A 207,872-nucleotide genomic window follows, 5' to 3' on the forward strand; every position below is an offset into this window, starting at 1 on the left:
CTAAGGCTGCAATGGTCGCATGAGTAATTGTTCGACTTATTTTTTCCTTTCATTACTGTCTCGGTTTTGGTACACCCTCTATGTTTCCTCTAAAAGCTTTTCAATATCTCTCCGCCAGTGGCTTGAATACCAAAGGGGTCTTGGGGGGAAAAAAAGAAACATCATGCTCAGATCCCATATTTTAAAACATAGCATACCTTTTGTCTCATATATATAGAGAGATATATACACATATATTGATGGCTTGGCTTCGCGAGTGAGGATTTGGGAAGGGCTTGAACCACACTCACTACAAGCACGATGACCAAGGGCATGTGGGATATGCAAATCTGGTTGGAAAAGAGGGTCCTTAGGCAATGAGGAAGTGTCCAACCAGGACTGTCATCTCCTGAGCAATCTCGAGTGACCCATGCGCTGCTCCACCCACATGCAAGGTTGGATCTGCAGCTTCCCATGCACCTTTTCACCTACCGTTTCGACCCTCGCCTGTCCATACAGACAAGTGAGAGTGAGCCCTTCCAGCCTGTGCAGCGGATTTTTTAGGTGAAGCACAGCTGGCGCAGAACTGGCCGCATCCTTTACAACTGAGGTTTAACTGCCACAGCTAGCGAGCTAGGACGGTGACAGCAAAGTCCTCAGGTCATAGGTTTTGTAAGAGTGTCCTTCTCTTTGATGGAAGACCTGACAAGGCCAGACGAGCTCCATCAGCCTGGGTTTGAAGATAGGAGTTTTCCTTCTCCTGTGAGGAAGGCCTGTCTTCACTAACGAAGATTCAGGAAGAGCTTTAACCCACACATTCTGAACAGCACTGTCATCTCCTGGGTCAATCACGAGCGACCGATGATGCAACAGCACAACATCATGTGTCTAGTTGGGATTCTGACTTAGAGGCACTCAGTCATAGGCCCGCAGGTAGTAGCCTCACACCAGTGGCTCCTCAGCCAAGCGCATGCACCAGGGGTCTGAACCTGCAGTTCCTCTCGTACTGAGCAGGATTACTATTGCAACAACACATCATCAATAGGGTAAAACTAACCTAACTAACTCATGATGGTCTAAACCCAGCTCACGTTCCCTATTAGTGGGTGAACAATCCAGCGCTCGGTGAATTCTGCTTCACAATGATAGGAAGAGCCGACATCGAAGGATCAAAGAGCGACGTCGCTATGAATGCTTGGCCGCCACAAGCCAGTTATCCCTGTGGTAACTTTTCTGACGCCTCCTGCTTAAAACCCAAAAAGCCAGGAGGATCGTGAGGCCCCGCTTTCATGGTCTGTATTCGTACTGGAAATCAAGATCAAGCGAGCTTTTGCCCTTCTGCTCCGCGGGAGGTTTCTGTCCTCCCTGAGCTCGCCTTAGGACACCTGTGTGTATATACACACACACACACACACACACACACACACACACACACACACACAGAGAGAGATATATCATTCCTTAGTGCATGGACCATTCCCTATAAAGCTGATGAGTTCATCTGGTCCATGATGTTGGGCTCCATCTCTGGTAACAGTCTTTCAGAGCAGGAGAGACAGTGTGCAGTGTTGGACTGTTGCCTGCTGAAGACACCACAGAACTCGTCCGGTCACTGGTGGGCTGGTCTGGTTTTGTCAAAGTTCATTCTTTGTTGGGATGATGGTCGAAGGGAAGTCAGGGCCTGTTGCTGGTGACCTGAAGACATCTAGTTGGTGAGCTATAGAAGTGCTACATAGCAGGCAACAGCATACAGTTGAGCATACAGTTGTTTTCCCCCACAATCAAATCCCCTTGAGGTACACATCGGACTTCCCCATCTTCCCACATTACCCACCAAGTATATCCGGGTCCCTGAGCAAAAGCAATCCCACGAGTGGGTTTGTCTTTACCTGAAGCAGGAATAACCCAGACTGTCTTCCCCAGCAAATGCTTTATGTGCACCACAGGAACTTTATCCCCTTCGACAGTATGTAAAAGTTCTGACTGGGCTGGGCCAGCCCTGTTGGCAGATCCGCTGGTGTTGACCAACCAGGTGGCCTTTGGTAAATGTTTATCCCAGTGTTTGAAAGTCCCACCACCCATTGCTCTCGGTGTAGTTTTTAGCAGTCCATAGTACCTTTTGATTTTCCCAGAGGCTGGTGCATGGTAGGGGATGTGATATACCCACTCAATGCCATGCTCTTTGGCCCAAATATCTATAAGGTTATTCCGGAAATGAGTCCCATTGTCTGACTCAATTCTCTCTGGGGTGCCGTGTCGCCACAAAATGTGTTTCTCAAGGCCCAGGATGGTGTTCCGGGCAGTGGCATGGGGCACAGCGTATGTTTCCAGCCACCCGGTGGTTGCTTCCACCATGGTAAGCACATGGCGCTTGCCTTGGCGGGTTGGTGGCAGTGTGATATAGTCAATCTGCCAGGCCTCCCCATATTTATACTTCAACCATTGTCCTCCATACCAAAGAGGCTTCAACTGTTTGGCTTGTTTAATTGCAGCACATGTTTCACACTCATGAATAACCTGGGCAATAGTGTCCATTGTTAAGTCTACCCCTTGATCATGGGCCCATCTATATGTTGCATCTCTGCCCTGATGGCCTGAAGTGAATTCACCTGTATGCTGCCAATCTAAGTCCATCTGAGCCACTTCAATCTTAGCCGCTTTATCCACTTGTTGGTTGTGCTGGTGTCCCTCGGTGGCCAGACTCTTAGGTACATGAGCATCTACATGACGTACCTTCACCACCAGGGTCTGCACCCTGGCAGCAATATCTTGCCACAGTGCAGCAGCCCAGATGGGTTTACCTCTGCGTTGCCAGTTGCTCTGCTTCCATTGCTGCAAGTACCCCCACGGGGAAATTGCTACCATCCATGAATCAGTAGAGAGACAGTAATGGCAGGAAGATGCAGAAATGAGGCCTACAGTACTCTTACCAGTTTTCCATCTGTTACAGATTCTCCTCCAGTGAGAAAATCTCAAAGATTGCTACACTTGTTCCCCCCAACACACACACACACACACACACACCTGTTTTTTCCACACTAGGGACACCACAGCTAGCCCAACAGGACTAGAAACCCTCCACAGGCAGGGTTTTATACCTTGTCCCAGGCAATGACTCATTCAGACTGGTGCTGCAGCAGGTGCAAAGCATTCGTGGTGGGAAGGGACAGGTGAGAAGAGACTAAAAATGAGGAAATAGTTGGGGTGGAGAGATTTGGGGAGGGGGTTGCTGGGGGGATAGAGGAATGGGAGAGGAGAATCAAGATCTTGATTTTGCTAGGAGCGCTCTTTGCTACATGAAGTGCATCAGTGAATCCTTCTGTGCTTCCAGTTATAACAGCAATCTACAAAATGAAACTCCTTTTTTTTTTATCTCCCCAAAGTGAGGTTTAACCTGCAGGTAGATGTCAAACACCCTGTTCTACTCTGCATAACCTGCCCAAATCGAGGGCTTCTACATTATCAACACAAAGACATCTGCAGACTGAAAGAAGGAGGCATCGGAGACTGATGAGACAGGCAGAAATCAAAAATCAACAGAGAGCACTGTTTTGTTACTAATTTCTGTGATTTATTATTTTGAAGTACTGTTTTTTAACTCAGTTCAGTATGCCATAGAGCATCCCAGCCCCACTGAACTCCCTCTTTCTCCTGCAGGCCATGGCTCTCACAAAGCTCTTACTCGGGGTTATGCTTAGCATATTCTTGAATGTGCTCATGGTCAGTGATGAGCTGGATGAAGATACACATGACCGCATGCAGCTGCATTTGGAGATGCGTAACGAGGAGATGGCTCAGATGGTGCAGGAGCTGCAGCAGCAGGTTGAGGAGATGAACAGCATACAGCAAACTTGTGTGACATGGAGTGGCCTGCTCTCTGCTGCCTTGTGGAACTGGAAATTCTGGGTGACTGCTGGCTTCCTGCTCCTCCTGATTGTGGGGCTCTGCTGCTGCTCTACCAAAAGAAGCCCTGAGGTGGGCAACAGTGACAGCAGTGAAGAGGAGGAAGACAGTAAAGAAGAAGACAGTAAAGAAGACAGTGAAGAAGATGCTGTTGGCGCGGCAGATTTGGACGCATACATTGCAATGCGCAATGAGTGGTCAGCGGACGAACTGTGGAACCAGAGCGAGTGGGTGGATGCAGTGGTTGAAAGCCTCGTCATTGGTTGCCAATGGTCCAATTTCTTGTCAAAGGGTTTCTTCCTGGAGCTGGGACCAGCCATAGGGGTGGGCAACGCCTTTGATTGCTGGATTCCCCAGGAAGATGAGCCTGTCTACTGTATGCTCGTGCAATGAATGCTGCTTGCAGGATGAGAAATACAGATGTTACAGTAGTCTCAGAAGTTCCTTACCACGAATTTTCCCCCTCCCCAGTAACTTCAGAAGCAGAAGAAGGAGAAGGAGTATCGGACCCTCCTGGCACATCTCAGTAGTGCTGTGGAAGGGAGCAGATGTTTATTGAAGGGGGTGGGAAGATTGTCATGCCATGGGTGGGATCAGACAAAGCTTCCCCCAAAACATGTCTCCCCAGCCCACTTCCCATGCTGGCCTGCACGCTCAGGTACTCCAGCAACGAATGACAGAACTTTTGCTGTCCCCAGGAGATGGGCAGAGTCTGGAAAGCCACTCTGTACCTAGATATGGACATGAAGCAGCTCCATCCCACCTCGGAAGGGTCTGCCCCCAGCACTGCCAGCCCGGCCCTTCATCTCCCTCCTTGTTTCCAAAGTGTTGGGGTTTCTGCAGACCTCTCTCCCTGCATGTAGCTCAGTAGGCACCAACCTCGCTGCTGTTACCAGGAGCAAAATAAAATCAAGGCTGCAAATAACCCCCTGGGCTTGTAACCAAGAAAATGCCAGCATTGAGCAAAGCCATCTTCCAACCTTCCTGCCCTTGGGATTTGCTAGCGGATTTTTGTCCCAGCTATTCATGGCTGTTGTGACGATCTGAGCCCCGGCCTTCATAATAACACTCCTTTAACCAGGTACTTCTCTAACCCGAGGATGAACATGCTCACAAATGCGGCTCACAAGTCAGGTGTAAACACAAGTGGGTGCCAGTTTAAGCAGCCCTGGAGAGTGGTGGGCATGCTTTCCCTCCCAGCTCCACATTGCTATTTGAGAGCAGGACTTGCCAACACAGGAGTAGAGCTGCTGCTGCAACTGGAAGGACAGAAATGTGGTTTTTATCCTGGAATCACTCACCCTTCCTGCATGGGGGCAACCAAAGCACCTATGTGTGAGACAGAAACTGCAGAGCAGTACCCCGCTGATTCGACTTTTCCAGTGTAGTTTGCTATGCAGAAGAGCCTCTAGCATGTGGTTAGCTCACCCCATCTCTCCCCCAGCTATGGGGATGGCCAAGCTTCCTCACAGCAACCTTCCTTGCAGATCTGCTCTCACTGCTTGCTGTGAAATGCAATCCCAACAGCAGGCTGAGCAGGGCCAGCGCATGGGGTGTATGGTCACATTCCTGACATCAGAAATCACAGCCACTGCACAGTGACCAGCACACACTGCAGCTGGGAGCTCACACTGAGACTTAGGGGCTGTTTTATCCCTTCACCATTAATTTACGGCTAAAAGCACTTCTCTCCTTGATGTAAAGGCTCATACAGGGCTGGGAAAGTGAGAGGGTTTTCTAGGCACCATCCCACATCTTCTTTCACTGCCCCGGGCAGGGTTACGCCCAGCTCTCAGAGCTCGCTGTGTCTCTTGCCCTGCTTCTCTCTTGCTGCCAGCCTCGGGGCTGTCCCACGCAGGTCCCTCCCAGGGGACCCCACTTTCTCTGCCTTGGTCTCCTGGGATGGCTCATCCTGCATGACTGTGTCCCCTCCTGGGCTTTCAGACGGGTGCTGTTTCAGTGTGTCCTTGTGGTGGTGGGACGCGTGGAGTGGGAGCTCAGGCATGGCAGTCTCCATCATCTGAAGGAAGTCGTAAGCAGGAAGAGGTGGTTTCCAGTCTTCCTCAGACAAGGTACCTGAAAGCAAATACAGTCCCATGTTAGTAAGTTAAGAGCTAAGCAGCTCTGCTTCACAGACACTTCCCTTTCAAAGGAATTACAGCTTTTTTTTTTGCCCTTCAAATGAATGCAAAATTAAAGATTGTTTCTTAAAGATCACCCTCTTTCCTCCAAAACTCATACCACCACCCAAATTAAGCCAGCCTGAGGTGCATTAATATTTACTGGAGCTGGTCAAGGATCTGTTCCCGAAGGCTGTGGTGGTCCTCAGACACCCCCACTGCAAAGGTCACATTGGGTGTCTGTCCACCAGTGGTGGATGTTTCATTCAGGCCCCAGATAGACTGTTTCAGTGACTGTGCACTACTGGGACATCATCAGGAGTGAGGGGACTGCTGTCTACACAAGGAGGAAGTGGTCCCATTATGTGAGGATACTCTTTAATTTGTGCTTTTAAGATTGATCACACAGTTCACAGCACTTAAAAGCCTGATGAAGGAGGCTGTGATGGCTGGAAGTGCCTTTGGCCATGCATTAAGCTGCTCAGCCATTAGCTCACCCCACTGACACCCGCAAAAATGACACCCGCAAAAATTAAGGTCCCTACCTAGAGACCTACATGACAGTCAGGTGCTTTCAGCAGTGGCAATGGGGAGGATGGCTGGCTCCTGGGGTTCTCCCAGCAACTACTGGGTCAGAAATGGTACTTTCATCTCCAGTAAGAGCCTATATACATTCTACCCCCACCAGGTTGATGCCAGCTTTTGGAAACACTTGCTTCGAAAGGCTCATTTTAAAATCCACAAAAATCAAATGGAGTCACCCCATTGCCTTTCCAGAGCCTGGAGCAGGCTGATAGCTGGCAATTCCCAAGATCCCTGTAGCATCCCATGGCTACACACTACACAAGGAAGGCATATCTGTGCTGCCTTCCTCCAAGGCTTCAGCAAGCTGATCAAAGCAGGAGGGTTACAGTAAAATGCTACGTGGTACAAGCCAATCCTTCATGTCCCAATGAACATAGCAAAGCACCACCTTCCTTATCTTTTCCCATCCCCCAAAAAATGTTGAAAGGGGCCTAAAGAGCAGCTATCTCTTATGCTGACAACTGGGAGCTGAGAGACTTTTTATTAGCAAGCTGTATTTCGGGTCTGTTCACAGCAATTGGAGAGCACAGCCAGGTTTGGGGATTATCACGGGGAAGAGATGTCAATTCAGAACTATTCACTCTTGGCTCTGAACATTAAACAGTCCCCAAGCAAACTTGTGAGTGTGGGTATTCTCTTCTGGCTGGACTATTTGTACTTCTCTAGCTCAAACTAGCACAGCTAGTTTTTCCATCATTAAATTCCAGGGAAGACAATTTATTGCACGTAGCGTCTTCTCATAAACAGACCGGAGCTAACCGTGCGTGCTTAGGAACATTACAAATTCATGCCTACTTACTGCTGGGAATCTCCAGTCCTGCTTTTAGCTTCTCCAGCCAAGACAAGATGTTCATTTCAGCAATGGACTGCTCTGATGGGAACTTGAATACCTGACCCCCAACATGAAGGTTCACCCAGATGAGAACAGGCAGTGAAGGCATGGTGGCAAAGTATGCCTTTAGGATGCCACGTCCCACTGGAGTCTTTTTCCTGTTGGAAAGAGGAGATTCAACTTGCTCACCAGTGGTTTGGCAGCACAACAGGACTGAGAGCCAAGCAAGCACCAAAGCCCTGGGGCCACATCCAGCAAAGCACACAATTTTGCCTGTGGGATACCTCTAGAAGCTCACCACACTATTTATAATCACAATGCCTTAAGCAAGCTATTAGGGTCGAGTGGAGAGGGAGTGGACAGCAGATTGGGAGTTTAAAGAAAACCTCAAGCAGGAAGAGCTGGGGCAAACTCTGTATGAGGGTGTGAAATATTCTCCACCTTCAGTTTTAAAGAATAGGTGAGCCAGGAGCGGGACAGGTCCTGCAGCCCACCATGGTTAGCCCCTGTTTGCAGGCAGAGCTACCAGCTTCCTCCAGCCCAGCTGTGCCACTGCAGTGAGACTGCAGCAGGCGGAAAAGCAGGAGGTGATGCAGAAGGCTGTGCTCAGGTGGGCAGCTGATGGGTGCTTCCCCAAACACAAGGAGCTGGGACAGCACCTTCCCCAGGTGACACAGAGAGCCAAAGAGGATGTTGAGATGGAGGGACAGCAAGCCCACAAAGGCACTGAGTCCTTCTGGAGCTATTTTCAGGCTGACAGTGATGCCTGAGGTCTGAGCTGGCTCTCACCATGGGAATGTGGTCCTCTGTCTAGGACCAAGCCAGTGGCCATATTCTGCCCTTTTTTGTGGCAATGCCCCTTTGCTCTGACAGAGAACAGCTCTTTCTTTCTCAGGAAGGGAGATAAAAGGCAGATGTGTAGGTGGGGAAGTTCCAGAGGCTCTCCTTTCTTGTGCATTACTGGCAAACAAATTGTCTTCTCTTTGAAAACATGTGGATTCCCCGTTAGCTAAACTTCAGCCCACGCTGCAAGGCGCTTCCCAGACTTCAAAGCACAGTATGACTGAGACAGTGAGGTGTCTCTGGACTTGGGCAAAACAAACAGAGGCTAAAAACTGAAAACAGCTAGGGAGGGGAGGATTAAAAAAAAATCCCCTCTCCTACAACTTTCTATTACTTAGCTCCTGGATTCATTTTGTTTCTTGAATATTTTAAAGTTTGCTTTACGGAGCTTCTTCTGGTTGTCCCTTCTTCTGAAAACTTCCTTTCCCCCAGTAAACAGTCACTACTTGCCCTATTGCGCTTCCTTCTATTTGCCAGTGGAAAATCACCATAAGACACTCCAGGAAGGCAAATTTACTTTTTCTCCCACATGCAACAAGAATGTAAACAAGACCAGAGACAGGGTCAAGCTACTATGTGATATCTTTGAGATCATTTTACTCTACTGAAAATTACTTCTGCAATCAATTAAACATGTATTAATTTTACTTTGACATACAATTTTGCAGCTGCCCAGAACACATACTGAATCACTGCTAAATGATTTGACCTCCCAACTCATGATGATTTTAGACCAAATAATCACATTACCAGCTAGTGCTTTCAGTAATTGCAGACTCATTTTTTTCTTGCCCTGAAAGGCTGAAAGTGAGCTAATGGAAACAGGAAAAGAGAGTTTTACACACTCACAAGTTCAACCAGCAAGCCACAAATGCTTGCTGAGGTCTTCCTTTTGCCAGCTTCAGCATTTCCTTGCTTTCCATTTGACCGATGTCACCATCACTGAACAAAATGAGGAAGGGCTTTCTGAGTTGCAAGTAGTGGGGCAGATTTTGCACGGTGATTTCTGGCTGCAAGACATCAAAACAAGAAGTTGGGGTTTATGGGGATGATAGTACAGGTCAAAATTAGACTTTCTGTCCTTACGCGAGGGGTGCAGGGGTAAGCAAGGATGTAGTGCCCATGTTGAACATAAGTAGCTTAAAAGCAAATGTGAGTGCTGAGATATTGGTGCATGCTGGAGATGACTACCCCCAAACATGCCCGTTGCAAGTGAAGTCTGTATGAGCAAGCTGTGCACTCCAAGATGAAGGGGTGTGAACAGAGAAGGCAGCAGCAAGGCCAGCTCAGCTCAGCTCCATGTCTTATGGCTATAACCAGCCTCTGAAAGGCATGTGCAAGAGGCAGGGAGCAGACCCTGCAAGAGGCCAACCCATCACAGCAGGGGGTATGTGACTACGAGTGCAAGCCAGTCAATTGACTCCCAGGGTCTCCTCACATGAGACCACACAGCAAACAGCAGATTTCTGTCCAGACTGTCTGATCCTAGCCATAAAACTTAAAACCAAATGTAACTCAGCATGAGTTACAAGCAATCATATTTATTTTGCCCAGCTCCATGCTATAATCAATTCTACTGCAAATGACCGCAACAGAAAAAGGACACTTTCTTTTTATTTTACTTACAAAAATGTCCAGCAATTCATATCTTATCACCTGCACCATGTCCTGTGCGCTCTGTTTGGACAAAGTGATGCTTTCCACGCTCTCACCTCCACCCCTGGCAAGGAGGAGGGCTGGGGGAGACACTCCATATTTACGGGATCTGAAAAAGAGGAACAGGGAGAGATAAGGCCAATGTGTTCCCCTGTCCCCTTCTGAAACAAGCACTTACCCTAAGACACTAAATACACACACACAACCAGGATTTTCTTCTGCAAAAAGACATCAGCAGCTAAATAATGGGGAAAATCCAAAACACTGCCAACAAAACTATTTGTTGGTGCTTCTCTTTTGTTTTCACACCTGAAGTTAGGTGGTCCAAATACCCATCCAGTGCTTTACCTCCCAAGCCAAAGCAAATAGCAGGTCTTCGACTCCATCCAAGGGACACCAACCTACATAAAATAAGCTCGAGAAGATCTGATTCTTGGCTTGGTGAACACAGGTAATTTTGCTGAAGTCCAGCCCTGCGTTAGAGCAACACACATACACTCTTAGAGAACTCAGCTCATCCTTTGCTCCCCAATGTTCTTCTGGTACAAGGGTTTAAAGAAAAGCTGGGAAGGTGGAAAGAGCAAAAAAAGGAGAAGTCTGAGCAATGAAAGGGCAGGGGGTACATCAAGATGGGAGAGCGATTTTCTGGAAGTCTGAGGAACTTCAGCCCTGAAGGTTCCAGATGTCAGTGCCCAGAGGAAGGGCACTGGAGGAAATCAGCTGCCTCAACGTTTTTTTTGAGGAGCATCTGTAGTTTGTTTGTCAAAGGCTGCTGGTAATTTTTCAAAAGCTGTGATACCAGAATTGCTGGGGAAGTGAGTGAGAGGAAAGGACATTTTAGGCTGGGGAGGTGGGGAGGTGGAAAGCTTTTGATTTCCTGTTCAAAAGTAATCCAGTTCATCTCTCTTCTTTTTTTCCATACATGGAAAATGCAACGCAGACTCAGCCTACTGCAAAGGCAGCTCTTAGAAAAGTCACATTACAACCAATTGCTCTTTCCACCATGGTTTGCCCAGGCAAATTCATTTCAGACACTTATTTTAGCAGTTCTGAATGGCACGGAGATTCCTTCAAATATACTTTAAAAACCTCAGTCTCAGTGTCAAGTGGTTTAGGTCATCAATGCAAAAGCAAGTGGAGGGAACTGCAGATGGTCCATTTTCATGATGTTCAGCTCATACACAGGCTTTTCAGTTCCTCCATCAAAGAACACTTACTAGAAATTTCTAAGGGGCACTCCAGATCTGCACTGATGCCTTGGAAAAGAGCAGTAATGAATGACCATGAACTTTCCTGAGGCCTTCAAATGTTGTGAACCCATTGCTAAACTGTTCTTGGATTTATCTGAGCCATTTCAGCTTTTTGAGTTTATCTTTGTAAATCCAGCCCTGAGCTAAGCTTTCCCCTTTCTGTTTGGACTCCCAGGTTCTGCTGCTCAAAGAAGTTGAGTCTCACACCTCTGGTCATGTGTGGGAGTCCTCTGAGCTATTAGGAAGATCCTTAACTTCCCTCTCCATTGTTTTTCAAATTAAACTGTATTTGCCATTAATTAAGAATGGAAACCCTTGGAAAAAAACCAACAAACCACAAAAAAACCAACAGGGATTTTGAATTTCTCAAACTTCCACATGTTTTAAAGAGACTCTTTGGCTTAACCATGTCTCAGAAGAGGTAAGGACTCTTGCTCCCTATGTCTAATACATCAGCTTGTTCAGTAGCCCTGGAGACAAGGAAGTTTTTTATATACCACCAGAAAAACAACAAATTCTCTACCTCATAGCTAGAGTCTACCCTGACATCACTTCTCGCCTTACTGCTACCGGTTGCTGGTATTGTTGCTTATGACAGCTTTCTATTTATATAGCAGAGGCATTTGATGGGTAATATGAGACTCGCATTTAAATCAAAAACATCTGCAAACAAATACTTGGCAAGAATCTATGGCATCTGAGTATGTGAGAAATAAATAATGACTTCATTCAAACCATTTCTTCCTTAACACTTCTTTTTTTCACTAGTTACCAACCAAACGTGTTTGCTGAGCAAACAGTTTTGCTAACAACATGCTTTGTATATTTTGTATACCTTTTTCTCTGGGAAGAGAGGACTCAGCTCTCCATGACCAGGGAGCCACAAATATTTCCTCCTTGAGCATTTCACAGAAGAATAGTTTTCCTTTGCTTAAGAAGGGAAGTGAGCCTGGCTCTTGCATAAGTAATTCCTGTAAGTGTTTACTTTCTACTTACAGTTGAGAAGATGACCAGCAACAGTAGCTTCACCTACAAATCACAGCCAAAATCCAAACTTGGCAGAATGAGTAACAATAGAAACTGTATTAAATATTCCAACTAAACAGAAGCATGCTGCAGACTGCGGCTGGAGCATGAGAATGGAGGTATATTCTTGCATCTGTCATTGCTGAGAGAACACCCTGTCCTCCTTTGCTTGTTTAACTTCTATCTGCTGGGCTGAGATCCTTGAGAGACAAAAGTCTTTTAGCTTAAAGGGGGTCAGGTTTTTCATCCTGATGATGCTGGTTATGACTTCTTGACCTGACATTGCCCAGTGGTCTCCCACCCCAACACTGAACAAGCTTTCTAAGACCCAGCCACTGGTGCTTTGAGCACTGTTTGGTTGACAGAGTGTACTACCAAGATATTTGCATTTCTACTCCCTGGGTATACCACAAAATGCCCATATCTCATCAGATATGCAAGAGAGGCATCACACCTGTAAGAAACTAATGAAAACAATTCACTCTTGCATTCCTGGCTGCTAAACCCACACCTGGAAAACAGGCCAAGAACCTTCTGGAGTTTTTAATTCTGCTTTGATAGCTAATTCCTGATGGAAATGAGACCAGAACAAGCTGAAGATTCCCCCTGGATCTAACTGATAAATAGGCACTGAAGCATCTCTCACAGTATACTCCAAAGCATTTTGCCCCTTTTGGTGTGAGTCTTAATGACACAGTTAAGTGCACAGACTGATACATGTTTAGATCCCATTAGCTCAAATTCTGCTTAAAGTTAGGGCCGCAATTGATGCTCTTATTCAATCAGGAGCTGACCAAGAAAGTCTTGACTTTGCTGTTACCATGCGTGCAGGAGAAAGGCTACTATATTTATCCAGCACTCTTCCTCCAGAAAGGGGATGAACCTCTCCAAAGCTCTGTCTGGAAATGGTGGTAACGTCTTGCTCTTGTCAAGGGAAGGGAAATTGGTGGGCATATGTTTCAAGGAAAAAAGTTCCATGGTAAAATTAACTACTGAAATGATAGAGGTTTGTCCCTATCCTTGGCAGTTGCAAACATCTCACAGCCAGATCTGAGTGCCCACTGGGAAGCTGGATAAGACTGAAGGGGTTTCACAGTGCTGCAGAAAGGCTGCCTGCTCCACACCAAGGCAACTCCATGGGAAGACAGCTTTTATTGCAGGGCTTCCAAACCATTTTCCAGCACCCAGGCACAATGCCCACCCCACTGCTAGCCAAGAAAGTCTGCAAGTAGTCACCAGCAGCCTCTCTTTTGGCTGCTCTTAGCAACTGGAGGCAGCCATCAGAGCAAGGCTCACATTTACACCTCCGGCTTTGGCAGCAATCCCCTTACACTCCCCTTCCCCATCCCACCTCAGCAGGCACTTTTGCAGCATCAGGACAAGGAAGAGCAGACGAGAAGGTGATGGGACTGCAGAAAGAGAAAAAGCAGTAATAATTTATCACTTCTTCCTGATGGAAAGAGAAAGGCAGAACTGTTGTTTTTTTCTTTGTCACGCACTAATCCTAGCTAGTCCTATCATTTTTTTCAGTCTGTTTTTAACTCCATAAAAGTTTAGTCCTGTTTCTATGAGGAACGTGAGATGCATGGGAGCTGGCAGGTTTGGAGGACTGAAAATACCCAGAGTGAACTGAACAGGAGGAAGGGAGATGACCATTCATTTCAACAGGGCTAAATGAACTGACCATGGACAGGCTGCAAATCAGTGGCAGCGCTGGGGTTACATGTCCCTTTGGTTGACTCTTCACCAGTCTTCTTATAGGACTAAGACAATTGTGGTTGTTTGGGGCTGCTGTTAACTCAGCATGACCAGTGACACTTGCTTAGGCATTGGCTTTCACTAAATGCAGATAGGTTTGGTTTGAATCCTCCCCAAAGAAAAAGAGAAACAACTTACAAAGCCAAAGCATCATCTTCAAAATACATCCCCATCGTTACATGGCCACTTAAGATGTTTCCTGCCTCTTCGAAAGCTTCCCTGGCTGTAAAACAGACAAAGATATAAAAATACACAATAGAAAGAGAAGTGTCAGCTTCCTCCTGGAAACCAAATTGCTGTCTGCATATGTAACACCCTCCCACAGCAAACTGTCAGCTGGGAACACAACTACGATTAGAGGCTCATGAGAAATGGATGCATATCATGGCCACAGGCTATGGGAGGAGGAGTTGGCAGAGGCCAAAAGGATTATAAAGAAAGTTCCTATTATGAGAACAGTATCTGCTCTTTAGCCACCAGCACTGAACTTCCAGGATCTGCACGACAGGGGCACTGATGGAAAATTAAATGCCTTTAAGGACTTGAAGTCCTTAAGTGTTCTTAGGAACAGGAGATCAATTGTATGTCTAATCTTATAAATCCCAGTGACTTTTGGAAATGACTGATGATGACTTAACTGGAGTAGTCCTAAAAGCCCAGCAGATAAACCAGCTTCCCCACAGGTATCTTTTGGTTTTATCCAGTTCTTCAGAGCAGGCAGCATCTATTACAGGCACCCACATAGGACAGAAGGATCAAAAAGCTAAATGCCTTGCACACACAGTCTGCCCCACTGCTTTGTGCCGCTGCTGCATCAGGTATAAGGGTCCACCACTCACATTTTGGAGACAGCAAGGTCAAGTAGAGGATGGGGAGGAAAGAACTGTGTTGGGGCTCTCTTGATCTATCACAGCTGACTCTATCTGTGCTGAGAGAGTGAACACAAAGCCCCAACCCAGTCCTTTCCTCTCCATCCTCTACTTGACTGACTCTTGGGGCTGAGTTCGGGGGTCCTGAAGGAAATGGCCAATGAAGCGGCTAAGCCACTATCTATCATATTTGAGAGGTTGTGGCAGTCCAGTGAAGTTCCTACTGACTGGAAAAGGGGAAACGTAACTCCCGTTTTTAAAAAGGGAAAAAAAGAGGACCTAGTGAACTACAGGCCAGTCAGTCTCACCTCTGTGCCCAACAGCATCATGGAGCAGATCTTCCTGGAAACTCTGCTAAGGCACATGGAAAATGGTGACTGATGACAACCAACTTGCCTTCACTAAGGGAAAATTGTGCCTGACAAATTTGGTGGCCTTCAACAATAGGGTTACAGCACTGGTGGATAAAGGAAAAGTGACAGATGTTATTAATCTGGACTTGTGCAAAGCATCTGAAGCCATCCTGCACAACATCCTAGTCTCTAAACTGGAGGGACATGGATTTGACAGATGGACCACTCAGATAAGGAATTTGCTGGATGGTCACACTCAGAGTTGCAGTCAATGGCTTGATGTCCAAGTAGAGATAGGCGACAAGTGGTGCTCCTCATGGGTCAGTGTTGGGATCAGCACTGTTCAACATCCTGCTGGAAACATGGACAGTTGGATCGAGTGCACCCTCAGCAAGTTTGCCTATGACACCAAGCTGTGTGGTGCAGCTGACATGCTGGACGGAAGGGATGGCATCCAGAGGGACCTGGACAGGCTGGAGAGGTGGGATAGTGCCAACCTCATGAAGTTCAACAAGGCCAAGAACAAGGTCCTGCACCTGGGTTGGAACAATCCCCAGCACAAATACAGGCTGGGCAGAGACTGGACTGAGAGCAGCCCTGAGGAGGGCTTTTGAGTGCTGGTTGATGAGAAGCTTAACATGAGCCAGCAGTGTGTGCTCAAAGCCCAGAAAGCAACCGAATCCTGGGCTGCATCGAATTAAGCATGGCCAGCAGATTGAGAGAGGTGATTTTCACCCTCTACTCTGCTCTGGTGTCATCCCACTTGGAGTACTACGCTTAGCTTTTGGGGCCCCCAGCATAAGCAGGACATGGACCTGTTGGAACAAGTCCAGAGGAGGCCACAAAAATGCTCTGAGGGCTGGAGCACCTCTGCTTTGGAGACAGGCTGAGAGAGCTGGGCTTGTTCAGCCTGGAGCAGAGAAGGTTCTGGGGAGACCTTAGAGCAGCTTCCAATACCTAAAGGGGCCAACAAGAAACCTGGAGAGGGGCTTCTGACAAGGTGTGTAGGGATAGAACAAGGGGAATGGCTTTAAACTGACAGAGGGGAGATTTAGATTAGATGTTAGGAAATTCTTTGCTGTAAGGCTGGTGAGGCACTGGCACAGGTTGCCCAGATAAGCTGTGGCTGCCCCATCCCCAGCAGTGTTCAAGGCCAGGTTGGACGGGGCTTTGAGCAACCTGCTCTAGTGGAAGGTGAGGTGTCCCTGCCTGTGGCAGCGGGGCTGGAACTGGATGGTCTTTTAAGGACCCTTCCAACCCAAACCATTCCATGATTCTATGACTCCAGATCTGGTTTATGCCCTTGTAAAACAGCCCCACTTTTCAGCAGCTGGAATTAAGGGAGAGACAAGCTTTGTGAGAATATGCAAGCCACAGTGTGTGAGTTTGTAAAATACAGTTATAGATCAGAGATCAAAACTGGTAATGCCAAAGGTACAGTAAAAATGGTGGATTTCAGCATCACCACCCCTCCCCCTTCATACTGAGCAACTGAAAACAATAAAAAAGGCTCTTTGGGCTTACGGATAGTGAGAAACCACACTCTTTGAAGAAGTCAGATGTAACCCAAAAATTAAGGCTAGATCTCAGATACAGCCATGATGTATGTTGCTTTATAACTTACGTAAGATGTCATTCAGATACTATCTTGTGTTTCCCATAATGTTGACTGTCATATCACGATTGTCCAGCCCAAGCTCTTGGGACCGGTGACTCAGACCTCAGTAGACTGAGGCTGGCTCACAATTGGTCACTTTTTGGTTCTTTGCCTTCTGCTTCCAGCTACACTCAAAGCCGTATTTTCCATTGTGCATCCCTGGAACCACAGGGACCACAAACTTTCATTTACACTATTTTCCTTTCCAGATGGAAGCTGAGATCCTTAAAGGAGTGGCCCATAGAGGGTTCAGACATTGTAGAAAACAACATACATATGACACAGCTTGGCTGGTTCATTTTGATATGGAGAAACCACTGTTGGGTAGGTCTGATGCTGGTTTCCAGCTCTCTGGGTTTTGGATATTTGACTTTTCAATGCTGAAAGAAAAGCAACCCAAAGGACTGGCTGATAAGGTTCACCAAGAACTTCATCAACAAACCCCCAACTGCTGGTGAAAGGCCCATGGGAGACCATCAGCCCACCCTGTGCCACAAGGCACTGAAGGACCCGGAAAGAGCAGGCTCACATCCAAACTTCCTGAGAAGAGCCCTTCTCCAGGTATTTAACTTAAACCCTCATTTGAGGCACAACCTTGCATTGAAGCGATGCCCTGGAAAAACACTGGCACCAGGAATTCTCCCCTGAATCAGGGCAACCTTCAGCAGAGTCCAGACATATTCCTTTCATTGGGGTCATTCCTGATGAGATCTTCCCCCATCACACTTCCACATTTTTCTGTATTTTGGGGACTGTGCCAGACCCAGAGCCCAAGTCCACACAGCTCCACTTAAGAGACACAAAGCACTTCTAAAGAAGCTATTTAAATATTTCTTAGAAAATCAGACCCCTGAGACCACTCTTAATTTCCCACGGGGCTTGATCATATGCTGCACCCCATGCCTCGAGCTGGAATCCCAGCTGCCTTCCATGACATTGAATTGCACAAGCCCAGCTTCACTGCAGGAACGAATAAAACTGCCAGATGTGGAAGGGTCTACAGCTTCTGCACAGCTTCTGGAGACAGGATCTGAGCATCACCCCTTATCCCTCTAGCAGAATGCATCTCACGATCCCATGCTCTCCAACAGTACCTGTAGCATCTTTGCATGCCTTCTTCACTTGGTTTACACTGATGCTGGCAAGCCCTACAATGGTACCAGAGCTTTGCAGACCACAGGTGTATTTTAAAGCATTTACTGCATGGTTTAGGACAGTCTTACTTCCAAGTACGCTTCCAGTTTTTGCATAGCAAACAACTTGATCTACTGTAAATTCTTCAAGTTTCCAGGAAAACGCGTGTTCGTTGCCCTGATAATACCACCCACGTCTTTGTAATAGATTTTCATTATGATTTTTCCAACAAGCCTCTTTTAGCTCAGACCTACTGAAGGGCTTCCCAACATAGTTATCTGATACTAAGTGTTGGATAAAACCCAGGGCTTTATTTAACTGGACATCTTATTGCTCTGTTTAAGTTAACTAGAAATGGCAATGACATGGCCTGTTGATGGTTCAGGTTAGAGCAGGAATTCTTGCTGTGAGAAAATCACTGGAAATTCCAGATAAGTCTGCAGGCTGATAAGAGCAGCAATGTGGTTTCCCAGACTCTGGCCTGCGTTTGGTGCCAGAACAGCTGGCTCCAGTTTTCTGCTCCCTCAGGTCGTTCTGCATGATGCTTGAACACCCCACAGGTTACAGGCAGGGAAAGCATCACAGATTTCATCTCCCTTGGCATCTGCGGCTGTTACCTCAGACTGTGGATGCCATTCCAGATTGCAGACTGAGTGCACCCTGAGGGAAGAGGCAATCTTGTGGGCTCCACATAGAGGCATCTGGAAACCTCCAAGACTGGTTTGCATGGAAGGAAATGAACAACTCATATAGAAGAAAGAGCCTCAGCTCACACATCCAGCCAGATCCAGACAGGTTGCTTCCATGAACCCATTTCACCATCCAAGGTTCTACCATGGAGCTAATCCAGGCTCCACTCCTGCAGAGTGGAATATGTGGAATAGAGGGAAGATTTTGGAGCTCAGCTGATGAAACCCAGGGAGAAATGGACTAAAGATTTTTCTGTGATCAGTAAGATTTTCTGCTATATTTAATAGATTTAGACCCTCCAGAAACAGGCAGGCATATCAGCTGTCAGCTGGCTCCATGAACACAGCTCCAGTGTTTTCTGATTGGTTCTAGACATTTTATTTTGTGCATTTAACTAAAGTTTACAGACACAGTAGAAATTCAAATGAAAAATAGTCTGAAATTTTGATCTTGAGAAAGATTGGGAAATTCTCCATTTTTTAATGCAGCAATTCCCAGGGGTAGCTGGTAACTGAGAGACCATGGGGTTGGAAGGTCCTAGCTCTCCCCTGTGGATTTCACTTGAGCATGACACGATGTTCCCTTTCCAAATGGACTTTATTTCCTCTCCCTTGTTAAGATATACAACTGTCACATGAAAAATCACCACAGCCCTTGGGTCTATTTCCTTGACTTTCAGAAAGGTTATGGAAACCCACTAGATGCTGGACCACAGCTATGGCATGCAACAAATGACACTGGAGCAGCATCTGAGTGACTAGCAGCACCCTGTGCAGCAGGCAGGGCTGGAAGAGCATGACTGCTCCAAGTTTCAGCCACTAGGCAGGACTATATTGACTGATACTACAAAGTGAGACAAATTCAAACATGTTCAGAACACTCCTTCCAGCAACTTTGCTTACCATTTCTAGCTGATGTCCACCACTCTGGGGGCTGTGCCCACCTCTTTCAAAGTCCATAAGTGTACTGCATCGAGTTATTCACATTACATTCTTTCTGATGCAAGAAATTTGTATTTTAACTTATTGCTCCTTTGTTTGGTGGGGGTTCTTTTAAGAAAAAGGTTTTGGATTGTGTGTTGGTTGCAAGCACTGGGACTACCACATTTGCAAGAGGAGGAGTCAGCAAGGTAACTATCAATCCTATACGGAAAAGGGCTTTCTTTAAGAAGGAGATGTTGCTGTGAGATGTTGCACATGGACTGCATGAAGAGGCTGATGGATATGGGCTTGTTCAGTCAGAGGCTGAAAGGGGGTTTAATGGCAGCCTACAACTACTTTGAAGGGGGCTCATAAGGAGGACAGATCCAAAATTCTAACAGTAAGGCACAGGAGATACAACAGGAACAACAAATACAAATTGTGGCTTGGTAAGTTCAGATGGGACATCTGTAAATACTCTTTCAGAGAAAGGTCAGAAAATGAACCCAGAGGAACTTCCAAGCACCTGGAACCACCCCTCTCCCATCAGGAATGAAGCTGAGTGCTTAATCCACAAATACCACACTAACCTTCACTCATGGCTGAACTAAATACTCCTAGAAGCGAAGTGTGGTGATAGGATGACAGCTCAGATGGAAACTCGCCTCTTAAATATCCTTCTGCTTCATCAATCGTCGCAAGCTTCAGAGGGCAGGAAACTCGGCTCCTGCAGAAAGGCAGAGAAACAACATGGGCTGCCGCCTTCTTCCTTTTTGGGATGAAGAGACAAAAGGGCAACCTCAATCCAACAATGCCCCAACGCAACATGACGACTGTTATGCCTCATCGGAGACAGAAATCAGTCGCCTGGGAAGAAAATCAATGCCTAGTCTCAGAAAGGCACTGGAGCTTGTTATGAGGAAGAGAGAAAGAGCCTTGCGTCAAACTGGTTGCCCTCAGATCTTTGGGATTCCCATTCTGTCCAAGAACAGCTATTCCCTGACACTGAAAAGCACAAAAAGTTATTAAGCTCATTTCCAAAGCAGGTCTACAATCAGATCTGACATTATTTTTCCAAAAAAGATTTCCATTACACAGGCTGTGAAGTATGCAGAACATCATCTAGCAGATGTGCCAGTCTTACTATGTTGAGACTCATTAACAGACACTTACAGCATGATGAAACTGGTCAGTTCTTTGGTTCCCCACATGCCATCATATATCACTGATCTCGCTCCCTTCTCGTAAATCTTAATGGTAGGAAATTGAGTGACATTCTCTTTTGTGCAAATGCCAGGCCAGTCCCAGCAGTTTAGCCGAGAAAGCAAAACCCCCTGAGTTCCTAGAGTGGAAAACAAATAAGTTAAATAATATTAAAAAAATAATAATTTAAAAAAGGAAAAGAAAAAGAAATAGTTGAAAAAAGTGCTTTTTGTTAGCTTCTTTGAATATTATCATATATATTTGTATTAACACTGCCAGAACTCCTATTTGCTTTGGCATGCATCCTACCGAGCTGGATCCTAGCACAGGGAGTGAGTGCAGGTGGGCTACCATTGAGAAACTGCTGCACCATTCCTGGAGTCAAACACTTCTTTGTGTGGGCAGAATGCCAAAATCCAGCCCAGAATAAACAGTCCCTTTGAGTACAGGCTTTCTACCTCTTGAAACCACTCATGGATATGCCTTACAGTTTTGAGCATAAAAGTAGCTATTTCCAGCCTGTGAATGTATTAAATACCCCAGTTTGATTGATTCAAACAACAGATCAGGAAGAGAATAAACTCAGGGAAGTGGTAGGTTGCACTTCTCAGAAACAAATTTACAGAGACATTCACATCTGGCTGGTTATTCAAACAGATACTGTGAAACCCTAAGGCAATTGTCCAGGAGCATAAAAGGCAGCAAGAAAAGGTACTGGAAATATTTAGGAATAAGGCCAAGACAAAGAAACCATGCAGGCACTCACTTACAGGAAAAAGAGAAGATAAAGCTGGCGTGGAGGAGCCTGATGCATTCAAGGCTTTTCACTTATTAAGGTGCCCAGTATTGAAAAGCATCTGTTCTACTTAAAGCATGAAGCCAAATACACAAGGAACCATTAAAGGTGATGTAAGCAAGCTAGATGTAGTACAGGGTGGCAGTCTGATGGCATTCCCCTATCCTACAAACACCAGCTGCTCATCTCCAAAACATTAGCATGTACCTTTAAGACCATAAGGGGTCTCACAAGTAAGGGAGAGGAAGAGTACTTGGTAATTACAGAGCAGCCAGTCCAACTTTAGTTCCTGAGAAAAGTACAAAATAAGCTTTTTATGGGTCTCATCGAAGTGATTATCTCATGGGATTTGTGAGCAGCGAAACAAATGAAGGGTGGTTCTCTGCATGCTCTCCATGAGCCCAAGATACTCCAGCATGTCCTTATCAGCCTTTCTTTCATCTGCAGCCTGGGCAAAGACCAGCACATACTGCTGCTGCTCCATGGCTGAGCCTGTGCTAAGCTGGCAGGTGAACCATCACCAGCTTCACCAGCTACCTTGGTGGCCAGCCTCGCCTAACCTGCCTCCTACCTATTTGCAGGCTTGACCAAGGACAGCAGGGCTGCATACTATCCTCAGGCCATATCATCCATACCCACTGCAGGAATGCTGTATCTCAGAAATCTTCATGCCTTCCCTAAATTTGTTTCAACAGGATTCAACAGTTATATGGGAAAGATGAGATGAAACGTAGTGACAAGTACACACACGGAGGCAGACCATCGCGAAGTGTCCTTCAGAAACAAGAGTAAGGGCAGGTGATGAGGATTTCTCAAGAGTACAGCAGAACAAAACAGTCAAGCTTTGTTCTCTCTCTGTCTTAGGTTTGATTCTGATCACTGTTTTCATTACAGGCCTGGCTGATGAAATAAAATACACACACTGCAAATGATCTCAAGCCCAGAGGGGCAGAAAGTAATTTCAAGGGCAAAATGTAACAACAGCAGTGTTCTGTAATGAGAAGCAGGATGCACAGATATCATCACTGCTGCAGAAGAGAGCAAAGCTCATTCTGGGATGAACTCTTAACAACATCTACAAGATATGGGAGGAAAACGATGCTCTTCTGTGCCAGTGAGACCCCTGGGGAGCCCAGCAAGTCAGGCTGGGAAGTGTTTTTAGAAAGGCTTAAACAGATGTGAGAGACCCTGATGAAATTTGGAAGACCTGCCTCCTGAGGAAAAACCCAAAGAACTGTGCTTCTTTTGATTGGAAAGAAAGAAACAATAAAATCTATCAATATGTAAAGTCTGCTCTGGAAGTGACACTAAGATGACTCACTCTTTGCCAGCTGGGCAAAGACAAGCAACAACCTATTCCCAGGCAGGGAGTTTTGCCCTGATATTGAAACAAGCTCCTGAGAACTAAGCACAGCTGAGGCTTTTTGGCAGAGAAGCTGTGGAAGGGTTTAAATCACAGGTTAGAAACATGCCTGCCAGGGATGGGTAAGGCATTTCCACAGAGAAGAATGAAGGCAGAGATGACCTTGGCATGTGTTCCTATCCCCTATCCCTATGTCCTTGTCATCCCACTGGACCATTTTCTGCAACCTTCATTTTAGGCTCTGCTTTGCAGCTCACGTGAGGAATTTGCTGCTGTTCTGCCTTGTGTCAAACTTGTGTACAGACAAAGCAAGCAGCAGCACGGAGTTAAGGGTCTGCAATTCCACCAGTCAGGAGCTGTCAAAACACTCCATGAGAGCAGAAATGGTTTGTTTCATTCTCCAGGCTCTGAAATAACATCTCAAATTAAAAGCCCCTGGATTTATTTCACACCTCTGATCCAGTATAGCTGGTTCTCTTCATTTCTTAACACATAATCTTGTGTGTTGCCCAACTCTGAAAAATAATGACATGGAAATAGGGCTTTGATGTCTAGTTAAAACTGAGTTGCAAGGCTTCTCTAAGGCCCCTCAAATATGAGTTTTAGTATTTGTATACAACCTCATGGGATTATGTACCAAAAGTGCTCCAAAGGAGCCCCATCTGGCCTGAGGAACACTTTGTACAAGATGATCACTTTCCATCCCAATCTGCATCATATTATTAATTACTGAATGAGCAGCAGTTTCAGCAGTTGAGTTACTCAGCAACAGACTGTTCAGCCCTGGGGTCATTATTGGATGGGAACAAAGGTGAAAGAGGAACACAAAATCCTACTGTTCTGCATGTTCAGGTGCTACTAAAACCACCAACAGTGAGAACCTCTGTCTTAGGGGTCTTATAAAACCAGAACAAGACAAATCATCAGTGCTATAGGGAACAAGAAAAGACAAGAATCCCTTAAACTTCTAATCCTTTTGAGGGCAGGGCTGACATTAAAAACAGCTCTCGTGAAGAGCTGGTCCAAAGGCTTCAGCATGAAAGAGAAATAATTTAAGTATGAAATGCTGCACTTCAAGAGCAGGGATCCAATATGGAATGGGAAACAACTACTCAGAAAGCATCACAAAATGGACTCCTAAATCCTTACTTCAGATTCAGCTACGCATTGCTAAATCACACATTTTCATGCCTTTGAACTACAACTTCAGACCCCTGTCTTTGGAAGCCATTGGTCAGAAAGACTCCACAAGCACAGGAGAGGGAAGCAGAACTGGTTTTCATCATTACTGCTTTTCTCAGATACTGGTTTCCTCTCTTTTTTGCAAAAAAAAAAAAGCTAAGAAATGCTCAGCACTGTCTCACCTTCACATCCTGCTTTCTTGTCGCAGGGTTGCTGCTTCCAAAAATTCACATCTTGTAAGAGAAAACAATAGCTGCAGCAGTTACCCCCAGCAGCAGTGAGGACAGCATGCTCTTGCAGAAAGACAGAGATGCTTTTTCTCTTGCTACATTGGATCTCTCAACAAAAGGAAAACACTTGGGCTATAAACTTAATTTTGTGATGATCTGTTGAACATCTGTTTCTGGATGAGTCATGGGGTCATTCCAGTCTTCAACCTCCTCTGTTCTATTACTCTTGATCTCATATGGCCTATCCTCAGTGCCATTTTGCATACAGAATTGGCATCAAAAGTGGCACCTGGTTCTGCAACTCAATATGTGCCTCTAGAATGGGTGATTCATGCCTCAGACAGCTGGTCTTGGCTTCTCAGCCCTTAGGAAGAATGCTCCACCCCAGAGAGCAGAGAGGAATACAAGCACTTCTAGGGGAGCTGAGAGTCCAAAGTCAGTTCCCATGTTTTATTCTCAGTCCTGCATAGCTCAAGATCTTCCTTCTGGACCTTGCAGTGCCATATCTTCCCTCATCCTTGCCCTAACTGAGAGCCCAGGGACCCCCAGCCTTTTAGTTCTTCTAGTTTCCCTGGTAACCAGCCTGTGACTCAGGCTCCCTCAGCAGCAGAGACTAAGGATCTCCAGACCCACTAATGCAGCCGTTCTCCATCCTGTCCAAGGCCACAGTCCAGAAAGCAGACTGGAGTCATTCTACAGGTCACATCTGGCCTGGGATTCTTTTGTGGGTACTGATGACAGAAGGAAAGCCCTGACCCCAATCAGTTCATAATCTCTGTTGAGAATCTGCCTGTGGCTGCTTCCATGCACTGAGATTGTTATCAAATGATTAAAAAAACACATGGTGAAAGACTGGCTGTGCAGAATCAGCCAAGGTTTGACCACTGGCTCAGGAAGAAACAGGGTTTCATTCACTGAATCTCCCAGGTTGCTCCTCTAGCTGGTCTGATTGCTGGAGAGTCTAAAAGAAACCCCAAACCATCAACAACTGTAACATCTCTAACAATAACCACCCTCCCCAAGCTGTCCTGTTTATTCCTTGGATTTCAGTCCAGATCAAAGCTGCTGGTGACCTTCCCTCCATGCAAACTATGAATGCAGAACCACTTTCATCCAAACCACAGCATTGCCTGCAGTGTTTCCAGGACGGATTCTTGCGAGCAACTCCTATTGCATCTGCTTCCCAGAAAGCTGTCCGTGTCCTCTGCAGGCTCTATACATGTCCCCACTGCCGAGAGCTCAGCCCCAGCCCTGCTTGAACCCTGCAGGAAATGGCACCAGGCTCCCAGGGAGTGCCACCACTAGGAGAAATGAGCCTTAATGAAGATAAACAAATAGAAGGCACCAGCCACCTACAGGGGTGCCAAACCAGCTCTCACCCAGATCCGTATGACTTCCTCACTGTGCTGCAATGAGTTTGGGATGAAGCCACCTCAATGACTCCTGGAGTCAGGGGAAAATAGAGGCACCTCTGGAAGAGATTTTAGCCCACGTAAGGATGATGAATGAGCATAAGAACCCACCTCTCCCCATTAACCATAGAAAGGGATGGGGCTGAAGACTTGCACGAAGCTGAACTGAGGCTTACACTGCTCAGAAACTGCTCAGAGGCTCCCGAAGGATCACTCCCTCCTGGCTTTACTACCAGGCTACTTGATGCGTGCTGTCTTTAAGTGTTGCTGATTCTTGCCGTTACATGTTATTTATGGAGTTCTGTGGCTGCCTATGAGAATTCCCATGTAAATAAGGCAGTCTCCATGCCCTGAAGGCACCATCATTGTAAATTCTTCCTCTGACACCATCCTGCCCCAGTGGACCTGGGCCTGCGCACACCCGTCTGTCACACTTTCCACCAAAACTGGGGCCAGTTACTGCTCCTTTTCAGATCAAGTACTTCCAAGGACAGAAGGTCTGATCTGCCACACAGCACACTGATTTGCTGTGCACCATCTAGTCCCTTCCCTTGTACAGGCCACAGGTGCTCTGCCCTGTTCCTCCCCATGCTTCGGCATTCATCACACAGGTGACACATCAGCATCACCACCATTCATCACACTGTCACTGTGCTCACCAACATCATTATCATCACCACCATTACCATCATCCATCACGCTGTCACTGTGCCTACCAAGACCACCATCTCAGCTGCAAGGCAGTTGGGCAGCTAGTGCGTACCAGTTCACACCAACAATATAAGGTGACTGCAGAAGGCTGCATTCCCAGTCCCATGACTTTCTAGAGGCACAATGAACCACAAAGATTTCTAAATAAGAAAGAAAGGACTCTTCTAAAGCAACCTGATGTGGATATGCCTTCTTTAAGAGTCAGAGGAAAAAATTAGTATATTCTGGGTGACGGATGGAGATATCATCAATATCCTTCCAGTCTTCTGGTTCCTACTACTAGGGTAGTAGGCTGTAAAGCACTCAGACCTGCGGTACCTTACCTTCCAGGTGATCAGCCACCTCTGTGTAAGACCTCAGCACTGCCAGGGACACTGACTCCCCTGAAACACAGGAGAGACACAGCTCTGAAGGACATACAGGTGACAGACCAGCCCCACCTTGCTCTCTGACAATGACACATTACAATTCTCTGCATCCTAAGGTGCTTCAAGCTCTGAAAGACTTCAAAGAAATAAGGAAAACTGGATTTTATGCTTCTGCACAGCACACAGCAAGCAGGTTATTTAGGCTATCCCGTGATACCACAATATCCCCTCTTGTCCTACATTTGGTCCCTGTAAAATGAAGGTTAAAAACCTATGAACATTGGTAACTTCTATGCTGAGAGATACTGTCTTCACACATTATCAGTCAGTGAGAAGAACTGATTTAATCTGATTGCTCAGTGGGGAGGCCTATGGGGCTGGATGCAGCACTTATCATTTAAACTTGCCTACAGGATTACCACAGGATGGAAAGCACAGCGAGCAGCGCAAGCTCAGAGAAAGGACACCAGACCACACCTCATACTCACAGCTGGCATAAAACAGCACCACTGTCCGGGCAGTCTCCAAGAGAGCAGAGCGGAAGGTTTCCTCTGTCAGGACACGGATCTGCTCCAGGGGCAGCTCTCGCTTCTTGTCCCTGGAAACTGCTTCCACCACCTCATCATCCTGAATGTCTGCAAGGGACCCACAGCTGTACATGAACACAGGTACATGTGCAAGGCAGAGGGAACTGCAGCCCCCTGAGCCACCCAAGCCCTGTGTTTTCCTAAGCCAGTCCTTTTCAGCAGGGACATGGTGACTGTTGGCAGGGGGTAAGTAACTATCTCATACAGGGGAGTGGAGGCAGAACACAAGTACAAGCTCATCAAAAGGTACTCATGCCATCTCACACCAGTTGTGCCCTGTGATTTGAACATTATTCTTCCAGCATGTTGGCTCCTCTAGCATCCTCTGCCCCTGTGCCACTTTTTTTCCTAAAACAAAACTATTTTTCCATGGAAAACAATGCATTTTCAAGGACGTGCTGCGGGGCCCAGTGTTTTCTCCCTGGGGAAGGCAAGCCTGGAACAGCTTACAGAAAACCATGTCTCAAACCTTTCTAATGGGCCTGATAATTCTGAGACTCTTCTGATGCTTGAAAAGAAGACAGTGCTGGGTGCACTTTAAACCCCTCACGCCTCTAGAGCTGAATGTATTCAAGCAGAAGCACCCCTGTCCCTCATGCAGCACTTCTATAACTGTTCCTCTAACAACTGCTGATTTTCCTCCCTGTGCCTGTCTGCCACAAAACTCCAGTGATCTGCAGAGAATGAAAGAGCCACTTGTACAACCATGATGTGACTGTGACGGTTTGCTTTGGATTTGCAAAAGTGTTCTCTAATGCTTTAACGTATGCCTGCACATCTCTAGCAGATGCCGATGCATGTCCTATCTGATGACAATCAGCTTTTCATTGTTTAGGTGCACACCTTGATTATTATTCTCTTTTTCATCCTCATCTTCCTCTTCCCCCTCATCCTCCTGGATTTGTTTGACCTTGTTCTTCTCTTTCACCAGGGTTATAACTTCATCAGTGTCTTCCAAGAGCAAGTATTTGATTGGCACTCCCTAAGGAAAACAGAATAAATCAGTGAGAGCAAAAGATCACCCTCTGCCTATTCTGTCCATATACCAAAATCAAGGCTGATGGGCACCATCACCCAACTCCTTTTTTGGGCGTATTTACAGATTCCTAAAGCTGCCAAGCAGGGGAGGACCTGGGGTGGGATTCTTTTGCCTAATTTCACCTGTGTATGAGGTTTTCTCACTCCAGACTGATGCTTCCTTGCATGTAAGTGCTCGTGGCTATGTGGGATCCTGTGCCTGGAGAGGTGAAAGTGAACACTCACTCCACCTCCAAACTTAGATCCACTTCTGCAAGAAAAAGCCCAGTGGCCAAATACTGAAGGAGAGCAGGGAGGTACAGGGTCCACTCAGCTGTCCCCACTCTAGAGGTGTCAGGCTGGGTCAGAGCAGCCCATCACAGCCTGGGAAACTGGCACAAAAAATCCTTTATCTCATGGAGCTCAACAAAGAAGAGTGCTCCCAAGTGTACAGGGGCTGACAACCCATGGAAAGAAAACAGCAAAATGTATTTCTCAGAAACGAGACCTTGTCAGCTTAAAATCAGTTCTGGCACTGTCTCAGCAAAAGACACTTCAGAGAAAATGAATTTTGTACTGAACTGAGAGAAACGACAAACTGCTGGCACCTCCCATTGGCTCTAAGAGGAGAAACACAACAGGTACATCTCTCACCAGGGCATGGGAAGCCCTCAAGGGATGCTCAGGTTCAGGTCTGATCCTGTATCTTTGCAATCACAAGTGTGACAGTTCAGGTAATCTGAGGCAACGTGTGCTCCCTGGCATTTGTCAGCACCGAATTCCATGTTGCCTCACAAGCTGGGTCAGGCCCCTCCAGAGTTTAGCTCGTCTTGATCAACTTCATTTATCTTACACCCTGCCCTTTTCCCAGATCACTGCCAGAGGCATTCAGTTACATCAGTTCAGCACAGACCTTTGGTTGTTTGCACTCAGTTTCATGCATTTCCTCTCCCATCCTTAGAATGCCTTTGCTAAAGGGGCAAGACCCTTTAGAAGTCTAAAGGAATTTGGACTTGGACTACTATATTAGGTAGTTCACCAACTTGTGTTGCCTTAAGGTGTAATGGAGATGTCATCCTATATTTTGAGACCAAAGTAAACTCAGTATTTTATCCTAACCAGCAGGCACAATTGCTCTGCAGTACCAAACTCAGGCTGTTCCAAGTACATGTGTGCATCTAGGGAAAGACACTACCCCTTGAGCTTCTGGGAAGGCTGTCAAGTAACAACGGAGCTGAGCAACACCCCAACACCTCCCAAGAGCACCATGCCCAGATAGGGAAATAGGAGCTGTAAAGAAATCCAGCATCTGACCTCATCTGGCGTCTTGAGCACAATGTTTGACCGGCGCAGAACATTCAAACCTAAAAGGTCCCTTCCAAAGTACAAAGTGAATATTAGATGGTGTGACATGCAAGGTCACCCCCTCTGCTCAGCCTGCCTCGCTGGCAAGCCCACCTTCCTCAGCAGCACCACATCCTCACAGAGTCATGCTTTCAGACTGCCCCAAGAACTTGCAGGAACCCAGAATCAATGTCAGTGGTGAAGAAACAGGCTCCAAGTGACCTTCTGGTGGGACTGTGCTGCATAACGTGCCTATTTCACAAGGAGCTTGGATTCCCTTTCTGTGATTTGGGTCTTTGCTCACAAACTGGTGACCACATCCCAGTGCAGCTGCTCTGCTGGTGGACATCAGCTCATGCATAAATGCAGCCAAGAAATGCCTCCATACAGGGAGGGTACCATTGTGGCAGAAAGCTGCAATAAGAGAGCCCACACCCATCCTTCCTCTATCTCTTCCCATTTGCACAGCTGCCAGGAGACAGATCCAAAGGCTGTGCAACCATGCCTTCAGGGACTGCACGCTTCCTTTGGCAAGACACCATGGAAGCATTTGCAAACAAGCCAGTCTTGTGTGTACAGGCTGCTCCTGAGCCCATGGAGCAGAAATAAGTAACTGGTGATCAACCAGAGAGGAACCCAGCCCTGCACAGCACTGCTGCCCCAAGGCTAGCCACAAGCTTGCTCCCCGGGAGGACAGGAGATACATGGATACATGTGCTGGTCCAACTCTGAGAGACCTAATTGACTGAGGAGGCATCGCTGAGTGGAGACACCCACTGCATCCCAGCACCCAGCACTCACAGTCCACCTTCTTTACTGGATTTCCTTCTGCCCTTAATTTGAGGGCAAGATACAAGCCTTCCATTGGTGTTAAGTTTCCTTTCCAAAATCTCTCTTAGTCTGATTGTTCTCCACTTCTAAATCAGCAAGAGACTCAAACGTTTTTACACTTCCAGCCAGTCTGAAACTAAATTAATCTGACTCTGGGCCACTCCTTAAACATGACATTTTCTTGCAGGATATAGCCTAGTGTGGTGGGCTGACCCTGCCTGGGGGCCAGATGCCCACCAAGCCACTCTATCACAAATCATGCAAACTCAGTACACCTAGTTTTACTGCCTCTCATCCAAATGTGAGTAACTGACTATCACCTGGTGGTGGATAGTCAATTATTCAGGTGGAGTAACCGAGCTCTGAAACACCACAATAAGCAAGGAGATCCCCAAAACACCTGAGAGTAAATACCTGGACAAAAGGGCAACTCCTGCTTTCCCCAGGAGCTGCCAGGCCACAAACTCTGCTGTCCTCCTGTCAGCCTCGTAGGTCTCTGTTTGGCTGAGAATGAACACAAGTGGTAGCCCAAGCTGTAAGTGAACAGTAGAAACCTTCTCTGGGTCCTCAGCAACCTCTGTCTGGAGAAGAGACATGGTTACACTGCAGCACATCTCCACACCAATAAAGGCACCTTAGCTCTTCTGCACAGCCCAAGCCACCATATGCTCCCCAACCACAGAAATAAGACTCTTGAGAAAACGCCTTCAACTCTGATTCTAGAATATCCATCACAGCAGAACCCACACAACCCCAGTTAAACTGTTACAACTTGTCATGACCCTCCCTGTTAAAAACCTGGGTTTTATTATGCACGTTCTTTGTGACTTAGCAATTCCAGATGTCAAATCTCCATTATTTTTTATTTACCTGGCATCCATTCCCCGGGGCAGTCTGAAAACCCCAGCCACAACATGCAAGAGCTGGCATCCTCTCCCTTCCTGCCTTGGACATGCTGCTTCATGAACTGCCTTCTCTCCTTGGGCCTAACCAGGAGGCTGCCTGAAAAAGGCACTTCCCAGCTCACCTACCCTTCCTTTTGGATGCGCAAAGATGTCACAGTGGGAACTGGAAGCCTGCTGAAGTTCACTGCCCAATGGAAATAGGAGATAGGAGGGAGCCTCCTGTCTCTTGTGCTGAGCAAGGCATGAGTGACTGATATAGAACTCCCCAGGGTGCTTAGCATCCTGTGGGGAGCCTAGAGGAGTGGCTAAGGACTTTGGGTTTGTCTCATTTGGAGAGAAGGAGGCTGAGGGGTGACTTCATTGCTCTCTATAGCTTCCTGAGAAGGGGATGTGAAGAGGAAGGTGCTGATCTCTTCTTTCTCATATCCAGAGATAGAACATATGGGAATAGTTCAAAGCTGCACCCGGGGTGGTTTAGAGTGGACATTAGAAAGCATTTTTTTATCAAGAGGGTGATCAAAAACTGGAACAAGCTTCCTAGGGAGGTGGTCGATGCACCAAGCCTGTCAGGGTTTAAGAGGCATCTGCACAATGCCCTAAATAACATGCTTCGGCCAGCCCTGAAGTGGTGAGGCAGTGGTACTAGATCATCATTTTAGGTCCCTTCCAACTGAAATATTCTATTCTATTTTATTTTATTCTGTTCTGTTTCATTCCAGCAGAGTCCAAGGCACCTCCATCCCATTCCCACTCATGGTGCTTACAGGGCCCTCTGGAAAGATTCAAGCAAGCTGATTAGTGCAATGGAGTGTTGGCCCTATCCAGCCCCATGCTCCTTGCTTTGACTCAACCTGGGAGCTTTGCAATTAACTTCATGGGAAATGGGCAGATTCTCATGCTCAGCCTTGCCCTCCGCTCACACCTCCCTCATCCTCACGTCCATCCCAGCTTCCCTCATGCCCACAGCCCAAGTGGCTCCTCTTTCCCAGTCATACCACCAGAGGAGCCCCCATGAGCTTGAGGTGCCTGTGGATGTTGAGCATTGTCAGAGCTTGCTCCATGGCTGTCCTCCTGCAGGGCTGCACCAGGTCTGTTGCCCGCTGGCAGTGGCAGAACACCAGTGAGGCTGATGACACATCAGGCTCATCAGTGCTGTGAGAGAGAAAGCAAAATCCATGCTGAGCTAGGCATCCACCACAGGGTTTTAAAATGCTCTGACAGAGTGACCATGTTTGCTGGCATGTTTTACAGGGCAGATGATCCTCAAGTTCAGGGTTTGGCAGGTCTGTGGGACTTCTTCAAGAGCCCTCCTACTGACAGGTACAACTGTGTCCAGATGCCTTTCGTAACTGCGATGAACATCTACTGAAGACCCCGGCTCAGTAGGTGTAAATGAGCCCAACCCCAGAACAGTTGGCCCAGCTTGAGACGGACGCAAATCAAGCTTTTCTCATGCCACTGCAATGAAGACCCTGGCGGGAGTAGAAGAGCTAAAGTCTACATATTTTTCTCATGTCCTTTTCCTCACTAATGACACATAGGGAATATTCTGGGGGTGGTCTGTGGGTTAACTTTAGGAAGTCATGTTCCTTTTCCTACGGCACACATTCCCCACCTCTAAAACTAGGATCATCTTCTTCATAAAGGGATTTTTGGTCTTCCTATGGAAGAGTAGACTGCAGTATTGGATCTCAAAGCCTGCTGCGCCAGTTGTCTGAAAGCTATGCACACTGGTGAAGCTACCACCATGTCATCAGCTGAGATGGCCTGCTGGTGTCCTCTTTGCTTCGAGAATGAAGTCAATTCCTGTCCAAATGACAAGCGTGCCATCTAGTGGCAGCCACAAAATGCTATCCCTGATGGTCCTGCAAGGACAGGATAGCAGCGCAGGGTAGGACCGCGTCGGTATCTGCCTTGGTGTCACCTATGAGAGCAGGCAAATTGCTATATAAATGCTTTGCTGAAGACATCACACGCTATGTCATATTTCCACCTTCCTCCCTCTCAGTTTTCTGACTGCAGTATATCACATCAGAAGCACGCTGCGTTGAAGGATCTGCCCTTTTAATGCAGGTCCCACATGGCAAGCGGATGGCCTGAGCTAGCTAGATCAAGTGAGGACATCAGATGGGAATTCCCAAATACAAGAGCAGTGTCTCATGCAGCTGCAGAACTCTCTGCTGGCAAAAGTTGCTGAGATAAAAAGTAAAAATGTGTTTAAAAAACTCTGGTGGCTGTTAACACCGTAATACAGGTTCAGCTCCCGTCTCTGAGAGTCCTGAAACCTCAGGCTGCCAGAAGATGGGAGGCTGTAGGCAACACTCATCCATTTCATCCACAATGAAAAAGGGTAGATTTAGATTAGATATTAGTAAGAAACTCTGCTTTGAGGGCAGTGAAGCTCTGGCACAGGTTGCCCAGAGAAGCTGTGGCTGCTTCATCCCTGGCAGTGTTCAAGGCAAGGCTGGACGGGACTTTGAGCAATCTGGTCTAGTGGAAGGTGTCCCTGCCTGTGGCAGTGGGGTTGGAACTTTAAGGACCCTTCCAACACAATCCATTTATTGATTCTGTGATTTCCTTATACCCCTTGCAAAACACCCATGGCCACCGCATAGGCAAAGTATAGAACTGGGAGGGCTTTGCTCCAACCCACTGCATCAGCTTTTACCCTTCTCAGCTGGCCAGACTTGATCATCAAAACAGAAGGCTACATGTATCAGCCCTCTGAAAAATGTGAGGTTTGACCATGGAAAGGAGAAAGTTGGCTCTTCTATAAAATCCTGTTCAATGGACAGTCACAAATGGCATGGCTAGTCCAAATCCAGGAACACAGGCAGCAGCTGGTTTTGGAAAAGCAGAACAGATCTGACTGCACTCCCCCAGAATAACATCCCAGTAACCAGATTTGACCTGGGAATCTGAGAAACCAAGAGTAGAGCAGCTCTACCTGAAGGGTGTGTCTGGACATACCTACTGTCTTTCAACAGCGTTGCCTCAGTTGTCAAAACAAACTGGTGGACAGTCCCATAGACAAAAGCTGCCTCCATCACGGCTCTGTGCTCTGGAAAGAGAAAGGCAAGATGATCTCATCTCAGCTCCCTCCACATCTCCACCTTCATCCTTCCCACTTGTAAGTACCAATGCCCAGGCTTTCAGAAACTCCATAAAAAGCCATAGCTGTCTGAAGACACAGTATACAGGTAACTGAGTAACTGGAGCTGGACCCAGCTGCTGATCCCCAGCAAACACAGATGGTGTACGTGAATCTGCCTATGGGTTTATTTATTTTTCAAGACAGCAACTGCTGGCTTCCTTTTTGTCTCAAGCCCATATCTGAAAGTTTATGCTCCCAGCAAAACTTTCCTGGTGCACCCGATCCCTTTGGAAACACAGCAAGACGTACAGAGGTGGAGAACTTGTGTCTGGGTGGCCCTTTCAGGTTTCCTTGATGCCCCATTTTCAGGATTTTGGTTCAGAAACTCAGCTCCCTTATACCTTAGTAAAAAATACTCTGTAAGGAGAGCAAAGGCAAAAAAATTAGTGTTAATACCTGCTGTCCCAGTAGCTGGTACATAGGCAAAGACCATGTTCGCCTTCCCTTTCAAGGCATTTTCAATGTTCTGAAGATCTGCCAGGGTTTCAACGTATTTAACTTCATTAAAGAGCAGAGCACTGAGGAATCAGAAAAAACTCATTAGCAACTATTTTAAGAGCAAATTTGCAGCCACATAACTGTGATGGGGAAAACAAGGTAGAATTCCAGCTTCTTGCTGGCAGATTGAAGATTCACAGCCAAATATAGTTGCCCAGATGTGTGCTGGTGAGTCATCTCAAGGGCAAAGTTTTAACAAGGTCAAACCATACCAAAGGGATAAGCAGCTTTCTGCTTGGCTGAGAGCCGCCTCTGGAATACATGGGGCTTGTATTTATGCAAAACTTCCTATCAACAAGTGAAAATGGAAAGTAAAAGATTTCATAGGGATGCATCTGGTCTGTACTTACAACAAAACGTTAGCAACAATGGAGTCCACGTCAAACAAGGCATCCGTGGGGAACTCTCTGATCAGCATGTTACCTCTATGGAGGGGAAAAAAAGGAGTATCACCAAAGCAACTATGAAAGATCAGCCACATGTACTAATATGATTTTCAGTCTGCTGAATGCTTCAGGGGTTTGCTGGCAGGGGTGGCTGGAAAGAAAACTTCAGGGTTGAATCTGAGGATTTAGTAGGATTAGGCTGGTTTAGCTGTCACCTCTGTCACTGCTGTTTCACTCAGCTTCTGGGGCCTCTTGATGAGAAGCACAGACTGACAGAAGGTCTCTATATACCAAGCACCACCTCGTAGACCCTCACCAGCAGAGGAAAAGTCCCTGTGGTCATGTACAACAGTGAGTGAGAACTGAGCTGATATATGGAGAAGTGTCCAGCTGACAACCCATGGAGACCAAGAGCTAACCCTTCACATCGAGGGCAGACGAGCTAACTATACAGACAGAAAGAGCAACAAGCAGTGTTTCATTCTAGGACTAGACGCAAAACCTAGCGGTTTGAGTGCAACTCTGGTGGACCTGGTTGTTGGAAGCCGCCAGAAAGCTGATGTCACTGCTGTCTTCATGGTTCCTCTCCTCCTCCACAGACCTCTCTGATAATCAACAGCATTTCCTTCAAACACTTGCACTGGAAAGCAGTCACAGAGTGGTGCCCAGAAAGCCTCCTCACCTGAACAGGTAGGCTTTCCTTAATGCATTTTCTTTTCCACAGTATCTTGAGACATCCTCTTTGGGACAATTAACCTAGACATTGAAAGCATGTAATTAGACATTCAGCTCCACAAATGACTACAAACACACAGCACTACAGTTTTATTCCACTCAGGAATAAAATACAGCCTTTCCAAACCTACTAGGAGAGAAAATACAATACAATGGAGTCCAGAGACAGGTACTGGAGTTTGCATTTCAGTTCTTCAGCTCAGCCTGCCTTGATTTGGGTCACACAGGATCAGGAGATACTATGATCTGCCCAACATACTCAAAGTGACAGATTGCTGACATATATATATACGCAGTTCTTATAATCTAATTACACTTGCCTGAATTTGTAATTCCCTCACCTAAATCTGCACAAAGCTTCAGATAAAAACCCCTTTATATGAAATATATATTGCACTGAATTGAAAAGAAGTGAACTGCCCCTATCTATAGAATCACAGAATAGTTAGGGTTGGAAAAGACCTTAAGATCATCTAGTTCCAACCCCCCTGCCATGGGCATTCCATCATTCTCTGCAGTTTGAGCTGGCACGAGGGAGCTTTGGAAGGAATTAGTCAAGTCCCACCAAAGGGAGACAAGCAGGCTGATGCCCTCCTGTGCAGCACACGGGGGATCATACTCTTCCTTCTGCCATGCCCATGGGTACACAGCAATGACCAGGCAATTCCATATGCCCCATGCAGCTGCTGAGAGGCCAGATTAGTCCAGCCAGCTAAGCCTGTTATGCGGGGTGGCCATGAAAAACAGCAATCTGCAGGAAAAATGGCCCCTAAAGCCAGGAACACAATTCAAAGTGCACAGGTTCATCTACTGAGACTGAACTGGGAGGCCAGGAGCAGCTCAGGGCTGCCCCGCCTGACCTACAGCACTGCCAGTCCTCTGCTTTGAGGGGTTTAGAGACACAGGCACAACATCAAGCCTCTCTGGGACACAGGAACCTGCCTACGGCCTGCAGGCAGAAGGTGCCATGCAACTCACAAGCAGCTGAGGTAAGGCCAAGGCAAGGGATGAAACGGGATGCCCTGGTCTGCTTTCTTGTGGAGTCAGCCCCAAAGGTGGCTCTGTCCACACCACAGGAAGCCCCGCAGAAATAATCTCCAGAAACAGCTTGTCCTGCCCCTCATCTCCGTTTACCTTCACCACTGAAATGCCATAGTCCTGGAGAGCCTCGGCTGAGTTCTCAATCTGCTGCAAGAAGGGCTGGGCACCAGGTGAAACTGAAACACAAAAAAACTCCATTTTCAATCTCCCCTTACAGGTGGGGCAGATGAGAGTACCTTCAGGGCAAGCACTGTCTGTGCTCTATCATGCTAACAGCATGCTAAGGTCCCACGCAAAAATCCCTGGGACATCAGAGCAGACCTGAGCAGAGCAAACAGGGAGCTGTGGCACACTGCCAGCAGAGATGTCTGCAGGGATATGGCTGGGAGAGATGGAGGGACTGGGAATGGTTCTGTCAGATGAGTGTTGTGCTGGGCTTCAAGTCCTCAGACTCAAGAGCATCCTCGTGCCATGCACTGAGACACTGCTTAACACAATATGGTCCTGCTCTTACTCCAAGAGTAAAGTATTTATTGAAACAAAACTAATTACAGACAACAACATGAATACCTGCAGTGTCCCCTCCTTCCTTTATAACACACCTAGCCTCTCAGTGCTGACATAGGAGCTGTGTCAGTGTTTCAGCCCACAGTGATGTCTCTGGGAAACCATACCCAGAGGTCATAAAGGAGGAGGAAAAGAAAGGCAAGGCCAAGGATCTTCTAATTCTTGACAGCACCTAGTTTCCCTGCATGCAAGGAATCCTCCTTTCCCTCGGAGGTACCATGGAAGAGAAAACTGGCCCCTTTCAGGGGACAACTCCTTAGGAGCCTGGGTTTCTCTTCCAAGGTACCTCCAGAAAAGTCATGAAGGGGTTTGAAGGAGTGTGCCTGGGGACATAACCAGGAAAGATCCCACCCCAAAAGGTCTCTGCCTGTCAGGAGCACTTGGAGCCATGCAAACACAGGTTTGCCAGCTGAGCTTGATGAGCTCTTCAAAATCACTTCAGGTTTAAAAATCTCAAGAATTGCCTCTTCACTGTTCCACTGACACACCCTCACACAGGCCTTTGCTGAAAACCCAAGCTGATATAAATGCATACTGTTAAATACATACCATTACGGCTGAAATAAGCTAGGGATGCTCTGCCGGCTTGCAAGGCACTGAAATACCGCTGGGGGCTCAGCTCCTGCAGCACCCTCGCACTTCCACACGTTGGGATGAAGGATGCACAAAAGAGCAGGAAAGAGAAGGAAGAAACCCATCTGTCCTTTTGGGTTGACATGGCTGTTATCAGCTACAGGCACGGGAGAGTGACAACTGAGAAAAAGAAATAAACAAACAAACAAACAAATATTATGTATATACACACACAAAACTGTATCTATTATACATATGGACACAAACATATATATGAGCTGTTCAGTTAAGTGCAGCATGTCTGGAATTTCTAGATGTGGCACAATCGTCTCAAGGACATCATGAATTAGTGATACAACAGCAGGTGATCCAAACAACTGTAAAGATGACAGCAAAGGCCATTCTCTTTCCTCTGAATTGTATCTGTAAGTGCATGGACTCTCAGTGATTTTAGTTTAGGGCTGGATTTCTTCTTTCTTTTTTTCTTCTTTTGAATCAAACAGAAATTACATGTACAGGCAGAAAACAGTGATGGCATCATGTGAAAGAAAACCCACCCAAACATTCTCAAATCTTGCTAAAAAGCTTTGAGGATGCCACTAGCATTCTAAATGCCACTGAAAGAGGTGTTCACAAAAGGACAGGCCACACTGCTTACTTCAGATGATGTCAAATGATGTGGGGAGATGGAAGAGCCCTCCCACAGTGCCTGCCCCAGCTCTCTGCTGCTTGAGGTTTCAGCTACATCAAATGGGAGAGGGATTTGTGCAAACTCCTTGGGCTTGTGTGAAATAATGTGAGAAATTAAAGACCATCCCTCCACCCACAGATCCTCAAAGTTATGTTACGATATTAAGGCAATTTTAGGGTAAAATGCAGCTGCTATTTCCAGCATGGAATACAGTCGATATGCACAGAATCTACCCAGTGATAGTTGCCCAGGCAACCCTGCGACCTTGGCATATGCTGGAGAGGGGAGAGGAGGGAAGGCCCCATGGCCAGGCTCTGCTATACTCCCTTGCAGGTGTGGGAATTGAAGACACCATGTACTGATAAACCACCTTGCAGCTAAACAACAAGGAAGCTATACTTCTATTGTAAAGCAAGAGAATTTCATACCAATCATTAACAAAGTATGTATAACTAGAGCCACTCCAGCTCCACAGGCACATACTCAAACTCCATAGCGATATAAGGTTAAAACACCATAGCCATATTTAGTTAAAGCTCCATAGGTATACAGTTGAGAAATTGAAACTTGTATCACTATGAAAAAGCCTGGACAGATATAAGGGTCTCTTAAAGGGTCAGGAGACCTGAAATAAGAATGGTTTATGATGAGAACTGATAGCCACAGAAGCTTTGGCCTTGTGTAGGTGGACTAAGAAAAACAGAACTGAGGAAAACAGGACTGAGAAAAACAAGACTAACAAACCTCTAATCAACAAAGACTGTCCTTGAAGTCTGCTACATCCTGGACAATTGTCAAAATGTGGTTTCAGGAGTCAGCAAAACATGACTAGGGCATCCTTTTGATGAACTATCCTCATTATACTCTCATTATAATACTAAAAATCACACCCACAGGTCAAAAGACCCCTGACCCCTGAGCATGTATAGTGAGGCGATTAGTTATGGAGCCTTACGCAAACTAGCTCATCAACTGGTAAATGGTGGAAGGACTACAGGAAGTTACTAATTTGAATTAAATCATACAAATATATGAAATTAAGAGGGGAAAAATTAGGGAAGACTCCATTGTAACTGGTGGGATCAGTCAGTGAGCTGAACCTGTCTTCTCCCCCCACAGGGTCACCTACTGGGTAAGAGCTATACTTGTGCATTTAATGACTGCTTTTTAACTGGCTTTATATACGTTATTTTCATGCTTATTCTCACAGTTAGTATGTTATACTGTCAATGCAATCTTCAAACCTTAAGCCCTCATAAAATTATAACAAAAATTCACATCTATTTTCTGTGTGTTTTCAGAAACTTAAAAATTGTCTTTAAAATTGACTTAAAAGTTTTAACTCAGTGGGTGAATCTGTTACTGTAAATCCCCACTAGGAATGTTGCATCACCCTCCAATATAGTATGCTGGCCAGTGGAGCACCTGCAGAGGGCTCTGACAGGTTAACCCAGCTCCAGGGTCTCATCTTTTCTGGGACAGTAACAAACCTGTCAAACTTACAGACGAAGAGGTGAAATTTTCCCCCTTATTGGAGTAAAGATCTCCTTAACATGACAGCTTGTCACACCTTGCTCTGTCCAGCCTTGCGTTATTCTGACATCAGTGGCATGGGGAGCGAACCTCATAACCCACACAGGGCTGCAGGGCAGTCCCTTCCATGCTGGTTTTCCAGCTGGAGCTGGCTAGGAAAGAAGCCAAGGAAATTTGTGAACCAAGGAAAGATCAAGCGTGTAAGTCTGCTGCTGGGGTTCACCAGCAGCCCTCCCTGCCACAACTGTTTCACTCTTCTTGCTCAGATTAAGGAAGTCAGGAGAGCTTCCTGTGGACAACCACTACGGGATGAGTAGTGCATCTTCTTCCCACTTCATTTCCCTTGCTCCTTTGCAGCCTGCTCTTCAGCTATTGGTCTTTGCTGCTGGGTGTGCTGCGGCATGGCTGGTCCCTGGTCAACAAAGGCACAAAGGCGGAATTGAAGCCATGTAGAAGTGGTTTGCTTTGCATCATGAGCTGCAGCTCTTTTCGTTAACAAACACCCCTGTGTCCATGGACTGTCATTCCCTCCAACACCCTGTCAGATGCTGTCAGCTTACTATCGCTGCTGGGTGATGAGCCCAAACTCAAATGCTCAAAAACGAGCAGACAAAATCCCTCTTGCCTTGCTGCAAGAATGAAGTGTTAATGACAACCAGGCATGCTCAGCCTTCACAGGCTCCCCCTCATACAGGTGAGGTGTTTGGATCAGGCCTGAACAGCACAAAGGAGAAAAGACAGAGCTGAGAAAGCCATGATTTATTTCTTAATTTTCATCTCATTTTCTCCTTTACAGCTTTGGGAAGTACCAGGCATTTCTGGTCCTTTGCCCTCCCATCTTTTCCTCCGGCTTACAGTGGGGACAGAGATTGGAGTGTGAGGGTGCTGTTTATTAAATGACTAATAAATGACTAATAATTTATTAAACTTGGCTACAGCATCGATGGAAAAATAAATTCAATGCTGGTATGTGGGAACCAGCCCAAGTCAAATGGGAAAGCTTACTGTCAAGGAAAAAGAGGAGCAGCCTCCAATGCCTCAAAGACTTCATGGAATTATACCTAGAACTTTACCTGATCTGACTGCTGGAGAAGCAGAAGCTCCACTTTCTGCTGTATCCACATGCTGTGACATTGCTACTCCTCTCCTTGCACCTCTCCCAAAGTCAGCCCTGTCTGCCCACCTAACTCTGTTCCACCACCCTCAGCCCGGCTTTCTCCCCATGCTTTGCTCACCTTTCACACAAAAATGTGTGCTCATCCCTTCTCTGCTCATGTTCTCTCATCTCTCATTACTCCATCCTGCCCAGCAGCTTCCCGCTGTGCCCCAACAATCCATGCTCGAATATCCAGCTTTTAGGTCACTTCCTCTGTCACCTCATTTCCATAAAGGGAAAATTAACACAGCCAGAACCCTTTACTGCAGCCACTTGCAGGATTACCAGAGATGTGTTAAAATACCAAGGAAGTGTGAACCAGCCCTGTGTCACTGCTGGGAAACCCTTAAATCCATGGATCATGGGGCAACCCAGCACAGCACAGACGGTAAGACTTGGTTCATGTTTTCACTGTCATACCTCCAAGACAGAGCCAGGCAAGGTGGTTGAAGCCAGTGCAGATGAACTAAAATGAAACCAAATACACCAGAGACACCCAGCATGAAATCTTGTGTTGGCATAAATTGCTTATGCCACATCAGTTCTGCTTGGGAATCCTGCAGCAGTAACCAAGGGCTCGATCCTTCTATCACCACTGTGATCCCAGCTGCTTTCCCTGACACCTTGCCTCAAAAGCCCTCAGATGCCAATATTTATCACCAAGGAAGCTGCAGCCACATTTCATTCAATGGATGGTGATGTGGGGTGGGTTTTAAGGCTCTCAAGACAAGTAAGAACTATTGTCATACTGAAATCACAGACTGCACAGCCAGCCGGGTACCATCTCCATCATCCATGGGCCTCCCTGAACTCAGGAAAAACACCTGGAAACCAACCTGGACTTGGCATTTGCCAGTGTAAAATCACACACACCCCTCAGCAGAGTATTTTGCTCCCAGTGATCAATTACCTTCTTGCAAAAAAATGGCACTTTATCAGCAAATACATTACCCAGCTGCTTCCCCTTCATTTTAACTCATTATATCAGTATCTTCCAGCCTGCAGAGCCCTAAGTTGTCAAGTTTTAACTCCCTAGGTAGAAGCTCCTAAAGCAGGAGCATTTAGAATGTTCCTAAATGGAGTCACTTCTACCTCTTCTGTGATGACTGACACAGATCAGGCCTTTTGTTGCAGCAGGACAGTTTTTTGTCAATGTGCTCATATGTTTTTCATGCCCTTCCAGCAGCAGTTAACCAGTGTGCTGCCCTCCCAGACTTGCTGGCAGAGAGGAAACATAACAGACCCCAAATCGACTTGGGGCTGATGCAAGCCCTTAGCTACAGCAGGCTACACTGGCTGATGCACACTCATCAGCACGGCTGCATGCCCCAGGACAAATATACTTCCTATTGCTGCTGAAAAGCGCAAGAAAAAAACAACACTGACAGAACTTCTTGCACTTTGGACCCTGCACACAGGTTTCCTTTAGGAGATCCAGATAAACTCCCTGAAAAGCTCTCTGTTCCAGCCCTCCACTCTCAGATCCACATGAATCTCACCAACTGCTTGTCACCATCTGGCCAGCAAGTCTTTCCCAAACATGCCCAAATTGCTTGCAGCCAGCTTGTCCGAAGATGGAAGCTGTCCCAACAGCTGTATTTTCTGCAGATCTCTTCTCCTGAAGTAGATGATAAATTGGCTCTTCAGGGACACACAAAGCATCCTTGGGATCCCACTGAAGCATATGTGGATGACGGCGGCTCTCCAGTGTAAACCCACTACATGAAATTGTCACTTGTAGAAGACCAGCCCCACGTCCCATGCCTAACAACTGTTGACATATTCTGCTGACAACTGTTGAAATATTGCATAAGTCAAGCAATATTTAAGTCTTTTTTTTTTCTTCCTGTGTGAGCGTATGTGTTAGTTTGGCAAATACTATGGCTGCCCAGGAACAGCCTCACTTCCTTACCACATATTGCATTAGCTTGTGTATTTTTCACTATACGCTCCCTTTCCCTGCTCATCTTTGGAAAAGTGGCCAAAACCAGCCTTTTCTTAATCAGCAGACAAGCCAGGCTCATTATCACTACCCAGTTTTGCTGGAACAGAACTCAATCCAGCTCCTTTCCAATTTTCCCAAGCAAGTTCTTTGACCCAGTTGACTCGAATAAGGTCAAAAAAAGCTGCAGTTACCCAGTGTTTGGAGCTGGAACAGCACCAAGATGGTTCTCTGCTGCTTCAGGATGGGCCTACAATCATGAGATTGAAATATGAAATACCTGCTGGCCCTTCCCATCCACCCCTTCTACCCAGCAGCCTGCGGAGAAGCCAGGGGTTGCAACCTGCAACTGCGAGGCCCCTACAGCCATATCCCTGCATCATGTCCTGTGGTGGCCATGACCCTGCAGCTGCAGGAAGATGTTTCCACCTGCACAGGACACCCTGACATGCCTCCCAACCAGGCTGCAATGCCAGGACCCACAGCAGGTGCATGCACTGCTTCCAGCCAAAAACTAGTGTGGCAAAGACATTTACCCTGCATATAACCAGAAACACTGTTTCAAGCCGGAGCACTGCTAGGCTTTTGTGCCCAGGCAGGCACACTTTCCAACCAGCAGCATTTTAAGTACATTGCTGATTGCTGTGTAATCAGCCTGCAGTGCAAATCTGCTCCAGGGCAGCTCTGACACTGGAGGCACATCTGGCACAGCATGTCAGATGATAACGGAGCTCTTCTCTGCGCCACAGCCCCACTCCAGCCTCTGACCCACTGCACAGAGGTGCCAGATTTTTCAGTGCAAATCCAACATACAGGCCTGCAGCCAGGGGACAAGGACAGCTACAAGGATGGCTGTGGCGAGCTGTGGGAGCAGCATCTTGCAGCACAGAAATGCTTCTTAAGGACCAGCAGAGGTGGGAAACACACTGACATCAAAGCGTGTCCCAGCCTCTTGCCTAGACCTTGCTGTCTGGGTTTTTTGGCAGTGATGCTCTCACACTGCCCCATCTCCTGCCACTTCCTGGGGAGTTTCACTTTCATTTTCACTTCCAGGTCCACTTCCCAGCATCCGGAAGCCCTGCTGTGCCTCACCTCCTAGCCAAGGCTGCAGGAGGGACATGCTGCAGGAGGGACATGCTGCAGCCCTTCTCTGCCCGGACCAGGAGACAAGTGTGTTGATGCCCATGTGCAGCAGACAGCCCACAGCATCACCCACTGCCACTGCCCTAGTCTAGCACGTCCCTGGGGATAAGGGACTAGCCCCACAATGTCCCTGGAAAGCAGGTGGCACTGGGTGGACACTGCTGATCTCTCTCCAAGATGGATTAGGGATGTCACCTACCTGGGTGTCCTGAGCACTTGGGCTGACGTCCTCGTCCCTCCACCATGGCTGCTAGCAGAGCATCCCGCACCGAGGTCTCAGAGCCCTCTGGGTGTGGCCTGGTTGTTTGGCTGGAGAATCTGGGATGCCAAAAATGAAGCCGATGTGTGTGTGTCAGTCCGGTGGTGGGATGTCCGAGACCTGGGCCCAGATGTCTTATAGCGGGGGTCTCCAACCTGCCCGCCTTGCTGCTATGACCTCCGACCTCCTACAGCCACAGGGATGGCTGCCCGCAGGAAAAGGCGGTCTCTGGGCTATACTCGCACATCCCCCGCATCCCCAGAGGCCCAGCCTGCACTCACCGCGGCGGGGATGTCCTGACTCCCCCAGCAGCTCCAGGGACCCCCTCTGGGAAACCTCTCCGCTTCCTCCGGGCACCACGGAGCTTCCCCCCCCCCCCCCCCCCCCCCCAGCGCTGCTGCAGCAACGCACCCCCCTCCGCCGGGAGGGCAGGAGGACCGCCAGGCTGTGGGGGGGGGGCGGGAGAGCGCGCAAAGGGGAGGCGGGCGGCGGCGGCAACCCAAAGAAAGAAGAGGCGAGGCGCGGGGGAGGCCGCGAATGACGGACGGGCTGCGGCAACCACTCAGCGCTGCGGATGGGCGCGGCGGGGGCGGGCCGGCGGGCAGCCAATGGGGAGCGCGCGCTGTCAGGAGCGAGCGCCTCAAATAATCGGGCTCAGCTGATTGTCCCCGGCTGAGAGTTGTTTGGCGGCGGGCGGGCGCGCGGCGCAGCCGGGAGGGCGGGCGAGAGCGGAGGAGGAGTTGGGGTTGGGGGCGGGGGGGGGGGGGGCGCGCTCCCCTTTGTTGCATGGGGGTGTCCAGCCGGGGCTGAGGGGCGGGGCGGGCGCGCGCGGCGACCGTTGGCGGGCCGTTGCCTCTCCTCTGCCTCCCGCTGCCCCATGAGCGCGACGGCGGCGGCGGCCCTCGCCGAGGGGGCGGCCCTGGCTGAGGGGGCTGCCGTGCCCTACGCCGTGGAGCTGGGGCTGACCGTGCTCCACACGGCGCTCTACGCCGCCCTCTTCCTCTTCGCCTACCTGCAGCTCTGGCTGCTCCTCTACTACCGGGAGCGGCGGCTCAGCTACCACACGCTCTGCCTCTTCCTCTGCCTGCTCTGGGCAGCCCTCAGGACCACCCTCTTCTCATTCTACCTGCAGAACTCCCTGCAGGCCCTCCGCCTCCAGCAGCCTTTCGCCCACTGGCTTCTTTACTGCCTGCCCGGCTGCCTGCTCTTCTCCAGCCTCTGCCTCCTCAACCTCTATTTCGCTGAGGTAAGTTTTTCCCGTGGTGGGGGGCAGAGACACACCGAACCCCCACCCTGCAGGACGCTGGGGCTAAATCCCCCTCTTCAGCCACCCCCGTAAACTTGGAGGTGCACAGAAATGTGCCCTGAAGCCGAAGGGTGGGTTGGGGGGGGGGAGGGTTGGAGGTGTGCCCTGACCAGGCTAAGTGGGAGAGGTCTGCCCTCAATGTAAGCTTTAGGGCAGGATGGGGAGATGCAGGGTTGTGCCCTGGATCCAGGCTTGGGGGGAGGCACAAAGATTATGTCCTGAATTCAGGCTTGGGGGTGGGGTGGGATGGGGGGGTGAGCGAAAAGTGTGCCCTGAATCCTGGCGTCAGGGTGGTGTGGGGTGCAGGGTTGTGCTTTGAATGCAGGCCCTGTGGGGTGGCATGGAGGGGGCAGGTATGTGCTCTCACTCTGGGGTTGGGGGGTGCAGAGATGCGCTCTGCTCCCGGGTGGGGCTTTCCCCTTTGCACCCTTACAACGGGTGGCAGCGCCATGGGGGTCTCTTGAGGGATTGTTTTGCATCTTCTTTTAATTGATTCCCCTTCTCTAAAGAGGACCAGAAAGTGGCGGCAGCAGGGGCTGCTCTGGCCTGGAGTGATGCCAACCATTACGTCACCAGCTAGAGCCTCTTCTGCTATTGTTGCTGCGCTCCCTCCTTTTCTTCATCTCTCCGCTCCGCTGTGAACTGAGCTTGTTGCTCTGCAGCTTGTTGTCAGACAAAAACCCTGAGATCCCTCTGCCTCCCCAGACAACAGCCTGGGGCTGGAGAGGTGGGCCCCTTCCTAGTGCAGTTATTGCTACTGGGACGGTGCAGACCTGCTTGTTATTGTTGCTGAGCTGTATTCCTGTTTCTGGATTTCCCATCACTTGCTTTTCTGATTTTAATTTCTTTTATTCTCTGTTCTCTAGTCCTTTCACTTGTCTTTATCTTTTTAAAGCCTTAGCTCTCCCCTCCCTTTCCTCCTCTGAATATTTTGTTTCTGCTCCAGTTTCTCGTGAGCAGCCCTTTGCTTGCCTGTCTTCCAGTTTGGTGCCTTGTTTCATAAATAGGCTGTACTTTCCTTCCAGCTTTGTTGTTGTTGTTCAGATTCTTTGCTCTGCAGCTCTCAGCTGTTTGCCAGCCTCACAAAGGAATCGCTAGCACTCACTGAAATCACTCCATCGCTCCAGTGTGTCACTGATGGGAGTTATGATTTCATTTTCCTGAGGACATCAACATTCACATGATAATGTGTGACTTGAAGTGGTTGGGTTGTTGGGCTGTTTTTGTTTTTTCCCCTCTGACACACACACCTGGAAGCTGGGGTAAACTGCCTGTTGCAAAACCTTTGGTGCTAGATACGCTGCTGATCAAGTGGCAGCAAAATAACAAATGGTGCATAGTGTGCATAATCCATCTTGGCTGTTAAAGGCAGCCTGACCTACCAACCAGCAGGTGTTTGTCCCTTGGAAGAAGCTGAGGGAGGGATCCCAGGTTCTGGTACCACGAAGTGGCTGGATTTTGGTTTTCCTCAAAGTCACTGGACTTGACAACAGATTTACCTCTTTGCATGCTTGTTAAAAGGCTTCTTCAAAGAATGGCAAAGTAAATTCAGATAGGTTCTCAGCCTTCACTTCTTTCCATGGTATCTGTTTTTCAGTGGTCTCTGGCTAAATATACCCTATTTCTTTCTCCTTGAAAACCTAGAGCCAAGGGAAATCTTGTCTGAGTAAATAAGAGCCCAGAATCTAGAGTGGGGAGGGATAAAATGACTTAAGATGGGTACGCATGCTTAATTACAGAGAGGATCTGGCCCTTGGCTGTCACAAGCAGAGTGGGTGTCCAGTACTGTGTGGTGTGGTTGGGTGGTCTCCCAGTGGTGGCAGGTAGAGAAGCCTGCAGCTGCAGAGGTTTGGAGAAGGAGTGCAACTAGATGGACTGAAAGCCTTATGTGCTTTTCTGGTTTCCATTTTAACAAAAATTATGCTGAGTGGTGATATTTAGCCTCTGTTTGTGCAACAGACTGATAAAACTAGCCCATTCTAGGCAGAGGGGTGCTGGTAACTAACTGAGATGTGCCTGGCTTGGCTTTGTTCTGTTGCCTTGCTCTTGGAGCACAGGAGGAGTTGTGGTAAGAGGGCTTAGGGTGTAATTAAACAAGATTCCTCACAACCTGGAGGAGAGAAACTACAGTGGTACCACAATAGTTTAGCTGAAGTGGCTCAAGAGCTAGAGATGACTGGTGTGTTTATGAGTGTGACTTCAAGCAAAACCTGCTGTGGAGGGCCTGACCATTCCCAATGCTTAAGGGCTAGTTGGTAGCAACCTCTAGAAGGGTACTAGGCTTCTGCTGTTCTGGGAGTGGTGTCCTGCTCTGAGATGTCCTCAGATAAAAGCATAGGGCTGCTTCTGTGCTAAAGGCCTGGCTGATTGTCTTTGTACACAGTGCCTCCTTTGTGGAGATGCTGGATAAATGGCATCTGTATAAGCAGTGGAAGAAAATGTGGCCTGTGCTATGGTATTTGAACTAATCTTTCTTGACTTAGAGAACTCCTCAGGCTGTGTACAAGCTGGGGATGAAATGATGCTGGATAAGGGAAGGTCTCCAGAGAGCAACAAATACCTATGGAGAGTTAGCATTATTTTGTGTTCTGGGGTTGAAGTTCAAACTGAAGAAGCTGTGTGGTGTACCCCTTTCTGTGGGGTGAGGCTATGCTCTTCCTGTCCCCTCTTAGCCCTCGCGGTGCCTGAGGAAATGCAGAGGCCTGACAAAATGTGTGTAGGATGCTTATTTGGAGGTTGCAGGGTTTTTTTGCCACTGCCTGGAATTTTCACGTGGAAAAGGTAGAATGCCTTTTGCTTGTGAGTGTCTCCCTTTCTGCTTCAGCTGTTAGAGTAGATTTCCAGGAAATCTGGAGTTTCACAGTACATCAGGTCAGAATTACTCAGATCTGCTCCCCATCTTGCCTAAAACTGGCAGACCAATGGCTTAGACATCCAACCCAGGGTGTCTTCCTTGCTTCTGGAATAGCTCCTCTACTGCCAGCTAGTCATCGGCTTGAGTAATGCCACCTTTCCCAAGAGTCTGCCAATTTGTGCTTTGCCCCAGGTCATTGTCAGGAGCACAGTACATGGAAATGTAGCCAAAACAACCTCCATCTTGACCCTTCCAAAGACCTTCATGAGCACTTGGCATCCTTGTCTCACTTGGGAGTCAGCAACTGTGTGCAACAATGAGTAAGGCCTTCTGCGGGAGTGGTGAGGCTCTGCCAGACTGGTGTGGTCATAACCCTTAACCTGTCTGGGTTTCCTTAAGCGCTCCATCTGATTAGATGACATCAACCCCTTTCATCCCTTGCTGCTCTAATTGCACTGGAGCAGACATGCATGGAAAGAGCATCCATCCTGGGAGCTGTTTGTCCTTGCTGTCCTGTATCTTCCTGCTTTCTCAGATGGAACACTGGAAAAGCAGTCACCCATTCTTGCATTCTTCCACCTTCCTTGTCTAGCATACAGAAGTGCACCTAGCATGTGTACTCTGCCTCAGAGGGGTCACTTAAACTCAAAATTGCTCTATCCCATAGCTGATGATTCCCATGCGCCCTGCAGTTCCTGAATGAATAGGTGGCCATGCCAGCAACCAGCTATCCCAGGAAATCATGGTAAATGCAAGTTGTACCCTTGTTGTGTTTGTGATGGAATAGGATGAACTCAGTGGGGATGGTGAGGGATCATCCTTACACATAGTCCCAGCTTTGTGTCTGAGTTGTGGCTGGGGGCTTGAACACTTGTTATGGGATGCAGTCCCAAAATAGTCTGTTGCTGTGCTCTGATGCTTGCTGCTGAATGAGTGTGGGGCAAGAATCTGTGGATGTTCTTGCAACTGAGTGAGGGCTGTGGTCATGCCAAGGCAGGACGCTGTTATGTTGTGCATTTGGAGCCGAACTTGTATCAAGTAATATAACTTCTTGTATCACCGAACTCATTATTTCTTTATGGAGCAAAGGAGACTTTGATTTCATCAGGCAGAGAATGTCAAAGTTTTGTTTCTCATGGACCTCTTGGATCTGTTGTGAATGGCTGTACCAAAACCAAGTTGAAGTGCTATCTAGGGCTCAGTGTTAGGCCTGAGGTTCTGGCTTGTACAGCCACTGAAAGCGGCCCTTAGAGCCATCTGTGGGATATGTCTGTCACTTGTCATCTTCTCTTAGCAGCTGCCACCTCCAGTACACCTAAGGATGAGTGTTTCTTAAACAGTGCTCTGAAAACATAACCTTAGCAAGTTCACTTTCTGGGCTCAGTGAAGTGAGCAAGGCATTCAGTTTTGTGAAATATATCCACTCATCATAAAAACTTCCAGCATCATGGGGGACTCTGAGGTCTAGCTCTTCCCAGCCTTGCCTTCTTATCAAGCCTGTGGCTGATGTGAAGTTCTCAAAGTATTTGTGGCTCTGGAAAGACAAGAGTATTGCCTAAGTGTTACAAAAGGCTGGCTTAGGAATAAATGTTCTCTGCTCTGCTGCACTCTGCTAGCAGAAACCTCTCTGTTCCTTATTTTCAGCAGGTGACTGCATGACTTCTGGGGCTGGTCTCGGCTACAAACTGCAGGAACTGTTCATTTTGCAAGGGTTGCTACTAGCAACTTGGCATAATGCACCTGTATGAGGGCAGGGGTCTGTATTTCCTATTTTTATGAAGAATGGGACTACTCCTGAGCTGTCTGCACTGGCTTCTTCACAGCAGAACCCTCAACATAGCTGTCCTTGGGTTTTGAAAGCAGCAGTCCAGTGCTGAAAGGCTTCCAAGATTGTCTCAAGAGTAAGAACCCAAAGATGTGTTGAGTGCTACTGGTGTCACCTACTGACCCAGCCCCTATGAAGAAAAAGCAACCATCAGATGAGTATCATGTCTTAAGAACTAAAAACAATGTAAACAGAGATGCCTGTTCTCTCCCTTGAGTTATAGGACTAAGTAGCTGTGGGCTAATAAAAGTATAAAGCTGGTGCAGTGGTCTCCCTCTGCTTTTCATGGCAGCAGTCCAACCGTGAGTCTCAGGTTGCTGTTGCACTTTTAACCCTCACACAGCTCAGACTGTGTGCTTAGTCCCCAGGGCTGTAGGGGAGGGTCTTGGGAGACAGGGCTGCTGCAGAAGCCAGCATCTTCCTTCTGCTAGCCAGTGCCATTTCCATGCTCAGTTGAGGGGCTGTTCTCAACCAGGGTGATGAGCAGGAATACAAGGCATGAACTGTCTGCACCGCTGCTTAGAGGCTGCAGTTAGGTTGCTGTTCTGGGAGTCAGAGCAGAAGTTCAGATATCTTAGATGGATTTCTGTGCTGTGTGAATGGGTGCTGAACCATGAGGCTTTCCAGCTGGATGTCCTTGATGTCTGTTTTTACACTGCCTAAGTACCTGAATATAGCCTACAGGCAAACTGAGGACAGAGAAGGAGTCTGGGGTTTTTCTGTTTTGAAGTCCCTATGTGGTCCTTCAAAGCCCAGGTTTCCTGAAACTCAGATGAACTTTGGGGCTCAGTGAATTACGGCACACTTCTGTACTTCTCTGGGCTGGTGTAAAGTGGGGCAACAGCGAAGAGGACTTCAGAGATTGCCTGTGGTAGTGAGCCCCTCAGCTGCGGGGGCTGGATACCTCCCTCTGCTGAGGTGCTGTCTTATTCCCCACGAAGCACTTCTTGAGGTGGTTGGCCCTCAGACTGGGGAAGATGATGCAGACAGTGAAACTGGCTCTTCACAGACTTGCTGGAGCTGTCCGATACCCTGTAGGAGGGCTTTCAAATGCTTGAAACTACCACAATGGATCAGACAACCCTTGAATCCTTAAATGTCTCTGGAAATTCTGTTGGCAGAAGCCTGATTTCTAAAGCTTCAGAGTGCCATTTCTACCTTGGTGCTGACTGGAAGGCAGGAGCCAAGAAGTCCCATCAGAAAAACAGGCTGGCTAAGGGTGCTTTATGACATGAGTGATCCCTCACTACAGCCAGAGCAGGAAGGACTTCTTGCAGAAACAATGAAACTAAACCCTTACAACATGCAGTGATCCCACAGTGGTCTTGTGCTGACCACAGTATGTGGCTGCTAGATCTAGCTAAATGGCTGTCTACCTCTTCCCTAGTTCCTGCAGTCTCTAGTCAGGCCATGGGCTTTGTCTGATACTGAATGTGACCTCAACTCTAGGATTCTTCCTCGTGGGGGTCTGTATGAGGATCTGCACTTTTCACAGGACAAAAGCCAGTTCTGCCATGGCTGTGCTGTTACCAGCATGTGACAGGCAAGCTCTATGCAGCCCTGCCAACATCCTGCTTTCCTGCTTCTCGTCCTGGCCATGTGTGAGCACTGGTTAGCTGTCCCCTTGCAGTAGGACCATGGTACTCACATCTCAGCTGTGACTTTGTAGTGTCTGCTCCTTCCTAAACTGGCCATACTTCCTTAGGCTAGAAGTCTGCCCCTGTGTGCTTCAGCAGGAGGCCCCCTCCAGCCCAAAGGGGCATGGAAGTTTGCCATAGTGGGAAGAGTGCTGTAGGGCTGCCTGAATATGATCTGATCGGTCTCTTCCAGCCTTCCACACACAAATGGCTGAGGGTGCAGACAAGGGTTCAGGCCCCTGCAGCCTGAAAAGAGGACAGAGAACCTGTGCTTTGAAGCACTGGTCCTTGTGCAACTTTCAGCTTGAGTCTCCTAATCCCTTGTGTGGCAAGAAGATTCACAGAACCAAGATCCACTCTTGGACAGAGTGAGTGTTGCTTTGGAGAGTGAGGGAGCCTGCAAATAGCTATCATCTAAAACACTTGTCTGCCAAGTGTGCTGTGCAACTTCCATGTCTGGAGGACTTTCCACTATCTAAGAGTTACTTTTTCAGGTGTATTTGGCCTACAGACCTCTTAAGGGGTGAGAAGCTGTGAGCTCCAAATGCTTGTTAGAGTCTGCAAGTCATAATCCAATACCAAAGGGCTATTTTAGATGAGCTATTTGTCTTGTTAAAGTGCAGCAGCTGAAGAGGCTATCTCAAACATGGGAATCAAGCATGACTGAGGTCCTAAAATATGCAGCACAGACCACTGGACAAAGTAGATATATTTTTGAATTATCTTGGTGACTACTGAGTCCTGAACTCCCTGCTTTTCTGTAAGTCGTTAGGAGTGGTGTTAAAAGTCCTTGTCATGTATGGGGTATTTAAACATTTATACCTGTTGGATGCCTACATTTGGGCTTAGCTCTTCCAAGAAAAAGACTACCAGTCTTTTGTGCAGCTGGGTCCAGTGCAAGACTTGGTGCTAGCAGATAATCTAGAGTCCTTCAAAATGTCCAAGTGGGTACTGGCTCCCCTGTTGTACATGTCTTTACTAAGTTTAAAGGAGAACTGTAGGTCACATGGGGTAATGCTGTGCAAATCTTTCCCCTAGGTCATATTCAAAGTGAAATGTGCAGCTGATTTCAACAAGTACAAGTAAGTGATACTTTCTTAATATTACCTTTAAAGCTGGCTTAAGGTGAACTCGTGCTGCAGTGCCAGGAATGGGAGCCTCAGTCCCCAAAGACTGAAGAAAGCTAATGCCACACCTTGCTGTGCTCTGTCAAAGGATTAGTGGTAGTGGTGTGCCTTGGAGCAGGGCTGGGAGCTTCAAGGGTACCACAGAAGCTAAAGCATATGCTGCATGCCTCCATACATGTCATCAGTCTCCAAGTGCTGGTGCTGCTAGTAAAGTAGATGTACTCTTTAGGTCACTCTGAGCTGTACCACCCCAGGAAAGGTCAGCAGGATGAGGCGTGAGCAATAGGTGACACCTGTGCTTGTGCAGCCTAAGTGTTTACTGGCCATTTCCAGGGAAACCCACAATGGAAAATGTGAGCTCCAGTGGCTTTCAATAAAGAAATTGCAGTGGTTGTGATGACTCACAGCTTATTGACTGGAGTTAATGCAGAGCTAGAGCTACACTTAAAATCTGCAAGATAAGAACCTGACTGTCGGAAGATGAGTCTTGTAACTCATGACTACTTACATTGCTCATGCATTATGAGAGCAGCTCAAATACTCTGCAGACTGGCTGTCAGTACAACCACTGAAACTTGCTGGAATGTCTGATCTTCATAGCGAGTAGAACACTGGCATGCTGGGAGGCTCTCTTGACTGATGAAATAGGAGGGTGGTGCAGAATGAGTCCAGAATTGTCTGACTCAAGCGCCTTTTTTTTTTCTGCCCCCACCATCTCTCCAGGGTCCTGTTGTATCTGGGCTCCGTATTTATCAGCCTCTTCTTCTTAGTTGTGAACTTAACTTGTGCAATGTTAATCCACGGTGAGGTTCCAGAGAACCAGCTGAGGTGGATAGTCCTTGCCCGTGCCCTAGTCAACGACAGCCTCTTCATCTTCTGTGCCATCTCACTGGCTTGCTGCATGTGCAAACTAGGGAAGATGTCTTCAGCAAATGTCTACCTCGAGTCTAAGGTAGGTAAATGCCTTGTAAACTGCACTTGAACTGCACAGTCATCAGCTGGATTCTGAACTATATCTCTCTGTGCTTACTCAGAGCAATGCTGACCTCGTGACACCTGAGCTACTCTTGCTTAAATTTTCCTTCCAGCTTGGAGGTGGTGGCTCTTAAACTCCTCCCTCCCACAGAAAGTGCATGCTCCTGCTATAGAAATGAAGTACCCTGCATGCCTTAGAGGGATACACTGTCCACAGATTTGCTGGTGTGACAGAAGACCTAGCTGCTTATGCTTTTCAGGTTTAGAAGTCTTAATTTAGGGTTTGTCTGGATGAGAGGGTTCTCTAAGAATGGCAGATGCAGTTTCTGCAGTTATATTGGCACCAAGGCCAGGAAGGTCTGCAGCAGGTTGTTGTATCTGGCAGATGTATGACAATTCTCTGAAAAGGGGATCCCCCAGCAGTCTGGCTTTAGCTGCCTGATTACTTGAGCCAGGGGCAATGCTACCCTGTCCTGGTGAGATGAGCATCTTAGAAGGGGAGGAGAAGTTGCTGTAGGTCCTGCCCCAAGGCAGTTGAGGGTCTGAACATGCACAGCTCTTCTCAAGCAGATAGGAAAGTGAGTAAGCCACCAGCAGTCTTACTGTGGCAGTAGGCTGCATTTAAGTGTGAAGTTGAGGTGCCCCCTTTTCCTCTGGGAAGCCATATTGCTCCTATCAAAGGCAGTTATTCTGGTGTAGGGACCTGACCTGTTGAGAAGGGCAGACAGGAGTATCCTGGAAAAATCTGTAGGAAGAACTTGAGCAGCTGAGCATAGTCAGGCTTAGAGAAGCCAGCTGCCTGCCTCTAGTGCTTCTGAGCTACTGTCTTTCCCCAGTAGTACAGCTCATCAGCCCTTGTGCTCTGAATCCCTTCTCTCCACGTGTTAGAAGGTGGGGCTGTGGCCTCCTGTGGAGACCTTTTTTCCAGTGTGCCCTCTGTCAGGAATGAATAAGGGCTTAAAGCACTGTCATGCCTATTGGATAGTAGTGTTCTGCTTCAGGAAGAATTGGGTACAAGGTCCCTTGCAGCAGACACTGCTGCAAAGACATTCTGGATCCAGACACCTGCCTTGCATTGGCTGGAGACATCTCCTTGCTCCTTAGCAAGCTGTCTGCATGGCTGCTTAAAGAGCTGCAGTCCACTGCCTTTCTCTTCATGAAAGGGCAGCCAGAGCTGTGCTCTCAGGGTTGAATTGAGGCTTTCTGTAGAAGTCTGGGCCTCTTAAGCAGCAAAGGGTACTGGTGGTTGCCCAGACAGTAGGTGGCTGAGATGGGCTCCCTAAATGGCTCTCCTGAAGTTGCCTGCAGAGTCTTCAGATTGCAGCCAGGTGACCTGAAGTGAGACAGGAGCCATGACTAAGCTGAGAACCTGTGCATATCCCTGCTTGTATGGGCCAGGTATCCAGCTCTGGACACTTGCCAAGTTCACCCAGCAGTAGTTTACGAATGCAGCTTTCTCTATTTATGTGCCTGAGGCTGCCTGCGGGCTGTGCTCTTGTACAACATGCTCTAGAAAAGCTTGCTCTCCTGTTGAATACCCAGCCTGACTGTTTGGTAAAGGTCTTTTACATTTAAATGCTCTATCCCTTCCCTGCCTTGGAGGCATCTCCTGACTTCTGTTGTGGAGCTGCAAAAATAGGGTGGGAATAAGCAGAAGGGTTACACAAATGCCTTCCTCCTGAACTCCAGCTGTGAACCTGCTGACTCAAAGCAATACACCAAGGCTGGAGGGGCCTGATGAGGCTGCTTCTTCCACCACTAAAGGTAGAAGGTTGAAGCTGTTTCTCACTTGAGTAGGAGCAGCCAGCTTCTATACTGTGGTCCTTGTCAGCTGAAGACTTGCATCCCTAGCCTTTTGCCTCTTACTCTGCTGGCCTGAACACCAAGGGCCCAGCTTAACAGTGCCAGAGCAGGCTGTGTTCTTGTGCTTCAGTGGTGTCACAGGGACTTGTCTATTAGCAGCACTTTCATGCCAACTCTTCCAAGATCCTACCTTGAGTGAATGCTCTAAACCTAGGAAAATAGAGCTCTCATACCCAGAGCTTGGATGTGAAGCAGGTCAATGAGATGAGCTTCCTGAGCAAATGCTTAAATACAAAGGTGAGCCAGCTGTTGCAATGTGTTTGCCTGCCTGCTTTACTAACTTGGTGGCTGCCAGCAGGCTATTAAAAGACTTCAAGTATGTATTTAGCAAAGAAATTTGAGATGCTTGCAGATCAATTGGCTTCCTCTCCTATGGCTAGCTGTCGAGGAAAGATAGGTACTGTGACATTCAGGTTGCTCTTCAGCTGTCCTCTGAGAACACTGCGTTTGAAATGCTGTGGAGGAAAACTTTCACTGGCACAGGACAGCTAGCTACCCTTTACACATTGTTCTGTGTGCAGCAAAGCCTGGCTTGTCCCACAACAGTGCTGGAGTTCAGGTGCTGGGTCTTTCTGCTTGTTCTCAGAATTGCCTACCCCAAACATTTGGGCAGCTTTGAATGCAGTGTTTGTCTAGGAATGTCAGGGGTACTGAACTGCTGGGGAGTGAATGAACCAGGTAGGCATTGCTGCTTGATTTTCTTAATGGTTGTTGGTTGGCCTTCTGGAGACTACCATAGTGTGTGGGATAGCATCTCTCTGGACCACCAGTTTGAAGCTGACGGTGACACTCCTGTACCTCACGTCTTCCCTGCTCCCAGGTGACACTGGCTGCGGAGGTCTGCTACTGCCATGAACTCGTAGCACAAGATAGCTCTTAACCAGCTCTGAATATTTTAGCAGCAACATACAAATATTCTAGGTCATTTTTGCCTGCACAGCCCCTTGTGCTTTTAAGGGGAAGAGGGAGGAAATTGCAGCTCTGTAGGAAGGTGTGTATTAAAACTTTTTTTTCCTTCCTGTTCTAGGGAACATCTGTCTGCCAGGCTATTCTTGTGGGATCTGTAGTTGCTCTTCTATATTCCTCAAGGGCTTGCTATAACCTGGTAGCTGTGGCCATATCTCCAGACAATGTTCCTGGTCCTTTTAATTATGGCTGGGACAACCTTTCAGACAAGGTAAGTGTGACCCCCTATCCAGAGTAAAGTGAAAGGCAGTTACTCCATCCTGTGAGGGCATATGTAGGTGAAAATGGAGCTCTGGGGGTGTCTGTTTAGCTGCATACCCAGATGAGCTGGCTTTCTGCCTCCAGAAGCCCCGATTGCCCTCTTCACCAGAGCAAACCTCAGTCTTCCTCTATCTGGCTGCTACTTCAGGATGGATTCTCTGTTGAGCTCTTCAATTTTAGTCTGCCAACTCTTCTTATGGGGAGATGAGGAACAAGTCAACTAGAGCAGAAGAGTAATGCTTAATCAGGCATGGCTTTGTGCATGGGAGTCACTGGTCGGGGGAGAGAGCTAGCAGTGCCATTGTAGCATGCTGGAGAGAACTCTCTCACTAAAACCAGTAGCAGCAGTCAAGTAAGAATCACTATTCTGGTTTAGGGACTCCTGCCCTCATAAGAGTTTTTCTGTATCCCTAGTTCTCAGCTGTGTGCTGTGTCCAGCTTTGGGAGCTGGGCAGCTCTGCTAATGGCTATGGTTAGAGAGACCTCTAACTTCCATTCACAGGTGCATGCAGAAGTGAGCAGTGAAGAGTATGTGGTGTTTGGAGTGGTCCTCTTCCTCTGGGAGCTGATGCCAACAACTTTTGTGGTGCTGTTCTTCCGGGCTCAGAGACTCAGTCAGAACTTGGTAAGCCTGAACAAGCTGCTACAGTTTGAGGAGCCCTAGCCTGCATGGGCTGTGGGGCTGGCCTTTAGGTAGACTGTCAGAAACATCTCTATTCTGGCATAACTCCTTTGTCTTCAACAGACTCCAGCGGGGATGGTAAATAGTCATAGTTACAGCTCCAGAGCCTACTTCTTTGACAATCCGAGGCGCTACGACAGCGATGATGACTTGTCCCGGCTTGGGGCCAGAGAAGGAGGGTAAGCATTGTGCTGTTTGCTGCCCTGTGTGGAAGCAACAGAGGCACTGGCTTCTGCTCTTGGTGGGGAAAAAAGACTTGGTATAATAGGCAGCCTCGGAGAGGTGGACAGGGCAAGAAGTCTTTCAACGGAGCTTTTGTTCCCTTCTGCAGCTCACAAGGAGCCAGCTTTAATAGAAGTGACCACTCTGAGAGGTGGATATTGCAGTGGGTGCTCATAAGTAGAAATATGCAGTAGCAACAGAGAGGAGAGCTGGTCTTGCTAGGGTCCTTCCTCAGCTGTGGGGGCAGAGGGCTCTTGAAGGATGTCCAGAGGAGTTTCTCCACTGGGAAGTAAAAGGCAGTGAAGTCCTGGGAGGGACATGTTCTCTGGAAGCCAGCTGGGACAAGACTCCACCTGGTGTGGAGGAGAATGGTCAGATATCCACAGCAAAACCCTTGGGGGAAAGCTGACAGCCCTGTCCTCCACTTGCTGCTCAGGGCCCTGAACTCCACCTTTGCAGGGGTATAGTGAGGGGTTCAGAGGTTCTGGTTCCTCTCAGCCAGTGTTGTAGGGCTGGTATTGCTTTTGGAACTGGCCTTCATGCAACCGATACCTGACCTGCACAGCATAGCCTGAATCTGCAGACTTGAATACCCTGATCTGTGCAGCAGTTTTTCCTAGCAGTGGAGACTACCACAGCCAAATAATTCACCTCTAAGAGTCCATGTCTGGTTTTTCTGTCTCTCCTCCCAGCTTGGCCACCCCTCAGTGCTCGGGCTGCTATGGGTCCCTGGCTGGGAATGACAGCTACATGGTGGGTCCACAGCTCAGCGGGACTGCTGCAGACAGTGCCCCCTTGCTCGTTGCTGCAGGCGGTTCGGAGATGAATAATCACCATAGCCCATATGCTGCACCACAGAAATGAAGAGGCTGCAAGGTCCCTCTCTTCCCAGAAGTGGCATTCATGTATAGGATTGTAACCTGGTTTTCTCTTTCCTTCTTCCTGAAGCATTTAAGTCATCGACACAAACATTCCACTACCTGCTGCAGCTGTGAGCAGGACTGAGCCTATGGCTGCATGCAGTAAGCAAGAGAACTGTGACTTTAAGGTACCATGTAGCAAAGTGAAGCTGAACTTTCTGGAAGCTTTTTCTTGGTCTGGTCTTCAAGATGTTGGCAGCTAAATGCACCGGAGCTTCCTCACTAGAAAAGAAACATCAAATGCATATTTGCACTTTTATCTGCACACTTGGAAGGAACGAATCTTGCTCAGACTGCTTGGTCTGAGACTGTTCTAGTTACTCTTTTAATTGCACATCCATAGCTGGGAGAGGCACTGTCTTCCTGCAAAGACGTGTTCTGTGAAGTACTCTGCATCCTGACTCACTTGGGAGCATGAAGCTCTGTTTACTGAGCGTGTTGTGGGCAGAGTCTCCTGCTGTGAGTGTTGAAGCATACTGTGCCATATTCACACCTGGCCAGGGCTGGTGTGACCAGGCTCAGTGGGGTCTTGCCTCCCACTGCTGGTCCTAGTTTCACCTGATTGCTGAACTGTCCTACCTAGGACTGTGGATTCAAAGCTGAGCTCAAAGCACATCCTAGTGGAGGCCTATGAGGATGAGGTCTAGTGTTCCTAGTGGCATTATGATCACCATGTTGTTAATCAACCCACTAGCTTATGGGAAAGGAAGAGGGCTGGCTCGGATGGCAGCTGCTGTCAAGTGAGGGGACAAAACTTTATAGGCTGCTGCCTTCACAGGGAAAGCTTAGAGCTGGCTTGGCAAGAGTGTGTGGCCCAAAGCACATGGAAAAACCTGGGCTGCTTGAACTCCTGGATGGTGGGAGCAGTTCTGCTCCCCCTCTTCTCCACCCACAGTGGGGCTCCCCTTTTCCTCCCCCTCAGTATTAAATTGCATTTCAAAGATAACCAGGAGTTTTAACCTGAAGTGAATGTGAACTGGTGAGGTCCCCGTGAGGTGCAGGAGGTGTCTGTCTGTAGGCTTGCAGAGAGAGGTGGCAGATGCTGCAGAGCTCTGATCCCAGGGCTCTTTGCTCTGTCCTCTATGAGGCCTTGTGTCCTTCCACTGCTGGAGTAGCTGTGTCAGCAACGCTTAGTGGTGTGCACAGGGTTGGAGTGTGCTGGGTGGAGGATTCTCTGTCTCTAACCAAAATAGCTGAAGTTTGACCTGGGCTGTAGCTCCATCAGGCTCTTGGAGATGAGGGCACCAGGGCAGCCCCTGCCTCCCCTCACTTCTCACCTTGATGTTATTGATGTTATTCCTGGCCTGTCCCTCAGCCTGGTGTAGGGATGAGCAAAAGAGCTTTGGTCACACCGAAATGGAGGCACTGGCTCAGGGAAGGCAGTTGCTCTGCCCTCTAGTGACAACTCAAACTGGGACTGCTTTTAACCTACCTGGAGCTGCTCCTGCTCTTCAAACCCTAGTCTGACGCTGAGGGACTGGCTGGGTGAAGGACTTGGCTGTGTGTGGAGTGGTGCTGGCTCTGAGGCACTGGGGTCTTCTGCTGGAGGGACTCCAAGGCAACCTCTGTGTCTGCAGCTGAGTGAGAGAAACCCCAAGCACCACGGCAGCCCTGGCCTCCCCTCACTTTTCACCTGCCCTGTGCTCACTAGTAGGGCATGGTCACTGATCACCCACTTTGCTTGTACCCAGGTAGATGTCACTTGTCCCACTGAGAACACCCTGTCTCTCTGTGTGGTTTGTGCTGGCTGGTGGGCCTCTCCCTGCTGACCTGCCTCACTCTTGCTGGCCCACATAAAGGGGCAGCCCCTGCTGCTTTCTGAAGAAGGCTCTGAGGTGACAACTTCCAGCACCTCCCTCTTGCTCTAGTATTTGAACCAGCTGTGGCTCCCCTGGCTGCTCCACTGTATGTGGCATGAGGGACCTGTCCCCTTGCCTCCAACCAGGCTGCTCCCTCTTGATCACTGCTTGACTTAGGGCAGAGCTGATGTAGGACCTGGACTTGGCGCATTGCCCTTCTTTCTTCTCCTGTAAGTCACCAAAGACAGTAAGTGACGCTAGTGGCCCCAGTTCTTGCTTAAATTCCAAAGCACTAGGAGCACTTTAAGTTTTTCCCTGGAGGGAAAGGAGTGTAGTGCAAAAAAAAAAAAATTAAAAAACTAAAGGGCTACAGGCTCATTGTTCATATTGCACTGAAGCACACAACAACACTACGATCTTCCTGGCATTAGGAGGGCAGTGAGTCGCGTTGCTAATGTATTCATGAGTGACTGGCAAAGTGGTTTGGTTTTACTGATTTGTACGGATGGCCGTTAATTTCAAAACTCTGACTGCTCCTCCTGGGGCCAGTCCTGTGTTTTACTGAAGTAATTTATAGCTGAGAAGTACAATGACTTTTTTAATGCATAGTTGCCTTTCATTAAACTTTTTTTTTTTTGGTATGGTTTAACAGTGTTTTGGCTTTGCAGTCAGGCAGCAGCTGGCTGCAACAGGAAGCTGTGGCCAATGAATGTACCTATTTGTTCTTCACTAAACTGTAACCAAGCACTACTATGTTGAAATAAAACAAAAGACTCCATACTGGGTTGCCAGAGCCCTGCCCACGTTTAGCGCTCCCTGTGGCCCTGCTGCCCCCCTTGGCCTGGATGGGGCCTTCTTGGCCATCCCAGCACAGGGCCCCAACCCACTGCTTGTGCTGCTGAGACATGGTGAAAAAGGACAGGGGCAAGACTTGGTAAAGCTGCTGCTTGATGGGCTCAGTGGGATGCAGCATAGCTCAGTCCTGGCCAACCCATGCTTTGCTCTGGTGTGACTGCAGCGTCCCCACAAGTCCTTCTCTGGGTATGAATCTGGTTGGGTGCAGAGCACCCAGAGGTGGTTTTCTGGGGGGACTGCAGCTTCCCTTTGGGTGTGTTTTTCTGAGGCTGCTAAGAGCAGAACTGCTCTCTTCCCCCCCTACCCTTACAGGGTGTTTCATCTTACGATGGTTCTCTGGGCTGGTCCTCTGCTGCCCTGATTTCCTTGCACAGGTTTATGTGTGTAGCCTTGAGCTTGCCACAGATAGCAGTGGCTCAGCTGGAAAACATGCTGCCTATCCCTGCATGCTTCCACAGTGTGTTTTGGGGTGCAAAGCAGCAGTGAGGCTGCTGCCCCCCCCCCTTGCTGGATGGGGCCAGGCTGGGGGTGTCTGGTCTCTGGCTGTGTGAACCCAGCCTTTGCCCCTGTTGTGCAGATGGATGGTGTAATCAGGGCTGTGCTCTCCCTGCGGGACCTGCTGGCAGCAAGGCCAGGTGGCCAGGCTGTCCCATCCTGCAGTTCTCTGTCCTACTGCCCCAGCTGCTTGTCCTTGGAGTGGCAAAATTCAACTTCGCCTCAGCCATGGAGCAGAGCCCCTTGTGGGATGTCCTTTCCCTTTTTAGCCCTGCCCGGCTACTAGCACAAGAGGAGCAGAGCCAGAAAGAGGACAAATGTGCTGTAACAGACCTGGAAGAGCAGGAAGTTGGATGGATCCCAGCCCTTGCTGCATGATTGAGACTCTAACAGAGCTCCCGGATGCAGCCCCACAGGCAGGTGGCAAGGCAGAGCTGTCTCCCCTTGCCCTAAGTGAGGAGAGGGCTGCCCTTGGGCACTGGCTGGCAGCAGACCAGCTTTGTGGGGCTCATAATGAAACCCTGTTTTCTGCCACTGCTCTCATTCCTGGCAGCAGGGCAGACACTTGCCTCATCCCATCCTACCTGCTCCTTCCCACAAGAGTTCAAAACCTCTTACAAGGTGCATGGCCCCAGTACTGCTGCTCCCATGGGGTTCTAGCCACAATGGAAGCACATGGTGGGGCTAATGGTGAGTATCAGGGCTCCTCCAGCGTGCTGTGGCGTGGTTCATCTCCCATGCAGCAGGGAAGCAATTGCTGAAGCCCACGGGAAATGCTTGTTGCCACAAGGAAGTTTCAGCAGGAACAGGAAGGCACTGTTGTATAGCAGCCAATCTGAAGCACCGTGAGCTCCTACAATCCCTTGCAGTGGTTTTTATGCCTCAAAGTGTTGACGTGCTGGTTGGAATCATGGAGCAGACAAGGAATTTTACCCAAATTTATTCAGTGTCATAGTTCTTGCCCTCCCTCCAGCTTTTGAAGGCAATGAGATAAGTCTAATCCATCCAAATAGTACAGCAGTATTTAAAGACTTTTTCAGCAGAATCTTCCAATATATAAAATAAAATTTTACATATAGTCCCTGATTTTATAAAAACAAAAATAGCTTTTTTTCTTCCCCTTGTACAAAATATTTGGCATCAGCAGGTTCCAGACAATTGGGCTGGGAAGAAGAGATGTAGCAAGTAGTCTTCACCACACTGTGGGTGAGAATGTGACTGAACAGTGGCATTTGTCCTTTCTCAGAGAACCTACAACAGCGGAGCAGTAACGAGTTAAGTCTCTCTTTCTCCAAGGAATTCACCGCATATTTTGTAAGATGTTCCTGAAGTTTTCCAGTTCTCTAATGCTTGTTGAAATCCTGTGTGAGGAAAACAAAGAGGAAACATTAGAGCCACATCCACATCATGCTTTATTTAAAATTCAAGAGAAACTTGACAGCTCCAAGCAGCTCTTAGGAAGCCAGAATTTAGGATTTCAACTGAATTAGGTTGTGGTTAGGTTATTTGGTAATTTCACAGACTCTTTAAAAGAAACACTGAGAAACACAGAGGATGTTACAGAGATCACACAAACCCCTTAACTAGAGGTCAAGAAACAGACTGTAATATTCCAAGTGTTGCAGGCATGTCTCTTTGCACTGTAAACTTGTTTCTTCTGAAGGGTTATTTTTATCACCCACCTCATTTTTCCTGCTGAATGTGTTTTGCCCCTGGAGCATCAGTGAAGGGGCCAAGTCAGATCCTGAGAATATGGCCCATCTGTACAACCCTCTTCTGTACAGGAGGGTTCTGCCCTCCCGCATACAGGACAAACTGCTGTTCTAAGGTTTGGAATAACCCAAACAACAAGTGAGAGAAGGAGGTTTCAAAGGCTCCAAGGAGGATTTTCAGTTGGGCATCAGAGGGGAAAAGGGAAGAAAGGACAAGGCCTGTTCCTGAGCAGCTCAATTTACTCTGAAACACAGCCATGCAGAGATTCCCTAAGTCTCCTGCATGCTGCTTCCAGAGGCTGTGGTGACCTGGCAAGAGAAAGGCCAAGGAAGCTGAGCTGCCTTGGTGTAAAGGGAAGGCAGCTGCTGTGCTTGGGAGGGAAGCACGACAGCACCCCCTGGGGAAGAGCACTTAGGGGTTTTCCAGGTCTGATGCACATTACAGGCTCCCTACTACTTATAAGTGATGCTGCAAGTTTGGTTTGAAGCAAGATACAGCAGGACCCCTGAGCTTGAGCACTGGCAGCAATGTTGCCCAAAGAATCTTTTGAAAAGCTGTTTGCCAGAACCTCCAGCTCTGTCAACACCACTAAGCAGTAACATATAACCAGGTGTCTTGCAGCATCCTCTCCCTCCTAAGGCCTTGTTACCCTTGTTCTCTGCGAAAAACTCCTCATCCAGCTCTCCACAAGGGATGGACTGATGGAGTCCTGTTAAATGCAACCACTCTAAACAGATGTGGGGATGTTGTGTGTGCCCTGGAAGTGTTCAAGGCCAGGCTGGACAGGGCTTGGAGCAACCTGGTCTAGTGGAAGGTGTCCCTGCCCATGGCAGGAGAGTTGGAACCAACCATTCTATGAGTCTGCGATACTATGAGGTGGGCAGCTTGAAGTAGAGCTCAAAAGGGAGCATAGAACAACCACAATCCCCATCTGGGGACAACATGCTCTGAGGACAGAGTCACACAGTCCTTAAAATCTACCAAAATTCTTTGTATCTTTATACAAATGCTTCCTTGAATTTCTTAGAGAAATGTAGAGTATGACAGAGTTTTAAATTGTTTCACTCCATGTCAACATCATCTGATGTTTGAGAACTTCTTCGTGAGACAGAATAATCGGAACAGGAGCCAACACCAACACTGCTGGTAAGAAATGGCTGTTTAAGTTTAAAAGGGATGTAACCCTACAGCTCATGTGAAAGTAGAGGGGAAAAAAAAAGTCTCATACTAACCTTCCAAAAGCATTAAATAAGGCAACAATTTCTTGTCTGGTCAGCTGGAATCCATAGGAAGGGCCACTTTCAGGCATCTTTTCTATTAGGTTTTCAGAAAAGAGAATCTTCAGTGCTGTACCCAAGCCCTGCGTCTGTAACAAACAAGATCATTTAATAGCGGGGAGATCCCCAGAGCCTGACTCACAAGTTTAATTTTCCCTCCCTCCTCCATCTTTGCAAGGATTCCTGCTGACATCATCTAACAGAGCAAGACGTGGATTCCACCTAGCACAGATCAGAGAAGGGGCAGAGCACAGCCAGGATGCTTTATTCATTTAGTGTTGCTGTGACAGCACAGTTGCCCCACAGCAGCTTTCTGTGTAGGTCTGACCACCTGCAAAATCCAGCGCAGATCACACTGAGCAGCACCCTCTGCATTGCTTGTCAGAGGCCCTGCACTCCCTCCCCTCTTTCGGGGAGCTGCTGTAGCAAGGTAACCCAGTTTCCAACTGCAACGGCCACAGGCAGCTGCTGCCAAACCTGGAAGGTGCACACTGCTTCCTACTGACCACACAAGGTAACACCCGAGCAGCCTGATCTGTGCCTGGGAGCTGACCCGTACCCAAGAACTGCATCCGAGTCCCACAAGAGCAGCCTGCAGACACACCCCCTGCCACTGAGCAAGCTCACCTGCAACTTCCCCCACAGGCGACATTTGAAGCAGCCAACACAGTCCATTATCCTTGAAATATTCTTAAAGTGTAGCCTAAATTCCTCCTAGGGGAAAAAGACACCCAAATTGATTGTAGTTATGCACTAATTAGGACTTCTTCCATCTATTAATCCAAATCCAATAATGTATTAATCCTGGACTTCAGGCTAAATTCAGTGGGACTGAGCTAGGGAAAGGCATCCTGAAGTGGGGTCCCCAGCAGCAATTCCCCATTCTCCTGAAGGTGCAGATTGTAGTTACCTAACAAGTATCCAAACCATTCAGAAAGAAAAATGGAATTTAGAAAATTAGAAATTGGAAGATTTGAAATACCTCACCCGGTCCCTGGAGCCTTTTTAGATCCAACATTATCCCAGCCACACACCTGGAAATACCCTTTCACCAGCAAGAGTCCCTAATGGAAGGGCTGGCCAATTACCTTTAGTTTAGCAGCTTCTTTTTTATTTCCTGCAAAGAATGAGTTTTCATCAAAATGCAGTGGGAAAGATCTGAAATAGAATAAAAAGAGATTTGTGATTGGTGAGAAGCTCAGCATGGCCCGGCAGTGTGTGTTCACAGTGCAGAAACTGTCCTGGGCTGCATCATAAGAAGTGTGGTCAGCAGGTAGAGGGAAGTGATTTTCTTCCTCCACCTTCATTAGATCCCACCTGCAGTACTGCATCCAGCTCTGGGGCCCCCAACACAAATAGTACATGGATCTGTTGGAGCGAGTCCAGAGGAGGCCATGAAGATGCTCAGAAGGCTGGAGCACCTCCACTATGGAGACAGGCTGAGAGAGCTGGAGTTGTTCAGCCTGGACAGGAGAAGGCTCTGGGGAGACCCTAGAGCAGCTTCCATTGCCTAAAGATACTGACAATAAATCTGGAGTGGGGCTTTTGACAAGGGCCTGTAGGGATAGGACAAGGGGGAATGGCTTTAAACTGAAAACCTTCCCCATCCCTGACAGTGTTCAAGGCCAGGCTGGAGGGGGCTTTGAGCAACCTGGTCTAGTGGAAGGTGTCCCTGCCTGTGGCAAGGGGACTGGAACTAGGTGAGATTTAAGGTCCCTTCCAACCCAAACCATTCTAGGATTCTGTAATTATCTCTCCACAGCTAGTTTCTGTGGCTGAAGTCCAGCCCCAGGAAGTACCTGGTGAGGTGGGTAAATGAAACCAATCATTGAGAAACATTGGACATCTCTAGATGTATTTTAAGTGTAATCTGCTTGTTTCTTAGATTTCTTGGAGGCTTTCCATTTTAGCTTGCATCTCACCTTGGAGACATTTTCAGCAATTGCCCTATGGTTTCTAAGCAATTTTAGTCTGTTTTCTAATAAATGTAAGCATTGAAGGAGGAGGAGTGTGACAAGATAAATTCAAACATTGATCACATTGAGACACCTATTTCCACCTGCTTCTATTTCTCTTAGTCCAGACTGTCCAACAGCCCAAATCTCTGTTACCAACATGTTCAGAATTTTTTTTCCTAGTCAAAACAATGAAATCAGGACTGTTACTCCACAGATGAGTCAAACATGTAGCCAGCTTCAGGCCTGACATGTAGACAGCTATTAAATTCAATTCTGCTAAATCAAAAAGGCAGCCTAGACTGCTACACTTACACTCTGGGTCTAACCACCCTGTTTTGTAAATTGAGTACAGATAGAACATACTCCTACCAATACTGCACAAATCATACTATCCCACTAAGAGAAAGACCTCAGAACCCACTTCCCTAGGTGCTTCAAGTGAAAGGTTAAGCACGCTCAGAGACGCTGGGGCTGGAAGAGCCATTTGTCCCAGGCGCTGAGTGTAATTACTTGGCCAGGTGGAGAATGTCCAGCAGTAGGTTTTTCATTGCTGCATCATGACTCTTATTCCCTGTGTACAGCTGGAAACCTGGGCGCTCAAAGAATGGCAGCACTTTGGACAGGGCTCGCAGCTCTATCAGGTAGAGAAAATAGAGGTTCTTGAGTCTTCTGGGACCTTCTCCTCTGGTGCTGACTTCATCAAATCTTCGCTGGAACTCTGTAACATTGGGGCCCCATTTCTTCTCTGACCATGTATCTGAGAGAGTGAAAAAAAAGACAAAAATGTGATGGGTTTAGTTCAGGTTCAGCTCCTCCCACCATCCCAAATTAAATGATGAAATAGAACTCTAACAAGGGAGATGCAGGCTTTCCAACAGTCACAGACACTTCACCAACCACAGATTGTTTTAGAGTCCAGAGAGGTGGGCTTTTAGCCACACTTAAACCTCAGCAAGCACACAACTCCTGCAGACCTTGGTTAGCTGCTTTAAAACACGTCCCAGGCTTACAAGCAAAAGGTAAAATTGGAGGCTGCCCATTTTAACCAGTTAAATCAGTTGGAGAGTTTCTCATCGGGTGAGCTGAGTGTTTCTGGGAGCAGTTCTGCATAAGCTGGTGATAGCTCAACATCTGCAAGTGAAGAGGACCAGATGGATGTACCAAGAAGGCTGTGAAGGTCCCTTTGTTTCTTCACTCCTGCCTTCAAAAGCCATTAACTTAACTGCAGAACTCTGAAGAGGTCTCTGCTTTGTCATGAGAGTCTGCAGAGGCAAACAGGCCTCCTGCTCCCATTGCTCTGGCAAGCAGCATGGAGGCCAGAGGTTGGTAGGTTTCCTCATGAGCAGGGACATCTTCAGAGAATTCCTGCTGTTAGGGAAATGCAAGAGAACAAAAGCAGCCAAGGGTGGGAGGAGACTGGCCTCTATTTTCCATTCTCAAGCCCACAGGTTTCACAAAGGATATTTCATTTTGCTCATTCTGTCATATACTTAAGGCTACATTAAAGGATATAGTGGAATGTGGAACACAGCCAGAGCGAGCCAATGTATAAAAACAAAGATTAAAAAATAGGAAGAAGCTTTATCCTGTAAATCACACAGCAGGAAAGGGCTCCTTCCCAGCTCTGAGCTGAAGTAGGGTCTCTGCAAGGCGACCACAGCACCTGCTGATGGAAATCCCTGCACAGATCAAAGCTGTGCCAAGGAGCACCACCTCAGAGCAGAAATCACCTTCTGTAGCCTTCCAATGGATGCTCTCCCTTTCTACACACGCCAGACAGACACTCACTTGGCTGTGTGTAAACACCCTTATTTTACTAATCCCTCTGAGTCCCAACTCATCTCTTGCCTTTGATGTTTCTCTTGTCATTCCATCTCCCAGCTCTAACGTAATCTAACATCAAGGCAAGGTCTATGTGGGCTGTAGAGACTTAAATATAATTACTTAGTTAAATCTAAATTGCTTATCCAAATTTCAACAGCTGTCTCTAAATCTGTGCTTGATTTCTGTAAGCTTTAGCAGAATAAAGATGTTAGGCTTGACCCACATGTACCTCCCTGGACTACAATGACTAAATCCTTCAGGAAGTCTGTCATAACCTATACCCCTATGCTGCATGAGCAGCACACCATAGCCGACGGCCTCGCAAGACAAACTTATGTTTCCACGTTACCCTCGATTTTTAACCCCTGGGTTGAAACTTAGATCCTTCAGACAGCTACTTACGGACAAAGGCACGCAAAGGAAATGGAAATGGCATATGAAAATGGATCAAGGGTGCTGGGAAAGCCTAGCCAAGCATTTCACAGTCTAGGTGAGATTATTGCTAAACTGACCATCATAAAGACAAGGCTGTCCCTTCCTAGCCCAATACTCAGTTAGAAACCCACTCTAAGATAACCTTGGAGGAAGAATAGAAGGTATACATGCTGGGAGTCTTGGTACAGAGCACAGTCCAGCCATTTTCAGACCTGAAGGCATGTGGTAATTGCATTCCTAATTCTGTTACACAACTGGTGTGCTGAGAGAGGGAAGAGAAGGGCACAGACAGAGGCCTGAGCACTACAGGAACGGGCTCCAGCTAGCACTTAGTGGAGCCACAGAAGTCTCAATTTAGGAGTGATGCAGAAGAGCTATGGCAGAAAGTAGCATTTACCTTGTAAAAGGTACCTGGCACTCAAATGGATGTTGATGCTTGCATGGAGACCAGAAATGAGTCTGTAGAAAGCTCGTTTCTCTACACAGACACCTGAAAAAAATGGGCAGCTTAAGATACTGAAAGCTTACGTAGAACTTTCTTCTCCCAGCTGTCAGACAGAAATCTAACCCCACCTGAGTGTGGCCAGTAACTCCCACCCATGGCCGGACCATTTTGTGTTCATCCCAGGAAGAGCAACCAAGTTTAGACAAAGGATTACCTTTCAGCCACTTGTAAAACGCGTGCCCTGGAAACAAAAGAGGAAAACAAGCACTTCAGTTTGAGGGTACTGCCCAAGCCTGATACCCTGAACCACCTCCGAGGCCAGCCCCGGAGTTGCTCTTCTTGCTCCAGTTTGCAGAAGCCAGGAGAGGAGCATTAGAAGAGCATGAAAATAGTTTTTCTCCCCATCCTGACCGATGCTTCTGTAACACAGCATGGCAGCAGCTAAACACAGCACATGGTCCTTCCCACCCATCTCGGCAAGTGCTGCAGAACAGCACAGCATAGGGGGACACAGGGAGCATGGATTGCTTTTCTCTTCTGGCTAAGGTGGGGACAGGGGCATTTTGTTTGTCTATAAAACAAACAGCACAACAACCCAACCAAGTAAAAAAACTCCACACAGTGCGACCAAGTGCATACAATCACACAATGTAGTGTTTCACACTACCCCTGCTACTTGCTTGTAAGTAATCTGGAGAACATAAAATGATTTGGAGATAATTTGGAGACAAAAAGACACGGCATATACAAAAGCCCTGTGCTGCAGATGGCAAAGAGCTCCAGAGAACATGCTCTCCCAGATGTGAGCCCTGCAGGGCTGAGGGCTGGGTACCCAGCCTATGGGTCTTCTCAAAGCTCCAGCCTGAGAGCTGCTGTCTCAGTAATAACAAGTGCTGAAATAACCACAACACAACTCCGGTCCCTGAAGACTTACAACACTTCAATGACTATCTTCAAGTAGCCTTAAAAACCTGCTGGTGCTTTTTAAGCCCACAGAAGGATGGGCTGAGCTCAGGGACAGGGAGCTCAGGGAGATCTCTACACAGGGTCCTGAACACAACAGAATTTCAAGACAACTTCTGATTTGCCTGGAAAAAGATTTTGCTAACCAGGTGCATTAGTTAATGGTACAGCTCGACAGCATGAGAGAGACACCATGTTATTAGTAGAAACAGATAGAGTGCCACTCACCTCCATCATCTCCTGATGAAAAAGAGCATGAATGGTGGAGGAAAAGAGGAGATAAAAATTACACACAACCAAAATTAAACCCCAAAGCACAAGCATTAAGATTGCTCTGTTAATCTGCTCTGACAAGAGAATGAGCCTCTCCAGGGAAGCTTAGGAATGTTCCAAACATGGAAAATGTTCTGAACATCTCAAGCTGCAGCAGTGAACATATTAGATGAACAATGCTACTGAATAACCTTGACCAACACTGGGGGCATTGATATTTGCAAAGGAAGTAAAACCACCACACAGCTGAACCAGAAGCCAGAAAACAACGGACATAAATCACAGAATTATAGAATGGTTTGGAAGGAACCTTAAAGCTCATCCAGTTCCAACCCTCTTTCACAGGCAGGAACACCTTCCACTAGACCAGGTTGCTCCAAGCCCCGTCCAACCTGGCCTTGAACACTGCCAGGGATGGGGCAGCCACAGCTTCTCTGGGCAACCTGTGCCAGTGCCTCACCACCCTCACAGGGAAGAGCTTCCTAATATCTAATCTAAATCTCCCCTCTGTCAGTTTAAAGCCTTTCCCCCTTGTCCTTGTAAAAAGACCCTCTGCATCTTTCTTGTAGGCCCCTTCAGGCAGTGCCTACCTCTGCCAGAAGTGCCTTGTATGACCTCTGACAGGACACTCAAAGACCCCATCCCGGCTTCCTGCACTTTGTCACTTGCAACAACTCTAGCAGGTGTCAGTCTCTATTATCATGTCCTCCTGCTTCCTGATCTGTGAAAGGTATCCCTCTCCCCTCAGCGTATCTGTGGTATTTCATTCATATCTTGCCCTAAACAACCGAGGCAGTCCAGGGAAGCACTGGTATTTTCAAGGACATTGTACATTTCCTTTGCCAGGGCTGCTCCTGAAGTGCCACTCCTCTGCACGAGGGTCAAGAGAGAGGGGAAGCACCTACACAATTTAGGGAAAAATCACGGGATCCCCCTAGAGGGCACTGCTGGGGCAGTATTCAGGTCAAATGAACAGGGAATGAGGTTAAGGATATTCTACTCATCTGGGAACGATGGGGCATCAGGAGATGTGGGGTCTCTTAGCCGCCTTTGAGCAAGAAGCTCTCACGCTTCCAAAACCCTTCCCTACTTTCATTTATACTGTATAGGCTTTGCCTTTGGGGCAGATTTTCTCTTTCTAGATGGTGTCCACAGACTATCTCAGCCAGGTTCTCATTTCAGACCATCGCAAATAGTTTGGTATTGATGAGTAGAGAAACCAGGGACCCAGGGAGAGTTCAAAGTTCAGCTCTCCTCCCAGTCCCTCCAAAGTTCACATTTCTTCCAGGAGTGGAAGACCAGACTTTCCTTCTCCATGATAAATGCTAGAAAGCCACAGTTCCAGGTGCTCTTGTGTTAACCATAAAATTCTACGTGTGATCAAGAGCTACAACACATTTCTCATTCAGAAGAAGTAGCTCAAGAGAACATTTACTGTTCCTGGGGCTAGGATCAGTATGCTGCAAAACCACTTAGTGAAATAAATAAATGACTCACCTCTATCAGATTCTAAAGGTCTTTTTACATTCTGAGGCCTAAAAGGAAAAGCAAAATCATTTAAATAAGATATGTAAATAAGTTAGTGTCTCCTTGCTGTGCAGAGACACAATACAACAGAAATAGTTATTTCTCTGCAGTCAAATGGCTAAAGAGATCTAAGAACCCCTTCTATGCTTTAGCTTTGCTTAGAGAGGAAAAGGATAGAGCAAAATGAGGCTTTCTCTGGGGCTTTTTGTGTTGTTACGGGTTTTTTTTTTCTTCTTTCTTTATTAAAAACAGCTAGGAAAACTTGAGTGTCTACAGAAGTGTCGGTGGGCATTATCGCACAGTGCAGCACGATACACCAGTATGAATGGAGAGCAGAGCCCTAGAGACCACAGCAGTCAAGACTGCAGACCAGTGTCCACCAGTACTGTGCATCAGCCTCAGGGGTACCCCTGGCAGAGCTCAAACTGGCACACAGCCTGGGGAGAGAGCTCACCTCACCTGGGTGGTGGCCAGGGAGGACAGGACTGTGTGCCCAGGACCACATCGCACCAGAGCTGTGCACCCCCTGCCAGGCTGTTGCCTTGCCACACTGCAGGGCCTGCATCAGGAGCCTGCACCAGGGCAAGCCATGGTACAAACAACAGCCAAGGGAGGCTCATGGGAGAGCCACATGCCTATCCCCTCCCCTGACAGCCCACACTGCACAAGGGCTGTGGCAGAGACAGGAGAATGGGGATTAATGGGACAGTTAAAGCACGTGCGGCCCCTCTGCAAAAAAAATCAGCACCTGCAAGCTTGTGGAGTCTGTCTCCCAAAGCACCTACTTGAAGCAGTTTTCTTCATAAATGCTGTTCCAAATTTTCCAGGCATCCGGTCCTTTGTAGCCAGTATAGCGCTCAGGGTTCAGGAGTAAATCCACGTACTCCGCGTCAGGAGAAAGGACGTCTGCAAAGCAGAGTGCTGGGTCAGTGACAAAAATCTTGTGAAGGAAAATGTCATCTCCATCTAAGCTGCTAAATTCCTAAACAGGGCATGACCCTGAGCAGTGATGAAGCTTTGTCAGAAATCTTTGCATCACATTGTTTTCCAACTAGAGAGGGGAGGGGAGGTGGAAGAGAGAAGAAATGCTGTATATGCTGCAGGTTTGCTGAAGTATCACACACTGTCCTGAAAGTTTTGCAGAGGTACTTAAAATCCCACTACAACACTTGTCAGAGCTAAGAGGCCCCTGTACCATCAGCTTCGCAGAAGCTGTCTGAAGAGTCATCGTGCCGTGTCCACCGGAGCATTGCCCGCTGTGTTTCTTCACTGCAAAGGAAGTTGAAAGAGACAATGAGAAAGAGCACTGATACTGGGTTTTCTTCGAGATGGGTAAGGACTGCGGAAAAAGAAGTCCAACCTCAAAGAGCCATCAACAGCTCCAAGTCTCTTGGCTTCTTCACATTCTTCAGCAAGATTGTTAGCTTCTTCTGAGTACTGGGTTGAAAAACAAAGGGGTGGGGAGAGAAAAGGATTAAAAAACAGGTTTTTTGCTATTATAAGTCTGCCTTTAATGCCTTAACCTAGGTTAAGCATCAGAAACATTTTCATGATTCATCACACCCTGTGTTTCCATGGGATGTCTGCAGATACCCAGACACTTGTGCAATTGCCATGACTTGCAGGGCCTCACAGCAGCCTCCAGCACTGCCATAGGCGCATTTTGTCCCTGACACCATCCTGAAAGCTCTATAGCATGCCAAACACTTGAAGAGGGTAAAAATTTAGGCACAAATACTGCCCATCTGATTAAGGCAGCTTTTATCAGCTGCAGTGACATGGGACTGGCCTTATAAGCTGTGTCATTTTGTGTACACTGAGACACCTACCTTGTAACTTCCAGATCTGATTCCATCAGGGACTTCGTCCTGAAAGACAAAATGGAGCAAGTGCTTCGTGTGGAGCTGATGAGGTCTTTCAGCCTAATCTTCGAGAAAGATTAGGGAAGTTACCGCAGTTTCCAGTAGGTAGAAGGTAATGAAAGTGCTCAGCTCGGCTTACAACGCATCCAGTTTCAGGCTCCTCCACAGACTAAGGTTAAGCAATATTCTTGGGTGGTTTATTTGGATTTTTCGCAAGAGTCCTCAGAAGGTCAGCAGCTTTTCACAATGCTATGTCATGTTATGTTTTGCTTACATAAGCATGAGGTTGGGGAAGCCAATATAAACCCCAGAGGAGCTGGAGCTGCCTCTGGTCAGCTGGTGACATCCTGTCTACCAGTGATGCTGGCACTCCTCAGATACTGCACAACTGATACACGTCATTCCAAAACTTCCCCTTTGCCACTCCATCACCTAGTGCCAGCCCCACACAACCCGAGCAGTAGGCACAAGACAACTGGGCCCTAAATTCTCCTCAACTTCCATTTCCTGATCAGTGAGAAGGCAGTAAACCCACTTTTACATTGCAGAAGGAAATAATATGATGGCAAGTAGCACAGGAAGAGAAAAATTAAGCAATGAATAAGAGTTATTTTTATTGCTTTTGGTGTAAAATGGACCCAAATTAAAATAATTAAGAACAGCAGTGACACAGCCAGTTCTTAAAATAAGAACAACTTCTTCCCTGCAGGATGACCTGGGCAGGCTGGAAAAGTGGGCTAACAAGAGCCTTATGAAGTTCAACAAGGACTAGCGTAAGGTCTTGCACCTGGATAAACACAGTCGAAAAGTGCAGCACGGGCTGGGATCTACCCAGCTCGGGAGCAGCTCCATGGAAAAGGACCTGGGGGCCCTAGTGGACCAAGCTCAATAGGATTGAACAGTGTTCAGCTGCAGCAAAAACATCTAGCAGGATGCTGGGTTACATCAACAAGGGCATCACCAGCAGAGATAAAGATGTCATTGTCCTGTCTACTCAGTGCTTGTCAGACCACACCTGGAATATTGTGTTCAGTTTTGGCCTCCACTATACCAAAAGGTGTGGACAGCCTGGAGAGAGTCCAGAGGAGGGCCACAAAGATGATCCAAGGACCAAGAAGCCGTGTGAGGAAAGGCTGAGAGAACCGGGCTTGTTCAGCCTGAAGAAAAGAAGGCCCAGGGGAGACCTGATCACCACCTTCCAGTATTTAAAGGGTGGCTACAAAGAAGACAGAGACTCCCTTTTGACAAAGGAGTCCCATGGAAAAGACAAGGGGTGACGGCCACAAATTATTCCTGGGGCAATTCTGACTGGACACAAGAAAGTTTTTCCCAATGAGAACAATCAGCCATTGGAATAATCTCCAGATTGGAGATTATAATCTCCATTGGAATAATCACCAGAGAAGTGGTGGATTCCCCAACACTGGACACTGTTAAGATTCGGCTGGGCAGTGTGGTGGGCCATCTAGTCTAGGTCATGCTTTGCCTACAAAGGTTGGACCAGATCATCCTTGAGTTCCCTTCCAACCTGGTATTCTATGATTCTAGCTAATACTAATTTAATTGTAACATTACTCTGTCACATTGGTTGTAATCATTACTAAAAACATTCTTTTTAAGGAAAACAGTATTTAAGTAAAATTTAGGATTATTTTGAGAGGGGAGAAAAAATCATTCCCAACCCAACATTTTGGGTCCATAATAAGTGCTTTTTGAAGACTAGGGAAGCAAAGGACATGTCTTCTACTCTACCCCTCAAACACATATTTAACATACATATCAGATTTTATATAACACAAGTGATATTCACACACACCCCAGACCAGAATCTTCCAAGGTGTTGTATCAGCTTAGTAGGTGCTGGTTTTTTTCCAGCCAACAGCTACACTACACCACAGTAGTTACCAGGTGAAGGGGACAGATGCCTGTTTCACTGCAGCAGACATTAAGTTATACATGAAAATAAACTACTGCATTGGAAGATACATGCAAGTAGCACCATGAGGCCTCTGCCACTGAGAGCACTCATCACACTGTTGGCACAGCATTCCCCTGGGCACCATTGGCACACAACTGGCTCCAGAGACCAGGGAAGAAAAGGGTGAGACAGCCTGTTGCTGGCTGTGACCCACAAAGCCAGACTGGGTGGTATCTTCAGCACCTCTAGCAATCAAGTTGTGATTCATCTGCTGTCCCGTCCCCTTCTTTTCAGGCAGACACCTGCGGTCAAGGTGTTTTCTTTTAGCTCAGCAAAAAACCCTTTTATCCAGCAGACAGGGTCAAGAGTGTTTGCTTTCATACTGGGAAAATAATACTGGTCTCTGGAAGAGCCATTGCACATAAAGAGAATGGGCTGGGAAGGCTGAATTCATCAGGCAAAACTGCAAATCACAGTGTGGCTCACTGGCCAACTACGAACATCCTGCCAGTTAACACAAGAGGCACTTCTTGTAATAGTGGATTTGCCCAAACCCCATCCATTAATGCCAAAAATAACAGGGTCCAGGACAATGTTTTAGCCATTCATGGAGGGTGCAACTATTAAAAGCCCAGCTTTCCTTTAAACTGTCACAATTTAGCATTTTGGCCTTTCTCATGGATACCAGTGTCACTGCACCTAAGAAAGCTCCACCAGAGCCACAGTTTTGCTGCAGCTACAATAATAAGTCATTTGCCTGGTTCTTCCTCTTGGTCTGCAAAAAGCCAAATAAAGGTAAAAGAATGGATTTGGTACTTACAGACGGGCAGGGCTTTACAGCACAGTCTCTTATTCCACAATGACTGTTGTCATTCCAGAAAGGACAAGGTTTCTTTAGGTTTACCTACAAATAACATAGTATGCTATTACACATTTTTTCCATGCAACCACACCAACCTTCCACACCAGATTTACCAACACACATCTTCAGTGCCTTAGTGCAAGACTTCAGGTTTAGTGCAAGGTGGAGTGCAGTGACAGTGGAAACAGTTGGTGTTATTTATCTTAACAACATAAAAAGCTGATTACACTCATTGACTTGTCTCTCATACAACATGCGTGCACCCACACAACCTGGTCAGCACTATTTATGGTAACACAGAATGCAGGAGGCACACATCTTGCATGATGTCTTGTACAATTACTACAGGACACTCGGAATATTGCTGACTTTGTTTTCTGTGAATCTCAGGGGATGTTTGCTCCCCACTGATTTTGTTTCCTTGTTTTGGGCATCTTCAGACCTCAGCCTGCCTCCCTGTCAGAGGAACAGGGAGAGGATGTGCTAGAGCCCTGCTGCCATCCACTTGTGCCCAGAGCACAGGTCTGTTGCTGTCAAGTCACCTGTGTTCTGGACATGTTGGTTTGTGAGCCTTCCAAGCTTGGTGGGAACAAATAACTCCTTGGTGTTCACAAGACCGATTGCTATCACTCATGTCCTTGCTATCAATAGAGGTTATTCTTTTAATCCTTGCTTTGCTGGTTCTTCAGGTGCTTTCACACACAGACATTTTTATTCATGTTTCATTTAGACCAATCTTAGTATTTCTGCTACAAATCCCAACACTGGAAGGGGAAAGGACATGCATTTCTTTAATAAGCCCTAGTCTTCCTTTTCTGCAAGTTGGTATCAAGTGTCATTCTTCCTAAACAATTAACAAGATTTTGTGGGTTTGGTAGAGAGGGCGAGCAGGGAAAAGCAGCTTCACCCCCATGATTTTATATATGGGCCCATGCAGTGAAGTTGGGAACTTTGCAACTTGTTCCTACAGAAAATGTTTATTTTGCCCGCAGAAACAATCAGGCAACAGTCACTGTTCAGTATCTGTACACAGCAGGTAAAAATACCATCCCATAAGCCAAACACGCTCAAACAAGCTCCACATTTAGTCACATACACGCGGTCTCATGCCAATGTCTGGCAGTTACAGTCATCACGTCACCCAAATGCCTGGTAACTAAACCTAGCTCTCCACCTCGATGGGGAGACACTATGGAGACTCTCGTTATGCAACATGGATCTCTGGTCATCAACATTTTTGAGCCACAGATCAACAGAAGGAGTCATTTCATTGGTTTACTGCTTGAGTTCTTAAGGGGGAAAAATGCATAAGGAAATACCTTTAAAGCCATGCATCTTATAAGCATATTGTATGACATTAAGATTCTCCTAATAATAGAAGAGTCCACCTACTGACTGCATTCTTAAAAGATCAGGATTAAAATGTAGGCATCTGATTTTAAAAAAGATTAGCAATAACTTCAGGGGAGAGTTGAAAAAAGAAAAGCAAAGCAGTAGCACACAAAATAAATACAATTCTTCTATGAGAAAATCACCTTGTAGAATCTGAAATAGTCACTTTCCAGAAGTTCATTCAGTCTAGGAAAAATCTTGTAGTTGTTGAAGGCATCAATGGTTTCTACATCACAGGTGCAGTCATCTAAATGGCCAGTAACCTGTTAGATAAAAGAAAAACAACAACCAAATATGAACAACTTCACCAGTGCTTTTTAACACTGCAGACAATAAAACAATTCAGAATTGTCTTTCCTTTTACCAGCAACTCAACTGATTAAGTTTAAACAACGTTAAAATAGACTCTGCCGATTGGCAGAGAACTTCTTTTGATGCATCCTTTAGGAGCTGTCCTGTATTTGTTGCTTGGGATAGGCAGTTTTCTCTGGCAGCGCTTTTCCTCTAACACAGAGAGATATGTTAGAATTCACTGATGTCAGAGTAATAGGCATCAGATGGACACTTCTGTCTCTAAAAGACAGAGATAACAGGGCACATCCATGTGTCACGCACATACACAAAATCCACACAGCCCTTGTCCACACATCACACACAGCTACAAAGATCCCAGATGTTTCACTTGAGGCCAAATCCAGCAAGACCTTGATATTGGCTGCTGTAAGAGCTGGGAGCCATAGGCACTGCCAGCTGAGGCTACCAACTGTGACCACCTCAGTCTATCACTCCTGTAGGATGGCACACAGAGGAGAGTTGGCATTTCCATAAGGGGCCAGTCAGGCAACAATAATGCCACCGAAGATTATGGCACCCAAGAAAGTCCCTGTGGTTAATCAACTATGCCTCAGCCATTTGTTTGACTTAATCAGAACCACAGCAACTGCAACAGGCTCTCTCCAAACCTCACCTCAGAGAGCCATATGACAAGAAAAATTTGTTTTAAATGTGATGTAGAAAGCCAGTGCTTCTTGCATCACCCTGAATGACTCAAGCTCTGAAGAGGCAAAAAAAGTAAGAAGTAGCACAAATTCTACTATGGGTTTGCAAGATGTGGATTACAGTCCCAATGACAAAGTTGCACAACAAAAGTAGTTTTAAACAGATCTGAGCTCTGGAGAACATCACTTGTGACCAGCCATCAGCTGGATTTAACTCCACTTCCCACACTTCAGGGCTGGCCATCCAGCCAGTTTTTACCCAGCAAACAGCACACCCCTCCAAGCCAGTTTCTCCAGGAGAATGCTGTGGGAAATGGTGTTAAAAGCCTTACTAAAGTCCAGGTAGACAACATCCACAGCCTTTCCCATACCTACTAAGCAGGTCACCTTGCCGTAAAAGGAGATCAGGTTAGTCAAGCAGGACCTGCCCTTCATAAAGCCATACTGACTGGGCCTGATCACCTGCACATGTCCTGTACATGCTACGGGACAGCACTCAGGATGATCTGCTCCATAAAATCCCCCAGCACCAAGGTCAGGCTGACAGGTCTGTGGTTTCCCAGGTCCTCCTTCAACCCCTTCTTGTAGGCAGGTGTCACATTTGCTGACCTTCAGTCAGCTGGGACCCCTCCAGTGAGCCAGGACTGCTGATAAATGATGGGAAGTAGCTCAGTGAGCACTTCCACCACCTCCCTCAGCACCCCTGGGTGGATCCCATCCAGTCACCCTGGCCAGAAATCAAGTATTACTACTCATTCACTCTCAACAGCACACCAGGGATTTTTCCTGGATGTAGCAATACAACATGGGGCAAGCTGCCATTCCCCTCTATCAGATAAATTTTAAAGTTTTAAGACCAGACAGTTGTTTTAAATTGATCTTGTTGATTTATGAAGCAAAGAATGGGATGTTTGCCACAGTTGTGATAAGAAACCAGCTTGTCTTCTGTCCCTGAAAGCCTACAAAATCCTGGTAGGAAACAGCACAGAAATGATGCACCCCATGATAGTGTTCTAGGAGGTAATGTCCAGTCTTTGCCTTCTCTCTGGGCACAGGACAGCCGGAAGCAGAGACAAGCAGAATAAGGCTGGAAACATTGGCAGCTCCTGTGCAGTCTGACAGAGTGCACTGATGGGTGGTAGCACAAAAGCTCTCTAGGAGAGGCCAGATTCAAACAGGCAGATGGGGGATGTGCAAAAACTAAGAATTCGCTGGATTGTATTTAAGGGGCTCCCCCTTTTCTTACTTTTAACGCACTTGACCAGCCTAAGGGTCACTGAACACTGCGGAACAGCAAAAAGAAGCAGGTACCATCCCCCTTGCAGGAAAGGCAGCAGATGAGCAAAGTCATAGGCATATGTGAGAGGGAGTAGAACCCTGCAAGCCTCAAGAAAAAGCATCCCTGAATCCAAAGTAAAGGGGCTGCTCCAGTCTTCACAATTAGGGCAAAATACATTCTGTACAGTGCCACGTGTAAAACACGAGCTACCTGCCTTGACACACTTCCGGAGAGCCCTCAGATCATTCAGCAAGAGCTACACGTCAACTTAAACCCATTGTAATTACTACTGTGGGAATGGAACTCCCTGTCTTCCTTCCAATAGCGCAGGCAGAAAACGGAGCACTTGCCCTCAGAGCACACATGAAATGGGGTGGTGGCACAGGAAGAATAGCCTGGATTAAACACAAAGCACCTTAAAGGCAAGTGCAAGTTCCTTCCCGCCACCCCAGACAGGGAAAGAAGGAATCCAAGCTCTAGACCCGGACTGCTCCATAGCAGGAATTAATATTTTGAGAACAGCTTTTTTTCCAAAGGGCTTTGATATTCTGGACTCATCAACACTGATCTAAGGAGGAGTGAGGGGAAATCAGAGCATGCCAGAATGAGCACTCCACTTAAACAAATGGTTTGTGCTAAGGCACCATGATTTGGAGGCTCACTTCTAGTTGTAGAGCTTACATTGAAGCCCCCCATGTTATCCTCACACAGGTGCCGGATGCCATCATGCATTTTACACACTAATGAGAATTAACAGCATAGCAATTAAGCTTTCCACTAGCCTGAATCGCCCCTATAAAAAACAGCACTTTGCTAATCCAGTTACCCAATTTAATGCTGTTTCAGGATTAAAAAACAAACAAAACCCCCCAAAACCCAGCAAGAAACAAACCACAACAAAAAGCCAACCAACCACAGTTATTATTTCCTGGAAACTTGGCATCCTTTAGGCAGGAAGGTTATAGATGGGGTCTAAAAGTGGCCTACAGATGGGTTTGTGGATAATCTTCAGCTGCTCCCTATATCCATGCTAGTCAAACATGTTGCTCCCAGGGAATGACACTGGAGTGCTCAGCAAGCCCTCAATGGGAACAGCCTGCACTATGGGCACTAGGCTTCACTGCATCTAGCAATCAATTCAAGCCGGAACCAAGGTGGCAAAACACCATCTTGAAAATAACCCAGGGTGAAGTGCAGCAGCACATAACTAACACAAAACTGAGGACGAGATGGGTTCACGCTTTGGAGATCTCCACGTATCCACTGCTCTGTTTAGAAAGCACTGGTGGGAAGATAAGCCACAACTGCCATCAAAGGGCAAAGAGGAAGCACTGGGGAAATCTCAAGCTCTGCTCAACTCTGAGGGAAAACTCCTTCTTTCCCCAGGGATCTCAGTCATTCTATGCAGAAATGGGCAATTTCCCCAACCTGCGCATAAGATATTGCTGGCCTGCTTACCTTCCATCTCTGCCTGCTGAGCCAGGCCTGGTGACACTACCTGCTCATGCCCAACCTACCAAAGCTCACGAAGGAGCAGAGAAGACACAAGCCAAGTCTCCTCAGAGACTGAGATGAAAGTCCCAATGATGCTACCACCAAACAGCACTGACCCACATGAAGATGCAGGGATGTGGGCAGCATCAGAACACTTGGCAGGGCATTGTCTTCACCACAGAAGTTCCCTCTTGCTCCATGACTGCTTACCACCCCAGAGCATGTAAGCAGCCAGAGACTTGTGTGTTTTGGACTTCAGTTAAGCTACAGCACGTGTCAAACATGCCCTGCAATGGGTGGCATCTTAAAACACTTTCCCCCCGCCTCTGTAAAGTATTTATCTACATCTTCAGCTTGTATTAATTAGAACAGCTGTTTAAGATGAAATTTAAATTGATCCAGTCCCAAACATGTGCCCTGTGCTTGCTGGCATCTGTGAATCACTGAGCTGAGCAGCAGCAATGGGTTTCACTCCACCCAGTAAGGGTGTGAGAGCCTGGCATGAAGCTGACAAGCAGGGCTGGGTTTCCCAGTGGGAAGAGATGCAACGGAGCCGCTGGGACAGACACGACACAAGCAGCTCCAGTTGCTGAGCAAGCACCAAGGAAGGCGTTTGGCTGTCCCTCTGCAATAGCTGCTTTCAATCCCTTAACACAGGTTGAACCACAATCACACGTGGACTCCACATCATCCTTGGGTTTGGCCTTTCCTTCCACCCCAGCCTCCTGTCAGTCTGCTTTCCCTATGCTGCTGGTCCTCTTTCTGCTTTCCCTAGTGTCACAGAAGCATCCCCTGGGCAGTGGATTTAGGGCTTCTTTTGCTATGGGCCCCATCCCAGACCCATACACCACCACGTATTGCACAGCTGGGCAGGGAAGGAGGCAAACTCTTTTCTGGATCTCCCACTTACAGCTACAACAGGGCACAAGGAAGGGAATGCTACAGTGGCTGAGGAGTTGCTTTTAGCCTGTACTGACCTCCCTGGCAGCTGCCTGCTCTCCTAGACAAGCCACACCAGTCCCAGGCTGATGGCAAGCAGATGCTTTCCCTGCTGCCCCATGGAAGCTTCCTTGCAGTCTCCCTGCACAAGTGACCGGTGGCTGTGCTGAAGCACTCAGTCCAGCTAGGGTTCCCTTTCACCCATGCCAGCACACTTGGAGCAAGGAGCTGGCAGCCGGGTGAGGATAATCATGCCCAGCATCTGTCCTCCAAGCAGTATATGCCAGCCAAGGTGCTTTCTTCCCTGTCTTCTGCCCAGAAAAGAAGGCTGGGGCCTCCAGAGCTCACACAGAAGCAAACCTCACCTGGGAGCCTCAGGATGCAGTTAAACCTGAGAAGCTGATGTGCTGCCAGATATCACCTCTGAGCATCTGCTAGCAAAGAAGGATCTGCAGCTCTCTGCACTTGGAGCCACCCAGCAGAGATCAGGAACTGTGCTAGGGATAAATTCCTGCCCTGAAGGCTGCTGGGTGAACATCAATTCAACAGGAATACAAGAGTGGTTTGAAAGTCTGTTCAGGTAACAGGGAGGTAACACTCAGTGCCCAGACTCACCCCTAATGACAACGTACTGACCGTAGGAACATCCCGGAAGAAAAGTGGCCCTTTGCCAGACCGGAAACCTAGTCAAAATGCCAGTCTGCCCAGCACCTGCAGCACATCCTCAATGCAGCACCATCAGTCTGTAAACAGCAAATGAGCAATAATTGCTAGGAACATGGAGAACTGATTCATGTCTGACTAAAGCATTAGCACCAAGAGCAGTATCAGGGCTGGTGACGAGCTGTCTGTAAAGTCTGAGAGAACTCCAATATTGAAATGTTATCCAACACTAATGAGAGGGGTTAGAAAGCAGGAACAGTATGTGAAAAAACAGTACTTTTAGTAATAGTTCCAAATACAAGTTTCAGGACTGGTTAGCAACCCCTTTAATAAAATGAAGAGCTAAAATAACAGTCAGAAAAAGCAGGTGAGGCACTGCTCTTACTAGTACAGAAAGAGAGCAACACCCATTCCAGAAGTATGGCCCACATAGGTCAGCACTTGAAGTACTGCTAGAGCAGCCCCCGTCACCTGTCACAACATGGGCTGACAGACAAGTTGAAGCTCTTCCACTCACCCTGCATCAAGGTTTCTTGATCTGACAACCTTGTGAGACAGCAAGAGATGGTTCACAGGAGGAAACCAAAAGCTATACCCAAGCCTTGGAGTATATAAACAAAAGAGGTTAAACCATACCATTTAAGGCTTGCCCTGTATTTTATTTGGTGGTAAATTAACACCACCTCACAAGATGATCAGCAAGTCATTTTACAAAACGCCTCAGGTGTGTTTTTTAGCAGGTTGTGGTTTGCAAGGCTGAGAAATGCCACCCCACACAACACGCTTTCCCAAAGGCAATAAAGTCTGGAAAACTCTTGACCCTGAACACTTGTATTGAAAACTAAACCGAAGCACACACTACATGAACAAAAAGTGCGTCGCAACAAAACAACAGGGTACAGAGTACAACACCAGTTTCTCCTCCCCAGGGAAAAATACCTGTAAGCCATTACTATGCCAGGATGCCAGTTCATTGAAGGTTAGGGCTTCTTATCCCACACCACACTGCCCACTCAGGCTTTAGTCCTTAGGAGAAAAACTTCACTGCAAAGCAGGAAGTGTACAAGCAAAAGCCCTACAGATGTATGTTGGTTGATGAGAAGCTCAACATGAGCCTGTAACGTGCTCTGGCAGCCTAGAAAGCCAATTCTGTCCTTAGCTGCACCAAAAAAAGAGCAACCAGGAGGTCAAGGGAGGTGACTCTCCCCCTCTGCTCTGCTCTTGTGAGACTCCACCTGCAGTACTGCATCTAGCTCTGGGGACCCCAACATAAGAAGGATGCGGACCTATGGAGCAAGTCCAGGGGAGGCCGCAAAGATGCTCCAAAGGCTGAAGCACCCCTCCTGTGGAGACAGGCTGAGAGGATTGGGCATGTTCAGCCTGGAAAAGAGAAGGTTCTGGTGAGACCTTAGCCTCTTTAGGCTTCTAATGCTTAAAGAGGGCTGACAATAAATGTGGAGAGGGACTTTTTTACAAGGAGATGCAGGGACAGGAAAGGGGGAATGGCTTTAAACTGACAGAGGGGAGATTTAGGTTGGATATTATGCAGAAGTTCTTCCCTGTGAGGGTGATGAGGTCCTGGCACAGGGTGCCCAGAGAAGCTGTGGTTGCCCCATCCCTGGCAGTGTTCAAGGCCAGGTTGGATGGGCGTTGGAGCAACCTGCTCTAGTGGAAGGTGTCCCTGCCTGTGGCAGGGGTTGGAACTGGATGGTCTTTTAGGGCTCCTTCCAACTCAAACCATTCTATCATTCTATCTATCACTCTATCTATGTATCTATCAATCACAGATACAGAATCAAAATGCATGTTTTTCAATTCTTGATCAGCACAGTTTATATTTACCATTTCCACACAAAACTGAAGTGTTAAGACCCACCAGAAGTCAAAGACAAGCACACAGCTGCAGGTTTTTTTTTCATTTCTCCATTCTCAGTTTCTGACTCACATTTAAGCACTAGAATTTTAGTACGGCAAAAGTAACCCTTTTTTTTTTTTAATAAAGGAACAAAAATAAAGCACTAAATACACTGTGCTATCTTTACTCTTTCATCTTGCAAACGTGCTTGTGCTAAGTTAAGTCAAAAGGAACCTGTGGAGGCACCATTCCCTCAAATCCAGCTGCCTGGTCTCATCTCTTGGTGAACGATACCCAGTTCTCTCATTACTGCACACCAACAGAAGGTGCACCGGCCAGCCGAGAACAAGCCTGGCACATCAGCAAAGGAAAAAACACTGGAAGAGCTTTAACATGAGGGCAGCCCAACTCCCGCTGGCATGGCAGGGTAGGGCAGCGGGTGCCTGCTGCAGCCACACTCTCTCCTAGACAGTGGAGCTGGGAAGAACAGCGAGGCAGACCCACAGGAGAGCCTAGAGAAAACTCCGGGGTGACCTCACAGCAGCTTTCCAGTACCTAAAGGGGCCGACAAGCTGGAGAGCGGCTTCTGACAAGGGCCTGTAAGTACAGGACAAGAGGAATGGCTTTAAACTAACAGCGGGGAGATTTAGATTATATATTAGTACAGTAATACACATAAAAAGCCCGACGAGAGGCGGCTAGGAAAGGACAGCTCCCCTAGCTGAAACAGTCGCGTTTCCTGCTAGGCGCAAGGAGAGAATACAGTTAAGAAGGCAAGGCAGAGGGCACGGGACTGCTCAGTGGCGTGAAGTCGCCCTCCGAGTGCCTTTGCTTTGGGGCACCTCGCAGCAGGCTTCCCCATGCTCACAGAGGAGCTGAGCACTGCCTCACCTGCACCCACGGTCCGCGCCCGCCCTGACGGCTGAGCCCCAGCCCCACGCCGCGCTGCTGCCGCCCCGTCCCGCCCCCCGGCAGAGCCCACCTGGCAGAAGCAGCGCCGCTCTGCCGCGCCGGGCGTCCCGCGGCACAGCACGGCCCCCGGCGGCAGCAGCAGCAGCGCGGCGAGCCCCAGCAGCCGCAGCCCTCCGCCCGCCGCCATCTCTCCGCCCCAGCGCCGCCGCCGCCGCGGCCTGAAGAACCCGCGCCGCGCACCTCCCCTCGTCGGGGGCGCGGCCACCGCCGGCTACGGCCCGTGCCGCACGGAGCACGGCCCACGGCGCTGCCCAGGGGCGTCCGGGCCCTCGGCGGGAACGGGAGGCGGCCCCGGGGAGCTGCCTGGCTTCCCGGCACCGGTGACTCACCGGGGCCGGGCGAAAGGCGGCTCTGGGTCGGGGCTCACGTCCGCAACGGTGCCGTGACCAGAGGCAGGAGCCACGGGCTACAGGCAGTGAGTAACGAGAACTGGGTGGGCACTTCCCGGAACTGTGATGAGCATGTATATAATGAAGATATATAAGCTGTAAAGTGCCTCTTCCCGATGTGCGTGGTAGGCGGAGCGGTCCCCCGCGCACCCGGTACCATGACAAAGTAACGCCGGGTTTCTCACCTTTCATGCTCGTTGGAGAGCTGATTTTCCTGGATTTCTGTGGCTTCCCCAGCGGCCTGGCACAGCATGTGGGCACCTGCCCATGTTCGGCCAGCACAGAAAGCAGCCCGGTGGCCCAAAGGAAAGACGGGGCCTCTCCCAGCAGCAGCCCGGGTGTCCCCAGCTAGCAGGGAGCAAGGGGTGTCTGCTGGCCCTGCTCCAGGGGGGTACCCCTACTGGGGCACTCTCCTTCCCTGTGGGAAGGAGCTGGAGGGCACAGGCTGCCACTATCCTCACATGGACTCACTGGCCTTGTGTCCTGGCTCTGGCTGTGCAGGAGCGTGTCCAAGTTCTCCAGTACCCACAGGCCATGGCCGCTCCATAACCTGTATACTAGCCAATGCTGAAAATAAATCCTTGCTAATTCAGATAATGGAATTCACAGATCGGCTGTAATCCCATGACTTGTCTTTTCCATTGACATCTCTGAAGCTCCAGAATGGCCCAAACCTCAGGGCAGCCGCCTTGGGTGGGCAGCCCCTGGGGCATGGAGCTGAAGAGGTTCCTCAGGAGTCCTGACCTGGCAGCTGCCTGTGCCAGACACTGTGGTGTGCAGGTGTGTACCTACGTGGAACCACAGAATCAACTAGGTTGGAAAAGACCTTTAAGGTAACCAAGTCCATCCATTACCCTAGGATTGCCAAGGCCACCCCTAACCCATGTCACTGAGGGCCTCATCTACAGTTTATGAACACTTCCAGGGACAGTGATTTCACCACTACCCTGGTTACCCACTGTTCCACCACTTGACAACCCTATTGGTGAAGACATTTTTCCTAATACCCAACCTAAACCTCCCGTGGTGCAGCTTGAAGCTGTTTCCTCTTGTCCTATTGCTTGTTCCCTGGGAGAAGAGACCAACCCTCACCTCACTACAACCTCCTTTCAGGCAGTTGTAGGGAGGGATAAGGTTCCCCCTGAGCTTCCTCTTCTCCAGACTAACACACACACACACACACACACACACACACCCCACCCCCCCCCCAGGTCTCTCAGCCGCTCCAAGCCCTGCGCCAGCTCCGTTGCCCTTCTCTGGCCTCACTCCAGCACCTCAATGTCCCTCTTGTAGTGAGTGGCCCAGAACTGAACACAGGGTTCGAGGTGCAGCCTCACCAGTGCCCAGTGCCGGGGGATGATCACTGCCCTGGCCCTGCTGCCACAGCGGTGCTGATACAGGCCGGGAAGCCGCTGGCCTTGGCTGCCCTGGCACAAGCCGCTCACGTTCAGCTCTGTCAAGGCGCACCCCCAGCCCCTTCTCCCGCCGCTCCTCCCGGTCCTGCAGCCGTGCACGCGGTGCTGCGGCTCCTCAGCCCGCACGCGCACAAGTAGCGGCACGCGCCCGCGCCTCCAGCACTGCGCATGCGCTCGGTCAGGCGCGCGCCCCCTCCGCGGCGGCAGGGGGTGCTGCGGCGCGCGGCAGGGCGGGGGGTCGGTGGCGCGCGGGGGGCGGGGCGGTCGCGCGGCCATGGCACTTCCCGGCATTCCCTATGAGCGGCGGCTGCTCATCATGGCGGACCCGAGAGACAAGGCGCTGCAGGACTACCGCAAGAAGCTGCTGGAGCACAAAGAGATCGACGGCCGTCTCAAGGAGCGTGAGTGAGCGCCGCCGCCGCGGGGCTGCCCGCACCGATGTCGCCGCCGCTGCGTGCCCAGGGAGCCCTGAGGAAGCCCTGGGGCCGCCGCGCCGCTTCTCGCGCTTCGTCATGGGCCTGGCCGGGCCCCGTGGGGCGACGCCGACGGAAGGGAGAGGAGAGGAGGGGCGGGCTCCGGTGGTGGCGCGGCTCCCCTTGCCAGCGCCGGGCTGTTTTCCTCTTCCTTTGGAGAGCCCCTTGGGGCTGCCTGGGTCCAGGGGACTCACTTGCTTCAGGGCGGGAGGGACGGGCCGGACCGGACCGGACCGAACCGAGTGGGGAAGGGAGGTTTTCTCAGCCCTTTCCCTCCCCCCCCGCCGTGAGGTTGTTCTGTTGGCTTTTTATTTTCCCGTTGGCTTTTTATTTTCCTTTTCGAAATGCTGTGTGCTTTATCGGTCAGACAGTACAAATACTAGTGCTGCACAGAGGAGCTGGTGCCTTTGGGTCTGAGCTTTTTAAATTGGGGGTTGGCTTTGTAGATGCTTTCTGCAGTGTTTGTGCTCATCAGCACCCTGTCGAGGGTGTGTGGTCCTCGGTGTTGCTGAGCAGGGGCTCTGCTCTGCTTGCAGGAGAGTGACTTGCGGGGTGTGGACTACTCCCAAAACTCTAGCTCTGGAAAAGGGCCTGGTCCCGAGTTCCTGTTGGATTGAACAATATTGAATCCCTGTGTTTGTTTCCTCTTCTAGTAAGGGAGCAGCTGAAGGAGCTCACCAAGCAATATGAAAAATCAGAAAATGATCTCAAGGCCTTGCAGAGTGTTGGGCAGGTAAGTAAGAAAAATGAGGTCATGGCATCCTGTAGTAGTGGTTGACGGTGAGCCTGCTTGGATGTAGCGTTTTGGTCTGTTTGTGGCATCAAGAAAAAGTGGGAACAGCCTGGTTGAGAGAATCGGGGGGTCTTGCTGTCAAGAACACATGTGCTGAGTGTGTGGGTTAGGGAGGTTTCCTGCATGTGTCCTGGTTAACAGAGAGGTGTTAAAAGCATTGGTGAGCAGAATGAAGCAAGAGAGAGGATTTCAAAGCTGGCAGTCATCTTGAGTGCCCTGAAACAAATGTTAGAGGTGGTTTTGGATGGTAGTTTGTCTGTAAGTTAATACTGCATTTATTCTTCTGCAGATCGTTGGTGAGGTTCTTAAACAGCTAACAGAAGAGAAATGTAAGTACGTTGGACTGTTACATTTTTTGAAATCTCGAAAACAAGCTTTTGTAGTTAAAATCTGGTTAAAGATTTGTAAGAGTAAAGAATGAAAGAGTATAAAAATCTTTGTCTGGAACATGGACAGTGGGATTGAGCACGCCCTCAGCAAGTTTGCTGATGACACCAAGCTGTGTGGTGTGGTTGATGCGATGGAGGGAAGGGATGCCATCCAGAGGGACCTGCGCATGCTGGAGAGGTGGGACAGTGCCAGCCTCATGAAGTTCAACAAGGCCAAATGCAAGGTCCTTACACCAGGGTTGGGGCAATCCCAAGCACAGGCTGGGCAGAGACTAGATTGAAATTCTTTGGTGATCTGGATATTGGCAGAAAAGAAGCATAACAGAGCAGTGAATCAAGTAAATGCAATCTTTTTTTTTTCCTTTGCTATTTTCAGTTATTGTGAAGGCCACAAATGGACCAAGATATGTGGTTGGCTGTCGTCGTCAGGTACCTGATCTGTGTGAATATTCATGAAAGTTTGCTTTTCATTAACTGGGTGCTTAGCAGGATTAAGTATCTGGCGTCCGCTTGCCCTCTCCCTTTGTAGCTGGTAGTAGTAACTTCCAAGTAAAGAGAAAGAGGTCTGCAACATTCCTGGAACTTTGCATGTGCTGTATTCTTTTCATGTAGTTGAAGTTCTGTTTCTTCCTAATCTTGAATTCCCTGAAATTAATCATTGCTACAAAAATTAATCAGCTATGTATGGTCTCCATTGCCATGCTGTGAATACAGAATGTGACTTTTGCTGTCATAGTGCTGAGCTTCAGATTAACATTTTTTTTTCCTAATGGTTTTACACAGCAGTGAATAATTCTGGTAGGCAAGGCCCCTGCTCTGAACACTGTGAGGGACTTTTATTTATCGCTGATGGTCTTAAAGCCTTGGCCCTCGCAGTCTACAGGACACCACCTTTCTTGCCTATATCAAATTCTGTAGAAGCCGAACACTTCAATACCTAATCTTGTGTACAGCATAATCCATCTGCTGTGGTTGGCAACAGCCACTTAGAGGTGCTCTTTGCTTTTTATTTTTATACAAAGAGTAAAGCATTCTGTTGCAGGTGTGGTTCAAATACTTGTTGGTTAACTGAGCACTGAACATGACCCCTTTAGAGTAATTAAATCCCTAGTACGTAGGACACAGAATATGCAGTGGAAGTGTTCTGCAACTCCAGAGCCATTGGGGGAGCAGAGGCAAATTTCTAGTTAGATTTTATTACACCCATCCCTGACTTTGAGAAATGGAAGCAAAGAAGAGAATGTATGAAATGTGAGACCGTAAGGTATCTCTGAACAGAGAACAGTGACCCCAGGGAAGGCTAGCGTATCCCAAGAAGGCGGAAGGCAGCAACGTTTAACTTAATAATTCTAATGCACAACCAATGTAAGATCTTCTAACAGCTGTGACTTCTTAAGCAGATTCCTTTATGGTGGGGAAAGGTAACTACAGCTGAACTTTTAACACATTGTGTTTGTAGCATGTTATCCTGTATTTTGGAAGTTGTGAAAACCAGAATTCCTTCAGTGAGAGGAGCAGACATGTAGTGGTGGTGTATTAGAGGTGGCTTTTCTTTCTGCAGAGAAACTGATGTTCAGTGCAGAATTTTAACTCTTAGTGATTCTATATAAAGGAATAAAATGTGTTTGCAAGACAAACCTGCAAATAGTTTTCAGTACCCAGAATATCTGGATTATCTTACGGTTCGTATGTGGAAGTTAAATTGAAGATCAGAGTGATAGAGCTCCAACACGGCTGGCTCATCCCTGGCAGTGTTCAAGGCCAGGCTGGATGGGGCTTTGAGCAACCTGGTCTAGTGGAAGGTGTCTGCCCATGGCAGGGGATTGGAGCTGGATGGACTTGAAGGTCCCTTCCAACCCAAACCAGTCTATGATTCTAGAATACAAAAGTTCACCAGCACTGTTTAGATGATTCATCCATCATGGTGTTGGGGTGGCTGTAGGAGCTGAGAGGCAGAGCAGGGAACTGGCTGTGCAATTTGAAAAGCAGGAGTGCTGGGGAATTCCCAGTGCAGACCCACAGTTAACAGTGCTTGGCAGTAAGCAGTGAGCAAAACTCATGCAGTAAGTTTTCTCCTATGGTGTTGACTCTGCTGATGGATTATATATTTTTTGGTAAGGATGGACCTTTTCTTCTCTTTCTAGAGGCAAACTGTTGGAGACATATGGGTGCCAGTAGGTGTGTTAGTTCAGGTAGTATATATACAGGAACTCTTGACTTCCCTTGAGCATACTGCCATAGTACTTGATTGTGGTTTTGCTTGTGTCGTCTGCAAGAACTGCTAGTATTGAAATGCTCTTTAAATAAATAATTTTAAGCTTCATCCCTTTCAAGGCATTATGGTGCAAACTCACTATTTTCTTTCACTGGAATGAGCAAACTTTTTCTGGAACATAAGTATCCTTAACTCTGCTTCAGGGCATGTGAGGTGGTCTTGATGCTGTGTGTTGAAACAGATAGATGCTAAGAAATAGGTTGTGTTTGGATGAGCCTGGCGTTGCAACACATACTTTCAAATTTAATCTTCAGTAAAAACATTTTCTGATCTTAAAAGATCCTTGATTTGTTACCACACGCTTTGGGTGTGCTGCATTGGTGAGGAAGAAGAGCAACACTGCTTAAATTGAAACAAAATTACTTCCTATCTGAAGTGCTTTTCCTAAGGAATTCAAGGTCAAGTAGCTTCTCTTTCTTCTCACTGTGGAATAATTTAAATCTGTTGGGCCATATTGAATCTGGTAGAAGCTAGCAAGAAAGAGGTCTTGCTAATGACTGCAGTATAGGAGGAGTGACAGCAAGAGGAGAGACTAAAGAACCTGCATGGGCAAGAGACCTCATAAATCCCCCCAGTGGGGGGTGATGGGAAGCTTCAGGCAGTGCTTGCAAGCAGTTGTCAAAATCGTTGTTGTTCAGGTGCCATGTCAGTAAAACTTGGAATAAATGTGTTTTGTATTCTTCAGATGTGGACATGGAAGTAATCTCTTATCATTGTTCAAGGTTGTGTTGTATGAGAGATGACACTGCTCTCCTAGACCAAGTTTCTTAAAAATAGGGTGAGAAATGTGAGTTAGTTGTTTTAACTCCATCTGAATTTATCAGGGTGTACTGGAATAGGACTGCTATTCTGTTTAAAAAGCTCATAAAAATGGAGCAAGCAGACAAAAACTGCCAGGGCAGATGAGTGAGTAGGGCAGCTGAGGTAAATGAGAGCAAAAGAATAACACCTGGAACATCCAGCTTTAAAGATGGGTTATAACTGAATTACGTGAAATGCTGGAGGGCTTGGAGAAAATAGGTTAGGAACATCTACTTGCCCTTTCTGTCAGGCTGGAAATTGGAAATCCATTGAGGAGAAGGGTGGCAGGCTGGGACTTGAGCAGGCAGACTGTCCCCTGTGCTCTCAAAGGAGGATTCTTGTTCTGAGACAGCTGGTTCTGCCTGATGTTTCGCAGAAAGGAGGATTCAGTCTCACTAATCCACTCAGATTGACAGCAGTAAAAACACAAAGCAAACCAGCCTATTACAGTCTAGAAAATAGTACTTATTTTCAAAAGTGGTGGAATGGTTAATGACTTGCTGCTAAAGATCTATTTCAGTGCAAACAAAAGTTATTCCTGTGGTGTGGCTTTGCAGGTGTCCAGTTGTGACAACCAACAGGTTTGTTGGTCTAGGCTGGTGCCTGGACTGCTGCTCTGAGGTCATGTCCCCCTGACACCATGGGTCAGCTTTTTCCCAGTTTAAACATTCCTGAAAATGGTGGTGGTGGGAACATGGTATTTACTAAATGAGCTGCTTGGCAGCTTTTTCTTCTTGTGTGTGGTTGAGTGAAGGGTGTAAGCTGCAGTAAACATCATGGCTAAAAACAGATGTTGTTCTGGAGTATGGTTCTAATAGAAATACTTTTTCTGTGACTAGCTTGACAAAAGTAAGCTGAAGCCGGGGACGCGAGTTGCTCTGGATATGACCACTCTGACTATCATGAGGTAGGTTTCTGCTCTACAGCTGCTCTTCTGCTCATTATATAAACAGGGAAAATAGTGATCTGAGTAGGTTACACAAAGGTTTGAATGATCGGTTTTGTAGTATTTGTAGCTAGATCTGGAGTGTTTTGTTTGTTTGTTTTTTTTTTGTTTGTATCGTCAAATATACTTGTCTTATCAAGCGGGAAGGAAAAGAAATAATTTTCATAGTTTCTTTATAATATATTACAATAACTTTGTAAGTGTGTGGGCACAATGAAAAATGTCTGCTTTTCGCTTTTTTTTCCCCTAGATATTTGCCAAGGGAAGTAGATCCATTGGTTTATAATATGTCTCATGAAGATCCAGGAGATGTTTCATATTCTGAGATCGGAGGCTTGTCAGAACAAATCAGAGAGCTGCGAGAGGTATCCAGTATCTCAGAAATGCTTGTCAAATAGTGGTACATGTTCTGAGTGAAGTTTTTCACTACAAAAATGTTATACTGATGTTTGTCCTAAATATCATGAGACTGGTTGTTAAAAGGTCCTATCAGATTGATGCTTTCCATGTCTCATTAACTTAGACCACATTTTCCTATACTAGAAGCTAACTTCTGAAGGATTGTTTCCATGCGTTCCAGCTCCATCACTGGCTTTGTGGCAAACAGCAGTATGCTGGCAGGGGCACTGGTGTGTTGTACTAAAGTTTGAGCATCAGTGCTGCAGGCTGTGCAGGCCTGCTCAAGAATGGGGGTGTTTGAAGATGAGCTTGTCCCACTGTGAGCTAGCTGACTGTAACAGATATTGCTTGTGTGCTGGGCACACACCTCATGGTAGCAGAGAAAGATTATTCTAAACACCACAGTCCAGTTTTCAAACCGATATATTTTATCGCTACTGTTAGAGCAGCTTGCATTGAGATTAAAGTGAAGACAATTCTCTAAAGAAGAGGATTTGAAGGAACTGAGACTCTAGCTAAGGGTATGCCATAAAGTCATTGGGAGAGCGTAGTTAGGATTGACAGCCAGCAAACCAGGCTTGAATTTTGCACAAAACCTACTAGAATCAATCTGGGTAGCAGAATTATGACAGTAGCAAAGAGGATTGTGGGAGACAAGCCATTGCTGAGCTGAAGTCTGAACAATGAGGGCAGGATTGTGGATCTCTCCCTTAGATGAATCTGACATTTCCTTAACTGATGCTCATACAAAATATGCACAGATAAATCAGAGTACAGACATCTGGAAAGCAGGCTGGCAAGTGTACCCTTAGCTTCCTGGGATTGCTGAGCTGAAACTCTGACATTGAGTCTTCAGTATGTTGATCTGTCTCTTCACAGGTAATAGAGCTGCCTCTTACAAACCCAGAACTATTCCAGCGTGTGGGAATTATACCTCCAAAAGGCTGCTTGCTCTACGGCCCCCCTGGTGAGTTTCATGAAAGGGTAATGAATGCTTAGTTGTCACTCTCAAACTGTGGCGATAGGCTTGTTTTGGTTTTGTTTTGGGGGATTTTTTTTGAATTAATTTTTCTCCCTTGCTACTGTTTTACTATTTTACGTTGGGGCTTTTTTTGAACATGCAGTCGCTTCTTAAAATCCTTCAATCTCCTGTCTCTCCAGGTACAGGGAAAACACTTTTGGCCAGAGCTGTTGCTAGCCAGCTTGATTGCAATTTCCTGAAGGTAGTGTGATTGTACTTTTGCACTCACGCATACGGTATATTTGTTTGTAATCCGATGTCTTCATCCATGTGTCTTTTGCCTTTCAAAAGGTGGTTTCGAGTTCAATAGTGGACAAGTACATTGGTGAAAGTGCTCGACTGATCAGAGAGATGTTCAACTATGCCAGAGATCATCAGCCATGTATCATTTTCATGGATGAAATAGATGCTATCGGTAAGGCTGATGGCCTGGGGGTTGGTTAAATTATACTTTTAACACTGAAATTAGCTATAAAGTCACAGTCTGTCTTCTCAAAAGAAAGTGTTCAAGTGTGCTAGTTCAGAAGAAACATACAGTGAGAAGTGGTTCAGCTTCCTTCTGGAGCTGTTGCAGCTAGCTTGGAACTATGTGTAACAAAGATTCCCAACATAAGAAGGATGTGGACCTGTTTAGAGCAAGTCCAGAGGAGGCCACGAAGATGATCTGAGGGCTGGAGCATCTCTGTTCTGGAGACAGGCTGAGAGAGCTGGCTTGTTCAGCCTGGAGAAGAGAAGGCCCTGGGGAGACCTTGGAGAAGCTTCCAGTGCCTAAAGGGGCTGACAAGACAGCTGGACAGGGGCTTTAGACAAGGGCCTGTAGGGATGGCACAAGGGGGAATGGCTTTAAACTGAAAAGCTTCCCCATCTGTGACAGTGTTCAGAGTCAGGTTGGATGGGCTTTGAGCAACCTGATCTAGTGGAAGGTGTCCCTGCCCGTGGCTGGGGGTTGGAACTGGATGAGTTTTAAGGTTTCTTCCAACCAAACTATTCTGTCATTCTGTGATACCTGCTCGTATCTGGCTTGAGTATTTTTGACTGTGTGAAAAAGCAGTTTACAATATGTGCATTTAACTCTTTAAGTACCACCTCTCCTACCCCAGTTTAAGAGGGATACCTAATTGTCATCTTAGTATTACATGGAGGCAAAAGTAAAGTACTGTCACTTATGAGTTTGGGATGCTGCAGGTGGTCGCCGTTTTTCTGAAGGCACCTCAGCTGATAGAGAAATTCAGAGGACTCTGATGGAGGTGAGTGTTTAATCCCTGACTCCATAATGTGCAGCCCATGTTAAGTAATGATACAGATGTGAATTGTTACAATGATCTGCCTTAGTTCTCAGTAAAACTTTTTCAGAGTTAATAATCTGATGCTAAAAGTGAACTAGATGATGCTTTTACAAAAGGCAGCTGTGCATCCTGATAACTCAGCCGTGAGTTCAAGTTGGGGACTGATCAGAATCTTTAAAAATGCTAAAATTATTTAGGATATTTATCCTTTACTGTGACTTGACTTCATGGCTGGTTACCACATTTTCTTTGAAGATTTGGAGGGCCCCTCTTAAGAAGAAAAAGCTGAGCTTGTCTCTTCTAGCTGCAGTGACACTATAAATAAAACTTGACTACTGTTATAGTTGGATTTTTCCAAACTAGAAGTAGTTGCATTTCTTTGTTTCTGTATGGATTGCTCTGCTAAACTGGGTTGTGTGGAGATAATTTCAAACTGCTGATGACAATTTGAGTTCTGAAGCTAATGGGAAACTTCTTTGGCCTGTTTGCAAACAGTTTTGCCCTGTTTGAAAGAATGTGTCTGCCTTACATGAAGAATTAAATCACTGCAATCAAAGAACAAGTGCTTTGAGTCTTCACAATGAGATTTTAATATATGTGTGTATTAGTATTCTAGAGGTGGCTCTCCAAGTCTCATTTGAATGTCCTGGACATGCAAATACAATCAAAATGTGCCAGCCGGGCCTTGGCTCCTTCAGCACTTGCACTGTTTTCACTGCCTTGTTGTTTCAGCCAAGTCTTTCACTTTGAGCTCTGCTTTGCTAGGTATCTTTTTCCCTCAGCAAAGTATTTTCAGTGTGTCTCTTAAGCTTCTCTTTATTGTTTATAGAATATGCAGGAAGTGTGCTGCCTTTCATTAGGCAGCTTGTAGCATTTTTTTTTTCTGATTTATTTTCATTACTTTTATATGCTGGTGAAAATACTCATGCAGAAAGTAAGTACAATAGATCACAGTAGGAAACTTTTGCGTTGTTTAAAAACAAACTTGTGCTTTCTATTAGTTGTTGAATCAGATGGATGGATTTGATACTCTGCACAGAGTTAAAATGATCATGGCTACTAACAGACCGGACACACTGGATCCTGCGCTTCTGCGGCCTGGAAGACTGGATAGAAAAATCCGTGAGTTACTGCTTCACAGTGGTTGTAAGGAGGATATTGCCAGTATTAATTGGTTTTTTGTTTTTATTAAAGCTGTAATTCTCTCTAGATATTGATCTACCAAATGAACAAGCAAGATTAGATATTTTGAAGATCCATGCAGGTCCTATCACTAAACATGGTGAAATAGGTAAGTAGGAAGCTACCTGGATATCTTTTCTGTGTGTTTGCAAAACTGTGAAGAGAGTGAGCTGTTATGATAGGGACTCTGCCCTTCTAATTCATGTCCTTACACTGGCCACACACCTTCCCTTATCTCAGAATTTTACTTTTATCACATCCTGATTGAAGAGTTGTTAAGGCTTCCTTTGCGAAGGAAAACCGAATATAAAACCTTGAAGCATGGTTGTAAACTGGAAAATCACCATGATTCTCAGCAGGTACTTTCCTGTCTCTAAAGGAAAAGCTTAAAGCAAGTAAACAGCATTTTGATTATTAACATCCCCCCACCCCCCCAGAAAGAAAAATTGTTACTGCAGAAGTCTGAACACAATAAAGAACCTTTAAAAGTCATGGAGAAGCTTTGGAGTTTGGAGACAGCATAATGAAAACTTTGTTGTCTGAAACAAAGCTTGTCTTTGGTTAGTGGTGTAGACGGCTCTGCAGAATGTAAGAAGTGTCTCTCAGATAAAAAGGTTTATATTATATAATTGCTGTGCTGACCAGAGCCTTAGTGTAACAGTGACACTTCGGAGCTTTCCTCAATAAAACTATTTGCCTTTAAAATGATGCTGGCAGCCATTTATTGCAGTAAGGCCCACCAGCAGCATGCAGCCTGCCTCTGCCTCTTTGCTGACATGAGCTATTCATGCAGCGTGATCTGAGCAGTGGAATTGATCTCCTTCACCATCTGGCTCCATAAACAGCTGCAGATCAACAGAGCGGGTGGTGTGTGAGTGGGAACGAGCTGGGGGAGGGCAGGAAGGATGAGGATTGCATTTCTTAGCAGCAGTTGTGGCTTGAACGTGTATGCATGCCACTGCAGTCTGAGAAGCTCTAAAGCAAATGCTGAACCTGAGGTAAAGTGCTTCATCCTTTTTGTCTTATCTTTGGACACTGGAGGGAAGCTGGGTAGGGTCACTCCTTTACACTGTTTAGCAGGTTGAGATGACAGATGGGTATTAGCCAGGTTTCTGACCCTGATGTGGGAGGGCAATGATGCTCCACTTTGAGTTCCTGAAAGAACAGCCAGAACTGACCAGTAAGGTGGGGTGTGAATTCCATTTAAATCTGAAGATAATGACCTGTTCCAAGGTCCAGCATGAGATTCTCTTACTTCCAGTACTGGTCTCTGCTGAAGACCTTAAACTTGCAAACCTTGTGATACTCAGTATTGCTTAGTCCCCTCGCTTTTTTTACTTCTCAGTTTATGGGAAGACTTGTTTATAGGACATTGTGTTACATGGAATTAAAATAGCTGAATTTCTGATCTCTAGGGGGCTTTGGATTCTTGGAGTAAAAAAAGCTTTGCAAGAAGTTGAGATTATTTATTTTTAATAACTAGTCTTGCAAAAATCAGAACTTTCTGGAGGCTCAGCAGACACTGTGTTTTTAAAGTTGATTCTAGAAGCTATAACCATAGCCACTTTTTTAGTAAATATATGTGCATAAAATATTAGGTTTAATATATCAAGACATTAAATGCTTTTAGTAAGCACAGTTGTTATAAGGGGAAAGGAACTGAGTTATGATCACTTGGAGATAATTTTTCTGGCCTTTTACATCACTTGAATGATGATAGCATGCCTTGATGTAGCTTTTCTTGCATTTCATGTTGATGCTTGTAATCACCAGTTAGTAACTTTGGGATTTAGTTGTATGAGCTTTTGGTTGCAATTTTTTTTTTTTTTTAATGAAAGGGGTGATACAGCTGATGTCAGTTAATTCAGTTTATCAGTCTAGTGGACAGCTATCTACTTGCACTGAAATCAAAGTAAAGTGTTTCTTTGTTAGCTGAGTATATGCATTGTTGGCATCTGTAATGGGAAATGTGAATTTATTTCTAATTGAAATTTGTGTCTTATGACTAGATTATGAAGCAATTGTGAAGCTTTCAGATGGCTTTAACGGAGCAGACTTGAGAAATGTCTGTACTGAAGCAGGTATTTTCTTAACTCTTCATTTTGTAAGTCTTAGTTAATGCTAAGCGTTCAAGATCTGTCTCTGATACGTGTCTCAGTGGAGGTCAAAAATCCGCTGCTGGAACATGACGCTTGTTCACTGATGCTCACTTCTTGTGTTCCTTTCTTAAGAGCAGATAGCATTTACTTAGTGGTAATGTTAGCATCTGGACAGTATCAAAATGCCCAAAGAGTTGCATGTTTCACAGCATGTCTCACATGTCTGGACTGTTAAGGTTATGCAGCAGCAGGTGATACGCCCTAAAGCTTTGATGAAACAACTTGAACAAAGTCTCTTCTTTTTCTCCCAAGTTTGCTTACGACCTGTACAGTCCACAGAACCTGATTCTTTACATCCTTCCTCTAAGGTTCCTGACAGGTCTCTTGCCAGGTCTGCAGAAAACCTCGCTGGGTGTAGCAGCAGACCACCTGATAGGTGCTTGATGGGAGCAGTAGCCTTGCATTCACGTGATGTTCCGCCTGCCAAATATCCCTGGCCATATGCAAGCTGGGTCCACATGTAGTTTTGTGGATTTGGGCACCACCCTGTGACATGTGGTGTAAAAGATCTCTGTAGGTTTGGTTCAGCTTGATGAGAGTTAAAAACAGCTGTACCATTTCTGAGCTGGAGCTGGCCTCTAACCACTTGTTGGCTGAGTATCATGACATACGTCACACTTTCATGAAAGCTAGATACATTCCAGAGATGTTTTTTTTCATAGAATCCATTTCTCTTAGTACCTGGGTGCCTAGAGAATTAATGCTATTTTATATTTTTCCACATTATAAACTCACTGTACATGTAGGGCTTGCCTACATAGGAAGGGCAAGTAGCACAGTAAATACTCATAGTTTAAAACAAGTTACACATTTCTTCTTGGTGGTCACCTAGTTCAGAAAGGTGACCTCATTGAAGGCTACTTCTCTTCACAACACTTAAGACATGTGTGTGAAAGTCTACATGCAAGACAGTATAACTTGGATGCATTTTCACTTTAATTTGAGTAAATCTCTATGTACCGTTTTCGTACTGTTGCTGCAAGGAGCACCAACTTACTCTTGCTGTTAAATTACTCTTCCCAGGTATGTTTGCAATCCGTGCTGATCATGACTTTGTAGTTCAGGAAGACTTCATGAAAGCTGTTAGGAAAGTGGCTGATTCTAAGAAGCTGGAGTCCAAGCTTGATTACAAGCCTGTTTAATTTAACTGTATAATTTGTGACTGACTGCACGTGTCATACATACACACAATGTATAAAAAGAGAAATGTTGTACTTCTTTATTATTGTGTTTGTGTAACATGTAGCTAGTAATTTGGTAACACTAGTTGCAGGTTGGCTACAGAAGTGTTTTCTGTACAGTTTTGAAATAACATATTCATTACAGCCCAGGTTAGGTAAAATGTGTGGAGATGTGTTCTCTCAGCAATTATAGTAGGAATTTATAAATGTGACTGGATGGGCTAGCAGACTGAAGAAAGTCAATTCATTTCTTGACTTTTTTTATATCGGTAAATTTCCTTTTCCCAAACAGTTTATGAATAAAACTTGTTTAAATCTGCTTATCCTGATGTATGTTCTCTAACTCTTGAGGAGAGTTGAATTATGCCTTGTCAGAATTTGAAGAGCAGGTTTTCTCTGGCACAGGTGTTTTATTGGACTCCTGTGCCTTTGCCTCCATTTGAGAGGTACCTTTCCCTTGGACAGAGGAGGGTCAAGTGCTGGTTACTCCACTTGTCTGGGAAGAGGATCTGGCTGAGCTAGCATTTAATTATTGCAAGAAGTAAATAAGTCCTCTAATATGTTTGCTGTCTTCCCTCAGGCCGGGACAACTCCTGTCCTGAATGCTAGTTATTGACAAAAGCATCTAAGTGGGAGTGTGGAAACTGATAGCAGTTCGATGCATCAGTTTTTGATTATGGCTTTAGGGGTGGTAGGGGAGAGGCATAAGATGGATTTCCTTCCCAATTTCCCATTTCAGTCTCTCTGTGGAGGCAGGAGACACCCACTATGATTTGAACCTGTGCCACTTCAAATGTGAAGTGGTGGGTTGTGTACTTCTGGAGCTCTGAAGAGGGCTTTGCCATGCACCTGATGAGGTTGGAATTTAGCCATAAACAGGTTGTCTTTGTATTCCCTGGGAGTTTACTGCTGCAGCTGATTATCCTAAGTGGATTATGTCAGGCATGCTCAGCTGACAGATAAGTACATTAGATGAGCTCTAAATTTACCAGGAAACACACTATTTAACAGCACCTCCACAGCAGTTCTAATAGCAATGATTTAATTTATCTCTTCATCACCACAAGACAAAGCAGGTAGCGTAAGGTGTAGAACAGTTACAACAAAACAACAACAATATTTTTGCGTTTATGTGGCTAATGGTTGTTACAGACCTTTTTTCCTGCTTAGTATGAAAACTTCCTATTGTGATTGTGTTGTGGTTTAAGCCCAGTCAGTACCTCAGCACCACCCAGCTGCTTGCTCGCTCCCCCTTTATTCCTCCCTCATGGGTAGGAGAATTGAAACAATGTAAGCCCCAAGGTTGAGATAAGAACGGTCCAATAACTAAAGTATAATACAAAACTACTACTATGGGAAATAATGAGGGGACAATATAAAAATAGAAAGGGAAGGGGAAAAAAAAATAAACACAAGTGATACACGATACAACTGCTCACCATCTGCTAACTGATACCCAGCCTGACCCAAGCAGTGATCTGGGCCTTCTGGGTAACTCCCCCCAGTTTCTGTACTGGGCATGATGTGCTGTGGTATGGAATATCCCTCTGGCTAGTTTGGGTCAGGTGTTCTGTCTCTGCTTCCTCCTGGCTTCTTGTGCCCCTCCTCACTAGCGGAGCATGAGAGACTGAAAAGTCTTTGATCAGGGTAAGTGCTATTGAGCAGTAACTAAAACACTGGTGTGTTATTCAGCATTGTTCTTAGACTAAACCTGAAACACTGCACTGCACCATCTACTAGGGAGGAGAAAAGTAACTCTTAACAGCTAAACCCAGGACATTGTGTCAGGAGTGCAAAGATGCAAATTTGGGGGTTTTTACCATAACACCTTTCAAGTGCACTTGTACAGAGCTGCTAGGTCTGAATGGTACAGCCATGTGCTTGGAAAAAATGGAAAATTAAATAAAAGTCAGTTTCTGAGTGTTAAGTGATGTAAAGGGACCTTGGAAGTGGGTAAAACATAGCAAACCATTTCCGGAAGCCCTGGGAATGGTTATAGTTCACTTTTGAAGTCTGGGCCAGAAGCTAAGGCTACCAGCACCTATATCCCGTGATGCCATCTGGTGGAACCTGCAGTTTTCTTCCTATGCTGTTTCATTTTTAATCTTTCAGTGGAAGGAAATTACAGTGCTGAAGGGGGTGAGTATATGTTTAAATAGTTTGGGGTTATACCTTAAGAGTCCAACAGAGCATGGGACTGAGGGACCTCAAGCTAGGAGGAAAGGTGGATTCCTGCCCCAAGACTCATATATCAGAGGGTGTCCTGTGCGCTCAAGAGGACCTGTTTGAAGATGGCCCCGTTTGTGGCATCAGCTAAAATCTGAGGCAGCCATCATCTTCCTGATGGTGATAAAGCGCGTGTCTGCTCACCGGAATAGTTTCCGTGTAGTGCGAGGAGCAACAGGCGACCAGCACCGGCAGGGCGAGGGGAAGGCGGCTGTATGATCATCGTTGGAAGCTTGAGGCGCTTCAGGCCTGCACGTCCACCGCAGAGGCTGCACCTCGCTGGCCGCCGCCGAGCTGTGGTGAGGAGGGGGGTGCTGCTGATGGAGCCCTAATTGGGGTTAGCGAAGGAGCCGGCGAACGCGCTCCGCTGCCCCAGCGCTGCCGGGCCCTGAGGAGCGAGCGAGGGCCCCGGGCCCCGCCCTCGGGCCGTTGGCGGCACCGCCCCCGCGCGCGGCGGCCGTTGTGGGCGGAGCGACCAGGGCGGGGCGGGAGCGGCGCTGGAGCGGAGCCCGGGGGCGGGCGGAAGGGAGGGAGGGGGAGCGGCGGCGGCGGTGGGGGCGGGGGGGAAGAGGCAGCAGCGGCGGCGGCGGCAGTGGCAGCGGCAGCATGGCGGCCGGGCGCGGGCGGCCGAGCGCGCCGCCGCCTCCTCCTCCACCTCCTCCTGCTGTTGCTCCGCCGGAGCCTGTGGGCCCGCTGCCCAAATAGCCGCCCTGCCCGGTCCTGCCCCGCCCGGAGAGCGCCCGGCCATGGAGCTCGCCAAGCCGGCCTTCCCCGCGCTGCCGCAGGCCAAAGAGGACTCTGAGGTGAGCGGCGGGGTGGGGGGGAGCTGCCAGCGGCTGCCGCTCAGCCTTGCCTTGAGAGAGTCGCTGCCGCGCCAGCCTCGTGCGCGCCCGGCCCCGTGTGGCACGGCTGCTCCCCACTGCCCCGCGGGGCCCTGTCTCCCGCCGGTGGGTCCCCGCCGGGTCGTGCTTGCCGTTCTCTTCCCCGTCCTCCCTTTCCCCTGGCCGCAGGGACCCCCCTGAGCTCTGAGCGCAGCCCCCGCGGGGCTCCACGGAGGCGCAGGTCCGTCTTGTCCCTTCTGTCCCGGTGTCACACCGATCCGCCCGCCGCTGTGCCACCCCCCGGGATCACCCACCACATCCCCTGGTCCTGCCTGCCCTTTGCTCCCTCCGAGACGCTCTTTCCTCCTGCATGTTCCCTTTGGGGTGCATCCGGCCTTTCCCTCCCTGCCGCCTGCCTGCTCTCGGTGCTCTTAGCGAGCCCTGCCTGCTGAAGAGGGGGTGTCAGCCTTCACAGAACCCCCGGGCCATCTCGGCTGACCGCTGCTCCCTTGGCTTTTGCCCTCTGATAGTGGCCCCTCGTGTGTTCTTCAGTGTGGCACGGCCTGGCTGTTAGCCGCCCTTTTGCTTTCCACTGCGTGTTCTCCCTTTGTATGGTCACCAGTCCTGTCCTCCATCTGCTGCTGGCTGCCTGCTTGCCTCTCTGTACGTGCAGAAAGGTAATGAGCTACTAGCAGTGAGGACCTGCATGCCCCCTTCCAAACAGTTGGTGTGCATGAACTCTTAGATACTCCAGAAACAGTTTGGCGCTCCAGTGAGTCTGTTGGGAAGGCATTTCAAGAGCCAAGGCTGCTCTGCAAACTAAGGCAGGTGGCAATATCTGCCAAGACTTAGTTGCACCCTGTGTTGTGTCAGAGGAGTCGGGCCAGTGTGGTGTCTGATTTCTGAACTTGGCTTAGCTTCTCAGTTCTGACCCTGAATACTGGTGGTGTGTTTTCATGTGTCACAGACAGCTCCGAGTGTCCCGCTTTGATAGCCTCAGGTACTTCATGCAAAATGTCACAGTGCTCATGTGGGAAGTTGATAGCATCTAAGCTCTTCAGAGGTCTGTAGGTTGTTGTGTGTTTAATAAACAACAGTGTTAATTCCTGTTTTAAGAGAGCTATTGTTAAATGCTGTCATTGTGGTAAGTTACCTGAAATATGGAAAGTTACCGTGTCGCTTTCAGTTTTGTTGTTAAGACTTAGTATTTTCTCCAGAGTGTGTTTAGAAGGAGGTGTTTCTAAGTTGTCTTGGCTGTTTTCAGAAAGCTGTGATCCGTTTGTATCTGAACACAAATTATATAGCACTCTGTGAGATTTATGACTTGGGGTTTTCTTAATATCTTTCCTTTGTGGAGAAACCATCCTATTATTGACAGTTATTCTGAAAATGGTCAACTCAGCCCAGATGGCTTTTGGAACCTGTTATAACTAGAATGGCTGAAAAGGCATGTGCTGTTAAAACAGTTAAAAGCAGAAGTCATTGCCAGTCTAACAATTCCTAGGTGGTGAAAACTGAAGTTATAATAGCAGTCAGGGTGGATTTTATTTTTTAGCTTTTTTTGTGGTTTTTTTTTTTTTCATGCTGTGTCTCTCAGTGGCATTATGTATAAAATTTGAGACCTTTGCAGGCTGCAAAACCAGAGCAGAGAATTTCAAGGACTGTTTTTTAAGCAAAACCCTAAGATATTTTTCTTCCCAACACCTTACCTCTGTGTCTGACTTAATCAAAATACACTACAGTTGGAGTACCTGGGGGAAGCAGGAAAGTTAAACCCAGTGGGGAATGTCAGAGTTTTCTTGTGGAGCTAACCTCTGAAGCAAAGTGTAAGAGACTTCAGCCTTTGGCCCAGTTCTTAAGAAGATGCTTTGGTAAAGCAAACTGAGGAAAATAGTCATTCTGCCCACAAAATGCAGTTATTTATGGGAAGCTGAAGATTATCTCTTGTGTGTTGCAGTGAGGTGGTTCTCTAATGAGGAGTATTCTCCAGTAGTATTTCAGGAAGTTGGTTGTGTATGGTTTAATGGTGTCTTGGTAGATTTGAATTCAAGATATTGTGGGGAAGAAGGGGAGGGGAGACAACCTGGGGAGTCCCTGATTTACTTACTGATACAGGCTGCTCAAGAGTAAGGGCAACTTTGTGGTCATTGTAAGGCAATCTTAACTGCCACCGCCCACTCTCTTCTCCCTACTGACACTAATAACCATGTGACAGCTTAAATGATAACAGTAATAATAATTCCAAATCAGTGAGCTGATCTGGTTGACTGCACAGCTCCATGCTCCCTAGTTGACACAAGAAAAAGTCAGTGTGTGGGCAAGGCTATGTGACGGGTGACAGCGGCCTACAGCTGGGTTGACTTAGGCAGACTGCAGACGTGTACTCTAAATAAAAAGGTCAGTTTCCTGGCCTGTAGATTGTTTGCGATGTCACTAATCCATACATAGCATTACAAATTGCTGGTGTTTTAAACTACTTGGCTATTTGTACTTTTTGAATGCTGGTGGTATTTCCCTGCTGGAGCGAGTTGTGCCACCTTTGCATTCCTAATCTGATACCATCTCAGCAGCTGCCCGAGCAGAAGCTGGTTCTTCTGAGAATTCTTGGTCAAATGTGCCACTTTGAGGTACACATATACTATGAGGCATGGGGGGAGTTCATTCAGGTGGTGAAACCGTGTATTAAAAGCCAAGCACAGACAGGTACTGGCAAGCGTCTTGCCACGCTTTGGTGTGTCAGCGCTGGCTGGCCTGTGATGCTTCCTCCAGCCTGCTCTTGTGCACTGAGTTGTCCAGTTCTGCAAGGTGAGCTAATGAGGTCTGGGATAAACCAGCTTCCATCTTTCACTGGTGAGTCTATAGCACTTAAAAGCCAAATGGCTTTTTACAGGTCCTTATGCCATCTGCTTCCAATTTTTGGATGTTAAAAATGTAACCCATCATTCTTGAAAAGCTGAAAAAAAAATCTGCTATATGCCACGAATGGCTGTAAACTACATGTTTAATGATATTGAGTGTGTCAAAGTCTTACAAGTAATAGTGATCTAAGCTTAGATTTATGTCTTTTTGTAAAATTGGCATGCTTTCCAAGGTAAGGCCTCAAAAATTTCTTAAATTTGAGAAGTGCTGTGTATTTTTTCTTTCCCCCAATATAAGCATGTATGGATAAAGACCTGTTAAAGGAGGTCGGGTTAGTAACGGTGCATGCTGCATATTAGCACTGAGATGGTACTTTGTGAGAGATGGTAAATAAGGACTGTAATAATTCAAAGAATTTAATGGAAATTATTTTCCCATTAGATTGTCAACAAAAAAAAAGTGGAAAATAGTGCTAGGGTATATGTACTGGGAACACAGCAATAATTACCAGTTTATTTCTTTGTTAGAATATGAGCATACTTGTTTGCAAGCAGGCTGAGTAAACTAGTATTTGTGATGTATTTAGAATGGTTTTTAGAACTCTCCATGGTTTTTGTAATGGAATTATCAGCTTATTGACTAAGCAGTCATATTTGCCTTTTTATTATGTGTCAAAACCGAGCTCTCTTTAGTACATGATGGAATTTACATTTCTTGACAGCTGTATTTAGTCTGAATGCTAATGTATTTTTGACTGCTTTTTAAAACCCTGGTAGTGCAGTCCATCTAAAGGTGGAACAAATTTCTTAGCTTTTTTACTCTTACACAATAAGAAATGCAAATAACCTCCTTAAACATAGTGATTCCCCTCCTCTGCAGACTCTTTAAAATAAGTAGGAAGCCTGTATTAGAATATTTATTTTACCTGCCCACATAATAGAGCAAAAGAAATTTTACAACAATTGTGATGTTATGCTGGGAAATGTAAATCAGGTGACAGATTTTGATCACGACTCTGGGATACTATCAGCCTATTTTGCATAGATCAAAAGAAGTGCAATGTGACAGCTAAAGTCGAGCAGTCTTGTGAGCTGTGATGAACTTATGCCTTGCGTCTGTGGGAAGCCCATTGAAGTGCATAGGCATCCACACAGACATGAAGGGGGCTCACAACTGGAGCAGTTTGTAGAACTGGGGACTTAAAGTATATATATATTTTTTTAATTAAATGAGGATTATGAAGAGACCTGCACATTCCTTGGCTGCATCAGTGGACCCCAGCTCACTAGGCTGTAGTTTAAAAAACAAAGGCATGAAAATAAGATACTTGCTCCATTATAAACAATTCTCATAATCTGAGTTCACTTTTTCCTTTACCAGTAAAACTTGTTCATTAGGGCCCACTCTACAGATTCTTTGTAAAAAAATGAATTGTCAAGAACCTTTATTGCAGTGGGTATCAATGGGGTGAAATATTACTAGAAGAAAATCAGATGGGTCTTGGCTTCTGTGCAAGTCTATTTAAACAAGAAAAGAAATGCAAAAAGTGTGGCAGTCCTGCCAGTTGTCTGTGTGCTTCAAAGAAGGTGAAGAATTCCACCTTTGTGGCTTTATTGTGCTTTAATAATTATAGAACCACAGAATAGTTTGGGTTGGAAGGGACCTTCAAATGTCATCTAGCCCATGCAATGAGCAGGGAAATCATCTAGATCAGATTGCCCAGAAACATGTGCAGCCTGGCCTTGAATTTCTCCAGGGATGGCACATCCGCCTCCTCTCTGGGGAAATCTGTTCTAGTGTTTTACTACCCCTATTGTAAAAAAAAAAAAATCTATAAAATAAATTCAGTTCACACATAATGATATGAGTTCATGCAAACATTACCGCACTATGCAGTGGTGCGTATGTAGTTAGCTAAATGAGTTCCATCAGAACAGATGATCACTATAATGTCTCAGTTCTAAAGTAACAACAAAGATCGATTCTGTTATTGTTATCAAACACAGTACCACTTAAAAGTGCTGATGAGCCTGTGTGCTAATCGGTATTTCACAAGTTAGTAGAGGTATCTGTTTGGACTGATGTTACAGAATGGGACAAATAAGAAACGTTTGTTTCTTATCTGTATTATGTTTCTGATTTCCATTTAGTTGCCTTAGTCTACCTTTTATCCTTTTCTGTGGCTTGTGTTTCTCTTTGCTAAAATAACCTTTATTTTCCTGTTGTATGCTTCTTCCTTCCTCTCTCTGCTCTGTCATTCCCACCTGCTATTGTTTTTCCTCTCCACCTTCCTGCTTTTGTATTCCTTTGTATTTACAAAATCAAGAATGTCTGTACAATGAGAACTTCCCATTATCTGAATACTCTGTACAAATAAACAGAAAGCACTGTTAAACACTGCTTCACAGCTTATGCTTACCGTTCTTGAGACTGACTGAAGCAGGATCTCTGACCAAGGGGGGACTTGCTGTTATAGCAAAGCCCATCTAATAGCTGGCTTTGCTAAAAAGCAGCTTTACCCATCCTGCCAACTACCCATCCAACCATCCAGCGTTGTCACCAGTTTTGTCCTAGTGCTTATCTGACCTGTGGTGACCTGGAGCGGGGAGCTTACTTGGTTGACAACCAGCTTTGCTAAAAAAGCAGTTAGTTTGGGGCCATTAGAATTTCCTGAGCATGGTACCATAGGATTAAACAGCTGTGAAGGGGTGGGAATGAAACCTTGCCCTTGTTTGTAGTTCATTTTGAGGCTCTAAAGTAGCACGCTTTGCAGTGAGAGATGTGACAGTTTTCAGTAATATTCAGATATTTTTCTTTAATATGTTTTCAGTACTTCATTTTATGTTTTCTTGTCAGAAGATGGCAAATGAGTGTGCTCTGTTACTTGAAATACTTCAGTATTTCATGATTTTGCTTGACATTTGTTCTGTTTTACAAAAAGCTTTACTTTTGCGCAGGTCTTTAATGATAAAGTCCCTTCTCTCCCTTTTGTTTGACTATCAGCTCTGAGTATATTTTCATTTTCCAACATACTATCCAAAGTACTGTCAGAACCAAGATGTGATTTCTTTTAATTGTGTAAATTAGCCTTAAAACTGCCTCAGTTACATATAAAGCTTTTGCATCAAGGTAATCATTAAGAGATCAGGACCCATCCACAATCCAAGCCGTAGCCTGCTTAAGGGGGGTGTGATAGCAGTATTGGCAGTTAATATCATCATGCACTCTGACTGTTCTGATTAGAACATTGTTTAGCTGAACTTTAATTTCCTATACAGAGTGGTCAAAGTTAGAGCTGAGAGATCAGTTAGCCAGAGCAGCTGAAGGAATTAAAGCGGGTCAGTAGAATGTGTGGCTGTCATTGCCGTAACAGTTGTCTTCAGCTTGATTTCACAACTTGTGGAAGAGTGTTGTATCAAGTTTGGAGAAAAGACTTTGAGTGTTACAGCTTATGTGCATATTCCACTAGACAGGGAAACAAATTTAGGCAAGAGGATTCTGACAGCCCTAGATTTTTGAGGTACACAAGGAAGGATCAGTCACGGGGAAGTGTTACTGTGATGAATTGTGATAGGAAGAGAAATCAGTACAGAGAGGTAAGTGATGCTGTTAATCAGCAGCAAAAGAGCTGTTTTGAGTGTTGGAAAAGGGTCAGAAACCTGGTGTAGTTAGGAAGGCTTTCCTGGGAGTTGTGTGCAGCTTTTCAAGAGGAATTGAAAACAGGGAGAGTCGCTGCAGATGGTGGCTGCTGCCCAGGGATGCTGAACGGATAAGTGACAGCAGCTAAAATCTAGAAAAGATAGTGGATTCTCCTTCTTTAAACTACTGGTCTGATTTATTTTACTGGTGGGTTTTTTTCTGCACCTTTGAAAGCATCTTCCTTCATCTAGGGCAGTCTAGTTTTCAGGCTACTAATTATAAGGCAGCAGGAGTTTAGCCGTAATGATGAAAGTGCAGTACTGCGGGTTGCCTTCCAACTAAAGCTGAGCTTCATCAGAGACCAACTGGGATATACTGACTAGAATATACCTTTTATATGTGGGAATTAGATGAGTCTTCAGACGTCAACTGTCAGTTAGGAGCCAGTTAAGCAATTTCACTAAATTGCTTCTGGTGAGGCATGTGCAGATTACACAATGTACCTTGCAATGCTGTGTTTAAAAAGCAGTCATTGCTTTTGTGCAGATGTTGAGCATAGACAAGTTTCAATGTTAGGGATGTGAAACTAATACAAAATTCATTTTATGAATTTTTGAGTCCTAGCCAAGGTCACTCGGGGAAAATCCACATGTACAGGCATTTGCACATGTCGGTATAAGACATTAGGGGAGTTTTGCCATTAAACTGTTCTTCTAAAGAAGAACAGGTATAGTTATGGCAAAATACCAACAAAATAACCATAATTGCTGGCAAAGTAATTCTCTGTAGTTTAGATATTGCTTACCAAGAAGCAATTTGTAATATATACAAGTCTTACTCATTCTTATCGTCAGTTTATTTCAGTTAGAGGCTGGCTGTAGATGGGGAAGGGAGGGCTTTGAAACATGCTTCACTCCCTTTTCTCTTGCCAGTCAGTCCATTTTGGGACAGTAGTTGAAGTGCTTTATGTAGTCCCTGGCATTTTATTTGTGTGAATCCAAAACAGCAGATATGTGCTGTGAACACCCTCAGCAGAACAGCTGCGCTGTCTGTTGAACTTGTCCATCAGTGAATCACAGTCAAGCTTGGGAAGGTCTGTCAGAGGTGAGTGGCTCCTCTTATCAGAGTTTTAAAGACTTTGGAGTTGTGGGGGTTAATTTTTGCATTCTTTCTCTTTACTTTTGTGTCTTGTGAGAATTAAAGGTGGTGTTTTGGTGTTTCCCGGGAAGTTGTTGCCTTTTCTGAAGAGCCTACCAAGTACTTAGCAGCAAGGTCTGCTGTTACTTTATCCAGCTCTGGCATCATCAGTTGTTTTCTTAGCAAAAATCTTGTATTTGATCTCTTAAAAACAAACTTTCAGTTGTTATTTGTCTGATGGGTGGTTCAGACAGTGTGGAAAACATGATTGATGAATGAATTCCTTAAAATAAGACCTATGCTTGGGCTCAGCTTACATTCATAGATTTACATAATTTTGCACTGGAATAATCTTGTGTTGTTGGTTTTAGACACCTTGAAGGGTTGTAAGGAATCACCAGAGTCACTCTCAGTAGTTTGTGTACTTGTTTCAGATTAAATGTTTTCTGCCTACATCACCTTTCAGATATCTATTTTGTAAACTAAATCCCACTGAAAACTGTATCTTTTAAGCTTCTTGATTAACACTGAAGACTAATGTCTGGAGCCAATACTAACATTTTTTTCTTGTTCAGAATATCTGTGGCATCTGTTGTCTTTTGGGTGTTGATTTTCCTTTGGACTGTATATTGCTAAGTTTTCACCTACCTACTTTGCACATTTTACAGCTGTTGGGACTAGCACAGTTTCCTGCTTCTGATGCATTTGAAAGAAATATTTGTAATGTTAAGTCTCCTTACCCCAAAGTGGTGATGAATTTGTGTTGTTATTATGCACCAGATTAAGACTTCTGAATTCTACAAATAGCATAATAAACCCACTGAAGTGTTTAATACTCCTGGAGTATAGCTGAAGCTTTTCATAGTTTATTACTGTTGCTTTTATACTTGAGAAAAATTGGGTTTTCTTGCTTTTTGATGAGCAAATGATGCTTTTGTATATGCAGTGAGACACCTGGGTTATGCTACTAAACACTCTTATATTAACCCAAATATCTGTATCTGTTCCCAAAGGATACAATTCTGTAAATGTCATCCTTTTTTCACAGGTTTTCTACTATCAGGAGATTTTATTATTACAGCTGAAACATGCAGAAATAATTTAGCTGCATCTCTGTATCTTTAGCAAAGGCCTTGTCGGTGCATTTATTTCTCTGCTTGTACTACCATTTTAGGTTGTAGTCAAAGAATTGTTTTGAGTTGCTTAATGTTTGTTTGCTTTCTCAGAAATACCTTCCCAGACACAGTTCAGGTGGTTTCCAGAATATCTTTATTGATACTAATCCCCTCTATAATTCCACCTCTAAGAGCTAGCAAAACCTCCCTGTGTTTGGGGGAAGCACTGGATTTTTCTTGAGTGTCTTGGTAAAAAGAGGGTTAACATGCAATACCAGTACAACTGCAGGTGCTGGGGTGGACAGTGTTGCAGTTTGAGGTTGATCTTAGTGGAATCCTGAGCTTGTTTCAGAGGTGCAATATCCAGAGTTTTAACTTTCTCATAGTTTTGAGGAGAACATAGCAAGAGTGACATACGGCAATGTTTTTTCTTAGCTGCTGGTGTGTGTGGAGTGAACAACAGAGTTATGTAAATATATGTATGCATTTGATTTGATATGCTTTAACTATTTCTTTTTATTCTTTTTTTCCCCCTCCAGCTGGTAACTGTGATCTCAGATACAACTCCTTCGTGTGTGAGGGTCAGAGAATGAGTAAGAGCCTGTTAATAGAGGACGGTGGGAGTTGGAAAAAAGGAAAGACGGGAATAGAGCCTGCCTGGACATTTTTCTGTTCAGCTTTGGCAGTTCTGTAAAGTGGAGCGAAGGATAGAGATGTTGATCCTGGCATTTGCTTTGGGCAGTTCTGAGAGACTGAGGTTAATGATAGTAAACAGTTGAGGTGTTTCCCAAGTAGTGAACCCTCACAGACTGAGAGAGGGTCTGAGGTTCTATGGAAGGGTGTGATGTGCTATCTGTAAATTAACTGAAGAGAAGCATCATGTCCTTGTGGCTGAACACGAGTGTATGCATTTACTGTGGAAGGATCCTTCCCAGTGTAACTGTCTGGGGTGGAGAAAAGTGGAGATTCACTTTAGTGGCTTGCTGTGCTCATGGAGAGCGTGAGTTTCTAGAATTGTTAATCCTAAATACTCAAAATGCAGTTAGTTTGAATGTATTGGGTGGGGCAGTGTAGTCTCTAAGGGAGTTACCTGCTTTACATGTTATCTTCTAACTGTTTTGTCAGTGGCGGTAGGAATGTGCCGGGCAAAATGTAGCTAGTACAGAATGTTCTAAAGCTGCCTTCCTTTCTCCTTTTTTTTGTTGACCTTTTTACTCCAGGGGGAAGCTTCTGAGCAGAAAGCTGAGGTGCGGATGTACAACACTGGGTGTTCTGCGCCGGCTGGTTCACTGATAATGTAGTGAGCTTGAGGCTTCTTCATATTAGCTTTCAAAACAGCGTTCTTTGCGCATGAGTGTTCCTGGTATCTGTGTGGAGAGTTAGTGAGCGTAAGCACCATGCCTGGTGCGTAGCAGGTAGCTTGTACAGTCTGAGAAAATAAATTCCAAGTTATTTCTATATCATGCCAGTACAGATCTCTGCCTGAATGTGTTTTTCCCCTTGTGTGTATATGTAGTTATGTTTTATTTTATTTTTAAGGATTGGACCTATCCCATGAGGAGAGAGATGCAGGTATGACACGCTTTCATTTACCATTTCAGTAACAAAACATGTTGTGTTCAGTGAGTAAAAGAAAGTGCCCTACAAGGGAGCAGGTACCAGAATTAGTCTTGAGGGGTAAAGTGTCAAGCAGCACCATGCAAGAGATGAGGATTGCTAGCTCAGAGTGCAGCTGGGCTTGGATATCTGCTGTACAAAGACTTAAAAAAAAGTAGTAATTTTGTCCTTCAGAATCCCCCAAATACTACATTTTTAGCTTCGTGAATGTTCTTAGGAGATGACTGCTAAAAATATATTGGCTTTGCTTTTTAACTTAAATTTGGTTGGAAGTAAGTGTTCTCAAGTAGGACGAGCAATTAAAATTTTCCTACCATGGTGTCAGCCAAATCTTTGCACAAACAAGTTCTACAGACCTACATGTCTCCATTGGTGGGGCGATAAAGGTTTAAAAATGTGTATTTTCCTACTACTAGGACAAAGCTAGCAGACTTACCAAGTGTGTATGATTTACCATGTGTGTATCTTTTACCATGAGAGCAATTTGGAATTAATTGCAAGACACGATTATACACAAACTTAAAGTTCCCTTCATTTGATCTGGGGCTGGGTAAGATGCAGTAATCAAACTGGAACTTTGTCCAAATAAAGGACTTGATTCCTGTTCCAAAACAAGATCTACTGCAGAAAGATAATGTTTCTTTTATTTTGCCAAACTGATTTTTTCCACCTTATCCTGTTATAAATGACGCTTGATAACGCATCTCACTAATATGTAAATCTCTTTTCCATGGCCATAGTCTGAATTGATGTATTATTTCAAATAATATTGACTTGGTATTAAATGTCTGTGTTCTTCTGCCTCCTAGGAAATTTTACCTGGGTTATTTTTAGGCCCATATTCTTCAGCTATGAAAAGCAAGGTATGATTTTCAGAATAGTGTCTCGTAAGGAAACTTTGCTGTGGCGATTTGATTTGTTACTGTGGCAATATGTTTGCGTGTTCATCTGTATGGGTGTAAATTTGACTGCAATCCTGAACTGGAACATGAAGAATGCCAGCGCAGAAGTAATACATGGTACATTTATGGAATGGTCCTTTTAGCCTGTGGGATTATCTGACTGGGGCTGGTGTCAATGCCTCCCCTTTTCAGGGTGAATCTGAAATGCCCTCTCAGGCACATGCTGGGCAGTTGACACTTAGAAGACTCTTTTCCTTCACAGTGTTGTGAGCTAAAGGGTTACTTCAGGAAGAAATAATTCCTAAAAAATAGCCCTGATGAAATTCTTTTCATGTGGCCCGAAGTTTGGGATGTGTTCATATGCGCACACATGTGCTCTCTCAGTTCAGCTAGTCAGCTCTAACTGCTCCTTACAAACCAGAAGTGCCAATTTGAAGTGACTTGCACACTAATTGCAGTGAGTGTTCATGAGTGACCTTTTTGTGCTATAATTGAGTCTTATAATCAAGCTTGAATATAACTTTTCTTAGGAAAAGGTGAATAATTTGAGACATGCATGTTCCCGATCAGGCAATCTATTTCCTTTGCAAAAGCATTGCAACATAAATCATGTATGTGTGAGCAGGAACTTGCACATACACAATAAATAAGGTGAATTGCATCTACAACAAAGTTAAGCACTGCTAAGACAAAGCTTGTATCTGCAAACTTACCTCATAGTTTAAATGATCTTACTTTCAGCGGTCTGATTCCAACAAGAATCTGGTGTTGGATGTAAATTTCTACATCATGTAGGGACTTGCCATTTCATGCAAAGTGAAAGGTGGGCCAAGACAAACAAGTTCATTGAATGCCTTCTTTACTGCCTGTTCTTTTTGTCATTGTCACGAATGCCTTTTCTTGCAGCTCCTAATAGTCGTGTCTTGTCTTTTTTAAATACATTTTTCACAGTATGCTTTGAATACTAGAAAACCAGCTCTGGCTTTCCTTGAACCCTGTTGTGTATTTAGGCATAGCTTTTCTTCTATTGCTCTGCAATAGATGGATTCCATAATTTTAAAAATAAGTGTGCGGTTTTGTTTTTCCACAGCTACCTATACTTCAGAAACATGGAATAACCCATGTAATATGCATACGGCAAAACATCGAAGCAAACTTTATTAAACCAAACTTCCAACAGTTATTTAGGTGAGAAATGATCAAGATTTTCTGTGTTAGTGTTCTTTCCAAATATTTTCACATTGTCAAAACCTGTTGAAAAATGTGCTAAGGCGTAGACATACTCTTAAATCCAAACCATATTCATCCTAATAAACTCCAGACATAGGCAAGTCTGCAAATGAGAAGTATCCATTACCTTGCAGTAACTGAGAGACATGAGACCCTGCTTGGGGTGTGTGTAGTTCTGGTGTCTCCAACATAAAAGGGATGTAGAGCTGTTAGAGTAAGTCCAGAGGAGGCCACAGGGATGATAAGGGGGCTGGAGCACTTCCGGTATGAAGACGGGCTGAGGGGAAGTTTAGCTTAGATATAAGGAAAAAGCTCTTTACTGTGAGGGTGGTGAGGCACTGGAATGGATTGCCCAAAGAAGTTGCGAATGCTCCATCCCTGGCAGTGTTCAAGGCCAGGTTGGACAGAGCCTTGGGTGACATGGTCTAGTGTGAGGCATCCCTGTCCATGGCAGAGGGGTTTGGAACTAGATGATCTTAAGGTCCTTTCCAACCCAAACCTTTCTATGATTCTTTAACTGTCTAGAGTTTTAAAGCTGTTAGTTGTGAGTACAGTTTCTCCTGCTAATAAAACATTTGAGGTAACTTAATCAGAATGGTACCTCTGAAAAAGTTGCATAAAGCCCCAGAAAAGAGCCCTGACCCATATTTACAAACTGATGGGGAGCATGTGAGTGTGTAGTACTCTGCTTTTAGACTTGTCTGTAGCACAGCACTTGTGAATTTCTTCTCTGAGATGTGATTTTTGTCAGGGGATATCAGAGCAGGTTCCTCACATCCTTTTCATAAGGACAGCTCCAGAGGTTGCTTCACTGTAGAAATTCTTGATCTCGGACAAGAAAGTACAGCCAGGAGAGTAGTGCTAGTGTCCTTCTGCAGGTTTGAGTGAAGTGAGGTTGAATCAGCTGTACAGGGACTTGTAGCAACAACTCAGTAGTACTGTGTACTCATAGCAACTGTTTTCATTGTAGGTATTTAGTCTTGGATATTGCAGATAATCCAGTTGAGAATATAATACGATTTTTCCCCATGGTAAGTATTTGTGTGTTCATGTGAATGGATTGGGAACGGAGTTGCCCAGTAAGAGTTTTCTGAACTAAAAAATACTGGTTTCAAATGTGAGATACCCAGTCAGAGGTTCCTGGAGGGGCTGAGAACTCTTATGTGACCTTATTGCCACATTAGTAAGTGTAATTAACATATTTTTACAAGTATAGACACTGAGGCAGAATGCAAAGGGCTGTATCTTATTATGGTCTTGGGGAGGGGGAAAAGGGAGGAGTAAAAAAGACTGGTCTCAAAACAAAGAAGGTCAAGAGAGGATGCTGGAGAAAGTGGCCTGTAGGAAACTTGCTTTTTGAGCTCAAGAGTATTTATATCTCTTGTATCAAATTCAACAGGATATCAAGCAAAGTTCAATAGAAAATAGGAACTAGATAGTGTAATTAAGTTTTACAGCATCTTGAGGCATGTTGAGGAGTTAAAAGGTAACTTTACATTAAACAGTATCCATCACATACTAACATTTGGAAATAGAATAAACGCCTTACATTTCACCTATAGTTTTATATCTTTAGGTTAGGTTTTTTTGGTACTTCCTCCACCCAAACCAACCAACCAAAGCTCTTCTCTGCCATATGCAGGTAGGGCAGTGGTCATGTTTTTGCAGAACAAGGCACCAGATCAGTTGATGGCTTATGGCTTTTTTTAAAGTGTAATGCCATTTAATCAAATATCTTTGCAAATCTTGCAGCTCTGTATTGGTATATTTTTGAGTCTAGTCTGAGCTTTCCCTACAATAAGTTATTTAGCTTTTGCTTTTTGTCTAATCAGCTGTTTCAAGCTGGCAGTATTCCACAGACCTCATTACATCATGTCTCACAAATCAATTAGACCTACTTCTGTAACTGAAAATACCATTGTGGAACTTTGCTACTGACACCTGTGTGTTCCTAGGGGTCCAGGCTGTATTGCTGCTGATGTGTGGAGGATGTTTGTTTGTGGTTTTGTTGTTTGGGTTGTTTTTTTTTTTCCCCCAACTGTTCAGCAAACATGTTTGGAAGTTACTTTTTATGATAGTGACATAATATGTGACATAGTGATTGTAAAAAGCACAGTAATGGAACTTTATGCATTTTGTTTCTGGCTTCACATTAATTTTTCACTGACAATTTTATGGATAGTTAAATGTACGAAAGAAATAATGTCCAGTTGAAGTGGTGTCTAAGTCTATATAAATAGATCTGTATAAGAGTGTGTTATTGTCATTTTATATAAAGACAGATAAAATTCTGCCAAATTTAAGTGCAAGTAGCAGTAACATCTAAAATAATGTGAAACTTCGAGTCTTTTTCTTTTTTGTAGACTAAAGAATTTATTGATGGAAGTTTACAAAGTGGAGGTAAAATCATTAATTTTTTTCCTTTGTTTACTAATATGTTATTAAAGCTTTAAAGCTTTAAAACTTAGTGATCTGTATTAGAGGCTCTTAAATATTAGGTTTTCTTATATTTGTGGGTTTATTGTGCTTGAACTATCAAAGTTCGTAGCAAACTGATCTTTCCTTTGCCTCCTACTGGAAAACAAACTTTGACTATCTGGGGTTTGGGTTGGTTCCCCCCTTTTAAACACAACTGTGTTCTGTGCATGAAGTTTTTTGTCCTCTCACTAATGCAGGGCTAAAAATCTGCATTGTGGTCCTGGAATGCAGGTTCTGCTACTCAGAATCCTCTGAGGCAGGGATATGTGCTTCTCTATCCCAAGGCAGTAATGGGCAAAGTGTAGTTAGTAATCCAGAGTGAAATAAGACGCAACTTTTATTTTTGGGATGTACCTTGCTTCTGTGTAGTTCTCCATAATGAGGACAAAACCCTACATTTCAAAGAATTTTCTACAGTCTATACAAGTTGTTTGTTTGTTTTTCCTTCTTAGGAAAAGTTCTTGTCCATGGAAACGCAGGGATTTCTAGAAGGTAGGAAACCATCCAGCCTGCTTACTCTTTTTTTTTTTTTTTTAAACAATGGAAACATCTTTTACTAATGTTTTTCTTTGTTTCTTTTCAGTGCTGCCTTAGTTATTGCATACATAATGGAAACATTTGGGGTGAAGTACAGGTAAGAGCAGAGCATGGTCACATAGTTAACCATTTGCCTGAAAAGGCTGGAGTGAGAGAGCACTTAGTACTGATAAGAGGCCTAATATATCTGTAGGCATTAATGTTTTAATTCAAGTGGTGTAAGCAAATAGTAACTTTGGAGGGAACTTAAACAGTTGTGTATTGATGCATAACCCAGTTAGCTACTGAGATTGAATGAAGACTGTACATGGGGCAGATCATTCCATTTCGCTTCATTGTAGATCTGTTTACATCCTTTCTTCAAGAAGCAGGTACCTGCTGTTAATGGAAACAGGATACCAGCCTAAGCAGGCAGATGCCTCGCTGTAAAACTATAGGAAGGGCCCCAAGAGGCTGTTCTAAGTAGTGTGTTGAGAACAGGCCAGCAAGCCGACAACTGTAGGTAGGCCTGGGCAAATAGTATTTTACAACTAGTATTATTTTACACTTCCGCCCAAACAACTTCAGTTGTATAAACTGGTTCTGAGGAACAGAGGCTGTATATTTCCTAAGAGCTGGTAATTGGAAGGAAGACTCCTGAAACCACACAGACTTCTGTCACTGTCTGTTTTCCACTCAAGTATTTTCTCTCTCCTTCTCTTTTTAAGGGATGCATTTACGTATGTTCAAGAAAGAAGATTCTGTATTAATCCGAATGCTGGATTTGTCCATCAACTTCAGGTGCCTTTTAGGGTTTTGGGTTTTTTTGTCTGGTCATAACTCAGAAGCCATTTGATGAATCACCTTCATACAAAACAGATGTTTCTACTTAGGTTTAACATTTACTGTAAAAGTATGCTTCAAGTAAATGTCAGAAGCTAAAGTAGAGCTTGGGAGGAAGATGAGTGGGTACCCCACTTCATTACACTTAAGCTTTAGACAAAGCAAATCCAGGAAGGGAGGAGAAATAAAAATCCTGGTTTGTGCAGTGATTAAAAGGCTCTGAAACAGCTTAATTGATGGCTAAGGAGAGTGCTGGGTCACATGGGAAAATGCTGTGGTATGCATCGGTGTCTGGACACTCGCATTCCTAGGTGATGAAATTCACAAATCTGAAATAGCAAATAGCGGTATCATAAAGTTGCTTTATTATAGTCAAGGAGTCTGTTGGGTGAACGGTGAGCAAGCATCAGGACAGTATGCTGAAACAGGTTTGCAGTGTCTCTGCTATTACTTCAAGATGATGAGTATCTCCTGAGGGGTTTTTCGACTGGGGGTTTGTTTTTTTTTTAAGTAACTCCTGGAAAGAGTTATTGTGTAGTACTGAAAGTGTGACAGGTCACTAGAACACAACTTGAAGGCCGTGGTTTGTCCTTGTAACAGATCTCTGAAGCTACTGTATTCTAAGTTTGGTTTGTTTCTACTGTCCAAATTGGGAGCAACAATTTCTCTGAACATTCTCACAGAAGTTTTGGCTTTATTTTGTAGTGAAAGTTTACTTTGTTCTCTTTTGCTCTTTTTTCCTGATGTTTTTGTCTTTCACATCAAAGCTGCAAAGAACTCTCCTGTAAAATCTCTGCCTTACTCTATAAGCTACTCTCTAGACCATCTTAGTGAACTCTCTGAATTAGTCCTTCTTGTCCTTACAAAGCGTTATACTAAATTAATAGCAATGTGTATTATTAAACTTTTTCAGGAATATGAAGCCATCTATCTAGCAAAATTAACCATCCAGATGATGTCACCACTGCAGTTGGAGAGATCCCTCGCAGTTCCAGCTGGTACTACAGGTCAGAAGCTGCGTGTTGTGTGTGATGCCGCCTGTCTTACGTGGTGTCATGAAGTGACTTTTGTACTCCCTAAGTGAACCTCCAGCAGCAGCAAATCTCCAACTTTTGGGAAGGGGATGGCTGCAGTTGGTGTGTAAATGATGTTCAAACTTCAGTGTGCAGTATGCGTATTCTGTTTTCTTATGTTTGAACTTCCTTCCCTGTGGCATTTTCTGCACTTCCACACCATGCTGGAGAAGGGCCCTGTCCCTCAAAAACCCTGAGTGTGCTGGAGGAATCAAGAGTGACAGGTTGAAAGCAGCCAATGTTCATGATGTGATTGCTGCTCTTAAAATAAAGGCAGTTGCTCTGAAAAGTGTTTTGTTGTGTCTTTAAACAGTTAATGGGGGATGAGGGCATGTAAAAGCTGTTTTCTCAGTCATATAGAGGTGTGCCAGTAGTAACCCCTGCTGAGAGTCAGTGGAAATGGAGTCTGGGGGAGATGTAAAGGGAGTGCAAGAAATGACAGGTTCTAGGAAATTTCCTTTCCATGTGGAGAAATGTGAGGGAAGCAGAGTGGTGTCAGCATCTGGCTGTCCAAAAGCAGAATGTCTTCAAAGGGCAGAGTCCCTGCCAGAAGACAGTAACAACTGCCCTGTAGTCTTCCTCATAGCTGTGTATTGTGAGAGCTGATCTTTTCAGATGTCTCCTCCTTCCTTTTGCCTTTTGCAGGAAGTTTAAAGCGAATGCACGAAGAGGATGAAGAACTTGGAACCGTGCATGTGGCAGCAGCACAGAATGGATGATATTTGAGGACAAGCACTGTTTTTATGGTGAATTCCTGCCGAGAAAGGTGAAGAAAACTAGGAGAAAAAGAAAACAGAGTTGTAAGCAAAACAATGAACACACACATAGCTTCCTTTCAATTACATGTTGCTTCCAGATGTAAATCTGCCTCTGCAACACACTAAGCATCATTTTTAAGATGTTGGACTTCTTGAATGAATAGATGGCACTGATTGTTTTACTCCTTTTTTACACTTTACAGTTTTATTCTAAACCAAGATTTTTGGACTTGCAAAGAGGTATTATTGCAATAATGCACTTTTCATACTTGAAATTTCTTTATTTGTATGATATAAAGTTATTACTTTAAACAAAATGCAAGCTGGGGGGGATTTGTTTATAAAGTTATTTGTGTAATTTATAACAAGAGACTTTAGTAAAGAAAAAGTTTGCTAAAACTCACCTTGTTCTCAGTATATATTATGGTCATGCTTGTAGAAATGTGCTTTATGAACTTCACTGTGCGCTACTACTGGCAATTGAGCAACAGCAGTGATATAACGGGTATGTAATTCTTTACCTTGTTATAAACCTCACTATATCTGAATTATTTTGAGGCTGACACTCCGAGATCAATTTGAAACAAAATACCTCTAAAAACCTCACCTTGTTTTATGTAAGTTCAGCAATACTGATTACTTAATGAAATAGTCATGTGCTGAATTAATAGAGAGCAGCTACTGATTTTACACACATCAAGACTGAATTCTCTCAGCTAGTGCTGAAAAGCTGCTTGTTAAATTAGTTACAGGATTATTTAAATTGAACAAAACAACATGATCCATCTCTCTAGTAGAATAGAACATCTTCAAACTGGTATTGAAGTAGTAGTTCCCTTTGTAAAACAATAATTGCATCATTGGAGGTAAAATTTGGGTTGATGCCTGATAATTGAAGCCCAAAGCATTGGCCATAGTAGTATCAAGAGCCAAAGGATTCACCACAGCTCTTCTAAAGCTTTAGAGTGAAGTAAGGCTGCACTATCAGTGCTTTGAAGTTCTCAAATTGGGAATCTCCAAGGCCATGAAACTCTTCTCCCTTCCGAGCAGCATTGTGATAACCTCTGGTTTGCAAGGACTGTCCCTGTTCTGCATCTCTGCTTGGTTTGCCAATAAGTCTGTTGCAGAAAAGATGTGAATGAAATGATGGCTCCTTAAGAGCACTGTGATGACTGAGCAAATGATGGAGCTGTTAGAAGAACTTGTGTATTTGGGAAATCTGAACTTGTTATTGGACTGTATTTTAACAGGGCTCAGGAGAGCTGAATCAATATAAAAAGCACCCAGGGATCCAAGCATCCAGCTCACTCGCTGCATGCTGATACAGCTGTTTGCCTCAGAACAAGCAACCTGTGGGGCAGGGACTGTGAGGGCAGATATCTTTGAATTCCAAGGCATGAGCAGCCATTTTGTACTGTGAGGATCATTTTCATACTGCTGTCTTCTGGAGGGTTATCCAGCAGCTTGTTTACTTTGTAGGAGTTGTGCCTCACTTTGTGTATTCAGGGCAAGTTGACCACACCTGGGACTTGCTGGTCTTTGCTCAGTCACAGGTCCTCTGCCTTGTCTTGCAGCTGAGGGACAGTCCCTCCAGAGCAAGTCTGAGCTCCTGGCCTGTGTTAAGGCTGTGACATGTACTTAGCAAACTCTGGTTTGAAAGCTCCAGCCTGGTTTAACTCATGCTGCCAGAACACACACTGGTGACACCCAAGGAGGAATCCTCCTGGTTTAAGGCTGGGCATTGAGCTGAGCCAGGATACCTGGGTGAGGCTTTATAGCCCAATAACCTCATCTCCTTTGGGATGTGAAGGCCCTGGAGTGCTGCACCTTGGGAGGGCTAACAGCAGAGCTGAACCTGAACCAGTCTTCAGCAGTGCTTTCCCTTTACTGCTGCTGTCCTCTGCCACTGATGCTTGTGATGGAGCAATGCAAATCTTCCAGAAAGAAATCTTGGAGAAATGTATGATGCTTTAGTTGGGAAATGTTCAGCTTTAAAAAGAAAGTATGACTCTTACTTCCTGCAGAACTATAGCACGTCAGTGTTAAACTGACGGATTTGCAGTTGTGTGGTTTATTACATGCTGTTAACTGACTCTCTAAAAGAATGCTTCAGAGCTGTTGGGGAAATAGGTTCTTGCATGTTTCACTGCTTACACTGTGTGGCCACTGTGCTGATGCAGTGGGGTCTGGGGCTGTTTCTCTTTGCACAGCTCACCAAATGATGCCAGCTGTGAGGATGGGAACCAGCTCTTTGCATAAAATGGCTGTTTTAGCTCCCTTGGGAAGGGTAGTGATGAAGCACAGATGGAAGAGTGCTGGTGATTCATCTGTCTCTCCCCTGCCAGAGAGGCTTGTTCATGTGTAGTCTGGTTCTGTTACCTCACTGGGGTCCTTGTGCTTCCCTGGGGAGACCGTTTCACAAACCAACAAGCTTCATGACTAAGGATTTTCCACCAATCCATCTTTCTTTTTTTCAAGCCATTGAAAAGCCTTCTGCAGCCATTGTACCTGCTCTGTGCACATAACAGCCTCTCAGATCCTAAGGGATTCTGATTAGTTTTCCTTTTACCTATTATTCTTTTTCTTAATATGAGACCCCTCTGGCTGTGGGTCTCATGTAGTTCTCTGCTAGTAGGTATTCCCATCACACCAAAGGTGGTAGCTGGCAGTAGGGTGTCTCACTGTGGCCTTAGACTGTCAGTAGAGGTTGAAATTATTATCCTCAGATTCACACACAAAGCTGCAGCACCTGCAGCTCTGGGGATCCACAGTTCTATGGTAAGGGGCTGAAGTTCCCTTTTCCAGCTTTGGGGAAGTAGAGTCAAGGAGCTGGAGCTCTTCCTCAGGGCAGGAGAGCTGTTACCTCCTCTTTGGGGGCTTGTTTGGGTGAAGTTACATCCCTGGAGGAGGTGGTAGTAATGTTATGGCTGATTTCTGACAAGAGCCTTTAAGAAAGTTCCTTTATTCCTGGGAAGGTCTTGCTCTTTCCTCTTGAGCCAGTGGTACTGTAGGTAAATCAACAGGGCTCCTGCAGTTTAGGAGACGCATAATGTATTTTAATACTACCTGTTGCTGTTTAAAGCTGTTATTTGTGGCATTTTCCTGCTTCCTGTGAAGCGTGCTCACCTAAAGTACATACCAATGCGCTGGGTGGTCTGGACTTCCACTCTGGGTACTATCAGCTCTACAGCATCTGCCTGCAGCTTGTGCAGTTCCTGTTTTACCAGGGCTGGCAGAGTCTTTAATGCCTAACTAATGTTTCCAAAGCTTTAGTGCAACTCATACCCGTACCCCTTTCTCCATGTAAATGACTGTCCAGGAGTCCAGTGGAATTCCTGACAGCTCCTCTCTCAACACCAAGTTGCCATGAGGGCTGTGCCATAGGGATGGGGATGGCACCTCTGCTGTGGAACAAAGAGCTCTTCAGCAGTTGCTGGGATGCTGAAGAGCTGGATCCTGCCCAGCAGCAGCATTGTTATGCAGCCACAAACCCAAGCTTTCAGCCCAATTAATTTGTTTTATGCTGATCTAAGCAGGGAACACAATCACCTGCTTCTTGTACTAATCTTTTCATTAACTCTTAATGAGGGTGTGGAGCTATGTCCATGGTATAGGTTTCACTGAATTCAAATCATCCACTTTAAACTAGTGGAAATTCAGAATTAATTAGAACTGTGAAAGGCAAGAAAATCCACCTCAGTCATCTGGGCCAGCATAAAGCAGTAGTTGATTTAATACAATTAGTGCAGAGTCAGGGCCCAAGCCACTTCCATGTTCTACAGGGAGCATTGCTGCTGTCTCCGGGGGGGAGAGTAACTCAAAGAAAATGGGGAGCTGCTGGTCTGCTGAGGAGAAAGTGGGTTAGAAACTCCTGCCTGGGGTTTGTGCCTGCAGGCAAAGGCTTCACCCCCAGAACAAGCAGAGAATTGTCCTTTGAACACTTACAAAGCTGAAAACATGCATCAGACACTTGCTGAAAATAATGTGGAGTCATCTTTTCAGCACAGGGAAAGGGAAAACAAAGTTTATTTTCAGCTAGTGGTACTGTTGTGGAAGTCAGTAGGTGCACACATCCTCTGGACACCACGCAGCAATATGAAAGCCAGACACATTTGGCAGTCTTCATTTATTCAGCTTAAAGATTAAAAAAAAAAAAAAAAAACCAAAATAAAAATCAATAAATAAATCAGACATCACCAAGGAAACACTACAGTGAGTGGAGTACCATCAGGAACATTAAACAGAACCCCACCACAGCTTAAAGTACCTCTCCACACCACAAAGAACGACCATTTTGTCAAGCCTCACTGTTCACAAACACAACCAGCTGCTCTGTACGAACCTTCGTGTTTTCATAATGCCCTATTCATTGATACAGGATTTGTCACTCTCTCCACACAAAACCCCACTGTTCAGACCAGGGCTTTGTACATTATTTGCTTGCCATTGCTGGCAAAAGTGCTAAAACTATTTATCCAATCTCTTAGCAAGAGGGATGCTTCAAAGCAGCACAAGTCCCTCAGGCTGGGGTGGGGGTTTCCCTGCTGGCTTGCTATGCTGTAAGCATAAGCAGTTACCAGCACAACCACAGCCCCCCCAGCCCTCAGAAACTCAAATACAAAGCTGAACACACTCCTGCCCAACACAAATCATATTCCCATTGAGTACTAGGAGCCCCACTGAAGATGGGGTGTTTTCTCTGCCAGACACTCCAGTTTCCCAGTTACCTTTGCCCCATCACAAACCACACGTTGTGGTTGGGTTTGTCAGAAAAGTAATTATCCTGAAAACAAAGTAAGTTATCAGCTAAAGTGCAGGACCCCTGCAGCAAGATGTACCCAGCCATTTTTAAACTCAGCACATCAGGTTTAGCTTAGCCCATAGGGATTCTCCCCTACCCACACAAACAGTAACAAATTCGGTTTCAGAAAATAGTGCCTATAAAACTTGAGATGCACCAACACATCATCAGCACTTCAGTGAGGTTCCGTGGCAAGAACAGCACTAAGGCCTGTTCCGTATCACTCATTCTGCCCAAGAGAAGCACTGTCCCTACCCAAGCAAGCTACATCATCCTTCTGTGAAGTACAGGCAGCAGAACAGTCCCCTGAGCTGTACTTCGCTATTGAGAAACGAATCGCAAACTTTTAGAAAAATACAATGCAAGAAAAAATTTGACATAAAAATATATACCTTTGGTTAAAAACCACCCCTTTAACAAGAGTCCTTTGTAACTTAGTGAGAACAAAAGCTTCACTTAGACTGAACAGTAGTAAAAATTAGTTCTAAGCGCTTATTTCCTAACCCAGAGGACCCTTCTAAAATGTCAGTAATATCTTTTCCCCCCAGGATTTACACATTTGATGATCATTATTTATAGGGATTGTTACATTTGCAGCAATAAACTCTATAAATTTTCCATGAAGAAAATGTTTGTAGCACAAGCTCCTCCACCAAGAGTCTTTATGGAAAAAAAACAAAACCAACCAAACCCAAACCCTCAAAGTTCTTAGTTAAAGAACCGCTGGAACATGTAGTTTTCTTCAGATACCGAATAGCCAAACTTCTTATAGAAATCCACGTTTTTTGGCAGACACTCAAGCGTGATTTTGTAACAGTTCAGTCTCTTACTTAGCAATGTGAGGGTGGATGTTAATCTGAAAAAGACAGAAAACCAACAGTTGAAGCTGGCCCGGAATGCTGGATTGATTAAAGTTATCAGACCTACAACACTCAAGTTTTGCAGCACTCTGCATTTGCCTTCACTGCACAGACAGTCACTATCCCAAGAAACAAACAGAACCAAGTACCAGCATCTTGCAGACAACTTTATGCCTCCGTTTTAAGAGCATCGGCTGGTGATACCTTCTGGCTAAATTCTTGTCACATGCCTGCCTGAGGAGGATCTGCCCTGCAGCTTCAGCTGCAGAGCCAAGCTCCAGCTGACCCTCCAAGGTCTGATGATCCAGCTTAGCTGCTGGTGCCCATCGGGGACAGAAAGCAGCAGGGTGAGGGCTTGCTGCCTGCTGCTGGTGAATGGCAACAGTGGGAAAATACTTACAGTTTACCAAGCTGCTTTCCTCTGCACTCCCCGCTTACTACGACATCTTCTATCCTTCCTCTCTGTGAAAACACAGGCAAGCATTAGTCGAACAGAGCACTGTTGTGTTAGTTTCCTTTCTGCTTATGCTTCACACTTGCATTTCCTGCTGTTTAGACACCACTCCTCCAGCGATCAACACACTTACAGTGCCCCTTCCAGCACCCAACAGGAACAGCAGCCCCACCACAGCCCTTCCCTACCAAGAGATTTGTATTTCTAGCTCCTTGTTTTCACACATCTAGCTGGGACTCCCTCTGCAGCAGCAAGATCCTCAGCCATCTGCTCCATCAGAATCATGTCTGACTAGTTCAAAAGCTCACTGCGAGGGAGAACGGGACAGCCATCCAACTGCTCTCTCCTTAAGAAAAGCCAAAGCTTTCCCTTACTATTTATCTGAGCAGCCAAGGATGGGAGATAGTTTAAAAATGCAGAAGATACTTCATCACACAGCTGCCATAAAAACAACACACACAGAGTCAGGGACAGGATCTTTTCCCTCTCTTTAAAGCTGCAGCAAGAGAAGATACCTTTGCACAGGAGTGAGTGAATTTATGTTCTATAACCAGTGTTGCTGTAGCAACAATCTGTCCAAGATTTGTGTCTTCTACGACAGTAACGTAGTAATCTCCAGATCTCTTCATGTGCTCAAAGGTTTCTGTGGGAGCAGACAGACAGCACAACAGTCACTGTTAATCTCAGATTAAACTGCTGTGAAGTCTGACACTTGCAACAGGTTCTGAACACTCATCACTGCAGGGTTCAGGATCATAAGGATGATGCACTCAACACCCCAGAACCCAAAAGCCAGAGTCAGATTAGCGCAGAGACAGAACCAGGAAAATGAAACAAATAACTTTTCCTTAGCTGCCAAGAGATCCCTCCTTCCCCAGCATCTCTGCTGTCTCTTAGGGGCACTATGACAAAGGTGGCGGCACCTCCCCTAGGTTATTTTACATTTTGGCTGAACCAGTGAAGTGAGCTCAGGATGCTGTTGAGCTACAATCAGAGGCAAAGCCTCTGTCTCACTCCTAGTGCTTCAGTAATTCAGCCAAGAAAGCCATCCCCCAGCAGCCCCTCCTAAAGCTCAGCCTCAAAAGCAGTTACACAATTTAGGTGTGGCCCAGTGAAGAAGCAATCCTTCAGGATAGCTGCAAGTGGATCCCACACCAAGTGCCTTGGGGGAGCTGAGTTAATATATCCTTCTGGCATCAAGCAGTTGGAAGCCTCTCACCCAAGTAGATTTGCTGTCAGCATCACCATCCTTTGGCTCCCAGCAACCTCTATGGAAATGCCAAGAAATAATGATATACTCACTGATAAACTGCTCTGGGCTTGCAACTCCAGTTTCAGTCAGCTGACCCAGAACCTTAAAAAAGCCTGTTATAAAAGAAAGGCAAGGAACAACCCTCAGTGAGAAACATAGACACACAATTAGCTCCAAACAGCACTGAACAACCTGACATGGCTGTTTGGAGAGTTAACATCCCCATGGTACCATCCAACTCAGTTGTACGTAAAAGCCTGCGCTCCACATATTACAGAACTAGACTGAAATATTAAACTTCTGCCTTGTGCAACGCTGAAAGATCAGCAGCAAACTGCAGCCTGAGTGCAGAAGATGCACACGTTCAAGCAAGATATATATATAAGCCTGAAATTCTGTGATATTAAGCTGTTTCTTCAGAACAACCTTTTTGTCCAAGTTACAGAACTGAAGAAATCTTCTTGCACCAAGAATAATGCTGGTTTCCATTACTTTTCTATTAAAGGGAACAGTACAACCAACCATACACTCTCTCCAAAGCTGTGGTGAACAGGAAGTTGTGGATTATTTGGAAAATTTGACTTGAATTTTGATGGTTTTGAGGTTAAAACAAGTAAACCAATTTTGAGGGTCACCCAACACAGCATCCATCCATGGTGCAAAGTGCTCAAATTCCTTACTGATAAAAATAACCCCAATCAGATAAAATGAGCAATCCTAATCTAGTGCGGGATCACACAGAAATACAGTGTCTAGTTCAGCACCCAGCTTTCCTTTGTGGTGATCATTAAACAGAATTCTACCTCGATTTAAATCAGCCGTGCAAAGTGGTCTCAAAACCAAGCCATCTCCTGGATCTAAAGGAGAAATAGCAGGAGAAAACGTTGTCGTGTTCTCGCTCCAGTCGAGTTCATGCAGAATGTTTGGGTCAAACATCGGGGTGTCATCAAGCATCATGGTTGCAACAGGCATCATGGCTGCAGCAGGTGGTCTGGAACAGAATGCACATGGGTAAGGGGCAGTTTGGTTAGCTCTTGCTTTGATCTCTAATAAGTCGTTTCCCCAGGTTATATCATGCCACAGGATGTTCCTCAGGAATGCAAGAAAGGTGAACAAACTGCTGTTCATTTTATTTGCAACTGAAGTTCAGCTTCCACTGGACTGGGTTAATGGGTTAAACAGCACACACACTGACGCCACATGTATTACCTTAAGTTGACACATGGCACTTTTGTGTGCCTCTGGGAAGTTTTTTCTCTTGGAAAAAAAGCCCCAACAAATAGATAAGAGATTTCCTGGGATATTTAACCTCTGTGGCCCTCTGAAAAGGAAAGCATCTCATCCTCTCAATAACCCTAACATACTGGCTACACTTTTTCGAACCAGTCCCATCACACAAATGTTTAGTGTCTCAGCCAAGAGGCACTACAACACATGTATGAAAACACAGATAATACAACAGCCTGCACACGCTCATGGCCCATACTGCACTCCTTGTGCAAGTCAGTTTGCTCTGTCCAATGCCACCTCAGCTGTAAAGTGCAGCACCTCAGTGTCCACTAACGGGTAAAACACACGGTGCCAAGGTGACAGTGAGACACCTGGTAATGACAAAAGAGAGACTGGGGATTGTGCATTATCCAGAATTAAGGGTAAAAGGAAGAAAAGGGATATGTTTTCCTAACTGCCAGGTATAGGAAAATAATTCTTACTTTGACACCTGCAGCATCTGCTATGAGCAGAGCGTATCATGAGAACCTCTCCCGAGGCCAAGTTCTTTATGCATCTTCATATTAACTTAGCTGCACCATAAAGTTGTGGTACTGGCACATCACTGGATAGGCCAAATAAACACCAGAAAGAAAAAAATGTATTTGGGATGAATACCTTTCAAAATAAGATATCTTTCAGCCCTGTTAAGCTGCCAAAGGAAGTACACCAGAGGTCAGCTATGAAGCTTATCAGCCTAACTGCAACATGCAAGCCTCAAAGTGGAAGGTGGCTCTAGAAACTAAACTGAAAAAGCTTTTTTAAAACAACAAAAAAAAAAAACACAAAAATTCTATGCCACCTGCTGATACATGACGGCCTTTAAATCCCCCTTCTCACAGCAGTACAAATCCAAATGAATACAAATTCCACATGAATTTTCAAAAACAAAACAGTGGGGGAAATGAAGTGCAAAGAGAAACATTTCCCTATATGGGAGAGCAAGAAGCAAGAATCCAGGTCTTTGAGTTCCAGTCCTGAGCTTCAGTGATCAGATCACACCAATGTGTGCAGAAGACTGCAAGCCAATCACTAGTGTATTCATTATGTCACTGCTTAGCAAAAGTGAAGTCCACCTCGTTCCAACAACACATTAGGTATCTCTGTTCCTAGATCTCAATTATTCTAAACTTGCTGTTACCCTGTCCCGTTACAAAGCCTTCCTAGAATTCATTACAATGTTCTGTACCGTACAGACTAGAATCTAATTAATTTCAGCTCAAGGTTACAGAATACCAAGCACACACAGCAGTATAAAAGCATATGAAAGAAATAAATTTATGCTCTTTAAGCAGTTAACGACAAACTAAAAGTTATTTTTCAAACTACATCCAGCACAGCTGGAGCAGGATGAAGCTTGAAGCTTCATGCATCTTCTGGAGTCAGGGATATGACTTGCCCAATAGAAATGCATTGACTAATTAAAGAAACGGGTTCAAGGTGCAGCAAGGAAGAAGAGCTTCGGCCTGTTTCGATGGGTTGCCAGTTTCTCCTCCAGGAAACCGCGTGCTGGCCCTGGTGCCTACCTGAAACCTCCTCGGGGCATCCTGGACTTCCCACAACGAGTCGGGAGCGGGACCGGGCCGTGCAAGCGCACACGGAACCTCCGGTCCCTCTCAGCCGTCCTTCCTCCCCCTGCTCCGTCCCGCGAAGCCGGCGCGGAAGGAACCCGGGGCCCCCACAGGAGAAGCTGCCCGCCCGAGGGAGACCAACCCCCGAGCACCCGGTGCGGGGTCGGCCGGAACTCTGCGGCTCCCCAGCTGCGGGCACGGGAGAGACCCCAGCCCTGCCCCGAGGGGCAAGAGATAGCTCCTCACGGGCCCTCGGCGGGGTCCTCACCTGAAACAGCGCCTTCGGGGAAAGGGCAGGGGGAGAGCTCCACATCACCCCTTGTGCGACTCCTCGGGGGGTCCCCACAGCTCCCTTGAGCTGAAGCAGCCCCTTGGAGCGGTCCCCTTCACCTCACGCACTGCCCCTCGGCGGGGGTCTCTTCCCCTCACACACTGCTCCTCGGCAGAGGGGGTGTCCGCGCAGGCCCACCCCTTACATACAGCCCCTCGGGGAGACGGGGCGCCCAGCCGCGCTTGCCAGCCCCTCCGGGAGGTCCCCGAAGGGCCGCCCCTCACGTAGCCCCCTCACGGTGATACCGAGGAGCCGGCGCAACCCCCAGAGCCCCCGCAGGCGGCACACGCTCACGCACACGCACACACATAAACTTTTTCAGCCTGCGACTGTGAAGATTGTGGTATTTGTGTTGACAGACTGCAGGACTTTACTGTGGGGGAAAGGGTAAAACTGAGGCCTGGCCACATGGGGTCAGTGAGGGTGATACAAGGCTTCTCAGAAGCAGCAGATCACTGAGTGCTGGCGCTGAGTGCTGGCTGTTCCGCATACGTTTCCCTGCGTTGCCACCGGGGTTTGGCCTCCGGAGTGCCTCTGGAAAGCTGTTTCGTGTTTGAGATGGCCAGAGCTCGGGACAGGCTTCTGGGTACCTGTGGAGGGATGGCTCAGGTGACAGGATTATACAAAGGTTCCTCTTTCTCCTGAAGAATTGCAGGTGGCAGCAGCTTTTGTAAAGAAAGAATCCCTCCCTTTGATACTTTTCATCTCTGGGAGATTGTTTTTGGAGGCTTTGATGCTCCCCTTGGAGAAGACTTGCTGTCCTGGGATGGAATGAGCTTTGTTCAGCCTCCAAGGCTGGCAGGGGACCTGACTGAGGGGGGTTCTTACTTTTCAATTAAAACAACAACAACAAAAAAACAACCCTAACTTGGAGATCACCTTGAGAAACTGTTTCATAAATAGCTGAGGTCAAGGCTCACATGTAGCATGGAGCTGGAGGCCTGCTGCACAAGATAATTATACAGTGTGCTTCTGAGACATGATTTTCATTTTCCGTGTTTCTTCCCCCCGTTACTTTACCCTCAGAATGAATCACTCTCTGTTACCCTGGAAACAATCGACATCATTACTTAGTCTTCAATGCTGCAGGCCTGGAGTGACCAGATGACACACGCCAGCCTCCCTGGGCTCAGGCACACCCAAAGTCTGGAAGCAGTGCTCACCCAAAGTTTGTCCGGCGGAGTCAGGGTTGGGGACTGCCTGGGTGAATCACTGCGACTATTAACCTTTCACTGCAAGGGAGAGGCACAAACTGGGTGTGAGCTTTCCCTTCCTGTCCCTTCTCTCGTTTCTTTTGAGGGATGAAGAGAACTGGGAAGGTCCCATCCATGCTGAAAGATGCGCACCATGTCTTGTTTCTGTTCGTGAAAATAAACGGGGAAGCGCTACTTCAGCTGGTTAAACAGGGAAACTGGGGGTGTGGACACATTTCCACTGTGTGAAAAATGACATACGGTGATTTAGTTTAATTTCCTCCATAGTGTCTTTTCCTTGATGGAAAGATTTGACAGATGTGAAGTAGATTGCATTTACCTAAGTAACTATGGAAGGTCAAGGGTTTTTAAAAACAAAATCATGTCATAACAAGGCCATGACCACATGGGGTCAGCCCAGCTCTCCCCAGTGAGGCTTGGAGCAGAGGTCCTGGACTTGCAAGGGGAATATGGTGGGGTTTGGACAAGCCTTATCCAAGTACATCCTCACAGTTTCCAGCATATGGCTGTGTAGAGACATCCTGACCCAGAAGGTGCATCTGGCTCATGGTACTTAATAGCTAAACAGTGCTTTCTTTGGTGCTTGTATCTCAGCTTCTGACCTCCAGAGTTTCTACTGTGCTGCAGCATAATGTTGCAGGGAAAATCCTTTGGTTTGGTTAAAACTCTTGCCCTTCCATTTTTTATTTTTTTTTTTTTTCCCTGGAAACTAGTCCTGTCCTATTTACCACCACAGGACTGACTACAGCTTGGCTTGAGGACAGCAACCTTTCTGCACGTGGGTTTTGAAGCAGTATAAGTCTAAACTGGATCAGGGATGATCTGGATGGAAAAACTTTCTGAAGGAAAGGGGTGGGAACAGACCCTCTTCAACTGCATTTGCAAGCTGAGAGCAAAGAAATCTGCCCCACTGGAGGGGTTTAAACTGAACAGTGACTCTGTCAGTGCTGCTGGAACCCTCGTCCATTTCATGAGCCCAGAGACATTATAGAGAAGGGCTGGTGTTGCGAGGGGATTCACCTCTCACAACGATTTGATCTTTACCCCCTCGTAGGGCCCATCCAAAACCCTCTGGCAAAACCTGAGCCAACCACAGAGGCAGGGCAGGACAGGGCCAGCTGGTTTTCAGCCACCCCCTCCCTATGAGCTACGTTTTAATTTTTTTCTCTAATTCTAACCCCCTTGGAAGGAGATGGCAGTGCTCTTGCGGGCTTTTTAAAGAGAGGTGGCCACTAGGGAAGGACTGGATTAGGGTAGCCAGTAAGGGGAAACTGGATTCACAAAGGCTCCTGAGGCTTTCCACTCATGAAAGACAGGCTTTGCTTCCAACCGAAAGCTTGGTGAGAGGCACATGGACACTGATGAGCTCTCACATCTCCTTGACACACCCCTGAGTCCCATCCGGTGGCTTTTTAAAGGTCAAGCAATTAGGGCCAGTGGGGATTCACAGCAGCCAACAGATAAATCTCTCCGGTACTTCCAAGGCCAGGATTTAGTTAGTGAAGAGCAAGGGGAAAGTTGAAATAACACATTTCCACTTGTGTCACGGATGTGTTCATCTCCTCTTTGTTGGTTCCACTGCAGTGTATTTTGTTGCAGCAGAAAAAAAAACTAGCGAAGTGATATCCTCTGACTGCTCCAAATTTCCCAGCACTGGAACAAGGCAATCATAAGTCAGGGAAATTGCAAATTCATAACTGCAGGACAGTCAGAAAGGTGGGAAGGGAGCCATGCACTTGCTTGATATAAATGTCTGAGTCTGAAACACACCCTGCTTTATGAGGAGAGAAAAAGCGCTCTCCTTTCCTTTGGCTGTATGACACAAGGCAGTGAGCACGAATAAATCCTTGACACAATAAAATTGGTTACATTCTGTTTTGGAAACAGATGCCTGGGGCTCGGTATACCTAAGGACCAGCCTCTTTGACTCTTTTTAGCCCCTAGTAGGGCAGGCTGTATCCAGCCACCAATAAATCCCAAGCATTGGAAATCTCTGCAGAAGAGCTGCATAAACCAGCCCTGGGCACCCAGATTTTGCGGAGGACCCAGCGCCTGCTTAACCCCCATCTGTCTGCCAGAGGGAAGAAGAATGCTGCTGTGTCTCCCCAGATATTGCCTGTGGATGGATAACGAGAAATTGAATATGTATTCAAACTCTAAATAAAGACCTGGCAGTCTTTAGAAATGCTCTGCCACCATTCAGATGGTCACCTGGGACCCGGGAAATGGTATTTATTTGGGGTTTGTGATAGCATTAGTGCAGTTATGAAAAAAGTGCATCTGGACCGTCTGTACCTCGCTGGAAATAGTTATACCATCTTTAAACAAGAAGCTAAAGATCATTTAACTGCGAGGGAAGGGGAAGTTTTAGGAACCACAGATGTGTCACAGCCCCCTTCCCGAGCTGTTGCTTTGGGAGGGAAGCCGAGGCTGCCCCTGGCAGAGGCAGCCCTAACACACTATCCATGGAGGCTGGAAGACACATGAGTTTGGTGTCTTCAGGTTTTCTTGTCTCTCCTGTCCATGGCCCAGAAACACTTTTTTTTAGGTGGAGAAATTCCCCATCTGAGGCCAACAGAAATATTAATACTCAAATCTTGCAACTTAAAGAGTCCAAGCTGGGGCTTAAAAACCATGCGAAAGGGACTCCAGCAGGAAACTTATCGCTGTCACACTCCTTTGGATGTGGTTAGTTTATAAGAAGTAAAATAGTATCAGGTCACCCCAAAAAACGAGTTGGGATCAGATCAAAAACAGATCTGATGTTATGGGGCACACAGCCCAAATAGTACTTTTGATCCTGAAGTGTCCTGAACCTGTGCACAGTGGGTACAAGTGCATTGCAGGTAACCAGAGATTGACAGTCCCTGCAGGTAAAAGAACATTTCTCATCAGCTGCAGACAGAGTGCTTCGAATGACAGATCTCCCCAGCCTTCCCATACAAAATGAGCACACTGTGGATACGATAAACTATCTTCTCTGGATGGATTAGTGAGTAAATAACAGCTTTTAGCTTTTCCCCTTCCACCGCATACAAGCCGGTGGTGCTAAGGTTGCATTTGTCTCGCAACTGTCTCTGCAAACATGCTGTCTCACCCAGTGTCCCATCACTGGGCTGGTTAAAGAGGATCTTGTCTCACCCAGTGTCCCATCACTGGGCTGGTTAAAGAGGATTTTCCTGTATTTCCCAAAGGTTACGACCTCTCTATGAGCTTGATTAAATTCAGGACTGATGCTTCCTCAAAGGAAATACAGCCCTGATCTCTTGTCCTCCCCTTCCATGGATGCTGGGAGATACATTTGATGGACAAAACTGGTCTCTGTGCTGCCCTGGGGCAGCCAAGGTTTGGGCATGGGCAAGTGTCCGTCCTGAACAGTCAGGTCCCCTGAAACCTGAAGACAGAGTGGTCTCCCTGCCAGGATGGGCGGCAGGAAGGGCTTTGGAGAGAAGCTTTAGGCAGGAGGGAGCTCTCACAATTCAATGGTACGTGAGTCCCAGCTCTGTGGCCATCCCAGCTGAAGGCTCAGCAGGGCCGTGGCAGAAAAGCCTTGCCATGTCCCTTGGCAGCTGGCTGCTGGTGGAGCTAAACGTGGGGCCTGGGAAGAAGCACACCCCGAATCCAAGCTGCTGAGCAGGCAGAGGATAATATTGCCATGTGAGCCGCTTGGCAGGCTTCATCTCTTGTTTATCCATCACGGTGGAAATGCTTCGTCTTCTGCCCGGGCTGCACTGTGTGTGCAGTGATTAAGTGGCAGTTGTTAAACAGAAGCTGAAGCCGATGTTCTCTCCGTCTCCAATTTCCAAGGTTACAGAGACAAAAAAGTAAAATGGTGGCCGATTCCTATGCCCAGAGCTGGCAAATTGTGGGCTGGAGTCCCACTGGAAGGGCAGTGGGGCTGAAGGGAGCAGGGCCTGAAAGAGGCTGAGCAGGCATTTGGCTTTTCTTCCTTTCTTCCTTTCTTTTTTCCCTCCTTCCTTCCTTCCTGGGGATGAGCATAGGGTCTGGATGAGACAGGAGGCACTTTCCATCTCTTATTATTGTTAATCTAACTGCAGATAGATCTACTATTGAGAAAAAGAGAAAAGAAAGCAAGCCAGAGCATGTGGTTGCAGAGAACAAGCTCACATTTGGGGGATTTTAGCACTGGGTGTATTGGAGCCCTGGGAGGGAGGCTGACAAGATACGTTTGCTCAGAGTTCCCCACCAGTTTTGAGCCATATGGTCCATCCACAGAGATGTCCATGCTGTAGGAAGTGCCAGGGAGGAGTGAAACTTCAGGTGAGTGAAGGACTCGGAGTTCACTGGTGAGATGGCCGTGAATCTCGTGTGTGAGACCAGTGACTGGCAATTGGAGTAGGAGGGGACAGCTAGGCTTTTGATCCAAGGCGGTTGCAGGCTCACCCGTGTTGCCCGGCCCTTTTCCCTCTAGGTGGAGTTATTACACATCACATTGCAGCTTTCGCATGTGTGGACCTGCGCCTGCAGCGGGGCATACGGGGTCCCTGCCAGTCTGCCTGCATCCCAGGTGCTTTGCGGGAACTTAATGACCTGACTTTAATGAAGCACAGCGTATCTTGGAGGGCTTATTGCCTGTGTGTTCCATGTGTGGGATGGAAAAGATGAGCTGTGCTTTGGTTGTGCAAGGGCAGGGGAAGTATGAGGGTTGCTCTAAATGTAACGAGAGATGATAGATAATGCTGGGAGGTACCATGGTCTTCATGGAGCATCTTCCCTTCATGCTGCTTTATGAGCTTCTCCTCCTTTCTCTTACCTTGTGGTGTGGTTGGAGGGGAGGAAAGGGAGGCAGGAAATCCTGCTGGGCTATTTTTGAACTCTGGATTAATTAATGGCGTTATTAAGGGGCAGGAATTAACTTGGTTGCAGAGGGCTTAAAGGACAATTTGGGAGGTGTTAGTTCCAGATTTTGCTCATTCCCAGGCACTGGGGACATCTGAGATAGCACAGGGTTTGGCTGTGTGTGCCAGGGGACCAGTTGGGGCCTGGTTCTGTCCTGTGCACCGTGCTGTTCCCAGGGGCTGGTTAATCTGTGGGGCAGTGTAGCTCTTTATCTGTGCCACGTGTAGAGCTGCAGGGCTGGGAGGGTTGGTGTGCTCATCTTTCAGGTTGCTGAAAGTATTCTTTTATTTCCTTTTTTTGCAATTCTGCATTAAACAAAAATGTTAGAAGAGCTCACCTAGTGCTCATTGCCCTAGCAGTGATGTTCCCTGCTCTCAGCAGCTCTTCCAGGATCCGGCACTGCAGTGCTTTTGAAGATTTAACAGCTACTCCCTCCCACCCCGTCATTTCCCTGATGGTCCAGACATGTTCCCAGCAGCTCCTCCTGTTTATAGGAAAGGGAAAAAACATTCAGGAGATAAAACGGCCGCCCCCAGCCATCACCCAGACTCTGTAGTGTGTGTGTGTAGGGGGGGGGGGGGGGTTGTGCCACTGGGGAGCCCCTCAGCTATAAGGCCTTGTCCTTTGAAGTGCCTGACACATGACTTTCAGCTGTGAGAGGATGTGAATCAGATGTGGTCCCTGCAGACAGCCGCCTGGGACAGGGCACAGCACAGACTGGTGCTGGAGGTGGCCTCGGGGCAGCTCTGTACCCCCTGGCAGGGTGGGTAGGGATGGGGACACCTTGGGGTCTGGGCTGGCCAAGAGCATTTTTACCATGTGTTTGTTTGGGGTGGGACATCATGATGTGTTTTTTATCGGGGGCAGTGAGGCAGAGGGGATGGGATGATCTGATTGCTGGGCCAGGACCAGAGCCTACTTGAGTCTCGGCACAAGCCCAGCTCCCAGTGGAGACACCTAGAGACTTTCCAAGGATTACTGGTCTGCTTCTTTCCAGGTTTGCCATTCCCAAGAGCCCTCTTGGCCCTCACTGCCTTTGTAAAAGCAAACTACATGAAACTCTTTCCTTGAGGTCACCAATAGTGAGCAGCAGCTCTTTGTTTGCCCTCCTGCCTAAATCTGCTGAGAGCCATTAGGGAAACCAGGAACCCAGTTTTTCTCAAGTGTCCTAGGTGAGGTCTGGCCATACCTGTTGCTTGGGAGAGATAATACCCACAGTTACTGTGGTGAGGAACAAGGGAGACCTTCACCACATCTAAACACAGTGAGGGAGTCCCTTGAATGCATTGCATGATGAGCTGCCCCTCCTGCTCCTGGGCTGGATGTGGGGAGCACAGCTGTGGCTTGCTGGTAGCTCCAGCCTTGTCCACCTGGGACAAGGTGCTGGGGTTTGGTGGGATTGCATTTGGGATGTTTGATGTTGTGAGTGCCGAAGCCCTAAGAGGAACACACAAGGAGAGGAGCCCTGTGGAAAGGGATGTCGATGTCAGGGAGCTGGCTGCAGGTTCCCCTCTGCTTTCTGCCTGGAGCGAGCCGGCAACAGAGCCAGCTGGAAACACAGTGAAGGGAATGAGCTTATTGATGTGCTTATTCTGCAGAGGACCATCATCCTCTCTCCTGCTGGTGTGCCCATGGGGTAGAGCTAACCCAGAGCCTGGCCGTGGTGCTCTGCCCTGGAATTAGGGAATTGCACAGGAGGACCAACAGAACCACTGCTGTCTCAACCCGCATGCTCCAGATGGTGCAGGCCTGTTGTGGAAGGCAGCACAGGGGCAAGTGTTGTCTTTCCTTGGGCAGGCTGGGACCACGGGGCTTCACTTTCTCTAGACACTGCTGCAATTCCCTTGTGGCCCCTTATGCTTGTCCCCGAGCCAAGCCAGTGCCTCCGTCTGGGACATTTTCCTGGGCAGGGGACAAAGGGGAGCAACTCCCAGCCAGGATTGATGGCGTGAGTCAAATTTCTAACCCCAATCCTCTCCCATTTCCTTTACACCCCCTTTCCCAGGCAGGAAATCAAAGCCCAGCTTGCTCATTAGAGGCTGACCAGCTGCTGACCAAAAGCCAAAAACAAAAAACCCCAACCCCCAGAGCAAATGCTTTATTTGCTCAAACTGCTGCTTTCTCAGAGCAGGGGGAGTGGGAGTCCTGCAGCCAGAGGCTTCCCACCAGCCGGGGAGCTGTGGCCTCACCGGGAGCTGACAGCAGAGGGGAGCTCCATTTTCAGGTCTTTGTCTTAGCTACGGATCAAAGGGAAAGCTCTGAATTGTCTCAGTATCTGACAGGTTCTTGCGTATTTGAGTCACTGAAACATGGGGTTGGCCTTTGGGCTCTAGGAAATATTCTGATGCTCCTGTGTCAAATTAAAAAAAGACACACACCCCCCCCGCCCAAAGTGCGAGCGCTGCAGCCTCTGGCACGGATCAGATGGAATGCTGATCAAACCAATGTGGGCTGGTTCCCTGGCAGCTTTTGGGGTGATTTTGGCATGTTGAGATTTTAAATTCTTCTTAAACTGGTGTTTCCCGTCCTCTCCTTCCCCAGCGTGTGCTCACCCATCGGCACGGCTGTTTTCAGTGGGGAAGGTCTGGGTTTCCATCCCAGGGGCATTCAGACCTGAGGCCTTGATAACACCCTGGGAAAAGTCCCCCTTTGCATTCTGCAGTTATGAAAACCAGACGGGAGGGCTTAAGAGAAACCAAAGAAGCAGTTTCTGGGGGGAGACTCAAGCCTGAAATATGTCGAACAGCTGGAGGGATGCAGGGGATTTCAAAAGGAAGGCTGGGATGCCAATCGAAAGGGGAACAGGCATGAGGCTGAGCTGCCTGGTCCGCATTGCACTGGTGCTGATGGGAAAAGAGGCACGCGGGGAGGAACTTTTTAAATCTATAACATCCAGCAGATATTTATAGATCTTTTATCTCTTTAGTGCCTTGGTGCCACAAATAAAAGCATACAGTGCTTTTCTGATACTTAAAGCAAACAAACAAACCCCCCACTGGTTTCCAGAAAGGTTTTGAGCCGTGTGAGCATGGTCACTGATCAGTCTGAATTCAATTAGACTGATGAAACTGCTCCTGCCATCTGAACTGGTGCTGTTGCTGAGGGCTTTGCCTCTTCACCATCCTTTCCTGCATCAAGATGAGGGTTAATACACTTAGAAGTGAGGGCTTCTTGGCAGCTGGACTGAAACAGGCATCTCACATCCGCATGTGGTTTTGTCTCTGGGTTGGATCCTGGCTGGCAGTGGCGACGCCTGGTCTGGGTTTCCTGCATCCCTGGTCAACGCTGGGTAAATCCCTTGTGGCCCCAAGTGTCCCCAGGGGTGCCCAGAGTGCCTCTCCTGCAGCACACAGGGCAGGTCGGGTGAAAGGTGCTGCTCATCCCAACCCCTCTGATGCTCAACAAAGTGAGGGGCTTGGAGGGGCTGGACAAGGCAGGGGAAGGCACTTGAATTCATCTGTGGTGTGAGCACCAGGAATCTGGGAGCCCCTTCCCAACCCAAAGTCTGGAAAATCCCCAGTGTGCTTCCTGCAGGGCTGAGATGCTGAAATGACTCATCCAGCTTGGATGATTAATGAATAATTGATTAATTTGATTACCTTTCTTTAGCCCTTGCCTACTGCAGGAAAGCCCCAATGTCTAGGGTGGACATCCCTTGATGGGAGGACTGGGGTGGGGCTTTTGGAAATAAACCCCATGCTCCCACATGTCCTGGTTGTAGGCAATAACCTGCCTCCTTTTGTAGTGTTTGGGGGTCATTTTGTATTATTGCCCCCCAAAAACCAGCAGCTTCCCCAGATACCCTTTTTCTATTGATTCACAGCAGCAGGATGTGCCCCTGAACCCAGGCCATCCGGCTCTCGCCTCCTCCCTTGCTGCAGGCGACAGCCTTGTTTTGGAGATACTTCATTTTTGCTTTGTTTTTAAATTCTCCACGGGTCTGTGAATCTCTTGCAGTACAAACCTATGCTGTTCCTGCTCTAAAACCGCTATGTGACCTGCCCATCTGCATGGGATTGAATTACTTGGGGCTTAAAAAGCCGTATGAATCCCAGCCGACACTGCAGCCAGTACCTTGCTCAGAAAGGCATGCAAAGCCCCATGGCACACCGAGTGGAGTGGTTTTTCACCCTGGCAGCCGGTTTGCATCAGAACCTTTCGGTGAAGTAATTTATTCTTTCCTTTCCTCTCCTCAAGGTCCTGGAGAAGGGTCAGCAAGGGAGAAGCATCCATCCCCCAGCCCTGCCCACTGATGTAGGGCTGGAGTAATCCCATATTCAGGCACCTCTGATGCTTGTTTGGGTTAAAATGAGGTTTAAGCAGTGCTGTTGGCTCTGAACATCTATCCCCATAATGTGCTTATCAAGATAGTTAATTGTTTTTCCCCCAGGGCAGCCACCAGATTGTGGATGTCAGATGGTTACTGCTCTTCCTCACCCCAAGGGGCTGTGGACACCCACAGGCTGGTTTCTCTTCTCTTTTGTTTTTAATTTGGTTTGCTTTGTTTACCTAAAAGGGTCACCCATGGCCAGATTTCATTGCATCAGCAGAATAAACCTCTACATCTCCCTTCAGTGTTGGTGCTGCAGGAGCTAGGATTTGCATTGCCAAGACCTCCTCATCCTCCATTTTTTGCTTTAATGCCCAAGCACCCTCAAACGCACCCAGCCTCTGACACCTCTCCCCAGCACATCGCTGGAAACCCTCTGCACCCACCATGTCCTGGATTCCCTTCGACTCAGCATCGTCCAGCAGTGATGTCCGATGATGACGGGAGAAGCGGCAGAGCAAACAGCTCCTGTTCTCCTTGTCCTCCTGCTGCCTGGCTGTCATTGCCGCCTGTCCCTGGGGTGGGTCCTCCGTCCCCTCTCACAGGCTCCACTCTCAACACCTTCCTCCCCAAGCCATCTTGCAATGTGCTCCTTGTGCTCCCTCCTCACTCCTGTGTCCGGCCTCAGTGTGTAGCAGTTCCCATTGTGCTGTATTTTATCTCTTCAGATAAACCAGTCTTTTTTATATCCCCCTGCACTCTCCTCTCTAACAGCTCGTTTCTATTTGTGTCTTTTAATCCTAGCAGAAAGGAAAGACATCCTAGAAACCCTGGCAGCCTCCTTTGGATCCCCTCAAAGCTCCTTGTGACCCTCTCACTGCTTCCCCGCTTCCTACCCAGCTTCTCCCAGCTCCCATCCTCGGGGTTGAAAGCAGTCTCTGCCTTCCCATGCCCCTTCCCCGACCTCCTCTACTTTTCTGCTTAGCATTTCCTGTTTTATCACCTCCCCCAGCTGCAAAATCGGGCCCCAATTCACTGTAGTGGAACCGTGTGGATGTGGCCAGGGATGGATGGACTGGGGACAGGATGCACCTTCTCTTCCCACCTTTCCTTTCCCCGTTACACCTCCCCACCCCACATAACCTCAGGCTGTGGAAAAGGAGGTAAATATTTTTGAGCGAGCCATCCCCGTCACACGCTCATCTCCGATGCTATTCCAGGCCAGGCACGTTCTTACTGCTGTGCCTCACCCCCATCCAGCCAAGATCCCAGCGCCGCCTGCCAGAAGCGTGCACGCCGCTGCTGCTCGCGTGCCTCCTAGGGCTGCCCGGGCTTGTTCGGCAGTGGGGAGCTGCCAGCACCCAAAAGAACAGGCGTGGGGCAGGGTTGGGAGCATCCCCGGCACGCCCCAAGCACACCTCTGCCCTGGCAATGCTCCCATTTGCAGCCTGACTGTGGAATGGGAGGAATCGCCCGGCACCATCAGGCCACCCATTCCCCTTGCTTTTATGGAGCAAGAGTGCAGCCAGTCCAAGAGCACAAGGATCACTGCAGGAACGCATCAGTGATGTGGAAACACACGATTTCCTCTGAGCACCCACCTGCAAGGGAGCAAATTCAGCTTGTGCCTGGGGAAGGGCTGTGGGTGTTGCTGTTGCTTGCTCTTCTCTGTTCCGCCCAGACATGCAGGTGAGCAGCCATCCTCACCTGCCCCCTTTCGCATCCCTCCTCACCTCCCTCCAGCCCTGCTATGGCTCTGCCATATTGGGATGGGAGAACCTGAAGCTGGGAGCTGAACCAGATGTGGCCAAGCAATGTCCCTGGCCCGTCCCTCAGGGTGTTTTTGTGCACGGAGCTCTCTTGGTGAATCCCTCACTGGCTTCTCTACCCAGGCAGCACCCTATTCCTGCACAACAGCACTGTGTGTGCTGGGCAGCTGGTCAAGGGCCCTCACTGGTGCATTGTGGCTGCAGGATCTCCCACTGTAGTGCTCCCCTGTGGCAGCAAACCCAGTTTCATTTCACTGCCAAATGAAGGGCTGAAATACACTGGTTTAAGGCTGACTTGCAAATCTATCTTCCTTTTTGCCATTGTGACTGAGCTCAATGCTCCACCAGCAGTCTTCAAACTAGGTGATGGCAGGATACTGACTCCATGTGTCCTAGCAGCATCTTTCCCTGCATCCCTGGGCTGCTTCGCCACTGCCTGCCTGGGCAGGGAACAGGGCTTTGGCCACTCCTGGCCCATCCCTGTATTTTGCTTTGCTTTTGGTACCATTTTGTTTCAGAAAGCTCAGGATAAGGTGTTGGGAGGAAGTGTAGGGATGGCACAGGGTGGTTGAATCACATGGGATACGCTTAAGGCCCTGCTGTAGCGCAGTTGAAGCACAAAAACCAGGAGCAGCAGCTGAATATTAAATAAAAGATTTGACTTTTATTTAAAATAAAATGCATTTGTATATAGTCCTGAAACCACAGACTACAGGAACACAACACTGGTTATTCCTCAGCATTAAGTGGGGCAGGAGATCCCTCTCTGTTAGTGTTAATGCAGCGCTGGCTTAACGAACAGGGAGGTCCTGGCCCTGGGTATGGGTTATTGAGGGTGTTGTGGCGCAGCTCTGAAATCCCATTTAACTTAGATAAAAAATTGCTGGACTAAAATTGTGGGGTTTTGGTTTTTGTTTCCTTTTGTTTCTTGGTTACTCCCCGTACCCCTTACAGACATTCTAGACTTAATGCTGATACTCCAAATCTATGCAGTATTCTAGCTGGCTTGTGAGACTAGTTAAAAAAACTGTACAATTTTATAAAATTTGTGTTTTTTACATTAGTTACACAAAACCTGTACTTCATAGACCTTTACTTCATATTGTAATGAAAAAGTTTGCATATCATAGGCAGAACAGTGACTATGCTGGTGAATACTAAAAGTGTCATAATACAATATGGTGTAAAAATAAAATAAAATTAAAAAAAATAAGACAATATAAATGATTATCAAAAGGCAAGTTAACAAATAAAACCAAGCTATAACAGATTAACGGAAGGTCATCTTCGAGGCCACACGCAACTGTCTTCAAAGTCATGTCAGGCACCTGCAGCAGTCCTGGTGCATGTAGTGTGAAAGGAGAGATGGCAGTTCTACTTACAGGTGGGACGACTTCCAAATAGGTCACATGTACAGAGTAAAAAACACAAAGAAAAAGAAAACACTCATGCATTAAACATGATAGACTTCATATAGGTTAAGCCCTGGATGGCTTTACAAGAAGATGGCTTAGAGTTCTCATAGAAAATTGGCTATTTTAAGTCAGTCAAATCTTATCCTGATCTGCCCATCAGATTCTGTATCTCAAGGCCAGTAGCACGATCTCCCTGGCCCAGATGCGGTCTTGTTACAGCAAATTAACAGAAGTGCTCATTAGTGCACACAGATTAACTGGTCTGGTAATGCAAAAATTGTCATGATAAAAAAAAGATACATTTCAAGCTTACTTTATTAAGCAGCATATTTCAAAGAACAGCTTTTTAAAGTTAAATATTAATATGGCCATGGGGTTTCCTCTCGGTGTACAGTACATGGGACTCACACCCAACCACTGGTCAGTTTGTAGAACATCTCTTCATCTAAGCTCTCATTCTGATCTTTCGCTCGTGTCGACAAGAAGATGTAGCCGCCGATGAACTCGTGAACCACTTTGCAATCCACCTCCGTGCAAATGAAGGACACCCGAACGTCATCTGCAAACTCCACTGTCACCTAGAAAGCAAAACCGCAGCGTTAGGCTCACCCGAAGGACTGGCGCTGCCATACGCTCTTCCCTCTGTCTCATTCTCCTTTTTCTGTTAACCCAGATGCCTTTTCCAAGCAAAAGCCAGTGACAAAAACGATGATTTGGACTTGATCCTTATGGCTTCCTTCCAATTTGAGATATTCTATGATACAGTGACTATTATTCAAATGTTTAGACACACAAATACCTCTTACTTTTATTTAATTTTCTATTTTATTTATCTTTTTATTTATTTACTTAAATTCTCATTACACCTTTCATTCTGCCGTGACTCACAGGTAATTACCCAGCACATCTGCATCTCTCAGCGGTATCTTTTCACTTTTTCCTGTGAGTTTTGGTTTTGTAAGTGGAAATTTGGCTGTAGAAATGCTCAGTGGGGGCTGGGGGGAGCTCATTTTGCAGTGACTGAATAGACTGCCTGTTTATTGATGCCTGTTATTTTTTTGTTCCCCCATCAGCGACAGCTCTACAGGAGGGAAGGGAATTCCCAGCAGACTATCCGAGACGAATAACTGGGATATTCGGGCTTGCAACAGAGTCAAAACAAAGACTCTGAGGCAGAGGGGAAGCTGAATAATTTCTCTAGCAACTCTTAATGACTGCAAAACGTAGAAGAAAAGCCCTCACGTATCCCTGGCAATTCTGATGAGATGTTCCACTGAAAAGGAGCAGAGAAAGTTTGCTCATCCAAATTTAACAGTTGGGTAAAAGCCCATCTTGGAGCCTAGTGATGGCTCTACTGTTGCTTTTCATTACTTACATGGAAGTTTGAGCTGTACTGCAAATAAAAGGAATTTTAGTGCATATAAAGCCGGTCCATTTATGTTATTGTTAGGGTCAAGCCTGAGCATCAGTTCTAGTCTGATTTTATTTTGCTGCCTTTGAGTGGGTGTTCAGAGACCAGAGAAAATGGTTATGCAGGAAGCGTGTAACTGTGTTAAAGACAGGTTCAGGGTTTGCTGTTCTTTTGTTTAAGGGTCATATTCAACTCCACCAACAGTTAGGACAAGCTCTGCTAGATCTCTAAGGAGGGAGAAGAGGAGGGAGGAGAAACTGTATCACATCAATGCAGCTGGATGGGACATGCTTTAGAAAACAGCACTGTGAAAACCTGACTTTTTACAAGCTGACTTACAAAGTTGAATTAACACCCCCCCCACCTCCGAGAGCAGCGCCTGTCTCCCATCACAGGAGCAGAGGAAGCACCTGAGGTGTAAAACACCAGCTCACCATTTTAATCTCCCAGTTCACGTTCCACTGCTTCATGTTGCTGAACCGCCAGGTTTTGACGGCGTCGCCCGTGCTCGCGTCCATCCGTATCAGCCGGTTGTAGGCAATGCCGATCAGCTCCTCCTTCTTGCCCCCCTGGAACCTGTGACACAGTGAGAGGTTAATAAATGCATGCCTGCGATACACAGCTACGTGTGTTAAACTCAGCAGCTGAGTTAACATATAAAATTGGGGTTATGAGCCAATGCAATTACTGCTGTTTGATTTCAGTTCCACTTCCATTTCCACAGCTAAGGATGTGCTGCATATCTAACTTGCTCCATGCTCATGAAACCCCTCCTGTTCTTCCCAGCAGACCCACCAACCTTGCAATGAAATGTGTGATGCCGAACTCCGGCAGCGACTGCCAGGCTTGAATAAACCGCATCTTCGCCTCGATGAGGCTCATCTGGGCAACGTTCTGATGGGCCTCCAGGATGCGTGCCGTGATCTGCGGGCGGTGAGACACACCAGCTTTAGGCAAGGGGGTCATTAGTGGCATCTCGACTGTCATGCGAATGGGTGATGACTTGGGAGGTGTATGGGTGCCAGCGTGGTTATGAACACACACAATCAATTTCTACCCTGAGGTCTTATTTCAGCTATGACTGCTCAAACCCCGTGACCACAGCTGATAACGTGGAGCTGCTTTTGCTTCGTATCTCCAGACATATAAAAGCAAATATAGATCTGAGCTGTCTGGAGGCAAAGAGCTGCTCAGGCTCAGTCAGTTTAAGATGCAGGATGTGAGCAAACGGTGGGGCAAATTTCTGGTGTAGGGTTTCCAGTTTCACAGCATGAATCATTGGGGACCATTATAAAAACCACACAGGGCCCACGTTTCTCGGGCAGAGTGTAGGTTTTGCTAGTCTTTTCCCTGCTGTTCTCCAAACTGAAGGGGCTCTAGGCTATTTTAATCTTTATCTTAAATTTATCTTTATTTTATTGTTGCTGTCACTTACCAAGTCTCTTACATAGCCTGGCTGAAGATGGCAAGGCGAAATAAAAAAAAAAGGAGGCAGAAAGAAAAAAAAAAGAAATCAGAAATAATGGCAACAAAGCAAAGAAAAAGTGTAAATTAACTGCAAACCAAAGTTCAAGCAAAAAAACCACATGCACAATTTCTTAGGTGAAAAAGCAGCCAAAGTGAACATAAGGACGGAGATAAGATAACACTTGCCGCTTGTGCTGGCCCTGCCTGAACACTGGTGTGGTCCTGGCTGCCCAGCACCCTATAGAGATGGTTTTGGTCCTGCTGGTGAATGAAGGGGAGAGTGAAGCTGCCAGCTCAGAGGAGAATTAATGTCCTCATACTCCTCCCCGTGCCTCTGCACGAACTCAAGCCCACTTTCTATGGGTCATTAACTCAATAGCTCCTTTTATGTGAGATATACAGAGAGATGATGGGGATACTGCTTGGGGTAGCAGGCGGCTGGAGGAGAATATCAGCTGGGCTTCCTGGGGATGCATCTGCCCTTGCAAGCCAGCAGTACACTGCTCTGACACTGAACCCCAGGAAGGCACCTGAGAGCTGTGAATACACTTAGTTTGTGTTGGTTTGGGTTTTTCTGTATTTAGGATTTGGTGCTCCCCAAACCCGACCTGCCAACCCTAGGCTGCTGCAAGGGCATGTGGAGATGAACATCACCCCAGTGGGTCTGGGGCTGGTGTGGGACCAAGAGCCTCTATAAATCCTCCAGCAAGGCCCACTGCCAATTCCCATTTCAGCACCATCTGTGGGCTGCACGACCTCTTCCTCCTCCTTCTCCTTCCCCATGTCTGGGTGCTGAGGGACCCTCGTGGCCAAATTCCATGCATTCCTGCAGCCTCCATCCCTCTGTTCCTCCCAGCTGAGTGCTGCCCACAAACATCTTCCGCTGCCGCAAGCTCTGCCTCTGGCCATAAAGGAAAAGCCTAAATCTGATGTTTAGCCCATGTCTATACGGGACCTGGTGTTTGCATCGCAGCTGCCGGTCCAGCGTGGCGAGGGAGAGGGCTCATGCCCATCCCCATGGTTTGATGGAGGTTATTTTTCTAATGAGGATACCTGCACAGTAAGCAAGTTCTGCAAGCTAATATTTTTCCAGGTGCCTCCATTTTACTGAGTTCAAGCCTAGAAGGCATTATATGCATTAAAATGGTATATTTATGCAGCCTCTCCTCTATCCAAGTGGATATAAAAGCTTATTCAGAAGAATAATAAGGGCTATATAAAATGTAACTCTACTGCCAGGAAATCATCATGCTTTGCCAGTAAAAAGTTACATTTTTCCTGCTTCTCTGACTTGCAGCCTTCTGCGTTTGGAGAAAATCGTATCTAGCTACAGCCAGCCTGAAGCACACAGGCTGTGAAGCTACAGCTGAACGATTAAGTCACAGAAAGGCCCACAGAGCAATGACTTAATTATTTTTACTGCTGTTCTGACATATAATGTCTCTCAGAAAGTTATGCATTTATTTCCAGTGCAGAACAGTTCAGCCCTGTCATGCACAGACCGAATGTAGCGTGGAGTTCAAGCACAAGTCACAGCAACTCAAAATGAAGCAAATGTTTCAAGGACTGGCATTTGGAAGTAGTGGAAAAGCGAAGAGAGAAATATGCAAACCGCATTACAGCCAAGTCTGGATAAAGCACTGCAAGCAACTGCAACTCTGCTGATCCTGAGGATTTCTGCACGGACTCTGTGCAAGGGAAGGGGTTTTAATCCCAGCACCGGGACTGACTTCATCTCACCGCTGCTACATCTGTGAGGGGAGAGATGGGGGCAGCTGACCCATGCTTTGCTGCACTGTTGCTCAGTAGCAGCAGGGGTAAAAACCATTCTCAAAATGTATTCAAAGTAAATGTAAATGAATTTTAAATGTGTTTAACAGTTCCCTGCTGCCAAAGCTGTGTACGTGCAGCATCACATAATGTATGGCAGAATTAAGGTCATGGGTGTCATCCCCAGGTGCTGGATCGAAACCACACATTTCAGTCGGCATCTCATTTTAGTAACCACGTGCATCCGATTAAGTGACACATCCAAAACACACAGTGTTAAACACCAGGTACCGCCGAAATGGGTGCACGGTCAGCCCGGTCCACACCAACACCGTGCCGGCAGAGCGGGTGAGCACGTACCTGCTTGTTCTTGTACTTCTTCAGGTAGCGAGGAGAAACCAGACACTCGGGATTGATGTCGGTGTTGATTTGTTCTGGGATCAGCTGCGGGTCTGGGTTCAGATGCTGCATTTTCAGGAAGGAGAGGATGTTCTGCACTTCCATGCCGTAGGAGCTGTCAGCCATCGTCTTGCCCTTGGAGGCCAGGCGGCAGGCAGCCATCCAGCTGGCGTACTGCGTCTCCTGCCCCCCGAAACAGAGACCCATGCCCATCAGAGTGGTGGGGGTACCATCTGCCAGCCCCAGTTAAACCCCAGGGAGCCTTTATTTCCCTTCCAGCCCAGGAGACTGAAGCACACACAGAAGACAGGCAGAAACCCAACCAATGAGTAGACTATAACCATGGGACAAAGCCAGGGAAGAGCAGGGGCTAATTTTCTACTCCAAATTCACGCGTGTGTCCACATGCAACACTGAACACAGAGCTGAGACACGTGAGTGCATTTGCTGTCTTTTTTTTTCTTTTATCACCAGCTACATGGCCCATCTGAACATGAGCTGATGGTAGGCAAAGGGCAAAGAGACAGCCAGTCCAAGTGATAAACTTACATTATCGCAGCGAAGCCAGATTTCATTCATTCCCTCCGCCACCGGAATCAGAAGTTTGATGTTGAACTTCTGACCAGAGATGTTCACATCAGGGGTGACTTCACATCCTGCAATGAGGCCAGGGTTTAACAGGGGTGTCAAGAACCATGCTTTAAAAAAAGGGGGAAAAAAACCCTAAACACAAAGGAAAAAAAGGAAAACCAAAGCTCTCCTATAAAAAGTGTTTCCTATGACATCTCAGCACTGCAAAAGTTTTGCGCCACATCTCTGATGGATGAACACTCTACATAGCAGGGACAAAAACACTTGTCCAATGTCTCTTTTTCCAAGTGACAAGAAAAAAGGGTGCAAAAAAGCAAGACCTGATCTAAAAGCAAGGGAGCCAAAGCTAAAGCACGCTTGCAGAATTCACCTTGTAGATCCTGCCTGGCCTTGTGAATGGACCCGATGGCTGGCATTTTTATGGAATGGTGGGATAAGGTGGCAGGATGGGTGGGGACTCTCAACCCCAAACCCCTATACATCATTTTAGACGGGCACATCGCTGCTATAGTCACTAGTGAGGTGTGAGCATCCCACTTTTGGTGTCTGTAGAAAACTACAAGTGGTTGCATAAACAGTGGGGGGTGATGAACTGAACCAACCAAGTTAGCCTGGGCACTGCTTCAACTCTGCCTCCGAGATCTAGAAGTGCCATCAAAGCAGATATGCCAAAAGCTCCCAAAAAGGTCCTGCAGGCCAGGCTTCACCCTGTCTGCAGCCTGAGGTCACCTGGCTTCACATGTCCTGCCTCCACAGGGAACAAAATGAGCTCTCTGCAGTTCGGTGGCTGCTGGAGCAGGAATGTTTCACTTGACGTAAGAAAAGCCAACAGCCGCAGGAATTTAAAAACTCATGTGCAAAGCTCACAGGGAGTGATAGAGCAAGGCTGGTCCCAACCAGCACCAGGGAAAGGTGGAACAAAAGTTAAAGGCAGCAGAGGAAGAGAATGGTCTGTTCTCTCCAGCTCAGGCTTATTCTCTGCTTGGGAGTTAGTCCAATTCCTTTGGACAGCCATGACAAAAAGGAGAACAGCAAGTTGTCTCCCCATGCTCCTTGGGAGCTGGTGGGTTGGGGTCACAAGTACCATGTACTCACTTTCTAGAAGTCTAAACATATACCATTCTATCAAACCCAGCCACCCTCATTCCTTTAAATGTATTTACCCAACCCTAGGATGGCATCCCAAGAAGATAAACCAGTGTGAAAAGAAGATGCAAGAGGACCAGCCTATTAGTACAATAAAATACAACAGCATTTACACTTCTTTTACCTCTCAGGTTCATCTGGTGTGCAGGAGTCCCATTGGATTCCTCTTTGCTTTTATAGCAGGAGATAGAGGTATCTTTGAATGTGCACCAATATGGCTTGTAGCCTTTCAACGTCAGCTTCTTGGGCCTGCCAGACAAGTTGAGGGACATAAAATTTAGTTTAAGCTCCTAAACCAAGCTGCTGCACCAGGAAACTCATTTCACCCTTGAAAATCTGGTGTCAGTAATCTGGGACAGTCCCTGTCTGTAAGCTCAGCCACCACTCATCATCCCTTCACTACAATGGTGGGTTAAGAAATTGAGCTGTAACTGCAAGTTTGGATTCTTCGATCCCATGGAGGTCCCACTAATTTGGGGCAAGGTCAGGGGAGCTGGAGAACTGTATTACAAGAATAGACCTGTCTACAAACTGCTGTGAATTATGCCTCTTCACCCACCACATTAAACTGGAACCACTTTGCTCAAGCTCTGAAAGGAAGCGGTACTTCTAACAGATCTGTCACTCTGACAGTACTGAGAATACAAGTATATGCATGAGTACACTTGTTGTTTTCTTTTTAAATACTCCACTTTACATCAGAAAAGGTTCAGTTCTTTTCTATGGAAAACACGGATTTTGCTTGACTCTGCATAAGAACTGATGGGGCTGCAAGCCTGCAGCAAAAGTGACCACCTGGCATGGTGGTACCCTGAGCCTGCTCATCCCACCATGAGCCCAGGACCTTTCCAGAGCTGCAAGTTTCTCAATTTCTTAACCCCAGTTAATTTCTAAACCTTATTCACAGGCTGTGTTCGCAGCCTCTCCCTGCAGTGCACTTCTCACATCTCCATCCCAGAAACAGCTGCTGAACCCTCATCTGTAAGAATCACATGTGTGATGGCCCCGACTGCTTGTCCTTGAGAGCTTGTGATGGCCCTCTGCATTTTCATTTCCAAGCAAAACCATGCTGGAGGCTGCTCAGGGTGTGTGAGTCAGAAGGAAATTGGGATGGTGTGGGAGAAACACAGTGTCTGAATGAGCCTCGCTGCTCCCACATGACTAATGGACATCTGAACTTGAAGTATCTGCTGCCTCCTTCTGTCTGTGCTGGTTTTCCTCCTCCTAAAGCCCTGGCACACATAGCCCTGTCCTATACAAACTTTACAACTGCAGTTTCTTTTGAAAGCTGCCTCCCACTACAGAATTCACCAACCTCGAGCCAAGCCATCCTACACGTGCAGGTTTTTCCATCCTTCACTCTCATGCTTTGCTAAAGATGCTTTAATACATCTTTTGGCTAGCACAGGCAGTAACATGGGTGGCAGGGGAGAAAGAAACATCCCAAAACTGCAGCAACACCAAGCATTTATAGGGACATACATGTAGGAATTCTATGTAAGGCATACTAGGGACGTATGCTGCAGCCCCTCTTCAGCTGAAGTGTGACAAGAAGCATGTCCAAAGCTGGACCATCTCCTAATGTCATGTCATTTATGTTGGGTTCCTGGCACTAAAATACCACCTGGCCAACATTTTTAGGAGCAAATGGCAATTCTGTGCCTCCCTGCCATGGCAGGACAGCCTCAAATCCCAACCCAGCACTTGGGGCTTGCATCAGGTGAGGAGCCAACAGCTTCTTGCTGCTTCATCTCCTGTCCCACCAACTGGCACTCCAATTTGCAATTAGCTCCCCAAGTCATGCCTCATTTTATTGCGAACAAGCACACAATAGCAAGGGGATGTTCAAGGTGGGGGGAAAGCCACTCAGATGCAGGGCACAGGCTGCAGCCCTGAAACTTTGCCTCAGTTAAGAGGAGACCTTATTAATTCACCTTCAGAGAGGAAGAAAGAGCTTTTCAGAGCAGAAGTGTCAAGTTCTGGCTCCAGAACCAAACAATTAATAAAATAAAGGCTTCTTCCAGAACTGTTTTGCTGGCTACAGCTTTTCTTCTATATCCTATAGCTATGCTGTGGAATCTCATCCATATTTCCAGTTTCCAGAATGTTCACTGGAACCCTTGCTGCAGCAGGCAATAAATTGCAAGAGACGGTCGTGGCTGCCAAAATGTTACTCCAAGTCCAGACGTTCCCGGTTTCCACGTACCACCGTCAGAGTCAAAGCAAAATATAACCACCCCAAACTAAACCCTGAGTGAGCTGGAAGAGGAGCAGAGCAGAGTCAGCTTAACCTGCTCCTCTTGGCAAGGAGAGGGCAGAGTGACTGGGATCTCAGCTCTTTAGAATTCACCCAGCCTCTTCCAAACCAGGAGGAGGAGTAAGGTTTCTATGTTCCACTTCTAATTGTAGGATGCCTTGATTATCCCCTGGGCATTAAGTGTGTGACAAACATCCCAGCACGCACTCCTGGCTACGGGATGCAGGAAGCTTTCCTGGAGGAATGTGTACCTGCTGGGGTGGCAACAGTGGGAAAACACCCTTTGTATTTAAGAACTGATCAAGTTCAGTATCAAGTATTTCACTAGTGTGTAATAGTGACTGTGCTACAGGATAAAGTAAACTGTTTTAACAGTAAGAAAGCACCGATAGTGAGCTGCGCTATTACACAGCGATTGCCTGGCGGCTTTTCACAGGAGAATAACGTAGTGTGTGCAGCAAGATCTTAAGGCCAGGACATAAATTTAAAAAAGGATTTAGGCGATAGGACCATTAATTATTCACAGGCATTACCAGTTTCACAAGCACCCCTTCCCATCAGCACTTACTTGAAGACTTTAATGTAGTCGGCGAGCTCGGGGATGGAAGTGATGTCACCCTGAAAAGAAAAGATTACCCCATTCACCCGCATGCCAGAGTGGGGCCGGGGTGCTGGGTGTGTGAGAGAAGGGATGCTGCGCAGGGGAGGAAGCCAGGGGCAGCTTCACTGAACATCAGGGCTCAGGGGTCATGAAAATGCTCCTGAGAAAGCCTCATCCACTTCACAGGAGAAGCAAGCAGAGAAAAATCCATGGCACAGAAGTGCTGTCTGCAAACCAGAGGACAAGGTTTTATTTTCCTTTGAGGAATTCCTGCTGCTGCTGGAGCCAATTCCCACCCGCGAGGTCACTGGCGGTCACACCAGCTCATGTTCGCATAGGGGTTTTTCTCTTCCCTTAGTTATTTCCTTATGCTCCAAACAAAAGGAAAAGATGCTGCTCTGCATGTCCATGGAGGACTAGGGAAGGGTTTTCTGACAGTCTGGAAAGGTTTTCTGCTCCCAGCTTTTTAAATATTGATGTTATTTATATTTAAATATGTTATTTAAATGTTATTTATGTTATGTTTATGTTATATTTAAATATTGATTATATGCAGGAGAAAAATATACAGGGTGGCACTTGCAATTCCCACAAGCTCAAACTAAAGGGTTCTCGAAGGACAGAGAAATCAAAGACTGTTCCAACAGCTTCCAGTAGCAAGCCAGTTTACTTTCCGTCTGCAGTGAGCAATGCTGTTTATAGATACCACAGGGAAAAAAATGCAGAATCTAAACAAACAATCCAGTAATTGCCCATTATCCGTATTCAATTACTCGAGTGCATCTGGAAATGGCTACTGCTAGCAACCCCTACGGAAAGGGATGGAGAGTTTTGATGAATCATTGTCATCTTCCCTCCTCTCTGGCAGGGACTGTTCCTAAGCACTGTGCTTCAAATCTGGTTTTGCAAAGAAATTATAAAGGATCTCTTGGCGATAAAATCTTGGCATTCTTTCTGTCGCACCAAAGGAGCACTGCTGTCCCTGCGGCGACTGGTTAATATTGGAAACCTCTGCTGTTATTAGTGCTAGTAAAGCAGGCTAAGTATGGATGTTAACTTCAAAAAGATCCTTCATGAGCACTTAAAGAAATTATATGAAGTGTAAGACTGGAAAATTTCAGGGATTTTAGGGTTTGAAAGGACTTAAAATGAAACTCAGAGATGACATAAATGCACAAAATGCCTGGAAAAGCTGTCCTGGGCCAAGTCTGACTGGACTCAGTCCTTTCTCTGCAGTTTACTTCTTGGGCTTTACATTTTTAAAGGTGGAAAACCACTGTCAAAAGAGTGTATCGGAAAAAAAAGCTGAGAAATCCTCTGAAATAGTCATAGCCCACTCCAGGCTCAAATCCAGTCCATTAAAAATAGGGCTTCATAAGCATAAGTTATTTCTGAAAATCACAGCAGCTGTTTTAGGTGCTGTAAAACTTTGCCACGAATTAGAAACAGTGGCAGAGAAACCTCAGCGTGAAGAATCCAGTATTTTGGGAAGTCAGTAAGTGAGAACAGAAACCAAATTAATTTTAATTCAGTTTTCCATTATTTTACTAAGGAAAGTGACTTAGTGCAAGGGGGTGTCGGTAAGACCCCAGCTCCTCCAAGATTTCTCCAACACCATTTGGTCTTATGATCCCAACAGGAAAAAAAGCAATACTGCACTTGACTTTTGCAGCAATGCAGAGCTGGGCACACAGGACAGGCTGAGCTCTCCCTGCTAAATTAACTGTGAACACCCAAAAAATAGAAGGCAGTTTTACAGCTTAAATGAAGCCTTTGGTTCAGTACATGCATGTGATCAAAGACGTTTTTACGCTGCCTTGGGCTCAGAGCAGAGCTCCAGTTTGGTGCTGGCCCCATGTTGGACACTGCCCAGGGTCTCCTCCTACCAGAACTACCCCTGGATACTTAACAAAAATACCATTTTAAGGAAAATATTATTGGGGTCTATGTTTTGTGTTGCTTCACTGAGCTGTGGGCAACTTCCTCATGCTGTAAGAGCAGAAGTACAAAAAAAAAAGGAGAGGAAGAAAATAAAAAAGAAAGGATCCCTGGAAGAATTCCCAGCTTGGAATGATTGTGTTCCTGCTTGTGTGAGGTGACAGGACACACAAGCCATTTGCCACCAGGTCCTGCAACCCTTACCAGGATCGTTGACGTTTTGCCACCCTCCAAAGTAATTTCCAGATCCAATAGTGCAGCATCCACCTCATCCACATCCTTGTCACTGTTGTTCAGGTGGTTTTCAGAGGACATAATAGACAGCTTATTGATGTGATACTGAAAGGCAAGGCACAGCATTTCATTGGGATGCTCCTGTGATCTGCTGGATGCTATGGGATCATCACAACACAGCCATCATGCTTGGGAATCAGAGTGGAAAAATGGAGCTGTACCCTCTGCATAAACAGAGGCCAGCAAGTGCTGAGACTGAGTGCAATTGTGTCAGGAATGACCAGCTTGGCTGTTTTCAGTCCAAGGAGTTGGTATAAACCCCGAAGGACTGCTCTGGACTCTGCAGAGCAGAGCTACTCTTTTCACAGCATCGCAGACTAGCTGAGGTTGGAAGGGGCTCTGGAGGTCATCTGGTCCTACCTCCACCTACAGCTACTGTCCAACACCATGTCCAGTTGGCTTCTGATTATCTCCAAGGATGGAGACAGTCTCAGCTCTCTCAATCTTTCCTCATCGGAGAAATGCTCCAGGATCTTTATAATCCTTGTGGCCCTTCACTGGACTCTCTCCAGTATGTCCGTATCTCTCTTGCACTAAGGAGCCCAGAACTGGACCCAGAACTCTAAGTTTGGCTTCACCAGTGCTGAGGGGAAGGATCACCTCCCTTGACCTGCTATCAGTGCTTTGTCCAACACAGTCTGGGATACCATTCACCATCTTTGCCCCAAGGGCACGCTGCTGGCTGATACTCAACTTGGTGTCCATCAGCACCCACAGGTCCTTTCCTGCCAAGCTGCTTCCCAGCTGGATAGTCCCCAAAACATACTGGTGCCTGGGATTGCTCCCCCCAGGGGCAGGACTCTGCACATCCCCTTGCTGAACTTCATGAGGTTCGTACTGGCCCGTTTCTCCAGCCTGCCAAGGGCCCTCTGGTGAGCAGCCTGACCCTCTGGCCTATCAGCCACACCACCCAGTTTGGGAAGATGCACTACATCTGTTTTTTCCCCAGAAAACCAAAACATCCACAAAATCTTACAGGAAGGTCCATGCCCAGCCCACTCTGGACCGTTCAGGGAGGTAATCTCAGTCTTTGTATTTGTTTTCACTCTTTTTTCCCTGGAGGGGCCCTAGGAGCAGAGAGCCCTGCTCTTGATGGAGCTATTTCTATATCCTACAGCAACGAGGCGTGCCAGACCACACATAGTAAAGGGCCTCCCATCCGTCTTACAGAAGTCAATAGCAGGTGTACTATTTATGCCAAATCATGCTGAGTATTTTATAAAACAGATAAATAAATAGTTCTGGGAAACCCACAGATTATCACCAGCTGCTGGGGGGGCAGCGTGCCAGAATGCACAGTTCAGTAACCTAGAGTACTTACTGGGTTTTTTTAAGAAGGGCAGACCTTAAAGTTAAGATAGACAGGAACATGTTTGGTTAAAAGAAGGCCAAATTCCTTTTCATGAGAAGTAAGCAGCAGCAAATATTTAAATTGCCTAATAAGCTCAAGTGAGGACCAGGAGACAGGAAATGATCTGACTTCTACAAGCATGAGAAGGCCAGGCTCCATCAAAGACAAGGTGGGGCTTAGAGCACCAGTTACAGGAGGTTTCACTTATTGTGTTAATCAATATTCATTAATAGAGACATCTGCAAAGCTACAAAAACAAGTTTAACCAAAACTGTAAGCGTCTCAGGCTGTCTCCTACCTGCAGTGCCGCAAACATCATCATTTCTTCCTCTGTGCACTCAATCTCCTCCAGCAGAATAGCCCATTTGGACTGCTCATACAGCTGGTTGATCCTGATCGCGTCGTACTATGGCACAGCACAAAAACACAGACTGGTTGTAAAACACATTATCCTAGCTCAAGACAAACCACTTCATCTTTCATTTCAATGCAGTGCCTCAATCTAAGACTGAAAAGCCTCTACCACCAAAGCAGAGTGGCCTTAAGCATCTCTAACAATACCTAAGCATTAGCAAACTGGTACTTGGGAGCATGCAAATTGGGCTTGCTGCCTGCATAATTGATTTTCAAAGTAGTGGAGGATTTACCAAAACAAAAGCACACTGGAGATACAGGCACCCTTTGCTCAAAGCCTTTGTCTGTAAGATGTAAGTAAAATAAATAACTCTGTACCTTTGGATTCAGGTCAAAAAAGCTGTAGTACTTGAACCGGAGCAGCAAAGCCTCATTTTCTTTCACCTCCTGCTCCATAAGTGATCGGGACGAATCCAGCCATCTGTAAATTGTCAACATGGAGTAACACACACACAAAGAGCTCTGGTGAAGTCAGAGTGATGCTTTCAAGAACACAATTTAAAACTGCGTCTTGAAAAAAACCAAAAAGAGAAAAGAGCAGAAAACCAAATCCTTAACTCACCCTTGGTTGGTTTTGGCTTTATCTAGCAACGCCTGTGGCTTGTACATTTTTGCTAAGGACTCTGGGGAGGTGACGGGCTGGCTCACAGCCAGGATGCCCGGGTTCCCCTCTGACAACGCACTGTCACCAAACCAGGCTGAAGTGGGTGACAGGGGACTGCCGTCGTGAGCGTCGTATGTCGGCGTCATCGTTTTGCTATACAGTCCTGGGCTTGAATATATGTTTCCTACCAGTAAGAGGAATAAAAGCTGGGAGTTAGCTTAGGGCCAAGCCCTGCCTTCTCCCAACCAATCCAACTCAGACACAAAACTGAAGCCAGTGGATGAAAAACCTTCCCTTTTTTATCATTTTTCTTCCTTTTTTTTTTCCGCAATGGGAAAACACTGTGCTGCTTGTTTTCCCATGAAAAGCTGTCCCTCTCTCTCAGCTCTTCTCCAAGAGAAAAACTGATGGAAAACTCATTCCAGCCCAAATCCATGGGAAAAGGCGCAGGTTTCCCACGCCAGGAACTCCTGCCCCCTGCAATTCTATGGCACCTGGGACACAAAGGGCCCCCAACTTACCGGTATTACCTGTTGCTTAAAGATTTTGGAAGTCAAAAGTTTTAGAGGAGCAGGAAAATAAACTAAGGGCGCAGCCAAAGAGACCAGAGGCAGAGCGCAAAAGTCCTCCACTGAGGTGGAGCTCACCTTTGACGGGGCCGATGTAAAGAATATCAGTGCCTATGGAGAGGGAAAGAAAGGAGGGAAGTGAGAAGGCGAGAGAAAGTCACCGGGAGAGTAGGGAAGGACAGAAGGCGAAAACAGCCATTTTCAGAAGAGGGCAGAAAGCACAGGTGAGGTTTAACCATCCAAATGGAGTGTCTGCAGCAGCACCGGTGGACTCGGCAGGCAAAGCAACCCAAGTGACTCCACATTATTCTACTCCTGATACAAGAAACAGCCGGGCATGGAAACGCAGCATTTCACGGACGGAAAAGCTTGCTGAGATGGCCAAACAAATTTGGTATTAATATGCTGAGCAAGTGGTGCAATTTGGTGCCAAACTGATCCTGAAGCACACATTACTCCTGGCCTTTTAAAGCTTTACAGCTCGTACAGACTCAAAGCAGACAAAATACCCCCCTTTTAAAATTACACACTTGAAGAGAAGAAAGTGGACCAGCTTGGTATCTCATACCCCAGAATAGCTGAGAGCTAAACAGTCCCTATTCATATCACTGATTTTTATGTTAAGAATATATAAGACCCAAATTTTCAGTATTAGGGAGGTTCAATGACCGTATCCTAATGTCAGTAATTCCACTGCATATGTACGCTGGGCAATAAGCTCAGCATCATTTGCTTGCTGGGCATAAATCTGAGCTTCAGCACCTAGAAGGACCAATAATAAACTGGATTTTTGGGAAAGAGGTGCGTCCTTTTTAAATCAGAAGCCTACCTAGATGTACAATTTGATGCACCCAAATTCTGCCTCTACAAGCACTATTAAGGGTGTTTAAGCTGGTGTGTGGCATGGTTGAGATGCCACAAGCAAGGTTTTCTGTGCCACCTCCTACTGCTGCCCTGAACCACCACCTTGGGCCATCCTCCAGCTCCTCACTCCAAACAATCCCTCCTTTCTAAGTGCACAAGGAATGACAGGAAGTTGAGCTAGACATCTGGAAAAGTCTAAGACCAAAACAATAGAAAAACCTTTCCAAACTCTGACTTTTTGTGATGGGTATCACAGGGAACAAAAAGAACAGGTTACATCAGCAGCATCATACCAATAACAGACAACATCTTTGAAAGGAAACTTAACATAGAAACACGATTTTGAATTGTCTGACGGGATGGAAAATGTAAGTGAAAGCTGTCCATTGGATCAAAAAAGAAAATCACCAGGAAGCTTTAAATGCTCCTGCTAGTTTTGCTGGCATCCCAGCCTGGATTAATGATGTGGGGAACCAGTAAGCATTGTGGGTACCTGTCATCAAGACAGACCCAGCAAACCAGACATGAGCAAAAAAGCAGGAGCAGTGGTCAAGGGATGAAGGTATCTACCTTCAAGCTTCACGCTTGTAAGGAGAAGGCCAAGGTGACTTGCCAGGTACTAATACCAGATACTTATACTTTGGGAGTTGGACTCAGTGATCCTTATGGTCCCTTCCGAGTTGAAATATTCTGTGATTCTAAGATTATAAAAGCAGCAGAAACTTGCTCTCCCCATGGACACCAGAGCAGAGCAGTCCAACAAGAACCAGCAATAAACCACCATCACCACCCGTAAATCACATCCTGAAAGATGCTCTTGCCTCCTCTCCATCTGGCCTCACAGTGTGCCTGCCTCAACCTTCCTGTGGCTCAAGCAGACAGAGCTGAGCACAAACTGGATCAACAAAAGAAAAGCTCACTTCTTGCCCCAAATTGGGCAGATTTACCCATGGACATCTTCCCACATTCCTCCAATCAAGTGTCTGCTCCAGAGCAGCAAAACTTCTCCTCAGATGTTCTCCTCATCACCTTCTCCAAGCATCTGAAATATCTCAAAATAAGCTTCTCTTAAAAAATGTGCCCAAGGCAGACAATGTCATGGGAAGTTCCAGCTGAAATAGCTCTAAGTTTGGCTAACTTGTAAACAAGTGAATACAGGTCTTCTAATGGAAAGTGTTGGGCAGCATTTACTGTGGGTTTATTGACAGCTTTTTACATGGTTTCATTGCCAGATAGGAGGTACTCAGTGACAAAACATGCCTGTTTACATCTACAGGCACTGAAACAGCAGATCTTGAAATAAAACTTGTTTTACAGAAGCATTCAGCACTCAAATTAATGTTGGAACAATGCTAGAAACAATTTATTCAGATTAAAACCATGCCTTTTAACTAATGGCACCTCAACATGGCAGGTAGCTGCAGTAATTAATCCTACAGCAAAAATAATTTCATTCACAAGGAAAGCAAAACCATCAAGACAGTTCAAAGTGACTTGTTGAGAGACCAATAAAGAATTAAAATAAAACCCTACTTTTTATGTGCATTTCCCCCCAAAGCAGGCCAAGTATTTCCTATTAATCTAATGGAGATGCTCTCTGCCAACATTGACTTTTGGAATGACTAATTATGGACTTTTAAGATGCAAATGCCAAATGAAAATTGGCTGGAGCCTTGCCTGATGCAGGGAAAACTCCCTGAGCCAGCAGTGGGAGAGAACAAGCCCAGCAGTATTTTTAAGTATCTGAGAGAAGAAAGAACAAGACCAAAGCGAAAGAAGGACTGTTTTTCCCTCGCCACAAACCTGTGATGATGGCTTGCTCTGGAGCCTCAGCAGCTCCAGGGCACTATCACCTTCACTCGTGCCTTTCTGCTTGCAAGCCTAGAGCCACCAGCGGCACTGACCACACTTTTACTTCAGTTAATTTAAGATAAATTAATACAAGTTTACTGAATTCCAAGGTATCTATTTTCTTTTTTTTTTTTTTTAATTATTGCTGCCCTGTTTCCCCCTCATCACCGCATTTAAAACCGAGATCTCTGGCATCCAGACACATCTTGCTCGCCTGGCACTGTGCATCACTGTGGCTTTCTCTGCAAGTCCATTTGGGCTGAACTGCCCCCACTTGACCAACTTAATGGTTTTCGCTCCTGCCATTTGCCTTCAGACACCAGACCTCCAGCAGCTGCGGGGCAGAACTGAAAAAAACCCTCTGGTTGCAAACCTCCCTGCATCAGTTTGCTGAATGCGACAAGAAATGTTACTGAATCAGCAAGGTTCCTGTGTTAGCAATTCTCTTACCAATGCTGCTCTGGTTCTGTAAGCCAGACTGGCAAAATACCCCCCTAGCAATAAAAGTTGGGTGTTTTTTTTTTTTAGCATTACAATCTGTAACTACACCCCTAACACAGAGGAACACTAATTAATAAAATACTAGGTTTGTGGGGCTATAAATCAGGAGTAGAACAGTGGTACTGCCTAAAAGACACCTGGAATTTGACATTAGGAACGATTTTCCATTTAACTCCTTTCTTAACAGGGTAAGAAAACCTTTCAGTAACACAATCTGAGTGCTAAAGTGGTCACACTTGGTTTCTGTTTTATTTTATAAAGTCTGGCGTTGTTCTGCTCCCCTATATGCGTGACAGCTTTAGGCATGCATCTGTGCGACTGTGACCGAGTGCTGCAGCCCTGGATCACTTGTGGAATTTATCTGGGGTCTGTTTCTTGCACAGACCTTAAGGAATTAGGCCAGACTGATACCGCTACGTCATCTCCCTCCCCCATTTTATCATCTTTTAGAGTCTTGCCGACCCCTTCCCTGCAAGCCCATCCTCACAAAGCAAGCCCCAGCTCACCAGACCCCGGCGTGATCAGCGGACCCTCCAGCTCAAAGGCGTCATCCTCACACTGATCATCCAGCTTCTTCTTTTTTTTCTTTGATGGATCTCTGGGTTTCCTCAAAAGGGAGAGCTCTTCCGGATGCCTGATGTCTGGGAATGAAATGGACCACTTTTACAAAGGGAAGATGGGAAAAAAAGGTGTGTGGGGGGAGAAGAGTGATCCTTCCTTTAGGAACAACATCCAGTAACATGCGGTATCTCTCTCAGCCAATTTTCCTGCTTTGCAATGGCTAAAAATCAAGTTGAGAACATTTTTCCCACAAGCCTGTTGGAAACAACCACTGTCCTTGGGTAGAAAGTTAACACAGCATTTGAGTAAAATGCAGAATCTCCCAAGCACAGCCACTCAAACAGAAATACAAGCACTGCTAGACCCAGTGACAGAGCATAGCACCATTCACAATCATAAGCATAACCATAAATACAAACATAAATACAAACATAATTCACCATGTATATCCCTATTTAAGCACCTAGGTAACAGGCCAGGTACTCTCACTTCCATAAGAGCAATACAAGAATTAAACCATTCATTTACTTGTAAGACTGGAAATTTTAGAGCCTACAATTAAGACACCCACTTTGTAAAGAGATCTCAGAATCACAGAATCATAGAATAGTTGGGGTTGGAAAGGACCTTAAGATCATCTAGTTCCAACCCCCCTGCCATGGGCAGGGACACCTCACACTAAACCATGTCACCCAAGGCCCTGTCCAACCTGGCCTTGAACACCGCCAGGGATGGAGCATTCAGAACAGAATCACAGAATCCTAAGGGTTGGAAGGGACCTCAAAAGATCATCTAGTCCAACCCTCCTGCAAGAGCAGGGTAACCTAGAGTACATCACACAGGAACTTATCCTGGCGGGCCCTGAGTATCTCCAACGTAGGAGACTCCACAACCCCCCTGGGCAACCTGCTCCAGTGATCTGTCACTCTCACAGTAAAGAAATTTTTCCTGATGTTCCCATGGAACCTCCTATGCTCCAGTTTACACCCATTGCTCCTTGTCCTATCACTGGACATCACTGAAAAAAACCTAGCTCCATCATCCTGACACTCACCCTTTACATATTTGTAAACATTGATGAGGTCACCCCTCAGTCTCCTCCAAGCTAAAGAGACCCAGCTCCCTCAGCCTCTCCTCATAAGGGAGATGTTCCACTCCCTTAATCATCTTCGTTGCTCTGCGCTGGACTCTTTCAAGCAATTCCCTGTCCTTCTTGAACTGAGGGGCCCAGAGCTGGACACAATATTCCAGATGCGGCCTCACCAAGGCAGAGTAGAGGGGGAGGAGAACCTCTCTTGACCTCCTAACCACACCCTTTCTAATGCACCCTAGGATGCCATTGGCCTTCTTGGCCACAAGGACACATTGCTGGCTCATGGTCATCCTCCTATCCACCAGGACCCCCAGGTCCCTTTCCCCTTCACTACCGCCCAGCAGGTCAGCCCCCAGCCTATACGGGTACATGGGGTTGTTCTTCCCCAGATGCAAGACTCTACACTTGCCCTTGTTGAATTTCATCAAGTTCCTCTCTGCCCAACCTCCCTGGGCAACCTGTTCCAGTGCCTCACCACCCTAACAGGAAAGAACTTCCTCCTTATATCCAATCTAAACTTCCCTTAAGTTTTAACCCATTACCCCTTGTCCTATCACTACAGTCTCTAATGAAGAGTCCCTCCCCAGCATCCTTGTAGGCCCCCTTCAGATACTGGAAGGCTGCTATGAGGTCTCCACGCAGCCTTCTCTTCTCCAGGCTGAACAGCCCCAACTTTCTCAGCCTGTCTTCATACGGGAGGTGCTCCAGTCCCCTGATCATCCTTGTGGCCCTTCTCTGGACTTGTTCCAACAGTTCCATGTCCTTTTTATGTTGAGGACACCAGAACTGCACACAATACTCCAGGTGAGGTCTCACAAGAGCAGAGTAGAGGGGCAGGATCACCTCCTTCGACCTGCTGGTCCTGCTGCTTTTGATGCAGCCCAGGATACGGTTGGCTTTCTGGGCTGCAAGCACACACTGAAGCCGGCTCATGTTCATTTTCTCACCAACCAACACCCCCAAGTCTTTCTCCACAGGGCTGCTCTGAATCTCTTCTCTTGGCCAAAGTGTTTTTTTTTCACAGCAAATCTCTCCCATTTCCCTGTCCAGAACCAGCCTGAATAATTTTAAAACCATGTAATTGAGGAGTGTCACAGTGTGTTTGTGTTTTAAGCCATGGGACTACAGGAGGGTAACGAAAGTGAGGATTTTAGGGCCATTTCCCACTGTGGCAGTGCTTTGCGTTCGCTTCTGCTGCAGTCACTTCCAAAGAGGAAGGAGTTTTCTGGAAAAGCAGAGCCCACTGTTCATGATACCACTGAAAGCACTGAGGGACTGGATGGGAGCCAGGAGCCCCTCACCAGCACTGCAAAGACTCAGAGGGAAGAAAAACTCTCCTCCATTTTACTCTAAACTGTCCTCAGTCGATATGTGGCAACTGACCTGGAAAAGCATTCACCTGGGCATGAAGCCATCCTGCTGCAACGATGAAAGGCTGAAGAAAGGCTGGAGAGCTCTGAAATTAGGGTTGGTTTGGAAAAAAGCAGATAATGGATCATGCTTGAGCCTGGAAAGTAGTTTCAGAGCTCTCCTCTGCAGCTGGCTGTCCATGGTCAAGCCCCTGTGCTGTTTCTAGCTCTTGTTTATTGCGTGTATCATCTGAAAATGCCAAAATGCACAGAGATGTGCAAAGCTTTGCCTTTGGGATGCCCTAAGGAAAGCAGCCCCTGGTCCCATCCCCACTGTATATCGAAGCCTGAAGCTGTAGCTGCAAGAGAGGCCAGGAGACAGAAGAAAGGGAGCTGGTTGCGCTGCAGCCAGGCTCTATTTTCCCACCAAGAGTGATGCTGAACAAGACAATAAGTCACTATACTAACGAGCAGAAGTTACAGGGTTCCTATCTCACCACTGCACTGGCAGCAGTGGGAGTCTGCTGCACACTCTCCGGCGCGGGGTTCTAATTAAAACTGGAATTTGTCCCCAGCACGTGACTTGAGCAGGACACATCCCCGCAGCAGATGCATCTGCCTGCACCAGCATCTTCCTTACTGCAAATAAGCGTGGAAACGTCAGGCTGGAAACAAGCTCTGCTCCCTCCTCACCCCATCCAGGGACACACTGTGAGCCCATTAACCAGAACAAACACCACAACAGCCTCCCTGCGATGCTATCTGAAATAACAACCTGTTATTTCAGGTCTGCTTTTCCCATTTCCTCCTCCCCTCCACCCCGACCCTATTTTAAGTAACAGCTTGTGGCATTACAAACCCTGCCATGCCTGTCACATCTGGGGAATTTGATTTTAGGTAACCTCCAGGGACGGATCCCACTAGTCCCAGCATTTCTGAATCCAGAGGTTGGGCACTTCTGGATTTAATCACTTCTGATATGGTGGGTGTCCCATCCCAAACCATCATCTAGCACAGCTTTAATTTAAGCTTTATCTTTATTTACATAATTATATTTATTTATAAGATATTTTTATATTTATTTTTGTAGGTAAGATTTAATTTCAGCTTTAACACTGAGTTATTATTACTACATACATATTATCATGTTGAACTCTGTCCCTGCACCCACTAACCATTAGTTTCAGTGCACAATTTTTTTACCATTTCTAGCAATAAATACCTAGAGTATGAATCCAGACAGCTATTCGCATTCCCATTTATCCCAGCCAGCTTACCTCATGGAGAAAAGATCTGCTGGGACAGCCAGAGTCATGCGCAAGGGACAACACGCAGCATAGCCTAAAATGAGGAGTTCCCCTGGTATTTTGCTAGCAAGGTTTAAACTCTGATGTTTATTTATGGTGCATTAGCAACTGATGCAGCTTCTCAGCTGAAACCATTCAGAGAGGCCAAGAGAAGGGCTCTGGGCCAAGCCTGGCTCCTGAAAGCAATCTGTTGGAGACGGCCCAAAGCCTGACCATCTGATATCAAAGTGATTTTTTATAGTCCCTCAGTTGTTCATGACGCTATCGTTGGATTACAAAGGATATGGGCAAGTTTTATGCAGCTGCTTTGAAACAGCGCATGGCCATAGGGTATAGTAAAGGCAGAGGCATTCTTGTGATGCCAGAGCATCCCTGCTCCCGCTTTCCCCTTGATAAGCTGTAGATTTCTCCCAAGCAGCAGTGTGCTGGATGTACCATCATCTCTGAGACTTTACAAACCCATTGAAGCCAACTGAGGGTTGCAGGGGAAATTAAAACCAAAGCCTGCTGTGCTAAAAAGCAGCGAGCAGAACAGCAGCAAGAGCGCAATGTTTATATTTCCCACCCCAGAATTAGAAGCGAGAAGCATCTTCTCACATTTCAATCTTTCAGTAAAATCCTGGCGAAAAACATGTTTGCTGCTGCTTATGATTAATAAGTGTACAAAGGGTCTTACAGCATGTTTTGAATAGAGCCGTGCTTGGCAAATGTGTTTAGTTACTGTAGCTAAAGCAGAGCCTATCCCAGGGTGGAAGGGCTTGCAGATGGTAGGGCTCCAGTTAACTGGAAACTGGGACAAGGAACTGCTCCCAAGCCCATTTCCTGACCATAAGAGCAAGAGTAAGATCCTTAGAGTATCCAAGTGACACACAAAAAATATAAAGTCCTTTATATAGGTTTGCATTTTTCCACTAAGTCCCAGGGCACCTGGATGAGCCCAACTGGAGCTGTTCACCAGGGGTAAAATATCTCCCTAGGGTTTGACTTCAGCTCAAATCCCCACTTGAAATCCTCTGTTAATTGTTTCATCCACATTTTCAGCTGAAGCCAGGCTGCTCCCAAAAACGTCACTTACAAGGAAAAAGGGTCAGTGAAAAGTGAGTGCACCAGGAGAAGTCACCTTCTGAACAATGCTAATGCGTTGACTCTTCAATTGATGCGTTGGTCGGGGCTGTGTTTGCTTAAAACAGATTCCTTGTCTCTACACATGAGACAGATGGCACTGGCAACATCTACTAGAATTTACAGCAAATGATCCTTTTAGCATTTCGTTCATTTTTTGTGTGCGTGAAAACCCATCTACCCAGCCTCTTACCAAGCATCCCCAGCGATGCTGGTGGCAGCCACTAGCAGAGACCATCTGCAACAATATGTGGCGTGCTCTGTATGGAGAGGAGAGCACTGACCAAAAACTGGTCCCAAACCATCTTTCAGCTGTATTCAAGCAAGAACTGTTTGTATTTTGACATCTCCAGCCCATACTGAACCAGCTGCAGCTGTGCTTGAGCTATAACTGCTGCAGCTCCATGTCCATGTCATAGCAGAAGAGTTTTGTCAAATTTAGGGGATTTGTTGCCTGGAGATGTGGTACATGCCCCATCCCTGGAAATATTCAACGCCAGGTTGGACAGGACTTTGAGCAACCTGATCTAGTTAAAGACGTCCCTGCTCACTGCAGCACTGGTTGGACTAGGTGACCTTTAAACATCCCTTCCAACCCAAACCGTTCTGTGACTATGATTCTATCAAGTGAGGGCAATGCCCTTTGGCGAGAGGAACACACATACCTGCATTTCATGGGAGGCATTTAAAAAATGTGACTGGCAAGGCAGCTTTCAACCTCCAAAAGAAAATTTTTCAGCTGTTGGATGAAGCCGTTTTACTCCCTGACAGCATCTTCTGTCCCATTTGCCAGCATGGAGCCTACTTGCGCCTGTGCTGCCTCCCAGTGAAAGCAAATCCTTGGCTTTTTTTCCTTGTGTAACCACAGCTCACCCAGACCAGCTGTGCCCATTTATCTCCCACCCAGAGGCAAACAGCAGGGCTGGGATGAAATCCACCTTCTTCACGGGATATCAAACTGCCTGCACCCAGAAAACCGGCTCGAAAAACCCAATCTGCCTTACAGGGTGTAAAATTCACAATTTATGCTCTTCTGCACTAAATCTACCAAGTTAATCTTGCAGCTGCTGCATCTTTAAACCATCAAGGTGTATTGTCATGGGAAAGCAGTTGTGATCAGAGACTGGACTAAAATCCATATGTCTCGGCATGGAAGAAGGGATGATTTTGCTGCTTTGTCCCTATCCATCTGGGGGGTCCCCAGATGCTGCCAAGCAACATGCCAGGGGGTCCGTGGACACGCAGAGATTTCAGTGCTCTGAGGGATGGGCTCTCCCACAGGAAATCAGATTCGTGGTTTTCTTGCATCACCTGCATACACAACACGGTGTCACTGACTGTCCGAGTATGTGTCGACTCCCCCAGAAGTATGAAGACAGGCTGAGAAAGTTCAGCCTGGAGAAGAGAAGGCTGCGTGGAGACCTCATAGCAGCCTTCCAGTATCTGAATGGGGGCCTATAGGGATGCTGGGGAGGGACTCTTCATTAGGGACTGTAGTGACAGGACAAGGGGTAACGGGTTAAAACTTAAACAGGGGAAGTCTGGATATAAGGAGGAAGTTCTTTCCTGTTAGGGTGGTGAGGCACTGGAATGGGTTGCCCAGGGAGGTTGTGAATGCTCCATCCCTGGGAGTGTTCAAGGCCAGGTTGGACAGAGCCTTGGGTGACATGGTTTAGTGTGAGGTGTCCCTGCCCATGGCATGGAACTTGATGATCTTAAGGTCCTTTCCAAGCCCAACTATTCTATGATTCTATGTTTTTTCCACGATTTCTGGTTCCCTTAAAAGGCCAGAAGGCTGGTCTGCCTCGTTAGCTCTTGAATCATACAAACTCCATAATTTTACTTGTAGCATCGACAGGATTTAGGGAAAATCCTCTCTTTAATGTTGATCCAGCCACCCTCCATCAAGAAATGTGTTTTGAAGTGGGATATCTCTGTACTGGATCACCATGGTCTCAAAGCAATGACTCGTACAAATTACAGCCTTTGCACATCACCATGACAATTCTTAGAAAATGAGACCTCAAACCCCATTTCAGACTTAAAAAAAAAAAAAAAAAAAGAAGAGGTATTTTTGTTTGGAATAAAGTTTCTGACTTATCTTCAACATAAATACACTCAAGATAAAGTTCTGCAAAACAGACCAGAAGCAAAAAAAAAAAAAAAAAGCCAAAAGACTTTACATAACTTCTGAAGTGCCTGGAGAGAAGATTATGGTTGTACTAGACACTGGGCAGTATCTGATTAATGGTGGAGCAGGTCCTCACCCCTTAGCACAGTTACTAGGTTTGTACACCTGCCTACATTCAGAACATTTTGTTACGGGCTCTTCAGCTGCCTAGGTGCTTAAACACTTACTTGGGTAAAAGCCAAGTTCTCCACTTGCTGCCTGGGGCGATGCAGCTATGTCAGGACATCCCACAAAGCCTCCCGAGATGCCCATCAAGTGCCATGGCCGCAGACCAAGCTGGGGCTGAACCTGGGAGGGGCTTTCCCAAATTCAGTGCGGAAAAACCCAAGCGCCTGTTGACATGTTGACTTGCCACCAGAGCAACAATCCGCAAAACCACCTGAGAAACAAGGTCGGGGGGTGTGCAGTGGTGGACTGCTGCTTGTAAACACCATCTGCATGAGTGGTACCCAGAGCCGAAATCAGGCCCTATCAGCCAGAAGGGACGCAGGAGGAGGAAGAGGAGGCAGGCAGTGGTGATGGAGCCAAGCGCTACTGCAAGGCTAATAAAAAAGGCCACTGGAGAGACAGAGTCAATAAATGTTGAATGTCTAGATGGTTTTTTCCACAAGAGGGATGAGATCCCCAGACTCCAGTTATCTGGATGCCTCTCAGAGGACAGACAGCACTTCCAGCCTTGCCCCTGAAGTGTCTGAACTTCAGCTAAAGTCAATTAAATTAAGCACCACAAAACAAAGAGAAAAACTGCACTTACACCCCTGCATCACACCATAAAGAGCAATCAGAATAATCTTAAGGAAGGCGGTGGCACTGGATTTGGCAGCATCTCCTAATGTCTTCAGTATGAAAGGCTATTTAAAGGGTCTCTGTCAACAGTACAGTAAGGATGAAAAAATTCACTGACTCACGCAGTGACATACAACCTGATGCTACTCAAGAGGCAGAACACAGACCGGCCCTGGGGAGGGGGGAGAAATGGGAATATCTTCTTCCATTTTAGACACTTTGCAATGAAATCTCATTATTTCCCTTACACCAGTTTCTGGTGTTCATCTGGATCCTACACAACAACTGCAGCTGAATACAGGCAAGCAATAAGAGGAAAACAGTGAAATGAAGACGTTGGCAGCAGTACACTTGGGCCTCGCAATTTAAAAAGCTGAGTGCATTGCAATTTGGCCGACACTCTAAATGGTAAGATTTCCTTCCACACCCATCCCCTAGACATATTTAGAAAGAGCTGCACTTCTGCCAAACCTCTCTGCTCGTGGTAGCAAAACACAGCAAACCCTTCCCTGGATTTTCACTGGGTCTGTCTCCACGCCAGGATGCAAACGCCATCTCCAAGCATCTTTGTGATGCTACTGAGCATCCGGAGACTGTATCATGAGATGCTCTTGTCACTCCACAAGTACACCCACCCCCCCCCCACCCCCACCCCACCCCCAGATGCTCAGATATGCCTACCAGGACTCTGTCTCAGCTCTATTATTTTAGGGAAACTGCTACTTTATTTATCAGTGAGGGTGTGAAGGAAGACAAAACGTTCTGAAGAGGTTCACAATGGTCCAGACTCCCAGAAAGGAACCGTGCCTGGGCTGCGGCATGGGCAAAGCCCTGGGAACTCTGAGCACCTCAGACTACCAAAGCGTTCCAGCTTTGGGAAAAAAAAAAAAAAAAAAAAAAAAGAGTGGCTTTTAATAGAAGTTTTTTTGGCAACTGAGGGCGTGGAAATACTACAAATACTTCAGAAGTCAGAGGACGTTCTGTACTGGAGTGGAGACGGTTCATAAAGAAAAAAAAAAGGTAGGGTCATACACAGCATCCAGACTGCTGGACGGTGTCGTCTTGCTTGGGCTGGGCTTGCATCATGCCCTCTCAAATGCCACCTCTGTCACCTCGTCTCAGGTTGCATCCAGTGGCTGGAGGGTTAAGCAAGGAAGGTTGGCTTTTGCCTTCCCATCAGTCAGGCACTGCATTATTCTGGGGCAGAAAAGGTGAGGGGAAGTAGCCCACTGCCCCAGTGGGACTCTCCACATCCCATCCCTCATCCCCCAGCCCCACAAGCTCTCTGGGATGGGACCACCCTTACCCTATGCAAAAATGGTCCCAATTTCTCAGTGTCCCTTGCCCCCAGGGAGCTGGGGACTGGAGTGAGATGGGATGCGGGCATGCAAACTTCTGCTGCTCAGCACATGATGCTCTCCAGACTTTATTTTCCAAATCAGGTATTAACTCACAGGAAGCTGTGAGGATTATGAGGCAGGAGCTGGGTGTGATGGCCTCAGCGGAAAAAAACAAAATGACCTGAAGGGAATTTCTCCAACTTGCACAGCCCCAGGGTGGGTAAGGGAGGGAGTAGTCATGAATTCTGGAGCGCTTCCTCCCAGAGCTGCCTCCTCCCAGCTCTGGCACCACATCCTCCTCCTGGTGCTCCCAGCTCCAACCAGCATCAACTGGAATGATCCCTGCTCCTCTGCTCAGGCTGGAGGGCAGCACAGGTCTGAAATCTTCACAGCCAGAAGAGGAGGAGAAGGATGCAAGCTTTCACACTATCACAGCATCTCCCCTTGCCCTGCGGCTCTGCAACATACGCCGTTTCCCCATGAGAAGCAACATCACTGGGGCAGGAAACGCCGAGGCATGGGAAAAAACCTTCACACTTGCATCTTGCTGTTTGCTTTTCCTCTCCCACATGCCCACACAGAAGCAGCAGATCCTGCCTGGAGTCCCTCACTGCTCCCAGCACACATGGAAAAAAATACAGGCAGCAGCAGGAGAAACGGGGATGCTGTCAGGAAGCAGCTTAAGGGCATAAACAGATGCAAGGCGTCCACTGTCATGGACTCAAATGAAGCCATTGTGGAAGAAAAGAGGATTCTTCTGTTCATTGTTAAGTAGGAAGATGGGTTAGCAGGAGTCTGCAATGGAGTCTTCCCAAATGCTGCTTTCCAGTGAGGATATTCCTACCCACACCAATGAAATGGAACTTACGTATTTGATAGGCTGTCCACTAAGAGGAAGGGGGCATGCAGGACCCCACAGGCAGCCCCCATGCCAACCTCCGTGCCCTGCTGCCAGACAGGCAGGCAGCACAAATCCATGCTGCTTCAGGAAAAAAAAGAGAAAACGAAGTTTTACTTTCTCTTTCTCTGGTCTTTAATTGCAGATCAAAGCTGGCCCTTCAGGCTGGAGCCGCCTGCCAGCAGCTGCTCCTGGGCAGGCTTCCAGGCCACCCTTCGGGTGAGGGCTGCCCATCCCATCCACTGCCCTGCTCTTCTCCTGCCCGCTCCTACCACAAGCGGAGTCAATCCGTGCCGTTAACCCTCCCAGCCGGTTGCTGTGGGAATTGAGGGGCTGCAATCCAGCGACTGGGAATGAGACTGTGTTTTCTTCCGGCTTCGCACGACCTCCAAGAAAGCGAGGGATGTGCGTGCGGCACCAGCATCTTCCCACACCACCTCCGGGCTGGCCCCCAGGAGCTGCAGCCCAGGCAGCAGCGAGAACTGCCCTTTGCAGTAACTTCAGTCCACACAGGAACAGAGCCTCTGCTTTAAAAGGCAACCACACACTGCAGAGCTGTCAGCTCTAGGTACAGTTTAAAAGGAATACAGTTTAAAAGGAATAAGGAAAGGCATGACCCTAAATAATTCACCCAAGTACACTCCTGCTTGTGTATAGAGGATTTTACAAATGCAACCAGCTAGAGTGCTGGCAACATGAGGAATTACTTAAATTACTCATTAATCATGCCATATGCTAAAATTACTGAAGTGTGTGATTAAATGCTTGGAGGGCACAGACAGCAAACAATTATAGCCAAAATATAAGCAACTCACAAGCAGTTTGTCAGCTGGACATTGGTCCAGGCCACACTGGACCCTAAATTTAGACATCAATGGATTTGCAGAGACAAGAGCTATGCTGTTAAAGCAAGGCCTACTTCTTTCCCCTTCTACTTTTCCTCTTAGCATGAGTACCTACACAGTACAGAGTATGAGTGCTCTCTGCAGTCATCCTGTGCAGAGACGCTGTGGAGGGCAAGAAAAGATAATGGAGAAAAATGGCACAGAATAAACACTAACCTGGGGAGAAAAAAAGAGGGAAACGGGTTGGGAAAGTGTTACAGCACAGACTGCATGACCCCAAGAGAGGGCTGTGTTGAGAAAAAGGAAAACATGAGCTCCCCGGGCCGGGATGACTCCACCACCCTACAGCCGCTCTAATTCTTGTCAAGCTGCAGCGGGCACCACGGTGCAGGCAGATATCCCCAACACCTTCCAGGAATGAAATGCCCTGTGCAAATTCAGCCTGACAACCCTGGGATGATTCTGCATGGTAGAAAGCAGCAGCCCCTCTTGCCTGGCAAGCGCGTGACCTCCTGGCTGAGATTAGCCTCACCTCTGTTGTCAGTGCTCAGCTCCAGGACCCCGTGCTTGAGGACGTGTCTGACCCACAGTACAGGGCTAAGGTCACACACAGAGGAAGAAAAGACAGGCACTACATGACTGGGATTTGCATGGAGCAGTTCAGTGTTTGCCCCAAGGAGATCCTGGATCAAATACATACATAGGTATATGTGCATATATATGATCCAAGACCATATACATATGTGTATATATGAACCAAAACTCTTTGGGTCAAACACCAAACCTGGTACATGTCTTGTATGTCTTCCCACTGTGAAGCTCTTCCCTGGCCAACAGAGGCATTTGGACACCTACTTATATATATTAAATACAATATACACCTGTATATTATATATTAAATATATATGTTAAAATAGATTAGATATTCTATATAAATAGTGGTATTTGGACACCTATATAATGATATAGGACACCTGTATGTTACATAGATGTCCAAATACCTCTGAGGTGCAGGGAAGAGTATTCTAGCCTCTCCAATTCCAGCACTGCTGACTCCCTGCATCCCGATCCCCTCTTCCCTTTGGCCTTTAAGCCAACGCAGCCACCTTCCCCACAGCTCTACTGAACACCTGGCTCCCAGTAAAAACAAAGACTAAGGCTAAACAAGATTTAATCGCTGTATTTGGCCTGTCCTCTGTCTGTCCTCAAACTGCTCAGGCTGGCAAAAGTCGCTAAAAGAGTGAAGTTTTCAGGAAAAATCCCTCTTTCCCAAAATGGGGAACATTTTCTTCAGTACGTCAGAAGCCATGGAAGGAAAGTCAGAATCACCCTCAGCAGATGTCATCCTCAGTCTGCTGTAGAAAGCTCCTACCACAGCAGGGCTCAGTGGCTTTTTCCCCTTCCACATCTTTAAATATTAGCATTATTCTGCTGTTTGTTCATAAAGAAACTGAGAATCCAGGCGTTGAATAAATAGCTGCTTCAGGCCCATGTAAGGTTCTGACTGCTTGGCAGCATCAGTGAAAGATCCTGTTATGTGATTAACTGTATCAGAACTTCCTGACATGAGTCACTGCTAGGAAGATGCATCAGCACCAGGCAGACGCCTGTGACTTCTCTGTCTGGCATGACATTAAAAATGGCAATGGGAGACATAGGGGAAGCAAAATCTACTGGGAAATAATGCTGGCTAAGCCTTTTCTATTTTAAGGAGAAATTGCCCAATATTTATATTACCTCCCCCCTCAGCAGAACAAACCAGGAAAGAAATAGCAAAGATTTGTAATCGGCTATATATACCGACCTAACCACATACGTGCCCGAGGACACGCCATAACACCGCACATACAGCTGAGCTCTTCCCGCCACACAAAACAACTGGGTCAGCCAAGAGTAACCCTAGCTGCTTTTTGAGAGCAGAAATAGATTTACTACAGCCGAGGTCAGGTTGCAGGCTCCTTGCGGAGGGGAGCAAGCAGGAAGGACACCAGTACAGAGCCTACACTGAGCGCTTATTTCAGTTCCTTGGAGTGCAGTTGCTATCTCCTGGGTTTCTGGGGGAGAGAAAGAAGCACCATCTTTTGGCATGACAAATTCTGGGATGAGAAGGTGGGTACACAGTGATGCGCAAGAGCTGCAGCTGAGGACAAGCCTTGTGTGCCTGGTAGGAAATAACCCACCCTTTCTTCTGCAGCTTCTCAACAAGGGAAAGAAGCGTGAAGAAGAGTTGGGGAGGAGCAAGGGAGACTCGGTGCCTTCCTTCCACCAGACAGTTTTACAGTGAAGCATCATCACTTAATCTAATACGATTTTCCACTGGAAGAGAACCCACAGAGCTGGCAGGATTCCTATTTCAGGGTTTGTGTTTCATCTAGCACATAAATTTGCAGGAAAAAAAATTATGACCCAACACCAGCAGCTTTACAGAAAGCAGGGCTGCTACCACCTCACATAAGAGAAAACCAAGAACAGCCTCACTACAAAACAGAAATCAGCACAGAAAAACTATTTCTTCTTATGTTTCCAGTACAATTGGTCTCATTGTTTAAGTATTTCCACTTGAAAAGTTAGATCTGCAAGGGGAAAAGAGTGGATATTGGAGCTGCTTGATGCCCAAGTGATTGTTGGCTGTTTAAAGCAACGAATTACCACTGAATTAGTAAATTTATGAGCACATGCACCAAAGGACAGGCAAGAGCCAAACCAAATGACAACCTCCCCACCAGTGGTTCTCGGCATTTGCTACTTACTGAACGTTTTGCAGATGTCAGAAACCGCCTTGAAGACCCTATCCGAGAAGTTGACTTTCACCTTGACATACTTCATGTTGGGCAGCTGCAGGCGAAGCAGCTTGTGCTGAGGTGTGAACTGGAGCTTGGCATCAGCCTGTATCCCATATTTGTCCAACGTCCAGTGCGTTTTAAGGAGCCAAGTTTTCTTCTTTTCCCACCACAGTGCATGATCTGACCAGTCTTTCTTGACATCTAGAACAAAGAAGCCATTTCACCAGTTAAAAATGGGACCAGAATTAGCCTTCAAAAGACAAAAGCAAAAGTTTAAATGCATTTAACTGTGAAGTGACTATTGATCCAAAAGTGCTGACAGCCCTCTTCAGATACAAATAATAGCTTCTACTCAATAGCATCTAAAAGCCAGCTCAGAGATAAAAGTAAGAAAGAGCTCAAGAAGAATAAGGATGCAACACAATGTGTCCACAAATCACTCAGCCCAACATCAGTGAGGCTGGAGCATGAATCTGGGGGGGGCCATGAACGACCTGACACCTTCCTCATCCCCATCATGTAGAACACATGCGCTACCCAAACGTGAGTTCAGCCCCCTCGGCACACATGAAAAGCAGAACTAGAAGGAGGCTTGCAAGAAGAATTAAACAGAAACACTGTGTCTTCTCCAGGTCTTTCAGTTTCTACAAAGAGAACTGGAAAATTCACAGATGAAACTAAAATTTACTTCTCAAAGGAACAAGAGTGCAAAATCCAACAGCCATGTCTCCTTCCAGCAGGGACATAACCATGGGGTCTTTGAAGATCAAGTCCAAGTTGGGATGCATTTGGGGAACCAAAGCACGGTGATAACTCCAAGAAACAGCAACAGTGTACTATTTTCCCTAACATCTGGAGTATTTAACACCCGTCCTGTTCTCACCAAAGCCTCTGCCACTCCTGCAGAGCATTTCCCAGTCCGACCACCACTAACCAATTGTGGAGCAATGTCTCCCACCACACAGAGGAAAGGGAAGGAGAGGTAGGGGAATGATCCAGACGCTGCAGCTGTATTTTGCAAAGCTCTGCTTTACCCTCCATCTCCAAAGATATTGACAAGGGGCAGTTTCAAAGGACAAACCAAATGTTTTCAAGGGATGTCATCTGAGCAAGCACATGAGAATCTCAAGAAGTTGCAGGACAAGTTACATGGGAAGTGGAAGGTGTCCCTGCCCATGGCAGTGGGGTTGGATCTAGATGATCTTGAAGGTCCCTTCCAACCCAAACCATTCTATGATTGTATGATACCACAAATGACAGAATTATCAGTAAGTTTTGAGCTTATGGACTTCGTATGAGGATTATTTTAATTTTCATAATAAAATAGAAGCTTGAATGCAAAACAGTTCCCGGGTTAAAGCACTGGTTATATAGTAATTCAGTTTTTAGCTCCAGATTCTCCTGTGATCCTGGATTCCCAATATGAAACATCACTTTTCCCCAAGTTAAAACTGCCAGATAACATTCATTGTAACTGCTCCTTTCTCCATCCTCTGGCAGCGATGGTCATGCACATCAGGGCACTGGCCCGAAAGCAAGGGGCAAAGCCAGCAGAGTCCAGGGACAAAGCCCCAGCAGAAACACCACCCGACAGGCTGAAGGTACTGAGGAACACACTCCAGGACCAACATCGTGAAGATTATTCCCCATAAACCACATCTGAAATTAAAATTGAGATATGAACAGTGTGACAAACTTTTTTCTGTCCCCATCTGGAAACAGGATCTGGAGCTCAGTGTTACTGAGAAAACCCAGCAGAAGCTGGTCTAATAGCAGAATCATGCAGCCAGAAAGTAGAAATGTTCAGCTAGACTTTTCAACAGCTTTGTGCTATCAAATTAAACAAAACCAAATATAGAAAAGCATGCAAACTTTCACAAGCCTTGGCTATGCTTAAAAAAGTCTGAGAAATCATTACAGTGGACTCTGTAATGAAGTCCAACTTATGGCCTACTAACAGCTGAACGAATTGGCACTGAAATGTACAAACTGGCACTCTGGGGGGAGGAAAAACAAAGGCATTTTGAACCACTAACATTTATGCCTAACAGAAGGGGGTTTGAGTGCACGCTGCAGATTAACCTTTGGTCATCTTGGGCAAAGGAGAGCACAGAGGGATCCTGAACATGAGCTGCATACATTTGCTATGGTCACAGCAAATCATTTCTACTGATGCTGCCCTTCCAGGCAAGAAACCTTCCAGGTGAAGGCTGCGGAGATGTGGAGGCTAGAGCCATCAGCATCAGCTGGAGCACGGTGAGGGACTGGGAGTTCCAGGAGCCCAACCCCAGCAGCAGCACCCACGGGAAAGGGAAGCACAGCGCTTCCTTCCCAGCATCAAAAATAATCAGTGCTCCCAGCTTCCTCCACCTCCCAGGGCAGCCTGAACTGAAACCTCAGCTGCTGGAGCCTGGGAGAGCTGGGGGATCTGGCTGTGATTGTGGTTTTGGAGGAAGAACCTAGTTTTGCATTTGCCCCCCAGAACTGTGTCAAGAGCCAGATACGTGGCACTGGTGATGCTGAGGAAATGTTTTACAGCAAAACCCACTGAGCGAGCTTGATGTTCCCCTTGAAAAACTGTTCAGACAGTCCTGCAAATGCAAGAGGCATCTTAAATCACCCACCCAGACAGCTGCAGAGATCTCTGCAAGGACAAAACATTATGAGAAGAGGTGAAAGGCTGCTCATAAAGTGTTTTAAACCTTAAACATCCTTAGCTTTCAATCCATGCCAGTGCCTCGCTGCAGTCACATCACACCAGCTTGTCCTGCATAATTACAACTGCAGACTTTTATTCCTACAGCTACCACTAAATTCACATCCAGAACTCATGTAGCAGAAAATAAAGCCTTAATTGAGATGTACACAGTGTATTTTAATTCTGGGCTTGCCATGGCACTGATACACACATACACAACTACCATTTAAGCAACAAAGACAAATTTTGGCAAAGTGCAAAGAAGCCCCATCCGCTCTGCCTGATGGCCCATTTATCCCAGGAGCTGGCTGCTTCTAACACTTTCCCTCTGCCCATCCATGGATTTTAAAGGTCCCTTTTCTGCTCCACTTCTGCAGCAGCTACTGAACCTCCTTTCTTCAGAAGCATTACTGTCACTTGGCAGGCTCTCTGTTTAAGCTTACGGCTTACTAGCAATAGTATACAAGTCTCCAGTGTTACATAAACACTGTATTTGACTTGTTATTTCGAGATATCCCTTACTGCAGATGGGCTCTCCTTCCATGCACCACTCAGGACAATAGAGCCCTGATACAACTAAATAAACATCTTTTTATTCCACCCCTCCCCAGCATATGGTTAAACCTCACTAGACTGATACTTGGAGACCAGGAAAGTTCAGCAGTGGTGGTCTCTAACCTCTTTAGATATCACCTGTGGGGTAGCACCAGATCCCCTTTCACACACACATCCCTGATTAAATTCATAGAACAGCAAAGAGCCTAGCAATGCCTCCATCACCTTAACATTGGAGGCAGATTTCTAAAAAGCTCCAACATCAACCAGAGTAGGTATGTAGGGAACTTCTGCAAGTCTGTCGAGTTTGCATCATGTTTTTTTGTTTGAGTTTCGGAAACAAAGGCTGGCAGCTGAAGCTGTTTTCCCTGGAACACTGTTCACCTTAGGAGGGTCAGCAGATACATCCAAAGCAAAGCTTTCAGTTCATTTCTTAATTATAAGTGATGGCTTTTAGAGGAATGGGTTCAAGTCTTCAACCCTCCCATAGGAGCAATATGAAAGAACCATCCTCCTCCAGTACAAAACACAGCAGAATCAAAGCCCATCCATCTCACTGGTTGTTTTTCCATTGAGGCTGAATTAGCCCTACAGCTCTCCCAGTCCTGGCTCTTCCCAAGGGTGAGTGTGCACCAGGAGTGCTTTTAATGAGGATTATTCCTGCTCTGAACTAGTCACGCTTGGGTAGCTGAGGTAGGAAAATGCCTTTCAATTACCCACACAATACCTCAAATTGCTCCATATATATGAAGTATATGTGCAGGTATAAAATATATTATGCATATAAACACACATATATACACACAGCATATATATATATAAACATATACATACATAATATGTACACACGTACATACATGAAATACATATACACATATATGTGTCACATAAATGCACACATTTATACACAATCATACATACATAAAAATGCTACATATATAAGACACAGTGCAAGAACTGAAACAGCTCACAAGCCAAGCATTGTTTCTTGCATAAACTGATTTTTGTACTTGGTAAGCTACAGAGAAAATAAACCAACCAAACAACCAACTTTACAGCTTTTCAATGACTTTGCTGCAGGTGGGTTGAAATTCCTCAAGGGTTCTTAAAAGGATGGAAGAAAGAAGTAAGTGGGTTGCATTTATTTTCTTCAAATTAATATGCAATACACATTTTATTGAAAAGGATACAGACGTGGATGACACATTTAAAACCCTGACTGCAGGCAGCAGACAGCTCAAGAGGCAGCTGGGGGAATAAAGTACCTTTAAGCTCAAATACCTACTGATAACACATTAATCCAGCACTTGCAAACCCCAAGGAGCGGCCAGGGCTCTCCAAACTAGAGGCTGGGTGTTGGCTGGTTACACACCCCTCTTGGGAAGCCAGCAGGGAGGAAAAACTCCTTCAAAGGAAAAGAGACCTCCAGCAATAAATAGCTGGGGAGTGCCCTATGTGCCCTGGGTGAGCTCCCCAAGAGGGGTGCATCCTCCCCTCCACCTCCTGTCCCCTTGGGATGCATTGCACAGCCACCATGCATGGAAAGCAAGGCCAAAATATTCTAAAAAGGAGAGCAATTTAAGACTACAATTAAAAAAGGAGAAAAAACGCCCCCAGACAAACCATCAAAAATCACTGCACATAACCTCATGTGTGGCTTTGGTAGGTTTTCCTTTCCCATGTACTACCAGCGGTGTGCGTCAATGAGGTCTGAATGCATATGCATCTTCACATCACTTAATAAATCAGAGAATACTGCAAATGCTCCTGAAACATTCAGAAGTACCCCAAAATGCCTAATCTGGTGCATGAAGCAGGGGGAAGGTCCCCCTCCAGTCAGCACCTGCTCTCATGGTCATGAATATGTACTTTTCAGAAACTACTGATCCAACCATTAAATACTGCTGCATTTCCTTCTCCCACCTGCAGAAGCTGGTGCAGGGATCAGCTCCTGCATCTCAGTGGACTGGATCCAGATCCATGCAGTTTGCTGAGAACAGCTGCAAGATCATCACTTGCTTTTGAAGCATCCTCCCAACCAGTGCAGGGACTGGAATTTCACGTGACAGATGTGCTCAGGCTGCTCTGCAACTCTAAAATGCCAGTATGTTGACCAGCTCATCTTGGGCTAACATCACTGCAATCAAAAGTAAGGCAAACTTACTCAAACCAGATTTCTTTAAATACATATTTATATTTTTATATATTTAAATAGATCTATAAGTACATACTTAGCTGTTTGTTTATGTATTTTACGGATGGATATATATACTCACACACAGAGGTATATCTATATAGCTGAACACACTGGTCCCTATGGGGAGGTATGGGATATAGCCTTCTTGCTGCTCGCATTGACCTCTTTAAACTCAAATTCCTTTAAACATACCAAAGCCACTCCTTTCAGGGCAATTATGGAAAAAAAAAATAAATTAAAGATGGAGCTGTTTTCATTTATCTTGAGTCCAACAAAAATGCTGATGTGTTTTGCTGGGTGATACAGTCACTGTCTTGGGGCAGAATCTATTTTTTAGTGCGGATTTGAGTATGATTTGATTTGGGGCATGGTGTGCACTGAAGTAGATGCCTCTCCAACCCCCAGTGGGGATTTAATTGGAGAGCAAAGTTCAGAATGCAACAAAAATCCTTCCAGCCTCTGGTCACAACACTTGAAAAATTATACTTAGAAACACGGAGATAAACATCCTAGAAAATTATTATCAGACTGCTGTAATAAAGCTGTAGCCACAACAATCTGATGCTCTTGGTATTGATGAGACTTAGTCACACGCCTCATATTTGACACACGCTATGAAAGATACAGCATAGAGCAGACACACTGCAACAACTGCCCGCAGAAGGGCTTTTGCCCATAGGTAAATACAAAGGGGTACCTCAAATTCTCTAGCATCTACCACCATGGGCCAGCCACTATCACCGCTATTTTATCCTACTGTGTGTTCAGGAGGACATCTACACACCCACGGAGGTGTCCAAAACAGGGCGGGCCTATGCTGGAATTTAAGCTTAAGAAGAACATTTCTTGCATGAAAAACTTTGATTTATTAAATAAATAAATAAATATGGACAAAAGCAGCCTTGTTCCCACTGCTGTGATTCCTGTGAGCGCAACCCAGTGCAGGAGACCTCCCTCTCTTCCCGGCGTGCCAGGGAACACACTCATGGTTCACCACCATGAAATCTTGACGTCAAAGCACACCGTGCAGTTGCAGAGAGCCATTCAAGAGCAATGAAAAAAGCGTGTGAAGGACGCAGCACTGAATGCAGATGTTAAACATGTCCTTGCTCAGAAAAATTATGGAGCGTCTTCTGCTAATGAGGGAACGTGCTGCTGCACTGCTGGGAAAAGAAGTGTCCTTTCGATTGGCAAGCCCATGTCTTGATAGAGCAAGGACAGTAGCTGAAGCACCAAAGAGGTGGCAAAAAACGTCGTGGTCAACCTTTTTGCTGCTCAAAAGCACCACCCTCCCCTGAAAAGCCCACCACAGCAACAAGGCATGGCAAAAGCCCCCGTGAAATTTTACCGTTTGGTTTCTACACGACTGGTTTTCTTTTATAACCATTTTGCAGAGCAAGGACATTTTACAAGCCCAAAACATCAGTGAGGGTCTTTGTAAATGCATGAGGCTGATCCATCAAACCCAACTGCCTCCCAAAACGCTGCTCCTGGCTAGCCAGGGCTTTGCTCACTCGCCCTCAAGCTGCTTGACCCACAGGATACTGAGCCTTCAAGCATCTCTGCTGGAGTCAGGTCCACAAGCAGACTTCAGGGAGAAGAGCAAATCCTGACAAGCCTGAAAGTTACTTTTTTTCTTAAGTAAACTCTAGGAAGGAAGCTCTTTTCAGTGTTAATAGGATTACTCAACTAGCACTTGGAAATTTAATTCATTAAGATGCCACGGCAGTTATCTACTTCTTGCACTGCTAGTGCTAAAACAAGTAACTCCTCCTCCTCCCAGGGCTGAAATGATTTATCTCATGCTGGCCACAGTAACAAGCACCTTTGACCTGAACGTGTGCTACTCACCTATGGAAAGAATAGCAAAAGCACCTTTAAATTTGCTTTACACCTCTGATACTATCCCACAAACTCAAAAGGCACATGCAGACTGCAGCACAAGCTGTGAACTGAGCATATGGCATTGGCCCTAGAGGTGCGTAGACACTTTTATGCAAAAATTTATTATACATATATAATAAAATACATTTTATTTCTCAGCATCTATTGCAGCAGGAGGTCTATAGGTTTCTCTGAGCTGCTCACCTTCTCCCCAGCCATACCCAGCCCTGTTTAAACCTCTCAGCAGAGAGAGCAGATTTGCAGCAGTGCTGAACCCAGCTGAAACATAAGGAAACTCCAAGGAGGTGAAAGCCGGGTCCAGCTCAGCTCCCCAGTACCCCTATGCTAACAGGCATCAAGCAGCTCAGGAAAGTCTTTGCAAGCACATGCAGACTTGCTTTAAATCCTTGCACCAGCCCCCCAGAGCCATTTGGCTTTTTCATTTTCCAAGGCTGGATTCTTATTTAATTTCATTTTTTAAAACCCAGGATCTTTCCAACCTGATTTTCCATGTTTCCCCCCACTCATCAAGCACCCCTCCAGAGGAGGCTTGCACTGGCTGCTCCCTGCCTCCAATGGTATCACAAGAAATGGCATAAAACTCAGTTAAGGAGTGTGGTTTCCATGAATCATCCAGCACAAAATAGGAAGCATCAGAAAGAAGGAAGGAAGAAAGGAAGGAAGGAAGATCATTTCTCCAGGGAGCACTCAACTGCCTTGACTACCAGCCCAGGCGCTCCCTCACCCTCCAGCCATGGATCACACTTCCCCTACCAAAAAGGAAAGGTGCCCCAGGGTGATGTGCAGTCTGCAACCCTGACTCATCCCCAATGAACGTGCAAGGCATAAAGGAGCTGGTCCCTGCCAAAAAGACATCATAGCAAATAACAGAGCCAAAGGACATTTGGCAGGATTAATGCATATGGCAGATAAAGGAGGACAACCTGAATTCCCTGTCTGAAGCTTCAGTCTCATCAGGCAAGTGCCCAAGTGCACTTTAACAACAGGTACTCTGATAAATGCTCAGGACCCTGGAAAGGGAGGTTTGCAACAGTCAGGATGCCTCGGGCAGCCTCACCCCACCCCAAACCTGTGAGCCAGTGTTGGTCCCGCAGACCAGGTGGGATCCTGGACTACAGCAGAGGGATACCAAACCTTCCAGGTTTCAAAGTGCATCCCCTCAGGTAGAGCATAAGGAAAAGAAGGTGTCTTATCCCTCCCTGGCAGTGACAGCAGCCAGAAGCACTACACATCCCACCATGCATTCTGGGATGAGCTAGTCAGTCCTTTGCAGAGCCACAGGAAGATGGCATGGGAAGGGAAGGAAACCCCACCATTTTTCTTATTTATTTCTGCATGTTAGCCCAAGCTCACTGAAGCACGCAACACACTTTTAAAGGGGGTTTAAGACCTCTAACCTTGAGCTTGGGTCCACCTCACCCATCACATAACCAAGATTAGGCACAGAAGCTAAGGCCAGGACATGCAGGATGCAGCGAAGACAATTTCTGCTACAGACAGCTCTCCGGCGGACATCATATCGTGCAAAGCTCTGTGTATTATCAGCAAGAAAGGGAAGCTCAGCAAGACAGAGATATAGCTCTTTACAGGCAATGTCATAAAACACAGACTTTCTAATTGAATTTGGAGTTTTAGCAATTAACCCTTCCAAAAGTACATATGCCTGCAGGGAGCGGGGGGGGGGGAACAGAAAACCACCAAACAAACATGTATAATCAGCTGGTAAGAGATTTAACATGTAATAATTGGCAAGATGAAATTCTGGTTGCTGTCTAGTTGTTTTGCAAGCTAAAAAACAGCTGAGATTATAAATGAGAAGGTTTATACAACCACTGCAGTGCCTGTTTGCCTCTGCATATCCCCTCCCAATGCTGTTTGCAACCTGTCATCCAAATCCAGACACATGTTAATGAAAATTTACAGTCTCCAAGATCCCACCTAGTCTGCAATAGAGGAAATAATGCTGGCACAGGTACATGCCATGTGCACAGCTACTGACCAATGTGACATTCATATCTGAGCGGCCAATGAACACGAGCTGCACCCAGAGCTGCTGCAACCTTGCTATAAAATGGGTGAAAATGAGAAAAAACAACAAGTACCACTCTCTGAAAATAAAAAAGAACACAAAAAAGCTTTCCTCTGGTTTGCTGGGCACTTTTCTTCCCCTGCCCCATCAGTTCTACCTGGTGGAATCTCCAGCCTAGAAAACAAGAGCAATGTGCAAATATCAAATCTGGGCAAGAAAACTAAGTTACTGCAACTCTGGCCAAAACTGTTATTACTCCATCCAGCAGGAATCTGAGGTTTCGAACTGTAACACCTGAAAAGTCCTGAAAGTCACTGAGAACATTCAGAACTGAATCCCACAAGCTGAGAAGATCTGCATTGTTTTGTTTCTCTGCCTCTTTCTAAGATAATCCACATTTCAAATCAAGAACAAAGAAATGCACCTTCTTTTAAACAGTTTTAACACTATGGGAGTTTTTCCCCCAAACACACCCCGGGTTGGATGCTGGGCTGAAAGTGGTGTAGCAAGAGCTCCATGAGTACCATAAATCTCCTTCCTTCCCCTTGTCTGTAAGAGAAACCACCACTATAACCCACCGTTAAATAGGAACTCACAGTGGTGGTGTCAAGGGTGATGTTGAAATGACTGAAGTTTAGAGTGCAAATACTCCCTCTTCTCTTTCTCAACTTGGTAAACACTCCCACATCCATGATTTCATGCAGTTATCCACAATCCCTCTCCCCCCAAATCCTAGACCAAGGGCTAAAACCCAGATTCCTGGTTTGCTTTTTATAATGTCCCATAGTGGGATTGCAAGAAGTTGCTCATAAACCCACTGTGGACTGCAAGCCGCAGACTGACAACTACCAAATGCCATTTTTAAAACTAAACTAAACTAAAATCAAGAATCAGGTATGATTTTACCCTGGTAGCCAGAGGAGGATGGTACCTGCCATGAAAGCAACTATCATACGCATAACAGCATAGAAAGAGAGTACAAGAATCCCTGCCAGGGAACACCTGGAGGCATTTGGCTTCTATAAATACTAAACTATCCCACTTAGTGTGTGTGGGAAAGGCTGTGGCTGCTGTCTACCTGGACTTCAGTAAAGCCTCTGACACCACTTCCCACCATTTCTCCTTGGAGAAACTGGCTATTCGTGGCTTGGAGGGGTGTGCTGTTCACTGGGTAAAAACTGGATGGCCTGGCACAAAATGTGGTGGTGAACGGAGTTAAATCCAGTTGGTGGCTGGTCACAAGTGGTGGAACTGCCAGGTTAAGAGCTGGACTTGAAGGTCTTTTCCAACCTAAACAGTTCCATGATTCTATTTTGAGTACAATTTGTTTGGGACTTTATATGATTGAGACTTATCCGGATGCCTGGGCGAAATGCAAGCTCTGACAGAGGAGGGTGAGGAAATGGAAAGGACAGCTACAGAGAAAAAAGAAAACTGAAAGAAAAAGGAAAAGGGAAAAAAAAGGAAGTATGTGACTATGACGACTTGTATCATTTTAGCTCCCTTGGAGTGACGTGAGCACAGCTCCTTGTGCTGGCTTCCCCGTGCGCTCTATGTCAAATGGAAACCTGAGGGAACTGGAAGAGGAAACTACTGATTTGGGCTGGGTGGGAGCAGCAAACCCAACAATTTCCTGTCTGTGGTACAACAAACCCCGGCTCTGGTATTCGCGGGAACGCTGCCGCCACCTCCCGCCCCGCTCTCTTCCCCCTCTGACTGCGATCTGTGTCATCGGCTGGGCTCTTCTGAACCAAAGCAGATGGCTCAAGTGAAACAACTTCAATAATAATCAAACCAAATTTTAAAAAATTAAGTGTTTTTTTCATCTTATAAAGAGTCATTTCCACCCATCTGGGTAGAAATATTAATTGCTGTGACGCAACTTAGAGCTGCTTGCATATGGATTTTACCTACCTCCGCCCCAAATTCCTCTGGTCATTGGCAGTTCAGCTGAATATTCCACTTAGGCTAACAAAGAGAACATTATTTGAGCCATGATCCTACAATTTGGTGTGAGGCCACATAGAAGCTTCCTGGAGTCAAAAGTTAAGACATAAAGAGCCAGCCCTACACAGATCGATGCGAGTGGCTGGCGAGTGTCTGTGTTAATAGGCACTTGCATATTCTCACTTAAATGTCATAAAAAATGTGTTATTTGGAGGAAGAGGATTCAGCACAGATCACTAGCAAAGATATTAATCAAGGGGAAAAATGTAAACGCAGGGCACGTTAGTGGCTCCCTTGGTCTCCTTGAAGATGCTGCTGAAACAGAAGTACCTCTGCTGGGAGCATCCCCGCTGGCTGCTCTGAAATCTTCCAGGGTACCACCTCCACCTCAAAATGGCCCCAAATTCTGCCCATTTCTGGAGCAGGAAGACTTCTCTGCTCAGCAGTATGGCAGATCCACCCCTCAGCCTCTGAACTCACCATCCCACCTCCCACTGGCTATGCAGGTTTTGCTGTTTAAAAGCCTGAGATGAGGTTTCCCAGAGAAAAACGGAACAGGATGAGTATGAAGCATCAGAGGAGTCCTGGCTGCCCATACTGCAGCCACCTAAACTGCCCTCAGCAGCAAACACTGCCACCATTTATCACATTATTAGAGACAAGCACTCACCACTCAGCCTCAAAGGGAACACAAACAGCTTCTCGGAAGCCTCCAGGCGTACTAAATGGCACTCAGAGTCCTCTCCTGAACACCATGTACTTGAAAAGCAATACTAAGTAGTGACTGAGTGCTGATTTTGAATTAGAGTCATAGCATGAATCACAGAATAGCTTGGCTTGGAAAGGACCTTAAAGACCATTCAGTTCCAACCTCCTCTGCCACAGGCAAGGACACCTTCCACTAGACCAGGCTGCTCCAAGCCCGGTCCAACCTGGCCTTGAACACTGACAGGGATGGGGCAGCCACAGCTTCTCTGGGCAACCTGTGACAGTGCCTCACCACCATCTCAGAGAGGAACTTCTTCCCAATATCTAATCTAAATCTACCCCCTTTCAGTTTAAAGCCATTCCCCCTTGTCCTATCCCTACATGCCCTTGTAAAAAGTCCCTCTAAAGATTCCTTGCCCCTTTAAGCAATGGAAGCTGCTCTAAGGTCTCCCTGGAACCTTTCCTTCTCCAGGCTGAACAACCCCAACTCTCTCTGCCTGTGCTCATAGTAGAGATGCTCCAGCCCTCTGAACATCTTTGTGGCCTCCTCTGGACTTGCTCCAACAGGTCCATGCTCCTGTTGTGTTTGGGGACCCAGAGCTGGATGCAGTACTGAAGGTGGGGTTTCATGAAAGTAGAGTAGAGGGGGAGAATCACCTCCCTCGACCTTCTGGCCACGCTGCTGGTGATGCAGCCCAGCACACCATTGGCTTTCTGGGATGCAGGCACACACTGCCAGCCTATGTTGGGCATTTCATCAACCAACACTCCAAGTCCCTCTCCTCAGGACTGCTCTCAATACATTCTCCATATTCTCTCAATACACTCTCCAGCCTGCCCAGGCTGGATGAGGTGGAACATCTGAATGCCACCCGTACCCTCCAGCGTGTCGACCACACCACACAGCTTGGTGTCATCAGCAAACATGCTGATGATATGATCCCACTGCCCATGTTGCCAACCCCTGAGGAACACCACCTCACCACCTATATCCACTTGGACATTGAGCCATTGACCACAATGACCATCCAGCAAATTCCTTATCCACCAAGTGCATAAGGAATTTCAAAATGAGAGGAACTTCTCATCTCAACTGACACCTGATGGTCAGACAAGTACCTGCAGAGTGCACAAATGGAAGCATGGACCGGAGAAATGCCTCAACCATACTCCAGGCAGCAAGCACTGGTGCTCAAAATAAGTATTTCTGGAAATAAACCCTCCTTCTCTTTAGCCTCCACCCATTTCTCTTGCCTTCTCTAACAGCAAAACACATGTAGTCACCTAGTGAGCACTTAGCAAGTCTCCTTGGAAAAGTCCACAGGAAAAGGTGCAAGTCACCTGCAAAACAGCACTGCATCCTGCTTTGTGTTTGCAATAGGAATGGGCTGAAGCAAGGATACTGCATTTCTCTTAAATAGCCTTAAGCTGTTTCAAAGGGTTCACCCCAGTTTCAAGTCAAAAAATTACCCAGCAAGTCTCACAACAGCTTGGAACATTTATAAGCACTGCAAAACCTCAAACCCAAACCTGAGGAAATCAATGACACTGCACTTTCTTGGTGTTTTATTCACAACCCTTTGAGGGGTCCATTAAGATAGAGATTTTACTGGGAGAACACTATTATTTTCAATTGATCTTTCAAAGAGTACAGATGAAGTCATTGGCAAGATAACATGGGCAGAGTCCGTTTGATGGCTGAAGAGAGCCACCTGGGTAAATCCCAGACACATCCCACATGCAGGCTAAAATCCACAAAAGAGGGAACGAGCAAGCTTGGTGTGCTACCATGTGCTAAAGCACTTCAACCAAAACACTGCATGTGACAACTCCTGTGCCAGTCCTCAACTGACATCCTGCCCTCTCCAAAGTGATGGGAAGGAGATAGCAGAGGAGCTGCCAAAACAGAACAATGGAGTTTAAACCAGCTGCCCAAATCCTTATCAAAGATGTGATTCACAAAAACCCCAAGGCCTCAGAAAATGTCATCACTGCCTGCCATTATCAGCCACTCTCTATCAAGGGCAGAAGGCTTGCTTTGACATTTATCCCCAGTGCAGCTGATGTGCCCATCCTGTCTTGATAAAACAGGGATGCCACCACACTGCAGGGCAGCACCCTGAGCCATCCTCCCACCTTGGCCAGGGGATGCATCAAGCATTAATGCCTTTTGGTCTAGAAGGACTGCTGCAATTCCCAAACTAGCTCTTTTTTCTTTTTCATCCACTCATCTATTTTCTTTGTGTACAAACCCCTAAGGGTGCTCAGTCCTCCCCATGAGACCCCACAGCTGGAGCTGGCTGCCATGCATACTCTGCCTGTAAAAGAAACCTACAGAGAAATCTACATTTCCACTACAAAACTTTTATCCACAGACTTTCTGAATCTGCTCAGTGCACATTTAGGTCATCTGTCTTAAGCCAGTCCTCTGCCAGCCACCATTTGTCCCCCCCTTGCCTGCTTCTGTCAGCTATTCTTTTATTCCCACTACCGTACAGAGGATCCCCTAAATGCAATCCTGCATTTAATGTATGTCCCACAAAGCTCCTCCCAAGTGCATTTCAAAAAAGCAGCATGTTTTCCTTGAATGTGTTTAAAACAGCCTGAAGTTGACAACAACAATAACCTGCGTTCACTTCCTTCCTTCCTCTGCTCCCAGTGATTTTAAGCCTCTTTTTCTGTTTGTTTTGTTTGTAAATCAATAGTGGCAGAATTCCTAAAAACCCCTGGGTGAGTACCAGGAGTTTCCAGTACTCCCAACCCACATGGACCAACTAAATACTACTGTTCTTAAAACCTCAGCAGTTTTTTGCCCATTCTTCAGAGGACTCTGCCAAGCACAAGGCACGGCTCAATTAACAAAGTGGCTTAATCCAGCGGGGTGATAAATAGCAGGGGAGCAAACAGGTCATTGCAATTCACTTGAGTAACCAGAATCCATATCTCCTGCTTGGTTTTTTTCCAGTCCTTGCCTGCATTAGTGACAGATTTTAACTGCCTATTCCCAAATAGTCTGACTGCAGCCGCTCTAATCAGGCAAGGACTGAGTTGACAAGATTTACTGATACCTGCAGCCTTGCAGATATGGAGGAGAGATTTTTCTGTGTTCTTGCTCTGAGAATGGCACCCCAGCCCTCTTCAGGGCAAAGGGCTATTTACTGCAATTGTTTTCCCTTACAAGCATCAGAAAATACTAACAGAAATCTAGGTTTTCCCTCTTCCAGGCTCTCCTTGCTGCTGGGAGGAGGCAAGCCATTTTTTCTCCCCCACTCACTCATGGTGGAAGAACTTCTACCAGCATCCTTCAGCCAGAGTGGGACCAATGTCTGCAAATCACAGTGATGCCCTAAACTTCACTGAAACTCTGGGCAGGCCACAGAAATCTCCTTTCCCTGCCTCCAGCAGCACAAAGCCCAGAGGAGGTTTGTCCAAACGGATGGAACCAGCAAACCCCTGACCAAGGCACAGCCCTGCAATGTGCAAGCAGAGTGGTCCATAGGGGATCCCAGAGCTGCAAAGAAACCTTGTTTTTAAGACATTTCCTTTAAAACTCACAGCAAAAATCTGCTTTGCTACAGATTAATAATTTATTTTAACACTTGGAGTTGTTAAAAAAGTGAAATCAACACTGTGAGGGACAGAGGAACGATGGGTTAAAAACACAGGGAAAGGGTTCCAGCATGGAAAAATTGCAAAATTAATATATCTGGAGATGAAGCAGTGGCAGAGGGTAGATGAAGGAGGGCATTCAGGAGGCACATGAGGGTGAGACACGAGTCCTGTCCCACCCCTCTCTGCTAAACTCGACCCTGATAAACTGGCAGGAGCTCAAAGAGCCATAAAAGTAATGAGAGGGCTGGAAGAGCTGACATGCAGGAAGATTAAAAGGAACTAAATACGTATAGCTTGGCTCAGCGACAAAAGCCGGGAGGAAAGGGAAGGCAACAGCTGGGGATATCCACAGGTCTTGGCCATCCTGAGAAGGGGGGCACTGGGGCCGAGCCCCCCGGGGAGCACCATCTCCACTCCCCCTGCCGGGCCGGCGGCTGTGGCCGCTGCATTCCTTCCCTCTAATACAATCCCTAATTTAACAAGTGGAGAGGATCCGGGCAAACACACTGAGGGGGGGGGGGGGGGGGGGGGGCAGTGGGGGGTGCATGACGTCAGGAACTAATTTAAGTCCTTGCTGGGCTCCATCCCCATGCATGCGCCCAGCTTACGGCACGAGTCGGCCCCGGCTCTGCCTTGGCATCTGCTGGTCCTGGCACCCAGCGCAGCTCAAAACCAAGGGGCGCATTGCTTATTCATTCATGATCAACGGGTTGATTTTTAACCGCTTCTAGAAAGCTTTGCCTTTTTTACCCTAGCCACTGAATGCTCAAATCCAGCAAATCTTTCTGCTGCTCCAGCATAAAAATAATCAAGTTTTTGGAGAGTCAAGAGCTATCTCCAGCACGAGACCTTTTGATGCGACTGCTTGCTTCCTTTTGAAACAAGCGTATTTATACCCATCCCTTCCTTCCTGCAACTTCAGATAATTAATAAATCAAAACCTAAGCATGGAGGAAAATGGTTATTATTGAAGGGCTCTGCGCTGAACCCGGACCTGAGGGTGCAGCTGACAGCTCCGCTACTCCCACAGCCGCAGGCACGCGCGGGGACCTCGCAATTAGTATTTTCTTTGAGCAATTACAATCGTCAGCCCAGGCCGTTCCGCTGAGTAAACACACCCGAGCCACAGGGAGCTGATAAGACAAGGGGAGGTTTGGCGGGGCACGGCTCCCCGCGGCCGGCACGGAGCCCCTCCACCACAAAGCCATCCCTGCGGCTTCGGCCGCGCGTTCCCACGCGCCCCAGACAAACGGGCTCTTTGTCCAGGTACGCACCCAAAGCCACCGGACACCGCGGTCTCCCCGGCCCCAAGACCAAGTTCCCGCGCCGCCCAAGCCACCCCGTTAACCACCCCGTGCTCGCAAAGGGCCCTCGTCCAAAGCAGTGCAGAGCCAGACACAACTCCAGAATTAAATTGTTCTGTAAACTTGGAGAGCACCCATGAAAATCCCCACCACCACCCCATGAATGAAGAGGTTTCTCGGCTCTGGGTAAAACTGAGTACAAAGGAGGCGGCGATGGGGGCTGAGGCCCTGCCACAGGCAAACTGGCCCCGGGGTGTAAAAGTTGGGCTGGTTTCGGCCCGAGGCAGCTCGAGGGGCAACCCAGGGCGCCGGCTGGCGACAAGGCGTCTGCCACCGGGGGAATGGGGGCTTTGCTGTGTATCCCAGGCGAGGTAGGCAGCGAGGGGATGGGGTGCTAGGGCAGGGTGCTGAGATGGGTGCTGGGAACTAAAGCACAGTACTGGGACAGGATGCTGGGTGCTTAAGCAGAGTAGAGGGGTACCATGCTGGCCACTGAGTGCAAAAGCACAGTACTGGGGCAGGGTCTTGCATGCCCAAGCACGGTGCTGGACAGAGTCCTGGGAGGCCAAGCACGGTGCTGGGTGCTCCAGCACAGTACTGGGGCAGGGTGCTGGGTGCTCCAGCACGGTGCTGGGTGGTGGAAGGATGCCGGGGCAGAGCGCTGGGCTGGATGTGGGGTACCGGGGAACTCACCGAGCTTCTCGACGAGGCGCAGCATGACGCCGCCGATGTGGATCTCGCCGGTGACCCTCAGGGTGACGTCTCGGCCCAGGTCGGTGACATGGACGCTCAGCTCCCACGTCCCATCGGCGTAGCAGCCGTCCGGCATGCGGATCCCGTCCAGCGCCATGGCCCCGGCCTCCTGCGCCGCCAGCCGCGCCTCACCGCCCGCCCGCCGGCACGGCTCGGCTCGGCTCGGCCCGGCTCGGCACAGCCCTCCCGTGCCCCGGGGGGGGGGGGATAGGGGCGCGGTGGGGCGGGATCGGGGGTTGCAGCGCTACCCCGCCGCCCCCAGCCGCTGCCTGCGGGGCCGCCGCGGGAGGAAAAGGGGCGGGCGGGGAGAGGGAGGAGAGGAGGGAGGAGAGGAGGAGGAGGAGGGAGAGGAGGAGGAGGAGGAGGGGGACGATAATTAAAGGAAAACGCGCCCCGCGCCCCTTGGCCTTTTATGGAAGCGAAGGACGGAGTAAGTGGGGCCGCTCCAACATCCGGGACTCGCCGGGGGGCGGCTCGGCTGGACTCGGCCCGGCCCGGCCCGGCCCGGCGGCAGTGGAGCTCGCTGTGGGGCGTAGCCGCTGGACGCGGAGCTCCCCCGGCCCCGGCGCGGCCGTAGGGGTCCGGCTGCGTGCTGGAGGGGAGCGCGGGAGCCGGCCCGGAGAGCGTCCTCTAGGGCCGGCGGGAGCTCAGTGTCCCAAACGCATGGATGCTTCGAGCGCCTGTCGCTGGCAGCCCTGCCCACGGCCGCGCTCAGTTCGGTGTGTGTTTGGGTTCTTCTTGACACTGGCCGTTTAAAAGCCCCTAATTCGTAAGCGGAATAAGACATGTCAGGCAAACCGCTTACCTTGGCATCGCAGTCCGTGGCTTGTGCAGAGCCCATGCTGAGGCTGGTGGATGTGCTGGGTCTCTCCATCCTTATCATGTGTCAATCTAGGAAATGGGAACTGTCTGTAAAATGAGTCTGAACCGACACAAATGGAGAAAAAAAATGATATTATCCGCTTCCTGTAGCTCTCCACCCAATGATACACACATCCCGCCAAGGCAACTGGGTTTCCTGAAAAACTGCCACGAGGAAGGAGTTGCGTTTTGAGGTCCGGCATGGTGGTTGGTGGCAGCGGGCAGGATGTATCCCACGCTGTGCCAGGTGATGCAAAGCCATGTACCAGCAAAGCCATGCCCTCCCCGGTAGCCTCGAGGATGGCTCTGACAGTGCAGAACTTTACCCATGCGCGCTGTTCCCATGTCCTGTGTGGGAATGGCAGTGGGAGCTTTGCCATTGTGGAGGCAGCAAAATGCTCTTAATGGGGATGGTAAAATTTTGCTACTTTTCTACTTCTGCTGCTATAATGGAGATACTTACAAAGGACTTATCTAGGTGTTCCTGCTCCGGCAGGGGGATTGGACTAGATGATCTTTCAAGGTCCCTTCCAATCTCTAGCATGCTGTGATACTGTGATACTGTGACTGTTCCTCTATTTTCCCATATGCATCAATAAAAGCTTTCCTGAGTTTGCCCTGGGCAAGTAAGCCAGGTTTTATTCATGAACAGTGCAGAGGATTTGGGCTCATGTGGCTGATGGTGCAGAGGGACATTGGGTAATACTGCCCTGAATGATGGGAGGACGGGCAGCAGATGACCTCCACCACCAAATCCTCATGGTGCCTTAACCTCTGTCAATGTAATCCCCATTTCATCCCCCTAAACTTCAAGCTGGAGCATAGTTTAGGGGGTGAGTTTAGGAGGGCAGGGGAAAGCTGGTCTGTAACAATAAAGCTTTCACAGATTGTATCTCAGTGTTCTTTCAGTATAAAACAATAGGGCAATAAATAGAAAGGGTTACTCTCAACCCAAACATTTTGGATGAGGTTCCCAGCTGATGCAATTCAGTACAGCACTGATGGAGCTAGTAACCTTTTAGTACAGCTGATTGCATGCCATGAGGTAGAGGGTGCTGGTCCTCTGTGCTCTTAAAGCCATTTGCAGAGTTTCTCTTTCCCTGAGGACAGGGAAAGCCCCTCTCTTTGCCTTTTCTGTCCTGGCTAAGGCCAGGTGCCACCATCCTTAGGGTATTCCTTTCCTCCCAGTGCCACTGCTCAGCGGTGGGTGTGCAGAGAGGTGGGCAGTGTGATCTCCAGTTCTCAGCTGAGAGGCAAAGCAAGGTCAAAAATGCACTGGCAAAGCTCTTGCGTCAGAGGCAGCCAAGCATCCCCAGGGCTCTTCGCACTGTTTGCAAGAAGTCCTCACTCTGTACAAGCAGCAATAGCCAAATAAGGTGCCGAAACGCACGGACGCTTCCACCGGGACAGGGATGATACCTACCAGACCTGCTCACAGCCCACCATGCTGCTCCTCCTGCCTCTGCTCTGCAGAAACCAGGGTGCTTTTCTGATGAAATGATTCAATGGGCATGTTCAAGAAATCAGTGATGAAGCTGAGCAGTTCCTTTCCCGTTGTGGGTTGATTTGGCTTGGTTTGCCCTTTTTTGTTAGGTTTCTTTTTGTCAGTTTTTAAACTGCTATGTGCAGTTATTGGAACCAGCTGGCTTTCCTGCTTGGCTGCTCTGGGGCTACGGGCAAGCTGGTCAGACTGGCTCTTTCCAGGGTGACCGTCCATGGAAATCTGCCCTGTGCCTTTGGGTGACTGGAGCAGGAAGAGCAGCACGACTGAGCACCCAGCCTGTCTCCATATACAGAGGCAGAGAGATTCCCCAAGCCTCAGTGTAAACAAAAGCTCAGTTTCCTCAAATGCTCCAGCGTGGAGAGCGCAATGTGCTCCGACCTGGTGGTGAACAGCCCCTGCTCAGCCCCCCACACCCCTCCACTTCTCGATGTGCCCTGTCTGCAGCTTCTTCCTTAACAAGGGCGACATTTCAAAAGAAAACCCCAAAAAGGAGAAATGCAGACTCCTGTTTTTCCCCCAGCACTTTTTGTTTCTCTGGCACCCCCCAGCCTGGGTGCTCCCTTACAGCCCACTGCCACCGGTACTGCTCCTCTTCCCATGGGGTTTACAAACTCTTTACTTCTCCCTGAGTTTTACTCTGAGCTCATACATCCCTTTAGCGACTGGGGAGTTGGAGCATTAAATGATCCCTTTGGAAAAATGCACCGCTAGAAATAAACTTGGCAGCGGTGGAACAGCAGCACAAACCTCTTATGGCCTGCTCCCTCATCTCCAGCACCATGTAACAGCAGGTGAGAGAGGTTCAAACCACCTGGGTAGTTCTCCTTATGTGTCCATTCCTTTCCACCTCTAAGTGTCTTTTGGACATAGCCAAGTTTCACTTTTCACAAATGACCATTTCCTCCTAGTAGAGAGAAGGCTGTGCCCCAGGCAAAGGAAATGTGCTGGGAAATTCCGCTTACTTGTTTATTCATGGCCACATTCGTTTTCCCCTGATTTTGTCATGTCGGAAATGTCCATGTGACTTGCTTTTTTATTTTTCTGAATGCATATGCAGAGTAACGAAGCTACCATGGCTTGATTTGTGCTGTACAAATGGGCAATCACCTGGTATATGAATAGAGTTATTCAGTATCATTGTAATGAAACAATGAATAATATTTGTGATTAAGATCTTGAAGAGGCACTTAAGATGTGGAGGTTTAGTCTTTCTAGGTTGTAATAATTCCCTCTTGTGATCTTGCAGAGATGATTTAGTATCTCTGATACCTCATTGCCCAGCAGTAAAACAATACTTGCTTATGTCCCTTAGGACACAACTCCACTGATGCTATCCTGCTGCTTCGCTTATGTGTAGCCTTCCACCAGGCCCATCATCTCGGCAGGACACAATGTTTGCTCCTGATGAATGAGGTCAGAAGAATTCCCAAGGTTTTGTCTCGTCTTTGGGCCCATCCATAGTGGAGTCTCAGCACCTTTTCTGGGTGGGTTTCTACCTGGCATGGTGTCTTTGGATTTGTAGGTCTGTAGATTCAAGACCTCACACCTTCAGGATGTGATGTGAGGTAACTTCCTAGTTACCCCAAGGGAAGTTCAGGCAATTTGATGTGGAAATGCAGCTGGGTGCTGTCAGCAAGGAATGCTGGTGCCAGGACAGCTATCCTGAACAAACGCAGGGGCCATCAACCTCAGGAGACCCATGTGGGCCTCCAGCTCTCTCCTCCAAGGACACACATGATGAAGCCAGGGACCAAAATTCAAGACTGACAATCATCCAGCTTGGTCCTTCATGCCCAAGGGTTACAAAATACGTCCCTGCAGCTAGAATAAGCCCTAGTTTCCAAGACAGCTACACTCAGGTAAGAGACATGAAGCCAGGGCGAGCTATCTCCTTCCTTGGTAAGTCAAGCCAAGATTTCATTGCCCTACAGCTACAAAATTGCATCCCATTTCCATGCTGCATGTGGCCAGCATCAGCCATGGTGCACTGGAGCCTGCTCAGCTTGTGCTGCAGTACAAACCCTGCTGCAGGGCTCATCTCTGTCCCCTCTTCACCTTCTTTCCAGGAATTGGGGTCAATTAAGCTCTTGAAGCCCCAGGCTGAGGGTTTGTTTCCCAGCCTCTGCCTCTGCTATCCACTCTTCATAACAAATAACACTGCTGACTCTCCTGACTCGGCGTGTGTCAGGCATTAGTTTCCTGTTGACATTAATCCCTGTGTCATTGTTTATCCTTTATCCTTTTTCTATCATGCGGTTGTGTCCTTCTGATGTTTCCAGCTGCCAGGAGTGACGTCCACCGAGTCTGACTCCTGGCTTGGCCCAGAAAGGAGGCAACGTGCCCCATATCACTCTCCAGTCATTCCCAGGGTCAGAAGGGTCCTTGAACTTTGTGTCTCCCTTGAAAGGGCTGGTGGGTCCTAGAGCACTGTCTTGGCACCTGTTTTAGCCAGAGGGAGTTGTTAGCTGAATACCTGAATCCATCTAATGGACAATTTGGAAAAATCCCAGGTAAATTCTCCTGAAGGTTGATTCATTTCCAGGGCTGAAAATGTCTTTTCAGCTCCCTGCCTGGTGCTTTGGTGTCTCACAACAGCTATGCCCAGGAGCCTGCTCCTGTTGCTGATCTTCCTCTGCATCACCTGTGTCTGGCTTATGGGTTTGGAACCTCATCATTCTCACTTTGGAGTCTTAATGTCACTTTGCAGCAACAAATCACACTGCTCTGCGTAGATCATGTTTTAGTAAAGGACAGGGCAGATACGTTGCAGAGAGATGCAGGAACATGTTCCTCTTAGCTGCTGCCACCCTCATCAGTCTTTCAGACAGCCCCAGGACCCCCAGAGATGTTGGAGCATTGCCTCCATCCTTTCCAAAATCTTTTGGCAAACTTGTCCCAAATGTAGCTTTCACTGGCTGCTCACACTGGCTCTCAGAGGGTTCTCTTCTGTGGATGCTTTGCATGGTGCTGTCAGCAAGCAGTCAGTGTAACTCATTTTCTAGAATCCTAGGTTGGAAAATGCTGTGTTTTGATGAGGTAGTCCCAAAACATGATCAGTCTGTAGGGTTTTTTGGCCAAAAGTGGCTTTTAAGGGTACTTTACTGCACTACTGATTTACACTTGCCCAAGCGAAAGGGGGTAACTCTAGCCCAAAGATTCAAATATCTCACACCCTGCCTCTTCTCCTGTAATATGCAGCATATTAAGCCACTTTCTATTGTCCATCAGATTTTTTGAGCCTCTGCCACTCCCATTATTCTGGCTTTCCTCCACCTCCAGAAGGCCTCCTATTCATTCGCCTTTGCAAATACAAAGTACAGGCTGGAGGGCTGAATTTCTCCCATGGAGCTGGGGCTCAAAACCCAAATGTCACGCAACGCTCGATCACCATCCCTGGAGCTGGTGACTCTGGGGTGTTAGAAGAAACACCCAGCATCATTATCCACTGTAGTCAGCAAGAAGAAAAAACAAAACTCCCAAATAATTCATCTGATGGCTCCAACACCATCATCTGCAGAGCTGGCCGGATAGTGGGAAGTGTCTATTTGGAAGTGATTTACTGGGAAGCAGTGGGAAGAAAAAAAATCCCCCAGATCACATCATCAATTATTCACAGTTGCTATTCAGGCCCTTTCAGGGCAGCCACTTGATGGGAAGTGGAGCTGCAGGAAAGCACCGTGTGCTGGTACCCAGGACCCTGCAGATCTCCACAGGAGAAGGAAGGAAGGAAAACTGCCCCCAGCACCCTGTGTAGCCCTGTCCTGTGTGTTGCAAAGCAGCAGCCCCACGGCTGGCATCACCAAGTGCTACAGCATCAAACCCCCACTCCGAGCCCTGACACTGACTCTTCCTGTTATCTCTCCAGCCCCAGCTCTCCCCTCCCCAACGGTCTGAGGAAACTGGCTCCCAGCCCTTGGGTTTTCCTTCTATCTGCATAGGGAGCAGAGGCGAAGCTCGTCCATCACGCTTTGTTAGGGGGCCCGAGGGCTGCGGAGGCAGAGGGCATCCCTAGGACATGCTGAACCATTCCCATCCCTATGGATGTGCTCCACAGTGGGACCAAAATCAATTTAATACATGGCGGGGTCAGATAAAAAGCGCAGCAAGAGCAGACCCATGTTGTCGTACCCACGCCCGGGGTTTCAGCACACCAGTTTCTCTTCGCAAGCGTTGCTTGAATCCCCTCACCCTGTGCAAATTTTGTTCAGCATAAGTTGAGCTCTGCAAGGCACTCTTTGACGCCATGGCATTGCAAAGCCACCAAATCATGAAATGGAGCAGCAAATCCAGCCCTGGGGACTGGCTCTCCAGCAGTGCTCAAGAGACACGAGGATGGGGAGGCACTGGGATGATTTTCCCACTCTGAAAGCCCCAGAAACCCCAGTCTGGGCCACCCATCCCCTCTGGCTGGTACTGGGATGCTCTATGCTGGCTGCACCCGCATAATGCCGATGTCGTGGTCTCCACTCCGCAGCACCAGAAAGATGCTCTGAGATGGGTTTATTCTTCTCCCATGAGCAGGGGTACGACAGCAGCAGCTGGGGGGTGAATGGGGAAACCTAGAGATTTTCCCACAGTGTGGGAAACAAATACCAATGGGCAGCTGGGACACACTGGTGGACCAATTAGCCCCAAAACCCCACACCTCCCTTGATGTGGCATCCTGAGAAGGAGACACATGGCCCCACAGGCTCCACAGGGAGGACCTGCCTGCTGCACCCAAGCCCAGCCAGAAGGAAGGAGAGGCCAGCAGCAACGGCTCCCCAGAAAAACCACTACTTTGTTCTCATTGTTTGATCCCAGGAGCATCCACGTCCTTGGGAATAAGGGACTTGAAGCAAGCCACACTGGTGCAGGGAGCAGGGAATTCTCCAAGGCTGCAAAGCTCCAAAAGCCAAACAAGTGTAGCAGCAGCCTCATAAATCACACTTGTTCTATAAATTGCACACTCCTGATAAATCCCACCCCTGCTCTGGGGAGCTGCAAAGGCTGGAGCAGGTGGAGGGCACTGAGGATGGAGCCGCTGGGATTTGGCCACCTTTGCTCATGTGCTGCCAGAGGACAGAAAGCTTCCAGCCAGTGTTTTTACTGATGCACACGTCAGAGCTCTGTGGAAACCGGGCTGGTAACAGGCACGTGAGCGCAGGCACCAATGCCACACAGGCAGCAGGGGCACCTGTGTCACAGTGGGGTGTTTAGTGGTGCAGTCCTGATGGAGCCATTTTGCACTGTGTTAATCACCCAGACTTGCCCCAGACCACAGGTCGTGGGTTCATGGGGATCACCCCAGTATCACCCCCTACAACCACTTCCCTTGGGCATCCTCACAGCCCCCCAGACTGCTCTTCTGTCATGTTTTTAACCAAACGCAAGCATAATCTGGCTCCTCTCACTGGGTTTGGGGTGTTCGTGAGCAGCCTCCATGGACACAGGTCATCAACTTCCCAGCCAAATCTGGGTACCAGTGGCTGCAGCCAAGGAAACTGCATCAATTTTCTCCCTATTGCACAGATGGAGATGCTGGGGCCAGACACAGAGCAGTGACTTAGAACCACTGAGGACACAGCTCCCTGTGGAGCTGGAATCCTGCCACCTGGGGTGTGGAAAACCGCAATAACCCCTGTGCACAGGTTTGGGTCAGAAAGAACCCAAAACTTCTTCCTTTTGCAGGGAAAATAACACTGGGAGGCTGCAGAGAAACAGGAGGGTCAGTACTCCGATTTCCCAGCCACATGCATGCCTCTCCACTGCAGATTGCTTTGTCTTTCAGTGCAGCTCTGAAGTTTTCTAAGCTGAATAAAAGCATTTGGGGAACATCAAGCAGAAAACAAATGCATCTGTTAAAAGGGAGGTGGTTGATATTGCCTGTCAAGACACCTGAGAAGATGTAGTGGCTGAGCACACTTGGGAGCTTGTTGCACTGAGGAAAGCTGGAGGCGGATGATGCCCAGACAGCTGGGTGGTTTTGTGTGTTCTTGGCTTCAGTCTTCACTGGAAAGGTCAGATGCAAACGGGATGGTAATGCAGTTAGTGCTGGAAAAATAGAGACAGAGCAGATCGGAGTGGTTTAATAAGGTAGATGTTACTGAGTCTGCTGGGCAGGATGAACTTCACCCTTGAGCAGAGCTGTCTGAAGTGATCGGCAGCTCCTGTAGGAAAGAGAGGCGGGCTCCCTCTCTTTCCTCAGGAATGGGCAATGTGGGGAGATGTTGGGAATCCCCCAAGCCCCACTGGAGCATGAAAGTGTGGTGTCTTGTGAGGTCCTAGAAGACACACAGTGGTCTGCAGGTGCTGTTGTGCATCTACAGCTTCTGGCACAGCCCCACATCCCCTGTGAATGGAGGACAGGCAGCGTCAGTGAAGTCCACACTGGGAACCCTCACTGCCAGTTCATCACTGGTTTGTGGTGAGAGGGAGGGTGACCCACAAGGAAAGGTTAAAAGACTTCAGGTTGTTTACTCTACAGAAAGAAAGACAGCTGATAACATCTTCAGGTACATAAAAGAGGGTTTATCTGAAGAGGGAGGGATGGGAGAGGGAGGAAATGCTCTGTTCTCTGTTTCCACAATGGTCAGACTAAAAGTAATAAACAAATCACCTGAGAAAGATTCAGGTTAGCTCTTCAGGGAGACTGTTTAGGTGTAAAGGGATGAAGGACTGCAGAGGAAGGGGAATCACTGTTGTCAGAGGGTTTTAAAGCTGAGCCGGAAAACAGGCATGCTGGATGGTCTATGTACTTGCTCTGTGTCAGTGGGGCTCTCCCACCTTGTCTGATCAGTCAAAGCTTCTGCTGGCTGATTGCTTACTGGAGGATGCTGGAGCTGCTGCCTGATCTAAAGAACTGCATCTTCATTCTCTCCAAAGATGGGCTTGAAATTAGTGCCATGCACAGATTTGGTCCAGTCCCTGCTTACACGTAAATCTGTACGCTCCACTGCGTGCTGAATCCAACACTGAGGATGCCCCAACCCCATCACATGCTGGAAGGATGACTGTCTGCTCATGTCCTTGCAGCTCTAAGTGGCTAAGAAATTGGGATGAAGAGCACATCTCTGCAAGACCATCCCATGGCCAACAAAAATACCAGTGACACAGCACAGGTGGGAACAGAGAGGTGGCAATCGCTGCTGTCAGCTAGCAGCAGCTCTGGGATTGTTCCTCAGGCGCAGCAGGATGATATCAATGGCATCAGCAGCAATGGCAGAAGGTTGGTCACATCTTGGACCTGCTGCTCCCTGTGGAATAGAGGACAAGGTGAGGTTGTGTTGCATGTTTTGCAGCTCAGCTAAACCTGCAGCAGCACAGTGTGGGTGCTCAGTGCAGAGTCAAGCCCAGCCACTAGGCCAAGAAGCTACAGAAACCAGCTGGGGCTTGGAAAAGGGGAAAACCAAACCAGCCAGAAAAGAAAATAATGCGTCGCACTGTGAGCTGACTGTAAGTGATGGTTGTTTAAACACGGCAGAGTTTCAGAGCGCTCGAGGAGCTGGGTGCATGTACGAGAGGAAGGCAGTGAGAGGTGGATGCCAGTATTTTCTGGCAGTGTTGGGTTGGAAATATCCTTCAACTCCTTAGATAGCAAGCCAGAGATTACGACGCAAAGGAATGCACTGTGAGCCGCTGCTGCGTACAGCTGTGGGAGGGTGGGAGGAGAAGCCAAGACCCATGGCAGTATGATAGGAAACAGCCTGGAGACACATGGGGAAGAGGAGAAAATCAGGTCAATGCTCTGAAGTGGCTTAAGTGGCCATTGGGCAGCTCTCAGGAAGGAGACCAGCAAAGGGGGAGATGCACTGGGTGAGAAGAGGTCTCCATGGCACAGGCATCATAGAATTGTAGAATCATGGCATGGTTTGGGTTGGAAGGGACCTT

At 46.9% G+C, this 207,872-nt stretch overlaps 7 protein-coding genes and 1 long non-coding RNA gene across 22 annotated transcripts; 3 read left to right on the forward strand and 5 right to left on the reverse strand.

Moving 5' to 3' along the window:
- Window positions 1–4,283: 4,283 nt before the first annotated feature.
- TXNDC16 (thioredoxin domain containing 16) lies at window positions 4,284–45,557 on the reverse strand. Of its 4 annotated transcripts, none has more exons than XM_057426312.1 (20): window positions 45,484–45,557; window positions 38,455–38,658; window positions 37,432–37,514; window positions 36,245–36,318; window positions 35,527–35,601; window positions 35,075–35,196; window positions 34,495–34,585; window positions 32,520–32,676; window positions 31,034–31,200; window positions 29,759–29,819; window positions 28,271–28,409; window positions 27,329–27,475; window positions 26,796–26,855; window positions 20,749–20,917; window positions 20,166–20,302; window positions 14,091–14,175; window positions 9,889–10,027; window positions 9,112–9,272; window positions 7,387–7,577; window positions 4,284–5,958 (listed from the first exon to the last, which is right to left on the reverse strand). In XM_057426312.1, the coding sequence occupies exons 2-20, from the start codon at window positions 38,621–38,623 to the stop codon at window positions 5,675–5,677; spliced, it is 2,511 nt and encodes an 836-aa protein (XP_057282295.1). In that variant the 5' UTR covers window positions 38,624–38,658; window positions 45,484–45,557; the 3' UTR covers window positions 4,284–5,674. The 4 variants fall into 4 exon arrangements, with proteins under 4 accessions (XP_057282295.1, XP_057282293.1, XP_057282296.1 ...); XM_057426310.1 differs by lacking the exon at window positions 45,484–45,557 and adding an exon at window positions 45,143–45,433; XM_057426313.1 differs by lacking the exon at window positions 45,484–45,557 and adding an exon at window positions 45,143–45,432 and having other exon boundaries at window positions 32,520–32,673.
- A 417-nt stretch (window positions 45,558–45,974) lies between these two features.
- On the forward strand, window positions 45,975–60,989 carry GPR137C (G protein-coupled receptor 137C). Of its 4 annotated transcripts, XM_057426298.1 has the most exons (8): window positions 45,975–46,448; window positions 53,863–53,906; window positions 54,675–54,903; window positions 57,817–57,966; window positions 58,519–58,641; window positions 58,762–58,877; window positions 59,030–59,097; window positions 59,732–60,989. In XM_057426298.1, exons 1-8 carry the CDS (start codon window positions 46,080–46,082, stop codon window positions 59,782–59,784), a joined length of 1,152 nt encoding a protein of 383 aa, XP_057282281.1. In that variant the 5' UTR covers window positions 45,975–46,079; the 3' UTR covers window positions 59,785–60,989. The 4 variants fall into 4 exon arrangements, with proteins under 4 accessions (XP_057282281.1, XP_057282284.1, XP_057282283.1 ...); XM_057426301.1 differs by lacking the exon at window positions 59,030–59,097 and having other exon boundaries at window positions 45,977–46,448; XM_057426297.1 differs by lacking the exon at window positions 59,030–59,097 and having other exon boundaries at window positions 45,979–46,448; window positions 59,613–60,989.
- Window positions 60,990–63,913: 2,924 nt separating this feature from the next.
- Window positions 63,914–87,765, reverse strand: ERO1A (endoplasmic reticulum oxidoreductase 1 alpha). Its single transcript, XM_057426330.1, has 15 exons — window positions 87,649–87,765; window positions 79,582–79,701; window positions 78,005–78,088; window positions 75,234–75,272; window positions 74,765–74,841; window positions 74,600–74,673; window positions 74,190–74,310; window positions 73,375–73,412; window positions 70,856–70,882; window positions 70,594–70,686; window positions 68,448–68,694; window positions 67,068–67,137; window positions 66,607–66,693; window positions 65,935–66,068; window positions 63,914–64,350 (listed from the first exon to the last, which is right to left on the reverse strand). Exons 1-15 carry the CDS (start codon window positions 87,763–87,765, stop codon window positions 64,290–64,292), a joined length of 1,389 nt encoding a protein of 462 aa, XP_057282313.1. The 3' UTR covers window positions 63,914–64,289.
- On the forward strand, window positions 87,714–123,964 carry STYX (serine/threonine/tyrosine interacting protein). Of its 4 annotated transcripts, XM_057426335.1 has the most exons (12): window positions 87,714–87,719; window positions 105,175–105,376; window positions 115,684–115,716; window positions 116,571–116,624; window positions 117,754–117,851; window positions 118,864–118,924; window positions 120,257–120,293; window positions 120,824–120,863; window positions 120,955–121,005; window positions 121,616–121,688; window positions 122,644–122,737; window positions 123,449–123,964. In XM_057426335.1, the coding sequence occupies exons 2-12, from the start codon at window positions 105,320–105,322 to the stop codon at window positions 123,520–123,522; spliced, it is 672 nt and encodes a 223-aa protein (XP_057282318.1). In that variant the 5' UTR covers window positions 87,714–87,719; window positions 105,175–105,319; the 3' UTR covers window positions 123,523–123,964. The 4 variants fall into 4 exon arrangements, with proteins under 4 accessions (XP_057282318.1, XP_057282315.1, XP_057282316.1 ...); XM_057426332.1 differs by lacking the exon at window positions 87,714–87,719 and having other exon boundaries at window positions 105,156–105,376; XM_057426333.1 differs by lacking the exons at window positions 87,714–87,719; window positions 116,571–116,624 and having other exon boundaries at window positions 105,156–105,376.
- PSMC6 (proteasome 26S subunit, ATPase 6) lies at window positions 89,689–102,670 on the forward strand. The gene is made up of 14 exons (XM_057426331.1): window positions 89,689–89,843; window positions 90,569–90,648; window positions 90,998–91,037; window positions 91,474–91,526; window positions 95,013–95,080; window positions 95,370–95,484; window positions 96,398–96,485; window positions 96,680–96,741; window positions 96,831–96,954; window positions 97,725–97,786; window positions 98,827–98,947; window positions 99,036–99,116; window positions 101,017–101,088; window positions 102,190–102,670. The coding sequence occupies exons 1-14, from the start codon at window positions 89,717–89,719 to the stop codon at window positions 102,306–102,308; spliced, it is 1,212 nt and encodes a 403-aa protein (XP_057282314.1). The 5' UTR covers window positions 89,689–89,716; the 3' UTR covers window positions 102,309–102,670.
- A 5,043-nt stretch (window positions 123,965–129,007) lies between the features above and the next one.
- On the reverse strand, window positions 129,008–134,060 carry GNPNAT1 (glucosamine-phosphate N-acetyltransferase 1). 3 transcript variants are annotated; one of them, XM_057426296.1, is made up of 6 exons: window positions 134,037–134,060; window positions 131,732–131,919; window positions 130,979–131,041; window positions 130,192–130,319; window positions 129,623–129,684; window positions 129,008–129,218 (listed from the first exon to the last, which is right to left on the reverse strand). In XM_057426296.1, exons 2-6 carry the CDS (start codon window positions 131,901–131,903, stop codon window positions 129,071–129,073), a joined length of 573 nt encoding a protein of 190 aa, XP_057282279.1. In that variant the 5' UTR covers window positions 131,904–131,919; window positions 134,037–134,060; the 3' UTR covers window positions 129,008–129,070. The 3 variants fall into 3 exon arrangements, with proteins under 3 accessions (XP_057282279.1, XP_057282277.1, XP_057282278.1); XM_057426294.1 differs by lacking the exon at window positions 134,037–134,060 and adding an exon at window positions 133,724–133,826; XM_057426295.1 differs by lacking the exon at window positions 134,037–134,060 and adding an exon at window positions 132,641–132,848.
- Window positions 134,061–146,850: 12,790 nt separating this feature from the next.
- FERMT2 (FERM domain containing kindlin 2) lies at window positions 146,851–197,929 on the reverse strand. 4 transcript variants are annotated; one of them, XM_057426339.1, is made up of 16 exons: window positions 197,579–197,929; window positions 179,898–180,131; window positions 166,162–166,296; window positions 162,518–162,550; window positions 161,829–162,054; window positions 161,585–161,687; window positions 161,151–161,258; window positions 159,412–159,546; window positions 157,237–157,286; window positions 154,536–154,660; window positions 153,224–153,330; window positions 152,636–152,857; window positions 150,474–150,494; window positions 149,838–149,962; window positions 149,473–149,614; window positions 146,851–148,205 (listed from the first exon to the last, which is right to left on the reverse strand). In XM_057426339.1, exons 1-16 carry the CDS (start codon window positions 197,733–197,735, stop codon window positions 148,032–148,034), a joined length of 2,097 nt encoding a protein of 698 aa, XP_057282322.1. In that variant the 5' UTR covers window positions 197,736–197,929; the 3' UTR covers window positions 146,851–148,031. The 4 variants fall into 4 exon arrangements, with proteins under 4 accessions (XP_057282322.1, XP_057282325.1, XP_057282324.1 ...); XM_057426342.1 differs by lacking the exon at window positions 162,518–162,550; XM_057426341.1 differs by lacking the exon at window positions 150,474–150,494.
- On the reverse strand, window positions 174,959–175,558 carry LOC130608459 (uncharacterized). Its single transcript, XR_008974539.1, has 2 exons — window positions 175,371–175,558; window positions 174,959–175,200 (listed from the first exon to the last, which is right to left on the reverse strand). It is a non-coding gene; the product is annotated as an uncharacterized LOC130608459 (long non-coding RNA).
- Window positions 197,930–207,872: the final 9,943 nt, after the last annotated feature.

The sequence above is a fragment of the Pezoporus wallicus genome, unplaced genomic scaffold (genome assembly GCF_028554395.1).
Source record: "Pezoporus wallicus isolate ANWC-B61680 ecotype Strahan unplaced genomic scaffold, APGP_CSIRO_Pwel_v1 contig_8403, whole genome shotgun sequence".
Taxonomy (NCBI): Eukaryota; Metazoa; Chordata; class Aves; order Psittaciformes; family Psittacidae; genus Pezoporus; species Pezoporus wallicus.

Coding starts and splice junctions, on each gene's coding strand:
- GPR137C (XM_057426297.1), top strand. CDS start 46,080: ATGAGCGCGACGGCGGCGGCGGCCCTCGCCGAGGGGGCGGCCCTGGCT. Junction 53,907..54,674: donor GCTGATTTCAACAAGTACAA/GTAAGTGATACT, acceptor CCATCTCTCCAG/GGTCCTGTTGTATCTGGGCT. Junction 58,642..58,761: donor AGAGACTCAGTCAGAACTTG/GTAAGCCTGAAC, acceptor TGTCTTCAACAG/ACTCCAGCGGGGATGGTAAA.
- FERMT2 (XM_057426339.1), bottom strand. CDS start 197,735: ATGGCGCTGGACGGGATCCGCATGCCGGACGGCTGCTACGCCGATGGG. Junction 161,259..161,584: donor TTTTTGACCTGAATCCAAAG/GTACAGAGTTAT, acceptor GCTGTGCCATAG/TACGACGCGATCAGGATCAA. Junction 152,858..153,223: donor TCTGGCTTCGCTGCGATAAT/GTAAGTTTATCA, acceptor TTCGGGGGGCAG/GAGACGCAGTACGCCAGCTG.
- TXNDC16 (XM_057426312.1), bottom strand. CDS start 38,623: ATGTCAACCCAAAAGGACAGATGGGTTTCTTCCTTCTCTTTCCTGCTC. Junction 37,515..38,454: donor AGCTTATTTCAGCCGTAATG/GTATGTATTTAA, acceptor TTTGTGTTTCAG/TTTCACCTGGTGCCCAGCCC. Junction 27,476..28,270: donor AAAAGAGAATAATAATCAAG/GTGTGCACCTAA, acceptor GGTCCCTTGCAG/ACATTCAGGATGATGAGGTG.
- STYX (XM_057426335.1), top strand. CDS start 105,320: ATGGAGCTCGCCAAGCCGGCCTTCCCCGCGCTGCCGCAGGCCAAAGAG. Junction 121,689..122,643: donor GATTTGTCCATCAACTTCAG/GTGCCTTTTAGG, acceptor AAACTTTTTCAG/GAATATGAAGCCATCTATCT. Junction 122,738..123,448: donor AGTTCCAGCTGGTACTACAG/GTCAGAAGCTGC, acceptor TGCCTTTTGCAG/GAAGTTTAAAGCGAATGCAC.
- ERO1A (XM_057426330.1), bottom strand. CDS start 87,765: ATGGCGGCGGGCGGAGGGCTGCGGCTGCTGGGGCTCGCCGCGCTGCTG. Junction 78,089..79,581: donor ACTATTTCAGATTCTACAAG/GTGATTTTCTCA, acceptor TGTTATTTGTAG/GTAAACCTAAAGAAACCTTG. Junction 74,674..74,764: donor GCTGTTGATGGCTCTTTGAG/GTTGGACTTCTT, acceptor CTTCCTTTGCAG/TGAAGAAACACAGCGGGCAA.
- PSMC6 (XM_057426331.1), top strand. CDS start 89,717: ATGGCACTTCCCGGCATTCCCTATGAGCGGCGGCTGCTCATCATGGCG. Junction 96,486..96,679: donor CTTGCTCTACGGCCCCCCTG/GTGAGTTTCATG, acceptor CTGTCTCTCCAG/GTACAGGGAAAACACTTTTG. Junction 97,787..98,826: donor TTCAGAGGACTCTGATGGAG/GTGAGTGTTTAA, acceptor GCTTTCTATTAG/TTGTTGAATCAGATGGATGG.
- GNPNAT1 (XM_057426294.1), bottom strand. CDS start 133,743: ATGCCCCGAGGAGGTTTCAG. Junction 131,042..131,731: donor CACGGCTGATTTAAATCGAG/GTAGAATTCTGT, acceptor CTTTTATAACAG/GCTTTTTTAAGGTTCTGGGT. Junction 129,219..129,622: donor GGAAAGCAGCTTGGTAAACT/GTAAGTATTTTC, acceptor TGTCTTTTTCAG/ATTAACATCCACCCTCACAT.